Below are 243,793 nucleotides of genomic sequence, written 5' to 3'. Positions count from 1 at the left end.
AGATTTATAACCACTTTAAGCTTCTGGTATGTACAGTGGTGTGAAAAACTATTTGCTGATTTCTTATTCTTTTGCATGTTTGTCACACTTAAATGTTTCTGCTCATCAAAAACCGTTAACTATTAGTCAAAGATAACATAATTGAACACAAAATGCAGTTTTTAAATGAAGGTTTACGTTATTAAGGGAGAAAGAAAACCTCCAAATCTACATGGCCCTGTGTGATTGCCCCCCCCCTTGTTAAAAAATAACTTAACTGTGGTTTATCACACCTGAGTTCAATTTATGTAGTCACCCCCAGGCCTGATTACTGCCACACCTGTTTCAATCAAGAAATCACTTAAATAGGAGCTACCTGACACAGAGAAGTAGACCAAAAGCACCTCAAAAGCTAGACATCATGCCAAGATCCAAAGAAATTCAGGAACAAATGAGAACAAAAGTAATTGAGATCTATCAGTCTGGTAAAGGTTAGAAAGCCATTTCTAAAGCTTTGGGACTCCAGCGAACCACAGTGAGAGCCATTATCCACAAATGGCAAAAACATGGAACAGTGGTGAACCTTCCCAGGAGTGGCCGGCCGACCAAAATTACCCCAAGAGCGCAGAGACAACTCATCCGAGAGGCCACAAAAGACCCCAGGACAACATCTAAAGAACTGCAGGCCTCACTTGCCTCCATTAAGGTCAGTGTTCACGACTCCACCATAAGAAAGAGACTGGGCAAAAACGCCCTGCATGGCAGATTTCCAAGGCGCAAACCACTTTTAAGCAAAAAGAACATTATGGCTCGTCTCAATTTTGCTAAAAAACATCTCAATGATTGCCAAGACTTGGGAAAATACCTTGTGGACCGACGAGACAAAAGTTGAACTTTTTGGAAGGTGCGTGTCCCGTTACATCTGGCGTAAAAGTAACACAGCATTTCAGAAAAAGAACATCATACCAACAGTAAAATATGGTGGTGGTAGTGTGATGGTCTGGGGTTGTTTTGCTGCTTCAGGACCTGGAAGGCTTGCTGTGATAGATGGAACCATGAATTCTACTGTCTACCAAAAAATCCTGAAGGAGAATGTCAGGCCATCTGTTCGTCAACTCAAGCTGAAGCGATCTTGGGTGCTGCAGCAGGACAATGACCCAAAACACACCAGCAAATCCACCTCTGAATGGCTGAAGAAAAACAAAATGAAGACTTTGGAGTGGCCTAGTCAAAGTCCTGACCTGAATCCTATTGAGATGTTGTGGCATGACCTTAAAAAGGCGGTTCATGCTAGAAAACCCTCAAATAAAGCTCAATTACAACAATTCTGCAAAGATGAGTGGGCCAAAATTCCTCCAGAGCGCTGTAAAAGACTCGTTGCAAGTTATCGCAAACGCTTGATTGCAGTTATTGCTGCTAAGGGTGGCCCAACCAGTTATTAGGTTCAGGGGGCAATTACTTTTTCACACAGGGCCATGTAGGTTTGGATTTTTTTTCTACCTAAATAATAAAAACCCTCATTTAAAAACTGCATTTTGTGTTTACTTGTGTTATCTTTGACTAATAGTTAAATGTGTTTGATGATCAGAAACATTTTGTGTGACAAACATGCAAAAGAATAAGAAATCAGGAAGGGGGCAAATAGTTTTTCACACCAGTGTAAGTCAGAGGCATAGTTTTACCTTCAGGTTGACTAAACTTCTAAATCAGGCCTGTACAAATTTCTCAGTATAAATGCTTGCACAGGAATTGGTATTGAATCTTCCCGAATTTTTGTGTTAATATGCTGATGTGATACGGTTGTTCCAGTGGAATAGAAAACAAGAGCTTTGCAGAAGGCCTCAAAGAACTCAGTTTGTTGAAATAAAAGATTTTCATACATCTATGTCTGCAGAAAGAAGCAGTCTCGTTTTCCAATGAAATATAAAAAAAAATAAATCAAAATCTAGGCAAACCTTTAATTAGCAATGACACCACTTCTTTCAAAGGGAAGACTTTCTTTAAGATCTTTTTATTTTATAAATAAATAGAATGGCTGAAATACAACAGACCTTCACTAAAAGTAAAAATGTTCTGCTTCCAGACCTTGATTCTGCACACTCAGCTTCGGCCTGAAAACATTTCCACTGACACCATGATTTTTGCCCAGCACTTCAAAGGCCTCTGTTTTACCATCTCACCAATAGGCAGTCTCCATTTTCTACAGAGTAAAACTGCAAGGGTTTCAAATCATTTTCCAGATCAATTTCTTTGCCCTCCATCTGTTTAATTAGAGAGATGTCAAAGATTAAAAGTTAGATAAAATGCACTTACTTCCATTTCCCCTCCACACTCCATTCACCCCAAACCCAAGCAGATGGTCATATGGTGGTCTTAGTACCACTCATTTCTAATTGTAGCCCACTGTAACTTCTTACTTTATAAAAACAGTGACGCACCTACACCAGATGATAATGTTTCTGCCAAATATTAAATCTTATTTACATTATACCAGAAAAACAACATCTGGAGGACTGACAGGTTCTACTCAAACACAAGCCATACAGATGCACTGATTGCAATGCAGTTGGCTAATGATATTACTGTTTCTTTTCACCTCCTACCTGTGTGTGAAATTTATCTCAGCATGTCTAATAGAATAACACAGTGTACCAGGGTACAATACTATTCAAAAGAAAAATGGGTGTATTTATTAACATTGGAAACAAACATCAGCAGTGATGTTGCCCATAGCAACCAATCAGATCTTTGCTTTTGTTTTCTGTCTGTTGTTTTGTAGATAACTGTTCAATTCTAACTGCTGATTGGTTGCTATGGGCAACATCACTGCTGATGCTTGTTTTCAATACACCCTAAGGGCTCTGGCACACTCGCAAGGCATTTTCGGTGATTTGCCGAAATCGCCTGCGCAGCGTGTGCCATCCCACTGGCGACTTACATTTTCGCCAGTGGGATGGTAGTTCGGGGAGATTAGTTGCCCGTGACAAGGGAGATTTGTTGCGGGCGACTAATCTCCCCGTGTGCCAGAGCCCTAAGGGGTATATTTATCATGCTGAGTAAAAAGTGGAGTGAAACATTATCCGTGATGTTCAGATGAATCAGATGTTTTGCTTTGGTTTTCTAACTTGAAATTAAATACACAGATAAATATACATATAATGACTCTTTACATAAACCAACAGTTTAGGAGCATCCAATCATCAATCTGACCCATGCATTACATAATGTGTGTGGAGTTAGTTAACTGCCACTACTTTACAGTACTCATTATGTAACATGTAGAGCTATCAAAGTGTTTTCAAGTAATTAAAATATAATGTAGTGTTACTCTGCCCTGGTGTGTTTGCTACAGAAATGCTACTATAGTTTTTATCAATAAGCTGCTTTGTAGCCATGGGGGCAGAGGTCAAATTCTGCAGTATGTTAATGGCTTGGTCTCCAAAGAGGTTATTACTGTTTGATAAAAAAAGAGTTATGACTAGTTCCTACAAACTACAAAAATGTAATGGTATTTCACAAAATCAAGCATATTCAAAGATCTGAAACAAGGGGCAGGTTTATTAACATTTAGGTTTTTTTGAGTAAAATGTATTTTTAAAAAAACAAAAAACAAAAACTGTTCTAATATTCTTCCAATTATCCATTATTCTCACTATTTACAAAGAGAAACCAGTACAAACTACAATCAAAATCACTGCACATAAAAGGGTCAGATTTCAAAAATATTTTGGGGCTACATGGCTCTCTGCACAAATGTAATAATATTGCATTCTAAAGGTCCCCATACACGGGCCCGATTATAGCTGCCGATATCGGTCCCTTGGACAAACATTTAAAATTATAATGGGGAACCCAGAAGGATATCCAGCAATTAAATATTTCCCCTATAATTGCCAGATAAGTGTACACATTTATCAAAGCACATATGTCATTTATTTGACAGAATGTATGCAACTGCTTGAACAGTTTAATACCATTCTGCCCTCTGGTGTGTTAAGGATTAGCCCACGGTTGAACTCTTAACACCCCCCCTGATCCATGCTTTTCAGTGGGCATTAGGAATTCAACAATTTTTTTCTGTACTGGAACAACATGGTAAATATGACATTTTACATTTACCAGTATCCATTATTTACAAAAATGAACAGCATTCAATTAGCCTCTTAGATTATACTGCAGACTATAATGACAACAGCCAGATAGGGCTTTGTGGAAATAAAGAAATATAACTAATAAAAGAGACTGGATGTTCTTCGACAGAAGTTGTATAATAATACACCACAATAGTGCAGACTGCACAAACCAGTATAAATCTTATTTATTTTTATTAATAAGTATATTCAAAGGGTCTTGTATCCAAATCTTTAAAATACAGTTAAGTGGTACTCACTTTTGAACTTTTATATGACAGTTTCAAGTCTGATCCTGGCACTTTGAGCAGTCGATAAAGCAGTCCTTTTACTTTCTGAACAGTCATTGAGTCTAAAGGGAAACACATGAATTTTCTTTTATAGCTGTGTATTTTTCTGAAACACAAGTACTTGAAGGAAAACTATACCTTTGGAATAAATACTTAACCAACACAGATAATTTATATTGTAAGGGACCTATTTAGAATCTAACCAAATTGATATATTGGTTTTTTTTGTATCTTTTCTTGCGCCACCATTTTGTGATGTCCTATGTGTTCCTCAGAGATCACATGACCAGAAATAATGCAGCTCTAACTGTAAGAGGAAGAAGTGTGGGAGTAAAAGACAGAGCTATGTCCATTTATATTGGAAGATGTGACCCAGCATTTATTTGTGCTCTTGGTTTGTGTGTTAGCTCACATTGCCCCATTCGTGCCAAAGGGTAGCGCTTAGTACCTAAAATAGCAGTTTCCCATTTGGGATTATCCAATGGCATATACTACTAGGAAAATATATTTTTTGTGAAAAGGCTTTATTTATATTAAAGTGTTTCTCATATGGTTGTCCCTTAGTATAGAGTACCAGTAACCATACATGTTTCATATATATTTGCCTCAAAAAATCTCATGAGTATTTGCACCAATTCTGAAATGAGGATTTTGGACCCTGTCTGCTCAAGAGTTCAGCATGTGAGGCATTTATCACCAACACACTGATTTCCTACATGTGCAATAACCACAATGGTGTCCATTGTTCCTTATTGTCGTTACCTTATTATCACGCTCCCCACCAATATGAGAGGACTGGTAGTAGTGCAGCAAGTACTGTCCTGCCACCAACATAGGTTTTGCTCTCTATATTAAGCCCCAAGGTTCTCTCTCACCAATGACACAGGTATAGATTTAATTTTAAGCAAATATTTCAAACTTTTAAAATTGATTTCTTTTTTCTCTATAATAATAAAACAGTACCTTACACTTGATCCTAACTAAGCTGCATAAATCCATATTGGTGGTAAATCAATCCTATAGGGTTATTTAATGTTTAAATAATTTGTAGTAGACTTAAAGTATGGAAATCCAAATATCAGTAAGACCCCTTTATCCGAGTACTGGACACCACTGGAAAACTGTACTGAATATTGCAGAGGGGAGTCTTATCACTGCTATGTAAAACCCTAGACATGTCCATAATATCACTGCAGAAATTAATTATGAGCACATTAACCCCAGACATGCTAGTAAGATGACTAAAGAAAATGGATAATGTGCACGCCATGCATGTCAGTAATATCACTAGCAGAAAATTAGCACATAAATCCCAGTATACATCCAGTAAGATTACCATGGACAATGGATAATGAGCATTACATTAACCACAAACATGCTAGAACCAGAACAGAAACCAGATTCAAAACATAACCACGCATTTGCACTAGCAGAATACCAAAAACATTTCTTTTACCCCAGGGCTTCTATGCTGCTTGTGTTGCTCTGCCTCCCTCTGCTTAGCAAAAAAACCAAAAAATTAAAGATGGCTGTGTGCTTCGGTGTGGAGCACACAGTAATCTTTCACCTGCTTCCAAAAGAGAGAAAAAGTTTCAGGAAGCAAGCAGTGGCAGCAGTGCTTACTAACACCAGGGCCAACTGGGTTATTCCTGATGGGCCAGTCCAACCTTGTTGACTGTGCTAGCATTTCTGCAATGGAGCTCAATGAATTATGCTGCCTCAACAGTATTTTTTCTGCAAAAACTTTATGCTGAAGGGACTTAAAGGAGAAGGAAAGGTGAAAAACTAAGCAAGCTTTATCAGAAAGGTATGTAAATACATCCTTAAGCCCTTACAATAATGCTGCACTGAGTCCTCTATCAAAAGAAACACAGGATTTCCTGTCTCTTTTTTTGTAAACATGTTCCAGTGTCTGACTTCCTCTCTCAAAAACATCCTTAATTCCCGTGGCCAGAGTCTGCGCAGTTCTCTTCTCTCTCTCCTCTCCTGCTCCCCAACCCCCCCCCCCCAGAATGCTAAGAACTCCCTCCCCCCTCCCTTAGGAATCTGAGCTATAACAGCTAGACTGCAGGCAGGAAGCTACTTAAAATGGCAGCTGCTATTTTCAGCAAACAGAGAAAGCCTCTAAAGCTGTTTACTCAGGTATGGTAATGGTTTCTGCAGAACAAATATATTGTTCTAGGTAGCACTAATGTGGCAAATCTATTGGCAGTAAAATGCCAAAATGACTTTCCTTCTCCTTCAAAGGAGAAGGAAAGGCTAAGTCACTTGGGGGTGCCAAAATGTTAGGCACCCCCAAGTGACTTAAATCGCTTACCTTTTACCCTGGGCTGGTGCCCCTGTTAAGAGAAAACAGCACCAGCAAGGGGTACCTTGAGTGAGCGCTTCCTTCTTCCGGCAAAATCCCTGGGCCGGCGCATGCGCAGTAAAGTGTAAAGTTCGGCTTTTCACTCTACTGTGCATGCACAAGCGTGCAAAACAGGAAGAGGAATCGCTCGCAGGTACAGTTCTCCCCTAACAGGGGCACCAGGCCGGGGTAAAAGGTAAGCGATTTAAGTCACTTGGAGGTGCCTAAAATTTTGGCACCCCCAAGTGACTTAGCCTTTCCTTCTCCTTAATATTAACTTCTTACTTTAAAGGTCTGGAAGCAGAATGGTAGTATTATATATTTCTTTTTTCCAAAACTGAATATATTAGATATTCTCTAAAAAACAACATTGGATTGCATAATTATAGAAATTGAGAGTACAGAAAAATGACTAAATACTTGATGTGACAAAGCAATCAATGCATGCAGATAAATTACTTACCAGGCAATTTTTTCTGTATTGTTTTTTTGTCAGGCTTATCAGGGCACTGAATTGTTAATGCTTAAATAAAAGAGAGAGAAGAATTACTAAATTTACCGTAAACCTTAAAGTAAAATTAATTCATCAAAAGAACTGGACAAACTTTCTCAACAATTAAAGGGAAAGTCTTGTGGATATAATCGTGTGTGGGTGTGTGTTGCTAAAAAGGGAATTACAATGCTATCTGGATGATAGGGTCAATTATGATCTGATTCATTGTAGAACTAGATATAACTATGATTTTGTTTTATCATGTTTTCTCTCCTTCCAGCATTTAGTCCACTGCCTATTACTCAGGTCAATGATTACAGCAACAAAATAACAGTTGAGATACCAAACAAAGGAACCAAAGGTTTCAAGACATAATAGCAACCCAATATGTCTGTGGTCACCTGTTTAAAAAGCATCTTATCGGTTGCTATCTGGATTAATTTACCCGGGCAAACTTTGTGCCTTTTATTACATAGGGAGTAATCCACTGAACTAATGCCACCACTGGATTCCTGAATATAGTAATGCCCCAGACTGTTTATAGATAAGATATATCTTACTTAGCAACTGGTTTTTCAGTGCAAACGGCTGTTGTTGTTTCAATTCACCTTCATCGGGAGCACCATATTCTGTCAAAAGAAATGTACAAGATGTTTTGCAGGGAATGTTTAAGTTGATGCAGACCACGGTATAAAACTACAAGTATAACTACTATACAACAGAGATTTTCATTTAAGTAATAATTCAAGAAAAACTACCCTTACTTTCTATAAGAGCACTGTATCTGGGATGATCTTGAAGAAAGTCTCTGTTAGGTTTGTTTAATTCTTCATTCTGACTTCCACCAGCTTTTAGCCAGTCATTGCCAAACATCTTTCTGTAGTCAAGTTCAGCTCCCCTTCGTTCATTTGGAAGTATCTGTCATACAAAAGCAAAATATGTTTCCATATGGACGATTATTGAGCTATCACTCTTATATATCTATGTTCATTTTTGCATGCTATCCAGTTCCCTCTATCTAAACAACGCATAAAACCAGGCACACGTGTAGATATTGACATAAATATTTGCACAAAGCAAAAAAATGTATTATCTACGTACTGTGGATAAAAGTACTTAAGTGCTACATAGCTTAGATTCTACATTCTGCTGAATTCTGAGTCTGGAAGCAGAAGAGCGGATCTTAAAGCCACTACTCCATTTACCACTAGTTCCCCAGCCCCTAGGCAAGTACCTAATGCTATGTGGGAGATAAGATGCTGGAAAGCAGAAGCTTTGATGTGATTTTCAAGTATTTCATCAAAAACGCCAATTTTGGGAAAGCATTGAAATTGCAGTAGTTTGGAGTAGAAAGACATGGTTAGCCATTTTGGATTTGCCTAAATATGTACTTTTCAAAAATATATGTTTTTTTGGGAGTCAACGTATTTTTTTGTCTTTTTACCCCACAAAAAAATACAGTAAATGTGTTGAGTTTTTTGTAGCTGAGGCGACTTCTAGGATAATTTGTATGCACCAACTTCATTTTGGGGTCTCTATATGCCAGATACTTTGGTAATCTATGCACAATGGCCACCAAACCCATTCAGTGGACCCTTGGCATTCACATTAAGGGTGTTTTTTCTTGGTAAATAATGCTATGTGGGAGATACAAACTTGCAAATTGAAAGTTTTGAGGTGATTTTTTAGAATTCTCATACATTTTTATAGAAACTGCTAAATTCAGAAAAGCTTTGATGTGTGGTACTTAGGAGTAGAAAGACATGGCTACCTATTTTGGATTCTGCAGAATGTATACTTTTCCAAAATATATGGTTTCATGGGTATAAACCTGCTGTTCAAGGATTTTTTGGTTTTAGAATCTAAAGTGTGCTTTATTCAGCTGTAACTGCTTTAAAAATTCGCTAATTTACTGCTGGGAGTTTTTGAACTATAGAAGTCAGAAATCTTCAGAAAACTATGCATATCTGATATTGGCATGTTTGAGAGACATGAGGCTTTTGAAATCAGTATATTTAGAGCTCTAAACCTTGTTTCAGAACCGGACATGCACAAAAACTCACAGACAGATTTAGGTTCTGTTAAAAAAAAACAAAACGTATAGTTTTCCCGTGTTAACTAAAGACCCGCCCAGGAAATATCCCTAAAGTGAGAGGGAGCAGAAAATGCTCAAAAAACATGTCACTGAGTGCAAATGAAATGTGAAATTCACATATCAATATCTAATCTTGTTTTTGGGGTCTCTATATGCCAGATACTTTGGTAATCTATGCACAATGGCCACCAAACCCATTCAGTGGACTCTTGGCATTCACATTAAGGGTGTTTTTTCTTGGTAAATAATGCTATGTGGGAGATACAAACTTGCAAATTGAAAGTTTTGAGGTGATTTTTCAGAATTTTCATACATTTTTATAGAAACTGCTAAATTCAGAAAAGCTTTGATGTGTGGTAATTAGGAGTAGAAAGACATGGCTACCTATTTTGGATTCTGCAGAATGTGTACTTTTCCAAAATATATGGTTTCATGGGTATAAACCTGCTGTTCAAGGATTTTTTGGCTTTAGAATCTAAAGTGTGCTTTATTCTGCTGTAACTGCTTTAAAAATTCACTAATTTACTGCTGGGAGTTTTTGAACTATAGAAGTCAGAAATCTTCAGAAAACTATGCATATCTGATATTGGCATGTTTGAGAGACATGAGGCTTTTGAAATCAGTATATTTAGAGCTCTAAATCTTGTTTCCTAACCGGACATGCACAAAAACTCACAGACAGATTTAGGTTCTGTTAAAGAAAAAAAAAAAAGTATAGTTTTCCCGTGTTAACTAAAGACCCGCCCAGGAAATATCCCTAAAGTCAGAGGGAGCAGAAAATGCTCAAAAAACATGTCACTGAGTGCAAATGAAATGTGAAATTCACATATCAATATTTAATCTTGTTTTTATTTATCTCTGGATTTAATGCAGTGAGACACTTTTTTTAGCCATCTACCAGTCTCTAACATCAGTCTGAGGAAGGTTTGCCCCACTCCTCAATGCAGAATTCTTTCAGCTATGAGAAGTTTGAGGGTCTTCTTGCATGTACAGCCCGTTTTAAGTCACCCCACAGCATCTCAATGGGATGAAAATGATTTATTTAGATGAAGCAGGATTTTACATATGAGTTTGTTATGCAATTTATTTTTATAGAGACCTACAGTTGGGGGTATAGTTTTTCCTTTAAAAAGCCAAATCTGCTATGAGGAGTGTCCAGATACCTTTTGCCAAATAACATAATAATAATGATGATAATAATAATGATAATAATAATGATGATGATAATAATAATGATAATAATAATAATAATAATATATTATACAATCACTGCACAGAAAATGTTGCGTAAATATACATGCATTGTCTGTATCAAGCCTCATAGAGCGTCTGTATCATCAACAATTCGTTGTTGAGCTTCACTTTTAAGTTTAATTTGGTTGGTGGCTTGATACCTTTAAAAATAGTAGCTATATTTGGTTACATACCTCAGTCTTGTTTAAAAACTTTAAATTTTCTATCTTTGCAATGATAAGTTGCCGGACAGTTTCAGGATTCTTTTCAAGATCCATTAATGGGTTGCTGTGGCAGTTCAGAGACTCAAGATGCAGTAATTTATTCATCTCATTTATTACACACCACTTATAAAAAATAAGAACAGGCATTACACAAAAAATTGTATTAATAAACATATAATTCATCAGCATTCATCAATCACAGGGAGACAGCCAGTGTATGTGACAGATAAACTGATGGGGAAAACCTCAGGGAACTGCACCACCAATGGAGAGCAATATGTGACCCAGAACTTATATGTGGCTCGGGTGCCCATTCCCAAACCCTTCACTTGAAGCAATCATTAGTATGTCATATAATATTTGGTGAGAGCTGGGTTCTTTTTGGAAAGTGACGGATTTTATTAAATTACAGAGTTTTTTGGGAGCTAAGTTTGCACAGTGAAAAACAGATCGTATTCATTCCAATCACTTCTCATACAGGATGGTCAGTGGATAGATTGGCCTTTTTCCCCACAACACTGGCAAAGAAAACGTACTGTATTGCAACACTAAGGGGCAGATTTATCAAAATGTGAGTTTAGAGCTTAATACATAAAAACTCACCCACATTCTATTCATTCCTATGGGATTTTTAGAAGCATATTATTAATGGGTGAAAGTTAAAACTCACCATTTGATAAATAGGCATTTAAAAGTCCTATAGGAATGAACAGAATGTGGGTGAGTTTTTATGTATTAAGATCTAAACTTACATTTTGAAAAATCTGCCCCATAGCCTCTAAACTAATGTAACAATGGATTCCTGACTATTCCTCAAGGTTTTTCTAGATTATTTAAATTATACTAAATGTATCTTTTTTTAATAAAACTTTTTTGCACGCTTTTTTTTTTTTTTTTGCTAAAAATCATTTAAATATTGAATAAACCCAATAGGATTGTTTTGCCTCCACTAAGGATTAATTATATCTTAGTTGGGATTAAGTACAAGGTACTGTTTTATTATTACAGAGAAAAAGGAAATCATTTTTAAAAATTAGAATTATGTGCTTATAATGAAGTCTATGGGAGATAGCCTTTACATAATTTGGAATATCGTGTTTCCGGATAAGGGATCCCATACCTGTATTTGAAAACTGCTAAGGACCTGTGTTCTGATTGCCCTGCTAGGCATTTGTATCTGTCACTGTACTATAATCATGTTACAATCATGCTAATAATCATGTTAATTCTCAAATCAATTACTGGCTTTAACATACACCAATTTATAAGCTATAAAATGTACTACACTGTATAATAAAAGTGTGTTAAGATGACAGTATCTACTATCTACTTAGCATGCTGCATAACAATATATTAAATACTCTAAAAGGGGCAACATACACCTGTGTTTAACATGACCAAAATAAACTAGGTGTTACGCACGTATGATTTTTATTAAAGGGGTATTTAACGTTAAATTAACTTTTCATATGTAATAGTGAAGCTCATTTATAAACACTGGGCAAATTTGCACCTGAGCAGTAACCTATAGCAACCAATCAGTAATTATCTTTTTTCAGCAAGCTGCAGGTTGAAACAGTTTCTGAAAGCAATCATCTTATTGGTTGCCATGGGTTACTGCCCAGAACCAAATTTGCCCAGTGTTTATAAATTACCCCCACTATGTCATATTCCTAGCAATTTTTATAGTTTTTGAACTACATCTTTCCAGCTTTAAAACATGGTCACTGATCCCCGGAAGCCAAATATCTACTGCTCTGTGAGACTGACTTGATTATTTTGACAAAAAAGCCAATAGTTAGGTGCTTTCTTACCTCTGATATATTATTGCCATCAACTGCCAAACTAGTTAGAGAGAGAAACATTGTAGTTTTGTGTCCTAATGAAATAAAAGAGATATTAAGGGCAACATAAAGATTTAGATATTCAACTTTTTTGTTCATGTAAAAAAACAAACTCCAATATTTATAAGTTTGGAACACAAAACCTTAAAACATGTGGCCCCCCCTTTAAGTTTCTGACTGACTAACATGTTAGAGAGATGGAAAGGAAGAGTGTGTGTTCTAGCTGTTACTTTAGACTTCAGCCTTTCTAGATTACATTTTTGGCTAACTGACTAAATTGAAAACATTTTTTTATTTTGCACAGCGTATCTTTCAGCCAGTTTAGTTTCACTGAACAGTTTTCTTTAAAGGCTTCACAATATTGCTGGTCAACTGTGCTTGAGCAAAGGTTTTAATTTATGCATCCTTTTGGCTGATCCCTTTTGTCTGAAACCCAGATAAGAGTTAAACAGAGATCTCACACCTGGATGCTAATAAAGAAGTTCATGTATATCTTAAGAAATATGAAAATATGGCCTACCTGTATTCTGTACAGTTCTACTCAATCATCATATTCTTGATGTACAAAAAAAAAAATATTTTCATTGGTGTCTATACATTCTTTTCATATTAAGTGCTGGGTAAGCATGAAAGGCGTTAGGCTTTATATATGAAATCATGTTTTTTTAACTTTAGTATTGGTGCAGATTTATATTTAATGGTTATTTTCCTCTTTGGCTACTAGAGGATTCTTTTGCACTGTGGTATGTTTTGAACTCATAGGGGGAGATTTACTAATCCGAATCCTGAAAGGGAAAAAATCGCATTGGAAACGAAAATTTTGCGACTTTTTCGTCGCCGTCACGATTTTTTCGTATTTGTCGTGACTTTTTCATTGCAACCGCGACTTTATCGTATTTTTCGTGACTATGTTGACGAAAAAGTCGCGGAACATACGAAAAAGTCGCGACGGCGATGAAAAAGTCGCAAAAATACCGATCATTATGAAAAAACCGCCTTCGGACCGTTCGTGGATTAGTAAATCTCCCCCCTAGTATGAACAATATAAATGACTATCCCACAGATGGGCCTTGATTAAAGTCTATTATACAGGCTTCCCACATTGCATTTAGCAGGAGTGCATTGCTTGGTATGTGCTCATGTGATACATATCATATTTGATATCAAAAGAAACACACAGTTATGAGGAATTACAATATAACACTCACATCACTAAGCCAGGGTAATAGGACAGAGGTCATAAATTAATTAACCCTGTGCTTCTTCCCCCCCCCCCCCCAAAGTATGGGGATTTCTGTGTTGTTTTTATCCCTTCTTATTTTGTAACTGTATGAACTGTAATTGTATGTCCTTTTGATGCTATAACACCATTTTGTCTATTGTACCATATATCTGCACTGCCCACTTTCCACTATGGAATATGGAAGTACAGTCAGCCTCCATAGCTAAGTGAAATCTATCTATGAACCACTGAGTACAGTCTGAAATATGTCTATACCATGTGTATCATGTGTAAATCCTCTGCAACACATGTATGTAAATGCCATATGCACTGTTTTATAAGCTACAGCAGTTTATCTGTTCAGCAACATACTTGGACCTTGTATTTAAAGGCTTCCTACAGCATATCTAGCATTATGTATGGCTTGTGCAGTTTCTACATGGCACATCCACAATATTGCTTAAAAAAGTGGGTGGTCTAGAAAGTAGCCTTTACAACTGTGGTCAAAATGTTGTACACTCATATTTATACAGCAAAAAACAGTCCCTTCTGCTTTTAGACTGTATTTAAAGCTACCATGGATGGAAAAGGCATTCCCTAGAAAAATCCTTCATTCCTGGGGCCAGAGTCAGCACAGTTCTCTCCTCTCTCCCCTCCCCTGCTCCCCCTCCCTCAAGAATGCTAAAGAACTCTTTCCCCCCTCCCTTAGTAATGTGTAAGCTCAGCTATAATGCTAAAGCTATATAAAAAAAAAATCTTACCAAAATCAACATCAGGAAAGCTAAGTGAAGAAATCCTATTGTTTGTGACAATTATTTGTTTCAGCCTGTAATGAACAAGGTAAATATATGTTAATTTGTTTGAAAGAAAAAAAAAAAAAAAAACTATAAACCGAGGGTTAATTTAAAGCATATACCAATATAGTGTACTGCTGCAAGAATCTTTTTTTTTTTTTTTATAGGCACAGGCTGACAATCCACCCGTAAACTTGAAAAATCTTCTAATTGTGCCTGCACCCAGAAGCATTGAATTCGCCTGGGTGCAGGCACATTCAGCCAATATCCGCCAACAAACACAAAGGGGCCGATTTACTAATCCACAAACGGATCGAAAGCGTCCGAATGCGTTTTTTTCGTAATGATCGGTATTTTGTGATTTTTTTCGTCACCGCCACAACTTTTTCGTAAATTGTCGCGACTTTTTCGTAGCCGTTACGACTTGCGCGCATTGTCGCGACTTTTTTGTAGCCGTTGCGAAAAAATCGTAAAGGTTTGCCTGCCGTTTACTAGCGCTCAATACAAAAAAGTTGCGACAATTCGCGCAAGTCGTAACGTAATGTATTGTTATAACCCTCTACAAAATTTCCTGCAAGAAGCTCATTAGGCCTTATATTAATGCAATTCTCACAATGAATGAGAGCTGGGTTAGATAGGTCTATTTACCATGCTCTTTGAGGCAAGCAGAGCTCAAAGAGCATGGTAAATAGACCTATCTAACCCAGCTCTCATTCATTGTGAGAATTGCATTAATATAAGGCCTAATGAGCTTCTTGCAGGAAATTGTGTAGAGGGTTATAACAATACATTTCCATGCAGTTTTTCCTCTTTACATGACAGGAGTGAAAGCACTCCTGCTAGAGGTCCTTATTCCAGTTGTTCTCCATTCTTTACTGGTTTCATTTCTGTTTTTAACTTACTTCAGTGGTTGCTGTGTATACTTTTGTAATGCCATGTATTTACATTTTTAAGTTAGCAGATGACATAAATTTGAATTTTTGTTCAGACCATAAAACTGTTCAAAAATATTCAGAAATATGTCCAAATGATTAAAAAGAAATTACCATTTCAGTGGGCCAGGGTGCACAAGATATAGCTTAAATACGTGACAATACTGCCCACAGAGATGAACAGCATTAAGGTATTGGTACCAAGACCTGAATTCAAGATCATTAAATCTTTATATTTTACAGGGGTAACCCTTAACTTTGATGAGCAGGGTATGCCGATCTATAACTACTGTTTGCTAAAACAAGATTAAAGAGATTGTACCATACCATAAGATAAAAAGATTATTTTAAGTTATACAAAAAAATTACAGGTTACTAGTATTACATTGTTTACAGATAAATTTACTAAGCTATTATTACAAAAAAGGTGAAATGCCAATAAAACTGGAGCAAGAGTTTACATTTTTATTTTTGGGTCCATTTTCTTAAAGGACAATGAAAGGTTAATATAAATTAAAAGTAAGTCTAAAGGCATTCTTTTTAAGTACTTACTGCATATCTAAATTCCCAGATCCCTGCTTGCTTCTCTGAGATATGGTGCTGGCAGCCTACAGCAGTGTGAAGACTACAGTGACATCACTGAAATCTCTCTCCCCTTCCTGTAGGTGCCAGCGGCAGCCTTCCTATTCTCTGAGCATGTGTGTAACTTGATCCTGTCTCCTGTTCTGAGCTACACATGCCCACCAGCCAATCAGAAGCTGATCTGGCAGAGGGGAGGGAATGAAACACATGTGCAGTATGAAGCAAGTTGGGAAAGGAAGGGAAAATACATTTTTAGAGATGGCTGCCTATTCTATGAAATGTGAAGTAAGTGTGACTGAGTAAATATTTGATTAGGTGAGCCAAAAGTGTGGCGTTTTTACTAAACAATAGGAGAACTATTGGGCAGTATGCTTTTTAAATTTTGACTTGCATTCTCCTTTAAATATAAGGTAAAAAAATGGGGCAAAATTATTAAATAAAACATACTCGAACTTTGAAGTTCAGCTTTTCTCACTTGACTCCCATTTTTGTTTCAACACTGCTTGCTACATGGTTCTGCCATAGTACAGCCCAAAAGGTGATTCTTTCCTTCGAAACTAGGACAAGAGATTATTTTAGAAGCTTTAGTGTTTTGCCTTTCATGGATTAAATGCAAGCAAGATAGGCAGGTATTGTATGTCAGGGCAGGAAACAAATATCCATTGTATGGTTATTTGTGAATTTCATATATATTTATATCAGTATGTATCAACAGTGCCAAACCCCCCCTTACTATACTTTACACTCTTGTTTATATTTCCTTCGAATATGTAAATATTAAGAGGTGAATGTATGATTGCTTTCCCCTTGTTTTGTTCCCTTTTGCTGATCTCAGACTCTCAGAACATCTCTGACATCTTGTAATGACATAAGCCTCTATGGATGATGGCAGATGGTATGTTTTGTCACCTGCACTAGAGGAGAGACATCAGAACATACCACTAAATGGAAGTCAGTGCGTAACTCCCCCTGCTAAAACTTCTGAATCACATAATCACCAGAACAATGCAAGCAACTGGCTATTTACAACAAGAGTAGAGTAGTAGTAGAGGAAGCCTAGAAACCTGGATGCTGATCTGCCCTTGACAGCAGCATAATATTAAAAAGGTTGTTATTGATTCAATTTTGTATAAATGCTGTTGGTAATTACATGCAGAAAAACACAAACCTTGGTAAACATGCTATTGCATGAAGCTGATTCCCATCAACTATTCTATTGTTAGATATGTCCAATATAGTCAGGTTCTGGAGATTGTCAACTGGTCTACAAAAGGAAGAAAAACTGGGGTTAGGTGAAGACATGATTGTGTTAAAATGCTGCTGATTTCATGATATAATTTTATATTACGCAATGTGTAAAAGTATATACCAGGCATATTAGTGGATGCAAGAGTCATAAGATTGTGATCTTTCCACTAAAATCATGCTGTGGGTCCTTAATTTGCAGCATGTAGAACCTTTGGCTCCTCGTACTTTAAGTTCTCTAGTCCTTACCCACACAGCCTCACCAGAAACCTCATGGATTATTAATATAAGACATAAGGGGTTGTTTATTTTAATGCAGATAGTGAGCAAAATACAAACTTCACACTGCTTTGCTCTGTCCCTAGGCTGCTACTTGATGATCTATCTCAGAGTACAGAAGTAGTACACCTTTTCACGTGTTCATGTAAGCCACTTTTAAAATTTCTGTTGGTGTAAATTATTTGCACAGATTCCCCTACACAAACGGTTCCTTTAAACATAAACTAGGTAACATTTTAAAAATTGTCCATTAAATCAGTGTATCTATTTTATTTATTAGAAAAAAAACTCAACTTTATGTAAAAATAATGAAATATTCAGATAATTTTTGTTAAAAATTGTGAGTACTGATTTTTTTGTTGCTACAGCAGCCTATGATTATGTTCCTTGTCAACAAAATGTGCCAGATGATTTTTTAATGTTTATTATGGAATAAAGAATTTTGTCTCCCAGCTTTGGCACTTGGACCGCTACAAGATTTTGGTGAATTACTGCTTATTCTACATTGTCTCTGCCTGCGTAAGATAAAGGACTATAATATTCTCCTTTGTTAATGCAGGACTGGGGTATTTGGCACCCAACTCACAAGCCATATGGGATATGTATATACTTCACTGAAGACAGTCAGCAACAATGACTTCTAAAGACTTACCGTTCTAACACACTGATGTCATTTGAAACCAAACGCAGTTCTTCGAGGGCTGGCCACATGGATGCACACTGCAAGATCTTAAACAAAAGCATAACATTTTTCTCCCACTATCAACTATCAGAATCCTAAAACAGAGAAATAAACTAAGAAAAAGTAAGTAAGAAAAGAGCTCTGCTCTGTGTTTTGTAACTGGACTTCTGAAAATAAACCTAATAATAGGTTTGATAGTTTAAAGATGTATTGTGGTAAAAAAACATGGAGATTACACTCAAAATTGCACTTTGATCATGGATTTATCCATAGTAACTAGAGTTAAAAATAACTTGCAAACATACCTCATTCCATTTCAGTCCCATTCGGTTAAGAGAAAGGACCTTCAGACTACAAAATGCGCCAGCCAGTGAAGAAGGATTTGATGGAAGGTACAGTTTGTTTTCACTGCATTAAGGAAAAAGGCGTTAACAGCTTACATTTAAAACAAACATAAATTGTTCAATTGCAAACACTATGGGACAGATTTATGACTGCTCGAACCAAAAGGTTAAAGAAATCATAAATCTGCCCCTATGTATTACTTAATATAAAGTGTATTACAACTATGGGATAATAGCTCCTGTAATTATTTATGTGAAAAACAATATAACAGCTGAGGCAGAGTATAAGTCATAATTATAAATATATTTCTATAATTTATATTTTTAAATATTTATTTTTAAAGAAAAAGTAAAAAAATGAAGAGAAGTTAGTTGATTACTGGTAATTATAGTGCACCCAGACATAACATCACAGAAGTGATCATATATCTAAATTTATGTATATAACGCTATTAGGAATATTAAGATCTGTACATTTATACAATACACAGAGACGACAAACGTAATAACTAAATATGCAGAGCTTAAGGGTTTGATTTATCAAAAATGTAAATGTAAAAATTAGCCAGCTAAAAGCTTGCGTGTTCATGTAGAAGTCAATGGGAGTTATCCTAGGAAAAGTAAAGCCATATTTTTCAAATACAGACATCAAAAAGTGGGTAATAACCATAACCATAACAATGGTTTGGGCACTGGCCTAGGTCTAAGACTGGACCAGATAATTTTATAAGATTTGAGCTTTTTTTTCCAAGAGGTTGAGAGAGTATTTTTTATTGAGACATAAAGGGTTAGAAAGTAAGGAGCAACAACATAGAAGGGTTTAGGTAGAGAGATGGCAGTCAGCAGCTTTGAGACATGCATTTGTAACAAAATTCTGCATTTCGACAATTTTTTTTTTTCCGCAAAACTGTTCAGCCTTGCACTGAAGACTAGGGCCAAGCTCCAATTTTCAGTCAGTGGAAAGTGACCCACGTAAAACCTTAGTAAATAGAATAAAAGTAGCAGTAAGCAAAGTACTATGCCTACATATACATACCTGAGATCAAGACACATTAGTTTTTCAAGCTGAAAAGTAATATTTGCTACACTTTCCCAGGATGAAAATAGATTTTTTGATAAGTCTGCTGTTATGATATCTGCATATTTATGTTAAGTAACAAAACTGGTGCAAAAAAAAAAACAAATATGTAAAATGACATATATATTTGCTAAAACAAAGAATTTTTAAATCGGCTATATACTGCTACAGCGACTGAATAAATGGGTAGCTCATCTTTAGGTAAACATTTGGGAGGTTTTTTCCAACATTCGTAATTTTTTTTTTCATGATTTATTAAAGGACAAGGAAAGTCAAAATCTATTAAGCACACTATTAAATAGTACTACTATTGCTGTGTAAAAACGCTATATTTCTAGCTTGCCTAATGAAAGATTTATAGAGATACACCTGCTACATTCTACATGCTTGTTTCAGTGAACGGAGCCGCCATCTTTAACAAGGGATGCCCACTCCCTTTCCCTCACTGTCTCTACTGCGCATGCGCCCCCAACATCCTCCCTGCGGCCCCCCGCGTCCTTCTGTGTCTCCCCCCAGCAGCTGCATCCTTATTATCCACTTATGTGAATCTAACTCCTCAGCACCCCCAACTCGTGTCATTCACCACCCGCTCCGGTCCGCTCCTTTTGTCAACATCCCACGCTCCCCACTTGCCTCTCCCCCCACCAGCACCTATCTGCCAGCTGTCTTGTCTTGTTCTGTGCTTGTTCTGCTGCTGCTTAGACTGTTTATAAGGGCGGTGGTCACCATGGCAACAGGACATTGGGGGGAGCGCTCCTGCTGGTGCGCATGTGCCGCCTACAGTCCTGGTCCCATGGTCATTGCAGGAGTGAGGCATTATGGGAATCTTCTCTACCCAGCTCAACGTTTTTTCTTCTTGTTTGGCTTCAGATCTTCGGAACGGGAGAAATATGGGATGACTTAAGGGCACTATTGAGACAACTGAAGGTATGCCTGCATTTTGAGATTAACTCTTTACTAGCTTTCCCTTTTCCTTTAAGCATAAAAACCACTAATACAAAACAAAACGGGAGCTGTCCTAGTCAAACTGTAACAATCTTTAATATTATTCATTATTTAACCTGTTCTATTAAGCTGCACAAATTGTGAACAATAATTAAATATATATGCATTATTATAAAAAGGATACTTGGACATGAATGGCAAATTTGTCCTTTCTCTCCTGCATTGCTGACAGCATATTCCCTTAGTGAAACATCTCTTAATTTGTTCAGCTTGCTAAAAATTTTTTAAAAAAGTGAAACAATTAAAACTAAATTACATTTTGCTCAATATTATGGATAAAACACAAAGACTGGTGGGTATAAACAGTGGGTATAAATTGCTAAATTAGAAATGAAGGAATTATAATCCTGTATTTTATAGTGCTGACATATTCCATAATCAAATCTATAATATGTGTTTATACATATATATATACACATATGGGGTTAAATGTCATTCAGCCCCATCCCTCCCCTTACCCCGTCACTTCAGCATGGAGCAAAAGGGCTGAATGACTAAGAGGGAAAATGGTCCTTATGGGTCAGAAGCAGATGATCATTGTTTCCGATCAATCTATGGAATCATGACAAATTTCTGCGTCAAAAAAAAATTATTTGGCAGTTCACACAGTGTTTATGTACTTTTTAAAAAAGTGAACTGAATGAGTATTTTCCCTTTCACTAACATTGATAGATTTTTCACTTACCTAAAAGACATCAACCTTATTATATACCGTAACTAATCTAATGTCAGAACTTCATACTCTCCTCCCATGAATCTGACCTTCATTGCCCTATTTCCTTTTCCATTAAGGATTACAATTAGGCTCAAATGTTTAAATTCCAAATGCATAACCTAACATTTAAGGGGGCATTTACTAAACCACAACTTTTTCAGGTAAAGCTTTTTGTTGCAGAAAACCTGAATTTGTCACAAGAAAACTTTTTTGAGATTTATTATTATTTATTGCAACCTGTCAAGATGATGTAAAAGTCTATGGCAGATGTCCCTTTTACAATTGGAATACCTTTCTTTGCTTTGTATTTTTTGGGTGTTTTGACACTGACTTTTGTGCAAAAAGTTGCAGGTTATGATGTGACAAGTCAAACAAGTCGCTGTTTTTGCGACTTTTTCCCATTCATGCTTTTTTAGTTTTTATTTGGTTTTTGGTCAGGTTCTGCAAAGATGATATAGCTTTGATTCATTTGTCTGATGCATAGTTTTAAGTAATTTCTTTCAGCGCCCTCTGGCCAGTCTTAAATGAACAGCCCCAAGTAAAGCCCCACAGTAAAATTTCAAAATAAAATATACAAAAATCTGTTTGAACTTTTGCAAAATTGAATTTAAATGCAAGATTCTGCTGGAAAAGTTCCATTAACTGATGCATTTGGAACAAAAACATGTTTTCCCATGACAGTATTCTTTTTAAGGAAGTACCTTTTAAAAAAAATCGGGGATACGCTAAACTGTAGAGCTACAAAACCAAAAGTTAAATAGTGTCTGCTTAAATAGAGTGAAAGTTCGTATTTCAGAATAAAATGTATCCAGTTCTGTCATAGGGGCCAATTCACTAAAGGTCGATAAAACAAGTGCTATTTATAGCATGCGTTAAAAATGTTATCACTTCTTATTTTTTGCAAGTTAATGATCGATTCACTAAAAGGACACTTGTCTGAATAAGAAGCAATGTTTCTTAGCATTATTTTTCTGGCGATGAGTGATTTTAAGCAATATTTTAACGCATGTGTGATAATTTCCGCCGCGTGCAATATTTTTCGACGCACTTGATATTTGCGCATGCTATTACGCACGTGGCAGTTACTTTCTGAAAACTACTTTTCTGAAAATTACCATTTCCCTGAAAACACAAGCATGCATCACTCTAGGAAGATCACATACAAATCCGACTGCAAACTCCATCTTGTCACCACAGACAACCACCAGCTGCAATTTTGTTTAGTAACACCTACTCCTGGGAGGCGTTAAGTTTCACAGTAATTATCCCCACATTTTATGCGTTTAACGCTTCATATGTGTTTGTGAATCATGTGTTAGTATTATTTCTATGTGATAATTACTGCAATGCAATAAAAATAACGCATTGCGATAAATCGCTTTTTAACACATGTGATATGAGTGATAACGCATGCGAAATAACGTTGATGAATCAGTACTTATTTATCGCATGCTTTTTAACGCAAAAAAGTAGGTGATAAGCGTTATCGGCCTTTAGTGAATAGTGTCTTAATGAATTCCCACAAATAAGAACACCGTGTCATGATACTGACATGAAAAAAAACAACTCTTCATAATATTAATGTACATCAAAAGTTATCTACAGGTCATGTTAATGATATTTTACTGATATTTCTGATTTGCAAGTAACTGAAGCTCCTAACCTGACTGCTTTGCCAACCTGACTGTTCCTTCTCAATCTGTCAGTTATAACTTTTAATGCTAATGAACTACTGCTCCACAAATATGGCAGCCCTGTCATAGAGGAACATGGGGGATCAGATAAGTCATGTAAAAGCATCAGGCAGTAGATTTAAAGCAAAATTGTGAAAAAGCTTGTGAAAAGACAATGTTATGATAGATGAAAAAAAAAAAATCATTTCTGGTGTCAGTATCTCTTTAAGACAAAGAAAGCTTGTAGACAACATGACTGTGTATCGCACCTTCCAACCAGGTGATATTACCACAGTAAAATACAACTCTAGTAAAGAATAATTTATTTAGAAACTGGCCCTGTTTTAAACAAGATAAAACACAAATAATACATGCCTTTGCTCCTCTTGAATAGATTCGAAACCTACAAGTTCAACTGTCTTCTTTCCAATAACCAATTCTTCATTCTGTTCAGTTTTTAATCCATATCGTTTTCTAAGTGCAGTTAAGAAATCCACTCCAAAATTAGCTTTCTTTAGCCGAATAAAAGATCCTCCTGTAGGATGGCTGAAAAATTGTTAAAGCAGCATTTCACACAAACTGAGATTTGATATCTCATACGTAACATATTTTTAAACTGACAAACAGAGGTGATAGGGCTATAATAAATGTCAGTGCTTTTCTTTTGAGCTTTGACTAGCCATTTTATTTCACGAAGAGGGAGAATGATGTAATGTACAACATACTGCTTATTGACTAGAGAAGGAGGCATTACAATTCTCAATAAGAAACAAGCACAGGGCTCACTGTCATAGTCATTCAGCAGCAACTGGTCATAATCATATAAAAACTTGGTGGAATTAGTATTTTGTAATATCAAAGCTGCAACACTGACTCAGAGAGCCATATTAAAGTTTGTCAGATACAAAACAACTGTTCTTTTGTTAAGATTTTGTTAGTAGCCTTAACCATTTCAGTGCTGGCAGATCTATTTGTGAGTGGAATAGATAGAAATATGCTATCCAAATAAAACAGAATAGAATCCAGAAATTGTTATGCTGATATTCAAGGAATGGTTCTACACAATACACACTTTCCTCACATTAGAGCAGATGGAAACTTTAAGGCAAATGTAAAATCCATAGCAAAACAGAATCTGCAGCAGTAAACAACAAGAAAACAAATTAAATATTTGTACTAAAAAGGACTTTCTATCTCAACACAAGTTTTTGTTTTGCACTTTGAGGAAAAATACAGCAGAAACAGAAGCCAACCATCACACACATTTTCTAAAAAGATAACAAGCAAAGCAAAAAAGGATAAAAAAGAGGTGGTAGGAAGAAGAACAAGAAAGCGTGGAAGTAGTACTATAGCACATACATCCCAAAAACTTCAGGATCCTAAATATTATACAGTACCGATTTCCCTTGTATAGACCTTTATTGCCTATACATCAGTTTAACAATACATACTGTATCAAATCAAGGACTAAACACAACTTTTCACAATCAAACAGAAGCACCTGTTTTACTCAAATAAGCTTGATTTAAACATAATTAAACAGGTCCTATGTGCTAAAGAGATATCTTCAGAACTGCCATGCACCAAGAATTTTAAGATATGGCTACCATAATAGCTGAGGAGATTACCTCTTTCATGAGCAACAAAGCCCCCAAAAATACCTTTACAACACCATATTAGCTATGAAGCAAACTGCCCTAGTTCTATGCAGCTTTGAGCTCATACTGGAAATTCTTTTCACCACAGCATGTGCAACATATATATTGATTACACTGGTTTCCTATACACTTTAATATATTACAGGGTACATAAATACCCATACGCTGCTTGTTAACTAGCAAACTAAATGTTTAACACATGGCTAAATAGAAAATACATTAAAGCTAATAAGTAATCAACACATCAGGAAAGTGGATTGTAAAGATGTTTTAAAAGGACAAGGGACACATAAAAGAACAGCTTGGAGAAAAGCAATTGCATGCATGCATGCCTACAATACTCATTCTGTATGAGTCCCTTAAAGGAGAACTAAAGCAATAGGCTAGAAATGTTGTACATTATTTTTGGGCTTCGGTACCAGCCCTAAGCAACCACAGCCCTTTAGCAGGGAAGATCTGTGCCTTCATAGATGCCCCAAGTAGCTCCCGTCTTCTTATCTGCTGATTCACTGCAAATGCTTTGTGCTGCTGTCAGTTACTGAGCTTAGGGACTAATGCACAATATATTGCATATACACAATATAAATGTCACAATATAAGGCTGATTAGTAATAATCAGTAATATTAAGATTCACGCTACACGGCAGATCTGAAACCAGTGCAATTAGCTTCATAATTTAATAATCAGCCCTGTAACATTATATTATATTACAGGCCAACCTCATTTCTGCTTGATAATTTGAGAGAACTCACAGACACATTGGCAGGCTTCACCTGGCCTGCGGACGACAAACTTTTCCATTTATTTTACACAGCTTTTTACATTGTTTTTCGGTGAATATCAATTCACACAGCATAATAAATAGGCCAACATGGATAAATCATAAACGTAGAAAAAGGCAGGCACTCCGGTATTGTAAGTGAAGAATAGCGCTTGTTCACGAGAGGTTGAAGTAAAATCACAAAACTTTTATTAAGTTAACACATGATACAGAGAGCCATGTGTTAGCTTAATAAAAGTTTTGTGATTTTACTTCAACCTGTCGTGAACAAGCGCTATTCCTCACTTACAATACCGGAGTGCCTGCCTTTTTCTACGTTTATGATTTATCCATGTTGGCTCCCTCTAGCTGAAGGTCTGGGGCATGAGCACCTGGGCCCATCTATACTACGGGTGAGATTTTTGTGACTTCTATGAGCATGTGTTTTTCTTTTCAGTGGTTTTGATATAATAAATAGGCCCCTTACTCCTGGATTACTGCTGCTATAGAGATGCTGAAATGTTAGGCTGGTGCAGTAAGTTCAGTATATAAAATGTGGCATTTTTTGCCATATTCATTTTTTAGGGTTTAGTTCTCCTTTAACTAGTCTTTAGACATTATCTGCAGAGATTATCGAGTGATCTAATATTCAACTTATTGTAAGTAAAACAGCACTGCATTTTAGCTAAAATCTATTATCTCCTGCACCCCAGCCCATATTTCCCTTCATTCCCTAAAATTAGAGGACCGAGTGCACAAAAAATTAGCACCTGACTTTGCGGACAGTGAAATGTTACAAACAATTATCCAATCACGAAAAGCACTCCAAATTCCATCCTCTCAAAACCAACTCCACTCACAGAACTGCCTTTTTCTCTTTCTTTGTTCCTACATAGCTCCCTCATGCTGAAGGTCTGGGGCATGAGCACCCGGACCCCCAATATCTATGGGGAAGAATCTCTACTCTCTTCACTTAGCCCTGTATATATCTATATTTGATATTTTGTAACAATTTGACTAGCCAACAATCTGACACACACAAGTTGTCACACACAGAAACATGTATTGGTTACAAACAAAAAAAATTAAAATTTTAACAAAAATGCATACCATACCAAAGACCAATGTGAATCACAGTGCTAATTGTTTGTAACCAATAAATGTTTTTGTGTGTGACAAATTGTGTGTGTCAGATTGTTGCCTAGTTTATGTGAAACACACACAATAGGTGGCTTTTTCCTATCTTTGAATTCATAAAATGTTACAAACAGTTTAGTGGCTTACCTGCATGTAAAATATTTAGTTCCCTCATGAGTCCCACTATGCTTCCCTCTCAAAGGATTATCCCATTCTACTCCAAGCCAAAGCCCTAAAAAACACACCAAAATGAAAAATATTATTTACAGCAGAAACCATACATTTTCCTATTTTCTCAGAAGGCAACTGGGCAGCAACAATACCTTCAAGTAAGGAATAAATATCTAAACATATTAAAGGGTAATATACCATATTTCTTACAGATGTTTTATTCCTTTTTACAGAAGGAAGAACAAGTAATGGATAACATGACAGTAAATGAAATTGAATAGCAAAATTTCAAGCCTACCTTGAACTCACAGCAAATGCTTTCATGACTCTCGGGAGAAAATTACCTCCTTAGCTCATAGTGACACTATTCATTAAACTTAAAAACCTGTTTTTCAATACCAAAAAGAATGCTGGGTCAGACTTGAATTATAACTGGCTTTGATAAAAAGGGTACAACCTACCGTTGTACACACATCAAATATATACACCGATGTAAGCACTGGTATCTGTCATTTTAAATTCAAGCTTAAATAAGATCATAAGGCTTAAATCATCATGGACCAAGACAAATTGCCTATTTGTCTTGAACTGGTCGATACTTCCACATTTTTAAGAAACATTCAAATTTCCACCTAAAAAAATGAGGAAATACTGACCTTAAGGGCTCTTAAACATAGGCATTTCACCCTACAGTGGATTTCTCCACAGCTGTTCTTTCCTATGGGCCGGACTCATTTAGAAGCATGTGCCAAACGCAGGTGAAACACATCGGGGCAGATTTACTAATGCACGAACGCTTGGCGCTTTCATTCGAACGCTTTGAGCGTATTTTCACCGACTTTTTCCTACGCTTGCACGAAAAAATCGGAAAGGTTTTCACACTGTTTACAATCGTTCAAAAATGGTACAAAAAAATTGCGACTTTCGGATCGCCAATACGATATTATTGTGACTAATACAATTTTTTCATAAGCATTTTCGTGATATTTGCGATCTTCAGAAATTCTTGTATCCAATCCGAATTTTTCCCATTCCGGATTCAAACTTGTGTTTTGATAAATCTGCCCCATAAAGTTGCATTGTGTTTGGCGCTTGCATGCATCTGAAACACAGTTTGAAATGTAAGAGCCCACTGGTGCTTTAGTGTAAGCAAACTAGCACTAAAGGGATTTATTGTTAGCAGTATCAGCCCCTTCGAGTGTTAGGCAACATTATGAATTAAAATTTTGCTAAAAAGATTCTGGCAAATACAAAACAGTACCAGTTCAATGTGGACAATAAAAAAAACATTATATAGGGAATAAAATTAGCTAGTTACCTACTATTAGCTCAGTAAAATGTCACAAATTATTTCAATCTTTTTTGGTCCTACCTTTTCACAAATCTAGTTATAGTATACTAAATATATTTAGTGAGGAGCTCCATAAGCCTGGCACATGCTTTCTTAATTCTAGGCATGAAAAAAATTTTGCTGTAGTAACTTCAGATGATACACTAATCCATAATAACAAATCAGACCTTTATTTTCAAAATGTACAATAAAGCAGACTAGTAAAAAATAACTCCTGATTGATTCTTATGAAAACCATATTTTGCCATGTAACAAACACCACAATGACAAAACTCTTAAAAGAAATCAATTCAACCTGGTGTAGGTGGTACATTTCCAGTGTAATGAACTGTTGCATATTCTCCATCACATATGATGCGTCTGCCATTGGCATCACTTGGGACATTATTATTCATTGTGTTTAAGGCACTAGAAAAATATAATAAATAGAATACAACTGAGTGCTGAATTACAAAACAAGCTGAAAAGTATAATAAAAGATAAGCACATGTAAATTTAAAAGAAGCAATGTGGGTCTGTTCTGTCAAATAAGGACACTTAAGGGGGAGTAAAATTGTAGATACTTTATTAGAATTCCATTAAAGCAGTTATTTTGCTATATACATTCATTATTTTTATTTCTATCATTTAGAACAGTGCTGTCCAACTGGGGGCCCTCGAACCCCTCTGTGTGGCCCCCCACCTGTCTGGCTGCTTTGATGGTTTAACTTTGTGTTAGCTTTAAATGGTATCAGTACTGAGATTAACTGGCCCCCTGTCGGGTTCTCACCTCAGATTCAGGCTGTAATCCCTCTGTATTGTTTAAAAATGTAATCCCCTGTGTTGTTCACACCTTTTAATCTCTGCATTGTTCACCCCCTGCAGTGTTCACACCTCAGGCTCAGGCTGTAATCACCCACATTGTTCACCTCTTCACACCTCAGACTATACTGCCTGGACTATGCTGCCTGTGTATAGGCAGCATAGGGTAGGCAGAGTATGGCACATAGGCAGCATAGGGCAGGGAGGGTATGGCACCCACAGGCAGCATAGGACAGGCAGAGTATGGCACACACAGGCAGCATAGGACAGGCAGAGTGCTGCCTGTGTGTGCCATACTCTGCCTGCCTTATGCTGCCTGTGGGAGGTGAACCTGGCAGGGGTTTTTTCTGGGAGTTTGTTAGCAGTTGGAAATAGCCATTAAATGGTCCCTAAGGTGTGTAATTATATGCTGGGGGTTGCTGTGCTATCCACAGGGGAGGAGGAGGCATATGGATTTAAGGGTGTGTCTTAATATGACATAATTTCTTTAACCTATGAATGATGGTTGATATCCCTGCAGCGACCATTGTGATAAAATGGGTTTGGTTTGAAGTGGGTGTGGTGTAAAATGGGGGAGTGGCCAAAACTGGCTTCCATTAGCGGCCCTCCACCATGTATGCGAGAGAAATTCCGGCCCACGGCACCGCAGAAGTTGGACAGCACTGATTTAGAAGATATAGCATCTGACTCCTTAGGACACATGGGAAAGACCCATTCTCCAGTCCTTTGAAAATCAGTGTATTGGCAGCCATGCTTTCTACTAACTGCAGCAAAGGCCCATCAGAAATCTTTTTTAATTTGCAGGTTCAAGTAGATCTAACACGAAAGCCATTACAAGCATTTCTAGTGAACTGGAGCTCTATGCACATAGAGCAGGTCATTGTTCTCACAGTCACTTTTATACCCAACTGGTTGATCAGTCACTACTATGATGTTCATGCCATGATGGAGGTAGAACTGAACAAGTTTAGCGATGGGCAGATTGAGGACTGCAAAGTATGAACAAGCATTGTATCCAAGGCTATTGTGATACTAAAGTCTACAGTTAGTACTGATGTTAATATATATAGTTTATGTATGCGAGTGTATAGACAGGTCAGTATAGGTTTGCGTGTGCTGGGTTTACTTGAAAGGGCTGAACTTGATGGTCTTTTTTCAACCCTAAATATCAGAAAGTGGGGCAACAGAGCAATTATTTACCATGGGGGGGGGACATACAGCATCCTTATGTCCTGTATAAACAAGATTGTTTTGTTTTTTTACTTGTATTTAGCAGGCTTAATATAATATATATTCTACCTGGTGTAGAAGGTACGAAATCTCTGGCAGGATTTGGGTTACTGCTTTTATTGACAGGAAAAAGATAGAGTTAGGACAGCCTGTCATTTTAATTTTTTTTTAATCTTTTTCTTGGAAACTTGATTGGCAACCATAGACATGTCCACCCTGAAAATGACTGATGTAGCATTTTCAGCAAGAACCTGTCAGACCTATGGGTTTTGGCTTAAGCTACATATCATTACCATAGATCCTCTCTGAGCCCTGTCTGTGTCACAAAACAATCAGTGCTTGTGGCTTTTTGGCCTTTCTATTTGAGAAAGATAAACTATAGTCAAGTGCACCAGCTGCTGGCTGCCCACCACCCAGAGGTAAGTGACTGGCATGGGTACCGATACCTGCTCAGTGTAACAAACTAGTGAAATTAAAGTAGTACGGATTGCTGCCAGCCCAGTGTTTGGGGGAAATCTTTAGTAAAGTATTATTAAAAACAACTTTTTACGTCATGTTCATTCTATTCTTTAATGGCAAATATCGCAATAGGAAAACCATTGTGAGTAACGCTTTATCATAACGCGCAGATCATAGCACCAACCTCTAGATTCTAAGCGCACACGTTTCTGAAAAAAACTCTGTAATGATGTTTGAATCAGGTAGGTCTGCTGGCAGCTTTGAGGGTCAATTCCAGATCTCCATAGAAACACTACATCAGCCCCATACCGCCCAACAGTCCTGCAACACAGCCCGCAGTGCAGATAACTACTAGCTTCCTGACTCCTGTCCGACAGCTAACTCTGACGTCACACGTATCATCTCGCGAGATCGTGACGTTACACAACACATAACAGTAGCTTCTATATGGAGAAAAAGGACGTAGTCAATTTGTGGTTTGTCTTCCAGTATCCTCTCCCACTATTTTACCAAGACCACACCAAGTAATTGATTAATTGATTGTTTTCTCTGCTAACACTTGTGACACTTTTCTCTTGGAGGGTGCAGGCAATAGCCCAAGGGCTGCCGCTGTAGTTTCTGCTCCCAATAGTTTATCAAAAGGCATTTTTTTTTTTCTGCTTCCAATTTCTACCAATAGTTCATCTCATGAGCCTCTTCTTTCGTTATATGACCCAAAGTACAAAATTTGTTGTCTCTCCTCAGATTTTCAATTTTTGCCATGGGAAAAAAGAAATTCTTGTATGCCAGAAATATTTGAACCATTAGAGCCTGTTGTCCCACTTTGCCCAAAAAGTAAAGAGGTTTTGTGCAAAATAGGGACAGGTTAATAGCTTTTTGTGCTCTGAGGGCGATCGTGTCTTTTGTGCAAACAAGGGCTATGTTTTTGACTATATAAATACAATGGCTAATTTAAGTTAATGGGTGAAATTGACCAAAAGTAATTTTGAGTTTTTAGGGATCCCAGTCTTTTGTGCAAACAACTGCCAGATTCGTCACAATTTAGAAACAAGGGCAAATGTAGAAGACATAAGGAAGGGGGTGTTTATTAAGATTGGAGACAAACATTGCTGGTAATGTTGCCTGTAGCAACCAATCAGCAATAAGATTTGAACAGTCACCTACAAGTTAAAAAACAAAAGCAAAGATCTGATTGGTTGCTATTGGCAACATGACTGGTACTGTTTGTCTGCAGTGTAATAAATATGCCCATTAATTTACCCTGGTCGAAAGTGCTGTAATTACAAACCAGTTACTGGTGGTTCTGGGTCCTCAAAAGGGCATCAGTGATTTGTTCTGGCAGGGGGATTTCCTGTTTCATGGAGAAGTTTAACCACAACAGCCATTACCCATAAACAGACTTTCGGTTATTTTGAGTTTTGGTCCATATTTTTTTGAAAACCACAATCGTGAGTTGTTCGGCCTATTTTACTCTTGAATTAGAGGTTAGAATTAGAGTAATTTTTGTGCAAAAATATATTCTGACCTAGATCCTCTTCACAATGACAGCCCCAGGGCAGCTGAGTGCATTTGGCACCCTTATTTTCCTGCATGGCCACTGTCACTGGTGTCTTATTAATCTGCCTGCCAATAATAACCTTTCCTATCAGCTGACCAGTGTATTTGCTTATTACCTAGCTGACTAACTTAATTTGCTGACAGCTGTTACGCTAGGTTACATACCGTAGTAACAAAACCCCTTGTGTAGTGTTAACTTCTTTTTCCAAAGTTGCGTGAAGTTGCCTGCAGGGGGAAACTTTGTGCAACTTCAGGCTGATAGTGTGGATCCATCAAATAATGTTTTTTTAATAAAAGATACAGAAAAAACTGAATCCATTTTTTTTCTTTGGTGTATACAATTAAAGAGACACAGTTTCAAGACTCAAGACTTATCCAGTAGAGACACAGATGGTTTAGCTCAGTTAATTTAGCGGTATGAAAATAAAGATTTATTCAAAATGTGAACAAAGCACCAGGGCCCGATGGAATACACCCCTGGGTACTTAGAGAGCTTAGCTCAGTTTTAGTCAGGCCTCTTTTTCATATTTTCTCTTGCTTGGTTTCATCTGGTATAATACCTATTAACTGCGGGAAATCTGATGCAATTGCAATATTTAAAAAGAGATTACAGTCTCAGCCTGGCAATTATATGTCCATAAGTTTGACATCTGTGGTGGTCAAGTTATTGCAAGACTTGCTAAGGTATAACATTGAAGATTATGTTCTGGAAAATGCCATTATAAGTAATAAATCAGTATGGCTTTGTGAAGGATAAGATGTCGGTCAAATTGCTTTTCAGGGTGAAGTTAGTTAAAAGTTAGACAATGGGGTTGCAGTAAATGTGATCGGTTTAGACTGATACAGTGCCCCATAAAGGACTGCTTTCTAAACTAAGGTCTTTCTATTGGGTCTACTTTAATTTGTTCATTGATGACTTAGGGATGGGTATTGTAAGTATCAGTATTTGCAGATGACACAAAGCAATACAGCACAATTAATTCCATCCAGTATGTGGTATCCTTGCAGCAGGATCTTGACAAACTGGAAATCTGGGAAGCTAAGATTCAGTGCTGATAAATGTAAGGTTATGTCCCTGGAATGTAAAAATATGCAAGCCACTTAAACCCTTAATGGGACTGCACTAGGCAAACCTATTATGGATTATATCTTGTAGATAATAAACTTGGCTGTAGCAAGCTATGCCAGTTAGCAGCTTCAAGGGCAAATAAGGTTTTCAGCTGTATTAAAAGGGGCATAGATTCTTAAGAGGAGAATGTCATTTAACCCCCTTACTGGAAAAATCTCATCTATCATATGAACTTTTAGTTTTGGTCTCCAATGCAGAGTTGGAGTCCAAAGCAGGTCAACTAAGTTGGTCAAGGGTATGGAAAGTCTCAGTTTTGAAGAAAGACTGGCCAAGTTGGGGTTGTTTACACTATAGAAATGGTGCAGGAGACCATGAATTGATTGGTTGCTATTGGTTACTGCCCCTTGGGAAATTTAGTACCTTTTATTACATAACCCCCACAATAACCTTATTAAATTAGTTAACAAGTGGTAATGAAATAATGTTTGCTCAATTTATTTATAGGTCAGTATACCCCCTCCAAGTGATCAACCATATATCACATCAACATTTATTTCACCTAAAATTTATTATTATTATTATTATTAACATTTATTTATAAAGCGCCAACATATTCCACAGCGCTGTACAATAAGTGGGTTTCATACATTGAACATACAGAGTAACATATAATCAATAACCGATACAAGAGGTGAAGAGAGCCCTGCCCAAAAGAGCTTACAATCTACAAGGAGAAAGGGTTGAGACACAAGGTGTGGGAATGGGCATGACAGAGTTGTGAGAGGTGTGGCACAGGTTATTGCTTTTAGCGGCACACTGAGGTTATTTTAAACAAGATTAGGGTAAGCTTCTCTAAATAAATGCGTTTTTAGAGATCTCTTGAAGGCAGAGAGATTGGGAGAAAGTCTGATAGTTTGTAGGAGCGAATTCCAGTGAAGGGGGGCAGCCCTTGCAAAATCTTTAATGCGAGTGTGTGAGGAGGGAATGAGAGAGGAGTTGAGGAGCAGGTCAGTAGAAGAGCGTAACAAGCGGGTTGGATGGTACCTAGAGATAAGTTCAGAGATGTAGGGTGGGGCAGAGTTATGAACTGCTTTGTATGTGAGAGTCATTAGTTTGAATTTTATCCTGGATGGTAGGGGAAGCCAGTGCAGGGATTGGCAGAGTGGCATGGCAGAGGAGGAGCGGTTGGAGAGGTGTATGAGCCTGGCAGCAGTATTCATTATGGACTGGAGAGGGGACAGTCTTTGGAGGGGAAGGCCAATTAATAGGGAGTTACAGTAGTCCAGGGGAGATATTATAAGAGAGTGAATAAGAATTTTGGCAGCATCTTGGGTGATAAACGATCGTATTTTGGAAATATTTCTTAGGTGAAAGTGACATGATTTGATAAGTGAATGGATATGAGGAGTGAAGGACAGGGCAGAGTCAAGGATAACCCCAAGGCACCAGGCCTGGGAAGATGGGGTGATGGTGGAATTGTTAACCTTTATAGATACCTCGGGAACAATGTGGGCGTTGGATGGGGGAAAGAGAACCAATTCAGTCTTGGAGAGGTTTAGTTTAAGGTAACGTTGGGACATCTAAGTGGAGATAGCGGACAGGCAGGAAGAGACACAAGTTAGAAGCTCTGGGTTAAGATTAGGAGAGGAAAGATAGATCTGAGTATCATCAGCATAGAGGTGGTACTGAAAGCCAAAATAATTGATTAATTTGCCAAGTGAGGAGGTATAGAGAGAAAATAGTAAGGACAGAGCCTTGAGGAACCCCGACAGAAAGAGGCAAGGGAGAAGACGATTCCCCACTGTAAGAGACACTGAAGGATTGATCTGTGAAATAAGATGAAAACCAGGATAAGGCAGTGTCACGAAGGCCAAGAGAGCGGAGAGACTGGAGGAGAAGAGGGTGATCCACAGTGTCAAAAGCAGCAGAGAGATCGAGAGGTATTAGTAGGGAGTAGTGATTTTTGGCTTTAGCCGATAGGTCATATGTTAGTCAGGTTAGAGCAGCTTCGGTGGAGTGTTGTTGTCTAAAACCAGATTGTAGGGGATCCAGGAGGTTGTTGTCAGAGAGGAATAGCGTCAGCCGGTTGTAAACTAGGCGCTTGAGCAGTTTGGAGATGAATGGGAGAAGAGAGATAGGTCGGAGGTTACTAGGATTGGAGGGATCAAGAGAGGGTTTTTTCAGGATTGGAGGGATCAAGGGAGGGGGTTACAAGTGCATGCTTCAGTTGGGAGGGAAAGATTCCAGTAGAGAGCGAGAGATTGAATAGATGAGTTAAGGCTTTGATAAGACGGGTTGGCATTGCGTAAAAGTTTGGTAGGAATGGGATCAAGTGGGCAGGTAGTAAGGTGAGAGGAAGCCAGAAGTTTTGAGACTTCCTCTTCAGTCACTGGGGATAAGGTGCCAAGGAGAGACTGGGTAGCATGTAGGGAGGGAGGTGAATAGTTATGGGGATTAAGTTGTGCAATGTCACTACGGATGGTGTCAGTTTTATTTTTAAAGTGCTCTGCAATGGCTTGAGCAGTGACCGTAACACATAGAGGAGGTGGAGAAGGGGACAGCAGAGAGGTAAAGGTAGAGAAGAGTTGTGCAGGTTTTTTAGAGAGGGAGTTAATGAGTGCAGTGACGTAGGTTTGTTTAGCTTGGCAAGAGGGTGGTATTATAGGAGTGCAGAGCAGATTTGTAGCTGCAGAAATCTGATTCTGATCTTGATTTGCACCAGTGGTGCTCAAGTGTACGTGACTGTTTTTGGAGGGATTTGGTATGAACAGTGTGCCAGGGTTGGAGTGATTTGGGCCTCATGCGTTTTGTCTTGGCAGGAACAAGCTCATTAAGGGCAGTGGCGAGTGTGCGGTAGTAGACAGAGGTAGCCTGATTAGGACCAGAGACAGTTAGGATGTTAGAGTGAAGAGAGTCAAAGGAAGAAGAGAGATGTGACGTGTTTAGGGATTGCAGGTCTCGGTATGTGCATGTTTGGGGGGCAGCAGAGGGAGTTAGCGAGAGTTGAAATGTGAGCAGATTGTTATCAGAGAGGATACAATAGAGATGAGTGATCTATCCATATTGACACTGTGATTCATCCATGTTACTCTAGGTGAATTAAATGTTGTTGTTATCTATGGGTGACCCCCTAGGAAAGGTTATGCTTAATGCATAAGTTAGAAGAACTCCGTAAACTGCATTCCTTTATTAAAAAAAAAACATCCAGGTTCCCTAGGGGCTTGCATAGTACACTAACCCCTATTTTCTGCAAAGAGGAAAAATACTTGCACAATGGAATGTTATATTAAACATGCTCACTAGATCTTATGTTACTCTCTATACAAGGTACAGTATACATATACAGTATGTTCTATGCACTATGTACTATGTGGATGAGGTGTGAGAATGGGACAAAGATAGTGAAACAGAGGCCATTCCAGGTACAGTGTGTGGGGTTAATCAGCAATCAGAAAACACTAGCAATGTGATGAACTCACAACTACCATGAAGATTCATTAAAGGGAGTAATTTTGATCCGCCCAGTTAGAATCCTTTAAAAAGGGAATCATTTATATAGCACTTTTCTCCCACGGGACTCTTTATAGCAAACAAGGCAGCCATTATAGGCTTACTTAGTATGCTAGGACAGGTTAACAGGCTCACAAGGAGTTGCCACAGGGAATGGAACCACAGTCTTTAGCATGAGATCCCACATCAAAGGCTGTTCGCTTAACCTGTAGGCCAACTCCTTGACGCTAGATATGTTCCAGGAATTGGTGATGAAAGAATGTAAACAAGTGTAGATGCATAGAAATAACACGCTAAGAATTTCAAAAAAGCAAAATCAGATGTCCCTGTGATCCCATAATCACAATCAGGGTTGTTATCTGAATTCTTGGAGCCCCGTACAAGTTATTTGTCTGGGGCTACCCATTAACACAAGTGTGTAGTTTGAACATTTTTGCCCATGCCCCTTGTATGCGCTACACAAAAGATCAGATAGCAGTTAGGTTGGTTTTGTTTGGACAAAAAAAAGTTGAACTCAATGGATTCACAAATGGTTCACAAAACATACAGTGATCCCTCAGTTTTAATTCTCATTTTTAATTTTCCTGGATTTTACAAGGTTGATTGTTGTCACAACAACAATGCATTTTAATGGGTGCGTTTAAGAGGCTTAAAATACTATACATTAGATGCACATCATGCCATGAATCCTTCTGTAAATAGTGAATTCTGAAAGTTTGTGCCTGCTGTGGCTATCCATAAATCACTTACAGTGTTAGATTGATGACACACTAGGGGGCACATTTACTAATCCACGATCGCCTGAAAAGCGTCCAAATGCGTTTTTTTCATAATGATCGGTATTTTGCGTTTTTTTCGTAAATTGTCGCAACTTTTTCATAGCCGTTATGACTCTTTCGCAAATTGTCGCTGCTTTTTCGTAGCGTTACGACTTGCACGAATTGTCGCGACTTTTTCGTAGCCATCACGCCGAGTACGAAAGTTTCGGATTCATTCAAGCTTCAGTATCGTGACTTTCCTTGGGCCAGGTTGGAGCTGCAGAGTGCCATTGAGTCCTATGAGAGGTTTCCAAAATCATGCAAAGTCTGAAAGTTTTGCCCGCCGTTTACGAGCGATCAATACAAAAAAGTCGCGACAGTATACGAGCAAATCGGAACGGCTACGAAAAAGTCGCGACTTTTCGCGCAAGTCGTAACGGCTACGGAAAAGTCGCGACAATTTACGAAAAAGTCGTAACGGCGACGAAAAAATCGCAAATAATACGAAAAAGTCGCAAAATGATCGTTTCCAATCCAGGAAACTTTGGGAAACCAAGGTGACACATGTTTTACCACTGTCGATTTATTATTTTCAGTTGAAAAGCATTGCAGGAGATTAGTCACTCATGGGCCACTAATCTTCTAGGGACCCTTTTATCAATGTACGATTGAGTCCGAATACAAAAAAATTGTTTTTTTTCTAAGTTTTAGAACTGTTTTTTTTTTGTTAATTTCTGCAACTTTTTGTACTTTGCGACAATTTGTGTGACAAAATCATATTGTCACAACTAGTACAACATTTTTGTTATTCATTTAAGCTTCGGTATCGTGACTTTCCTTTGACCAGGTTGGAGCTGCAAAGTGCCATTGAGTCCTATGGTAGGCTTCCAAAAACATGCACTGAAGGTTCAAAGTCAGAAAGTTTGTCACACCTTTTACGATCGTTCAGATGTGAGAATTTCTGAACTTTCGGATCGTACCACAATATTTTCGTACGACCATGATGTGATCTGAAATTTTTGGATCTAATACGATTTTTTTACCACTCGTATTTTTTAAAGTCCGAAATTCAGACTTTGATAAATCAGCCCCCTAGGGTGCCATCAGTCATAGGTTTTGCATCTGACTTTTAGAGAGTTGCAAATGCTGCGCCATAGGGTATAATACTGCACTGCTCAGAAGTTTGATTTTTTTCTCTTGATTCAAGTTTTTTGCGCTTAAAAAATTAAAAGACACGGCTGTTTTTGTCATGCAAGAGCTTTTCTTAGGTCATGATCCCCATGAGAAAAGCATATTACGCAACAAGGAAAGACCCTGCCAACCTAATGTACGAAGCTGAAAGGCAGGATTCAACACAAGGGCGAGGTCAGACAAAGCATATATCTGCTTCTTTCAGCCATGCTCTTTTCTGCCAGGCTGAGAGAAGTGGATCCGCTTCTGTACGATTCTGTGTGTGCCTGCTTTAAAGACTATGGCAACCCGAGTGTGGGCACACAGAGTGAAGTGGATCAGAGGTCGGCCTGGAAAAAGTTTGCTTTCATGTTTTCCATGCTGAACTCTGATCCGCTCCGTTCTGTGTGCCCACACACAGGCAGTTGCCATAGTCTTTAAGGGTTAGGGCTTCGCCTGACCTCGCCCTAACCCTTGATTCAAAATCCACAGCACAATATATTTTGCCATTCAAGTTGATGCAATGGTGAAACTAAACAACATATTTTCTATTTTCATAGCCAAAATGGGTTGCATTTTTTTTAAACACTACTGTTATGATCATACTTGCTAATTATTAGTTGTTTTTTTAACCTTCAAGATTTCTTTAAGCTTCGGATTATCATCCATTCTTAAAATGTAAAACAAAATCCATAAATCCATAAAGTTTTTAGTTTTTCTATGCTCACTAATCTCACAATGTTTTTTCTGTATATGTCTTTCTTGCATCAAAAGTCTTGGATTGTGATTTTCTCTGAGAAATGTATAAACATAATGAATTGGTAAACAAGTCTGCAATGTTTACAGATCTCAAAAGACAACGTTAAGCATGCTTCATAAAATAGTGCTTCCTATAACAATAGAAGAACAGAAAAAATCGAATGGAATTACAAATTTCACTGAGACAACGATTTTCAGACTGGTAAATAATTGCATTTGTTTTGTAATGAGTAAAGAATGTGGTTGAATAAAGCACTTTGTAAAAATGCTTCAAATAAGTCATATTAACTTTATTGATCATTTAAATGATGCGTAAAATCATGAAGTGACAAAAATTTGCAAAATTCATTGAAGTCAATATGCCTTTTTTCACTTTTGACTTTTTTTTAATGTGTGACTTTTTTGCATCCATTGCAGTGATCCCCAACCAGTGGCTATTGAGCAACATGTTGCTCCTCAACCCCTTGGATGTTGCTCTCAGTGGCCTCAAAGCAGGTTCTTATTTTTGAATTCTTGGCTTGGAGGAACGTTTTGGGGGCATAAAAACAAGATGTACTGCCAAACAGAGCTTAATGTAGTGTGCCAGTCCATATAGGGGCTACAAAATAGCCATTTACAGTCAATATTTGGCACCCCCAGAAACTTTTTTTATGCTTGTGTTGCTCCCCGACTCTTTTTACATTTGAATGTGGCTCAAGGGGAAAAAGGGTTGGGGATCTCTGCATTAGAGTCTAGGGGCATTTTTTTGCAGCAAAGCCTGGCAAAAATGTGAATCATTAGGTGGTTCACCTTTATCACAATTTTTTAAAAATAAGGAGATATATGTACATTATATTTGCTGTTTGATTTAATTAAAAAAAAAATGATTATATAATATCTATATAATATTTACCTGCAAATGTAGTGCTGCATAGATCCTTACTTCTCTCCTCTCTGCCTAAACCAGCACCTCCCTGCTGTGTGAGTCCCCTGGCTGGCAGAGTGAAGATACTTATTGCAGCACTACCAGTACAACAGATATATTAAAAACAATTAAACATGGTATTTGCAGTTAAACCAAATTGCAAATACCATGTAAATGACTATATCTGCTTATTTTTAAAAATTGTAACATATTTTACAATGGAGGGAATTGTTCATTATAAAACAAGTTCCATTGAGTCATGTGACAGAAATGACCAAGCACCAATTATAACTTATGACACTAAGGGCCAGATTCATTAAAGTACAAATCCGAATAACCAAATCCGATAGTTTCTGATGTTTGCATCTTACGATCCAAAATTTTTGTATTGAAACGATTGTTTGCAAATGCCAATCCGAAATGCCAAAATTTTTGTATCTGAATGATCGTAAACAGCGAGAAAGCCTTTCTGACTTTGAACCTTCTGTGCATGTTTTTGGAAGCCTCCCATAGGACCCAATGGCACTCTGCAGCTCCAATCTGGCCCAAGGAAAGTCACGATACCGAAACTTGAATGAATCCGAAACTTTGGTACTTGTTGCGACAAATACGATTTTGTCTGGCAAATTGTTGCAAAGTATGTAAAAGTTGCGCAAATTAATGAATATATCGCAGAAAACACACAAAAGTTGTAAACTTTAGAAAAAATACTCATTTTTTTGTATTCGGACCTGTCATACTTTAATGAACTTAAAAGGCAAAATTTTAAATTTTATACACAGTTAAAAATTATTTTAGACAACCATCTGTCCATAACAACATGTTGTAGAGTTCAGCCCAAAAACATAAAAATGAGCATTGTTGGAAAGATATCCACCCTATGTGTGCAGGGTGTATTTTCAAACTGAATGGCAGTAGCATAGGTCAGAAAAACTTTTCCATTAGCCTAAAAAATTTATCTTTTTTTTATTAATCGAGAGGTACTAGTAACTCTTCCACTTCATAACTCATTTGCTGCACTGGGACTACATGAATTACACACCTTCTGCTGCTGGTTGGATAATGTGTCAGTCAATAGGCAATCTTTATGCACTTTTTTAATGAGCCCAGCTGAATAGGCTCATGTCAAAAGGTGAGGCTATATTTTCCCTTGCTGTTGCTCTATCGTTCTCTTTTCTGGCAATATTCAGTGACTCTATTCTGTGGACTGTTTGCAATAGCAAATTTATGCAAAAGGACAGAGTTACCTCAGTGCATCATGGTCCCTGAGCTCCTTCCTCCTAACATATTTTGCACCATTGGGCAGTTATTCAGAGGAGATTTAACTTTCTCTGTCCTCTTTGGTATGGTATAAATTTTGAACACATATAAGATTGTTTTGTGCACCAACGAAAGGTTTTCATATGTGATATTGCCTATCATTTATATTCATATATTATTTGTTTTGCATTCTGAGATTAGACTGTTCCAGGTACTTTCACCTACACCACATTCAGAATTGCCTATGTAGATGATAATGTGCACTTTTTCTTTTCATATTTTTTAATTAGATTTTGTAAAAACAAAACAAAAAAATCATACATTGTGTCAGTATAGGCATTGAAGATATACCAGAAATCTTGATAATAAAGTAAAACCTAAAGCTTGACAGTTTTTGACACAAGTATAATAATATTATTGTTCTTTCTTTTAGGTTGACTGGCGATTTTATCCATTATACAATGATATAATACACTTTTAACAGGGGTTAGAATTACTGATAAGGTCTAGTTGGGTCTGAAGGCAAATTTATACCCAAATAATTGATTTGACTGGATGTTTTTTAATTTGGCTCAAGTATCAGGTTTTGTGGCATATACCCACAAAGGTTCAGCATAGCATATCAGTTTTTTCAAAAGTTACTTTATAATCAAAAAATGTTCAAAATTCCTGCAATAGACCAAAAACTTTTTTAAAGCAATTTTTGTGGGTATTCCAAGATGTTTAGTAAGTCATTAGAAAACAAGTGCATTTATCAGATGAACTCTAACTTTTACCCATTGATAAATACACTTTTAAAAATCATATAGAAATGAATGGAGAGTAGGGGAGTTTTACTTTATTAAGCTCTAATTTCATTGGAATTATGCTATAGACATTACAGCTCTAATAAGTGATTTTAAAATAACCATTAAAGGTGACAAGGGGCATGTTATTAATGTTATTGCATTAATTAAAATCTAATTTAGTACTTGATCGCCCTTTTATAAAACTACCCCACCCATGAAAAACACCCAAGACCTGTTGTAACAGGTGCATTAAGCATTTCATATTAAGAATCAGACAGCCATCGAAAATAATCTCTCTTAAACACATCTGACTTGGAAGACATATAAAGAGTTTCATAATAGTCTTCATTTGTTAAATTATTTTATTTTTTATTGTTATTGCTGGGATTAATTCTGAAACTTCATGTTTTATCAGTTGTTTAAATAAAGTCCAATAATAAATAATATATGGTGCTGGTTTCACTTTGGGCTAAAAATGGATCCTATCTATAAAAATGGCTCTTTCATTGTAGCTCCCTATAGATCCTATCAGTTCTCTGTCCATGTATCAAATGAAGGGTGGGTGTGTCCTAACAGTCCCTGCCAGAAGCACAGCAGGAGGGTGATAGCCAATGCACTCACACAAGCAAAGACAGGCTTCGGTTCCCTATCAGGTCAGCCTAGCTGCTGATTGGTTCCTATCCTACAGTGCTGTGTACTGAGAGCCGCCGGCTCCCCTGCACATCCAGAGAATTCAGCCAGCAGGAAGTAGAACAGGTGGGGTGGACTAGTGGGGTTTTGGTGGAATTTCTCAATATATCAACCCGAAACACAACTGTTTTAAGCATAATCCTCCTATATCTAGAGGAGTATAATTCATGAGTACATTCTTAATTTTTATATGATATGTCTCTTTTAATTTTTGAAGAAATTGGTCTTTGTTTTGAACCAATCATTTATTTTTACTTTTTGATGCTGATTCTTTTTGAAATTATAATAATCATCACTTAGTTGTTTACTCAGGTAGAGACATTTTTGGTTGACCTATCTATAAAAATGGGTTGTTGTTGCCTGCTCTATAAAACTCTGATTTAATTGAGGTATTATATACCCTTGCATAACTTTCATGTTTGAGGATTATGTTTATGTTCTATATTTTCCTAAAGAAACAAATTTCTGAGGGCAGAAAGATTTCCTAGAAGAGAAACAATTAGGGCAAAGTCACATGAAGCATTTTCTCTGCAGGCGGAGGCTTCATATTACTTTGCCCTTAAGGAACAGTAACACCAAAAAATTAAAGTGTTAGCTGGCCTGGACTGGTAAAACTGGTGTGTATGCTTCAGGAACACTACTATAGTTTATATAAATAAGCAGTTGTGTAGCCATGGGGGCAGCCATTTAAGCTGGAAAAAGAAGAAAATTAGATAACAGATAACATATAAAACACTATTGTATTCTACAGAGTTTATCTGCAATGTAACCTGTGCCTTTTCTTCTTTTTTCCAGTTTAAATGGCTGCCCCCATGGTATACAGTATATAATTTATGTAAACTATAGTAGTCTTCCTGAAGCAAACACATACCGTTTACCAGTGCAGGGCAGCAGTATATTATATTTTAATTACTTGGATACACTTTATAATTCTTTGGTGTTACTGTTCCTTTAAGGAGCATGGTCAGACTCTCATATCTTTTATCTGAGTATTCAGGGATTTACTTAACAAATAAATGGAAACAAAAATGTAACAATCTGACAACGAGAGCCATGTCCATTTGAGAAGAATGCAGACTTTTCAAAAGAGTATACTATTCTCAAAATGTCATTATGTTGGTTTGAAAAACCAATATACTATTTTTTGACTTCAGCTTATTCTTTTGCTTCTTATTCTTAGCGCCCCCCCATTTTCTAAGCACTTCTTCTACATTTTTTGGTGTACAGCACCCAAACTCTCCACACTTCTTCATCCTATAGCAGAGCAGGTAGTTTGTGCTCTTCTAAGCAATACCATCCTCTGTCTTTTTTTAGCATCCCAATTTTTCTATTGACTTTGACAGGGAAGATTTTTAAACTGCTGCCACTCTCACTGAAGCTACACTCACCAAACTTGAATAAGATAATCATGGGGTCACCTTGAATAAAACAGCGACTTTTGTTGGACAACCCAAAGTGGGTGTCAACCCAAATGAAAAGGCGATATTTGTTGAATGCCCAAAAGTGGAAGAACCAACAGCAGCCAATCAATTTTCACCCACTGACTTTCAATGGGGAAATTTAAATTGCTGCCTCTCTTACAGCTTTGAGGCTACACTCACAAAACATGAATCACACGTAGTCATGGGGTCAGCCTGAATAAAAAGATTACAGATCACAGTATTAATACCAGCGCCCCCAAACTCATCACTGGTGAATTGCAGGTCAAAGTTAGTAAAAGTGGACAGAGCCAGCAACAGCCAATCAGGTTTTATCCAATGAATGTCATTGTTTTACATTCTCACACAATTTATGTCAAGGTTTTCCAAACTTTGACACAGTCAGTCACTGGGTGACTACATATTCAAGGTTAGAAAAAGTGGGCAAAGCCACCAACAACCAACCACATTTTTATTAAATGATTTCAGTGGGAAAATTTTAACTGCTGCCATTCTCAAATGTTTAATTTCAGGGTCCCCAAATTTGCAGTTTTTCACTGGGAGACTATGTTCAAGTTTAGAAAAGTGGGCAAATTCTTAAAATATTAATACCAGGGTCCCCAGGGCCATTCTTTAAATATTAATACCAGGGTCCCCAAACTTTGCAGAGTTAGTCACCGGGTAACCCCTTTAAGGTTAGAAGTGGGTGGACCCACCCACAGCCAGTCAGATTTTACCTATTGACTTTCAGTATTGAAATTCAACCTGCTGCCATTCTCACAGTATTAACACCAGGATCCCAAACTCTTCACAGTTGGTCACTAGGGGACTGCACCCAACTCTTTGTAATTTGTGGTTTTCTTTGTCATTTAAATTAGTTTCCTAAATCATTGTAACATCTGCATTTAATCTTTTTAGTTTCAGGAGAACTTTTTTCCCTTTAATGTAATAATGGAGGCATTAACTTTCCATGAAATTATTCAAAAAAATATTTATTGAGGTTTGACATATCTAAATATGAAGATATATGGCAAAGAGAAGTAGTTTAAGAGATTTCACTGAGCACTGAGCATGAACATCTTTAGTGCCTTCTTTTTTTTTTCTAGATGAGGCCTCCCTCTCACCACTGTTTCCACTCTTCACTATGGGGGAGAACCTAAATGAAAGGTCTCCCACTAACATAACGAATTTAATAAAAAGAAATAAAAAAAAGAAATTCAATAACATTTGATATATGAAACTCTAGATCAATTATGACTGAATTTTGCAATATATTATATCCTCTCCTGTATTTTTACATTTGATAGGAGATATGGATCTGCGTCTTGTTTGAGATATATTCTTCATTTTTCTTTTCAGAATTAATGGTTTTAAAGTGGTTTTAGTATTTGAATTAGATATCATCTTGTTGACAAATTGTAATGCCTCTTGTGCATTATTAAACAGATGGGTACCTTTAGTGAAATATATCTTCAGTGTTGCTGGATAGTTGAAATAGTTTTTAACATACGTTTAAAAATGTTTTTCTATTTTGAGACATAAAGTAAGGTGGTTTTGGAAAATAAGAATACAATGACCATCTGTCTCCGCATTATTCTTGTCCTTATATGCTTTCAACAACAATAAATATATAAAAAAAATTACAATAATAATTCTGGGTTAAGTTGAGGATTTTTCCTTCATTGGTACAATACAATAAATGTTTTTATGTTTGATTCCAGCAAAGTCACTTCCAAGGCCAATTTTCTCTAAAATAGAGTTATAAGTAGGGTCAAAAACCACTTTATATGATTCAGGGAGTACTATGAATTTTAGATTCTGTACATGTAGGTATGTTCAGTATTTTCATTTTGTAAAACAGCCAGTCTTAAGAAGTCTCAGAGACTATATAACTGGATTTGTAATGTAGTTAATCATTAAAAGTATCACATATATATCACATTACAAAGGCTCTCTTTTGTCTAAATCAGTAAAATAGTTTTGTCAAGTGTATTTTGTAAAAATCGCAAAATTTATAAATCCAATTTCAATTGTGTGGGTGTTAAGTATACAGATAAATATGTACCCATTTTGAATTCTTCAAAGTGTAGTTGCCAAAAATATATGGGTTTGTGGAGCTAACTCACTGTTAGGAAACTTTTGAGAAGCAGTATATTCATTTTGCAGGGGCTGCGACTATTCTTATTGTGGGTGCCTTCAAAGTTTGGATAAAAATAGTTCTATGTTGTATCCAAGTATTTATCATAGTAACCTTGTAATTGAGGTTGAAAAAAAGACATGGTGATGGCAGTAGGAGTAGTCCATGGATCAACTAGCTAATTTCAATATCCCTGCATTTTCTAACTTGCTAAAAGCCATCATTAGATGGCCTTCTTGAAGCTACCTAATTTGTCAGTAGAACCATTGCAAGAATGGAATTTCACAAACTCACAGCTCTTATTGTTGTGAATATTGTTGGAATTTCCTTTTTTGTATCTCAGTAAAAGCCCTTGTGTCTGCTGAAAGGAACTACTAGTAAATAAAGCATCAAAATATGACCCCCTTATATATAGTTATAATATTTCCAATAAAGCACTTCCTACAATGTAAACAATCCTAGTCCCAACATGACACTTTCCTAATTGTTGATGTATTGAAAAACCTTATTGTGTATAAGTACAATTTGAGTTTTTTTTTAAATTAATTTATAATTTATTTTTTCAGTGTTACCACAGAAAGAGGGATGTCTATACATTTTCATTGAAACAATCCCAACCTTGCCAACCTTTATTGATATCTGACACTTTCCATACCCCTAACCTAGTTGCCTTTTTTTTTTTTTTTTAACTCTAACTCAAATAATCACACATTTGAGCACTGTAGACCAAAACTGCACTGCATAGTCTAGATGGGGCTTTACCATTGCTTTCTAAAAGAAACAATTATGGTCTCATTCTGCTAATCAATACCCCTTTTAATACAGCTCAGAGCCTTTTTTGCACTTGCAGCTGGTGACTGACATTGCTTGTTTGTTATCTACAAGAATCCCCAGGTCATTCTCTATCAAGGATTTACCTACATAGTCCAATTAAGGGTATAAGTGGCATAATTAATTTTACTTCCCAGGTGCATGACCTTGCAATTATCAACATTGAATCTTATCTCCAATTAACTGAACAAACTTTTAAGTACAAGACCCCTTATCTAGATAGTTCTGAATTATGGAAAGGTCATCTCCCATAGACTTCATTTTAATCAAATAATTCACATTTTTAAAAATGATTTGGTTTTTCTCTGTAATAATAAAACAGTACCTTGTACTTGATCCCAACTAAGATATGATTAATCCTTATTGGAGCCAAAACAATCCTATTGGGTTTAATTACTGTTAAAATAATTTTTTTATTAGACTTAAGGTTAGAGATCTGACCCCTTATCGGAAAACCCCATGCCCAAGCATTCTGGATAACAGGTCCCATACCTGTACTATATACTGTATCAGCCACTGGCTTGATTGAGCTGAGCCATATGAAACAGTTAGACTTAATTGGACAGTTATACAGGATATAAGGAGAACACATACACTTGATTGTTAGCTTGATAAAGAACCAATCAGGCTTGAAACGTTGCTGCTGCCCGTATTGTGACAATAAAGGCATTTTAATGAAATTGAGGGAGTATTGCCTATAATCCTTTGGATCCGATCTGTAGGTAACCCTAAGATGAGGAGTCTTGGTATTTATAGACCAGTACCTGCCCTGCCCCCTCTGATGTCACAAAAGGGGTGGGACATGCAGGCAAGGATTGATAAATAGCGAAGTCTCAAGGTGAAAGTGTTTCATAGTATGGTTGCAGGCAGGGTTGCCGCATGGTAAAGTTCAGCCAAAACCAACTCACGAGAAAGCTGTGTAGATGTTGGGCCAAACCTGTGCGTTTCAGCCAACCCTTCACATCACTATTATATGTAAAAAGAATTAAAAATCCTTAAGAATGTTTTAAATCAGATTAGTCTAAAGTACTTCTCTAAAAGTTTTCATACATGTACATAGTCATACATACACTTTTAACCCCAGCCCCAACACTGAGAACAGCCAGTTCTCTCAGCTATTGAGAATGGATGAACTTTTTTTCATTGTTTCAAAAGATTTCAGAAAGGCTGCACCTTTTAATTTATTTCTACTAGTGTCTGCAAAGGGCTGTGTCAATTTACGTTTTATTTCTATGCCTGGTATAATTACGGAAAGTCCATAGAAGTGGATATAAAGGGTTGAAATTTCACAGGAAAATTTGCAGAATTTTTAGAGATGTTTTTCAGAAGCTGTTCCTGTACCATGCCTGTTTGGGAGGTGTATAGGGTTCTTGCAAGTGTTTTTCTTTAGGTGCTTCTAAAGTTTGCTATATATTGCAATGCTGTTTGAATGTAATTTTATGTTATAAACAAAGCATTTACTGTATCATTTAGTGGTTTTGTCCTAAGCGGTTTAATTGTGCAGTGTGATTAATGTTTAAAATAGCCACACCAGGCAATCATGTTTATTTTATTTCAGTAACTTCATTGCATTCTCACTCGTTTTCTAGCATTTTAGTAGTGTCATTGCATTTTAAGTTAATTAATGTTTGATTGCTTGCTTATGTCCGTAAAAAACATTAATTGCACAGCTAAACTATTGGAACTCCATTCTCACCCATATGTCACTGTTCTGTATTACTTTTTTGTCTGTACAAATTTGCATGCAATAGTTTGATTTTTTGCCTTTACTTGCCCACATAGTCCTGTAAACCTACTGGGTACCTCAATGCTCAAAAGACACATGGCATTCATATTTCTTTGTACACAAGACCACATGCTGTAAAGTTCAGGCTTTTAGTTAGGTATCAGGAAAAATGGTAATGTAAGTATTTTCAGTTTAGAGTAGACTATCATTTTTCCCAGTTTGTGTGTTCTAAAAATATATGGTTTCTTGGGATCAACTTACTTTTAGGGCCCTTGCAAACTAAAGTGTGCTATTTGTGGTCTCAACAAAACTATGAATATTTAGTGTTGGTGCACTCAGGGTTTAGAAGTCTTTTAAAATTAGTATTTTCATGCATAGAAAATAATTATAAAATTATGTATTATGTATTTTTTTGGCCATATAACTTGCTTCAGAACTGGAATGTACACAAAAATGTAAATGTAGACAGCTAATTCAACAAAACAAAATACAGATCTCCTCAGTTAATGTCTGTAAATGTTCACTACAGGAGCATTTTCAAATTGCTTAGCATTTAAGGCAACATAAATACATTACTGGCTGGCACTGAAAGGCTTAAATAAAGATTGAAAACCTGTCTTTTTTCCTTGAGCCACAATGCATTAAAAACATAACTCTTAAGTCAGATAAAATAATACACACAATATATATTAAACAAAAGGAGTTTTAATTAATTAAAAAAAGAAAACTTAAATTTTTAAACATCACTGATACATTTTGCTTAGTTGCTCAATTAATGATGCAAGTTGAGGGTTTCCACCTAGTGATTCTATATGTTTATATGCTTCAGCTTCTAATTCCCGTAGAGTTTCTTTTGTGTATTCAAAAGAACCAACCTTCTCCAAATAATGAACACAATATTTTTTGATGTCTACATTCTCTGTCCTCTGCCGCAGTATATTTTGCACTTGAGTACTTTCAGGTCGTGACCAAATAGCATGTATGGTGGGAAATGAAAACTTTCCTTCCGTTAGGTCTTCACAAAAGCTTTTATTTTCGCTATACTCCTTAGAGTTTAAATTGGCATAATCATCTCTAATTTGAAAAAATAATCCAAGTGTATTAAGAAGCGGCTTTAGGTCTTTATCATAGGATGAAAACAACTGCATAAGTCCTACAGCTAATCCAAATAGTCCTCCTGTCTTTTGCAGTACCATAGCTTTGTATTCTGCTTCAGTTGGGCAAGTGTAAGTATCTCTCCAATAAATATCCAGTCCCTGGCCTCTGTGGAGTTCAAGTAACTGCTGTGTAAAAACATGAACAGCATTTGGATGATTCAATGTTAAGACTTTCTCCAAACCAAGGAAATATACATAGTTAGCAGAATTTATTACAGAAGGAATGCCATATATGCTGTGAGCAACTGGAAAACCTCGACGAAGTTTAGAGTTGTCTTCAATGTCATCAATAAGTAAACTGGCATTGTGAAGCATCTCAGTCACTTCAATGATAACCTGTAAGAAAAATCAGAATTCATAAGTAAATAGTCAAGTAAATATACAGGTTAAAGCTTAAAGTCTAATACTATTGGAATCTGTAAGAACACTCTAGAAGTATATACTTTCCAAACCTGCACTCCCCACTCTCATTTTATCCGGGTGCTCCCAACTCATGAAAGTGCTTCTGGTTATGAGCAAAAAAGCTCAAGTTTATTAAAATAATGCAACACATCAACACTATATATAACTACATATATTTCAGGGATTAATAAACTTGAAAAATAAAAAAGCAGAGCAAATGTCTATTGTTAATGAAGATCAAAGTAAAAAATGAGATAAAGTGAATATCTCAGCACACCAATAGCTTAAAAGAAAAAAAACCTTGTTGCAAATTCATATTCTCCAAAGAAGTGCCCTTATAAAAGAGTAAAAGATGTAATCCTCTCAGCTCTGCAAGGGTTTCACTAGAAAGGTTAAGGCCAATGCCTACATTAGTCTCAACTCTAACAATTACAATTGCCTAATTGACTGTCCTTAAACAGCAAAACATATTATCATTTAGCAGCTTCAAAAAGAGCAAGGACAAAAAAATGTCAAAATCCCTAAAATTCTGAAGCCTACTTATACATTAAAATACCTCCATGTCAGAGTAATGGATCTTCCTGCCTGCTTCTTGTTGCATTTAAAGATTGGACACTCTTGCTCAAACAATTTAGATATCAGAAGCAATTGCGCAGCGTGGCTCTTTGCTAAAAGACTGGCACTCACAAAAGCAGAGTTATACCTCTGGCAATATAAAGAGGTAAAACATGTAGAACGGTTATTGTATTAATCCATTATTATATACTTTATCCTGCACTTAACACTGTTGCTGGATGATTCTTAATATAACTTTATTAGGAACCATTTAACATGCCTATATGTTTTTGGAAGGAAAATGGATTGCTGGAGAAACCCCATGCGGACACAAGGAAGCATACAAACAATGGAAAGTGTTAGCTGGAATTAAACCTAGGACCAGGACCCCAGTGCTGGAAGGCAGTACTGCTACCCAATGTGCCACAAAAGAATCACCAATTGGGTTTTGTGTGTGTTCTCTCTCTTTCACACTCTTCCCCCCTTAAGCAGACTCTCCAATCCTCTTTTATTCTATTTATTCTGTAACCTTGTTCGTAAAGCTGTGGTTTTCTTTCAAAAATTAGCCGCCTTCTTTTCAAACAGTTTTGCTTGTGTAAGTTATTGCTATAAATATAAACTGCTACAAATATTTATGGTGTATATAGTCGTAGGCCTATATCCAAGGTCTTCAAGTGCAGGAGATCAAAGGGAAATGAGGAACTTTTCAAAAGGAATCCAGGACTGTGGGTTGAGCTGTTGAAATTGGGACTGTCCCTTGAAAATTGGGACAGTTGGGAGGTATGCATTATACAGTGAGGGGGCACCCAAAATACACTAAATATAGTATACAGCAGTGAGAAATGTAGCCCCAAATTTATTAGATACAACCAAAGACAATGATTTCTGACACCCCAGACCCCCATATATCCTTCTAAAAAAATCAGTTTCCTGAAGGCTGGAGAGGAATTCAGCACTGATAAGTTCAAAACAATTTTAGAAATTGTGTGCATTGGTAAATGTGCTCACTGGCTACACCACTTCCTAGTGGTAGTTTTGAGAACAGCACCCAAGCAGGAGAAACCTTGTTTTGCTATTATGTGACTTGGGTTGTATTGACTGCACTGAGCAGAAGAAACAATAGTTTATCTGAAGAAATACATTTGTTGGTTTAAGAATACAAACTTTCTAAGAAAAGGCTTAATTTATATGAACAGTGTTCTACCTATGGGCTCATGTATAAGATATATTTTTAGAGACCTCTGATATTCAGAGCTATTTGCTTTAGGAAAATGTAATGTTGCTGGCAAGTAGAGGGGATATATGCAGTACAAATGATGCCATTTGTGTGGGAGAGATGTGTCCAACTGATATACATTGTAGGCAAATGTAGGCTTTACATGTCCTTTAATATTCCAAGTGGTGAAAGGTAAAATAATGCCACTGCTCCACTGCAAGGGATTATATAAATCTATACACACACCCACATATCCCTATATAGATCTGTAATGTGGGAGCCAACTAGTAAATATATCAAGTTTAAAATGGTCTACCTGTATTTTATCTTCTGGGACATTTAACCAATGGTTGAAGGCTTGAGAAAGCTTTGTTCTTATCTGTTTACCTGAAAAAAATGAATAAAAACAGGACATTATATTTGTCCTAACTTCTGTTTCCTGGTAGCCTTCCATGAAAGCATTCACCAATGGGTTTATTATATCCCTAAGCCAATGGACATCACCTCCTACCCACAATATAAAAGTTCATAATAAGCCACACAAACATTCTCTGGAAACCAAAGCTGACTAGGGCACCACAAATAATTTCTTAAACCATATTCCAGCTAATTATCCATGAACCTCGGAAGGACTCAAGCATCTATGTATGTATGTATGTGTATCTTTATTTATAAAGTGATACTTATGTACAAAGTGCTGTACAGTAGAATAGGTTAATGCAATGGGGTTATTAATATAATAATAATTAAATACAAAGGATATCAATAAATACAAGGTACAGTTGCAATAAGTTAACATTCAAAGAAAGAAGAGGATGGAGGTCCCTGCCCTGTAGAACTTACAATTTAAATGGGAGGGTAACTTACAGCACAAAGAATATAAGTGCTGCAGGTTACAGTGGGTGATGTTGCAATATAAGTGCTGGTTCCCAGATCAGGTGCTATGTGAGTGCTCCAAGAGTAATCAAAGGGAGGATTTTCTCCAAAAGAAATCAGGGAGGGCATTCCAAATGTAAGGAGAAACAATGCAGAAAGGTTTAAGGCAGGAAACAGCAGTAGTAGTAGGGGGTGCAGCCAAGCAGTTGCTCTTTGAGGAGCGGAGGAGTCAGCCAGGAACGTATGGAGACACAAGAGATGTAGTGAAGAGTTGCAGAGGAATGGAGGGCTTTGAAGGTTAAGAGAAGGAGTTTGTAAGATATTCTTTGTTTAATGAGAAGTGTGTGTGACATCACTATTTTCCCCTCAAAAATACTCTGCAAACACGCACCTAGCCAGTTCATTACAAAATGAAGTAAGAGTTGCACAGGCTTGGGCAAATCACAAAAATACACAAAAGATGCAGTGTTTAGTGATGTCCTCTATTACAGCTACTGTTCAGTATAGTGTTTAGATGCTGGAATGTTGTAAAAGTCAAATTACCATCTACAGGATTTATTTCTACAGCTTTTCTTTTTACAGTACTGTGTGTAAATGAGAGGAGCTCTGTAAAAAGTACTGTAGGTGCACATTAAAAAGGGTGCCACTGTGTCCGTGTTGTACTGAACATTTTGACAAAACAAAAAATGTAAATGCATAACGTTTAATGTGTTTAATGTATTTCAATATTTTGTGGCGTTAATTCACAGGTTTCAACAGTAAAGTACCTGTGTTTCAAACAAACCAAAAAAAAAAAAGAGCATGTGAAATAAATATGCAAATAAGTATTTAGAGCAATGCTGAGATTCACAATCACACTTTAGTGCTCTCATTGCATGTATGAAAAAGCCTGCAAATATTAGCCTGCCATTAGCAGTGCTTTCACCCTTCACTGCTCATAAAAAAATACAAATGGAGACAATGTATATCTTTTAATATTTGAAATACACTTTACAAGACTGGAAAAACAGAGATTTGGTTGGTGATCATAGGGTGTTGTCATTAGGGAACGTTCCTCATTTCTGATCATTTGCTATATTGGTGCATTATGTACTTTATTATGAAGGTAATCAAACCAGAATAAAAATAGTTAATAAGGATAGAGAAAACTCTCTCAACACTCTTTCCAAAACTTCACTTAATACTGAAGGAGAGGCCATACCAGACATCTACAAAATTAGAAATATATTTTGGAAAATACAAATTTTGCCAAATTTAAAATGAGATAAATACAGTAACAAAACTGTCAAATGCTAAAAGACAGATAAGAGAAGGCACTTGCCTTTGTAGATATAGATACAAAGATATGATAAAACTCCTAAATATAAGTTTCAATATTTCTCAATATTATATACCGTATATGCATATAATTATACAACTAGATGGCATATAGAAACCCCAAAAATGTAACATAGTAACATAGTAAGTTGGGTTGAAAAAAGACATACGTCCATCAAGTTCAACCATAATGCCTATATATAACCTGCCTAACTACTAGTTGATCCAGAGGAAGGCAAAAAACCCCATCTGAAGCCTCTCTAATTTGCCACAGAGGGGAAAAAATTCCTTCCTGACTCCAAGATGGCAATCGGACCAGTCCCTGGATCAACTAGTACTAAGAGATATCTCCCATAACCCTGTATTCCCTCACTTGCTAAGAATCCATCCAGCCCCTTCTTAAAGTTATATAATGTATCAGCCAGCACGACTGATTCGGGGAGGGAATTCCAGAACCTCACAGCTCTCACTGTAAAAAATCCTTTCCGAATGTTTAAATGGAACCTCCCTTCTTCTAAACGGAGTGGGTGCCCTCGTGTCCGTTGGAAAGACCTACTGGTAAATAAAACATTAGAAAGGTTATTATATGATCCCTTTATATATTTATACATAGTTATCATGTCACCTCTTAAGCGCCTCTTCTCCAGTGTAAACAGACCCAACTTGGCCAGTCTTTCTTCATAACTGAAACTTTCCATACCCTTTACCAGCTTAGTTGCCCTTCTCTGGACCCTCTCTAACTCAGTAATGTCCCGTTTGAGCACTGGAGACCAAAACTGAACAGCATATTCTAGATGGGGCCTTACCAGCGCTCTGTAAAGGGGAAGAATAACCCCCTCCTCCCGTGAATCTATACCCCTTTTAATACAGCTCAAAACCTTGTTTGCCCTTGCAGCTGCTGCCTGGCATTGCTTGCTACAGCAAAGTTTATTATCTACAAGGACTCCAAGGTCCTTGTCCATTATGGATTTGCCTAGTGCAGTCCCATTAAGGGTATACGGGGCTTGCATATTTTTACATCCCAGGTGCATGACCTTACATTTATCCACATTAAATCTCATCTGCCACTTAGCTGCCCAGATTGCCAGTTGGTCAAGATCCTGCTGCAGGGATGTCACATCCTGGATAGAATTGACTGGTCTGCAGAGTTTTGTGTCATCTGCAAACACTGATACATTACTCATAATACCCTCCCCTAAGTCATTTATGAACAAATTAAACAAAAGTGGACCCAGTACAGAACCCTGAGGGACCCCACTGAGGACCTTATTCCAAGTAGAGAATGTACCATTAACAACCACCCTCTGTACCCGATCCTGTAGCCAGTTTTCTATCCATGTGCAAACGGCTTCACTAAGACCAATAGACCTTAGCTTAGAAAGCAGTCGTTTGTGGGGAACGGTATCAAATGCTTTGGCAAAATCCAAATAGATTATATCTACTGCATCCCCACTGTCCAGCTTCTTACTTACCTCATCATAAAAAGCAATTAAATTGGTCTGACATGACCTGTCCTTCATAAAGCCATGCTGATTACTGCTCATAATGGCATTCTCCACTACATAATTTTGAACGTGATCCCTTAACAAGCCTTCAAATAACTTGCCCACCACGGATGTCAAACTTACAGGCCTATAATTGCCAGGCTGAGATCTTACTCCCTTTTTAAATATGGGAATGACATTCGCCTTCTTCCAATCCCTAGGTACCATACCTGATGAAAGCGAGTCTGAGAATATCAGAAACAAGGGCCACTGTAATTCTGCCCTTAGCTCTCTCAGTACCCGAGGGTGTATTCCATCTGGCCCAGGTGCCTTGTTTACATTTATCGTGTGTAACCCTTTAAGCACCATATCCTGTGCCAACCACTGTGTAGTTGGAGCTGAGGCAACAGTGCAGCTATTGGGTGGGACTTGGCCCACTGGCTCCTCTACTGTATACACAGAAGAAAAGAACTGGTTAAGCACATCTGCCTTTTCTGTATCCGCTGTAACCATATTGTTATTATAACTCAATGGGGCCACACCCTCAACCTGCATCTTTTTACTATTAATATACTTAAAAAACTTTTTGGGGTTAGTCTTGGCCTCGGCCGCGATGCGCTCCTCATTTTCTATCTTTGCCTTCCGGATTGCTGTTTTACAACACTTGTTATAGTGTTTATAATCATTAAACGCAGCTACTGTCCCCTCTGACTTATATTTCTTAAAAGCTTTCCTTTTTCTCCCTATTAACTTCTTTACCTCAGAGTTAAGCCACATAGGGTGATTCTTAACACTTCTACTTTTTCTTATTAATGGAATAAATTGAGAACAGTAATGATTTAATATCATTTTAAATGACAACCATTTCTGCTCTGTGTTTTTATCAGAAAACATAATGCCCCAATCTATGCCCTGAAGCGCTGCCCTTAAGGAGCTAAAATTTGCCTTCCTAAAATTCATTGTCTTTGTTGCCCCCGTGTAAATTTGTTTCCTGCACCAAACATTAAATGAAATAACATTATGGTCACTATTACCCAGGGGTTCAACCACTTGCACATTTGCTATACGTTCTGGGTCATTAGAGATCACTAGATCTAGTATAGCATGGTTCCTGGTTGGCTCCTCAACAACTTGTGACATAAAGTTGTCATGCAGCAAGTTTATAAACTTGTTCCCATTTACTGTCCTGGCAGTACTATTGCCCCAGTCAATATCAGGGTAATTAAAATCATTAGGGGGTCTATAGCATACCCCTACAATTAGTTGGTAGATTCCTTACTATCTGTGAGAAGCTCAACCCAAAAGGATTCAGCTCCCTCTGTTAACCCCATCACTTCCTCCCTAATATTTGCTTTTAATTCCTGCTTAATGAACAGACACACTCCTCCTCCTTTTCTATTGCCCCTGTCCCTCCGAAACAATGTATACCCCCCAATATTAACTGCCCAGTCATGAGACTCATTCAACCAAGTTTCAGCAACTCCAATCACATCATATTTCCGCTCCAACGCCAGTACCTCCAGCTCTCCCATTTTACCAGTCAGACTCCTTGCATTGGTAAACATACATTTAATACTGGTTCCGGCGTGAGAATGACGTGTAAACAACTTATGGGCCTCCCTGCCATTATCAGTATCCCGAAGCAAGTCTCCTCCCCCATTTTCCCTTACTATGCCCACTACCTCATCTATCCTGTCTACCACAGAATTTCCCTCTGCACCCTCCCCCCCCACTCCTAGTTTAAAATCTCCTCCAACCCTCTAGCCATCTTTTCCCCCAAAGCAGCTGCCCCATCATCATTGAGGTGCAGCCCATCCCTGGCAAAGAGCCTGTAGCCGACTGAGAAATCAGCCCAGTTCTGGAGAAACCCAAAGCCCTCCTCCCTACACCAATCTCTCAGCCACGCATTAATCTCCCTAAGCTCCCGCTGCCTTCTTAATGTTGCTCGTGGCACAGGTAATATCTCTGAGAAAATTACCTTGGAAGTCCTCGCCCTCAACTTCGCACCTAGCTTTTTAAAATCGTTCTTGAGGACTTCCCCCCCCTCCTCTAACTTTGTCATTGGTACCTATGTGTACCAAGACCGCCGGGTCTTCCCCAGCCCCTCCCAACAATCTGTCCACTCGTTCCACCACATGCCGAACCCTAGCACCAGGCAAGCAACACACAGTTCGGCATGTAGGGTCTTTGCGACAAATTACCCTATCCACCTTTCTAATAATTGAATCCCCTACAACTATAGCCTGCCTTCCCTTCCTAGCACTATTCCCCCCACCTGTATTAGAGGTGCCGGCTCCCAGGGTGCTCTGAGAGTCAGCCCGCTCCATACATGCTAGCTCAGAGCTGTCTTCCCCAGCATCTTCACCTAAAGCGGCAAATCTGTTGGATTGTACAAGCTGTGAACCAGCCCCCCTACCCTTGTGTCCCCTACTTCCCCTCTTAACTGTTACAAATTTGTCTCCCTCATTAACCTCCACTGTCCCTTCTCCACCCCCCACTACACCGGCCCCTGCCAGTGGTTGCTCAGTGAGCCTCCTGTTCTCCCCCATGCTTGCAGCTGCCCTCAGTGCTGCCAGTTCTCCTCTTAGATTCTGCACCTCAGACTCCAAGAGGAAAACCCACCTGCATCTCTCACAAGTAAATGCTGCATGGAACTGCTGCTCCAGGACCACATACATGCGGCAAGATGCACACTGAGTAACACCAGCAATCATACTACAACTCATATTGCCACTGGGTACTTACAGTCTCCCGAGTGCAATCCCTTGTATAGTGCCTTTTAAGTTTCAAACGCCTTTTTTGTTTTTAACGCCTACTATACACTTAATCTACATGCAACACTTTAGATTACATGCAAAACTCGCTAGCAGCTCCCAAACTCGCTGTGCAGTCAGAAACTTATTGAGGTTATGTAAATAATGCATACAATTTTTATGGTTTAAAAAACAAAATTACACCAATCTTTGCAGCCTAAAACCTGCTAAGAGTAAGGTAACCTTTGGAAAATACAAAGGTTTAGAATATAAATACTTATTGTACAGCGCTGCGGAACACGTTGGCGCTTTATAAATAAATGTTAATAATAATAATAATATAAATATGTATTTGTAGGTGGTACTATACTATCAAACAGCAATTCTTTTTACCTATGGGTCTTTTTATAGGTTCTCAATTGTCACACATTACAGCAGCGATCCCCAACCAGTGGTTCATGAGCAAAACATGTTGCTCCCCAAGCCCTTGGATGTTGCTCCCAGTGGCTTCAAAGTAGGTGCTTGTTTTTTAATTTCTGGCTTGGAGGCAAGTTTTGATTGCTTAAAAGCCAGTGTGAAGCCAAACAAAGCCTTCTATAGGCTGCCAGTCCACATAGGGGCTACCAAATCCCAATTATACCTCTTATTTGCACCCCCCAGGAATTTTTTCATGCTTGTGTTGCTCCCCAACACTTTTTCCATTTGAATTTGGCTCACAGGTATAAAAGGTTGGGGATCCCTGCATTACAGCTTAATATATGTACCACACCCAAATACACACCATACCCATTATCTGGACAAGGAAAGCCCATACCCCAAGACTGCAGTATGTTATAGCAAGCCCTTGCTGTACCTGATCACTTAATTATTTTTTTAAATTGTACTCATTATTCCTGCTCTGTACTCTGATAAGATCCCCATTTCAAGCTCAGCCGCAGCCGCCATTTTACTTGAGTGACATCATCAACCTTAATGACCGCAATGAATGATCTGTGCAAGCATGCGCCAGAAAACAGGAGCTGAGGATACACAGTGCTGGTTGATGGAAGCAGACAGGTTGGAGGAGGCAGAACGAAATACACACGGATCACCTCAGAGGAGTACTAACTAATAAGCGCTAGCCAATAAATGTGTATATCTACCTGCTTTGTTTGTGCATCACCATAGCAACTGAGTTAGATGGTTTCCTCTGATACACGCTTACTGGAGGGAGGGATTTGCAGGGTCAGTCTTGGTGAATGCTCCCTGTCATAGCTTAGAAAGCTCGCTTACGGGTATTTTTTGAAACACGTGCTGTCTACTGATTCTATCATATGTGTTTTAGCCTTAGTGAAGGTGATATGGATGATGGATATTTTTATTAGTTAAGTCCGCGTTTTTTCTACAATGAGCTGATTGATCAGAAATAGGTCTTAAAAAGGAGGGGATGACACCACTGAAGGTATGTATTTTGAAAGGAGATTAACACTTTTCTTTGTCCTTTAAAAGAGTAAAAAGAGTAGGGGAGCAACACAAGCATAAAAAAAGTTTGTGGGGGTGCAATATAAAGGCTGTTATTGGCTATTTGTTAGCCCCTATATGGACTGGCAGCCTATAGAAGACTCTGTTTTGCAGCACATCTATTTTTTTGCGAATTTTGAAATAATCTTCTGCTTTGGGGCCACTGGGAGCAACATCCAAGGGGTTTGTGAGCAACATGTTGCTCCTGAGCCACTGGTTGGGGATCACTGCTCTACATTATGGGTTATGCTCCACTAGAACTCACCCTAAATCTGCATAATATGCTACAGCTTAAAGGTATATTATACTTTAATTTTTACTTTACCTTTGCAATTGTCTCTTGAATGGTTTTACTTCTGCGCACTTGAGAATGTTGAACTTTGTGTGAAACCGCATAATTTTGACCTTTGTACACACAGTTTTTTAAAACACGTTTTTTTTTTTCACAAAAAATGTGTACAACAAAAATGTTTTTGCATGCACAGCCTACTTTAATCCTCTTTAATAATTTGATCCTTACTACAAAAAAATTAAAAAATTAATAAAAAATCCTCTAAATCACAAAATGTATTAAAAGCATGCTATTAAAAAGATATTATAAAAGTATGATATTAACAGCATGATATTTAATGTGTCCAGAGATTACCTGGAAGCTGAAGTAAATACTTGTATGGTTCCAGCAGAATTCTTTCAGATACCTCTTTAGAATTTGCCATTGCTTTTCAGCTCCTGAGAAAAGAAAGGAAAATTTACCATACAATATATATAGCTCTAAAAAATGAATCCTTGTGCAAGCATTTTGGATATACTGTATGGGGCCTCGTATTTGGAGAGCTCCGAATTACGGGAAGGCCATCTCCCATAGACTCCATTTTAATCAAATCATTTAAATTTTTTAAATTATTTCTTATACAAGATAATTAAACAGTACCTTGTATTTGAGCCTAAGATTGAATTAATCCTTACTGTAAGCAAAACAATCCTATTGGGATTATTTAATGTTTAAATGATTTTTTAGTATAATTAAGGCATGGTGATCCAAATTGTAGAAACCCCAGGTCTCCAGCATTCTGGATAACAGGTCCCATACCTTCTACACAGAATTTTAAAATGAGCGGACTCACTATACATTCTGTGAGATATCAATTGGACTGGTTTAAAAATCCTGTCACATGAGGAGTTCGTCCGCCCCTGTGCATGGGGCCCAGATTGATTCATTTGGCTACCTGGCCAATGAGCAGATCTGGCAGTCAATGGCCACTTATAAGCTTTAAACACAGGAACACTGTTTTAAAATGAGGGGCCTTCACTTGGCTACCTATAAAGATACAGTCATTAGGTCTGCAGACAAGGGTGGTTTGGTTGTACACCCTGTTCCAAATTATTATGCAAATGATATTTTTCTCATTTACCAAAATAACTGATATAAATAACAGTCAGCATAATTCTCATGTTATCAACTATTAAGAGTACAATTCAAATTTTATAGAACAAACCTCCTAATGATAACAGTATTTTTTTTTTAAGAATAAAAAAACTTACAATGCACTGTTCCAAATTATTATGCAAATTCTATTTAAGTGTCACAAAGATTACATTTTTTGGATAATTTTAAATTACATTTTAATTAAAATTATGGATGGCATTGTGTCTCAATGCCTTGGATGAGGTATGAAAACAGATATATTTTACGAAAACTTAAGTGTGATCATCGCACTATTAAGAGATTTGTGACTGATTCAGAGCACAGACGTGTTTGTTCAGATAAAGGCACACTGAGGAAGATTTCTGCCAGATGCATTCATCGGATCAAGAGGGCAGCTGCTAAAATGCCATTACATAGCAGCAAACAGATATTTGAAGCTGCTGGTGCCTCTGGAGTCCCACGGACATCAAGGAGTCCTCCTGAGTCTTGCAACTGTGCATAAACCTTCTATTCGGCCACCACTAACCAATGCTCACAAGCAGAAACAGCTGCATTGGGCAGAGAAATACATGAAGACTAATTTTCAAACAGTCCTGTTCACTGATGAGTGCCATGCAACCCTGGATGGTCCAGATGGATGGAGTAGTGAATGGTTGGTAGAAGGCCACAGTCTTCCAACAAGGCTGCGGCGTCAGCAAGGAGGTGGGAGTCATGTTTTGGGCCGGAGTCATTGGAAGAGAGCTGGTCGGCCCCTTTAGGGTCCCCGAAGGTGTAAAGATGACCTCTGCAAAGTATGTGGAGTTTCGGACTGACCACTTTCTTCCCTGGTACAGAAGGAAGAACTATGCTTTCCATAATAAAATCATCTTCATGCATGACAATGCACCATCTCATGCTGCAAAGAATACCTCTGCATCAATGGCTGCTATGGGGATAAAAGGAGAGAAAGTCATGGTGTGGTCTCCATCCTCCCCTTGCCTCAATCCTATTGAGAACCTTTGGAGCATCCTCAAGCAAAAGATCTATGAGGGTGGGAGGCAGTTTACATCCAAACAGCAGCTCTGGGAAGCTATTCTGACATCTTGCAAACAAATTCAAGCAGAAACTGTCCAAAAACTCACAAGTTCAATGGATGCAAGACTTGTGAAGCTGATATCAAAACACAACAAATGACAATTTTCAGTTATTTACAACCTATAATATGTTTTGAAATTTACTGTGCGTAATAATTTGGAACAGTAAATTGTAAGTTTTTTATTCTTAAAGGACAATGAAAGGTTAAAATAAATTAAAAGTAAGTCCAAAGGCATTCTTTTTAAGTACTTACTGCATATCTAAATTCCCAGATCCCTGCTTGCTTCTCTGAGATATGGTGCTGGCAGCCTACAGCAGTGTAAAGACTACAGTGACATCACTGAAATATCTCTGTCCTTCCTGTAGGTACCAGCGGCAGCCTTCCTATTCTCTGAGCATATGTGTAACTTGATCCTGTCTGCTGTTCTGAGCTACACATACCCACCAGCCAATCAAAAGCGGATCTGGCAGAGGGGAGGGGGGGAGGGAATGAAACACATGTGCAGTATGAAGCAAGGAGGGAAAGGAAGGGAGAATACCTTTTTAGAGATGGCTGCCTGTTCTACAAAATGTGAAGTAAAGGCCCCCATACACGGGCCGATTTTTTACTGTCAAACGACCGATTCCTGAACGATCCGATACTACCGTTAAGTTATCGTATAGTTGATGGTGTGTGAACGATCGTCGGCCCACTAATCGACCTGACAATATCGTCCCCAAAATCGATCAGCCAGGTTTAAAAATTTTAGTCGTTTAACGATAAAATCTGCCAGTTGGTGTGAGTGTCAGACATTTGTCTTCGAACAATTGTTCTCTGCGCATGTCACGGTTTAAAAGCCACCGTTTACTCCACAATGATCGCTTCTTTTTTTTCTTTTCTGCTGATGTTATTAAGATGATTGCGAGTGCAGCTCTCTGTTTGGGATCCATAAACGAAGCCATTGCACAAATCGTTTGTTGTTCGCTGCACACGAAAGAACTTTTGGACACAAATACTGAGAGAAGAAGAATGTTACATCACTTCCTGTTTCCTGTAAATACCGCTTCCGCCACGACATTGGATCGTACGTAGATGTACGATCGTACGTATTTTACGATAATGATATGATGAAATCTTTTGCAAATTATCGTTGCCCGTGGATGGCATATCGTATGGAAACCCGATTGCCATACGATCGTTTGTCGATATAATCGTTCGTCGCACAACGAGTGAAATCGCCTCGTGTATGGGGACCTTAAGTGTGACTGAGTAAATATTTGATTAGGTGAGCCAAAAGTGTGGCGTTTTTACTAAACAATAGGAGGACTATTGGGCAGTATGCTTTTTAAATTTTGACGCATTCTCCTTTAATAAAAATACTGTTATCATTAGGAGGTTTGTTCAATAAAATTTGAATTGATACCGTTCCCCACAAACGACTGCTTTCTAAACTAAGGTCTATTGGTCTTAGTGAGGTCATTTGCACATGGATAGAAAACTGGCTACAGGATCGGGTACAGAGGGTGGTTGTTAATGGTACATTCTCTACTTGGAATAAGGTTCTCAGTGGGGTCCCTCAGGGTTCTGTACTGGGTCCACTTTTGTTTAATTTGTTCATAAATGACTTGGGGGAGGGTATTATAAGTAATGTATCAGTGTTTGCAGATGACACAAAACTCTGCAGACCAGTCAGTTCTATCCAGGATGTGGCATCCTTGCAGCAGGATCTTGACCAACTGGCAATCTGGGCAGTTAAGTGGCAGATGAGATTTAATGTGGATAAATATAAGGTCATGCTCCTTGGATGTAGAAATATGCAAGCCACTTATACCCTTAATGGGACTGCACTAGGCAAATCCATAATGGAGAAGGATCTTGGAGTCCTTGTAGATAATAAACTTGGCTGTAGCAAGCAATGCCAGGCAGCAGCTGCAAGGGCAAACAAGGTTTTGAGCTGTATTAAAAGGGGTATAGAGTCACGGGAGGAGGGGGTTATTCTTCCCCTTTACAGAGCGCTGGTAAGGCCCCATCTAGAATATGCTGTTCAGTTCTGGTCTCCAGTGCTCAAACGGGACATTATTGAGTTAGACAGGGTCCAGAGAAGGGCAACTAAGTTGGTAAAGGGTATGGAAAATCTCAGTTATGAAAAAAGACTGGCCACGCTGGGTCTGTTTACACTGGAGAAGAGGCGCTTAAGAGGTGACATGATAACTATGTATAAATATATAAGGGAATCATATAATAACCTCTCTAATTTTTTATTTACCAGTAGGTCCTTCCAACGGACGAGGGCACCCACTCCGTTTAGAAGAAGGGAGGTTCCATTTAAATATTTTTTTTTTTTACTGTGAGAGCTGTGAAGTTGTGGAATTCCCTTCCCCGAATCAGTTGTGCTGGCTGATACATTATATAACTTTAAGAAGGGGCTGGATGGATTCTTAGCAAGTGAGGGAATACAGGGTTATGGGAAATAGCTCTTAGTACAAGTTGATCCAGGGACTGGTCCGATTGCCATCTTGGAGTCAGGAAGGAATTTTTTCCCCTCTGCGGCAAATTAGAGAGGCTTCAGATAGGGTTTTTTGCCTTCCTCTGGATCAACTAGAAGTTAGGCAGGTTATATATAGGCATTATGGTTGAACGTGATGGACGTATGTCTTTTTTCAACCCAACTTACTATGTACTATGTACTCTTAATACAGTCACTGCCAAAATTGTTGGCACCCCAGACATTTTTCCAGAAAATCAAGTATTTCTCCCAGAAAAGTATTGCTGGATCACATGTTTTGCTATACACGTTTATTCTCTTTGTGAGTATTGGAACAGAACAAAAAAGGGAGGAAAAAAAGCAAATTGGACATAATGTTACACAAAACTCCAAAAATGGGCTGGAAAAAATATTGGCACCCTTAACTTAATATTTGGTTGCACACCCTTTGAAAAAAAATAACTGAAATCAGTTGCTTCCTATAACCATCAATAAGCTTCTTACACCTCTCACCGGGAATTTTGGACCACTCTTCCTTTGCAAACTGCTCCAGGTCTCTCTTATTGGAAGGGCGCCTTTTCCCAACAGCAATTTTAAGATCTCTCCACAGATGTTCAATGGAATTTAGATCTGGACTCAATGCTGGCCGCTTCAGAATTCTACAGCGCTTTGTTGCCATCCATTTCTGGGTGCTTTTTGACGTATGTTTGGGGTCATTGTCCTGCTGGAAGACCCAAGATCTTGGACGCGAACCAAGCTTTCTGACACTGGGCTCTACAGTGCGACCCAAAATCCTTTGGTAATCCTCAGATTTCATGATGCCTTGTACACATTCAAGGCACCCAGTGCCAGAGGCAGCAAAACAACCCCAAAACATCATTGAACCTCCACTATATTTCACTGTAGGTACCGTGTTCTTTTCTTTGTAGGCCTCATTCCATTTTCGGTAAACAGTAGAATGATGTGCTTTACCAAAAAGCTCTATCTTGGTCTCATCTGTCCACAAGACGGTTTCCCAGAAGGATTGTGGCTTACTCAAGTATATTTTGGCAAACTGTTATCTTGCTTTCTTATGTCTCTGTGTCAGCAGTGGGGTCCTCCTGGGCCTTCTGCCATAGTATTTCATTCAAATGTCGACTGATAGTTCACACTGACACTGATGCTCCCTGAGCCTGCAGGACAGCTTGAATTTCTTTGGAACTTGTCTGGGACTGCTTGAGATTGTTGATATTTTTCCACAATTTTGGTTCTCAAGTCCTCAGACGGTTCTCTTCTGCTCTTTCTGTTGTCCATGCTTAGTGTGGCACACACAGACACACAATGCAAAGACTAAATGAACTTCTCTCCTTTTTATCTGCTTTCAGGTGATTTTTATATTGCCCATACCTATTACTTGCCCCAGGTGAGTTTAAAGGAGCATCACATGTTTGAAACAATCTTATTTATCCACAATTTTGAAAGGGTGCCAATAATTTTGTCCAGACCATTTTTGGAGTTTTGTGTGACATTATGTCCAATTTGCTTTTTTCCCCCCTCCCCTTTTTGTTCTGTTCCAATACACACAAAGAGAATAAACAAGTGTATAGCAAAACATGTGTTACTGCAATACTTTTCTCTGAGAAATACTTGATTTTCTGGAAAAATTTCTGGGGTGCCAACAATTTTGGCCATGACTGTAGTTGATAACATGAGAATTATGCTGACTGTTATTTACATCATTTGTTTTGGTAAATGAGAAAAATATCATTTGCATAATAATTTCGAACAGGGTGTAGTTATGGATAAGACAGCTTACATTAAAAAAGCTGAGAGACAGCTGATATGGATACTTATGTCCCACTCAAGAAGAATCCTTTAAAAATCTTCCAGAATTTATTATTTTCTCTTGTAGACACACATGTTGATGCAGGAACAATTACTAAACAAGTTAGTGGTTATTTGAAAGTTATTCATCCAACCATAGCTATATTTCATCAATTAATAAACCAACTAGACCACCTTTGAGCAGACCAATAGTGGCAGGAATTGGGTCACTTAGAGAGCCTGTCAGAGCTTGTGGATTTCTATCTTCAGCCCCTTGTTTTACATCTTCCAAGTTATATCAGGGACAGTGAACAAATAGTAAGTATAATGAGTAATGTCATTTGGCAAGACTATTATAAATGGGCTACCATTGACATTACTGATTTATACACTAGTACAGGTATGTGACCCATTATCCAGAATGCTCAGGACCTGGGGTCCAGATAAGGGGTCTTTCCATAATTCGGATGTCCTACCTAAAGTCAGCTAAAAACATTATTTAAACAGTAATTAAACCCAATAGGATGAATAAAGATTTATTATATCTCAGTTGGGATCAAGTAGAAGGTTCTGTTTTATTATTACAGAGAAAAAAGGAAATAATTTTTAAAAATGTGAATTATTTAATTAAAATGGAGTCTATGGGACATGGCCTTTCAGTAATTCAGAACTTTCTGGATAATGGGTTTCCGGATAAGGGGTCCAATACCTGTATTCAACATGATCGGGGTATGGAAGCAATAGCTTTGACAGCAAATTTTATATTCAGAAAAGGCACTGCCATGGGGGCAATATTTTCCCTATTTTTTGCCAATCTGTACATGGCTTGGTGGGGATTTAAGTACAGGTGCAGGTTTCCGCTACAAATCCCAGCTTTGTAAAGCTTCCAAGCAACAGTTTGCTGTAACTTTAAGGGAAGCATTTACTAAAACATTAACATTTCATTTTTAAAATTTGAATAATCTCATTCCCATTAATGTCATTTACTAAAAAGTCTAAACTGAAAAAGTACGTGCGGAAAAAAGTTGCAGAAAAATCGCAAAACTCACAATGTCCCACCGAACTCTTTTACTTTTCCTAATTGTCAAACAAACAACCAGCGTCAAAAATCCAAAACATCTAAAGTTTCAAAGCAAAAGAAGGAACCCTCCAGGGAAGGGAAGGAACATCTGTCTGTGACTCCTACATGATATTGGCAGGTTTTAGTTGGCGAATTGTTTGATTCCGATTTTTAACCATGTCGATGCATAGTAAATCTAGAAAAATTTGAGACTTTTTTTCTGCAACTTTTAGTGCTAAAAATCCGAATCTGGGAAAAAAAAATCCTACCATTTGTAAATTGACCCCCAGGTGACTATCCTGTTAAATGTGAATATTTTCCCTTCCAAAAACAAACTTGGGGTATATTTCTCTTGCAGATCTTGTGGTTTGTCTCTATCCAGTATACTATATGTTATAAAATATAATAATATAATATTGTAAAAATAGCCAATTTTAGAAAAGCTTTGCGGCTTGGTACTTAGGAGTAGAAAGTCATGGGTACCCATTTTAGATCCGTGGAAATGTGTACTTTCCAAAATATATGGCTTTCTGGGGTGAATGTACTTTTTTTGTAGCTTGACCCCACATAAAATTTTGTAAAATGTGTTCATTTTGAAGTAGGTGAAAGGATAGAGCATGTATGGGTATTTTTATTTTGGGGCACATAGATGCCATATACTTAGGGAAACATATACATATTGGGCATCAAACTGTTCAGTGGATCCCTGGCATTCATATTCATATTTTATCTTTGCACCTAATGATATGTGGGAGATAAGATGCTGTAGACTGGAAGCTATTCTGGATTCATCAGAATCTGTTCTTTCCAAAAATGTATAGCTTTCTAGGCAAAATATTGTCTAGAAATTAAAGTTCCGCAAGTGACCAAATCGGCTGGCAATTAAAGGGTTAAAGCTGACACATACTACAATTGGCAATCTACCAAACATGACCCACCAGAACCAAAACAATATTTCAAGTTGTAATTTTGTTAACAGAAATGTATCATATATTCTATGTGGTATTTGTCCCCCTCTCTTAAAGGTCAGTGTCTATTTATAAACCGTACCTAGAAAAATGTATCTTTAAAATACTTTGGAAATAAACACATGCAATTACCAGAACCTGACAATAAAACAATTCCAAGTGAAGTACAGCTATCTATGTAGATACTAAATATGTATACTGCACAATTAAAAGTAACAAAGAAAGCTGTATAATTGCATAAGCACTGGTTTGTATAATAAGCAGAACATCTAATATTTTACCAAAGGATAAATCTCTGTATTTGTGAAAACAAAATGCAAAATTAAAAATATCTACCCATTATTTAAAGTGTGTGCTGTTTACATTTTCATGTTCTTCCACTGTGTATCACTTAAAGGAGAAGGAAAGGCTAAGTTGCTTGGGGTGCCAAAATGTTAGGTATCCCCAAGTGACTTAAATCGCTTACCTTTTACCCCGGGCTGGTGCCCCTGTTAGAAGAGAACAGCACCAGGCCGGGGTAGCAGCGAGTGCTTCCTTCTTCCTGTTTCGCACGCTTGTGCATGCGCAGTAGAGTGAAAAGCTGAACTTAAACAAGAAAGGCGGTTTTTCACTCTACTGCACATGCGCCGGCCCAGGGATTTTGCCAGCAGAAAAAAGAGGAAGGAGGAAGCGCTCGCTACAGGTACCCCGGGCTGGTGCAGTTTTCTCCTAACAGGGGCACCAGCTGGGGTAAAAGGTAAGCGATTAAAGTCACTGGGGGGTGCCTAACATTTTGGCACCCCCAAGTGACTTAGCCTTTCATCACTAGCATAGGCAGAAAATAAAGATTTAGGAAGAATAAACCTCTGCATAAAGTAATGAACCACTATATATTAATACATGATACATATTATTAATATCCTGTACATGATATTTATATATATATATATATATATATATATATATATATGTGTGTGTGTTTGTTTGTACTTAGTAATGTCATCAGTGCTCAGTGATGCTCACTGAAACGTGTGTTTTATAATAAAAAAATATAATATCAAATAATAGAATTTAAAAATATAATATGTAAAAAATAAATAAAAAAATGCACCCCTATTGTAAAATATGAAGATATTTCAAGTCAACTCAGAGTTCCACGACCTGCGATACTCTTTGGTAACTTATAATATCCTTATATTTTACAATAGGGGACACATTATTCACTGTATAATTATAGGTAGCCGTTCTCCAATGGTAAGTGTTAAATTAATATCTTCCCCTCAAAAATGTCACCATTCTACCATGATCATTAGAGTGTGCACAAAACTCCCACTTTCTATAATTCACTCTCTTTAGTCAGAAAAGGCTAGCAGCATTAACTGTAAAAGTGAATTATTCATATATTATTAATATAGTCATATTATAAAATGTTACAAATATGTTATTATACAACAAAAAAAAAGTATTTGCGTGTGCTACACGTCATTCAATAGGCTCTATGATTTGCAATAAGCAGCACTAGCAAAATTCCAACAACACAGGCTAGAAGGGCCAAATTGCCTTTATACATAAACTTATAAACCTGAATCTCATCCACTTCTGTCGATCACTGAGAAGCAATGGCCAAGGGATGTACAGGTCAGTTTAGGCGAACAGAGTTACACACCCCACAGCGATAGAGACAGATGGATCACCCTCAGTCGTAGACACTTACCTTGTAATGTAATGTTTACACTTGTGATTTCCCAGGTCTAACCGAATCTAAACCTGTGTGTATGGGCAACAGCAGCAGTACCTCCTTACACGTATCCTGTCAGCGAAAGCAAACGCTTTTTTCCGCTAACGAAGCTCCACACCCAAATAGGAACCCGCCCGGCTCCCTCATTCGCATTCACAACTACAGTACGCATTGATCCAAGCCGTATGCGCAGGCGCATACCTTGTGCCTCTATAAAAATAGCTTTACCGCACCGACAGTTTGCACTGCCTTCTGGGATATGTAGTTCATTAAGCGCAAGGCTTCATGCTCTGAGGGGTGTCGGTTTACAGCCTGAACTAAATTCCCCATCATCCTTCACTTAAGTGAGCTAACCTTTCCCTTAGATTTGCTAAGAGCCAATTGGAAAGAAAAGGCGGTCGCTCTAACTAGAAAGGCTACCCAATGAGAGACTGCAGAGGGAGGATGATGCTGACAGTTAGTCCAGTCGGTGGGAGGAGCTAGCGGTCTGGATGACGGAACGGGCCGTTTGTCCGGTGGGGGGTGCAGAGTGAATCTTCGGGAAGAAGCTGAACGAGCTGACAAACCTGCTTTGTCACTTTGCAGGTGCCCTGGCGCCCACCTGGGCACTGCTGGGGATACCGAGAAGCATTGGTGTCGTGGAGCAGGTGGGGGGGAGGGAGGTGACTTGTTGTGTTGGGATAACGCTGCCGAGCAGCCGTCGCTGACTGAAGAGGAGAAGGAGGTGGCGGCGGCGGCTGCAGCTTAATCCGTTGAGGGTTAAGATACCCGAGTTTGAGAGCTTTCAGGGACGCATCAAGGCTCTGCTGAAGAAAGGAAGAGACGTACCGCCGCACCGAGCATCCACTCATGTAAGAGTCATTTCTTTCCTCTCTCTGCTTTCAGTATTGGGAAAACACGCAACCCCCTGCCGGGATGCAAGATACCCGGAGAAGCAGCATCAGGAGGGTGCATGGCACAGGCGCTTTATGCTAGATGCCGCTGCATAGGGTTCATGTGTGGATTTTTCGATAGTTTATTCTTGGCTTTAATCCAAACATGCTCAGACCTGCGACCCTCCAGCAGTTGTTGATCTATAACTGGCAGTTCCTCTTCCCTAAGCCTTTAATAGTCAGGGAGAAGGCTATGAGGGAGGTGGAAGACATAGTTTAACAACAGCTGTCAGGCTCGCAGGTTAGACGTCCCTGCTTCAGCCCCATGTCCTAGTGCCCTTCCGCTGGTATTGGTGTCGAGCTTCCTCTTGTTCTGTGCAGCCGGTTACAAGCTGCATTTCCTATCTCCCCGTCCTCACATGCCCCCCAAAGGTGTACGTGCCCTGTTCTCTCTTTCTGCTGCACACGTTCCGCTGGCTGCATTGTACATTGTTAGTGCATCGGGCGGGGGTAGTGCATGGTGTTTGCAGTCCTGCAGCAACATCTCCCGTGCTCACAACTCGACAAAATGCCGGCTTTCAGCCGGGTACCAAGTAGCATCCACATGGTGTGTTAGAGCTCTCTTTGTATCCAGTTAGGAACACAGCTGTCTATGTTCAGCCCTAGCCCAAAGTTTTTGCTTATGTACTTGTTCTCTTGGGCAGTAAAGCTGGGGAGAAGCGCAGTCTCCCGTTTGACTGGTGTCGAATTTCAGCTACTAGCTTCTCCAACCCCTCGAGTTGCTGGTATTTCTATTCAGCATATTGTAGGCTTGCAAGGGTACCCAGTACTACGATTTTCGTAAACGTTAGCTGTCAAGGCAGCCTTGTACCCTACTAGACAGGCCGGCTTCCTATAGATCTGCAGTAACCTTGCGTGTGGTTACCTGGCAAATACAGCTCCGTGTACATCGAGCAGGCGTATAGATGCCAGTGCAGCTTCATTGCAGCCTTAGGGGAAAGTTACAGAGTAAGGACGCTGCAGCCCGCGTTATATCATGCTGCAGCTTAATGGTATGAGAGCGGTACAACATGGCAGAGCGATATCAGTAACAGCGGAACGAAGAAGTGGTGCTGTTTTTTGTCATGTGACTGGCATCTCCCGGCGCCGCGCTATGCAGCCACTGGCAGGTGTCTGTTGCTCAGCCTTCTCCGCCCTTTGTTTTTTTTTTTTTTTTACTCCTACGTTGTTATTGTTGCTTTTTCCAGTCTTTTTCTTGCTTATTTGCCGTTGATGCATCTTTAGTTGCACTGTTTACGCCCCAGTCTGATTTTGTTCATCTTCCCAATACACTTGGCCCGGGGACAGAAATGGCGTCATTTGTTGAGTTAGCATTGTAATGTGGAAGCATTTATCAACAGTACTAAAGATGAGGCTGTAGAAGCGTCGGTGCAGCAGCTTCAGTACACAAACAGCCTTAAAATTGATACAATGCCGATCAAGCTAAAATGCAGATGCTACATGTTTGCTTCCTGAGCGGGGAGGACAGTTGCCTACTTGATACATAGTGTTGCTCTGTGTTTTCTTTGTTTAAGGTGTTAACCGTTTGGCTCTCTCATCGTATAGCTTTAAGCATCTTTATCTCTTTCCGTCTATTTCCATTATGTGTGAGCTACATTACTATATGCAGTCGGATTTGAAGCTGAGTCTGTTATAGTTATTAGCGTTTTTTTAATGCTATAATAGTTTTGGGGTAGAGGAGAAATATTTGTTCTATAAGAAAATTCACTTATGTCTTGATGGCTCTTTCAATACTTGTTGAACTATAAAATAAGACTATATAATGTCGAAGTCATTGTCAAATTATTGCATTTTGTTTGTCTTTTGTGGCAGTAATAATAACTGTACAACACTGTAGCTGCTAAAAATCTGTATTAGCTGTCAGAAAATCTCTAATTCCTCTTGACTGGGGACAAAACTCTCTTCTGTTTGCTATATAATGGTACAGTAATACAGTATGCAGTGTCCAGGCTTGCATCAATCTCTTTTCCAAGTATGTAATTAATAGTGATAGGAACAAGCATTTCAATGATGTGAAATGATTGAAGGTTCCAGCACTCCAGTCTTTCCTGTGATCAGAACATATTTTGAAATGTTTCCACTTAAATTATTTATTATTTAATTATTAAACCCCTGCATGCAAAGACCAAAGCAGTGCAAGTTGCATTTATCAGGATGTCCTATTAAAAACAAAAGAAAGAAAACAAAGCTCTGGTATATGCAATGCTGTTGAAATCTGTTTGTTTTATTTATATACTTTACAAGTAACATATTATGTATATAACATTATGGGGGGTTGCTAAAATGCAATTTTCTCTCTCATTTTTATTCATTTTTTTTTAAATTGAATTCACAAAAAAAAACCCTTTCCTTGAATGGTCGTCATTTCACAAAAATCCGAACTGGAAAGTAAAAATAGGGAAAAGTTGGAAAAAAGTTTTGAAAACTGCAACTTATCACATGATAACCTTGACTTTTTCTTAATGTCGCACAAAAGCCAGAATCAAACACCTGAAAACCAGGAAGCAAAGAAACATCTTCCAATTGTAAAAGGGACATCTGCCATTGACATCTACATGATCTCAACAGGCTTTAGCTTTGTATTTTTGGATTCAGAATTGTTGCTGTTTTGTTGCATAATAAACCTCAAAGTTGAGCTTTTTTTTTTCCACAACAAAGTCTGAGCCGAATTTGTTGCCGTTTAGTAATTGCCCCCTTATGTGTTACAGCACCCCTGGTAATGAAAAATGTATGCTGAAGTTTATAATTTCTCTCTGCACAGACTTCTGGTGACTTGCAATGTTGTTCCCAATGATGATTTGCCTCAGCTTTTTAATGTTTGGCCTCTTTCTGTGGTCATGTGCCCATTTGCATCAGTCTATGTGCCCTACTGTTATGTGTTATTGCACTGGTGCAATTTAGCACTTATGTTAGTGTTTCAGTCCCAAGGTACTGACAAGATGGCATAGAAAGATGAAGGTTTGCAACTAACAAGGGCTTCTTCAGATCAGCTTTATTGCTGTCAGAGCATAACTACTGTGGTTTTTGCTGTACACTAAAGCAACAGAGTGCATCAGTGCGTCATAACTTGCATCTTTCAGCTTATGGCGTGCATTTATGTTTGCACTTTTGTTTTACCTTGGACTTGCAGACAAAAATGTCAGAAAATCTAAGTTGGAGCTTATGTATTTGCACAGGCTCAACTCTCATTCATCTCTATGTATGTGAACCTACTTACAGTAATGTTAATTTGTCTTCATTCAGCTGCATTTTTAAGGGAAGTCATTTTAGAGGGAATAGTAATTTCAGCTGAAAAAAATAGGCCCATAGAGTTCAACCTTTATATGTAAATTAAACCTGCCTAACTGTTCATTGCTTGAAGGTGCAATGGGGCTTTAGCCTTTTTAAAAGAACAAATATTAGTTAGGGCATCTGTGGGACTGCCCATAAGCAACCCATGAGAACTGTACTTTCCTGTCACATTAATGTTACAAGACCTGTAGTGGTTTGAACTATACGTTAACACTTTATTCAATTATTATTATTACAATGATCTAAAAAGCAATAATAGGATAAAAATACGTAATATGGCATAAAGAGAATGCTGGGGAAAATTATTCTACAAAAAGGCAAAGTTTAACGTTGCATATTGGCTATGCTCCAACTAATCCGCTTAGTAAAGGGTTTAAAATTCAATGGTGCAGGTTGTTTTGAAGCAGTTATAATTGGAAATAAAATCTAAATACAAATCTCTGCCTGGTGGCATTCTCCAAGTAACACACAAACTGGCCACAATTGTATCAAAATTGACTGATTTGGCCAGGTTAGCTGGAAATGTATCATATAAATTGAATTCTCGGGAGTCCATGAGTCTGTCTGATGGAATTGTAAAAGTAGCAGCTAAACTAGCAACAATTGTATCCAAGCTAGATTATTACGCTACAGCACTCTACAGTAAATCAATTCACAGGTTTTTGACACCCACCACCCCTCTTCATCAACCTAGCCCCATTTACCCTGTTCAGTTCAACCTCATATAAACTTTATACACTTTTAGTCTGCCTATATCCAAACCAAAAAGTGCACCTGAAGTGCATTAGGGCTTTAAGCAGATTTTGTGGGTCAGATTTAATCTGATCCACCACCCAACAGCACAAGACTTTGTATGATCCTACAAAATCTGATCTTCATCAGTTGTAATGTAAAAGTGGATCAGATAAAGTCAGATGGTGTGTTTTATTCATGCATCTACATCCAACAGTCAGTGTAATTCAATGCAAAAAAAGTCACTCTGAATCTGACTTTGTATCAGATGTGGACGCAGCATGCCACGTTCCAATCCAACAGGCATATTGCTTCAGATGGCAAAAGTTGCATGTAGTTAACATTTTAGATATATGTTTCAGTCCCTGAATATTTTAACACGTGACTACATCTGACTACTTGTCGGATGCGTTTTGTCGATTGACGCCATTGGACAAAAGCGTTTGTGGAGTATGGAACGTATGCTCGTTATCCAGAAGCTTTGTCAAAGGCTATGTTGCAGGATGGATGGGTATCGATTTTTACAAGTAAGCTCTTTCCTCTTCGATTGAAATGTGCATCCTGAACTGTAGTAAGCACAGTTCTGCTGGAAAATGTGAGGGTATAGTGACCCTTTAATAAAGGCTAGATCAGTTTTCAAAAGGTTTAATGGTGAAAACCTAGATTCCACATTGCTTAAGGAGATAAAATGTGCTTATTGATCATACCTGAATTTGTACTACTAATATATTTGGTAGCTGTCTAAGCTATTTTGAAGTATTTTATTTTCCCTGTTTTGTTATATGGGAACTAATTAAGAAAACAAAATTAAAAATTAATATATTTTATAAAACTTGAATACAGCTCTAAATATAATTAAATATTCTGTATTTCTAAAAGGTTACTCTTCCTTCTACCCAACTCAGCAATCTATCTCTGCATGCTAGGTGTAACTGGAGTCTTTTTTTTTTTTTTTATCACATATATAAAAAGCTTCAACATATTCCACAGTGCTTCACAGTAGAATTTTGTAAGGGTCCTCATCATTAGAGCTTACTATCTAAGGGCAAGGGCATACAGAGTGTTGGCTCTGCTGTGCATTTTTTTAAAGCAGGCTGAAATAAGTGGATTCACTTTCTTTCACACTCCGTGTCTGCTTTTTTGGGCTGATTTTTCTCTGTGTTCTGTGTACCTGCACTCAGGTGGAATCTGCTTAAGATAGTGGATCTGCTTCTCTTTACCTGCCTAAAAAATTCAGGGTGTGAACAGAGGAGCTGACGCTCTGTGTGCCCTTGCACTAAATGTTGCATGAAATACACCACAGGACCACAATAACCTTGAAATTTTAAAAAATGTGAATACTACCTTATTTATTATAAAATCTAAATTTAAAAAACATATTTGAATTAATAACTCTTCCAATTCTATCAGAAGTATGGCACCTAGGAACAAAGTCAATCTGATCTAACTGGATACAGAACTTATCTAAGTTAAGGATTGATATAGGGCAATAATCGGCACAGCTCATACTTTCTTTATTTTGTTTAAGAAGAATATGTGATCTATTCTAATATACATAGAATAAGGATGTGAATAACAAGTATAGTGGGGCCTGACAAAATGTTTTTCTTGCCAAATATCAACTTGCTAATTGGTTGGGCATGTTTGATCATGGGTTTGTCGGGAGATGTCTATTTAGAGTTATCTTAAATGGGAACTTTATAAAAAAAAAAAAAAATCTAATACAAGCTTCATCATACCAAAATAAGTAATTTTCTAAAAATTATATACTGTAGAATACTGCTAAATAATGAAGTTACTCTTCAGTCTTCCTCTCTCGGCATCTGTCTCTCTTTATTCTCTCCCTGTGCTGGTGTTAAGAGTCTGATTTTGATTGACAGATCTACTATATCTTCTAGCAAATGTCATAGCTCACTAAAATAACTCCTGCACAAACAAAATGTAACAAAATAAATCACTTTGGCATAAATCCTGCATGTAGAGAGACAGGATTTCTGGTGATTTGTAAAGCATGAGCATCCAACACATTAGACCTAACCCGCACCCGTACACGCGCCTTAAAATAGGTGGAAGAGGTTGCCAGCAGTGTAAGGTTGCGGGTGGGAAGGGTGAGCGGAAGGGCTAATCCCAAACCCGCCTGCAGCCTGTGCGTTAACCAGTGGGCATGCACATCGCTACTATCTATACCATACTAAATGTTAGTATCAATAAGATTTGGGTGCGTTTATAGTAAGTGGGTAATAGGTTTTTCTACATACATGCTGATCCAGAGACTTGTTCATTTGCCATTTTGAAGTGGTCCTTTCCATCTTTGTCTGGCTCTTTAGAAGTTAAGTAGGAATTATTTTTGCAAAGGGATTACTTGGTGGGGTGAGTTTTTAGTTTAATTTCACTATCGTTGGATATTAAAGGGCACCTATTGGGGGAATATTGTTTTTCCCACCAGGGGTTCACCAAATAGTATTGTTTTTCCCAACCAGAGTACAGGCTTTATTAGCCTGCACCTCTGGTGGGAGAAAATCTACAGGTGTCTTTTAATCCCTTGACCAGTCCCTATACTATCCCCATATTATCCCTACTAAATGACAAACGTTCTTAAAGGACATGTAAAGCCTACATTTTACTACAATGTATATATGTTGGGCACATCAACCCCACCCAAATGGCATGTATACTGCATATATCCCCTCTGTTTGCCAGCACCATCACATCTTCCTATAACAAATAGCACCTTTCACCCAGTGGACATTTTCCTTCTGACATATGATCAGTTACATTTAAATCTGCAAACAGCATATATGCACAAACACCCCTATTTAGCGTACATTTTAGCAAGAATGTATGCTCACACAGGCAGAACTGTCTTTGGTAAAAAGTTCTACTTCGAGCACTGCAACGGTTAAGCTGAGCTCAGGAGAGGAGGCAAATAGAGCTGAGTTTCTATGGGAACCAGCAATGCCATCTCTTCACTGGCTGCTAGACTGGGGGGCGTGTTTAGTAATATGAGCTTAGAACAACTGAGCATGCCCACAAGCCAACAGCTGAAATAAATTATTGAGGGAGGGGGCCAAGTGGGCTACAGGAGTATAAAGAACTCTTAAGTGATTAAGGGGATGCTGCAGCCTTACTATTAATCTTTGAACAACCAGAGTGTCAGGTATTGAAAGATTTCAAAGTGGCTGTTCACTGATTACATTTTTGTGTGTGGGTTTACATGTCCTTTAAATGCTTTGTTAAAATATTGTATAAAAGCAAAATTCTCAGTATCATATATTCAAATGCTATTTGAGTTCATAAAAACTGTCCAACCTAACAGGTGCTGGTGTCCATGTGTTTATTAGGATGATCTACCACTAGTACCATGGAACTGCCTTGGAATCCAACTTTTCTGTCTGCAGTATATAATTAAGTGGGCAAGCTGTGGCTTTGTTCATGCTTTTGAATATCAGTTTCCATAAAGAATGGAAAAATTTAAATAATTTGTCATTCTTTTCTTGAGCAACAGTTGACTGACAACTGAACGATCCAGATCTCCTCAACAGGAGATCACTTATAATTCTCTGTCGATCAATCTACCACTGAATTTACGGTAAACAGAAGCAGCAGTAGAAATATATGAAAGGCGATCTTCACACTATAACTGTTTTTCAATGAAAAAAATTTAATTCTAAGCAAGTGTCCAGTATCTGTTGTAGATGAATTTAATATTTTCAGGTTTTACAATTATTTTTAAATATAATTGCAATTGAAAGCATTATCTGTTTATAAATATAACATACCTGGCAGATACTGCTTTAAACAGCAATTACAATTACAAATTACATAAAATCCATTTTTTATTCTTAGTTGTATATATTGATAGTTGTTTTGAATTACATTTTCATTTAATTATGCAAATAAATGTTTTTGGGTAGAGATCCCACTCATACTTTTTAATGTTACAACGTCACTGGAGGTTAAAAAGATGTTTAATGTTTAGTAAAACAATGTTTAGTAAATTATTATAGTATTGTAAAAAGTAATTGATTTTTTTTAACGTTATAGCAACTCTTTATATTAATTTAACAGAATATACCTCATTCTACCCATTTTCCAATCATAGGATTCTAGCTGTTTATATAGAAGCAAATGATGCCTGACCAGTAACCAGTTGGTACAAGGTGATGCAAAAGAGAGAGTGGAGGGGTACAATAAAAATACTGTTACTAATGCATTTGTACACTCCTCACAGTATTTATTTACTGTCTTTACAATATATCTGACATCGACATAAAATAGTTTTGTGTGTGAGACTGTAGTATTGGAAAAAAGTTTAAAGGCTGATTTGTAAAACCTACTGGGGCTGATCATTTAAAATATGCAGGTGACAGATTTTTTTTTTTTGGTACTGGCAACTGGACATGTTCAATTTAGCATCTATGTTTACAGTGTCGGACTGAGATGCCAGGGGCCCACCAGAAAACTTTGGACCATAGGCCCACTTTCTAAACTATGCAAGTCTCTTTTCTCTATCCTTCCATCTCTTTTTCCCATACAGAAATAGGGAATAACTATGCAATTGGCCAAATAGTCAGAACCGGGAGTTTTCCTGGTATCCTTGTCGGCCAGTCCAACTCTGTATGTTTATAAATGTGCCTTACGCTTGGCAAAGGAATGCTCTTTGCCTGCTTTACCTACACTTTGCTTTTTTGCCTACCAGAATAAAACTGCTAATATCTCAAAACATAGAAAATTAATTTTAATTGCAAATGTGCTGAGAGAATTTCTCTTAAGTTTACATTAATGTGGTTTTTTTTTTGAGTTTAGATCCCCTAAGTTATGTTAACTGAAAGTATATAGGGCTTTTACTAACATGCCAAATTGCACTATTGCAACAATGTAAAATGACAGTGCTACACTTAGGGGCACATTTATCAGGTATCACGAAATGGGAAAAATTCTGATTAAATATGATAATTCTGATTATCGGAAATGTCACAAATGCTTGCGAAAAGACCGTAATAGCGTTCCAAAAGTCATGATAATATCGTAATGGCGTTCCGAAAGTCACAATATTATTGTGGTCAGTACGAAATGTTCGCTAAATTAGACAAAAATATGAATTTTTGGTATTCGGACTCAATCGTGCTTTGATACATGTGCCCCTTAGGGACAGACTTACTAAAACTCAATATTTCTCATATTTTTTATGTTTAAAATTCAACTAAACTCATTTCCATGAATGTCTGACATTCACTTAAAAATATAAACTGAAAAAGTCGCAGAAACTGCCCCCAAAAAGTTGAATTTTTTGAATTGTTGCACAAAAACCAGCATCAAAAATATGAAGCCTCTAAAGTTTTAAGGCAAAAGAAGGAACTTTTAGGAAAGTGAAGGGACCTCTGCCATTGACTTCTACATGATCTCCGCAAGATATTGTTGGATTCAGACTTTTGCTATTTGGACGCATAGTAAATCTCAAAAAAGTCACAACTTTTTTTTTCTGTGACTAAAAAAATCTATTCTGAAAGAAAAAAAAAGCAGATGGTTGGTAAATGGCCCCCTTAAACTTGATGTCACTTTTTGAAGCATTGATTACAAAACTGTGATCCTCTCTGCCCAGGGTGAAATTTTTTTGACCATGCCCATTTTTGGGGCCACACCCCTTAAATGTACTCCTATTTTACAAAATTTGCCAGGTTATTTAAAGTTTGAACACATTTCTGGAGGTTTGGGGGGCTTGTTTTATGTGTTAAAAAAGGTGAAATTTAAGCTGCAAGCCTCAGTTCCCCAAGAGACCTGTTTAGCTTATTAGTTACAATTGTGTCTAAGTGCAAGTATAGCTTGTTAACTTTTCTGGGTTCTCTGCCAACAGCTACTTTTTTAAATTAAGTTTGAGAAACATTGTATCTTTTTAGTGTTCAGTGTGGGTTCAGTGCAGGAGATCAAAGGGAAATGAGGGACTTTTCAGAAAGAATCCAGGACTGCGGACTGAGCTGTTAAAAACGGGACTGTCCCACGTAAATTGGGATTGTTGGGAGGTATGCTGTGATGTCTTCAAATCGCCTGGGCCCACTAATCTGCTTGTAATAGCAGTGGAGTTGCAGCCTGAGGGCTTAGAATGCCCATTTGCTATTTTAGATACATCTGCAAGCCCAGGGTGAGGTTTGGGAGTGTATATTCTATTATAGATATTCTTGGGATTTTTTTTTTTCCATGGGTGGAACAAGCTAGGTTTTTATTTTTTGGGGAAAAAACATGCTTGTGGAAACAAATCCCATACAAAAAAGGATGGTGCACCGCTACACAAGGAGTTAGAAGAAGATGGCTAATAATTGAAAAACTATAAAAAAAAATAAATAATGAAGACTAAAATAAATAATGAAATAAATAAATAATGAAGACCAAAATGTTAGGCACCCCCAAATGACTTTAATCGCTTACCTTTTACCCCGGGCTGGTGCCCCTGTTAGGAGAAAACAGCACCAGGGTACCTGCAGGGAGCACTTCCTTCTGTTGTCAAATGCCTGGGCCGGCGCATGCGCAGTAGAGTGAAAAGCCGACTTTTTTGTTAGTTCGGCTTTTCACTCTACTGCGCAAGCACCAAGAGCTAGAGCTGGTGCGGTTTTTTCCTAACATGGGCACCAGTCCGGGGGTAAAAGATAAGCGATTAAAGTCACTTGAGGGTGCCTAACATTTTGGCACCCCCAAGTGACTTAGCCTTTCCTTCTCCTTTAAAAGTTGCTTAGAATTGGCCATTCTATGACATAATAAAAGTTAACCACCCCTTTAATATGTGTATTTTTGTGAAACAATATTGTACTTTGCAAAAGAAAAAATAACGCTCCAATGTTCTGAATTCATTTAGAAGTCTAGTATTGCAAATATAGGTTGCAGTTGCATATGTAGGAATTTACCAGGTACTTTGCCTTTGCTTTTTAAATTATGTTTCATTTTGGTGGAGTGCTTTAAAAATTATCTTTTGTACTTTGATGTACAAATCTTCTCTTGTACGTGGATGTGGTACACACCTCCCTCTATTAGGGCTCTGGCACACGGGGAAGATTAGTCGCCCGCGATTAACTCCCTGTTCGCGGGCGACTAATCTCCCCGAGTTGCCTAGCCCTGCCATCCCACCGGCGAACATGGAAGTCGCCGGCGGTATGGCAGACGCGGCGGCGCGATTTCGCGCAAACCGCCGAAAAAGACTCGCGAGGCTTTTTCGGCGACTTCCGGAAATCGCCCCGCCGCGTCTGCCATCCCGCCGGCGACTTACATGTTCGCCGGTGGGATGGCAGGGCTAGGCAACTCGGGGAGATTAGTCGCCCGCGAACAGGGAGTTAATCGCGGGTGACTAATCTTCCCCGTGTGCCAGAGCCCTTAGGAATCTCCAGTCAGCAATGATGTAAATACAGAGCTGATAACAGGATAATGCTTGAGACACAACACAGAATCCGTAATAAAAGCAGCATCATAGAAAAACATAGCTCAGGTTTACCCTAATAATTCTAAACCCTCTCTTCAGCTAGTTGATTGGCTGGATGGGTGAAGGTTTTGTATGTATATTTAAATTTGTGTTGGCAGTATTCTGACAATTTATTTCTAATAATTAACAAAGTTCTGTCCTTACATTGCTCTTTTGAAAGCAGTGAACAATGTGGCCAGCTATTTACTGAGCTTCAGGTGTTTAACTGACACTGAGGGCTTTCTTATCTAAATTCTGATCAGCATTTATGAAGCTCTGGGTGCATGTGCAATCATCAAATGTTACCCATTCAGCTGATAACCAACTGGAAGAAAGCTTAACACCTATCACCATGAAATAGCTCACCAGAGGTTCTGGATAATAGAGCTTGCACTCTGGTTGGGGGAAACACCCACCGGCGCTAGGCCACCTGCACTGGGAGGGGGCTCCTGGTGCAGACAGCCGTGTTATTTAGGGTACATGTGAATAATGAGCGAGACTCCCTGCTCGCTCATTAGGTGCATGCATGACAGAGGATTGGTGGATGTGACTCACCTGGCTATGTCACATGCATGCTCATAATGAGCAAGTTTTGGAACTCACACCTTATGCGCATGTGCATGCCACAACATGGCAGCTTATATACTATAGTTTCCCCCAGCTGGAGTGGGGGCTCTATGAATAAAATGCTTGGCGGTTGCCACAATTGCTTCTTTCATAACGCATCTATTAAACTATAATGAAGCAATTATAACATCAATTTAATAGTTATTTGAAATTTAAGTTTGATATTTGCTAGTTTAAGAACTGAAAATGTAAAATGTTTCTATTTTGTGATTCTTTCCACTTAAAGGGGACCTGGGTAAGGGTAGGGCTACACAGGGAGATTATTCGTGCCGTGACAAATCTCCGTTGTCGCGGGCGACTAATCTCCCTGCAATGTCATCCCACCAGCTAGAATGTAAAATGCTGGTGGGATGGCATATGCAGCGCTGAAGTTGCCTTGAGAGGAAACTTTGGCAACTTAGGCAAATTGCGGCGCTATGTATGCCATCACCCTGGCGATTTACATTCTAGCTGGTGGGATGGCATTGCGGGGAGATCAGTCGTCCCCTGACAACGAAGACTTGTGACCCATGTGTCACTGCCTTAAGAAATAATTCTAGATCCTTTCCGATCATGTTAGTTAAGCAAACAAAAGTTATTTATTTATGTTACAGTGGTGTGAAAAACTATTTGCCCCCTTCCTGATTTCTTATTCTTTTGCATGTTTGTCACACAAAATGTTTCTGATCATCAAACACATTTAACTATTAGTCAAAGATAACACAAGTAAACACAAAATGCAGTTTTTAAATGAGGGTTTTTATTATTTAGGGAGAAAAAAAATCCAAACCTACATGGCCCTGTGTGAAAAAGTAATTGCCCCCTGAACCTAATAACTTGTTGGGCCACCCTTAGCAGCAATAACTGCAATCAAGCATTTGCGATAACTTGCAACGAGTCTTTTACAGTGCTCTGGAGGAATTTTGGCCCACTCATCTTTGCAGAATTGTTGTAATTCAGCTTTATTTGAGGGTTTTCTAGCATGAACCGCCTTTTTAAGGTCATGCCACAACATCTCAATAGGATTCAGGTCAGGACTTTGACTAGGCCACTCCAAAGTCTTCATTTTGTTTTTCTTCAGCCATTCAGAGGTGGATTTGCTGGTGTGTTTTGGGTCATTGTCCTGCTGCAGCACCCAAGATCGCTTCAGCTTGAGTTGACGAACAGATGGCCAGACATTCTCCTTCAGGATTTTTTGGTAGACAGTAGAATTCATGGTTCCATCTATCACAGCAAGCCTTCCAGGTCCTGAAGCAGCAAAACAACCCCAGACCATCACACTACCGCCACCATATTTTACTGTTGGTATGATGTTCTTTTTCTGAAATGCTGTGTTACTTTTACGCCAGATGTAACGGGACACGCACCTTCCAAAAAGTTCAACTTTTGTCTCGTCGGTCCACAAGATATTTTCCCCAAAGTCTTGGCAATCTTTGAGATGTTTTTTAGCAAAATTGAGACGAGCCATAATGTTCTTTTTGCTTAAAAGTGGTTTGCGCCTTGGAAATCTGCCATGCAGGCCGTTTTTGCCCAGTCTCTTTCTTATGGTGGAGTCGTGAACACTGACCTTAATTGAGGCAAGTGAGGCCTGCAGTTCTTTAGATGTTGTCCTGGGGTCTTTTGTGGCCTCTCGGATGAGTTGTCTCTGCGCTCTTGGGGTAATTTTGGTCGGCCGGCCACTCCTGGGAAGGTTCACCACTGTTCCATGTTTTTGCCATTTGTGGATAATGGCTCTCACTGTGGTTCGCTGGAGTCTCAAAGCTTTAGAAATGGCTTTATAACCTTTACCAGACTGATAGATCTCAATTACTTTTGTTCTCATTTGTTCCTGAATTTCTTTGGATCTTGGCATGATGTCTAGCTTTTGAGGTGCTTTTGGGCTACTTCTCTATGTCAGGTAGCTCCTATTTAAGTGATTTCTTGATTGAAACAGGTGTGGCAGTAATCAGGCCTGGGGGTGACTACAGAAATTGATATTGAAATTGAAAATTGAAATTGATAAACCACAGTTAAGTTATTTTTTAACAAGGGGGCAATTACTTTTTCACATAGGGCCATGTAGATTTGGAGTAAACCTTCATTTAAAAACTGCATTTTGTGTTCAATTATGTTATCTTTGACTAATAGTTAACGGTTTTTGATGAGCAGAAACATTTAAGTGTGACAAACATGCAAAAGAATAAGAAATCAGGAAGGGGGCAAATAGTTTTTCACACCACTGTATATAAATTATTTAAATTGTGTTTCCTTCATTCTTAAAATTCATAAACACAGCAAACAAGCTTGCCTACTTTGTGGACACTACACTGGCATTAAAGTGGATCTGTCACCCACACTTTAAAAAGCTGTATAATAAAGGTCCTTTTCAAATTAAACATGAAACCCAAACTCACTCACAACTTAACACATCCTTACCCATTATAAAAGCATTTAAAAATCCCAGCTGTCAATCATATATTGCCTGCCCTGCCTCTATGCCTAAGGCATAGAGGCGGGGCAGACAGTTACTTTCACTTTGAATTCAGAACTTCTTAGATGTTGCTGCACTCCTTACATTCCCCCTCCCTCCTCACCATCTTATTTTATAACCAGTGCATAGGCATGAGCATCAGGTCCCCCCATACTGGCACAGAAACAAGATTTTGGCAAGATACAAAGCTTGCCTTAATAACAGTGTCCACAAAATGGCGACTGTCTTCTTGCTGCAATTGTGAATTCCAAGGCTAAAGAAAATAAGATTAAAATAAATTTGATAGTGTATGTGAAGTTTATTTTGCTTGACAAACACAATAGAAAACACTTTGGAATTATTCCTTAAGCTGACAGGTCCCCTTTTAATGTTTTGTATCACCACAGAATCTTGTGTATGTGCCAGAATGGGGGACCTGATGCCCATGCTACATCCTTATAGGTCATGAGGAGGGGGAATGTGAGAAGTGCAGCAACATCTAGGAACTGCTTAATGAAAAGTTAAAGTAATTAACTGCCCCGTCTATATGCCTGAGGCGAATATAGTTGAATGCTGGGTTAAAGAGGTTGTTCACCTTTGTACAACATTCACAAATCTAACAGTTTACATTAATAGAACTATCTTTGCCATATACATAGTTAACGTACAATGTGCAGCTGAAGAGAGATTCACCTCAGTCATTCCTCTGCTGATCCTTCACTTCTTAACAGACCCTGTGCTGGGGAGGGGGGGGGGGTCGGGTCCAGTGACCACTATAAAAACTACAGTTGCTTTTTTGCTTCCTTATATGATGTGACGCATAGTACTGGCTGTAGACTTAACGCCTATTGGCTGTGTTTCCTGTCACTCTCACACTGCTCCTGTGCCTGTGACAGTGCTGCAAATCTAATATAATAGTATGTTAGATTTGTGATATGCAAAGTCTGTTTGCTTATGCCATTGCAAGAGAGAAGTTGACCACTGACCTATTAATTTATGCAGCTGGTTAAAGTTTACAAGAAACCAATTTATTGGTCCAATAGGAAAGAATTAACTCTTTTACTGCCAACGACGTATGGGATACGTCGTGGCAGTAAAAGGGCTTAACTGCCAACGACGCGTCCCTTACGTCGTTGGCATTTAAGTGCTGCACATGCCGCTGCTGCAGAGAGCTTCTATCCATGACAGCCCCCCTGGGCAATGTGCCAGGGGGGCTGTCATGAGGGTCCTGCGAGCCGATCGCTCGCAGGACCCTCCAGGAAGCAGCAGACGCGATCGCGTCTGCTGCTTCCTACTTCCCCCCTGCCGGCCGGCCCACTGAGGAGGAAGCGATCGGGTCTTCAGGACAGGTAAGGAGTCTTTTTATTTTTTTCATTTACACACTTAGGGGCTGATTTACTAACCCACGAATCCGACCCGAATTGGAAAAGTTCCGACTTGAAAACGAACATTTTGCGACTTTTTCGTATGTTTTGCGATTTTTTCGGATTCTTTACGAATTTTTCGTTACCAATACGATTTTTGCGTAAAAACGCGAGTTTTTCGTATCCATTACGAAAGTTGCGTAAAAAGTTGCGCATTTTTCGTAGCGTTAAAACTTACGCGAAAAATGCGCAACTTTTCGCGTAAGTTTTAACGCTACGAAAAATGCACAACTTTTGTAATGGATACGAAAAACTCGCGTTTTTACGCAAAAATCGTATTGGTAACGAAAAATTCGTAAAGAATCCGAAAAAATCGCAAAACATACGAAAAAATCGCAAAATACCGATCATTACAAAAAAAACGCAATCGGACTCATTTCGACCCGTTCGTGGGTAAGTAAATCGGCCCCTTAGACACACATTTACATACATTTATACACACTTACATACATTTACACACACTTACAGCACACATTTTAGCAGTTTTTTTTTTTTTCATTTTTCACACTTTTATACACTTATTTACACTCATATACACACTATCACACAACTTTTACACATGTACACACATGTATACACAAACACTTTGGTTTTTTTTTTGTTTTGTTTTTTTGTTTTGTTTTTTTAATTTTACCACTTTGTTTTTAGTTTCTTTTACCTAAAAATTGTTTATTTTGACAGCGTGACTATTGGATCAGATATTCTGACCACTAATTACACTGTCATGTGACTTATTTTGTTGTTTCACTGATTTGCACAATTTTTGTGGTTTTATCACATTTTATCCCTGTATAAGTGTTCCTGATCTGTTTTTAGCGTAGCTTTGCCAGGTGTAACTTTGGTGTACAAAAATAACTTTACCTATTTTGAATTAATCAGAATGTGTACTTTCCAAAAATATATGGTTTTCTGGGGGTCTCGGTATAGTTAGGGGGGGTTACTGCACATAATACACTGTCAGGGGGCTCTGTGTGCAAAAGCTGAGTTGGCAGGCGAGAAATCCATATGCGCTATTTTTGTTTTGGGTTCATTACATACCGCAGACTTTGGTATATCTATGCATATTGGGCATCAAACTGTTCAGTAGACCTCTGGTGTTCCTATTTGGGGTGACTTGCCTTTGTAAATGCGGCAAATTCCAACATTGTTAGGCGATTTTCTGAAATGTCATAAAAACCAATAACTTTAGGAAAGCTCTGCAGATTGGTACTTTGGTGTAGAAAGGACTCTTAACCCTTGTTGGATTTGTCAGAATGTGTACTTTCCAAAAATATATGGTTTTGTGGGGGTCACTGTATAGTTAGGGGAAGTTTTGGCACATAATACACTGACAGGGGGCTTTTTGTGCAAAAGCTGAGCTGGCCGGAGAGAAATCCTTATGCGCTATTTTCATTTTGGGTTCAGTACATACCGCAGACTTTGGTATATCTATGCATATTGGGCATCAAACTGTTCAGTAGACCATAGGTATTCCTATTTGGGGTGATTTGTCTTTATCTGATCTTTATCAAGAAATTGTGAGAGATAAATGAGGCAAATTGCAACATTTTTATGCGATTTTCGAAATGTCATATAAATCTGCAAACTTAGGAAAGCTTTACAGCTTGGTACTTTGAAGCAAGAAGAAATGTTTACCCATCATAGATTCGGGGAGATGTGTACTTTCCAAAAATATATGGCTTTCTGGGGTGAGCATACTTTTTTTGTAGCATTATCCCACATAAAGGATGTAAATGTGGTGATTTTGCAGGAGCTGAAATGATAGATCATATGGGGGTATGTTCCCATTGGGGCCCCTACATGCCACATACTTAGGTAAACCTATACATATTGGGCATCAAACTGTTCAGTGGACCCCTGGCGTTCATATTTAGGGTGTTTTATCTTGGTACCTAATGCTATGTGGGAGATAAGATGCTGCAAAGTGGAAGCTTTGAGGGGATTTTTGGAAATGTCATCAAAATTGCTAACTTTAGAAAAGCTGTGTGGCTTGGTACTTTGGAGTAGAAAGACATGGGTACCCATTTTAGATTCGGGGGAATGTGTACTTTCCAAAAATATGACTTTCTGGGGTGAGCATACTTTTTACTAGCTTTATCCCACATATAATGATGTAAATGTGTTGATTTTGCAGGAGCTGAAATGACAGAAATGACAGTACATATGGGGTATGTTCACATTGGGGCCCCTACATGCCACATACTTAAGTAAACCTATACATATTGGGCATCAAACTGTTCAGTGGACCCCTGGCATTCATATTTAGGGTGTTTTATTTGGTTACTTTATGACCTGTAGGAGATAAGATACTATAGACTGGAAGCTTTGAAGCGATTTTAAAAAAAAAATCACAAATTTTGATAAAAACCAATAACTTTAGGAAAGCATTGCGACTTGATAGTCTGGAGTAGACAGACAGTTGTGCCTATTCTGTATTCCCCAGAATCTGTTCTTTCCAAAAATGTACAATTTTATGGGATAAACCTTCTGTTAATGGAATTTTTGGCCTTGAAATCTAAAGTATGCAGCTTTCTGGAGCAGTGCTTTGGAAATTTGGTAGTGTACTGCTGGGAGTTTTTGACCTATACAAGTGAGAAATCTCCATAAAACTATATATATTTGGTATTGGCACGTTCAGGAGACATGGGACTTTCCAAATCAGTTGTATATTCGTGCATAAAATAATTTTTAGACATTTAGAAGCCTATATCTTGGAATTGGAATTACACAAAGATTCTACCATATTTTGAAAACTTAGGTTGCTCTGAAAAAAACGATATATTGTTTTCCTGGGTAAACTAAAAGTCCCCCCGAGGAAAGGCCCCTAAAGTGAAACAGTGCAAAATGTTCAAAAACTGTCTGGCAATACAAGTTCCGCTTTGACCAAAACAGCTGGCAGTAAAAGGGTTAAGGGCAAATCCTGGTCATCATGATGTAATGTGTCAGGTTCAAAATAGGCCACTCCCATGCCTTCAGAAAACTGATCAGCGAGACAGAAGGACTGATTTAACAGGTATAAAAATAGGCTTTTACAGCAGCCTTTTTACTTGTTTGTATGGAAAATGGATTTTCTAATATGTTGTTGGTGGTTTAATAAGATTCAAACATTGAAGGTGAACAAAAAACCCTTTAATAGCACACACAATGTTCTCTTGACACAATTGGTGTGACACTCGGGTATGTCTGCTAATAAAAAAAAATCTCTGCTATACAATGGCATTGGGTGGACAGCTTGCTCTGCCAGTTATGCATCTGCTGTTCACTTAGCTGTGTGATATAGAAAGGTGTGCATTCATATCTTGCTCTGTAGACAATTAAAGTAAGTCAGTCCATGGGCAGGCTGGATGTGCGGGTCAATATATGGTAGCAATTCCCAGTGCATTTTTGTGGTTCTACATGTACTAAAAGCACATGCAGCACCACATTTATACACTGTGCATGTTACACGCTTTCTCTATACACTATATCAGTGCTGTCCAACTGGCGGTGACCCCCCTCTGTGTGGCCCCCCACCTGTCTGGCTGCTTTGATGGCTTACTCTTGTGTAAGCTTTAAATGGTATCAGTACTGTGATTAACAGCCCCCCCTGCATGGTTCACACCTCAGATTCAGGCTGTAATGGGTCCCATAACTGTACTTTGGCTGCACCCTTTTATATAGGCATGTAACCCCCTCTGTGACTTCAAATAACTTAAAAATTGAGGGAATGTATTATTTCCTGTGTAGACTGCACAGGCTAGATGGCTGACTCAGAAGCAACCTGCAGGATTTACCTGATCCTGCAAATCTGCTGTAGTATGCCTTGAATTTAATGCTAAGCAACTTTTAAAGGAGGACAAAAGCAATTTGTACCTTATGTAATGCCTTTTCACTTTTAAAGGACAAAGCAACTTTATATACATTGTTGTTATATGCATGGCAATCTTTAGCCTTCAACATGAATCAGATCTAATGTTTTAAGGACAAGAAAAATCAACATACAATAAGTAATTGGCAGCAAAGAGCGCTTTAAGCAGATCTGTTAGAACTTACTGTCTTGCTTAATGGTATAACTTGGAAATCACTTCACAGCACCTCTGTTCCAAAATAACCAGGGTTATGTTAGTGCAGATGAAACATTCTAAACTATGTGCATTCTTTGGGGGGCACTGATGTTTTCATTTCCAGCAGTGTTAAAAAGTAAAGGCACCTGCTCATTTCTGCCAAGGTTTGGCAGAAAAAGCAACCAGAAAAAAGATGGCTGTCAAGTTTGGATGTCAGAAAATTGCAAATTAGTGAGCAGGGGAAAAAAAGCATAGGAGCAGGAGAACTACCTATACACTGTTTCAATACCTTTTCGTTCTCCTTTAATCAGCCTTGGAGCTTGTTGATTTAACTGGTTCGCTTTCAGATCCAGGGAAGTGCCCAAGTTGCAGGCATTTGATGGGTTTAAAAAGTTTGATTCTTTCTAATAATTAGGTAATTCTATATTTGCATGACAAATATTTTGATATTTAATAGAAGCAGTGCTATCATTTTGCACCAGATTTATTTCAGCTATTTTCTAAATATAATATGACAGTGGTTGACAAGCTCACAAAAGAAGTAGGCATTTAGAATATTTACAAGACATTTGTATTTTTAGCTGGTACTTGTATAAATAGTTTATTGTTAACTTTTAACTATTAACTTACATGCAAGAGATTATAAGCCTCATGGCTTTAGCTGACAAACTGTCTCATGGCTATAGAAGTTCTTCTTTAAACAATGCCATGCCACATGCTTCATGCAAAAATACTTCAGCAAAATCAGAGGCCTGGCAGGGTTACAGCATTCCTAAATGCTAGTAACCAGCAAAAGAATTAAGGTTTTTGCTGCTTTGCTCGTGATATCTGTCAAGATTTGTGGCATGGTAATTTTCTAGGTTTTTGGTGTACATGACCAGACAGCAAAGATGCATAAAATTCAGCTAGTATGCATACCTTCCAAATGTTTGGTTCCAAACTAGATGATTTTTGTTTGTTTCACTGTTAACTTATTTTACATGCTTTATTGGCAGGCTTAAAATTGGAAACCTGAATACTCAAAGGAAATTTACACAGTTTACAACAGCTATGAAGGTATGTCATTTTTACCCCATTATCTGCAAAAATTATATTTATTACACTTATACATTTATTTCTACCTACTATATGAATTAATATTGTGAAACAATACATATTTATTTTCAAAATGTTCTTGCCTTGTAGTTCTAAAGATTGCATGTAGTTTTCAGATTCTTGTTTCCTTCCGCACTTTAAAAAAAAAACACTCCTGATAAAATTAACCATAGAAAGTTTAAAATAATAGGGACCTTAGATTGTAAACTCCACTGGAGCAGGGACTAAATGATTATAATCTCTGTAAGCAGTGTAAAATATGTCAGCTGGCTAAATAAAGGATGATAATAAATTAGGAATTTTGCAAGGCATTTTACATTGTAAACTATGGAGTAGTACCCTGATTACCTTTTGTATTTTTAAGTGTTAGCCTTTTTGTATGTATCTTTGTTCAGTGCTTTTGTATCTTTTGTACTGTGCTACTGATTATTTTGGTGCTTATGAGAAGTGTTTATTAAAATAATGATAACTGAGGGAAATGTATATTGTTCAATAGTGCATGTATTGAGAACAAAGTTGAAGATATCAAAAGCAGTATTTCTCTTTCCTTTTCAATTGTTTACAAAAATCTTCCTAACATCAATGACAATGAAAATACTAGTCTTCTTTTCAATCTAATTTCAACCCCCTCTATCAATCAATATCATTTCCCACCTGCACGGGGAAACGGTAAACTGTTCCCTTCAAGCTGCATTTTTTTTTTTGCTCATGGGTGGGGGTCGCTGGGTTGGTGGAAGATCTATATATTTGTGCACACTGAGATCTGCAGTCTCAGCCTCTGCAACCCCAGTATTTTTGAATAGTCTTCGCCCTCAAATAAAATTAGAAAGCAGTCAAGCCTAAACTGGGGAAACCTATGGCCCATTTCTAGAAGCTTTCCCATCACAATAAGCTGTATTGAATGGCTGATCTGTGGCCATTAATATGTGCTCTTAACATGAAGTCTATTTTACCAATATAAGATAAACCATACTGACAAGAAACCGTATACACCACAAATGTGACAGTACAGTACAGTAATTCTATTTTTTAATCTAATCTGCACACTAGTTCTAACCTATTGACTATGGCACATGTATCTACATGCGATACAATTTAATGTTTCTCTTCTTCAGCTGTGTATTAAAAATTGGGAGTTTAGTAAAACATCAAAGTTGGTCTGTTTTGACCAATATATTACACAGACTACCCCTGCAAAATTTATTTAAACCCCTAGATTTGTCACTAGTAATAATGTTTCCCAAAGAATGCAATATTTATTGGATTTGCTTATTAGCAGTTGTATATTTAAAGTGGACCCATCACCTTAATAAATAATTCCAAATCCTGTTTTATCATGTTAAATGATAAAAATAAGCTTTACGTACACTACATAAATTATATAAATCTTGTTTCCCTCAGTCTTGCAAGTACACAATCAAAGCAAACAGGCAGCTGCCATTTTGTAAACACTTATTAAGACAAGCTTTGTATCATCCCTAAATTTTGTTTACGCTCCACAATCTTTCACCTGATGCCTATGCCCATGTACAGGATACATAAATGCAATAACATCTAGAAAGTGCTGAATGAAAAGTGAAAGTATTGATTGACAGCTCAGATTTTGAAATAAGTTTATAACAGGTATAGATGTAGTAATAAAAAAAAAAGTTAGGGTTTCATGTTTAATTTGCAAAGGACTTTTTTAATAAAGCTTTTTATGTGTGGATGACAGGTCCCCTTTAAAGTGATACTGACATGAAAATAATACTTTAATGTACATAAAAAGTTACCTATAGGTTGTGTTGATCATTTTTCACCAACAAGTTTGCTTTTGTAAGTGTTACTTGAAGTTCCTAAACCTAAATGTTTTGCCAACCTGACTATCCCTTCTCAGCCTGTCAGTTATAGATTCTAATACTCCTGCTGCACCAATATTGCAGCCTCCTCATAGAGGCACTTGAGTCATCAGATAAATCCCAATTGAATGCAATAAGCTCCCATGTTCTGAAACTATGGGGTGATCTGAAAGATTTTTCTTTTGCAAAGGAATATAGTTGGCTTAATGGATGTTTTACTTTAAGAAACTATTTCTGCCAAGGGAAAGTTGTGCTCACCACTAAACTTTTAACCATTTGGCAGGGGTGCAATGAGACTGTGACCACTAAATTCATACAGACAGCAACAAGAGGTCCTCTGCCATTATCATTATATAGGACATTAAAGGAAAACTATACCCCAAAACAATGTAGGTCTCTCTAAAATATATTGCATAAACAAGCTCATATGTAAAACCCTGCTATATCTAAATAAACCTTTTCCATAAAAATATATTTTTTTAGTAGTATGTGCTGTTGGGTAATGCTAAATAGAGAATTGCCATTTTAAGAATTAAGGGCCTCCTGGGAGCATAGGATTCACAGTGCACACAAACAAGCCAAGGCACACATACATGCTAGGCCACATCAGCCAATTAACGGACAGAGTTCTGCCTTTTGCTTCCACACTACTTCCTGTTACAGTTAGAGCTGCATAATTTCTGGTCACAGCCTATCACTAAATAGTGTATTAAAGGACAATGAAAGGTTAATATAAATTAAATGTAAGTCTAAAGGCATTCTTTTTAAGTACTTACTGCATATCTAAATTCCCAGATCCCTGCTTGCTTCTCTGAGATATGGTGCTGGCAGCCTACAGCAGTGTGAAGCCTACAGTGACATCACTGAAATCTCTCTGTCCTTCCTGTAGGTGCCAGCGGCAGCCTTCCTATTCTCTGAGCATGTGTGTAACTTGATCCTGTCTGCTGTTCTGAGCTACACGTGCCCACCAGCCAATAAGAAGCGGATCTGGCAGAGGGGAGGGGGGGAAGGAATGAAACACATGTGCAGTATGCAGCAAGGAGGGAAAGGAAGGGAGAATACCTTTTTAGAGATGGCTGCCTGTTCTAGAAAATGTGAAGTGTGACTGAGTAAATATTTGATTAGGTGAGCCAAAAGTGTGGCGTTTTTACTAAACAATAGGAGGGCTATTGGGCAGTATGCTTTTTAAATTTTGACTTGCATTCTCCTTTAAGGAAAAGGAGGTAAAAGAGCAATATTTACAAAAATATATTCCAGTTTGGCGAGATTCTTTAATAGATCACTTAACATAATATAAACTGTTGGTTAAGTATTCATTCTTGCTGTTTAATTTAACTTTAAAACATTAAATGCGTTATAGGCCCGTTATGGGGAAATACACATTTCGCATTTCAGTTTTACCTGTAATTCCTTTCACTTTTTCCCTGTTATTTAATGTACTTACAGCAGAAGAATAATATTAAACACTGTGTTAGGGATTATGCCTTAAAAAAACAACCCATTCATGTCAATTGACCATAAAACACCTTCATTCCAATAGAAAGAATCCATACACTATAATTTTGGTGGTGGGGAGACTTCATACATTGCCTAATAGGCATATGCAATGGTAGACTCCACTTACTGGCTAGATGCAGGCAAGGAGGGAAAGTGGTGTTAACCTTAGGAAGCAGCTCTACATAATTCCTTGAAATAAAAACTAATTATTCTGCTGTACTAGCCTCTATCCACTACCTCCAAAACAGGACAGAAGAAAAAAATGGATCCAGTGGATCCAGTACAACCTTATATAGAGGAGGAATGACACCTTTTTTGCTTCTTCTGTTCTGCTTCCAAAGGTCAAGGAATACTTAACCCCCTAGTGTCTACACTGACGGGAAGGGCCGTTTAAAGAAAAAAAGAAAGAAGTAAAGGTGGTTTTTCGTCACTATCCGAAAAATCACCAGGAGCAGCATTAGCATTAGATGTAAAACAAATCCATTCATCTTCAGTACAGGAAATACTGCTTTTGAACCTTTTTTCTGTTGGTTAAGGTTCATTCAGGGGGTATAGATTTCCTTTAAGACATTTTATGGGCCGAATCACTAAAGACCGATAACGCTTATGGCATATTTTTTTTGTGTTAAAAAGCACGCGATAAATAAGTACCGATTCATCAACGTTATTTCGCATGCGTCATCACTCATATCGCATGTGTTAAAAAGCGCATTAGCGCAATGCATTATTTTTAACGCATTGCGGTAATTATTGCATAGAAATAATAACACGCATATACAGTATATATATATATATAATTACCCCAGCACTCCATTATATAGCTTCAAGAGAAAATGAAAAAACAATTTTGCACACACTGAAGGAAAAATGTCTGCATTTTAGTATTTTTTGTATATATTTGTATGGGAAAGGGAAGTGGCTATTCCCTAATTGAATGCTCTCCCAACCCCGCCCCTTTAAGGATAGCCTTGCAGTTAAGAAGGTGTTTATAAGCTTAATCACTGAATGGTTTCTTTGGAATAGGTCATGCCATATAAAGAGAAAAGCAGGTATGGTCTTTCTCCCACCAAAGAAAATATATTCTCTTTTTCGCTAGGTTAGGACTGACGCAAGGACACTGCCTTGACGGGGCGCGTCAGCTTATGCATACTTTGTACAAACCGTGTAACTAAGGCTGATGGCAGACTTTGCACGGAAAATTCAGAAAGGTTCTGCCACTGTTTATAATCATTTGATATGAAATTTTTGAGTTTCAGATCGCCAATACGATATTATCGTGACTAATACGATTTTTTTGTAAGCATTTTCGTGATATTAGCGATCTTCAGAAATTATCGGATCCAAGCCGAATTTTTCCCATTTGGGATTCGAACTTGTGTTTTAATGAATCGGCCCCCTAGTGTTGATATATAAATAGATATATATAGGAGTGTATATAGAAACATAGGTGGGTGTGTATATATAATGTATTGGTCTATATATTGGTATATGCAGGTGTATAGCACTCTGCAGCTCCAACCTGGCCCAAGGAAAGTCACAATACCGAAGCTTTAATGAATTTGAAGCTTTCGTACTCGGTGCAACAATACAATTTTGTTGCACAAATTTTGTTGCAAAGTATCAAAAAGTTGAGCAAATGTACGAAAAAGTGCACAGTACGACCAAATACTAATTTTTTGTATTTCGTACCTGTCATACTTTGATAAATGTGCACCTTAGTGTTCAAAACGTTGGATTAATAAAGTTTTTTTTGTTCTTTTTTAAGTCCCTGTGCGTGCGGTACTCTGGTCTTCATTTACATAAACTTATGGCCAGCACCTGGTCATTTGTAGGGAGTGCTCCTTTTGTATAAATATATATAAATTCTGTGCATATATTCGCATATATAGAAATTGTACATAGGTGTGTATAGGTGGAGGTAACTATATACGTGTGTGAAAAAAAATAATACATATATATATATATGTTATTGCATCTGGGCTCATAAAAACATCTGACTATGTACCACCTACATTGATAATATACTACTGATTAAAGAATTCAAAAATGTACTTAATGATTTCACATTTATCTCTTTTGTCAGTCTTTAGATGAACCACCTTACTTATCTGTGGGCACAGATGTAAGTGCCAAGTACAGAGGTGCTTTCTGTGAAGCCAAGATCAAGTCAACAAAAAGACTTGTCAAAGTAAAGGTATGGATTTTTGTGTTATTAGATATTGCAGCTTATCAGTTTTGTACTATTGTTTTCAAGTTTTTTAAGTAAAATTTTTTCAGACTTATCCTCCTTGCAGTTAATATTGGTACTCTAAATGAACTATTTTTCATACAGTTTGAACAGGTACGAGATCTGTTATCTGGAATGCTTGGGACCTGGGGTTTTCCGAATTAGAGGTTTTTGTGTAACCATTATTTTTTGCCACCAATATGGATTTATATTACCCTAGTTAACATTAAAGAAGAAGGAAAAGCTAAGTCACTTGGGGGTGCCAAAATGTTAGGCACCCCCAAGTGACTTGAATCGCTTACCCCGTACCCCGGGCTGGTGCCCCTGTACGGAGAGAACAGCACCAGCCCGGGGTACCTGCAGCGCTTCCTCCTTCCTTCTTCGCTGAATGCGCAGTAGAGTAAAAAACCAAACTTTAACAGAGAAGTCGGCTTTTTCACTCTACTGCACATGCGCCTGACTCACAGTCAAGGCTGAACGGAGCAGGTAGGAGGAAGCGCATCGCCCCAGGTGCCCCGGGCTGGTGCGGTTTTCTACTAATAGGGGCACCAGCCCGGGGTACGAGGTAAGCGATTCAAGTCACTTGGGGGTGCTTAACATTTTAGCACCCCCAAGTGACTTAGCATTTTCTTCCCCTTTAAGCAAAATATACTGTTTTATATACAAAAGGAAAACCTATCTTAAAATAGACTTTATTGACCTAACTTCCCATAATGTAGAGTTTTCTGGTATGTTTAAGTTTCCTGGTTAGTTATCCTATACCAATTTGCTTCTACATTGGTGTTTCTAATGCTGGATGCTATATGAAGCCCCCAGCAGTTCTCACCATAACCTTTTGTGTTTACAGATGTTGAACCTGTTATGCAGAATGTTTGGGGGTTAGGGTTTTCAAAAAAGTGGTCTTTCTGTGATTTGGATTACCATATTATGTTTTAATGATTAAAAATCATTTAAACATAAAATAAACGCAATAGGATTGTTTAGGCTCCAATAAGAATTTATTTATAATGACTTCATATGTTTTTAATAACTTATATTTTAGCTGGGATCAAGTACAAGGTACTGTTTTATTATTTCAGAGAAAACTGAGTATTTTTAAAAATTAGAATTATTTATTTAAAATAGACTTTATGGGAGATGGCCTTCTTATAGTTTGGAGCTTTCTGCATAACAGATACCATACCTGTATTAGAGTCTCACAGTCCCAAAAAGAAAGGCCCATGCATCCTCAACTCAGAGTAAAAGTTGAAGTTGAATACAGTGTAAGGAAACAATAATGAGAGAGCAGTGTTACCTAAAAAAAAATTAACCATTGTTATGGTTCATCCACAGGCAACATTTAGACAGGATTCTTCAACTGTGGAAGTGCAAGATGATCATGTTAAGGGACCCCTAAAGGTAATCATAAATTCAGTTTTATGTACTTAAATACCTTATTACTTGAAGTTTTAAAAAAAAAAATAAAATATATATTTCTGTGGGGTGTTTTTAAACAAAAAAAATGTTACAAGCCATTGGTTTTCATGATGCATTGGCAGATTCAGTGATAACTTTTATGGTGTACTTTTTATTTCTAAATTACACTCTTTAACATTTTAAATGGCAGTGATTTATTTGCAATGTATTCTTGAACAAATTGTATATTTTTTAGCTGGTGTGTAGGCAGTAAAGATGAGCAAAATTTTTCGGCAGGCATGGAGTCACGGCAAATTTCTGCATTCGCCATTGGCGGATTTTTTTTGCGAAATGGCTACAAAAAAAAAAAGTTACGTGCCAATTACTTTGGATGCACATCATTTTACCTGTTTTGCTAATTTGTCACCGTCTCAAAGTTTTTCAAAGTTTCGTGAATTTTTCGCAGAAGCAAAACAGGACAGAGTCACTCATCTCTAGTAGGCAGCCATCTCAGTGTGTTATGCCTGATGCTGAGCTTTCAGAAGGAGCCAGTGCTAGTCATTAGAATTGCTTTCAGCCAGTAATTTTCTCCTACTCAGTATACTCAATTCAGGTCACAAAATAGCAAAACAGGGTTTCGCCTTCTTGGGTGCTATTCTCCTGTCTACCACTAGGTCATTTTTAAAGGGGCATGGGAGCATGTTTAGGAATGCAAATTTATTTCTGAATTTGTTTTGATATTGATGCTGAACCTGCTTTTTGGAAAAGTTAGGTGGTATGGGGTGTCTAAAATAATAATAATTGTCTCTTATTGTATTTAATGTATTTGGGGTTATGTTTCTTCTGGTTCTAACTGTATCAAATGTATGTGTGGTGCCAATACAGTGTCTCACTTTACTTAATGTATTTTGGGAGCCACTACTTCTGTTCCTCACTGTATAATGTATTTAGGATCTAGTGGTATGATTCATAGAAATCATTGTACCATTATTTACAAGTGCATACTGTGTGTATATATTTATATATTCTTTACTGTACAAGCTAATTGAGGCTAATGGCACATGGGGCAGTTTGTCCACAGTACTGTATATTTTAGCTGGCAAAGAAATGCCTGAAGCCACCCTAAATTTATTTCAGGTGAAATAATTCCTTTGTGGTATTAAGAATGTAAATTAATTAAAGCAAACTATAAAGTTGGTAAGGTGCAAAGAGTCTCCAGCAAGGTGTGAGTGATTTTGCAGCTACTGACATCATCCCTGATTGACACAGTTCATTCCCACTACCAAAGAACTCCAGCCCCATAATTCATTACTGCTTATATCATCAATGTAATTCTGAGCAGAATAGTAGCAGGTTTTAGCAGTAACTTGTTTCATCATCACCCTGACACATGAACTGTTATCTGAGGCACAAAAATCCCATAAGAGTTAATTTATCAATGCAAGTGCAATGTGTGCATGTGTTTTACCTGGAATGCATCATTTTTACACCTTAATTACAGTCTAATTGCAGTTGCAAGTGGAAATTGCATCTAACGCAGTGTGCTAGATGTGTAAAAAAAAAATGTGTAATTGCACTGGCATTATGACATGCATTGGATGCAGTTGTGCTGCAAAATAATCAGGGTGGTGTAATTTCCAGAGCCTCAAGCATAATAAGCATAAGCACTCTGTGCTGCAGGGGAATACACTGGCTGCTAATTAAATTTGCTGTCTCTAGTGTTGGTCACGTGGCTGGGGATGAAGATTATGGAATATGAATCTTACTTGAGTGTTGAGTGGGAGGGCCTTTAAAATTACTTTGGATAGATTGAGTTTGCCTTGGAAAAGCAGCTTGGTTATAAGCAACTTTGTAAAATCTCACTTACACACACCCATTTCTGGAAAATGATTGAAAAAACAATGTGAGCAATTCGATTCACCTATTAAGGATGCAGAAGTCCAGGTGGCAATCAAAACTCTTAAACTTCACAAAGTCGTGGGCCCGGTTGAGCTCTCAGCCTTATATTATAGGACATTTTCCCATATACTCATACTGTACCTCACCTCACACATATCTTCAATCAACTTCTCCACAGGCATACTTTTCCTAGTGATATGCTAACTGCAAAAATCTTCCACATCCCAAAAGCCCATAGCAGGCCACACTGAATGCCGTAATTATCTCCCAATCTAAGTTGACATAGACAAATTTCTATCAAAAATCCAAGCAACGAGACTCCATTCTAAACTTCTCTGACTGATCCATAAAGATCAAGTCGGGTTCATCCCCAGTCAACAAGCCCTGGATGCAATCTGTTGTCTGCTTATTAGCAAGGGTAAAAGCTACCTCTACTATAGCTATTCTCCTCAAACTAGACATAATCAAAACGCCTTTGATACATTATCTTGGGGCTATCTACACTTTACACTATAACAATGGGGATTCGGCAATAATTACCTTCAACGGATTAGAAGCTTACATACTTTTACTCTCCAACAGTACTAGTCTGACCAACTACTTTGTCCACTTTCCCTGCATCTCAAGGCACTCACCAAGGTTACCCTTTCTCCTCACTCCTATTCTACTTAATTATACAGCCATAGCTATAAGAGCTCACCCAAACATTTCAGGAATTTGTGTAGGCACAACCCATAAAGTTAGTCTGTTCGCAGACAACTTAAACTTATTAGTTTCTAAGCCCCTAACCTCAATACCCAGTCTACTCATTATATTTGGAATACTTTCTGAAGACTGAAGTATATCATATAAGGGGGTAGAGTTGCCCAAGGGTCAACAGAAACATTTTATATAGATCTAGAGACTCTGGAGGGCTGGGCTTTCCACATTTGTGGGGAGCACTTCAAGAAAATCAAGTTAGAAGGGCTCATTTTTTAAAGGAAAATTTGACCCACAAAATGAAAACTTGAAAACAACAGATACTTTATATCATATTAAGTAGCCTATTATAGAATCTTTCCAAACTGGAATATGTATCTGTAAATATTGCCCTTTAACATCTTTACCCTTGAGCCACCATTTTGCAATGGGCTGTGTGCTCCATCAAAGATCACCTGACAGGAAATAATGCAGCTCTAACTGTAACAGGAAGAAGTGTGGAAGCAAAAGACAAAACATGTCCATTAATTGGCTGATTTGGCCTAACATGTATGTGTGCCCTTGGTTTGTTTGTGTGCACTGTGAATCATATGATCCTAGAAGGCGGCCTTTGATACTTTATAAAATGGCAATTTTCTATTTATGATTACCCAGTAGCACATACTACTAAAAAAGTGTGTTTTTATGAAAATTGTATATTTATATGAAACAGGTTTTTACATATGAGCTTTTGTATCCAATACATTTTTATAGACATTTACATTGTTTGGGGGTATAGTTTTCTTTTGTTTGAATTGTGCCAACCCAGCAAGCTGCCTTTATTAGAAGTGTCTCAGAAAAAATACAGTAAATTGTAGTGAATGTATACTGAAACTGTTGCTGAAAGGTCCTGTAATATTTTTCATTGCATATATTTAATTATTTATTAGTGAGTTCCTCAACCTACAATTCTTTCCTGGTTACAGCCAACAGACTGATGCTTTGAGTCACTGACAGATTTTACCTCTTATTTTTGGCTTAACATGTCAACAATATGAAATGCACTACTGGAAAATTGTTGGATTGAATAATAAACCATTTATATCCCAAAAGCTAAAAGAAAACAAAAACAACAACAAATGTTTACAGTTTGATTTTGAATGAGACTTTATTATAATATAATAACTTATAAAAAGTAACAAAAAGATTGTAGCCTTAGAGAGCAATCATTCCTTGGCTTGTGATAAGTATTTATTACATGTATTAAAAAATTGCCCTTTTGCCTAGGTTGGTGCTGTCGTTGAAATAAGAAATCCAGATGGAACGTATCAAGAGGCTGTAATCAATAAATTAACAGATGCAAGCTGGTACACAGTTGGTAAGACATGCAAATATATTTCCCAAATTTAATTTTTATAAACGCATAGAAAATATGTACAGGTATTTCCTTTGTTCTTGGCTTATTGGTTTTTGTATAAAAGTGTGTCAATATCATAAGTATCGTTATGTAGACTGTTGTGTGTTCACTGTATTACTGTTTGAACTGTTCTTAAATTACACTTGAAATATGCTGTATACTTGCCATTTACTAAACTTCTGCTTGAAATGTTTTTCTTTTTTTGGATTTCCCAATAATATGTTAGTCTTTGATGACGGAGATGAAAAGACTTTAAGGCGATCATCACTATGTTTAAAAGGAGAAAGGCATTTTGCACAAAGTGAAGTAAGTAGATTAGAAACTTTGCAACACAGCTATTGCTTTTATATCTGTCTATCTGCAAATGGGTGCTTGTAATTGAGTACATACTGTAACTCTGTGTTTAAAGGGCATGTCAACCCCAAAGAAAATATTTTTATATAATAAAAGAAATGTTAAGCAGACATACTGGTTTTTTCTTTTTTCACCAGGGCAGAAAAAAGAAAGGGACGAACACACATTTTCATGTTGGTTTGAAATATAAGTCACTGAATTAAATCTGATTGACTGTTGTTGGCTCCACCCAGTTTTTATAACACTGCAGGTGCAGTGTCATATAGTAAAAGAACACAGTTCAAAGTTTGGGGACCCTGGTTTTTTAGTGTCAGAATGGTAGCAGTTTAAATTTCTCCACTAAAAGTCAATGAGTAACATCTGATCGGTGGCCCCGCCCACTTTTTTCCCACTTGAAATGCAGTTACCCAGTGACTCTGCAAAGTTTAGGGACCATGGCTTTCATATTTAAAGAATGGCAGCAGTTTATATTTAAACCAGTAAAAGTCAACAGGTGAATTGTGATTGGTGCTTGTTGGGTGTGCCTACTTTTTCTCACCCAGTGACAAACTGTGCAAAGTTTGGGCACCCTGGCATAAATAGTGTTAGAATGACAGCATTTTTAAATTTAAACTAATGGAATTTAATGGATGAAATCTAATTGACTGTTGGTGGTCCCACCCCTTTTTTCTATTTTTTTACTGCAGTTCCCCAGTGACCAACTTAGTTTGGAAACCCTATGATAAATATTTAAAGAATCGAAGCAGCTTACATTTAAACCAATGAAATTCAATTGGTGTAATCTGTTGGTGGCCCCACCCACTTTTCTTATTTTGAATATTACTCACCCAGTGACAAACTGTACAAAGACTGGGAACACTGGTATAAATAACATGAGCATGGTAGCACTTTAAATTTAAACACATTAAATTCAATGGATAAAATGTGTGAAAATGGCAGCAGTTTAATTTTTTTCATTGAAATCAATGAGTGAAATTGTCTGATTGGCTCCTTAAATCTTTAAAAACCTCGGCCCGCAACTAACCCTAACCTGCCCACTCGTGCAGGGTACGTGCCTATAAATACAGAAGCCAGAAGAGGTAGCTGGCAGTGTAAGGTTGCGGGCGGGAGGGGTGAGTGGAAGAGCTCAACCCGAACCCACCCGCAAGTCATGTGCCAAGGTTGGCCCAAACCCACCCGACCGGCAGGTATCAGGCCGGCCCACACATCACTAATGTCACTGCAAAAGACTTAATGAACTTGGGTCATAACAGTATTCCAGCAAATGGTTCAGGTGTTGGGGACATTAATGAAACCATTTATATGTTTTAAATATGCTCTTTTTGAAAGGACTGTTGTATTTTCCAATGTGCTGGTACTCACATGTGTTAGTGTGATGTTGTTATACATGTGGCCTCTTTTACATGTCATACCAATATATTAGCCATCAAGTCTTTCAAAAAGCATATTTTAGAATAAGTTTATTAAGTTATCACATTGCCAGCAGTAGTGTTTTTATGGAGTAAAAGTTTGATGTGAGCACAGATAATAGTCTTGGCATAGGATTTCTGAAATGCTGTCAGTAGTACATTAAATGCTGCCCTTGCCTAATATTGTTGTAAATTAGTGCTGGCAGAGATGTATTCTGTCACATGAAAGGGGATTTAAAGGGTCTTAGGCAAGTTGCCTAGAAGAATCAGAATGCTTTAAAAGTAAGGGAAAATTGTACTGGAATTAATTCCTGCATAAGGCTTTTTTGCAGTACTTCCAGGTAATGGCAGTCTACCGCTGGTGGCACCATTCAAACAAAGCCTTAACCATTCAAGAATGTCAGCTGCCACACCTGATTGCTTAGCCCTCTGTCAGGTTGAGGTGCTGACAGCACTTGACCACTTGGATAGATTGCTTAAGATCTAGAACACTAAAGTACACTAAAGGAGTTATACAGCCGTATTGATCCACCAAGTTCTAATGAGTAGGGGTACAAAGCAGTGTCTTTTTTTCAGGGGTTAAGACCAATAAATAGGCTGATCTTTGTAGGTATCTGACTGATTGGCCCAGAGGCCAAAAAGACGGTCACTGAGAAGCAATACACTGAATGCACGGCCTTGCTATTGTTCTGATTGTTGGTGTTGTGGTTCATTTTATTTCCACATCTGTAGATGCATAATACAGTGGCATATGTGGCACACTGGCAGATAGGATTTTCCATATATATATATCTATAGCACGTGGATATCACAGGATTAGCAGGCTGCCACACATGTACTTAATATCATTTTTAGACCAATTTCTGCTAAGGAAGGCACACTGAAGCAAATACATCAATTAAACAAAATGATCTTACTTTTACAAGCAAATGTTTTTTAAAACGGAAATCTAATTTTTAATTTATTTGTCTTATCATTTGCAGACACTTGACCAGCTTCCGCTCACCAACCCAGAGCATTTTGGAACTCCTGTTATTGGAAAGAAAACAAGCAGAGGAAGAAGATCTAATCAAATGTAACTTATGTCTCTTCAAAACTCAAATAAAGTTTAGCCCCAAATAATACTGTCATTTATTTCTTGGGAAATACATGTTATTAGTAAAGAAATTATTTTTAATATACCATGCCTCATGAGTATACAGACTGATCTTATTTCAACCTACACTCAACAACTTGGATGATGCCTGTGCACCTCGATTCTCAAATATTGCCACAGGTTTTTTGTTTGTTTCGTGTCAGGGCTTTGACCAGGCTATTATGATATTTGTTTTGATCATTTATATAAAAAGTTTAGATAACATGAACTTTTATCCAAGCTCCTGCTTTTTCCACCACTGTACGCTGTAAAAGGTCAGTGTGCAAAGAGCAATTATGAAAGCATCTGTCATAAAATTTGCACAGAATGCAGTGTATTTTTCACACTATTTCAGCAAAATTACAGCCATAAGATAGAGTTGTGTCTGATGGACATCCTAGTCCAGATATGGGGTTTAAGCTTCATCTAGATGGGGACTACAGCAGATGTATCAAACTTTGACTGATGAGATGAATGGGGCCTTTCAAAACCTGTGCACCCAATCGTGTGGCATAAAGCTTTTATGCCACTGCAACAGTGTCATGCTTGTTATAATATAACAGAGCAGAATTTCACTAAAGGTTTTTTTTTTATTTAGCGTTATATATCAATACTGAGCAGTTGAGGCTAGGAAAAAGGCCAATTAGAAGGCGAAGATGACTGTGAGCAGGCTTTGTAATAGGAAGGTTGAAGAAATATTTTAGACTTAAAAAGTCCTTTTTCAAATTCTATAATATGTGTGTGTGTGTGTGTTAGATACATTTGTATCTTTACATATATATGTGTGTGTATAAATTGTACAACTATGCAGACTATATTATTTTTTATAACTAAAGGGGGTGTTTTTTTTTTTATTCAGCCATGAAGAGGAATCAACTTCTTCCTCCAGTGATGAGGATGAAAATGAGTGTAAAACTAGTGATGAATTAATAGGAACGGTTGTCTGTGTAGATGTTGGAGACAAAAAAAAAGCAACGTGGGTTCCGGCATTAGTAAGTTTTATTTTTTTAAGAAAAAATGTAATTTACTAAACCTGAATATAATGGTTTTGTTATCTCAATAAAGGTGTGAAACCTTTTATAGAACTGTCACCACCAACTGTACATGATACCTTTTTTATATAGATATGAATATCATTAGGGATGGCTGGTAAATGGGATTTTCATGATATGGGATCCCTCTGTAATGAATTAAATCTACTAACAAAAATTTAGACCTAATGTCTATATATAAACACAGCCCTGCTTGTATTTGGTCTTAACTAACTAACTAGCTGAAAAAGATGCTGGTAGCAAAACAATTCTGTTGAGTTTATTAAATGTGTTTCAGGTTCAAGTTACAGAAACACTCATCTGAAAAACACCAGATCCCAAGCATTCTGGATAATAGATTGCATGCCTGTATACAGCTTTAAAAATAATGAAAATCTGCCATAGTATGCACTTGCACCATCTAGTGGTCAAAAATATGAACCAGTCAGAAATCCAAACTTTTTTACAGTTACTCAATAGAATAATTGCTAAATGTATTTAAGTGTGTATATATATATATATATATATATATATATATATATATATATATATATATATATATATATATATATATACATTATTTGTTATATTATTATACTTGATACTTTTATATAGGTAGTTTCTCCAGACTGCTGTGATGATATCACCGTAAAGAAAGATTTCATTCTTGTGCGCTCATTTAAAGATGGAAAATTGTAAGTAAAATTTAAAATTCCATGTTCTTTGTAAATGGGGATTTAAAATAATTAGGCTAGTGTCACACCTAGTATTTTCTAGAAGCTCCCAATACTCTGCCTTCCATCACATCACCTGTATCCACTGCTGTTGTCACAGCATCAGTCAGTGCATGCAAAGGGCAGATTTCAATGCAAAAATGTCAAAGAATGCATTTACATGTCAAAATGCTGTGTCTTTTAAGTAAAGGTCATAAAAGAATTGACCCATTGAAAAATGTGTCTGTTGTGCAAAGATTTTTAAGGCACATGCTTTATATCTGTTTAACTGGTTACAGGGGACAGTAATGTATAGATCTTGTCACCTGCTCCTTAAAAATATGTTGGGTGCTACAAATAGTCTCTTATATGGCATAGGCTCAGTGGGGGAACAACGATAAAATACATTTGGCTCGTTGATATTTAAACCCTGTGGGACCCCATTAAGAACCCTATGTCAAGAAGAGAAAGTACCATCCTGATAACCACCCTCTGTATACGATCTTGTAGCCAGTTTCCTATTCACGTACAAACAGCATTACTAAGCCCAACAGACCTTCGTTCAGAATGCAGTTGTTTGGGGGGCACTGTTTGGATTTTGACCCCTGCAACTTATTTGCTGCACTCTTTACAATACATGGAAAAACTCTACCTATAAAGTTTTCTGCTTCCTCATTTTCCATTATCACTTCTTCCTTTAGATTGGCATACCCCTCTTCCGTTTCTCTTTCCCCATTCTTCTGAAACAAATAATAGCCTCCTATATTTACTGCCCAGCTGTGTGTCAGCCATGTTTCTGTAGTGCCAAATTCATAAAGCAGTGGGTCTAGCCAGTCAATCCTTTAGCTTTGTTCCTATACCTTAAACAGCAGATAGGGGTGGTATACCCCGTTGTTGATTCAGATTGCCATAGTTATTGTATGAAAAAATATTTTAGAGAAAAAATCCCTATGTTACACAGCAACATATCATTTGTACTGTAATTTTAATGCATTAATATTTGTTAGGTGTATTTCCGCATTGCTTTTTTTTTTTTACACAACTTTATAGATATGTCTGTGACGAGAATAAAACTTTTTATGCTATTTGACATCTATGGTGGTATAGATCTTTAATGCTATGGGGTGGTAAAACACTGTGTTGATACAGATTTCTGAGTTTCAATGTTTTTAAAGAAGGCTAGAAATGCTAAAACTTATGTATTTCACAGTGCTTCTGTGCCACGTAAGGAAATTCGCGACATTAATGATATTTCCACAAAGAATGATATTTTTAAGCAAGGTAGGTTTTTTTAAATGTTTCTTGTTTTGAAGTTTATGATCTATTCCTTTATTAGTAAGAACCATTTGAGGCATCAGTCTAGAAATGTAATCAGTTTAGTGTTTATACTGTTTAACTTTTAAACATTTGAAGGGATGGTAGCCCCCTATTAGAGGACAGTACTTTTCTGGATGACACTGCTGGCTGGGCACATGTGGTATTTTTTCAGACATAATGTGGCAAAGCACGACTAGGCACCACAACTATTCTCATTACTAATAAAAAATGATGGGTTTTTGGCACATCTGCAACTGTTTCCTAGAATAGTGGATGTTGGTATTTCTGGACAATTCTGTACATTTTTAGGGTCTTCTGTACCACCCCAAAGGCACCACAATCCTGTAGCAGGTAATGCATATCCATAACAGATATTACAAATAAATGTTTCAGGCTGTTAGTCACCCATTAAGCTATGCTTAATAATAGCTTACAGAGTAGAATGGAAAATGTAATTTGTAAAATTACAAGTTCCAACTAAGTTCAGGTGTCCATATCTGATCCATTTTTAACAAAATCCCTTTAGTTTACAAGCAAATTGTAACATTGCAACATTGAGTACTGTAACTATGTTGAAGTGTTCATTTGCACCAAGCACAATAAATGCAGCAGAATTTTGTTTTTTAAGTTGGCATGAAAATTGTGTAGTTCATATGTTCCAGTTTCAACCATACTTTGCATGCAACTTTCAAATTATCTCTTTAAAGAGATCAATAAAATGAGTAGATCAGATGTTTATTTTAAAGGGGTGGTTCACCTTTAAGTTAACTTTTAGTATGTTATAAAATGGCCTATTCCTAGAAACTTTGCAATTGTTTTTCATTTATTTTTTATAGATTTTGAATTATTTTTCTGTTTTTGAATTATTTGCTTTCTTCCTTTGAAGACATTGATCATTACTGTACTGTCTCTAGACAGCATTTGTGGGTAACAGCACTATTTGCAGTTTAGCAACAATCTTTTTTCAGTATTACGTAATTAAGTGTGGAAACTTTGAGTAGTATCAAACATTCCATAATTGTTTTTCAAAGCACTAGACCAAGCCCTGGAATTCTGTAAAACTAAAACTATTCCTGCTAACTGGGTAACGGAAGTAAAGGAAGAGAGCTCAAGTAGTGAAACAGAAGAGGATGAGGAACAGAATAAAGATAATGATGATGATAACACTAGTGAAGAAGAGGTAAGTTAAAAAAAAAAAAAAAGTGCCCATTTGCTACCTTTTTATATTTCTCTGAAAATTAGGTGGTTTAGTAAAAAAAAAAATCTTTACTGATGTCAGATTCTTAGAAAACCTAGCCAAGCATTTGTAATGTAAGAAATTGCAAACTGGTTTCTATGTGTTTCTTCTTCCTAATCTGTAAGTACTATTATTGTGCTATAGTGTCTAATTTTTTTTAAGATTTAAATAATGTTGATTTCTTGGCATCCTTAGATGATTAACTAAATAACTAAAGAGGTATCTTACCTTTAAATTACCAAAGACAGCCTACCTTTCCAATTAGTGATTTATAATGGCAAAAAATAGCATTTTATTAAATTAAAACAATTGACAGAATGTAATGCCAACACAACTTCCTGCTTATTGTGTTAACTTTTAGCAAATGTGTTTTTAGGTATATACCTAAACCTGCATTGAGCGGGTTTTCAAACTCTATGTATTTGTTGAGAAAACTAATCTCCAAATGAAACTAATCCCCATTTATGAAGATATTGATTTAGCTCTTTCTTGCAAATTTACAAATGTGCTATGATTTACATAGCTTGGCATAATGGAATGACCACTTCTATATGATGGGCTAAGATTGGGTGGTGTAACACAGTCAGGTTTGGCTTTTAAATAACATGAAAGATACAAAAATACTATTGAAATAAAATGTTGCAGTAGAATGCAGCAAAACACATTAACAGTTTTATCCAAGAAAAGCTAATATTTTAAATAATAAATTGCAAAACTGGTGTCATTGTAGGATTGTAAAATATTTTTTTTTTAGAATTTAAATTTAGAACGTTCATATTGATGCTCAGAAATTAACATAAAACATTGTTTTAAAATTCAGGAGGAAATCGAACCGTTTCCAGGAGAAAGGGAGAACTTTCTTCAACAACTATACAAATTTATGGAAGACCGAGGTATGATTCTCCTTCCCCCTCCTACTATAGATCAAATGAAAATATAGTAACTCACAGTAAATTAGTTGAAAAACTACAGTAACTCACCAAAAAGTAAAACATGATCCAGGTGCACCAACACCCAACCCTGGGCAAAGGGAGCCATACATTATACTTGCCAAAAAAGGGGATAGGTACTCACCCCAAAGTATATTAAAAAAACAAAAAACTTAATTGACACAGCATCTCAAGCTGGCGATTACAAGATCACAAGTACTTTTAAACAATTTGGGGCAAATTTACCAAGTATCAAACAATGCTCCTTAAAGTGATGGGGAAACTGTTTTTTTCCCCCAAAAAGTATCCATTAGTGTTCCTCAAGCAGAATCATGTACTGAAAGCCATTTTTTTCATACGAGCAAATCATCTTAAAATATTTCATAATAAAATCTGAAATGAGACAATCAATTTTTTTTTTTCCAAAAACCCTCCACCTTGTCTAGGCTTTAGCCTCTCTAATGCTGCACTGAAAGATGGAGTGATGTCAAACCCCCTTACCCCAATATTATAGAAACAGAGGCAGATTTGCTTAGCCTTTTAACAAAACAATGGGCAGTTTACCCCCACCTCTCCTAAACAATTCAGCTGCTTAAACTTCTGGGAGCTCCATTTTTGAAGCTGCTATCACTGCACTGTGTTGGGCCAGCAGCTCAAGCAGTTGGAGAATCTGCCTAAATCTGTCCAAAACTGCCCATGCTGCTTCCTATTCACTTTAAGAATAAGCACACACAGGGCATTTTGTTACCTCTGGTAAAGCACACTTTCCACAAGAGACAAAATGGCAGAAAATGCCTTTTCCTGGCACCTTACTGAATATCTGAAAATGGCTTCTTCTGCATTTTTGCACAACTACTTGATTCATATGGCACAGGGAAGGTACCATGCAAAGGTATTTTCAGGTGTTTTGTCATCTGTGGGGAGTGTGATTTCAAATGATGACAAAATTCCACATGTGTGATTACCATAAAGTTTCAACTGCTGCTGCTGTCGGGCAAAACCAAAAGTGGTTAAAATCTACATGATACAGCTTCTAATAGTATCAAATGAAAAGCATCATGGATAATGCACATTGAGCGGTGACAGGGGGAGGACCACCTTTTACTGCTCGACTTGCATCACTCAGTAAGCTTTTTATTTAATATTATATGGCATGGTAAGGGGGCATTTTAGCTGCCACTGACCTCTAGTGGAGAAAAAACACCTCAGGAGCTCTATGAAGATTCTCATTCATCCAAGTCATGATATACAGTATATAGTAGAATTAAGTCTAAAAACAACTGGACTTTTCTGTTTTTTTCTTGAAAACATTTCACCACTTGTCTGAGAGACATCTCCATTGTTGATTGTAAATGTTGCTTTGCTTTACCACTTCTGTCCACTTTGGCTTGCTGTAAGTTCAGAAATAGGTAAGCAGGAGTGGTTGAGAGTAGTGCGCAACTTAGGGGATTGGGATGCTACCAGGTAGGCTGCTGGTGTGGTGGCGCCAAGCAGGCGGATGGGAGCCAGGACAAGAGGTACTTGCCTTTGTCGCAAGTACCTCCTAGCCCGTCACTGGTTGCACTCACGCCCAGTTTACATAGTGGAGGTGTAAATAAATCAACACATAAAGGTGAAGATATATTATTAATCAACTGTAATTTTTTAAATATATTTTTCTCTTAAAATGTTTAGCTGACATCAATTTTAACAGTATGCAAGAATCATTTTGTAGTTGTTTTCTTGTTATCATTTATCTAGGAACTCCGATTAACAAGAGACCTGTGCTTGGATACAGAAATTTAAATCTTTTTAAATTGTTTCGACTTGTCCATAAACTGGGAGGATTTAATAATGTAAGTCAATTAAGAAATGGTCTTTTTCAGTTAACCTTTTGCAATATATTATATTTTGATTTACTGCTGTTAAAACTATAGATGTGTGTATAGTAGCTTTGCTCTATGCTTTTTAAATTTATTTATTAAAAACATTACAGTGGCACACAAAGCATTCTGAATTCCCAGAGAAAACTGAGGGTGTCAAAACGCCAGTCTTCGTCTGCAGCTACTTTTCATTCCTGTTCAGTTAGGGATTGCTCATGATCACCTTTGCTGAGCTTTCCAGTTGTTTCCATGTCATTGGAAAGTGGTCTATGACAAGTAGTGATGATATCAACTTCATCATTTCATAAAGTTTCCCTGTATATTCGTGATTCTGGATATGCAAATAATGTAGTATTTTCTGAAACCAGAATTTCTCAGTACAGGTATGGGACCCATTATCCTGGGGTTGTCCAGCTAAGGGAACTTTCCATAATTTAAATCTCCATAGTAAAAGATTGTTTAAATATTAAATAAACCTAATAGGATTGTTTTGCTTCCAGTAAGGACTCATTGTATCTTATTTGGGATCAGTTACAAGGTACTGTTTTATTATTACGGTGAAAAGGGAAATCATTTTTAAAAATCAGAATTATTTGCTTATAATGGAGACTGTGGGAGATAGCTTTCCTGTAATTCAGAACTTTCTGGATAACTGCTTTATGGGTATAGGATCCCATACCTGCAAAATATCTCTTAGAATCTTAAAGGAGAAGGAAAGGCTAGTAAAGAGTTAATCTCAAAATGCAGGCATACCTTCAGTTGTCTCAATAGTGCCCTTAAGTCTCCCCATATTTCTCCCATTCAGAAGATCTGAAGCCAAACACTTAGAAAAAACGCTGAGCAGGGTAGAGAAGATTCCCATAATGCAACGCTCTTCCCCTGACTTGAGGACTTAGAACTGAGGTGGCGCATGCGCAGAAACAGGAAGCTCCCCCTAGCGTTTGCAGCAGCAGCATGAGACACACAGGCATAAGGGGACACAAGCGGTGGTGCTGGCAGGGGGAGAGGCACGGGAGGGGAAACGAGCGGTGGGGGCGGTGCTGACAGGGGGAGAGGCACGGGAGGGGAAACGAGCAGTGGGGCCGGTGCTGACAGGGGGAGAGGCACGGGAGGGGAAATGAGCAGTGGGGCCGGTGCTGACAGGGGGAGAGGCACGGGAGGGGAAACAAGCAGTGGGGCCAGTGCTGACAGGGGGGAGAGGCACGGTGAACCTAGAAGCCGGCGGCGGCCATTTTAAAGATGGCGGCGCCGTTCAATGAAACAAGCATGTAGTTCTAGTAAGTGTATCTCTGTAAATCTTTCAATTTGACTTTCCTTCTCCTTTAAAGACATTTATAAAGCCCATATGAAACTTTTTAATAAAACATACTTTACATCTTTGGCTTGATTTTTTAATTATACTCCAGTAATGAAAAGCTAAAGTATTAAAAGCTGTGTATGCTACAAAACTATTAAAATACACTTCCCTCCGCTTTTGTAATTCAAGATTGACAGTGGCGCAATATGGAAGCAAGTTTACCAAGATCTTGGAATTCCAATTCTTAATTCAGCAGCTGGATATAATGTCAAGTGCGCTTACAGGAAGTATGTCTGTATTTGTATTGAATTTTTTTTTTTTTTTTTTTTAAACTACTACATGATTAAGAAAAAACATTTCATTAGTAAAAGTGACAAAATGACTTGCCATGGTATAACATTGAGGTCTTGGAAAGTAAAACATATTGCTTGCAGCAATTTGGCTTAATCGCGGGAAATGGAGGCAGTTTTCCATGATTTAGCTGGATAGCTGTGAGTTATGTTTTACTTTCGCAACCTTAATATTATACAACGGCAAGTCGTTTTTGTAAGATTTGTCGACTGCAGTAGTACAGATTTGAATGTGGGCTACAAATCTTCCTGCGTGCTATCATCCTTAAGGAAAGATATATATGCCATGTTTTACTGCTAACACACACAGCATTGCATAGATCAAAGTGGAACTTGTGGACATAGAATCTTCAGCGCTAACACCTTGGTACTTCGTGTCTGCAATGAAGATTGCACATTGTACGACACATAAAGGGTTATTAAAGAAGACAAAAGCTTTGTTTTCGCTAGAATCTTTTGTACTGTTAGATTCAAAGTTTTCATCAGATAGAGCACTCATAGTTGCAAAAATGTATACTTTGGCTGACAAGTCTCCCAAAAATGACTTGCCATAGTATAACATTTAGGTCACCACACTAAAGCTAAAAAAATACATTTTAGGTTTCAAACTCCATATCTAATAAGAGGCACTAAGTTTGCCTTGGTGTAGTAACCCATAGCAATCAACAACCATTGCTGTAAACTAATTTACTGATTAGTTGCTGCATGTTACTGTACCTGGGCAAACGTAGTGTCATTTATTACGTACCCCCACAAGATGTTCATTATATTTGATATATGCACAATGTGTTTGAAGTACTGTTTGTAAGTAATATTTTTATTCTAAATGATAAAATCCATATTTTTTTGTTTAGGTATTTGTATGGCTTTGAAGAATACTGCACCTCAGCTAACATTTCTTTTCACATGGAACTGCCTATAAAAATTGCACAGAAAGTATGTAAAGAGGGTGTTCATGAAAATAAAGTTTCTGTAAAGCAGGAATCTGAATCACAGGGGGAAACTGTTAAAGAGGAATTTGATACAAAACACGAAACCATTAATAATGAAGTGAACATAAATGAAATTAAACATTCCACAGTAAGTAGCTGAAATGAACTGATTTTGGGGGAAAATTATATCCAAAAACAAAAACAGGAAGACCGGCAATCCTGTATATGGATACCAGTACACAGCTTCTGTGCATGACAGCTGCATGTTTTTTTCCTTGCCTTTTTGATGAAAAAAAAAATGAAAATAATTGCTCTTAAGGCAAACAAACGCAAGTGCTTCAGTAGGTCTGCCACTTCTACTCACTGATCCACTTTGGTGTAAAAGTTTACATAATAAACAAACTGGAACAAGAAGTAGAAAAAAAGATGTTTATAGTAAGTGTCTCACAAGCAGCTTTTATCTGCTGTATTTGACATTTAATTAATATTAATATTAACTAGAACTTGCTATTTTGTGCAGAAACTTTTGATGTAGTTATAAACATTATGTATGAAGCAATTATCAAATTACAGTTCCCCTTTAACCAGCTGGCTTTTGTGACCTTGCTTTAAAGGTCGGCACCAGAGAAATGAAAGTGACAGACAGCTATGTTTTTAGCTCTAATTATGTATACAAATAACTATAACAAATAATGCTGTTGTGTAATTATTGAAAAAACTACATTTTTGTTCATTATTTTGGTGAAAAAAGGTTTTGGGGTTGATATCCCATTTAATCACTTGTTTTATACAATTCAGAATAATAGTGTTCCCATTATAATGAAATATCAATGAAATAATTAACACTTTTACTTAAATGTGCACAAAAATTAATTGGTTATTTATGTATTAGGTGAAAGAATTTATTGGAGTTCATTTATGTAGTGAAAGCAAAGTGAAAGAAGTTGAAGAACATATTGCAGTAAATCAAGAGACAATACTGGAAGAAATCACACCAAAAATTGAAGAGACGATAATAACTGACAAGGAAAAAACAGAGTAAGTTTTTTAAGTGCATTTAATGATGAGTTTGCTTGTAAAGGCATATGGTTAGGTTAGCAAATTATACATCCAGAATATGTACATTTTATGGCTAATGATCTCCAAGAAATGGAATGTGGTGCATTCCTGTAATCTGAACAAAGTATTAGGTAATTTATACTTCAGGTTCTGAAGGTTCATCTGTGATGCACAGGTTACCTGCTTATTGAATATATTTAGTATATATTTTATTAAATAATTCATTATATAGTATCAACATATTATATAGTGCTTTAAAGACGGTGTTGGACAGGGGCATCATGGGCCATCGAGAGAACCAGGGATAAACAATTAGCAAGCACAATTATTTTCTTCTTGCTGAGAAAAACACTGATGTTCCATTGTTTTTAGAGGTTCATTCTTCAAACTTTTCATTGCATTAGCCCACTAGACTAGGGGATTATAGTTCCTTAAAGTCTTTGGAAAATTCTTTATACATAAAGATAGCACAGCAACCAGTATGCCAGCTTCCAGAAATACAGACTAACCACTAGTGCTGTGCAGCCACCTTTGTGTTCATTTGCGTTATGTTTCTTACATTGTGCTCCATTTGACAGGGTGTGTGAGGGCACAAAATAATTAATTCCCAGACAGACTATAAGTAGTTGCACAGACGTGCATTAAACAGGCCAAAGTGCTCTATCCATATGCTGTAAACAGTCCTCTATTATATGGTGTGCTTTTGGGTTAATGTATCTTTGAGTCCTGCTTAATGCATTTGCTCTTGCTTTCCCATTTTCACTGTGCACATTCAACTTAAGAAATTCACCCTGCCTGTCCTATATATTTAACAGACCTCCAAGATCCTCCTATTTCTATTTAGCAATAAATGTGGCATATGTATTTTCCCTAACCACATAGTTGTCACATCAGAGTCCTGAACTAACTTTACTATGATTTTGATTTCCTTAGGCACCTTGTGTTAAACATTTTTTTTTTGAAGAAACAGTATGTAATCCGCAAAGGTTTTTCAAAAACTAGGGATACTGCTGGGAATAAATAAAAGGACAAATAAATAAAAAAAGTTAGAATGAAAGGAAGGGCTTATCATGTTCTTGGCAACAATGTTATGCATTCATTTTTTTGTGGATTTTTAATTATTTAGATTTTTCATCAGCTGCTTTCCATTTTAGGTGTTTTCTGGTTCCTATGGTTTAGGCAGTGGTTTCAGAGAGTAATATATGAATAGAAGTGGGCCTGACCAGAAAGTAATAAAAAGTAGTAATAACAAGTAAATTGTAATCTCACAGAGCAATAAGTATGACTGCAGGGGTAGTGATCCCCATTTGAAAGCTGAGAAGAGGAAGAGAAAATTCAAAACTTGTAAAAAAAAAAATAAGAGAATAAAAATGTATTGTTACATCCTAAGTTATACCTTAATTAAAAGGTGAACTACCACTTTAATACCATTTTAAACAAGAACTATAGATCTGCTTTATATTTTACATAATTAATCTTGTGAAAATGTTGTAACAGTATGTATGTAATCTTTTTATTTATTTACTTTTTAAGGGCTGAAATCAAGAAGGAAGAAGAACTTGACGAGAACCAGCACATGGAGACTGAGAATGAAGACAGCGCAGAGGGAGAAGAGTTTGAAAGCTACCCATCGGGCATGAAAGTCCAAGTGCGGTATGGACGAGGGAAAAATCAAAAATTATATGAAGCTAGTGTTAAAGATTCTGATGTTGAAGGTGGAGAGGTCCTTTACTTGGTGCATTACTGCGGATGGAATGTGAGGTAACTCAGTTTCAGCTGGTGATTAAAAAATGCTGGTCTGAAATCAGTTTGCAAACGACCTCTTATCAGTTGGATACTCTGGATGGCAGGTTTTTAAATTTATTTAATTAAATGTGTGCTGGCTTTGGCATGAGAAAACTGTATAGATGATTTTGGTTTGGTTAAATGTAATAGGGTAGGCTGTTGTGTGCGTGTGTGCTTTGGTAGAGATCAAGCTTTCATGTTGTTTTTGCATTGTAGTAGATGTTTGGATTTGGTTTTGAGATGGAGAAGAACCACTCTAACCACAGTATATAATCTTTGTATTTGTACACTGTATGTATAACCTGGTTATTTAGAGAAGGAAATGTGTGTTTGTTTTTCTTTTCTTTTTTTTTTTAATTTGAAAAACTTATAGTTGTGCTTAAGGTGGTATGTGAAGGACACATAATGCCTTTATGACAAATGAGAGAGCCTGATAGGATTTTTTTTTTTGCAGTCTTAAAGACCAGTTTAAACCTACCTAGCAACCTGTCTACCAATCAAGTTGAAGTGTACCTGTTGGACAGAGACCAGTATAAATAATGGCTTACCGCTTGGACAAAATTTCAGTAGTAAGCATCAGCCCACACGAATTGTCAGCAATGTTATGGTTGTTGGAGGCTAGTTTTGGGTGAAACCCTTGGTTGGGGTTTTATGTGGAATTTATCTCAAACTAGGTTAGTGCAGGGACAAAGTGGACTGTGTGGAGAAACAAGTCTAAAGTAATGGAAGTGCTAAAGTTAAACTGGCATTGTATTCTTTTTTTTTTTGTGCCAGAAATAACAGAAACCATAGATATTTCTTAATTAAATAAGTATCAAAAAATATGTTCAGGACAAGCCCTATTCATTGAGCTCATGTGGAAAAGGTGTGTATACTGTCACTTTAATAAGTCTTTGTGGCTTTTTTCACTAAAGAGTGATGTCTTGATATTATTTTTTATTAACTGGTTTTACTGGTTTGAAAGTTGGAGAATCATATTTTCACTCTCATGGGCATACCATTTCCACTTGTATAGTCCACATAGGCTATATCACTTCTATATTGTTGTAAGTTACAAGTTCTTTTTACAATATGGTTAATTGTTGGTACTATAAAAATAAATAATGATATTCTAGAAACATTTTATGACAAACCTCATAGGAAACCTATTGTATGCTGTTAATTAAGATAGGATTTGTTAAAGCCTGGTAACTGGAATTTTCTTATTGTATAATTATTAAGTAGCAAGATTGTCTATCTGTTAGGCTGTCTGGACTTCTTTGGGAATGAGCATTTGATTCATAGACCCCACAGAATACAGAATGTATCCTGTTCATTTTGGAAGGATTGCTTCATTTTTTAAAATTTTTTGATCATCATTAATCAACAAAATTGGTGTCAAAGTTAGGTGCTGGGGACACCTGCCGCTGTCCTCTGGATCTTCTGTTGCGCATCCTGTGATCTTCTGGCGCCTCTTTATTTATATACGGACCTGTTGCCACACAATGACATCATTGCTTTGGTGCAAAATTTAAATATTTAGAGGCCTTCTTGTACAATTTTCACTGCCCAACGTTCTGTCTGGTAAAGCTCCTGATTGCTATTCCTGTGTTCTGACCTCTGCCTGATCTTAGACTTTGATGTTTGCTGCCTGAACTGACCATTTTGCCTACACTTTCGGATCCTGATTTTGTACTTCCTTGCTAGTTCAGTTTTGACCTCGGCCTGTTTTCTGAGACTTTGCTCTACACTCTGCCCCTTTCTTCTGTGACACTCTCTGGTTTCCTCGCTTGCTCAGAACTCCTGCTGTAGTTTTCTCATATTAAGTCCTGGTGGCACTCAAGTAGCGGAGGGCTCCTCCCAAAGTGAAAGAGGGATCTCAGACCAGAATCTTGGCATTTTGTCTGGGTTTGGGATACTGTGCACGACATTGCGTTGGGCCAGATATGGACACTGAAAATGCTGCTTCTTAAGCCATTTTTCTGAAGCAATTAACTAGTCTTCCCCAGCGTCTTGAGTAACAAGAGGCAAAGCAAGAATTGTCCAATGTCTTCAGGGACTGACTGCAAGGCTGGTTGCCATTCAGAAACAACCAGCTGCTTCCATCCCCACTCCTCTCCCTGTGGGTAATCTGCTAACAACACTCGTGAAAGTTCCCTCTGTAGAACTTAAAAACCCTTTCCATAAAAAATTCAGTGAGGATCGAATTACATTTTTTTTTTACCTTCTGGGAGGCATGTAAATTTTTTTTTTTTACCCCCTTTACTTTCCCAGGGTCCACGGTAAATTTCCTATCACCCTACTTCAGGGTAACCCTCAGGTTTGGGATTTTAGCCTACCTTTTACTGACCCAGCTCACCTCTCTAAAGGCTTTTTTCGAAGCCGTAGCAACTTTCTATGGTGATCCTGACAACTCTGCCTCTGCCGAGTTAGCCATTCATAACCTTCAGCAGGGTAGAAGGATGGTCGAGGAAGATTGTACAGAGGTCCGCCGCTAGGCAGTAGAGATGGGCTGGAACGATTAACGATTTAACAAATAAAGGATAGCTTTATTAATTTTCCTGTACAAACCTCTCTTGATGCCTTAATGCACCTTGCCATTCAAATCAATAGGCTCAGGGAGAGGCATCAAGAGAGGACCACTACTTCTTCACCCCACGCTGTTTCCCTGGTGTCAAACTCCATACGTGATGATAGTCCACTTCACCAGTGAAACCCATGTAGTTGGGCTCTACCCATTTGTACACTGAAGAAAAGGCCCATAGGTGTACCAGTGGGTTATGTTTGTATTGTGGGGGTTAAGGTCATTTTCACAGTAACTGTCCAAAAACGCAAGGAAACTGCAAAACTTAAACAGGTCTGGGGAGGGGGTAGTATTAAAAGGGTTGTTCACCTTTGTACAACATACACAAATCTAACAGTTCACATTAATAGAACAATCTTTGCCATATACATAGTTATCAAAAAATGTGTAGCTGAAGAGATTCACCTCCGAATCATCTTTTTGCTGAGCCTTTGCACAGACCCTGTGCTGGAGGGGGTCAATGACCCCCTATAAACACCACAGTTGCTTTTTTACTTCCTTATATGATGACACGCATAGTATTGGCAGCAAACTTAACTCCTATTGGCTGTGTCTCCTATCAGTCTGACATTGCTTCCTATGTCTGTGAGTCTTTTTGCTTATGCCATTGTGAGGAAGAAATTAAAGGAACAGTAACACCAAAAAATGAAAGTGTATAAAAGTAATTACAATATAATGTACTGTTGCCCTGCATTGCTACAACTGGTGTGTTTGCCTCAGAAAGACTACTATAGTTTATATAAGTAAGCTGCTGTGTAGCCATGGGGGCAGCCATTCAAAGGAGAAAAAGCACAGGTTACTTAGCAGATAACAGATAAACCCCCATTATATGGGGCTTATCTACTAGTTATCTGCTATGTAACCTGTGCCTTTTCTCCTTTTTTCCAGCTTGAATGGCTGCCCCCATGGTTACACAGTAGCTTATTTATATAGTAGCTTTTCATTAGCAAAAACACAATTTTTTTGCAGAGCAACAGCACATTATATTTTAATTACTTTAAAATACTTTAATTTTTTGATGTTACTGTTCCTTTAACCACTTACCTTTCAATAGGAAAAAAGTAAGGGTAAAGCCTGGACATGATGTAAGCATGTAGGAAGTTCTCAGTGTGTCTGGTTCAAAATAGGCCACTCCCATCCCTCCAGAAAACTGAACAGACAGAAGAAGGACGGATTTAACCGGTATTATTAAAAGTAGCTTTTACAGTTGCCCTTTTACCTTTTTTTTTTTTTTTTTTTTTAAATATAGAAAATGAATTTTCTAACACACTGAGAGCATTGTTGGTGGGTTAATAAATTTTGGACATTGAAGGTAAACAACCCCTTTAAGATTGCAGCCGTTTTGGATTCTGGGGCAGCTGGGAAATTTTTTAAATTTTGTCCACAGACGGTATCCCCCTCTCATTCCTCAATTCAAACTTCTGGCCATTGATGGAAGTTCTTTAGGCTGTGGATTAGTGTCTTCCAAATCCAAAGATCCTGTTATGACCATTGAAGTATCTCATTCTGAGCAAATATCCTTTCATGCCATTAATTGTCCTGATACCCCCATGATCCTAAGCCTTTTGTGGTTACAAAGATATTCATCAACAAATTGATTAGGTTACCAGGGGTAACAGGTACTTGGAGGGCGGGGGGTAAACTGGTGGTCTTTGGCTATGTATTGATTATAGAGGTCTAATTAAGATCAAGGTCAAAAATTTCCTCTTCCCCTGATTTCAGAACTCTCTGATAGAGTTAAAGCTTGATCTTAGGGGCGTATATAATTTGATCCGGATCAGGGAAGGTGACGAATGGAAGACGGCCTTTAAAGGAGAAGGAAAGGCTAGTAAAGAGCTGCAGGCATACCTTCAGTTGTCTCAATAGTGCTCTTAAGTCTCCCCATATTCCACCTGTTCAGATGATCTGAAGCAAAACAAGAAGAAGAAACGCTGAGCTGTGTAAAGAAAGTTCCCATAATGGACTTCTGCACAGGCATGCAGACCCAAGTGAACATGCTCAGTTAGTAAAACTATGAGTCAGCTTCCTGGTGATTGGCTCAGATCCACATTCCTAAGGGGGGGGGGAGTGAGTTCTTAGCATTCTTGAGGGAGGGGGGAGCAGGAAAGAGCAGAGAACAGAAAGCTGCCTGTCTCTGGCACAGGAATTACAGACACAACAAATCTTTTTTTCAGAGAAGTCCGTGCAGCATTTCTGTGAGTGCTTATGGCTGTATTTACATAGACCTTTCTGATAAAGCTTACTTAGTTTTTACCTTTCTTTCTCCTTTAATACTTGTGATGGGTATTATGAATACTTAGGGGCACATTTACTAATCCACGAATCCAAATCCCGAACGGCAAAAATTCGTATTGGAAAAGAAAATTTCTGAACTTTTTTGTATTTTTCACGACTTTTCGTCGCAAATTTTTCGTATTGAACGATCGTAAACGCCGGAAAAACCTTTCTGACTTTGATCCTTCAGCGCATGTCTGCATGGGCTCGATCAGTGCACTTGCGCACGAAAGAAAGTTCGTTGTGCAACGAACGTTCTTTCTTTCAATCCGAAGATTTCGGTAAGGTGACGAAAAGTCGGGGAAAATAGGAAAATTTTTTGACAGCGGCGAAAAAGTCGCAAAAATACCGATCATTACGAAAAAAACGCATTCGGGCGCCTTTTGGAGCGTTCGTGGATTAGTAAATGTGCCCCTTAGTGATGCCCTTTGGGTTATGTAATGCTCCAGCAGTCTTGTAGAAGTTTGTTTATGATTTCTTCTGTGATCTTCTGGGGAGCTATGTAGTAGTGTACTTGGATGATATTCTAATTTTTTCTTCTAATCTAATGGAACATCATAATCCTGTCCAAGAAGTATTATGAAGGTTTAGATATAATCAACTGTATGCTAAACTTAAGAAATGTATTTCTGAAGTGTCTTCTGTTCATTTATTGGGATATAGTATTTCCCAAAAAGGGTTTAAGATGGAGCCAGCCAAAGTTGAGGCAATTTTACACTGGGTGCAGTCTCTTTCCGTAGGTGCTATTCAAAGATTCTTGGGGTTCACTACTATAGACGGTCAATTTTTCTACCCTGGTGGCTCCAATCACTTCCCTTACCAGGAAGAGGGCAGATCTGAATATTTGGTCTGATGAGGCTGTGAGGGCCTTTAAGCTCTTAAAGGAAGCATTTACCTCTGCTGGTCACCTGGATTCTCCTATTCCTTTTACTGTTGAGATAGGTGCTTCTGAGCTTGGGGCTGGAACAGTATTGCCTTGACGTCATCCTGTTACTGGTAAAATATATCCTTGTGCCTTCTTTTCTAGGAAATTCTCCCCTACCGAAGCTAATTATTATATTGGTAACAGGGAGTAAGCTGGCAATCAAGTGGGCTTTTGAGGAATGGAGACATTGTTTTTGAGGGAGCTAAACATATGGTTACAATGTACACAGATCACAAAAATTTACTATACTTCGAATCTGCTAAACATTGAAACCCTAGATAGGCTAGGTGGTCAATGTTTGTTTTTACTCGTTTCAACTTTGTTCTAACATATGGGCCAGGGCAAAAAAACACAAAAGCAGATGCACTGTTCAGAAGTTTTGTTTCCTTCAAGGAATTCTTAAACCTGATACTATTGTTTCTAAGAAAGTGATTGTAGCTGCTCTGAGCCAGGACCTTTTTGCCTCACTATCAGAGGCTCGAGTTGCCTGCAAACCCCTACTGGCAAGCTATTTGTTCCAGAAAATCTGTGTGAAGCTGTCTTGTCTGAGACTCTTGACTCCAGGTTATCCAGGCATCCAGGTCAAAGTAAAACTTGTCTTGAACGCTCAGGTGGCCAACGTTGAGGCACGATGTTGGCAATTAAATCAACTCTTGTGCAGTTTGTCAGCGTTCTAAGCCATCTAGACCCTTACCTCAGGGTTTGCTACAATCAATTCCTGTTCCCAAAAGGCTTTGGACTTGTATCCCTATGAATTTTATCGTTGATTTACTCCATTTAAATGGGTCTACTCTTATCTGGGTGGTGGTTGACTGGTTTAGTAATATGTGCCACATTACTCCCCTTCCCACCTCCCTTCTGTTAAGCCTTTTGCTGAACTTTTAATTTCTAATTAATCCAAATCTCATGGGGCTCCACTGAATATTTTGTCTGATTTTGGCGGGCCTTCTGTTCACTTATGGGTACTGATTTGTACTTTTCATCTGCTTATCAGCCTAAAACTAGTGGCCAGACAGGACAAATCAGTCACTGGAACAATACCTTAGATGTTTCCAGTAATCTGCCCCAGTGGGCAGAATTAATAATGCTACTCATGCATCTGCCAGGAAATCTCCCTTCTATGGCCATAATACGAGAGCCTTTTCTTTTTCTGTTAAATCTCCTGCTGTTCCTGCTGCTTACTCTCTGGTTGAATATTTTTCTAAAATTTACCACAAGGTTTGAAATTCTCTATCTTCTACTGTGGTTGCCCAAAAGAGTGCTACTGACAGGCAGCGGAAAGTCACCTGAGCAATTAGGCTGGTGATCGGGGCTGACTGTCATCATCTAAGAACATGTCTTTAAAAGTTCCCCTGCTAAAGGTGGCCATACACTGTAAGATCTGCTCATTTGACGAAGATGTGGGAATCAAATCCATAGTTCCAGTCCTCTACAGTTCTTCTATAAACTATTGTTAGTAAGACTGTGGGATCTTTTGTCTAGACACATGTTATCCAGAAAGCTCAGAAATACCGAAATGCCATTTTCCATAAGTGCTATATGAACTATTGTTTTGTAATGGTTAAATGTTCTTTAGTAACTGTAAAGAATGGTGCTTCTGATTATGGCATAAAACCTCATCTGGAATGCCCTTGGTCCTAAGTATTTCAGACAGTAAGTGTCATACCTAGACCATTAAAATTCCCCTGGTTATATCAAATAAGGGGGTTAAACCAAATTAGCCAATCTAGTTGAAGAAATATCTGTCATTACACAGCAACAAAAAATAAATGTAGAACATCTAGCATAATGCACCAACAAGGCTTACAATACTTGTCCTGATCTGTTCATCAGTGCTTACAATGGTCTAAAGTTCTTGGTCTCCTTTCTGTCAATGTATGCAAATCCTGTTTTTGCAAGATATGATAGTTGGTTAGCATTATTCCCCCTGTCCTTTGACTATGTAGGTTTTATATTTGGTAGCAAGGAGAGGACACAAAGCTTTCCCAAAATTGGTGGTTTTGAAAAAATACCTGAAAATAACCTCAAAGTTTCCACTCTTAAGTACCTTATCTCCCACATAACATTAGGTACCAAGAAAAAAACATCCTAAATTGGAAAGCCAATGGTTCACTCGAGTATAAGCCTAGGGTGGGAAATGCAACCGCTACTGCTAAGTTTCAATAATCAAACAAATAACAGATAAATAAATAGATAACTTTAGGGAAAGAAAAATGCTACAGCAGCAGACAAAAGCAAGTTTGGGAAGGCTAAGGAAGCTGCCATACTAATTATCAAGTACTTGGACCCCAGTGTACAAGTCCCACCACAGTACTACAATAGTAGTTACAAGGGCAAAATACTTGCACAATGAGCGCGTTCAACAAGCCAGAGTGGCGCAACGGCAGGTATGCACGGACACATATACTCTAGTATAGCCGAGGGTTACTTTTTCAGCACATTTTTAGTGCTGAAAAACTCTGCTTATACTCAAGTATATACGGTACGCATTCTGCTGAATGTAAAATGGGTAAATATGTCTTTGTATGGCAAAACGGCAAAGCTAAATGTAGTGATTTTTATGTAATTTCTAAAAATTGTCAGGTTGCAATTTACCCCATTATATATCCCACATTCCATATCAACATAAAACATCCTAAATATGAACACCGGGGGACTACTGAACAGTTTAATGCTCAATATGTATAGATTTACCAAACTATAGGGCTGATTCACTAATGTGCGTTAATTTTTATCGCACGCTTTTTTGCGTTAAAATAGGACCCAAAAGAGGGACTGTTTGTCCATACATTGCAATATACTTCAAGCTGGCCAACTATGTCAAAGTCATCCCTTCTGGCCAGCCCTACACTGACCTATATAAGTAATTTAAGATTAGTACTAAGTTTTACCTGCAACATGTCAGGTGATCCCAATGGAGCCAATAAAAGGGCAACCATATGGGAGTTTTAACCTTATTAGCAAGAATGTTGCAGGTAAAACTTAGTCCCTTTGCTCAGTACTAATCTTAAATTACTTACCGTATATACTCGAATATAAGCCGAGGTACCTAATTTTACCTAAGAAAACTGGAAAAATTTATTGACTCGAGTATAAGCCTAGGGTGGGAAATGCAGCAGCTACTGCTAAGCATTTGTGCAGTGTGCACTCACATCTTATGAACCTGTGTTGTGTGTGCTCACAGCACATGAATGTAGCCGTCCCTGAATGAAGCCAATTGCAGTTACAGTGACATGTAGTTTCTGAATACCAGTATTTTGATTTATTTGGTTATTAAGCTGCATCATGTATTAGGCTAAAGTACAGATTTATATGAGGCTGTGCATATGGTCCTTTAGAGAGCCTCAACATTGCCCAACTATGCCAAACGGCTGATTAAGCTCCTGTTAAATGCCTAGGTATAATCCCCAGAGGTATAATCCCCAGCCTTTCATGCTAAAAGTAAGACATATTTCTTAATAAACTGTTGAACTAAGAGAAAATTATTGCATCGTTCTTCTTCATGCTAAAAGAGGACTGGGTCCGATATAATGAGTCCTGCAGTCCTGCAGGCCCTCTCCTGTTCATCTTTCTTACTGCTGTCTAGGCTTTGTCTCACTTACTTACATGGCAGGCAGCAGCTGTTATTAGGTAAAATTCCTTACCCACAGTAATCCACAAAATTCTGTATAAAAAATTCCCATTGACTTCAATGCATTTCCTAAATTGTTGTCACTTTCGGCAAAGCAAAATGGGACAGAGTAAAATTGAAACTTAACCTTTTAATTGCAGTTTATTGACATGCTCTTCCCTGTTAGGACTGTCTGAGTCTGGATGTCTTTCTATTTCGGGTGAAACTTCAGAAAACTTTGATTTAAACAAAATACCAAAAAAGAGAGGTCATCACTTGAAAAAAAAAAATATAACTTTTCAAATCACTATTCATCATCAGTAGATCCCTCAAAAAGTATTACAAGAAAGGAGATTTCATCATTTGGCACATTTTAAGGCATAATGCAATCCACTATTTTTCCCCTTTGCTGTATCAGTTAGATGGATATGTGTCTTTTTCAACCTCTGTAATTATATTAATGATTTTATAGTAATTTAGTGTTTTACATATTTTTATATTGATTATTTTTGCTTTTGGAAAGCAGTATGCTAATAGTTTGTTTATACATTATATACTGTGCATAGTATACATTTATATAACACAATTGGATGTGTGTTTTTCATTTACAATTAAATGTTAATATATTTTTACATTTTAGGTATGATGAATGGATAAAGGCTGACAAGATTGTAAGGCCAGCAGATAAAAGTGTACCAAAAATAAAGCACAGAAAGAAAATTAAGGTATATTATTTTACACATATGTATTTCTCTCGATAAGCTAGTTCCTGACTTATAAGAGTACAACTTTTTTTGCTAGAATAAATTGGAACACAGAGACAAGTCAGAAAGAGATGAATGCTCTCCCAAGCACTGCAGACTTTTCCCAAGACCTCTATTTCAACCTAGGGATTTGGAAAATGAATCCATACAAGATGACCCTGAAAACAAGCACTCATTACAAGGTCATACAATGGTTGAAATAACATCTATTTTAAATGGACTTCAAGGTATGGATTAAATGTGAATTAAATGTAACTGCATGTGAGCTCTGTGCTAAAACAGAGACCTTTCCCGCACACCCTTGGCTCTCCAAAATAATTAAGCGCACGGTGCACACTGCTGGAGGGATTGGCACCCTCCAAAAACCAAACTAGCAACAGATGCAAATGGCACTCAGAGCTGCAAAAAGGGGCAAGCCCTTAAAAAACTTTATTGCAGAGGTGCCTCCGCAATAAAGTTTAAGGGCTTGCCCGTTTTTGCAGCTCTGAGTGCCATTTGCATCTGTTGCTAAAACGGCCATATGCAATCAACAGAAAACTGTATGGGCTGTACTTCTGTGTTGATCTTGATCAACTTTTATCTATTTTTATGATCCCGCCCCCTTCCCCCACCAGTCTTTATTTTTGTGGTTTTAATTATGTAGTTCTCCATTTTGGAATTTCAGCAGCAACTTTACCCTAGCAACCAGTTAATGGTTTGAATGAAAGATGAATAGGAGAAAGTCAGAAAATTGGAATTGGAAAGTTGCTAAGAATGACATTTTCTTTCATTACACAGACTAGTTTTTAGGTGAAGATGTTCTAATTCTCATTTTATAATTAATATTTTTCATAGCTGCTGAAAATTCTGCAGAGGACAGTGAAACTGATCACAGTAGCCTGAATATGGACAAAGAAGAAAAGGCATTTCACATGAATCATATAAGCTACGATATCAATCAAAGATTGGATGAAAACAAAAGCTTCCCTTTAACAGAAGGAAATTGTACTGGTCTTGATCCTATATTGGCAGTAATACCTAGATCCCCTGACTTACTAAAAACAGTGGAAGATTCTTCAGACGATACAGACTATGAAGTAGAGTCTGCAAGACAAAGTAAATACTTAAAGAATGATATAACTAAGTCACAGAATAAGCGTGGTAAAAGAAAATACACAGAAATGGGAAAGGCAAGGTCCCCTAATGGCAATGAAGTGTATTCCAAGTGCAATGAAACAACTGATAGACTTGATGCAGGTAGTATGACTTCCTCAGACGATGAGGAAAAATCTAACCCAAAACATGCATTATCAAACAAGTACAATGGTTTTGAGGACAAAAGGAAATCTTTGCGAACAGGTTTCTATACAGGCTTCTCAGAAACACCTGAAAAAAAGATTAAGCTTTTAAATAATTCGGAAGAAAGACTTAGAGCCAAAGACCGCAAAGACGTTTGGTCAAGTATCCAAGGCCAGTGGCCGAAAAAAACTTTAAAGGAACTTTTTTCAGATTCTGATACAGAGGGTGCCACTTCCCCATCTACTAGGAATCAAGATGAGAGTTCCTCTCTTCAGCAAAGTCATGACAACATTAGAATGTCTTCATCTGAGGTGTCTAAACCAGAGAAAGATAATGGACTAAAGCCTGTTGATGAGAGAGCTGCTGAAATAAGTGACAAAAAAATTGACTTTCCCAGTAGTGGTAGTAACTCTGTATTGAATACACCCCCAACAACCCCGGAGTCACCTTCTACTTTAAGTGAATGCCAAAAACAACAATCAAAAAGTGACATTTTAGATACTTTAGAACCAAATCAGGAAGAAGTTCAAAGCATGAAAAGTGAAACTGATAGTACAATTGAAGTAGATAGTGTTACCTGTGAACTGCAAGATCTCCAGTATGAAGGGCGATTTTCACCAACAGGATTTGATGCAAGTATAAGTTCTAGTAGCAGCAATCAGCAAGAACCAGAAAGTAAAGAGAAAAGTAAGTGACATGAAAATCTATCTTTATTAATTTTGTCTTCATGTGGACCCAGAATGATAATTGATTTCATATGCATCAAGTGGTATATGTTTCAGCAGTGTATGACAGTGCATGTTTTGCATTCAAAGGGGCCATGGCAAAATGTATTCTGAATTATGTGTTGGTGATTATTAAACAGAGCTCTCATTGGCTGTAGGGCAGTATTGTTAGATCAATGTATACATGCTGAGAAAGTTATCCTGTGTGTGCATCATGGGTGTTTTGGGCACATCATTAGATGTTGGTCTGTAGCTCTGTGATATACATGTGTAATTCCATTTCTTTAACATCTTATAGGATTTAAGTACTGAAATTTTGTTAAATAGAATATTTGTAATGGTATATTTCAGACACATTTTCTGAACTAAATAGACCTGATTTGAAAATCCCCAATTTTTTGAGCATGTCAATACCAAATATAAATAATTTTATAAATGTTTCTGACACTTACAGATCAAAAACCCCTGGCAGTGCACTACCAACATTTTTAAGCTCTGCTCCATGAATTGGAATACTTTATTACACTGCAAGGTCATGGTAGGTTTACCCCAAGAAACCATATATTTGTCAAAAGTACACATTCTGACAAATACAAAATGATTAAATATATCTTGTATTCCAAATTTTGCAAAAGTTTTTATAAGAATGTCTGAATATTCTGAAAAACTTTCAGATTTCTTATCTTACATGTAATTATGTACCAATATAAAACACTATAATGTATTTATAGTGCATAGGTATACCAAAAGTAAAATGATTCATGAAACTTGTCATGGTGGACAAAAATCAACACGTTAACTGCATTTTTGATGGAAACATTGTCCAGAACTGCAGCATAAAATGGAGTCTACATTCTGTGCTACTTTAACCCTTAAGTGCCACAGAATGTAAAATCTGCATTGTATGTATAGTAAATGCTGGCTGCTACTTCTTAATAGAGCAAAAACTGAACATTTCATTTGTTCAAATCCTGAATTTGTTTTATAGAGCCTACATCTCTAACTGTAATTTCTTAAATTTTTTTTCCCAATGGTGGAGACAAGGGTGTTACAGGGGAACTGTCACCCAGACATAAAAAGCTGTATAATAAAAGTCCTTTTTTAAAAAAACATTAAACATGAAACACAGGCAATTAGGTTCACTTTCCATTCTGCACTTTATTGATGTCATTGCACTCCTATCTACCTCCTCATGGTCTATTATTATGTATCCTGTGCATGGACATGGGCATCAGGTTCCTTACTCTGGTGGCTAAACAAGATTTTGTGATAATGCAAGTCTTGTCTTAATGTTCACAAAATGTCGCCTACCTGCTTGCTCTGATTGTAAACTCCAATACTGAAGGAAACCAGAATTATATAATTTATATAGGGGCAGATTTATCAAAATGAGTTTACAGCTTAATACATAAAAATTGACCCATGTTATATTCACTTTAGTGGGATTTTTAGAAGTGTATTTATCAATGGTTGAAAAATTCAAAAATCACCATTTGATAAATACGATTGGTAAATGAACTTCTTCACTCTGTGTGTTTTGTTTGTATATGTGGATATAAAGGATAAAAAAGCTGCTTTATTGTTCTATGTACCAATGCAGCTTCAACAGTATCCTGCCCAGCCCAGCCCAGCTTTACTTCCCCTCTGCACATGTTTGCTGTTGAGAGGTGTGGCCTTGTGACATACCACAGCGAATCAGCTTTTACTTTGCTCTGTCACTCGCACATTTCTGTGTCACTGATGCAGACCAGGAAGCCAGAGATTCTGGAGGGTGGGGGGTGGAGGCTGCTTCAATAATTAGCCATAACTTTGTAACAGTGCAAAATGTTTAAAAGCTCTAAATTGTCAAAATGCTTGTTAAGACTTTTTATTTTCAATATTATAAAAACATTTTTCATGACTGTTCCCTTTTAAAACTGTGTCAGCCCAGGTGCAATTACACAGAGTGCATTTCGCATTGTTCTGCATTCTCGGCCTGCATTTATCTGCAGCCTGAAAAGTGGGAGTAGCCTTGCACTCAGTTTGGGAGAAGAATGTGAATTCATTGGAGACTTAGGCTAATGTCTGACGGGGCAACTTAGACTTTTCAAAGTTGCGCAAAGTTGCCTGCAGGAGGAAACTTTGCACAACCTCGGAAAACCGAATCAATGCATAGGCCTTTCCACCGGCGACTCCTGTTGTTGCCGGTGGAAATGCAGTTCAGAGTGGTTAGTCACCTGTGCAGTAGCAGAGATCTCTTGCGAGCGACTGACTAGCTTTGTAGGCCACCAGCCTTAAGCCATACACGCACCAATATTATCGTACAAAACCTTGTTTCGTATGATATTTGGTGCGTATATGGTGGCTCGAAGAGGCGACCAATATCGCAAAGGCTGCAGATATCCACTGTCTAGGGAAGGGATCCCCAAACTTTTATATAAATGAGCCACATTTAAATGGAAAAAGTGTTTGGGAGCAACACAAGTATGAAAAAGGTTCCTGGGGGTGCAAATAAAAGCTATAATTGGCTACTTAATAGCCCCTATGTGGCATTATATTTGGTTTTTATAGTTTTTAAGTTTTTATGCAACCAAAACTTGCCTTCTTACGAGAAATTCAAAAATAAGCACCGACTTTGAGGCCACTGGGAGCAGCATCCAAGGTAGTTGGTGAGCAACATGTTGCTCACCAGCTACTGGTTGGGGAACACTGGTCTAGGGCTATGTTTGGGGCTGAATCGGCAGGTGGAGGTAGAATTTCTATTGTTTCTAAGTCCATATCTGACGATTCAGCCCTGAATGTCAGTGGAGGGTGGGAACGATCTTTGCTACGTATATGGCCATCTTTAGGCTGTTATGTTATTGCTCTTTATTTGTTCAATGTTATCTCTCCTTTTCTTTAAACAGGTCACACCAATCAGGCAGTTGATCAGACTGTTAATGTGGGAGACAATAGTTCAAAGAAACTTAAAAGAAGCCACAAATCTTCAGTGTTTCAGAAGAAAAGAAAAATAAGTAAGTTTGTAATTAATATAGTGTAATTTTTAGTGTAAATAGTATTAAAATTGTAAATTAAAATACTATTTAATGTTTATTTTCCAGAAGAAATATTTTAAGAACAAAGAGTTAATAATAATTTGTTTGTCATGAAAAAAGCATAAACAGTATTACAGTATAAGCAAATGAAAAATATATTAATAAAAGGGCAACTAGCTTGAGCCAGCAAATAACATAGGCCTTTACTGCAGCTCTGAGGTATGCCTCAAGTGTTGTTATCCTTTATTATAACACAGTGGTTTCATTTCGTAACTCATTTAGGAAGGTGTGCTGTCAACATGATCCTTTAGTACTTAAAGGAGAACTAAACCTAAAATTGAATATGGCTAGAAATGCCATATTTTATATAATGAATTTATTGAACCAGTCTAAAGGTTCAACATATCTATAGTAGTAATAATCCAGTGCTTTAAAGTTTTCATAGTGGGGTGACCATACTGGACACTTCTGTTACAAGTGTCTGTGACACTCACATGCTCAGTGCGCTCTGAGCAGCTGTTGAGAAGCTAAGCTTAGGAGTTGTCAGAAATGATCAAGCAAAGAAAATGAGGTTTTCATATAAGCTGATCCTAATGGGCTGATGATTAAAGTCTGATGCTAATAGCACTGGTTTCAAATATGCCATGCATTAATTATCTGTGTTAATTAATCATATATATATAATATATATATGGGGAACTACTGCGGCTTCTTAGGGGGCACAGATCTTCCCTGCTAAAGGGCTGTGGTTGCATTGGGGTGGTACGGGTGTGAACAATGTGGGTGATCACAGTCTGAGACTGAGGTGTGAACAATGCTGGGATTAAAATGTGTGAACAGTTCAGGGTTTAACATGTTTAAGCAATCTGAGGTGAGAACCATGCAGGGGGGGCAGTTAATCTCAGTACTGATAGCATTTAAATTTTACACAAAGGTAAGCCATCAAAGCAGCCAGACAAGTGGGGGGGGCCACACAGAGGGGGGTCGCGGGCCGCCAGTTGGACAGCACTGATCTACAGTGCCAGATCAGCTCCCCCAGTCTTGCTAGTTTTCTGATGAAGGTGGGCAAGCACATATGGTGAAGGAAAATTACTGATTTTTATTTCCAAAAAATTTTGATGACCACCTTGCCTGTTCTTTGATCTGGATAGAATAAGTTTGATTCAGTACACCTTAGCAGCGCGACTTTAGGGGTCCTCGTGGCCCAGGTTCAGGCTACCCCCCTCGCTCCTCGCGTGCTTAGCTTTTTTGTGTCGGAGGGGAGAGAGGGAGGGCTGCATCAATAGAATAGAGAGTGTTTAAAAATCAGAATTTTGGCTCTTTTTGCCACCCCTGGTAACCTGCCAGGAGGCATGTTTCTAAACTCGCCTTATACCAGCAGTGCCCCTTGCACATTGGTATTAACTTATGATAAAGAATTATCATGAAGGCAATAGAAAAAGTCATTGGACTGGTACAGAAATGTAAACTCTGAAGCCTAGGAAACGATAGGTTCATGATGAAGGACACACAGGTACGTACAGGTATGGAACCTGTTACCCACCATGCCTGGGACCTCGCCTTTTCCAAATAATGGGATTTTCCATAATTTGGATCACCATCTCTTAAGTTTACTAAAAATATATTTAAACATTAAATAAACCTAATAGGATTGTTTTGCCTCCAATAAGGATTATTTATATATTAGTTGGGATCAAGTACAAGGCACTGTTTCTCTATTACAGAGAAAGGAAATCATTGTTAAAAATTTTAATTATTTGATTATAATGGAGTCTGTGGGAGATGGGCTTTCTGTAATTCTGAGCTTTTTGGATAACTGGACCAATACATGTGTGTATCTATTATAGTCTTATATTCTACAAGGCCATCCCTTTCACATACATAAACAGGCAGATAACGGAATAAAATACACATACATAAAATGAATGCACATAGATACTATACTTAGAATTTATTTATATTAGAAAACAGATATAAATATAGTGGCAAAAAGTTTTACACACAATCAATAAATAGTAGAGCCTGCTTAAATGTAAGATTTGAGAGCTGATAATAAGTTAATAGCTGGACAGTTACAAAGAATAAACTATAAACACCATTTGTATTTTGTTTGGTAATCCAGCTTGCTACAATCACCAGGACTTTCTGGAGTCCTATTGGCTAGAAATGGCCCTCCCATGTATTTTTATAGCCACCTGCCTATAATCCCCTAAAGGGGGATTCAAAGACGGTGTACAACATCAAGAACATGTATGTCAGCTATTTGGCTGACTAAAGAGTTGGAACTGTGCTTCCATAAATCATACTTACTGTAAATTTAAAGCATATTTGCATTATTGGTTTTCAGAGTGACGCTTGACAGTTTGATAAAAATAAAGATATAGTTTTATCTGCTTTCTTTTTTTGTGTTTTGGCAGCCAACACAAGTGATAGTGAAGATCTTTCTGGAGGTGAAAGCCTTACTAAGATGCAGTCGGAAAGACCAAATGTTGGTTTAAAATCACAGCCTACCAAAGTTCCACTCAGAGTGCATTCTCCTGGAAAATATGCCAAGAACAGAGAAAAAGATACATTTCAGAAAGAATATGCCGATCGCCTTCCTAAAGTTTACAAATGGAGTTTTCAAATGTGTAGGTGTCCCATTAAGAAGATTCAGGATGCTGTTACTGGCAAATGCTTATGTGCCAGCCTTTCTCTAAATGTAATGGTGTATGTAAAACTGCAGCCACGGTTGTCCTGCAAAAGCTTTTGTCAGTGCTCATCTGGCATAGCTGGTCTGTATTTTCAGGAAAATGTCAGTGCTGGCACAAACACTTGCAATGCAAGTCTATAGACAGTAGTAGTCTGGCAAGCTGACACAGTGTTTTTGGGATACTTAGAAGCAAGATTGCATTAAAGCCAATAAGAAATAATGCTGTCAGTCTAGCTTTACACTGTGGTTAAAACTTGGAGCATCCCAAAGAAAATCATGCAAAAATGGGAAGTATGCAGATAGCGTCCCAGTCCTGTCATCCATCAATATCCTCCTTTTTAATTTGTTTCATTTTTGTAGACTGCAAATTAGTTTAGCGCAATTTTACTAAATATAAGTTGTGGAATTTATTTTGAAAAGTATGGTTAAATAAGCAATCCAGATGGCTAACGTCCTAGCCAAAGCATTCCATGACACAGTGGTCCCAGCATTTTCTGGCTGTTACTCCAGCAATATATGACATATGGATCCCAGTGTTTTAGGACAGCTGTACAATAATACTGGGGAGTGTCATGATGTCACTTAATTGTAGTCTTCCAGAGTGCTATGACTGATCTAGCAGCAGGACAATACTATGTGAATCTCCAAATGTCTCTTTATTAGTCACAGCAGTTGTTCTCTAGACCGGGTATCATTTAGATGACTCTGCCGCAGTCTTAGGTCCCCCCCCCAGCCTAAAGGCCCTGTATAACTATTATAATCTGAATTGAGATTACAAAGTAGTCATCACCCCGAAAATTAGTACAAAATTAGAACATTTTGAAAATGTGTTTGTCAAGCAGCATGCACTTTTGTAAAAAATTGATTACTGAAATCAATTATTTTCTTGCAGCAGACCTTGAGAAAATGACAAGTATAGAACGCATTGCATTCCTCCAGGAAAAACTTCAGGAACTTCGAAAACACTACCTGTCATTAAAGTCTGAGGTTGCTTCTATTGATAGGAGGAGAAAGCGGTGTAAAAAGAAGGAAAGAGAAAGTATGTTTGTTTATTTTTGTGGTTACATGCATTAATAAAAAAATCAATATAGATTTAAAATGCACATAGCTTAACAGGATATATAATGATTATATAATAAATGTAGAAATTATTTTTTTTAAGACAATGGCATATATATATATATATATATATAGCACTTTGTAAGTAATAGTTTTTTCCCAAAAAAAAAAAAATAACATTAGAACTTTAAGCCACAGAATTAATGAAACTGAGCAGGCAATACTGCAGTTGTCTAGAACAGATAAATTTTAATGCAACATTTTCATCTGTTTACATGTATACATTTTATTGAACATTTTTGTACTTGAGGAAGTAGAGCTATTTTTAAATATTCTATGGTAGTGGACAGTTTTGTGATGGCATCTGTGCCCTGTGCTATTAAATGCAAGGATAGGTAGAATCACTGGGGGGTTTATGTGTAGTACAGAATTTTCCTTTGAGACTTCCGTCTCAAAGGAAGGCCATAGAGCTGGTGTATTTCTTAAAGCCCAGTCAGGGGTAACAGGGCACCTACCCCAAGTGATTTAACCTTGGTTCACAAGTTAACAACTATAATGTTCTCTAGCCTCTAAAACAATATTAGAGGCTAAGCTGCCTCTGGTAATTAAGCCAGGTAGTCTAACTGTTATTATTTTTAAGCTGCGATCCCCAACCAGTAGCTCATGAGCAACATGTTGCTCCCCAACCCCTTGGATGTTGCTCTCAGTGCTCCCAAACCAGGTCGTTATTTTTGAATTCCTGACTTGGTGCAACTTTTGGTCAAATAAAAACAAGATTTACTACCAAATAAAGCCCCCTGTAAGCTGATAGTGTGCATAGAGGCCCCTAATAGCCAAAATTAGAACTTATTTGGCCCCTCCATGAACTTTTATGATGCTTGTGTTGCTCTCCATGTCTTTTTACATTTGACTGTGGCTCACAAGTAAGAAAGGTTGGGGACCCCTGCTTTTAAGGAAACATTTGGGCAGAAATACCAGTACCAGGTTTTCTTGAAATCTAAAGTTTGGTTAATAACTGAAGGAGAACAGTCCACATCATCACAGCACAGAATTGTGCCCTTGTTTACAAAGTAAAAGTGATCAATTGCTGTGACTTGTCTCCTAAACCTATGTTCAGATGTACAAAGCTTAGTGGCTGGTGGTTTGCCACATATAGTCCTATTAAACCAAGGTTCCTAAACTGTGGGTCTGTGCTCAAGCAAAACTGTAGGAAAGATATGGTGAGATCTGGAGTATATGCTAATTTGCTGCTGTAAATAGTCCTGTTGTTGTTGTTGACCGTGCCAAATTCAGTGTTTGTCATGCAGTTACAACTGTTCAGTTGTTGCTAGTGCTATTCTGATATGGTTTGAAGTTGGTCTTAAAGGGGATTAAAAGGTAAAATTAAAATTGCATTTAATGCTTCTTAAAAGGTGCAATATACTTTGGTTAGAAAATCTGTACCTTTTTTTTTAAATTAGCGATCTTCTGCAGCTCAAATCACCAATCTTCTGATCTCCCTCTGGAAGCAGCTTACAGAAATCCACCGACAACCGGCCAGTCAGAGTAGTGAGTAACGATCAGCGCTGCTCCGCATTGCAAGGAGCGGGCAGGGAAGCAGAGCAGGGTTGTTTCTTACTGAGCTTAGCCTCCATGGTAAGCAAAAACATGAAATAACACCACTCTGCTTCCCTGCCCTTTAGAATGCAGAGCAGGGCTGATTTATTCTCACTACTCCCTGAATGCTGACTCTGGCTGGCTGGCTGGCCGGCAGGCTGTCCGAAGATTTCTGTAATCTGATTCCAGAGGGAGAGCAGACTAGTGGTAAAATGAGCTACAGATGATTGTTCATTTTAAAGGACATTTAAAGCCTACATTTGCCTACAATGTATATCAGTTGGGCATGTCTCCCCCACCCAAATGGCATCATTGGTGCTGCATATATCCCCTCCGCTTGCAAGCACCATTATATTTTCCTAAAGCAAATAGCAGCTTTCACCCGGTGGCCATTTTTACTCTGATACATAATCAGATACATTTTAATCTGCAAACAGCATACACACACACACACAGACCCTTATTCAGCATACATTTCCCTAAGAATACAGGCTCACACAGGCAGAACTGTCTGTGATAAAAATTCTGCTTTGTTTGAGCTGAGCTCAGGAGAGGAGGTTAGGAGAAAAAAATTGAAGCAGACTGCTAGAGCTGAGTTTCTATGGGAACCAGCAATGCCATCTCTTTACTGGCTGCTCAAGTATAGAACAACTGAGCATGCCCACAAGCCAGAAGTCATAGCAAATTCCAGAGGGAGGGGGCCAAGCGGGTTACAGGAGGAGAAGGAAATCTAAGTGATTAAGAGGTGTTGCAGCTTTACTTTTAAAAAGAACCTCTGGACAACCAATGTGGCAGGTATTGAAAGATTTCAAAGAAGCTGTTCACTGGTTACATTTTTGTTAAAGAAACAGTACAGATTTTCTAACCAAAGTATATTTCAAATATACTTCTTTTTAGGCGGAGAAGCATTAAGTGCAATATTCCTTTTGCCTTTACATTCCCTTTAAGTTTCCTTTATTTCTTTCTGTTCAGACTGCCACATCAAAACAGATCATAGTATCCAGATTTGAATTCGATAATAAATTACTGCAAAACAAAAAGCAAATTAAAAAAAAAACATTTTTCCCCAGCCAAAGTCTGGCAAGGGAACTTTCATATACAGAGGAAAAAGGCCATTTTTAACAACAGACCCAGGTTTTTCAGAACAAAAAAAATGCAGCAATATTGAAAAAATATTTTTATATCCTAATTTTCTGTTATGTTTTCTTCACAGGTGCAGTGGTATCCTCTTCATCTTCGTCACCGTCCTCAAGTTCCATCACTGCAGCTGTCATGTTAACTTTAGCTGAACCAACATTGTCAAGCTCATCCCAAAATGCAATGCCAGTAGAGTGCAGGTGACAGGAGGAAATCTCAACACACTTTGTACTTTATTGAGGCCATGGATTTATTTTTATACTGCACAGCACAAGAATCAGACAAGCACTTTTTCTATTGCATTCTTGATGTGCTGTCCTTGCACTTAAGTGCACTTTTTATTATAGTACAATAAACTGCTTTTCTTCAAGCAATAATTGTTTCCACCCAGCCAAGGAGTTCTCTGGCTAACTCCTAGGCCCTCTGTTCTGGCTCTCTGCTGGGTGGTTATTGATTGCATATTAACGGAGTAAGTATATTGTACTTTTACAAGTGGCTTTTCATAGACAGACATACTGTATAATGAAAAAAGATTTTGTTAGAGATGAAAAATTTAATATATTACAATTTTTGTGGAAACAATCTTGTTTCAGTTCAGCAATCCTGTTACTGATGTGTCTTCAGATATACAAATAAAGCACAGAATATTTGATTCCTACATTAGTAACAATATATTAAATTGCCTCAGTTCCATACACTCTGAGTGGGAGATAGCCTTGACAAAACCCAACTCATGTTTACATGTAGGAAGAGCTGGCTGGCCTAATACATATGCTTAATGTAGAACATTTTGGAGGGATGTCACTTTTATTCTTTACTACTCTGCCATGTTCAGTATAGATCAGTATTTTTATTATAATCATGCAACAAATGTGTTACAAAATGGACATATGGAAAACGTTTATGTAAAAATATATATGATGTGTTACATTATATGTATTGCATTGTATATACAGAGTGTCTATTTTTGTTTTTTTATTTGAAGGCAGAAATGCAGCAGTTGTTGTTGGCTGTTTTTTTTTTTTTTTTTTTTGTTAGATAAATTAGTCGCCAAGAAAAAAACCAATACAGCAAAACAAATTCTATTATTTGGATTTGAGATATTTAAAATTGCATCAATCATCATAAAAGAAGGAACTTAGGGGCTTTATGTATTTTAAGAGTGATACGCATATTGTACTGTGTACTGCAAAGGCATTTATACATTGTATGATTGGAGAAACTGAAGCTCTTAAATTGCACTGTCAATACTTAACACTGTACAGATTGTTTTAATGTTTTAATCTCTCTGTATCTTTTGAAAATGAAATAAGCATGTAGTGTTTTGCTTTTCATACAATATTCTTACTGTTAACATCGCCGGTTATTTTGTTGCTGTTTCTATTGTTTTTCTTCTTTATCCTCCCCTTTTCATTTTCTGTAGATATTTGAGTGTTAACCTTTACATTTACTTTTTTTAAGGAATACATTTAGTTTCATAGTGTAATACCTAAACTGGTTTTGTTTGCGTTGGACCATAATGGTTTCTAGGAAGCGCAACAAATAGCCATTACGGCTTATGAAATGGTATACAATATTTATTAAGTTCTCTAGATGGTAAACAATGTATCATACTGTAAAAAATGTAACAATAGGCCTCAGAAATAAAATGCAATAGTTTGTGAATATTTCAGTTTTCTCTTGTTTTCAACACATATAATTTACTATTCTTAAATTGTAGAATTTAAATTTTTACATCTTAATACTAAATTACAATATTAGGGCCAGGATTGCAGTCAAAACTGTAACTCAGGACTATCTAATTTAGTCTAATCTAATTATTACATACATTTGTCTGTATCATTTGAAAATACAACAATATTGCACATTCATTTTTTTTCTTAAACTGCACAGGATTTGAATTATAAAATAGCAAACTAAGCCCTTAGTTCATGGACACTAAAATTAAGATGGTCATCCTCAAACCTACTTATGAGAAAAAAAAGCCTATGAGATCAGAAGTAAAATGAGAAAGAGAAACACACTCTATTATACATATAATAATAAGAGGAACAGTTCTGGTATAAATTACATACTGCCTCTGCCACAAAAAAAACCAATTCTCTAAAAATTGTGCCTATGGTACATGGCCTGCCCGTCAGGAACAACAGAGAAAGCAAACTCTGCAGGGTGGCCCAGGAGTGTAGGAAGCCCAGTAAGGCCCTAATTAACTAGCTATTTCAATATATCTTAGTAGAATAGTTATACTTACCAATGTTTTTGAGTCCCTAAATTGAATTTGCTGTGGGGCCCAGTAACATCTAGTTATGCCACTGCTTCCTGTATTTCATAGCTTTTTTGACAATAGGATTCTGAATAAAGGACCCCCTAATCCAGAAACCTCTGTTAACCAGAAAACTACGGGAAGGCCATCTCCAATAGATTCAATTTCAAGCAAATAATTTGAGTTTATTTAATGTTGTTGTCTTGCAGTATGACCCCCTTTCTCTTGCACTTCTGTTCAAGGGGTAGAAACCTTGCCATTTTCCTGGAGAATCTGCTAGTACAATTCATACTTCATAGTTCCGTCAATGATGGCAAAACTTTCTGGTCTAGAGGCAGCAAAGCAGGCTAAACCATGATACCACCGCCACTATGATTTTCCTTTCACCAAACATAACTCTTTCATTCAAGAAAAAAATTCTATTCTAGTCTCACACTTCCACAGAACATTTTCTAATAGCTATTTGGCTTGTCTATGTGGTCTTTTGCAACTGTAGATGGGTAGCAATGTTGTTTTTTGATAGTCGTGGCATCCCTCCCTTGGGGGAAGTCTAAACTAGAAGCTTGCAAAGGGTCTGGGTAGAGCACAGCTTTCAAGCAGTTATGGACATATTTGAACCCAAAGGTATTAAAATAAAAGCACTTCTATTTTATATTATTTTACATGGTTTAGTGCATTGTAAAAAAAATATGGTATATATCCCCTCTAAACAGCCCATATTCAAACAGTTTGATTTAAGTGATTTAAGTGTAGGGGTTTACCAAAAATGGGCCCTTAGGACAGACACCCCTAGGACAGGCCACAGGGTGGTGCTAGTTACTGGGATGACTGGGTTCTAAATAGTTAACAGGGAGTATCCCTGCAGTTTGGGTTGCAGCCACAAGGTGGTGTGCAGGCTATATAAAGGGATGCAGCCAGGTGCTGTAGATCAGACATGTTAGTCCATGAGAAGTAAAGAGAATGTGCCCTGATGTGAAGGATTTGTATTGCCACTCCTGGAGAGGTTCTACCCAAATAAACAACCTTCATCTATTTCAACACAATCCGTGTGTATTTGGCTCATTCCTGCACCAGGGATCACCTACTCGCTGGTAAGCAACTACCCCAGGGAGGGGCAAGGTGCCGGGAGTTGAGTGGATCCCCTGCCTTGCACAGTATCACATCAAGGTCCCAGGGTGGGAGTTATAGTCCCAAAACATAACCCCTGGGTGGAGGCACACCATTGCTGGGAAACTCCTGTCCCCCAATAGTAAGAGGGGCTCAGGGCTCCTGTAGCGCCAAGGTGACACCAGAAGCAGCACAGACTCTGCAAAACATATTGCTAATAGCATATGTTATTGGATTTTGCATTTTTGCATTTTGTTCTGCAAGTTTGCCAACACTAGGCTTTCTGTCACATGTGCTGTTGGAGCTAGTCTGGGATTAGTGCCAACTGTGCATGTTCAAAAAAATAAGGTCTGTCTGTCAAGTAAAAGCAGGGGCTGTGAAGATCCAGAAGATGGAGCCTATAAACTCCACTTCCCTATTCTGCATTTATTGGTCAGCTTTCCAGATGGACACTTTTCCATTTAATAGACTCCGTGGGGAGGAAGCAGAGGGGGCAATTGAGAGTAACCTATCGGGGAGAGAGAACTCACCAAGGTGAAAAGGATAATCCTGGTGTCCAAACCCAAACCCTCAGCTCAAGGGAGCGGAAAAGCTGTTAGCGCAGAAACAAAAAAAGAAACTGGAAATCCAAAAGACAGGCCATTTGAAAAATTAAAAACAAAAATCTTAATTTTACACTCATCTCCTAAAGCTTGACGCGTTTTGTGTCTATCTGTCACTTAATCCTAGGCTTGATTACTGTGCTCACACACAAACCAAACACATGCATACATGACAGTTTACATCAGCCAATGAATGGACAGAGCTGTGTCATACTTATTTCTTCCTGGAGCAGCAAACCTGCATTTTCTATCAGGTGATTAGTGAGTACAAAACATCACAATATTGTGGCCCAAGTTGTAAAAAATTGGAGGCAAAATAATCCTATTGGATGTATTTAACGTTTAAATTATTTTTTAGTAGACAATATATGGTGATCAAAATTCCTTATCCAGAAAACCCCCAAGGCCCCATACCTATATATAATACCTTTATATAAATGAACAAGCATTGTGTTTTAATTGTGTTCTCATTATCTAGCTTTAGGACTTGCACTTGATAAACATCATGTTTAAAGTTATATTTATGCAGAATTATTGAAAAATACAAAAACATTCACAAACTTTTAAGCACCACTGTACTTGTGCCACAAACACAGAAATTCTGGAATCGGCTAGCAAAGATGATCTTTGGGTCACTAATACCGAATGTATCTAAAACACAGTAGCATTTAGGAACAGTGATCATAACATGGTTTCCTTTGTGTACTGTATGTTGCAGTGGCAGTTATATAAAGGACTAAGACATCAAATTTGATTTGTGCAAACCGTGGCAGCATAAGATAATGAAATCAGTTAATGCACCCGATTCATTGAATGTAAATATAGTTTATTAGGTGACTCAGGAGGGAGAATGGAATTTTCCACCAATCCTGACCCAAGCCCATCCACACCTTCAGAGATGACATTACATGGGGTGGGCTCTATTTTTATGCTGCAGCTGGGCTCCTTCCTCATTGGTGGTAGTAAAATGTTAGTCATATGTGCTGTAGCTGAGAAGTTTAACCAACAAGTAACCAGATCCAATGGGCAATTTTTCAGTCTGAATCCACCCTACCCGCAGGTTTTGGGACAGCCCGCTCATCTTTATTGTGCAGATACATTATATTGTACAGACAAAAGCTGTATGGTGCCATTAGAAATTTCTTCAGCCTTTCAGACTGATAATTATAATTTGACATCTGTATGATGTGCAGTTTTGGGCCCTGTTTCTTAGGAACTAAATTAATGTGCTAGAAAAAATGCAGATAAACTGGTAAAAGGAATGGGACAATTAAGCTACAAGGAATTGATTTTTATTTATTTTGTAAATAACAAACAGCATCAGTTTTTTACTTCACTTAATTTCTAGGACAAGAGATACATCCAGTTTTGAGATTTAGCTTCGAAAGGATCACCAGTCTACATTACTGGATGAAACACAATCACAACCGTGACTCCTGTGCCTACCACCGTAGTTTGTACCTCGGCACAGGGTTAAGCTAGCTAATTGCAGTTATTCTAAAACACAGAGCTTTACGGCGCTTCCAATCAACAACATAACCAGTCTACAGTACTGGATAGCAAATCAATAATAAATCAAAAAGTTTCTGTGCCTACGACCATGGTTGATACCTCGGCACAGAATACCCTCAAACAGGTGTGTGAGAATACACTAAAGGTAAACCAATAAAGTTTATTATACCGGTGTGGTGTGTCTCGGGTAAAGACTGATACAACTTACCTGATTCTTAGAAGTAAACGGTTAAAATAAACATACACAAAATACACTAACTGTGTATTAATAAAGTCTATCATACTGGTGTATTGTCAACTCTTTCTGAAGTATACTTAGTTATCAAATAGAACTGTCACTGTTTCTCTTAGAAATTATAAACCACACAAGGTACTATAGAAACTCCTATTTGGTATCGCTACATATGTTACGAACCCACAAATCCATTACCAACATAGATACACTTTAAGTTACAGTATCTAAGTGTATCAGATTGAAATACCACTGCTGTGCACAACTTAACCCCACCAGAGCCATAAACGCTTCCAGTCTTAGCAATCAATTAAGAGTGCAGACACTTTGTAAATATTTAAGAGTGTAACCACTATATTTAGTACCCGAACAGGGTGTGAGTTTTTTTCTAGTCTTTTCTATCTATTTTAGCACAATTTTAAACTATTTCAAAGTAAAAGTTATATTTTAATTTCCATTAGGTGTGCCAGTTTCCGACTGTCATTGTGTCTATAACACTATATTTTACATTTACGAATTCTGAAATACTGTGCACCCTAAATTTGTGTAGTGCGAGGTTTTCCTTACATTTATTAGATACTCTTAAGTAAATGTCATACAAAGTCCAGGGACATTACAGAAAAATAAAAAACTGCAGCACATCCTTGCTCTTTCTCCTTGTGCTGCAGTTTTTTATTTTTCTGTGACATTTGTCTAAACCCTTGGCAAGGGGTTCCCTGACTGCATAGCACCTGACTGAAAAGTTCATTACAAGGTGGAAGAAGCACACACCAGTTGAGAAAGTCCAGGGACATTAGAGATGTAGCATCCACAATAACTGCAAAGTCAATGGAAAGACTGATGTTGTTAAGGAGAACAACAGAACAAACTAGAAAGGGAAGTTTGAGAACAAACTTCATGTTGGGTTGAAAAACATGAAGTCACTGAATGGGCTCTGCCCACTTTCTCTAAACTTGGGCCACAGTTATATAGTAAAAACCACTGTGCAAAGTTTGGGGACCCTGGTTTTAATAGAGTCTGAATGGCAGCAATTTAAATTTCCCCACTGAAAGTCAACGAGTGACAACTGATTGACTGTTGGTGGCTCCACCCCCTTTTTCTAACCTGGAACTGCAGTTACCCAGTGACTAACTCTGCAAAGTTTAGGGACCCTAGGATTAATAGTTAAAGAAATGCAGCAGTTAAAATTTAAACCAATAAAAGTCAATAGGTGAATTGTGATTGGTGGGTGTGCCCCCTTTTTCTAACCTTGAGTTGAAGTCACTCAGTGACAAACAGTGGCACCCTGGCATAAATAGTGTGAGAATGACAGCATTTTAAATTTAAACCAATAAAATTCAATGGATGAAATCTGATTGGCTGTTAGTGGCCCAACCCACTTTTCCTATTTTTGAACTGCAGTCCCCCAGTGACCAACTTTGCAAATTTTGGGGACTCAGGCATAAAAATTGACAGGCATAAGACTGACAGCAATTTACACTTCACCATTGAAAGTAAATAGGTGAAATGTTATTGGCTGTTGGTGGCTCCGCCCAATTTTTTTCTAACTTTGAACGGCAAATACCCAGTGACTAACTCTGGAAACTTTAACAACCCTGGAATTAATATTTAAATAATGGCATCAGTTTAAATATAAACCAATTAAATCTAATGGGTGGAAATGGATTGGCTGTTGGTGGCTCCGCCCACTTGTTCTAACCCTGAAAATGTAGTCATCCAGTGACTTACTGTGCAAAGTTTGGGAACCCTGACATAAATAGTGCGAGAAAGGCAGCATTTTAAATTGAATCCAAAAAAGTTCAATAGGGGAAGTCTGATTGGCTGTTAGTGGCTCCACCCACTTTTTAAAACCTAAAATTGCAGTCCCCTAGTGACCCTGGTGTTAATACTGTGAGAACGGCAGCAGATTGAATTTCCCCATTGAAAATCAATAGTTAAAATCTGATTGGCTGTTCTAGGCTCCACCCACTTACAAAAAAAAACCCTTAAATGCGTAGTCACCCAGTGTCTGACTATGCAAAGTTTGGGAACCCTGGCAACAAACCAATAAAAATCAATAGTAACATAGTAACATAGTAAGTTGGGTTGAAAAAAGACATACGTCCATCAAGTTCAACCATAATGCCTATATATAACCTGCCTAACTACTAGTTGATCCAGAGGAAGGCAAAAAACCCCATCTGAAGCCTCTCTAATTTGCCGCAGAGGGGAAAAAATTCCTTCCTGACTCCAAGATGGCAATCGGACTAGTCCCTGGATCAACTTGTACTAAGAGCTATCTCCCATAACCCTGTATTCCCTCACTTGTACTGAGAGCTATCTCCCATACCCCTGTATTCCCTCACTTGTACTGAGAGCTATCTCCCATAACCCTGTATTCCCTCACTTGTACTGAGAGCTATCTCCCATACCCCTGTATTCATTCACTTGTACTGAGAGCTATCTCCCATAACCCTGTATTCCCTCACTTGTACTGAGAGCTATCTCCCATACCCCTGTATTCCCTCACTTGTACTGAGAGCTATCTCCCATAACCCTGTATTCCCTCACTTGCTAAGAATCCATCCAGCCCCTTCTTAACGTTATATAATGTATCAGCCAGCACGACTGATTCGGGGAGGGAATTCCAGAACCTCACAGCTCTCACTGTAAAAAATCCTTTCCGAATGTTTAAATGGAACCTCCCTTCTTCTAAACGAAGTGGGTGCCCTCGTGTCCGTTGGAAGGACCTACTAGTAAATAAAACATTAGAAAGGTTATTATATGATCCCTTTATATATTTATACATAGTTATCATGTCACCTCTTAAGCGCCTCTTCTCCAGTGTAAACAGACCCAACTTGGCCAGTCTTTCTTCATAACTGAGACTTTCCATACCCTTTACCAGCTTAGTTGCCCTTCTCTGGACCCTCTCTAACTCAATAATGTCCCGTTTGAGCACTGGAGACCAAAACTGAACAGCATATTCTAGATGGGGCCTTACCAGCGCTCTGTAAAGGGGAAGAATAACCCCCTCCTCCCGTGAATCTATACCCCTTTTAATACAGCTCAAAACCTTGTTTGCCCTTGCAGCTGCTGCCTGGCATTGCTTGCTACAGCAAAGTTTATTATCTACAAGGACTCCAAGGTCCTTGTCCATTATGGATTTGCCTAGTGCAGTCCCATTAAGGGTATACGGGGCTTGCATATTTTTACATCCCAGGTGCATGACCTTACATTTATCCACATTAAATCTCATCTGCCACTTAGCTGCCCAGATTGCCAGTTGGTCAAGATCCTGCTGCAGGGATGTCACATCCTGGATAGAATTGACTGGTCTGCAGAGTTTTGTGTCATCTGCAAACACTGATACATTACTCATAATACCCTCCCCTAAGTCATTTATGAACAAATTAAACAAAAGTGGACCCAGTACAGAACCCTGAGGGACCCCACTGAGGACCTTATTCCAAGTAGAGAATGTACCATTAACAACCACCCTCTGTACCCGATCCTGTAGCCAGTTTTCTATCCATGTGCAAACGACTTCACTAAGACCAATAGACCTTAGCTTAGAAAGCAGTCGTTTGTGGGGAACGGTATCAAATGCTTTGGCAAAATCCAAATAGATTATATCTACTGCATCCCCACTGTCCAGCTTCTTACTTACCACATCATAAAAAGCAATTAAATTGGTCTGACATGACCTGTCCTTCATAAAGCCATGCTGATTACTGCTCATAATGGCATTCTCCACTACATAATTTTGAATGTGATCCCTTAACAAGCCTTCAAATAACTTGCCCACCACGGATGTCAAACTTACAGGCCTATAATTGCCAGGCTGAGATCTTACTCCCTTTTTAAATATAGGAATGACATTCGCCTTCTTCCAATCCCTAGGTACCATACCTGATGAAAGAGAGTCTGATAATATCAGAAACAAGGGCCACTGTAATTCTGCCCCTAGCTCTCTCAGTACCCGAGGGTGTATTCCATCTGGCCCAGGTGCCTTGTTTACATTTATCGTGTGTAACCCTTTAAGCACCATATCCTGTGCCAACCACTGTGTAGTTGGAGCTGAGGCAACAGTGCAGCTATTGGGTGGGACTTGGCCCACTGGCTCCTCTACTGTATACACAGAAGAAAAGAACTGGTTAAGCACATCTGCCTTTTCTGTATCCGCTGTAACCATATTGTTATTATAACTCAATGGGGCCACACCCTCAACCTGCATCTTTTTACTATTAATATACTTAAAAAACTTTTTGGGGTTAGTCTTGGCCTCGGCCGCGATGCACTCCTCATTTTCTATATTTGCCTTCCGGATTGCTGTTTTACAACACTTGTTATTGTGTTTATAATCATTAAACGCAGCTACTGTCCCCTCTGACTTATATTTCTTAAAAGCTTTCCTTTTTTTCCCTATTAACTTCTTTACCTCAGAGTTAAGCCACATAGGGTGATTCTTAACACTTCTACTTTTTCTTATTAATGGAATGAATTGAGAACAGTAATGATTTAATATAATTTTAAATGACAACCATTTCTGCTCTGTGTTTTTATCAGAAAACATAATGCCCCAATCTATGTCCTGAAGCGCTGCCCTTAAGGAGCTAAAATTTGCCTTCCTAAAATTCAGTGTCTTTGTTGCCCCCGTGTAAATTTGTTTCCTGCACCAAACATTAAATGAAATAACATTATGGTCACTGTTACCCAGGGGTTCAACCACTTGCACATTTGCTATACGTTCTGGGTCATTAGAGATCACTAGATCTAGTATAGCATGGTTCCTGGTTGGCTCCTCAACAACTTGTGACATAAAGTTGTCATGCAGCAAGTTTATAAACTTGTTCCCATTTACTGTCCTGGCAGTACTATGGCTCCAGTCAATATCAGGGTAATTAAAATCCCCCATTATTATCACTTGCCCCAAACTAGCAGCCTTTTCTATTTGCAACAGGAGCTGAGCCTCCTCCTCTTCGCTTACATTAGGGGGTCTATAGCATACCCCTACAATTAGTTTGGTAGATTCTTTACTATCTGTGAGAAGCTCAACCCATAAGGATTCAGATCCCTCTGTTACCCCCATCACGTCCTCCTTAATATTTGCTTTTAATTCCTGCTTAATGAACAGACACACTCCTCCTCCTTTTCTATTGCCCCTGTCCCTCCGAAACAATGTATACCCCCCAATATTAACTGCCCAGTCATGAGACTCATTCAACCAAGTTTCAGCAACTCCAATCACATCATATTTCCGCTCCAACGCCAGTATCTCCAGCTCTCCCATTTTACCAGTCAGACCGCCCACTTTTCAAAACTAAAACTGCAGTCCCCTAGTGACCAAGTGTGAAAAGTTTGGGGACCCCAGTGTTATTACTGTGAGAACGGCAGCAGGTTGGATTTCTGCCAAGTCAATTGGTAAAATCTGATTGGCTGTTCACAGCTCCACCCACTTTTGGGCATCCAACAATCATCATATTTTCATTCAGGCTGACCCCATGACTGTGTGATTCAAGTTTGGGGAGTGTAGCCTCAAAGCTGTAAGATTGGCAGCAGTTTCAATTTCCCCATTAAAGTCAATGGGTGAAATTTGATTGGCTGTTGTTGGCCCCTCCCATTTTGGGGTCATCCAACAAATGTCACTGTTTCATTCGGGGTGACCCCATGATTATATTATTCAAGTTTGGGGGGTGTAGCTTCAAAGCTGTAAGTGTGGCAGCAGTTTGAAAATATTCCCTGTCAAAGTCAATGGGAAAATTGGGGGGTCTGGAACGGCGCCACAAAGACGGGGGGGCGGGATCACTTAGAAAAGCACAAGCAACCTGCTCTGCTATAGGGCGAAGAAGTGTGGGGAGTTTGGGTGTTGTACCCCTAAAACTGTAGGAGGAGTAGCGTTTAGAAAATGGGGGGCGCTAAGAAGAAGAAGAAGCGGAAGAATAAGCCAAAGTTGAAGGAACAGTATGTTGGGGGATTTACAACCCAACACAATAACAAGTATTTGAGGATAACAATGGGCGCCTGACAGGCACAGCCTGCACCAAACTGGGCCGCTTTATTTGAACAATTCCTATCAGTACCTTTGCAGTCCACATGGTGCCAGGATTAGCGTGTTTTAAAATGCATACTATTAGCTAATAATTGTCAAAACCAGAGCGTATAATATGTAGTTCAGCCGGCATAGAGGCATAAACACCTACTGTCAAATGTGCGCATGTTAAAATAATTAACCTGCACAACAAAAACAATTTGTAATTAATATTATTAATAATGCAGTAAACTATTTGTATTGGCCAGGAAATAACCTGACACTGACCTGCACGCTACTGGAAGCACATTTCGCTATCAAGATGAATTTCCGTCGCATGTGTATGACGTATGTGTGCGAGCGACGCCTCTTCTCTCTTTGCTCCAAGGGTGTAGAAGGAGAGAGGTGGTTTCTCCGGGCCCCTGAAATCATCGGCAGTCCCTCGTGGATAAGGAAGCGGCAAGATGGTGGTAGTAGGGAAGACGAGCGCCATCGCGGCAGGGGTGTGCGGGGCCCTGTTCCTTGGGTATTGCATTTATTTCGACAGAAAAAGGAGGAGTGACCCCAACTTCAAAAACAGGCTGCGAGAGAGTAAGAGATTTGGGGGCGCACATAGTGTGGGATAGGGGTGTTGAGTCTATGAACCGCCAGCAGTTGTTGAATTACATATCAGTGATCACCTATTATGGTGCTGAGAGTTTTGTTTCGCCAACAGTTGAACTGAATTCATCACCAATCGGTTGTGATTGCTATAGGCGAAAAACTCATTCTAGATGAGATGACATAATGTAGCAGTGCAGAACGGGTTACTGCCAAACCTAGTAATATATGGAATTGGTAGACAGTAGAAATCAGGAATGTTCCATCTAAAGTATGTGGACACCTGCTTGTCAGACATATTGTTCAAAACCTGGGGTACTATATATGTAGCTGGTCCTCTCTTTGCTGGTGTAACAGACTCTCCCCTCCTTGGGAGGCTTTCCACTAAATGTTAGAAGATTGCCGCTAGGATTTGCTTCTATCCATGCATAAGAAATTGCATTGTAATACCTCCCTTCCAATGGAACATTAAGGAGCCCTAAGCCATCAATCAAAACATCTGTCCTGCTTAACATTGTATATTGAGTGTTGTGAGCTTTCTATTCTTTTGTTTTAGAATACTGTTTTGCTGAGTTTTGGGGGTTTTTTTGTGTTGCAGAAAGAAGAAAACAAAAGATTGCCAAAGAGAGAGCAGGACAGTCAAGGGTAAGGTTGTTTATTAAGATACACTGAACACTAACTGTTTTAAACAATACCATAATACTGAAAAAGGTTTTTTTTCTCTTAAAGGAATAGTTCAGTGTTAAAATGAAACTGGGTAAAATAGATACACTGTGCAAAATAAAAAAATGTTTTCCATATAATTAGGCAAAATGTAATCTATAAAGGCTGTAGTGAGCAGATGTCTGACATAATGGGCTGAACTCTACTTCCTGCTTTTCTGACTTGGGGGGGGGGGTGGGTTTCAAATGGAAAAAAACTGTTCAGCTAGTTAGCTTTTGAATCTGACCTGCGTGCTCACAAACTAACAGAACAGTTATGTCCCATGTACCCCTCCAAAGCTGAAAAAAGGAAGTAGTGTTCTGGCCATTATGTTGGACATCTGTCCACTCCAGCCTTTATTGATTACATTTTACATATAAGACAAAACAGACACTGACTAACCATTTACTAAAAAGCTGTTATTTTTTCTATCTATAGTTACCAGATCTTAAAGATGCAGAGGCTGTCCAAAAATTTTTCCTTGAAGAAATTCAGCTTGGAGAGGAGCTATTAGCTCAAGGCAAGAATCATTGCTCAAACACCTTTACCTTACACACTGTATTTATTTATTATGTTGTATTTTTGCACAACAAAAAAGCTGTTGCCTAGTGAGATATTTCACTGTGTCTAATAGTGTACCATTTGCATTTGTGTCTTCTTTGACAAATACAGGTATGAGGGATCCTTTATCTGGAAACCCATTATCCAAAAAACTCCGAATTACAGAAAGCCTGTCTCCCTTAGACTCCATTTTAATCAAATAATTCAGAATTTTAAAACTGATATCCTTTTTCTCTATAATAATAAAACAGTACCTTGTAATTGATCCCAACTAAGATATAATTAATCCTTATTGGATGCAAAACAATCCTATTGGGTTTAATTTATGTTTTATTGATTTTTTAGTAGACTTAAGGGATGGAGATCTAAATTACGGAAAGACCCCTTATCCGGAATACCCTTGGTCCCGGGCATTCTGCATAATGGGTCCTTTACCTGTAATCCTATTTGTAACCAGTCACTGTATGTCACATTGAACGATTATCTATTTAGTGCCGGTGTGTTGTCTTAACCTTTTGTACCATATTACCTTTCTTTTCCACAAAACTTGAAATTCTCTGCTATTAATAGTTCATTTTATAGTTGGGCAAATTTCATTGGGAAGTTAGACCAATGGTATTTATGGCCCCACAGTGGGCAGTATCCACTAATGTATCCAAATTGATAATTTCATCTGCAGATGCCCTTTTCAATAGGTAGGCAATAGGCAGCTCCTCTTCACTTTCTTTTATATCTGCTTTTTCTGCCTGAGGTATTTTGTGTGGATGACGGCGTGGTGCCTATCAATCCGGGTCATGGAAAGGTTGAATTCTTTGTAAGAAAGTATATCTAATAACTGTCTAATAATAATTTAAATTTTTCTAGGTGATTTTGAAAAGGGTGTTGATCACTTAACAAATGCAATTGCCATTTGTGGTCAGCCTCAGCAGTTGCTACAGGTTTTGCAGCAGACCTTACCCCCACCTGTTTTCCAGATGCTACTGACTAAGCTACCAACTATCAACCAAGTAGGTGGCCTTTTTCATTTCTGTGTTTATTTTTCTTCTTTACGTCATCATCATCATCTTACACCCTACCCTTAATTATAAAACTGTATTTGTTTTGTTATGAGAATAAAAGGTTATCCAAACTGCCAAAGAGCATTATATTTTAAGGGCTCTGGCTTAGTCGCTCGCGAAAATGTAAATCGCCGGTGGGATGGCAATTTGGGGAGATTAGTCGCCCGCGAACAGGGAGATTTGTTGCGGGCGACTAATCTCCCCGTGTGCCAGAGCCCTAAAGATACAAGGCACACTTGTTTAAAGTCCTTCTATCATTACGACAGATTTCTCTGCTACAGATGCAGGTGCAGGCCACTAATTTTTAATAGTGGTGAATACCCGTGTTAAACTTGAGTTTGGTAAATAGTGGTTGTGTTTGACATGCTTATTCTTGTAAGGGTTTCCTGCACACTATATCAGTAGTAACTTGGTGGTGATGCTGTGTTCCCTTTGTACCTGGCATGGTATCGCAATAGTCATGCAGTCAGCAAAGCAGGTACTACACTCACTGGTGTACTTATAAACGAGGGCTTTACCCAATCTTTTAGGTGGCTACAGAGAGTGCAAAAGTGAAGTAATGTTTCTGGCATTTGAGCCTCAGAATATACTCTTTACATAATACTGCCCCTTTAAGCTAGCCATACTCTGGCCGCTGACTTATCTCTCCAAAAACAGGCCCATGTGTTGGACCAATACAAAGTCCTGTCTGATCCACTAGTGTGAGATTAGACAGATATCTTTTGGGCAGATTTGAAAATCCCATTTGGCTGCATTGCGTGTTTATGCAGTTGTCAAACAAGTCTGTGTAGGCCAGTATTATGATCTAATGCTTGGCCAGGAGTCTAAATAATTAAATAAGCTCAGTTTAGCCCATTCACCTTGCAACCTCACCAAATGAGTGTATCTTGTGCACTGTGCATGTATGGACAGTCTTTTGGTTCCAGGAGGGAGTAAAGGTAAAATAAAATAATTATCTATCTGTGCTTTCTAATATAACAATTGATTTGTATTCCAGTTGAAAGAATAGCTTAGAAAACATTTTCAAGACAAAGCCAATTTATTTGAATTATGGTGAACATTGTTTTATACTGTTGGCCAAATAAAATGCAGCCACACACAACTTTACTAAAAAGTAAATAGCCCCTACAGTGCTAGGCTGCCCGAACTGGGAGGGAGCTAGTGGGGCGGGCAGGCATGCTGTGGCACAGACATGCACATAATGAACAAGTGCCACAATTTGCTAATTATGCGTATGTCTGTGACCATTCCAGGGAGCCTCACTCATACCCATGCATGCTAAATACCATGGCCTCCCACACCATATCACTGGCTAGATCCTGTTATCATGTTAAAATTCCCCTGTTAGAATTTTAAGGCAGCCGAGCACCAATGGGGGCTTTTTTCTTTTTTTCCAATAAAGATTACTGTTTTTTCCAAACGGAGTGTGGGATCTATTAGCCTCTATTAGATATTCTGTGTTAGAATATCACTGGCTACATCCTGTTAAAACTAAATATCATGATAAATTTCCCGTTAGGATTTTAAGGCAGTAACTGCATACCTTGATTTTCTTCTTTTCAGAGAATTGGAAATGCGCAGAATTTGGCTGAAGATGATGTGGAGTAGGATATGTTGTACATGATGTGCAGAAAATTCCATTTTCTTCACCACATTAGATTGTGGCTGTAAACAATGCAAGTAACGTTGACAGTATAAATGTATTGTTGCTAAGAAAGAATACAAAGGGTTATACCTTTAGGTTTTGGCAGAAACAGTAGGATTTTAGTTAATGTTTTTGGAAAGTGTGTGTATTTGATAAACCATTGTGTTAACAAAACAAAAATGTTATCTGTAAATGTTAAGTTTTCCTATAAAATAATTGGTCAAAATGTACATATCACATTCTCCTTTTGTTTTTGACTAAAAGTGACAATAAAAAGAATCCTATGTCCTTTTTGGTGTAGTTTGGGACATTTATTTCCCCACAAAAAATATATTACACAAGCATGATACAGCTGTATAAAAGTATGAAAAGCACTGCAGCAAGCACATATGTGCAGCCCAGCTTAGACATACACCCGGATGACCTATCTTTTCAGGTGCAGATGCAGAAACTGAACAGCACCATGAAATCCTACAATATAGGGTATTCATGCTAAAAACAGCTTTGAAGCTGTAATATTGCCAAGATTCCTCTATGTTCTGTTTAAACCTCAGTCATAGGTCTGAAAAATGTGTTTAACCAGGTATATAAAACACTAAGTTCCTTCCTGTGTCAAAAAGACCCTGATGGTCTAATAGAGACAGTCTTGCCCTGGCACACCTGTATTATGTAGCTTTACAAATCTCTTTTTGCATTGGTGGTGATTAAGTTCTGACAAGCCAAACATACTCCTACAGGCTCTGCCACAATGCTTCCTACACTATGCAGATGTACTGTAAGGCTGCCCATGTATCTCGCAGTGAACCTCCAAACTGCAAATTCACACTTCCATACCTGGAATGCACACACTATATATCCAAAAACTGTGGACAAGTGCCTGCCCAACGTCTCTTTGCCAAACCAGTGGTATCAATATAAAGTTTGTCCTTTCTTTGCTTCTATAACAGCCTTTGCTTTACTGCAAGGACTTCCCACTACATTTTGCAACCTTAATTGTAATATTTGCTTCCATCTAGCCGCAATAATGATGATGATTTGGAATGATTGTGGATACACACTCCTGGCTCTACCTAAGCAGATAAGGAAACCATGCACAATACTGATGAGCCCCAAGAAGGGCAAAACTGGTCTGTAGTTGGGAATTTGATCAGCTATTATCCTGGCATCTGCTATAAAAACCCTGTGGGTAAGCGTTAGCCTATAGGATGAACTCATGTAAATGGGATTTTCTTGGAGCTCTTGGGACTAGTTCCCAGAACTAGCACTGATTTGAAGGATACACCTGGCTCGCTGTTTGCATTACAATTTATCCTAAAGGTTTATAGTTGGGTTGAAGTTTTTCTACTCCCATTTCAGGAAACCCATTCTGTACAGACCTTGCTTTGTGCATTGGGGCATTATTGTGTTGAGCCTTCCCCAAACTGCTTTCACAAATGTGTATACAGAGTAACCTTAAGGCCTGCTTTCAATATAACCAGTTGCTCTATACCAGTGCTGTCCAACTTCGGTGGTAACGAGGGCAGGAATGTTTCTGGCCTACATAGTGGAGGGCCGATAATGGAAACCACTTCCCTTTTTTAAACCACACCCATGTTATCACAAGAGCTTTTAAGACCATACCCACATTAATGGTGGTAACGCAGGAAAAACCCAAATGGTTGTGCTCACTGTAGGGACATCACCCTTCATTCACATGTGAAAGAATTATGTCAAATTAGGACACACTTGAATCCATATGCCTCCTCCTCCCCAGTGGATATGTTAAGAAAACTGGCCAAGTTGGGTCTATTTACACTGGAGAAGAGGCGCTTAAGAGGTGACATGATAACTATGTATAAATATATAAGGGGATCATATAATACCTCTCTAATGTTTTATTTACCAGTAGGTCCTTCCAACGGACACGAGGGCACCCACTCCGTTTAGAAGAAGGGGGGTTCCATTTAAATATTCGGAAAGGTTTCTTTACTGTGAGAGCTGAGAAGTTGTGGAATCCCCCCCCCCCCGAATCAGTAGTGCTAGCTGATACATTATATAGCTTTAAGAAGCTTTTTAGCAGGTAAGGGAATAAAGGGTTATGGGAGATAGCTCTTAGTACAAGTGAGGGAATACAGGGTTATGGGAGATAGCTCTCAGTACAAGTGAGGGAATAAAGGGGTATGGGAGATAGCTCTCAGTACAAGTGAGGGAATACAGGGGTATGGGAGATAGCTCTCAGTACAAGTGAGGGAATACAGGGGTATGGGAGATAGCTCTTAGTACAAGTTGATCCAGGGACTGGTCCGATTGCCATCTTGGAGTCAGGAAGGAATTTTTTCCCCTCTGCAGCAAATTAGAGAGGCTTCAGATGGGGTTTTTTGCCTTTTTCTGGATCAACTAGAAGTTAGGCAGGTTATATATGGGCATTATGGTTGAACGTGATGGACATACGTCTTTTTTTCAACCCAACTTACTATGTTAGTAGCAAACTTCCAGAACAAACCCCTGCCAGATTCACCTCCCACGGGCAGCATGGGGCTGAGTATGGCACACACAGGCAGCATAGGGCAGGGAGAGTATGGCACACACAAGCAGCATAGGGCAGGGAGAGTATGGCGCACACACAGGCAGCATAGGGCAGGGAGAGTATGGCACACACAGGCAGCATAGGGCAGGGAGAGTATGGCACACACAGGCATCATAGGGTAGGCAGAGTATGGCACACACAGGCACATTTATCATATCCCCCTCCATGTCAGGTCTACAATTTACATTTAGATGTCCTACCCTGCCTGTGTGTGCCATACTCTGCCTGCCCTATGCTGCCTGTGTGTATGGCACACACAGGCAGCATAGGGCAGGCGGAGTACGGCACACAGTGCATAAGCCCTGAAGCAACACTCTCTATGACAGACAAACTTGATTTTTTGCTTAATAATTTGCTATGACCCCTAAGATTAGCTTCCCAACAGCTGCTTAGAGCTCACTGAGCATGTTGGGTTTTACAGGCACTTCTATCAGATTCCAGTACAGTGACCCCCCTGAGAAAATTTTGAAGTATGTGATCATTACTATAGAGATGCTGACCCTTTAGGTTGGTTCAAGAAGTTCAGTTTATACAATATGACATTTCTAGCCATATTACATTTTAGAGTTAAGTTAGGTTTAAAAAAGGCACACATCAAGTTCAACCTTTTATGTCTAAATGAAGATGAGGAAGTCAAAAAAACCTGAATCCTCTCAAATTTGCCTCTCAAAGGGGGAAATTTCCTTCCTGACTCCAAAATGGCCATCAGACCAGTTTGTGGACCAATTGGGTCTAAGAACTGTTTTCAATAACCCTGTATTTCCTGACTTGCTAAAAAGCCATCCAACCCCTCCTTGAAGCTATCTAATGTGTCTGCCAATACAACTGATCCAGGGATATTTTCACGTCACAGCTCTCAATGTAAAAAACCTTTTTCAAATATTAAGATGGAACCTCCTTTCTCCTAAATAGAATGAGTGCCCTTGTGTCTGCTGAAAGGGCCTTCAGGTAAATAAAGCATTAAGAAGATTAAATGATCCCATCATGAGCAGACCCAACTTGGTCAGTCTTTCTTCATAACTGAGACTTTCTGGTAAGGCCCCATCTAAAATATGCAGTGCAGTTTTGGTCTCCAGTGCTCAATATTGAGTTAGAGAGCGTGCAGGAGAGGGCAACTAAACTTAGTTGCCCTCTCCTGGACCCTCTCTAACTCAATATTGAGCACTGGAGACCAAAACTGCACTGCATATTTTAGATGGGGCCTTACCAGCATCCTGTAAAGTGGAAGAATGACCGTCTCGTCTATATGCCCATTTTAATACAGCTCAAAACCTTGTTTGCCCTTGCAGCTGCTGACTGCCATTTTTGCTACAGCCAAGTTTATTATCTACAAGGACTCCAAGGTTCTTCTCCGTATAGTTTCGCCTAGTGCATTCCCATTAATGGTATAAGTGGCTTGCAAATTTTTACATACCAGATGCATGACCTTATCTATATTGAAACTTATCTTTCTCCTTAGCCACCCAGATTGCCAATTTGTCAAGATCCTGCTGCAAGGATGCCACATCCTGAATGGAATTAATTGGGCTGCAGAGTTTTGTGTCATCTGAAAACACTGAGCACTTGGTTAGAGAAAGAGGTAACAGCACTCACCACTTCTTGCTGGTGCAGTCATTTATTAAGCCAATTATGCCACAGAAAAAAACCTGATGAAGGGAGGTGTAGACCCCCCGAAACACTGTTCTGTGTTGTATAAATGGCTCAATAAACAAAGGATTGCACCAGCAAGAAGTGGTAAGTGCTGTTATGTCTTTCTCTAACCAAGTGCATAGTGCTGCCTTGGGAATCCGTCTGGAAGTCTGCCCCACTAATAACTGAAGCATAGATAAGGGTTGTGCTTCACATAAAAAATTCTTGTATATCTGCAAATACTGATGCATTATTTACAATACCCTCCCCATAGTTATTAAAAGATAAGGAAAGGCTAGTAAAGAGTTAATCTCAAAATGCAGGCATACCTTCAGTTGGCTCAGTAGTGCCCTAAAGTCTCCCCATATTTCAATAGTTCAGATGATAAGAATCCAAACAGGAAGAAAAAATGTTGAGCTGGGTAGAGAAGATTCCCATAATGCAATGCTCCTGCAGAGACTGTAGGACCAGGACTGTAGGCGGTGCATGCGCACAAGCAGGACCACTCCCCATAGCGTCCGGTTGCTATGGCGACCACTGCCCTTATAAGAAGCGAATGCAGAGGCAGCTGGGGCCATTACAAGAGAACGCAGCCGACAGGCAGGTGCTGGGGGGGGGAGGAGAGGCAAGCGGGGAGCCACAGTGACAGGAGGACACAGCCAGCAGACAGGTGCTGGGGGGAGGAGAGGCAAGCGGGAGTGGAGCGGGGGGGTGGGTTTGGACACAGCCGGCAGACAGGTGCTGGTGGAGGAGAGGTAAGTGGGAGCGGAGCGGGGGGGCGGGGGGTGGCCACAGTGACAGGAGGACACAGATGGCAGACAGTTGCTGGGGGGAGGAGAGGCAAGTGGGAGTGGGGCGCGGAGAGGGGTTTGGACACAGCCAGCAGACAGGTGCTGGGGGGAGGGGGCAAGCAGGAGCGGAGTGGGGGGGGGGGGCCCACAGTGACAGGAGGACATGGAGGGAGGAGAAGCAAACGGGGAGCGGAGGGGGGGTGGTTGGCTGGGGGGGGGGAGTTGAGTGTGTGAGCTGGGGTGGAGACACAGAAGGACGCAGGGGGAGCAGGGGATGCATGCGCAGTAGAGACAGTGAGGGAAAGGGAGTGGGCATCCCTTGTTAAAGATGGCTGCGCTGTTTACTGAAACAAGTATGTAGAATGTAGCAGGTGTATCTCTGTAAATCTTTCATTAGGCAAGCCAGGAATATAGTGTTTTTACACAGCAATAGTAGTACTACTAATAGTGTGCTTAATAGATTTTGACTTTCCTTGTCCTTTAATGAACAAGTTATATGAAAGTGGACCTAATACAGAACCCTGAGGGACCCCACTGCAAGTAGAGAATGTACCATTAACCACCTGTACCCGATCCTGTAGCCAGTTTTCTTTTCATGTGCAAACATCTTTATTGAGCAAAACAGACCAAATAAAATGTTTTATGCTATTTATAATCTCTTTTGTAATAAGTTAGGGGACATTCTTGCTTTTTAAAAAGTGAGTTTAATTGTAGTAGAAAAAAAATAAAACGAAAGTTACACAAAAACAAACTTTGATACATCTGTCCCTACAAATCCCCCTTCTCCTTGGGGAGGACCTGCATGAATGAAACAATGGCATACAGTGCAATGTATTATTAACACAAAATCACCAGAATATTCTGCAGCAATATAAATTTGATACTTGGAAACGGCATAACAAGGCAATGTATTAAGACATGATAGAATATGTAGAATATCATATACTGTGACTAGGAGTGTAAGTACTAAAACAGTGCAAGAAAAGAAAAACAGTAATATAAGTGGTACCAATGCCAACAATAAATAAGGCAAACCAATAGTTATCACATGATCAAGAATCATGCTTGATCATGCAGGCAGACAACAGCCCCAGACAAATGTTAAATATCAGAAATGCACCATAGATAAGACAAAGGCAATATTAGGACAGAGTAGAGGAATGGAAACAAGGCTAGAAACCTGATACAGGGCACGACTAAAGTCAAGGACAGGACACAAAACGTACAGGAATGGAAAGCTAAGAAACATAGGTCAGAGAATAGGCATAAGATCTTACCACAGAGACCAAACAACACACACAGACCAGGGTATAGACAGTCTGTATGGAGCTTAATTCAGTACAGTTATGCAGAAAATAGATATTAACAACCACAGTATATAATGGTATAGTAAAACAAGCATTCTGCTGCCAGTCTCTGTAACACCAACTTAGCAAGCTGATAGCAGTTTGTTGGTTTAAGGGCCAGGAGTAGAACACATTAATTTATATGACGTTTCTTCTAAACAGCGTCAGTGGACTATAGTCCCAGAACAGCCATCTAATTTTATAAATCTTTTCTTGAAAGGATAAGGAACTGACCTGTACAACAGATTTTAAAGCCTCCAGCAGGGTGCGCTCAGTGCTAAATTGTCAGTCCAAATGCTGGGTCAGAGAGGTATTTTGGTACATGTAGTCAACAAAAATGATGAATATTTTGAATGGGAATAGGACCTTTCTTGTTTTATGATAATTCTACACTAATCTCAGAATAAAATAGCCTTTATTATCAAATGATTATACAATTACACAATGTTTTCCAGAAATCCTATTGCAGACATCAAAATAAAACATTTGGTTATTGATCCCACTCCAGATCCAGAGATTATACATATTACTAATGCATAGCATTAGCAGAGGTAGATACTACCACCATTTCTGTAGCTTTTCTGAGTTATCAGGTGCAGGGATTTTGCCTAGGTTTGTATATAACTGCACTGGAGCAATGGTTTTGGTTATACACCTGCATGGATGAGGTTTGTGTGTGTGTGGGGGGGGGGGTCACCCCTTATGTGTTCACTTTTACACCAAAGATGATGTTCCAGACTGTTCCCGTGCCTTCTCCATGCTCCAATTCTATTCTGCCTGTGTTCCATTAAACTCTGTGTAGATTATAGTGGCAAATTAGGCAGTTGGTGTAAAAACCTGAATTAAACTGAGTTCACAATATTGGGAATAGGTGAGTTTAAAGGAGAGTCCTGCTACTGTAGATCCTTTAGGCTCCATATCTTTAGCCTGTATCACTGGTAAATGAGCTGTTGTGTCTGTGAAGCCATTTCTGTATTTTACATTGTTTTGCATTTTTGTTATTTAGAAAATGTTAGTAGAGTGCTTTATAAAACCAATGGTATTTTGACATCATATTCACCAAAATATTCTCCTCAATTACTACCGTTAGTACTAATCACACAAAATTGTTGTAACCCATCCAAACTAACATGTCCTCAGTTAATACTGAATAAGAGTGGCTCTGAGGTAACAATTTTGTATACAGAACAACAAATGGTCTGTGATTACCATTATATATATATATATATATACATTTTATTTTTTTATTTTTTAATAAAATCATTAAACAATTTCACAGTATACAATTGGATACTTCCAGTAAAATCCAGCGGGGACAGCTGAAGGGTGCAGTGGGATAGCCAGATCAACCAGATTGAAGATTGGATAGGTGAGGGGAGGAGAGCCTAAAGTAGTGCTGGATATACTGTATTCTGGAGCTGTTACTCATTGCTTGTGAAACATCCATACTATCCCAATAAACTATTTCTGAGATACATACTTTGACGGATAGAGACAATACTAATAGTCTGCTCTGATCCTTTATTTTTACTCTGTTACCCTTAATTGTTAAATTATTGTTAGACCCCCCCATTTGTTATAAATTACTGTAAAGTGCTTTATAACTTGCTAGCACTATATCAATAAATGATGATGATGCTTCTGGCGAACTACTAAAGGAAATTACTTGCTGCTGTGACATAACTAGGGTCTGCTGGGCCCCCCTGCAAAAAAATATTTAGAAGGGCTTGGCGCACACCTCACCCTGCTTGGACCCCTGTCCCCCCACTACCCAACCTCTGCTGGAAAACCCCGCCCGCCACCACATCCCATCCCTGGCCGCAGGTAGGAAAGCAGTTGTGGAGGGGGGGGGGATATTTCTACTGCCACTGCAGTCTGGGTCCCCCTGTGATCACCAGACCTGCTTCCTCTATAGTTACGCCACTGTTGGAAGTGATTACTTTTGGAAGCAATAATACCTTGTGGAACAGACAATTTTACAGAGTAGGCCCCATTTACATATCCAAATGCGAGAGCAAAATGGACACTTTGGCACTATTTGCCTGCTTGACAGCTGCCACCAAATGCAGCTGATGCATCCAGTAAATTGTATTTGGACACTTCTGCACTTGTGCCTCGCAGTGCTGTCCTAAGTTCAATTCCAGGCATTTGCAAGGAGTTTGTATATTCTCGCCATGTCTGTGTGGGTTTCCTCCCACACCCCAAAAACATTCTGGCACGTTTAACTGGCTTTGACTAAAATTGACGAGTGTGTGTGTGAATGTGATAGGAATGTTAGATTGTAAGCTCCTCTGGGGCAGTGAATGGCATAATCTTTTTAAAGTGCTGTCTAAATATGTCAGCACTATATAAATAACAAGAAATAAATAATGATTTGCATCCTTATCTGCAAAAAGTTGTGTAACCTGCATCAATGCTCAATAAAAATGCTGTCTTGTGTGTAAAATATTGAGATTTGTATTTGAAAAGTACACTTTGAGCGGAGTTCTGTGTTTACTGTTCTGTCCTTACTTGGGGGTAGATTTATTGCTTGGAGCAATTACATCTTGCTTGTGGGACAGATATACTGCTGGAGGAAACAACACACATCATATTTGTACTTATATACTGCTTAGGGCAATTAGACAATTCTTGTGTGACATGAATACTACTGGGGCAAATAAACACCCTTTGTAGGGTAGACAATGCTATAAGCAATTACATTCTTACTAATGTGTAAACATGATATGGGATGTGATTGCAAACAGCTTATTAGATAGGTCTGTGGAACTGACATACTAATGGTGGCAATTACAAGCTGATTGGGCAGCAGATACATGTTATTTGTGAGGCAAAGATGCTACTACATGCTGTTTATATGGAAGAAATAATGTTGGATTGAATTAAACACTGTTAATGGAACATGCTCTAAAAGACAAGGCAGTTACATACCCCCTTGTGGGACATGCATGCTACTAAAAGCAATTACAAGCTGTTTGTGGGGGCATAAATACTGCTGTAGACAAATGAACACTGCTTGTGGGATAGACATACCAATAAAGGCAATTTCACAGTCTTGACAGTCTGCAGAAGGAAATAATGAGCTGCTTGTAGGAATGACATACTGTTGGAGGCAATAACACAATGCATATGAAACAGACATACTGCTGGAGGCAATAACACAGTGCAGACATATAGGTGGTGGCAAATATATTCTGCTTGTGAGACAAGTCTGAAGGAAATTACATGTTGCTTGCGGGGTCGGCATACTGCTTAAGGCAATTACATCCAGCATTTTGGCCAAAAATACTGCTAAAGGCAGCTATACACTTCTTGGGTTGCATAATGCTGGAAGCAATAACACATGCTTTGTGGAGCAGACAAACTGGGTGCTTTATGCATCTTCATGCCACTTATGGGGCAAAGTGTGCAAATCCATTTTGCGGTGGAGACAAACTTCCTAAGGCAATTAAACAATGTTTGTGAGGCAGAAATCATGCTAAAGAAAATTCGAGTGCATGCTGATAATGGCAAATTCACACTGCAATGCACTGCTGTGGGGCAAATCTATTGCTGGAGGCCATAACATAATGCTTGTGGACAGGCTCTTGCTGCAGGCAAGAACACTCTACGTGTTGGGTATATATACTAGTAAAGCCAAGTATTCATTGTTTTGGGATACTTAATTATGTTCTGATGTAAGACTCACCACTTATGCAAATTATTTCATTTTTAAAGGACAGACATAGTATTGCAGGCTATTATGCAGTTCTTATAGGTTAGACCTGCTCCTGGAAATAAGAAAAGACAATTTGCTCCTCAGATACTGCAACAGGCAATAACAGACTTTTTGTTCAACAGATATACTTCTAAGAACAATTAAATGATGCTTGTGAAACAGACTTGTGGACATACTACTTGAAAGTATGTTGTAATAACACACTGTTTGTGGAACAGGCATACTGCCGGAGGCAATAAGACATTGCTGGTGGCACTTGCTGTTTGTGAGGCAAAGTACAAGAGTTCCTTACATACTGATGCATAGCACTAAATTGAACCCATGTTTTGGATTACCATATTACCATACCACTTTAGGATTAGGATTTTGTGCGTTGGAGTGTATGACAAATGTAATGTCACTTGCTGGTAATGTTTTGATGTTTTTTGGCCTGGTACAGCAAATTCATCTTATAAACTATAGCATTTCTAAACAGGTTTTTTTTAAGCTTTAGATGCCAACAACCCTAAATTCACACACTAGTACCACCAAAGTACCTTAAATAATAACCTTGGTTTTTGAATAAATAGAAACATGCTATCAAATACAGCATTTATTCCTAAAAACATAAAGGTCATACCTTTAGAGTTAATTGCTTTAATGCCAGTACTTTTTGTTTTATCATCCAGTTAGTGACACTGCCTAGACTTACAGCTTGTTATCTACAAAAATCACCAAACCTGCCTGAATTATGAAGGCCCCCACCCCACTGTAGTAACACCAACACACTACAATTTAGTGTATAACTCACATTTATGTTATTTTTACCAAAGTGCATAAGCTTCCACTAACAATTAACCACATTAGCCAGTTTGCTGCCCAGTTCTCTAATTTAGTCTAATTACTCAGCAGCATCCTGCATGGAACTTACAGTTTTGCACAATTTAGTACTTTTTACAGTACTTTCAATGCCCACCTCAAGGTTATTAATAAACACATTAAAACACAGGGTGTGGTACTCCACTAACACCACTGATCCAGTTAGAAAAATGTTACATTTACAACCACTCTTTGTAATCTATCCTTCAGCCAGTTCTCTGTCCAAGTCCAAATATTATCCCAGGCCAGTATTTTATCAGTAACCTTCTGTGAGATACTGCATGAGGCACTTTAAGATCATATGCACTGCCACCCCAGAGTCTGCTCACATGCTTATGGAAGGCAATTAGATTAATCTAGCTAAGTTCCAGATAAGTTCTTTTAGTAACCTGGGATGAATACCATCCAGTCCTGGACCTTTTTTTACGTTCACATATTGTAGTCTATTATGTTAGAATTATGTTATCTATTAAAAAGGAAGCCTGCATTACAAGGTTCCTCAAAAAATTCAGAATTTCAGTTTTTTTCTGTGCTCTCAACAACCAAGTGATCTCCATCTGATACTAAGGGGCAGATTTACTAAAGATAATTTTTTTTAGGACTTTTATATTTGAAAAAAAAAACATTTTTTTGGAGCTGTTCACTACATATATGTTTGCTATTGTGGCACGTGGCCACTAATGAAATTTGCACCAGCTTTATAAAATTCTGGTGAAGTTGTGTGCTGTTCTGTTTTCTCCTATATAAGGGGTCTGCCATATTTGCACAGCATTAAAAGCTATTAATGACAGGTTGAGAAGGGATAGTCAGGATTTTCAAGTAACAATTACTTACAAAAGCACCCCAATCAGTGAAAAATGATCAGCATGACCTATAGGTAACTTTTTATTTAGATTCACATTTTAAAAAGTAGTTTTTTTTCTTTCAGTATCACTTTAAAGAAGAAGTAAATCTTTCATTTACCCTATCTTTAAAATTACTCTAAACAACCCCCAGAATAACATACCTTTATTATAAGGGCTCTGGCACACGGGGAGATTAGTCGCCCGCGACAAAACTCCCTGTTCGCGGGTGACTAATCTCCCCGGATTGCCATCCCACCGGCGAAAATGTAAATCGGCACTGGGATGGCATACGCGACGGCATGATTTCAGTGAAATCGTACAAGTCGCCTCGAGAGGAAACTTGCGCGATTTCAGTGAAATCGTGCCGCCGTGTATGCCATCCCACCGCCGATTTGCATTTTCGGCGCGGGTGACTAATCTCCCCGTGTGCCAGAGCCCTAAAGTGAAATCTCCAGCTCCTTTCCTCTTCCTGGTACAGTGTGAAGTCCTGCCCCTCTTCCTGTTCAGCTCTCCTCACCTCTTCGACTAGGAGAGAAGAAGAATTCTGACATTTGTCAGAATCCATAGATTTTCAGGCCCTGGGATGACTTCAGCTTCCATTTTGCCTGACAAACACTATGCATTTGCAAGCTGACAAGGTTAATACTTTTACTCTGATACAGTGGCATATCTACCGGGGGAGAAGCAAGTGGGACTGCACCCAGGCCTGCCCCCCACATAGGGCCCCGCCGGAATCATTGAAGTAGATTGACGGTAATAAAGTGTGAATTCTGCGCATTCTGAAGGGGAAACAGACTGGGGGATCCGGGTGCAGGTTTTGTTCCAGGGGCCCTGGTCCCCTACATATGCCATTGTTCTGATATTTACATTACTCAATGAAGCGTGAGATCTATATTTACTGTTTGACAGTTCTCTTTGTAACAGTGGGACCTTCATAACTGTTATACTATGTGTGACCCTCAATCCTCCACCATGATCCCATTCTAATTTGAGTGCTCTAGACTAGCTTCCCCATTATGCTAACCCATTCCCCCTTGTCTAGTTTAAACACTCTTCCATTAACCATTATTTCCCCTAGCACAGCAGACCTCCTTTCAGTGAGGTGCAATCTATATATAGGTTGTACCTCAAGGAAAAATCAGTGTAGTTCTCTGAGAACCCAAACACTTCTTTCCTACACCAAGACTTTAGCTGCACATTTAACTCCCTAAGACCCTGCCGTCTGCATATGGCACATGTAAAATTACCAAAACTTTACATTGCAAAATTTTGCCTTAATCTTATAGCCTATGGCTTAATTTAGTGTTTAGGAGCTTTTTTTTTTTTTTTAAAAAAAAAGTGGTACTGTGTTGTGTTGACAGGCTGAAGTGTTAGCCATGATGTTTTATCCTAACATAAAGCAAATAAGATGCTGCTAACTTAAAGGAGAAGGAAAGGCTGATAAAGAGTTAATCTCAAGCTGCAGGCGTACCTTCAGTTGTCTCAATAGTGCCCTTAAGTCTCCCCATATTTCTCCTGTTCAGATGATCAGAAGCCAAACAGGAAGAAAAAATGCTGAGCTGTGTAAAGAAAGTTCCCATAATGCCTTGCTCCTGCACCGAGACCCAGACCAAGTGAACATGCTCAGTTAGATAGACTATGAGTCAGCTTCCTGCTGATTGGCTCCGATCCACATTCCTAAGGGGGGGGGTGAGTTCTTAGCATTCTTGAGGGAGGGGGGAGCAGGAGAGAGCAGAGAGCTGTGTGTCTCTGGCACAGGAATTACAGACACAACAAATCTTTTTACAGAGAAGTCAGTACAGTGTTTCTGTGAGTGCTTATGGCTGTATTTACATAGACCTTTCTGATAAAGCTTACTTAGTTTTTACCTTTCCTTCTCCTTTAAGCAAGATTTGCAATTAAAGGGGTGGTTTACTTTTAAATTCATTTTTAGTATGTTATGGAATGGCTAAATATAAGCAGCTTTTTAATTGTTCTTCAGTATTTTTTTTTTTTTTATAGTTTTTTTAATGAATTGCCTTCTTCTAATTCTTTGTGGCTTTCAAATGGGGGTCACTGATGCCACAGCCAAAAAACTATTGCTCTGTGAAGCTATAGTTTTATTTTTATTATTACTTTTTATAACTTTCTTCTATTCATATACCAGTCTCTCATTCAAACCACTCCCTGGTTGCTAAGGTAATTTGGACCCTAGAAACCAGATAGCTGCTGAACAAAAAGTGAAATAATTGAAAAACTACAAATAATAAACAATGAAGACTAATATTTAATGATTTTACCATGTATATTTATAATACTCCAAAGGGTGCACACCATTTGCAGCATCAAAACCTGGGTGCTAGTACAGAAACCTTCATCTGGAGTGAAAAACAAACTTGTTTGTTTTTTCACTCCAGATAAAGATTTCTGTATGAGACCAAAACGTTGAGTAATAAACCTTTCTCTTTTTGCATTTACATTTTTGTTTCACAATTCTTTAAATCGTAAGAGTGCTGTGCTTGTTACAGAATATATGTACTGTATATATGTGTGTGTGTGTAAATATATAACTTTTTACATTTATTTTTAAAGGTAACTTTTAAAAGCTCAATAGGTATGACAGATAAGTTGCTGTAAAGTGCAAGTTTTGAGGCAATATTTGGAAACCTTTGATAGCTTGGAGTAGAAATACACATTAATCCATTTTCAGATTCTTCAGAAAGTGTTTTTCTTTTAATTGTAGATTTTTAATGACCATTCCCAAGGTGCAGTAAGGAAGGGGGGGTCAGGGAATAGAGAGAGGTATAGAGGGCAGAGGGGACATGAATGTACACAGCTCCAAAATGGCATGGTAGTCTAGAGATATCTGGATGGGACTGGACCTGTATAAGGAATGGCTCAATGATCATAATGAAAAGCATGGGAGAGAGGGGGCAACAGGAAACCACATTTTTTGATATGCTATAACTCAGGGGGCTCAAACTCAATTTACCTGGGGGCCGCAGGAGGCAAAGTCAGGATGAGGCTGGGCCGCATAAGGGATTTCACAAAAAAAAGTCCATGAAGGCTTGCATTATCGGATAATGCAAGGCACGGCGGGTGGGAGCTGCTGATTGCGGAAATGACGTTATGCCATCATAACCGTTATTATGGGAAGACGTTCTGTTTGCACAATGAGCTGCTAACTAAGGAGCTAATTGTGCACACAGAACGTCTTCCCATAATAACTGTTATGATGGCATAACGTCATTTCCGCAATCAGCAGCTCCCGCCCGCCGTGCCTTGCATTATCCCTTGAATCGCAATAAAAATCGTGATCCATTCATTGCTTTTGTGAAGGCGTTGGTGCGGGCCACAAAATATTGTACCGAGGGCCGCAAATGGCCCACGGGCCGCGAGTTTGAGACCCCTGCTATAACTACAGTATATTGTATCAATTAACTCAGAACTTTCCTAGCTTTTTTATTATGCAGCACGTGCTGTAAATGTATCTTTTGTGGTGATAGGTAAGAAAAATTGGCTATATAGTTATGTTATGATCTTTACATGCCCACATAAAAGTACACATTGGTGTTGGTGTGCTTGAAGGTTATTGGATTCTCAAAATCAGTAATGTTTTTATCAATATAAAATAATCTGTTTGCATTATATTTCTTTATATTATAAAAATATGTAATGTAAGGAATTGCCCCAAAGTCTTCTTGACTTGACTGGTGGACAATGGTGGCCTGAAGGCAAACAGTGTGTTATAACAAGTATGTTCAATGATTTCTTTTACAGTTGTAATTCATTTTTTTCATTGCTCTGCTTATTTCTTTAAAAATGTTTTATGTGTCATAATGTGTTAAACTGTCTCCTTTCTGCGGATTCTAAAATTAGAGAATGTACAGAAAAAATGTTTCTGGTCTTCAGACAAGAGTAACCATGTAATTTCTTAAGGTAGAGGCACTTCTAGTCAAAGGCAGTTACAGTTGAAACTTTTTTTGTGTGTGTTTCAAAACAAGGCATTTTGTAACAACTGTATTTTATTCAAGAAACAGTGTAATACTTCCTCTTCTTAACCTAATAATCATCTTCATGCAGTTGCAAGGCTTGCTTGTTCTAACTGAATAAAAAAAAAAAGGAAAATTACATACTATTCAATGTATTAACTGTATGCCTTCCATATAAAAAAAATAGATCACCTTACGATTACATTTTAATATAATGTAGATAGCAGTATCCTAATACAGTTTGAAATTAGTTATATTGTTCTTCAACCCTCTACCTGGTTGGAAGTCAAAAAAAGAAGATCAACAGGAATAAGCCAAAAAAGAAAGATAAGTGACAAGCAGCTAGCATTTTCAGTTGTACACCTAGATAAAATAGGACTGTGAATATTTTTAAAAAATTATCAAAATACAGGGTTGGACTGGGGGGTGCAGCCCCCACCGGCTGTGTCCCCTAACCCCCCGCAGGGGCCGCCACCTGACGTCCTTCCCTGACTGCACGTAAATTTAACGCGTCAGGGGAGGAGCGGTCGGGCAGAGGGAGCGCAGCAAGGGTCGGGTCCGACCCTGTCAAAATACTTAATGAAGACCAAATTTTAAAAAAGGCTTATAATTGGTCCATCTTTAGCATACAGTTAATATAAAGAGGAACAATAAGGTCCTAAATGTATATGTGAGTACAAATAACTTTTTCACACAACTCACAGGGAAAAGTGATTTATGGACTGAAGATTTAACTAAAACTAAACTATCTCTTTCTCTGTCTAAAGCTGGTCATACACGCACCGGTAATTTCTGCCGAAACCTCGTTTTGTACGATATTCGGTGCGTGTACGGCGGCTCGACAGGGCAACCGATATCGCAAAAGGCTGCTAATATCAGCTTTTGCATACAGAGACCCCTGACAGCGTATTATGTGCCTTAACCCCCCTAACTATACAGAGACCCCCAGAAAACCATATATTTTTGGAAAGTACACATTCTGATGAATTCAAAATAGGTAAAGTTATTTTTGTACACCAAAGTTACACCTGGCAAAGCTATGCTAAAGACAGATTAGGAACACTAATACAGCGATAAAAATGCGATAAAACCACAAAAATTGTGCAAATCAGTGAACAACAAAATAAGTCACATGACAGTGTAATTAGTGGTCAGAATATCTGATCCAATAGTCACACTGTCAAAATAAACAGTTTTTAGGTAAAAGAAACTAAAAATAAAGTTGTAAAATGAAAAAAAAAACCAAAGTGTTTGTGTATACATGTGTGTACATGAGTAAAAGTTGTGTGACAGTGTGTAAGTGTGTATATGAGTGTATATAAGCCCAGGGGGCCATCATCACTAGAAACTCTCTGCAGTGGTGGCATGTGCCACGTCGTTGGCAGTTGGGACACATCATTGGCAGTTAAGCCCTTTTTCTGCCATAACGTATCCCATACGTCGTTGGCAGTAAAAAGGTTAAGACAAATTTTTCATCTAAACCAGTTAATGGGACTTTTCCATGTAGAAACTGTGGCCAGTGCAACAGTGTGATTAGAGGGGAGTGTGTTGTGCATCCTAGCACAGGGAAAGCAATCCCAATCTTTGGGTACCATACCTGCTTAAGTACTGTTGTAGTATACTATTTGAAATGCCTATGTGGCCTTGGTTACAAAACTATACAATGTACTAAAGACAGAATAGCAAAACTTAAGTCGGATATTACTTTGAAAAGAAATATATGAGTGTATATAAGTGTATATAAGTGTATATAAGCCCAGGGGGCCGTCATCACTAGAAACTCTCTGCAGCGGTGGCATGTGCCACGTCGTTGGCAGTTGGGACACGTCATTGTCAGTTAAGCCCTTTTTCTGCCATAACGTATCCCATACGTCGTTGGCAGTAAAAAGGTTAAGACAAATTTTTTTATCTAAACCAGTTAATGGGACTTTTCCATGTAGAAACTGTGGCCAGTGCAACAGTGTGATTATGCATCCTAGTACAGGGAAAGCAATCCCAATCTCTGGGTACCATACCTGCTTAAGTACTGTTGTAGTATACTATGTGAAATGCCTATGTGGCCTTGGTTACAAAACTATACAATGTACTAAAGACAGAATAGCAAAACTTAAGTCGGATATTACTTTGAAAAGAAATACCTCAATTGCCAGGCATTTCAAAAAGAAAAACCATAATGCATCCCAATTGCGATTACAGATTTTGGAGCAACAAAAAAAATTTGTTACAGCATGAAGCCAGATGGACATATAGACTCAATTCGGAATCACCTAATGGCCTCAATGAACAAATTGAATACCATTGGTTTTTGTAAAGTTTACAGTGTTGGTATCTATTTATTCTAGATATATATGGGGCTCTCCAGTTGGGTGAGTATCATCTTTTGCCGCATTTTCTTAAGTAAAATTATAAACCAGTGGATAGTTCCTCCCAAAGATACAGGATGAACCTGATATACTCTATTAAGTAGGCACCTTGGTTGTGCAGTTCCTATATTAAGAGAATTGTTAATATTGTAATTTTTTTGTACGTTGTATATAAGATTACTATTTTTTTTTTAAATTATTTTAGGTATTGAATTTACTTATTTGTACTGATACAGATGGTTGGCAAGATGGTGACCATTTTCATAATGTGGTTGGCACTGAATGATATTCATGTCGGCGTTTTGACGCCAATCACGTAGATACACACAGATTTTTCTTCAATTCTTGCGAGATTACACGCGCACGTTGATATGTACCCACCAAATTACGCACATTGTAATTAATGCACGTTTTTTCTGCGTGACTTAGCGTATTACGTCAGACGCCCATACGGAGGTGGGGGGTGGTGCCTATGGGTATGTAAGGGCATTGGGCATCGCAATTGAATTGTGTGTACTTTTCCACCGCTGAAGAGAGCATGTAGCTCTTGAAATGTTTGGGCTGTATGTGCACTCTGCAATAGACAGGTTGGAGGTATTTTTAAACCAGCAATTTGTTTTGTGTGCTTTTTCTTTTTTTCTTGTGCTCATTGCTATAGGCACCTGGCCAGGTGCATCAGGAGGATCTGCACCAGTGGATAACGGACTGAGTTTACAAGGAACTGTGAGTGTATGGACTTACTTTGTTTACCTTCCTAATATGCACACACTTTATCATACTGAATTTATTTTTTCTATGTTATGCTGTTCAACTACATTTTTTCAAATGTAAAATGTAAATTTCTTTAAATTCCTGTGTAATACTCTACTGGTATAACAGGAGGAGTCAACAAAAGAGAAACAATAGCAAAAACCAAAGGCTACCTCAACCATTGGTGTTTCCAAACTCCTTTTTTGAAACAACCTTTACATTGCTTCAGAAAGTCTGATTAGATTTAAAAATAGAAGTAACTGGTGTTTAATTAGAAGAAAATTTTACAATTGCATTATAATAGCAGATAACATGATAAGCATTATAACTCACTCATTCTGATTTCCATGGAGGTAAACAGCTTAATTTATGCCCGTCAAAACTACAGTGAATTGCTAACAACTTCAGTGTATAGATATTCCAGTACCTTAGAGCAGTATTCCTGTATTAAAGGGCATTCCCATACTAGATTAAATAAATTTACATCAGCAGCAGACTGATACTTTGGGCAGTTAGCAGGATTTCACACCATAACTCTCAGTGGGGTAATAAATGTATAATAAGAATTATTATTATTATTATTATTATTATTATTATTATTATTATTATTATTATTATTATAATTTTGATATTTTGATGAGTGAGTGAGATGATACAGTATAGTACCTGTGGGAGTGAGATGATACAGTATAGTACCTGTGGGAGTGAGATGATACAGTATAGTACCTGTGGGAGTGAGATGATACAGTATAGTACCTGTGGGAGTGAGATGATACAGTATAGTACTTGTGGGAGTGAGATGATACAGTATAGTACCTGTGGGAGTGAGATGATACAGTATAGTACCTGTGGGAGTGAGATGATACAGTATAGTACCTGTGGGAGTGAGATGATACAGTATAGTACCAGTGGGAGTGAGATGATACAGTATAGTACCTGTGGGAGTGAAATGATACAGTATAGTACTTGTGGGAGTGGGATGATACAGTATAGTACCTGTGGGAGTGGGATGATACAGTATAGTACCTGTGGGAGTGGGAGGATAATACAGTATAATACCTGTGGGAGGATGATACAGTATAGTACCTGTGGAAAGATGATACAGTATAGTACCCGTGGGAGTGGGAGGATAATACAGTATAGTACCTGTGGGAGTGGGATGAAATCTGCAGCAAATGTTCAGAGTTGGCGAGGTTCTTATTAAAGGTTACAGCCTACGGATTCCTAGTATCAGTCTTAATTTCTGCACTGCCTTTAGTTTGTAATATTTCCCCATCCCTGCCTACATCTGTGCCCTGACTGGTCAATTTTACTGTCTGTCAAGAGAGCTGTGCTCTGATTGGAGAAGCCACAAGAAGAAAGATCTAATCAGAGCACAGCTGATTACAGCAGAACCGGAGCTTGCAGGAAGAATGGATGCAACAAGATTTCCCTATGTTAAAGGTCCCAGTGCAGAAATGGAGTGAGGTTTTTTTAAGCTGCCAAGCAGGTTTGGGGAGGCTTAGCCACCCCTAGCCTGATTGAAAATCTGCCTATGTGTATCATTTTTTTTTTTTGTAACTTCTTTTTTATTGAACATACGCAATAATGACAGTTTACATAGTTTCTTTCAATTAGAAATGCATGTAACATTGCCGTCTTTCCCGTTTAATAAAGTGCCCATAACATATTTGCCATTTATTCTGTGTCTAAAATCTCCCACTTAATTTAAGCCACTTTAGCAAACGGACCCCTAAGTATTTGGCTAAATATTCTTAAATGCCCCCCCCCCCCCCCATTTTATTATCTCTAGCACTTCTTTTTTTTTCTTACTTATATTTTTATTGTTTTTTTTTTTTTTTTTTGCAAATAGATATTTATACAGCACCTCTCTAGCACTCTGTTCTTTCCCAGGGCAAAATGTCGCCAGTTTTATGCTGCCGATTGCCGCATGTGTAATGTCACGACAATTAGCACTTGCGATAATTAGCGTGCATGCGAAAAATACCGTGCACGTTATTTACCGCGACCAAAATATTGCATGCAGTATTGCGCGTAAATTAGCGCAAGTGTGCTTATAGTGAATCGTGCGATAAGTCGTGAAAATTAAGACGCGATAAAATTTTTAACGCACGCTATAAATAGCGCACGTTTTATCGCACTTTAGTGAATTGGCCCTATAGAGTGTCTGGGTGAGTAAAAAGTATATTCTCTTTCTTGTGGGTCTCTGGCTCTCCACGTGTCTACTAGGGCTAAATTGTGAAACAAATCTCTTATTCTTTTTGCGGTTTTCATTTGTTGTTTGGTGGTGTTTATTTTGGTTGTTCTGTGTATATCTAGATGTGGATCCATTATACTGTTGAAATCTCCCGCCACGATATATCTCCCTTTTTTGTGCTCCATCAGATTTGTTAACGTTTTAGTTAAAAATTGTAGTTGGTTGTCATTTGGAGCATATACATTTATTAGTGTGTAGTACTGATTTTCTATTGAACATATTAGCATTAGGTATCTACCCAAGGGGTCTGCAAACAACTGGTGCTTTTGAAATACTGTTTTGGCTTTGATTATTATTGAGACACCTTTAGATTTAGTTTTGGAGTAGGCATGAAAATTGTGTGGGTATTTTTTATTCATGAAGTTAGGTGGTTAGAACTTTTAAAATGTGTCTCTTGGTAGAATAAGATATCTGCTTTGACTTTAAAGGCCTCATGTAGTGCTAGATTTCTTTTTTGTGGGGTGTTTAAGCCCCTAGCGTTTAGGGAATAAAAAGATACCATGGTAGCATTTAGTTGTGTGCTTCCCCTTGAGTAGTGGCATATACATTAAGTTTGGTTTATTATAGACATTAACCTGGCGTATAGAGATAAACCATATATATAACATAATCAACCATAGTAACAGTAGATCAGATGTAAATCAGCAAGACAGTAGATAACGACTGTGAGATAAGGTTTTATAGCTACCGTCTTGTGGTGCAGGGTCAAATTTGGCTTTTCTGCGCCTTTCGGGGTGTCCAGGTGCAAGATTGCAGTAGGGGGGGTAGGATTTTCCTTGCCTTTTCAGTAAAAGATAGGAAAAGAAATATCAAGTTGGTCGTGCTTTGAGCCAGTTTTTGATACTTTCGGTTTTTTGTTTTAATTTTTGGGTGGATTTTGAGAAGGAATTAGCGTGAATGGTTTGTAATTTATGTCGTTTGCCGTTCTCTAGCAATTTTCCGTGGAGATGAAGCATTGGGGAGGTACATCTTGGTGACGTTCTATTTGGTTCTAAGCCCCATTTATATAGGGATTTTTCGGCCTCCTCTGGTGTGTTGAATATCTATGGTGCTCTGTTTTTTTATCACAATTAACTTGACCGGAAATCCCCATCTATATGGGATTTTCTTTTCTCTTAGTTTGGCTGTTACTTCCGCAAATGCTCTCCTTTTGGCAAGTGTGGCCTGAGAGAGATCTGTGTAGATTTGTAGATCTGCATATTTGGATGGCCAGTTTTCCTTCTTGCGGGCTGTTTGTAGCAGCTTCTCCTTGGTTCTGAAAAAACATCTCGCGGAGCTGTTTCAGGTGCTGCCCTGGGTTTTGGGACCCAGTGGATTCTGTCTATAGTGAGTTCAGTTTCTGTTGCATCTGGTAGTGTTGCTTGCATTAGGCCTCTTAGGTAGGCCTCCAACTCTTGGGGTTGAACTGACTCTGGGACCCCTCTTAGTTTTAAGTTGTTCCTCCAGGATCGGTCTTCCAAGTCTGCAACTTTGTTACTTAAGCGTTCTAATTCAGCTTCCATATGGGCCTGAGTATCCGCTAGTTCATTGTGTGCTTGAACATGTTCGCCCTTTTTCGTTTCTATGTGAGCGGTGCGTTCTTGTACTTCTTTCCTTATGTCCCAAGAAAGTTGTTTAATGTCCGCTTGCAGCGTGTGTTTTAGGTCTAGGATCATCTGTTTGATGTCCACTGTTGGTGACAGCTCGTGAGAGGATACTGTAATTTTTTCTTGTCTTTCACCATGTGCTTCTGGAATAGCGTCCGCTTGTGGTGGTGGGTCAGCTTGTGGAGTGAAATATGCCGTCACTTGTTGGGGAGATTTTTTATTTTGGTGTTTTGGTCCCATTTTGGCTTGGAGATGGTTAGCAATTTATGTTGGTTGTGTGCTGCTTTGTCTTGGTATTTTTCCACTTGTTATCTGGCTGTGCTGCACAGGGTTAATATATCAGGTTTCCATATTAGTTAATGGATGTTTTTGCCCCTTCTAGAATTCACCAGCTTTGAGGTGTGTTAATTATTGTTTAGGGTCTCTGTTGGCTGGAGTATGGGTAAATCTGAGTCCAGTGGCTCATCAGGGGTTAATCTCCCGTATTGGTCGTTTTTGCCTGTTGTGCCTCCTCACATACCTTTTCTCCTTGTTGGCGCTTTGTTATGGGGAACCGCGCGTCTGGTGGGGCCTCCGGCGGGTGTTGTAATCACTCGAGTCCCCGGCTTCCGTCAGTTTTGTAGGCCGCAGTTGGTGCTGTGTGAAGGGGCCAGCGGGGGAGATCGTTTTAGCCCCAATCTGTGTCGGAGAGTCCTCCTGAACCTCCGGGCACTGTTTTATGGCTTAGCAGCCTTCAAATCGAGTGGATGGAGGGGAACCAAGTCGAATTCCCGGGAGCGCTCCCAGATATGCATCTGTTTCTCGCTGAGTCGGCCACGCCCCCCCCATGTGTATCATTTTGTCCCTGGTGGAGATTAGGAAACTATAAAGACAAAGACACACAGAGCTACTAAGTAGCAGCAAGTTGCCAGGGCTACAAAACACCAGAAAACACCCTGCCATAGTCAATACTGAGAATTGCCTCTGGTAAAACACACATAGAGATGATTACCGGTAAATGATAAGCATTGTCTATGTTTGTAGCCATGGCAAGTAACTGCTACTAATAGCTCCATGTATCTTTACCCTAAAGGTTGCATGTTGCCTCCTCCCACATTTCATCATCAAGTCTATTAATTTCAACTTTTTTTTTCTAAATGATGCTTGTCTAATGCTAGTTGATCCAGATTAAGGCATTCTAAATTGTCTCCAATTTGTCACAAAAGGGGAACAATTATTTACCTAACTCCAAGAGGGCAATTGACTGTTTGCCAAGACGGAACCCCTTTCTTCTAATCACAATAGAGGTCATTGGGTCTGCTGGAAGGATATACTGCATCAGAGAGTTTATTGCATGGTTGCCTTTTATATTTACAAATAGTTACTATTTCTCCCCTTAATGGTCAATCTAAACATTCATAACTTACCCAACATTTTTTCATAATTAAGTCCTTCCATAACTTTACCATGTCTCTTTTTCTTTGCACTTTATCTATTTCAGTAATTTGAGCACTGGAGAGAGAACTGTACTGCATATCCTAGATGGGCCTGTTGGCTCTCCTCCTGCAATTTATAACCTTTTAATATAGCTGAAGCCTTACTGGCTATGAGTGATAATGACTGACATTTTTTGCTACTGTGATGTTTTTCAACCGAAAGCTCTTATTATTATTGTCTTCTAAATGTGTTTATAGAAGGCCAACATATTCCACAGCACGGCATAAGTGGGTGTAAATGATGACTATAAGATAACATAAGATAACATACAAAATACAACTGATAACCAATACAAGAAGAAAAATGGCTCTACATAAAAAGCTTACAATCTAAAAGCAGTTTGCATAATTTTAAATTTCAGGTGTATAACTTAATATTTATCAACACTGAATCTCATCTGTCCCTTAGTCACCCAGATTCCCAGTTTGCATAGTAATGAGTTAATATAACACAGGTGCACTGCTTACAATACCCACCCCAAGTCATAAATGAACAAAACAAAGTGGATCCAATACGGAATTCCATGGCATTAAGAACTTTTCTCCAAGTAGAGAATGTACCATTGACCATACCTCCCAACTGTCCCAATTTTCACGGAACAGTCCTGATTTAACATCTGAGCCCGCAGTCCCGGATTCTTATTGAAAAGTCCCTCATTTCCTTTTGATCTCCTGCACTGAACACCAAAAAAGGTACAAACTTTCTCAAACTTAATTAGATTAGTAGCTTTTGGCAGAGAGCCAGTGGGAGTGGTATTTAAAATACACAAAAATGGGCACACACATTTCCGTTGGGAGCTATGCCATTGACAACAACCCTTGGTACATGATCCTTTGACCAGTTTTCTATTCATGTATAGACACCAATCATCAAGACCAATAGTGTTTCATTACGTTACCCTAAAAGGCAGTTAGCTGTTAGAGGTAGATAGACAGACTGATATGGGTTGTAAATTCATCCTTTGTGTAGATGTGAATACTGGGGGGCGGATGTTGATTTGTTTGGGGACCGGGGGCTGAGTGTTAGAATTAATTCTGAATAGTAATAATACACTCATGAATTGGGAGGTATGTTTTGAGAAGAAATGGTGATTTGATAAACACATCTTGCTTTGCTTCCCTTTGATATAATAAGTATTAGTTGTGACTGAAGGTGAATTCATTTAGCCACTGTGACATAATTCCCTTGAGGGGCTCCCTAGTACATCATCTTACCAGCATTAATGACCATCTCCATATCTTGCATTTGCATTCTCTTTTTAAATGAAAAGGAAAGGTAAAAACAAAGTAAACTTTATCAGACTGTAACTGCAAACCATTTTTGTGAATATGTTTATATTAATTGGGCAGGACCTCTTTGCCACATCATAGCCCTGTCCCCGCTACATCATAGCCCTGCCCACATGATGTCACTGTCCCGCCCATTGATGTCCCGCTCCGCCCCCCTGCCTGGAGTTAGCCACCACAAAAGGTGCCAACACTAGGCCATGTACACATAAACTTTGCATAATCATTTAAATACTATATACTATGTGAGCTTCTGAGTAGATTAAGCTGGCTCCTCTATTGTACACATTGGAAAAAATAGTAAGCACATTACCTTTTTCAGGGTCTCTTAGATTCATTCCATTTTCAAATCTGGCATAAATAAGGACTGTTAACTTTAAAAATTGCACCTTTATTGGAGCTTTCCATAGGTCCTTGCAGGTCTGTTGTTAGTTACAAATGAGAAATGGCCCAAAAGCATATTAGGATGAGAGTAGTCAATCATAGCTTTTTCTTGATGCAGGAAGAAATAAAGTTTAGTTTGTTCAGAACTGTATTGCTAAGCTGCTGTTTCACTTGCATTCTACAGCGCAAAGTGCTTAGGAGCTGCAAGCTCTCCTGCATAGCCTGGGAAAGCAGCCAGCAGGTGAGGAGATGGGCAGTACCGACAGTGTTTGGGGGGGGGGGGGGGGTTTCTGTTGCACAAAAGGCACCAAAATAAGTTTCCTTTTATTTATAGAGGTGTTAAAAACAATGTTTGTAACAAATGTAATTATTAGAATTTAAAAAAAAAAAAAAAATTAAAATGGCAGAAATAATTTTGCTCAGCTTGATTAAAGGAGAAGGAAAGTCATTTTGGCATTAACTGCCAATAGATTTGCCACATTAGTGCCACCTAGAACGCTATATTTATTCTGCAGAAAGCTTTACTATACCTGAGAAAAAAGCCCTAAAAATCTCTCTCTAATAGCAGCTGCCATTTTAGCTTGGTCTTGGTAGCTACCTGCTGCTGTTATAGCTGTTGGAGCTCAGATCACACATTCCTAAGGGTGGGTGAAGTGAGTTCTTATGCATTCTTATGGGAGGGGAGAGCAGGAGTAGGGAGGGGAGAGGGGGAGAGGAGAGAACTGAGCAGACTCAAGCCCCAAACCTGAAGGAGCCCTAAAAGAGAGGAAGGCTAAAAACGAAGAACATGTTCCCAAAAAAGGAGACAATAAATCCTGTGTTTCTTTTCATAGAGGACTCAGTGCAGCATTTCACTGAGTGCTTATGCCATACCTCCCAACATTTGAAAAATGAAAAGAGGGACAAAAAGATTTGGCGCGCGCAGTGCGGCAATTTTTTGACCACGCCCACTTTTGTAGTCACGCCTCAATTACCACACCCCATTTAAAAAAAAATACTCCTTTTATATAGTTGAAATGGCGGGGTCACACTCAAATGTGCTATACCCTCATACTGTACTACCTAAAGAAAACAATATAGCAACTCCTACATATAAAATACAAATATAGAGAGAAGGCAGTCAGTTATAAGTGACTATGTACCAGTTTTGCCCCCCCATACACAGTGCCCCCAATGGCCCAATAGACAGTACCCCCCATAGACAGTACCCCCCATACACAGTGCCCCCATAGACAGTGCCCCCATACACAGTGCCCCCAATGGCCCAATATACAGTACCCCCCATACACAGTGCCCCCATAGACAGTACCCCCCATACACAGTGCCCCAATAGACAGTACCCCCCCATACACAGTGCCCCCATAGATAGTACCCCCAAAGAAAGTGCCCCCATAGACAGTACGTCCCATAGAAAGTGCCCCAAAGGCAGTACCCCCCATAGAAAGTGCCCCCATAGACAGGTGCCGCCCATAGGTGCTCCGGCTTCTTCTGATGCTTTGCTTCTGATGCGGTGGTGACAGGCCCTTTTATATTGTTGCGCCAGTGCCTAATGACGTCACACGTACGCACGGGGCGCAACCTTATAAAAGGGCCTGTCGCGCTGCACAAGGAGCGGCATAAGAAGTAAAGCAGCAGATGAAGCAGTAGCGCCCAGCACCAACCAGCGCATCCCGCTGTGCTGGATAGTTCAATGAATGTCAGGACCTTTATTGAACTTTCCGGGACAGCGGGATGCGCTATAAAAACCGGGACTGTCCCGCGAAAAGCGTGACAGTTGGGGGGTATGCGTATGCCTGTATTTACATAGACTTTTCTGATAAAGATTACTTAGTTTTTACCTTTCCTTCTTCTTTAATATGCCCCTTAAAGGAAAGCTATATATATTGCATAAACAAGCTCATATGTAAAACTCTACTTCATCTAAATAAACCATTTTCATATAAATATACTTGTTTAGTAGTATGTGTTGTTGGGTGCTCCTAAAAAATTGCTAGTAAGGGCTGCCTCCTGGGATCATAGGATTCACAGTGCACACAAACAAGCCAAGGCACACATACATGCTAGGCCACATCAGCCAATGAATGGACACAGTTCTGCCTTTTATGTCCACACTTCTTCCTGTTACAGTTAGAGCTGCATTATTTCTGGTCATGTGATCAATGAGGGAGCACACAGCCCATCACTAAATGGTGGCTCATCTAAAGAATGTTTGCTGAGGTTCTTTAATAGGTCAGTTTACATAATATAAACTATCTGTTGGTTAAGTATTAATTCTGGGGGTATAGTTTTCCTTTAAGCTGCCAACATACAGATGTTTAGTGTTATCCAACAGTAAATGCAGTAAAATTATTTTCATGAAAGGCAACAGCATAGTTAATTCATGTGAATAAACTTCTCCTATTGTGCAGTGTGTGACATAATACCTGTATGTGACACAGCGCATTTTGTACATTGATATCAATCTTGCCAAAGAGAGCAGAAATCATATTAACATCAGTAAGCTATGCAGCATTTTTACACAGCTTCAAACAACCAGTCTGGTTTTACTAGAAATCCGGTTTTGTGTTTTGAATGCCTGGCCTTTGGCATTTTGTCATAATCACAGTGATTAACAAACCTTTTTCAAGCGCTTTCAAATAACCTGATTTCAAGTTCAAAGTACAGCAAGTATAGGGGATTTCCATGAGTCATAAATTAAGTGTACGGTATGCCTCTAGTCCTTTTTGCTCAAACTGATCTAGCTGTTTGCACTCGTCAATGGAAATCTGCCTGCAGGGACAGAAATGTATAAACAGATGGAAGTTTAATCACATGACCTAGCAACTTGCAGAACATGCCTCTGCATGTAAAAACTGTTTTAAGAGACAAGATTAAGCCTGTTTGAATTGGTATGATAGAGTTAAACCAGGCAGTTTCTGTACTTTGTAAATAATTTAATTTATTGTACCATTATTTTAAACCAAAATCACTTTGTGAAGACTCATGGAGCTACTTAGTAGCAGCTACTTGTGATGGCTACTAAATGCCAGAAAATACCCTGCCATAGAGAATACTGAGAACTGCCTCTGATAAAACACATATAGAGACAATTATCAGTAAACAATCATCATTGTCTATTTTAGTAGCTGTGGCAAGTAGCTGCTACTAGTAGCTCTATGCATCTTCAAAAGAAAGAAATCCTGTGACAAATACATTTTTATTCTTAAGCTGAAAATCTTGACACAAATGAGCCCAAACTGTTATAGGGGGCTATCTCACAGTTTGCATCCTTTAAAGGAAATCTATAAGTCAAAATCTATTAAGCAGTCTATTAAATAGTACTACTATTGCTGTGTAAAAACACTATATTCCTGGCTTGCCTAATGAAAGATTTACAGAGATACACCTGCTACATTCTACATACTTGTTTCAGTGAACGGCGCTGCCATCTTTAACAAGGGATGCCCTTTCCCTCACTGTCTCTACTGCGCATGCGCCCCCAACCAACTCGCCACCACCAGCCACCCCCCCGCTCCACTAACCGCTCGCTGTGACCAAACACAAACTGTGCACACATCATGAGCGCACCGGCACACACACCGACTGCGCCCACTAGTTCCCCCCCCCCGCTCAGCTCACCGCTCGCTGTGCTAAAACACAAACTGCGCACACATCAGGAGCGTACTGGCTCACACACCGACTGCGCGCACTAGTTCCCCTGCTCCGATTCCCGCTCAGCTCGCTGTGCTCAAACACAAACTGTGCACACATCAGGAGCGCACTTGCTCACACACCGACTGCGCGCACTAGTTCCCCCGCTCCGATTCCCGCTCAGCTCGCTGTGCTCAAACACAAACTGTGCACACATCAGGAGCGCACTGGCTCACACTCTGATTGTGCCCACCGTCGCCATAGCAACCAGACGCTAGGGGGTTATGTGCGCATGTGCTAACTACAGGGTAGTGTCTGTGCAGGAGCGTTGCATTATGGGAATCTTCTCTACCCAGCTCAGCGTTTTTTCTTCCTCTTTGGCTTCTGATCTTCTGAACAGGTGAAATATGGGGAGACTTAAGGGCACTATTGAGACAACTGAAGGTATGCCTGCAGCTTGAGATTAATTCTTTACTAGCCTTTCCTTCTCCTTTAAACAACAGTAATGTATATCCTTAAAAGTGACCTATTAAAGAATCTTACCAAATTTAGACAAATTTCGGCTCGGAGGCCTAGCACCAGGGACCTGTAGAGAAAAGGGTCTCCATATACATAGATGACTTACTTGTTTACCTGGCAAACACAGGTCCCTCACTAACCACATTAGCTAACCTTATAACACACTTTGGGAACCTTTCAGGATTACAGGTTAATTGGGATAACTCTGATCTGCTACAGGTGGACCCCCCCCCCTTGGCATTCAAATCCACCATTATTTAATTTAATTTAACCTTGAACTTTTGTAGCACACAACTTAGAAGCAGTTTTGTCCTCTCTGAATAGTGTCTTCCATATGTGGTCCAAACATTTTGGGGAAATAAACATTTTCAAAATGGTCTACCTTCTCCTATGTATAATTTATAATTCCCCCATCCATATTTCCACAGACCTTCTTCAAAAACATCAAAAAGACACTGATACAGTTCATCCGGGGGAGGTAAGTATCCAGAATGGCTTGGCAAAAGTTAACTATCCCCTTTAAAGATGGAGGGTTGGGCTTACAAAACTTGTACCTTTACTGCCTGGCTATTCAATTACACTACATTTGATAGTGGTTTGAACCCAACCCTTATGATCTGAACATGACCCTTCAGGCACTGAGAGAAGGATCGCTAGAAGGGCTAGACATCTCCCGTTCAGAGCTGTTACAGACTATGGGTCAGCATGTCCTTGACAATTTTTGCACTTGGAGCCCACTCTTTCTCACTTCAGGTACTATCAACTTAGGCAGGCACTCCTAGCACAATTTGGCAGGGTTAACATACATATCATATCACCCAGCCTCAGTTTAATATTGCATTACCTAACCCTACCTAAACCTACATCTATGCTTTATAAGACTCTGTTCCAACTCCTACAATTGTACAATTAATGGTTAAATGCCATCCCAGACCTCACTGGGAGGCCACAAGAGCCTACAACTGTCTGTTTTCTATACAGGGTAAATTAATACAGTATAAATGGCTACATCAGCTCTATATCATACCTATATGACTAAAATCTATGGGACATAATCCCGAAGCAAAATGCCACAGATGTGGGATGGAGAAGGCAGACTTCCTACACATGTCCTGGTCCCGCCCACAGGTGGCCCAATTTTGGACTGAGGTATGGATCTCTTAGCAGATAAACAAGACTTTCCTAAAATGTTTACGCCTCGGATATGTATACTGGGAATTCTAGACGAGCTGATACATGCCAACTACACCAGAATCAGATACAGAACACTTCTGCACTTTGCAAGAAAAATAATTGCGATAACATGGACGGGACCCAGGTCCCCTACAGTACAAAACTTGATTGCACTGGTGAATCAGACTATACCTCTTATTAAACTTACCCTACTAGCCTGGGGTTCTCTCAGCAGATATGAAAGAATCTGGAATCCATGATGGGAGGCAGGACTGGGTGGGCAATGCTCTTTAATATGATGAATCCATATGCTCTTTAAGAATCCCAATCCACTATACAGAACTCTGTGTGGTCGACAGCAGATCTTACTACCGCTGTAATGAGTATAACGTTAGCTATCAATAAGCAGACACTTGCTACATGTAAATGCTAACTGATAATACCAACCGTAACAAAGTGTCACTGTGGTTGTTGTTATATAGTCCCTCTTTGTGACTAATGTTTGTACTGTTTGTTTCTTTCTATGTTTTAAAACAATAAAGCATTACCTATAAAAAGAATCTTACCAAACTGGAATATATATTGGTCAATATTGCACTTTTCTATAGTTTACACATGCCATTGTGTGATGCTCTGTGTGCTCCATCAGAGATCAACTGACAGGAAATAATACAGCTCTAACTGTACCAGGAAGAGGTATGGGAGTAACAGAGCTCTGTCAATTCATTGACTGATTACATGCCCTTTGAATCGTATGAGCCACTAGGCGGCCCTTGGCACTTAATACGGCAATTTTCTAGTTAGAATTTTCCAGCGGCACACATACTGCTAGAAAACTATGTATGGTCATATGAGCTGTTTGTATTTAAAGCCACTTTTATCCTTTTTAGCAAGTGCTGCATATTTTGCCTTCAAAGAGATTGTATTCCCTATTACTTTCACCTCTTAACGCTGAAACATAAACAGTTAATGGGGTCATTTACAATGCCTTCTTTGTATAAAGTTTAGGAGTGCAGAGAGATGTGGGTACCCACCCTAAATACAACACTGTCTGCATATGGCATCATTGTTTTCATGAGGGGCAGGAAGGAGGTGGCATGCAGATGTCCCCAAACTTCCCCCAGTCATCCCTTAACTTGTGCATCATTGAGACATGCAAGAAAGGTTGTGGCAGAGGACACAGGCCAGGAAGAATCCCTGTGCTTACTGCCCCAAGCAGAACTTCTCTGTGCCCATTAGTGCTCTTGCACTTCTGCTAGAGGATAGTAAATAACCGCTTTCATATGCATATTTGTATTTTTCATTGTGTTAAAGAACAGCCATACTATATATTCTGTCAAAGTAATTGAAGTTTTATCCACAGATTTCTGTGAAACTGTGCAACCAGTGCATCTCTCAGTCATTTAAGTACTCTTGGTTTACTAAGCATAAAAAGAACACAGAAAACATAAATTGTTTACATTTAAATTAACTTTTACTATTTTATTACTATTTTTTAAATTATGTAGTTGTTTGTTCAGCAGCTATTCAGTTTTGGAACCTTTAGAAGCTGGCATTATCTACATAAGCGTAACGCTAATTTCAGCCTTATTTCAGGCGCATCAGATTAATAAATTGCATTAATATGCATTTATTGCATTAACATATTTGTATTATGTTATTAATGTAGTATTACATAAAATGATGGTCAGTTAATATAAATAATCAATTAATTCAGTTTTAAATAACATATTTTTAGTAAATTTATTAATAATATCGGTATGAGTAGGACTATATTGTTTTGTACCATTATTTTACAATACACCATTATCTGGGTGGCAACAGAAACTGGCAGCAATCTTTTCATGGCTAGGTGATAATTCTGGCACAAAACTTGAGAAAACCTTGCAAACATTTTACACAGTGTGGATGCAATAATAGGGGAAAACATTTATGTGTGCCAGAACATCCCCAATTAGAGAAGTAATCATAGCTTGGTAAACTGGTTTTGGCATTTTTTCCAGGTGTTATTCTTGGCAGACACCATTGTCTGTGTTCCATTCCCTACCCAAAATGCATCCATGCCATTCTTTTTTTAACCTCAAACAAACTCAAGTACAGTATTTTAAAACCTGACAGCAAGAATGAACAGTGTCAGCACCAGAGAACTATGCCCTTGGGTGACAGCCTTCTCTTTTACCAAGGCTATTTGAAAAGTGCAGTGCTTTTCTGATAAAACTGTACTGTAAACTTTTGCATGCAGTGGTGTCAGCTCCCTAGTTATTTATTTCTTTTTTTTAAAGACTATTAGATTATTGCCTATTCAGTTCTGCTCAGATGTAAAAAAATGTGCCTGTTCCTTGGCTAAAATTGCAATATATATTCTATGATATCACGACTATTATATAATTAGACAATTGTAATGTTTCTTTTTACATAGTTAAGCTGGGCTGTAGTAGCCACTGAGTGATATTGAATGGAATTAGACAACTTGTTATCTACAAAAATCACCAACTCCATCTTAATTAAGGATACCATTTAGTGTGTAACTGACATTTATATTATTTGTACCAAAGTGCATAACTTTACATTTTTAACATTGAGCCTCATTTTCTATTTTGCTGCCCAGTTTTCCAATTTTTTTAAATTGGTCTGCAAAGTGGCAGCATCCTGCATGGAACTTATTGTCAAACAGTTTTTTCTATGCTCACCTCCAGGTCATTAATAAACAAGTTAAAATACAAGGAACCAAGGACAGACCCCTGTGGTACTTTACTAACAACACTGGCCCAATTATAAAATGTTCCATTTACCACCAAGTACAAATAGTATGTTTCAGGCCAATTTTCCTCAATTTTAGCATTAGCTTTCTGTGCTGTATTGTATCAAACGCTTTAGCAAAGTCCAGGTAGATAACAACCACTGCCATTCCAGCATCGAGGTTCCTGCTCACCTCTTCATAAAAGGCAATTAAATTAGCCTGGCACAATCTGTTACGCATAAAACCATACTGGCTAAAACTTATAGTATTGTGATTTGCAAAGTTATTTTACTAGAATTGGGTGTATTTAAAAGGAAGCCTTCATTAGCTGGCTCCTCAGCTGTGTAGACAGATAAAAAATAAGAGTTGAGAATTTCTGCATTTTCCCTGTTTTCATCAACCAACTGAACCCCTGTGTGATAATAAGGGTCCCTCCCCTTCCAGCTTCATTTTCTTATTATTTACATTTTAAAGATATCCCGTTTTCCTTCTGTGTTTAACCCTGTGAAAAGCCTTTCCTAGTTGATACATTGCAGAGATGTCCTTATACTTACAAAGTGTGCATGTCTAAAATTTAGTGTTTTAGTTACTCTTTTATAGATCTTTTGAATTACTGCCACTGTACTGTTATATAGAGGGTAATTATTTCAGTCTTGCAAACGTTGGTTCCACATGCAAGCCTTTTAATATAACTTTTTGACAATAAGTCCCTTGGATGATGCTTTTTTGTGTTCATTGTGTATATCTATTGTTTATATCAGCAGCAATGACTGGGGAGTGATGGAGTGAGCTACAGCTGTGTTGATAGTGGCAGTGATGGGGGGTAGGGTGTTTGGTGTGTACAGGTGCTAGACTTGCAAGTCAGTCTAGCACCTGTACACACCAGTTTGTATATATATATATATATATCTATATATAAATGTAGCTGCACGGGTACAATACAAAGTTAAATGAGTCCTATTATAAAATTTCATTCTGAAGCAATGATGATATGTAGAAGCTTAGAAGCTAACTTTTATATATATATATATATATATATATATATATATATATATATATATATATATATATATATGTGCTTGAGAGAGGGTCAGCACTCACAGGACTTATACAAACAAAAAGGCTAGAGTGCTAGCCTAAATGTTAGTCTCCTCTTTAATAAAATTATTTGTTTGTATAAGTCCTGTGTAACAGTACAGAACATATCTTTAGGGCTGCTGTTGCACCTGATAAAAAAGATTTCAAATATGTACTGCTCTGCACAATAATATGGCAGAAGGGCAGCTGAGTGTTTTGAATATATGGTTCCCCAAAACACTGTAATAATATGCTGGGAATTTCAGATTTCAACAGATACCAGACAACAAAGACAACCAGATTTAAAGTACCCATGACCAAAAATATTTTTTCGTTTCAAGACAGCCTTGCATAGATCATAATAATAGCTCATACAAGACATTAACTAGTTTATAATATTGTGTTCTTACAATAGACACTGCAATGTATACTGTTTATTTATGAGAAAAATCTACAGAACTAAACTACATATAAGTTTCATTTCCTGTACCTATTGTAATGTACTGTACAAAATAAATGAAAAGAACTTTCACAGGTGCAGCCTAAAAATGTGAATGTCAGGTGACTTTAAAAACCTTTAAAAATGTCAGAAAGGGAGTACTCACATTTTGTAAACTGTGTACTCTCTAATGGAAATTCCAGAACATAGATACAAGAAATGTTAGACTTATTGCATCTGTTACACAAGACTGTTTTTATTGTGAGTGTATGCAAATGTAAATTGTATAAAGCTTCACTGCTCCAGACCCTTGTCTCCCAATATTGGTGCTGTTTTTTCTGGTTTTGAACAAACATTATTGATACTTTAAAGCATCGCCTTTTGTTTATGTCTCAAGGAATGGGCTATTTTTGTGGCGGACCTGTCAGTTCAGCAATGCTCATCTGACTGGTGTGTGCCACTAAATCAGAGTTTAAGGCATTAGTAAGTCACTGCATTGTTGTATCCTGAGCTCCTTATGTTGATTCTGTCTGGAATGTAAGAACAAGGATTCCCTTTAGATAATTTAAACCTCTGTGTGTAAAGTTTGGTAGACCAGCTGCCCTATCTAGAAATAGCTGTGGCATCTCACAGATATCCTGGTAAAAAGTGGAGAACAGGTGTTATGTGGGAGGAACACTAATGTCAGAGGCCATAATTAACTTCAGGAGGAATTCTTAAAGTTAGACTTAAGTTAAGGCAACTGAATGTTACAATACTCGTAGAGAGGCCTGAAAATATAAATACATTAGAAAAGTGTTTATGGAGAAATTCGGTGTTTAATATGTATAAAATATACCCTTAGGGGCACATTTACTTACTCACGAACGGGCCGAATGCGTCCGATTGCGTTTTTTTTCGTAATGATCGGTATTTGGCGATTTTTTGGAAAATTATCGCGACTTTTTCGTTGCCATTCCGAATGTTGCGCAAAATCTGGCTTCTTGCGCGAAAAGTCGCACCTTTTTCGTAGCCATTCCGAAAGTTGCGCAAAATGTTGCTATTTTTTCGTAGCGTTCGGATTCATTCAAGCTTCAGTATGGTGACTTTTCTTGGGCCAGGTTGGAGCTGCAGGGTGCCATTGAGTCCTATGGGAGGCTTCCAAAATCATGCTAAGTCTGAAAGTTTCGCCCGCCGCTTACGAGCGCTCAATACGAAAAAGTCACGACAAGATACGAGCGAATCGTAATGGCTACGAAAACTCGCGTTTTTTCGCGCAAATAGTATTGGTAACGAAAAAGTCGCGACAATTTCCAAAAAGTCGTAAAGGCGCCGAAAAAAATTGCAAAAAATACGAAAAAGTCGCAAAATGTTCGTTTTCCAATCTGAATTTTTCAAATTCGGATTCGAATTCGTGTCTTAGTAAATCAGCCCCTTAGTGTTCATTCATGTCATTAGAGTTGGTGCTTAGAGATATCACTTTTTGTTACATGTTTTATCAGTCTAGTATGTGAGCAATGAATTATTTGTGCTAGGACCTAGCTTTCTCCTGCTTAATATATTTTGCAATGGCAGAAACGAATGAAAGGTTATAGTTGCGGAATACCTTAATTTACATAATTCTGTCGGAATACAAATAATTAAATTATCTACACCTTACCTATAGGTCTTGCTGTTATAAGCAAAGTTCAGAAACCTATAACTAGGTAATGAGCCCTCTCCAGCCCTTTATACTGTATATATATATATAAAATTGTTATATGGCATGTATTATGGTTCTTATGGTTGTCCCTAGGTGGCTCCTTAAATCCTCCCATATATAGGATTTCCAAATTGGCTGGTAACTGAGTTGATTTGCATTCCTGTTAATTAGAATAATTCCAGTCTTAGATGGATCAGCTACGGATCAGCTGGTTATTTATAAAGCTTTAAAACATATTATTTTGGTCACATAATATAATATTAAGACAATATCATAAAATCTAATGTATATATTGTAATATTTTTAACCCTTTGAGTTTCTGGTTAAAGTTGAATTTCTGGCTAAAGAAATGGCATGAATGGCATCAATTGGCCATCCCTGGTGCAACCTGAGGAACGCTCTCACTATGCCACATGGCTGAAAAGCCAATGGATTCAGTGAGCAAAAAAATGTGCCTTATTTACAACCTAAAACCAATCATCTATAGCTGACACAAAAAAATTGAAAAGACATCACAAACTTGCAGTGTCATTCCATGTTTCAAAGAAAAACTTTATATTTTACCTTCTCTCTCTCTTTTATCTGCATGTAGTTGCCAGTCCCACAACCCTCATCTTTTGTCACTGCATTCTAGGTTCCCCCATTTTTCAAGTGCAGTACTTCTGCTAGTGATAATTTAACTTAAGGGAATTTAGCTACAATCAATGAGCTGTTATCTTTTTAAAAATATTTTGGATGTATTTGTAACTGCTTCTCAACAGATTCCTTTTATTTAAAACCATAATGTAATTAAACAAATAAACCATTTTATTAATCTAACTGATACAGCTTAAATAACACAAAACTTATTTCAGCAGCTACTGTTATGATTCCAATTTGGTTATGAACAACTAAATGCACTAGAATTTTTGCCAGGAAATAGGCATGGTTATGAGTAGACATCATGCTTTATATTGTTTAGGCAAAGCACTATACTGATATTCTTTTAATTTTACACAGCTTTAAAGTTTTATAGATGTTATAAAATTACAGTGGGGTGTTTGGCTTCCAAGTCCAAAAGTTACCTTTAGCTGTGTTTATGGGTTTGTGATAATGCTTCTATTTCACAGCACAGCTGCTCAGTTTTAAGTTGCTTGAAATACGTACATACCAGCTCAGAAGTGACAGCCAAGTGGTGGATAGTGTGTTTCACAATGGTACTGGGATCCATATAGTTCTAACAGGGATATATAAAACAGTGTTACATATCATTGCTAAGGCAAACCAACCATGGGCACTGTTCAGTGGTATAAAATGAAGTCCATCACCTGATCATAATATTTTGTAGAAGCTCCACAGTGTGGTACATTACAGTGGCTCCAAAACTGTGGAGCAGCTATCCCCATTAGGGTTTAAGTATAGGAAAGTGAGGGGGAAGCCGGATCTCACATGAATGTTTTTACATGTGATGGGGCAGTGCAAAATATACAAAATTAGAATCAAGTTTACTTGATTTTTCCACCATTATTTAGTAAAGCATATAGGTATAAAAATTGGTCCAGATAAAGTTTCATGCAAAAAACGCTTTCTCATAGCTTAATATATAAATCTATAGAGGAATTAGTAGTTGCGTTAGGGAATGGTTTTCTCATATAATTTGGTTTTGTTAGTATTAGGAGGCTTCTATGTTACATTATTCCAAAATGTTTTTATTATGAACAAATGTACTTTGTAAGACACTAAGCATGTTAGTGGGGTCCTCATTTTCTTCTTATGCCAGTTTTCCATTCCTCATCTGTCTATCCTTCATTATTATTCTTTTACCCTTTTCCCTGCATATTTGTTTGTTCTTCATAGCTAATTAAATTGTTCTGCAATTTCAATGCTGAACTTTCTGTCCAACTGGAAACCAATTAATGCACAGAGAGAAGCCAAAAATAAGCCATTTGCTCAATGTTGAAACCTTTGCCTTTGGCTACTCACCACAGTCCAAAGTGAGGAAAACATGGTACTTTTACAACCCTGGGGTAGTAAATGAGCCCTTATTTCAAAATGTATTTCCCCTTTATGGTTTAGTGAATGTCTAGAGTAGATGGCATCTCTAAAGCTAGAGGACATTTAAGCCTAGGGGGAATCAATAATGGCATAAGACCTTACAAGCTACAAATACAGCCATGGGGCTAAGGTAAATGTTATCCCTAGTTTTTGGTGCCTATTGAGGCTGTGATTCTGTATTAAAGCTGGCCAGGAAATTACAAAAACTGTGGTCGTCCTGTGTTTACCATTGTTGCATCTAACTGTATGTTAGCAAAAAAATCTGCTGTTGCCACTGTCAGTCCATTTAAACAAGAATTGATATCCAGTGTATATAGTCCTGTGAGTGCCACAGAGTCTAAATTGGCATTAAGAGGACATATAGGCTTATCACATCACTGTGAGAGGCATATTAAATACTGTCCCTAGTATTCATATTCTTGTTTTGACCTTGGCCTGTTTCCTGTTTTTGAGTTTGCCTCATGAGTTGGTCTGTCTGACAATCATTGTTCTGTCTATATCAGCCTCTTACCTGAGTTTTTCGACTCTCTTGCTTGCCCCACAGGGGGCCCTCTGAATTCATATGCGTAAGACAAGGTAGCACTCGAGTAACTAAGCCCTAGGCCTAAAATCAAATATGGCTATTAGCACTCAAAAGCCAGAACAAGTTACTCCCCTAGGGTTTTGTGAATTGCCTTAAACGACAGCTCTGATGTGAAACATTTTTAGAGGGATGCAAAAGGACAACAACTTGACAGAAAAGGGTAGAGAGTCACTAGGCTTTTGGACAGATAGCCATATCTGCCCAAACATAACAAGTTTTCATACCTTCTCCTTTGTATGGTTGCCTCCAGCCAGTTCATCAAAAATATAACCTTCTTATGGAACAGTTCTATACTCTAGGCCTCAGGGTCTAGCTATTGTAAGAATTTTCTTGGCTGCAGCTCAAGAATTTATGGTTGATTCACTAAAGTGCAGTAACGCATATCGCACGCTTTTTTGCGTTAAATTACACGGAAAAAAACGCGTGATTCGCTTAAGTATTATCGCGTGTGTTAAGTCGCATATCGCATGTGTCAAATTTTGCGCTACCACATGCGTTAATTTTACAGCTTTGCGTTAATTTACGCACAGAAATAATACTAACGCATGATTCACAAACACTTGTTTGTCTGTGTGAAAAATAACACCTACTTGAGGCAGGCGGTAATTATAGAAAAGTACAGTTAATGAGCTTTTGGCAATAAAATATGGACTTTGCAGTGTGATTTATTCAAGTATGTGTTGGCCCTAGAGTGATGTAGCCTCCAGTTTGCAGGGCAATGGTCATTTTCTTAAAAGTAGTTTTACGAAAGTAATGCCGGCGTTTTTCCGTACGCGACAACTATTTGTGCGTGATGCGCTCATTAGCGTGTGTTCCGTCAAATACCGCACGAAAATAGTCTTCGTGACTTAAATAACGCAAGCAGCATCGCGTCTAAATTAACGCAAGTATGCTTTTAGTGAATCGTGCATTAAGACGCGAAAAATTAGACACGATAAAACGCATGCTATAAATAGCACACGTTTTAGCGCACTTTAGTGAATCAACCCTATAATGTTCTGAGAATCTCATACAAGGGTTATTTGTTATTTTACTAAATATTTCTCATTCTAGGAAGGACTTCCCAATTATTTTTCCTCTCACCTAGCTACCACTTCCCAGAATTTCTGCAGCTTAACATATGCCAGACATGATGAAATATGGCCAGTCTAGTGCATATACAGTTTGTAGCATCTTAAACCATAATATTGGGGTGAGACATGTTCCTGGTATTTTTTCTGTCAAAAAGTGAAAGTCATTTTTTTCAACTTCCTGATCCTATTCTTGATTTTGCTGTGGTAGTTTTTAGATATGAAAGTTTTTCCAGAATCAATTTGAGTGAGTTTGAGTCAATAAAAAACGTATGGGCTGATCATCAGCCATGGGATTTGCTCCAAGAACTAATGCTTAATTATCTGAGCACCAATGAGCAGGGTGCAGTGTCGGATTGGCCCACCAGGATACCAGGAAAACTCCCGGTGGGCCCAGGTGTTAGTGGGCCCTCTTGCTTGTGACTATTTGGCTGGTTGCATGGTCATTCCTTATTTCTGTATGGGAAAAAGAGATGGAAGGATAGAGAAAAGAGACTTGGAGAATGAAGAAGTTGAAGGAGGAGAAGTTGAGTGAGGAGAGGAGGTATAATTGTTTAGAAAGTCGGCCTATGGTTCAAAGTTTTCTGGTGGGCCCCTGGCATCTCAGTCCGACACTGGCAGGGTGCCTATCTCTAATGGCAAATCACATTACAAGATCATTAAAGATTTAAAGGAAAAGAAAAGGTAAAAACTAAGTAAGGTATATCAGTAGTGATAAGCGAATCTGCCGCGTTTTGCCATAAAATTCGTGCAATGGCAAGAAAATTTGCGAAATGGTGAAAAATTCACGCATTTGTCGCACAATTTTTTTGTCGCCCGCGTCTATTTTTGTCGCTGCACTTTTTTTTACATGACCATGCCCAATTTTGACACAGCTGCGCCCAATTTTGACACAGCTGCGCCCACTTTTGACATGGCTGCGCCCTTTTTTTATGTGACCACGCCCGATTTGATGTGCCACAAATTTTTTCGAGCGAATTTTCACGGAAGTTTAATGAAACAATTCGCCAATGGCGAAATGCGGAAATTCGATGCAAACCCATGCCTGGCGAAAAAATTCTCTCATCACTATTTATCAGCCATAAACACTAACAGAACTGCTGCACCCAGTCCTCAGTGGAAAGAAACACCACATTTCTTTCTTCCTTCTCTCACAAATACACATGCATATGCATGGGCCCTTTCCACCTTGAAAAAAAGTGAAAAAAAGGTGGAATAATAGGCAGATAAGGGGTGTTCTTTTTTCTCCCCCAAAAAAATCAATGACCAATGACCAGAGGTCACCCCTTTAGATCAGAGGAAAGGCTCTGCCGCTGTTTACAATGGTCAGCACAAAAATTTAGTGACTTTTGGATTGCCAATACGATATTATCATGAGTAATACGATTTTTTTGTAAGCATTTTCGGGATATTTGCGATCTTCAGACATTTTCGTTTCCAATCCCAAATTTTCCCATTCATGATTCGAATTTGTGGATTAGTAAATCTACCCCTTAGTATTAATGTTTGTATATATATAGCTTATGAATGTGTTGGTATAGATTGGTAAGTATAGGTTGTGTGTGCTGGGTTTACTTGGAAGGGTTGAACTTGATGGACTCTGGTCTTTTTTCAACCCTAGGTAACTATGTAAATGTTATTGATTAATTTTAAATTCTTTGCCTTTAATCCGTATGGGAACATTTGGACAGCTATTAAAAATAAATCAACCAAATAGGTGGCATTTGCTGCCAGTAGCCAGGGAGTTTTTTTTATATTAAATCTGTAGGTGTCTTTTAAACAGAGGTGCTGCTGCCAGCAGGCGAGTTGAGATACTCGTATCAGGTGGTAGTGCCCTGGAAGTTACCTGGGGCGGCAAAAAAAACTTAAAAAGCCAAAATTCGTATTTTTAAATCAACTGCAGAAAGTGCTTCTCTGCACTAGCGATGTGCCCTCCCCCTTGGCTTCTCTGACGTGAAAAACCTAAACGTGGAGGAGTGATGGGGCATAGGGTGGCACTAGGGCCTGGAATGCCCCAGCCTTTAAAGTTGAAGTATTTGGCTCCCAGATGTCTGATTTATATGTGATGTACATAGGAAGGAAGACCATATATATGCATATAAGCAGAAAAGAAAGACCTCCTTGAGCCCAATCATGATAGTGTAAATCTCTGTTCGTGATTGAAACGGCTTCAAATTCTAATTCTAGATTACTTCACCTGTTCTTTAATAAATAAAGATGATTTAAGATGGTTTAATATAAAATAATAGCTGTTAAGTGATTGTAAACACTTACCTGAAACCACCAGCCGGTGCTCCTATTAGGAGTAAATTGCACCGGGGTGCATGCGATGGAGATGGTTTTTTGTTCAACTGTGCATGCGCAGGCCAGGGGTTTCAGGTAAGCAATTAAAATCACTGGGGGGTAGCATCACTTTTGATAGTATCTATGCACCTTTTTTTGTATACTGTGCAACAGATCATTTCATTTAAAATAGGTGGTGTATTTTCCCTCTAAAAAGTTAATGTATTCTTTTTCTTGCTCTTTGCTTCCTTTCTATCTTAGCAGAGGAAATTGTAAACCCGCTCCTACACATATTTATAATCATAAATATGCAGATCATTTAGAGTCTTCTTGAGTAAGATCCTCTGTCACTACAGTAAATTTTACTACACCTTTAAAAATTACTAGGGGATATGTTGTAGCTTGTTAAGACAGAGAGTAGGGATAGGTGAAACAGGGTGAAATTAAGTGCCACCCAGCTAAACAACTCCATCCCATTGAATTATTTTTCTCCAGTAGGGGAGAAAAGATACTGTAATTAATGCTTGCTTTCTCCCTCCCTCTGGCATCTTTCCACTTGGAAAAATGTGTTCTTCTGTAGCTCAAGTAACATGTAGCAGTCAAATATTTCTTTTAGGAGGTGACTCAAGACTTTGGGATTCTGTCCAAAACTATGAAATTGTAATAAAACTGTATGTCGGGAGTGAAATCTAACAAGCTATGTCTATGTTTATAACTTTCCAAGCTCTAAGTACTGTAAATGCAGTAAATGATTGTTCGGTGTACCTGACAAAATTATGACAAAATCTCTTCAGCAAACAGCATTTGTAGATGATTAACTATGTTCCCTTGAGATTATCCTTTATGAAGTTAATTATTAAGGAAGTGAGAAATAAGGAAAGACCTGAGTACATTTAACATAGCCTTGCTTTGTGTAATAAAGAGATGAGAAAAAATAAATTTTTAATACAAAGTTAGACTATAGTTACGTTTGGAAGTTTCATACAAAAATGTAGCTGTGTAGGGATAAAATTATTTTTTAAGGGACTTACTATAAAATGTCAATGTGAAACACACCAGAAGCTTGCTTGGAACATGTCCTGTTGTACTGAATTAGTGTAAAATCTCTATCTATATCTATAAAAGACTTATATGTACCTGAAAGTTATGTTTCAGAAGGGAAAATGAGGGAATTAAAAGGAAAATTAAATTGATTTATTGGGTTTTGTCGGCTGTCAGTCCTCAATGCACATAGATTTTATGTCAGACAGCCCTCTCTAAACACTATTGCCTTGCACCAATAACAGAAAGGATGCTCTACTGAGTGCAGAAGAGGAATTAATATGCCAACCTGAAACCCACCTGACTTGGAGCTTACTTGTGGGGGTGGGGTGCCATAAAGAGGGGACATTCAGGCCCCTTGCAATGTGCTGTGCTGGCCCGAACCTGCCCAAGCGGTGGGTTTTGAGCTGGCCCATGCAACACTACTGGAATGTATTTTACCTTGGCTGATATACTGCTAATAAAAGTAAGGTTATTTGCTGATCTGGTTTGTGGAAGGGAAACTGCCTTTTTTGCCTGTATTGCTTCTAGATAAAGTCACTTTTTCTTTTAAGAAATTTGCAATTCAGACAATTATTCTGCAGTCACCTGCTACAGTGTGAATGTGTTTTTATTCTTTATATGCTGGCAACATGCCTTGCAAAGATTGCCTATTACTTATCTTGTTCACACACATCCTGCCAGTATGTTTCTGGAGTGTAAGAGGAAACTCTCCCAGGCAGCGGGTGAACATCCAAACCCTTGCAGATAGTGTCCAAGCTGGAATTTAACTGATAAGCCCAACTCTGCAAGGCAGGATGCTAATCACTTAGCCAGTGTGCTATTTATGTCTTGTACCCCCTGGAAAATAAACATAAAGTTCATGGCCACTTAGATTTTTAAAATAGGGAATCAATGGAAAGGATTGCTGAGAGGTTCTACTTTGATAATCCACCTACTGGATCTTGTTGCTCGATCAATCACTCAATCGGCAGAAAAAGGCTTGAGGGATGAATTATCAAAGCAGAACATTTGGTCCCTCCTTCACAGATGTACTGAAGTGAGGCCATTTTGGAAAGGGTTGAAATGATAGAATTCTAGCCGGGAACAAGGAGGCATGCTTAAGTGGGAAGTTTAGTTCAGCAGAGAAGGCTCATGTCTTGGTTGCTTATCGTTTAATTTATTTTCTTTATTAAAGGGTATAATATCAAATTATCCAGCAAAATTATTCTTAGTACAGGGGAATACTCCTGCTGGCTGAATACTGAAAAGTATTCAGACACCCCTTCTAAAATCACATGTCCTCAGCTGGGGCACTCACTGCCAAGTTTCAAAGTGTCTCCTGGAAGACTTTTTTTTTTATGGGTGAGCAGCTGCACTTAAGACTAGCATCACTGAAATGTGCAATGCCAAACATAAGCTGCAGTGGTGAAAAGGTCACTACTACTGCACTCTGGAAGCAGGAGAAGTGTGTTCTCTAATGTGATGAATCATGCTTTACCACCTTGTAGATGAGGTTGGGTTTGGCAGATGAAAGAAAATGCATAACAAGATATGTATCAGAAGGAGGAATGGGACTGTTTGGTCAATAAAAGTCCTGGTTCCAGTGAAAGAAAACTTTCATTCTTCAGTGTACAGTGATATAATTGACAATTCTGTGCTTCCTACTTTATTGGGTATATTTATCAAAGAAGTTAGAGCTCACCACAGTCCGCTAGAGTGAAATTCCACCACTCTCCATTCATATCTATAGCATTTTTAAAAATTTTTTTTTAACATTTCTTTTATTGAGCAATCAAATTGTAGCAGTCGTGTACAGGTCAGTTTCCATTATTAACATTGCCATTGTTTTATAACCAAATAAAGTAAAAATAAAGTAACATTTGATATAACACGAACTAAATAGGTGTGGTGCTTTTTTTCCAATTGTATTTATAGCCTGTAGATTATTTGCTGTAACACTTACGTAACCAATCTGTAAGTCAGTGGGGACTCATTTACGTTTATTCTTTAACTATGCTGTATTCCCTTTACCTGGAGCAGGGGGGAAGGGATATCTCAAGTGGAGTAGTAGTGTATTAAATTGCAGGATCCACGTCAATCCATTTTTCCCAAATTTTGTTGAATTTTTCTGGGCAGCCTCTTCTCAGGTAAGTAATTTTGTAGAGGGGGATGCTTTTTTCTATTAATCGCTCCCAGGACCTTAGAGTAGGTCTTCATTGGGATTTCCAGTTTATGGCTATATTCTTTTTTGCGTAAAGGAGCAGTATTGATAATAGTCTGCCCTTTTAGGTGTAACATCGATCTATAGCATTTTTAAAGGTGTATTTATCAAAGGGTGAACTTTCACTCCCATAGGAATTAAAGGAGGAAATGGAATTTCACTCCAGCAGACTGTGTCTTTGATAAATATACCACAATGACAGAAGTTTAAAAATTCCTTTTCATGTTTCAGGATGACAATTCCCATCCACAAAGCCAAGTCCATAGTGAATGGTTTTGCCGAGATGGGAGCGAGAGATATCGACTGGCCCACACAGTGTCCTGTCCTCAACCCAAATTAGCACCTGTTGGATTCATTGGAATATCAACTGCATGTGTGATTACTCAACCACACTAGTACTTTTTTGGCTAAATGTAAACTAAGCCTTACAACAGGGAAAGTCTTTCAAAAACACCAGGCTTAGTTTTGTGGGCAGGCCACAAAGGCCCAGGCCTAGGGCAGCAAAAATCTGGTAACGGCTTGCCACATCTGAACTGTGAACTGGGCAGTAAATTTACAGTTATTTGAATCTCCTACCCAGTCCAGTGATCGGTACTGTAGCAGCCAAACAGGTGTGTGAAGCGGTTGGGGGTGTGATGAGCCTAGGGGTGCCCTATCTTAAAATACGGCCCTGCACAAGACTAAAGTCTGTTATAGCAGCAAAGTGAAGACCAATGTCATACTTAGACCAAAGAGGTGTGTGAGGCGGGTGTGATGAGCCTAGGGGTGCCCTATCTTAAAATACGGCCCTGCACAAGACTAAAGTCTGTTATAGCAGCAAAGTGAAGACCAATGTCATACTTAGACCAAAGAGGTGTGTGAGGCGGGTGGGGGTGTGATGAGCCTAGGGGTGCCCTATCTTAAAATACGGCCCAGCACAAGACTAAAGTCTGTTATAGCAGCAAAGTGAAGACCAATGTCATACTTAGACCATGGTTGATAAGAAGATGTTAGATGGTAGATGTCTGGATTCTTTTGGTAATATAGTGTATACCTCTGTATAGGCTATTAGAAAACCCAGAGAGTTGTCTCTGTTATGGTGAGTACTACTCACAGCATAAAAAACTGGTCATGCCCTCAATGTCATCATTCCATAACCGCCTGCCCACCATGATGCATAGGGCAGTGAAAATATAATTAATTATAAACATTCGCCATAGAAATGGGAGAACCTATGCTAATGGCAGGTGAGAGGAATGTCCTATGCAGCAAGGCTTCCTTACGACTATCAGTGTCTGTTAAAGGCAGTGTTTTCCATGCTTTCTGTAGAGCAGGGATTTCCAACCTTTTTTACGCAGATGTAGAAAGTGTTGGTGAGCCAAATAAGAACTGTGATTGGCTATTCCGTAGCCCAATATGACCTGCTGGCCTGCAGAAGGCTCTGCTTGGAATAAAACCTATGTCTCTATGCTTCCAAAGCCTGCCTCCAAGTTACAAATGTAAAAATTGGTACCTACATTGAGGCCAATGGAACCAACATCAAAGGAGGAGGTGAGCAACATGTTGCTCAAGAGCTACTGGTTGGGGATCACTGCTTTAGTGGAAGTAGCTCAGTTATCCCTGAAATCACTACGGTGGTCAGAACATCACACATGCCATTAACCTAAGGCAATATTAATACTAAAGGCTGAGCCAATAATACTTCCAAAAGAAGCCTGGAGCAATAAATCAGATGCAGAAATAAATATGCATTAAGCTGTTGATATATTTATTAGTTTGTTGGGAAAAAGATCAAGTTATACTGGATAAGTAACTCTTAATGCAAGCATCCAGTTGCGTATGCACCCTATAAGCAGGGTCGATTGGAGGTGCTGCTGCTCAACATACACTGCAAGTGACTGTATAAAAAGGCATTACAACAATGGTAATTTTATACTCTAAGACCAAGTAGATATAAGGAAATGTAATGAAAAGAAAAAAGAAAGAAAACAGACAAAAGGAGTGGTTCATCTAGCTGCACAACATGTTTGCACTATTTTTGTAACTGTACTTGTCAGTAGCTTATTTACACATCACAGCGAGGATAACATTCACTATGGAATGTGGTGAATCATCTTCTCAGCTCCTTACTGATGGAAACATTAACCGACTGAGCACTCATTGGTTTATTATTTAACAGAAATGTTTTTAAATACCTAATGAATAAGGACAATAAAATAGCTTTTTGTGAAAAAGCCTGTTTGTTCATTTGGGAGGTTGCCACCAAGCAACAGCTTGTGGGAGATGGTGGCAGCCTCCCGGAGAAGTCTTGGGAAATTTAAAACTTACCTACTGCATCCAATTCGGGTCCGCCCACTTCCACTTCCTGATAGGGTAAAGAGCATGTGAATGCTGCCTCCTGGTTGGAGGAAGACAGGGAACCCAGACCGGATGTTAGATTTTTTACCTTAGTGCAAGATGGAGGACACAGTTTATTTCTGCAACAGACTTCATGTCACTGTCACCTGAGAGAGGGGCTGTTCATTCAAAAAACAGCCAATATTGCCTCAGAGATTATGTTTCTTCCTCTGAATAGGAGATTTTGATACATAAACCATAGTTTAAGAAATGAGTATTGTGAAGAGAGTTATATCCTCTTCCTCAGGGGACTCTTCCCCTCACAGTCCTAAGCATGTCAATAAGCATGTTTTTAAGTCAGTTTTGCAACCAAATATGCAGCTCACTTTTGAGGCAAACACAAGAGTCTCTCTAAGCCCTAGCTGTGCCTGTTCACTTGCTGGGAGGCCAGTTTCTGCAGGCTATAATACGTTGGATGGCTACAATCCTGACCTTACTGCAAAGTTAGTTGACTGGGAATCTGAGGAAGTCACTTACAAATGACAAACTACTCCCAGATAAGTTAACTGCAAAATTCTGGTGCATAGACAAAGACACAGTAGTGAAGTAGTATTTCTTGCAACTGGGGTTTAGAGCTCCTCTGGTCAGAAAGGATGCGTTGATATTAAAATCTCATGCAGGCATACCTGATATGACTAAGCTTGCTGCAACTGAAATAGACCCAGCTTTGATCTTCATTAAGTCTGATATTATGGACCAATCTTTCTGTCATATACAATTTAAAACCGCAGATGTGATTGGTCTGCTAGCCCTCATGTCAGTTAAAGCAGTACAGGAATGTCCAGACTCTTTTCTAGAGCTTCTCTCCTAGCCTTTAAGTTTGCTATGCTTCAAGCAATTTCTAGAGCAGCCCTTATAATCGGAGACCTTTAACCACATCTCCACTATCAGGAGAGCTTGCTAAAGTCAGCAGGTTTGGCTGATCTAGCTCCAAAATCTTCAGAGTTTCCTAATATTTCCACCTCTTTGGCCCTGATTTTATTTAGGAAGTCAAATCCAGCTATAATGCCAAGAAGTCCTTTGCAGAAATCAAGTTCACCAAAAGGTTCCCTACAAAGCCCTTTCGTGAAGAGGGACATTTCTCCAGAACCTAGGATTTGTCCCATTCCAGACAGGGTTCCAGCAAGTCGACCTATCATAATAAGTCTAGTTTTCCCTCCTGGGGCTATTTCTACAAAAAAATCAGGTAGGTTTAAAACATCCAGGGCAGCTCGCCTGGCTCTACAACAGATTCTAGTCCCTCTCTTACCCTCCTCTTTTCATTTTCAGACGGACAACAAGACAGCGGTATTGTATATCAACAGAATGGCACTCAATGACACCAGTTATGCAGGTTGGCCGTCCTCCTTTGGAACTGGGCCTTGTGCCACTTTTTTGCTTGATTATGTGAGAGGGCAGAGATTAGGTCAGGGGTGATTCACAAAGACAAAGAGACCTTTCAGAATAAGTCTGCACCTTACTTAAAAAGACTTTCAGAACAAGTCTTCACTTTATTTACAAGGATTGCAACAGGCCAAAGTATATGCCCCATAACCATACATAAGATTCCTCCAAATTAAAGGGTATGTTTTAAAAAGGTAAAACCATGCAAAGTCCATATTGTGTTGCCAAAAGCTCATAAACTGTACTTTTCTATAATTACCGCCTGCCCCAAGTAGGTGTTAATTTTCGCACAGTAATGTGATATTTAGCGCGTCTAAGTGTTTGTGAATCATGCGTTAGTGTTATTTCTGCGCGCAAATTAACGCAATGCAGTAAAATTAATGCATTCAGTCGTGCGCTATTTAACGCACACGATATGTGACTTAACGCATGCGATAATACTTTAGCGAATCACGCATTTTTTGCGCGTCAATTTTAACGCAAAAAAAGCAAGAATCAACCCTCATGACTACTAAAGGGTATAGAAGGTCCTGACTGATGCACAATTTTAATATATACTGTATGACAGATAGAATATAAACTATATATATAAACTACAAGGAGACAAATTATGCACCATATTAATAATTAGCCCTGTTTGAACAGTAAATGCAAATTCCCATTTATAACTTCATCCTAGAAATGTACCTATGAGGATAAGAACATATAAAAAAGAGACTTAGCACAAAACCTTAAAGGACATTAAAACTCCCCACACAAAAATGTAATCAGTAAAGAGCCTTTTTGAAATCTGTAAATACCTGCTAAAGGTTAATAGTAAGGCTTCAACATCCCTTTAATTACTTAGGATTCCTTCTCCTCCTCTAACCCACTTGCCCTCCTCCCTCAGGAATTTACTTTGGCTGTTGGCTACTGAGCATGCTCAGTTCTTCTTAGCTCAGATTACTAAACACTCCCTCTAGTCTAGCAGCCAATAAAGAGATGGCATTCCTGGTTCCATAGAAACTTTGCTCTAGATGTCTGATCCTATTTTTTTCTCCTAACCTTCTCTCCTGAGCTTACCTTAACTATTACAGTGCTCAATTCAAGCAGGGCTTTTTATCAAAGTGTGTTCTGCCTGTGTAAGCCTGCATTCATGACTGCATGAACTTTACAGCACACATGTGCTGTTTGCAGATGTAACAGCTGATGATGTGCCAGAGGGAAAATGGCCACATGGTGAAAGCTGCTATTTGTTCAAGGAAAATGTGATGGTGCTGTAAAATTAAGGGGATATATGCAGTACAAATTATGCCATTTTGGTGGAGGAGATGTGCCCAACTTATTTACATTGTTGGAAAATGTTGGCTTTACATGTGCTTTAACTTCCACTGCTTAACTGCAATCTGAAATGTGAGGAAATTTTATTGAATTCATATTGTATTAAGATCAAAAAGTATCTTTGAACAGACATCCTAAAAGCTGATGGTTGGATAACATCTTCTAGGTTATTGCAGCAATAATTCTCAGAAATGTTCCTTATTTATCTGGGCAAAGAGCCAGATCATTTTTCTAATTACAAAGCAATATCTGTTTATGTGCAAATAAGAGGCATTAAACTTAAAACCTTCCTTCTAGAATTAATATTGCTAATGAACATTTGTTTAAAAAAAGCAAAAGAAGTAAAAAGTATACAAGATAATCAGTTACTGTTACTCAGACTAGTAGAAAAATGGCATATACATGGGTGTGTGAAGAGTTAAGTTGGACAAACACAAATCAGCTGTTGTGGGATCCATTTCTCTCCACAGATAAATAAATGGAAGGTCACTTATTCATCTCTCATTCACCCTTACTGCTCATATAGGGGTACTGGAAATAAATACTGCAGTATCTAAGCAAAGTGATTAACCAGGACTTAAAACCAGACCCCAAACTATGGTCATTACATATTTTAATTGACTGCAATGTGGACACCTTCATAAGCTAAACCAGGGACCCCTAACCTTTTTTTTTTTTACTAATGAGCCACACTCAGGTGTAAAAGGTGTTAATGAGCCACACAAGCATGAAAAAAAATTATTTGGGGTTACCAGGACTTGGTAGCATCCAAACTCTCTAATGGCTTCTTTTTACTATTGATATGGACATGGACAAATTTTGGGATTTGTCTTTGTCTGTGAAGCAATTAGTTCCTCACATCCTCAAATAGCATATGTGATCTATAATACACTAAAAGTTTATTCAAACTTTCCTTTTAAGCTTGCAGTACTACAGTCTAATTAGATACCGTCTCTCTACATACTGAGGGGAAACAAAAGACGGCTTGAGTCTAAGCCGAAACGTTGAATTAAACACCATTTTTTTACTTCATACAAGTCCTGTAAGTGCGGTTTGTTTGTGCTTACTAATTATGTTATGTTAACCATGCACCCATGCAGTACCTGGAGTTCTCTGTGTGCACTATTCCTGTTCTTTTAACACAAATACTTTTTTTTATTTTTTTAAATTACCCCCTCAATTAATCCTCTGTAACTTGATTATTTTAATGTGAACCAACACTCTCAATCTCTCTGCACGTTTTCTGGTGTGAAAAATACAGAAGTAGGTTATGTTACCACTCTTGACTAGATAGGTCCTCTGCGCACTGCCTTCCAGACCTCGTGCATCAACCCCTGAATGATAGAGCCTCACTCATTACCACTCTTGTAAGATTTCAAAAAAATTGATCCAAAAGAACAGGCAAATGAATTTCCCAGCAGGCACACTGAGACCTAGATTGCTTATTAAAGATGCATGAACTATGCAGCGATCGAATGATCGAGCCTAGCCTAGCCTGAAAGAGTCAGGCTAGGCTCAATTGATCGCCGCATAGTTCATGCATCTCCTGATACTTTCCCCGGCGTTGCCGTATCGCCTTTGTTCAAATGACAGGAAGCTGAGTTTAACAGGTATTTTCTTCTAAAGCATTCAAAATAACAAATAGTTTTCAGGATAGGGCAATTATTGGGGGAGGGTAGAATAGATTTTTTAGTAAAAATTTTTTAGTGTTACTTTTCCTTTAAGGCCAGACAGTTGCGTAACTGCAACATAATAGAATATAATAGAATATCATTGTTTCCTGGGGTAATTCAACTTTAAATTAATTTTTAGCATGATGAACACCAGGGGTCCTATAACTTTTTAAACACAGGACCAGTTCAAGGTCCCTCAGACTGTTGGGGTGCTGGACTATAGTCCTCAAATTATGTCCCCCCCGCGTCCTCAAACTACAGCCTGCTCCCTGTTGCATCCTCTCAGTCGCTGCTCCCTCCCACTCCCTGTTTCCCTGCTCCCCTGCTCCCCATTGTGTCCTCCCACTCCCTCCTGCGTCCTCCGGCTCCCTGCTCCCCAGCAGCGTCCTCTGGCTCCCTGCACCCCGCTTTTCCTCTGGCTCTCTGCTTATCTGCTCCCCGCTGCGTCCTCTGGCTCTCTGCTCCCCCACAGCGTCCTTTGGTTCCCTGCTCCCCGCTGCGTCCTCTGGCTCCCTGCTCACCCGCTCCCCACTGCATCCTCTGGCTCCCTGCTCACCCGCTTCCCGCTATGTCTGCAGACAGGTAGTAGCTAGGGATAAGGATACAGCGGGGGCTGGGTAAATTACCTTTGGGGGCCTGATCCGGCCGTGGGCCATAGTTTGAGGATCCCTGATGTACACAGTTATACTCTGAGGCACCGTTCTTTAGTTTTTCTTTTTTGATGAGTTTTAATAATTTAGTTTTTTGTTCAGTAGCTCTATAGAAAACTGCCTAAATAATTCAGAAACTAATAAAAAGAGGTATTAAAAAGTTGCTAAGACAAACTCCCGCTATCCAGAAACAGAAGCAATACAGATGCAATTCAATTCCACTTTCTTATATAGACCAAACCAGTTTACAATTAAAATACACTTGAATGAACACAAATTAAATATTAACAATTACAAACCTTTGCTTGAGACAAAAGATAAGGGTTATAAGAAAGTGGAAACATTTTTTTGAACTAGGCCATCAAATATTGCAACTGAGATGGCAAATGAGGCAACTTGAGGGAAAGGGAAAATTATACAATTATATGTTGCTAGTTCTGTAGGGCCAGCATTTGTAACTTTGTAATTTATCTTATAACAGTTTTTAGTGTTTCAGGTTTTAATTGTTGCCTTTTTAATCTACACCTTCCCATACAATTTAAGTAATTTGTCCTAATAGAGAAACTCTGAATTTATGGACTACAACTGCAAGCCTGATAAAGAGGCACACCCTCAAAATGTCTTTTTGTGACACAGCAAAGTTAAAGGAAAAGTAACACTAAAATGTTTTAAGTAAAAAAGCTATTCTACCCTGCACCAATAACTACCCTATCCTGCAAACCACTTAGTATTTTAAATGCTTTAATAGAAAATACCTGCTTAAACTTGGCTTCCTGTCAATTGAACTACGGCGATACGGCAAAGGAATGAGCTGCATCCACTATGCGACGATCGATTGATCGAGCCTAGCCTTCTTCAAGTTTTAGCAGGTATTTTCTATTAAAGGGTAGAATAGGTTTTTTTACTTAAAAATTTTTAATGTTACTTTTCCTTTAACATAAAGGTTAAAGAATTAAAGGGTTTCAAATACCAGGGAATTAATGGCTCTGCTAAAATTACTCATAGTCCACTATTCCACTGATATCAATCTGGCTGTCAGATTACAACCTACACTGACACCAAACTCTTTTGGGATTTAAACTGGAAGCTGGTTGGTTGGTGAGGTCAAAGGAAACTGGGGTCTTGGCAGGCAGAACTGGGTCAACACAAAGAAACAGGCTGAGGACACGACAGGCAACTAGTAAGGGAAATTATACAGAGTCAAACAAGACAGACTATGAGCAGAAAAGAACAAAATACCAAAAAAACATTTAATAACCAAGCAGAGAATATACTGTTTGATGCTTTAAATAGGGCTCGGGAAGAAGGAAGCAGAAGCACTGAGTCAATATGTGGGCATGTTGGAAATGTACATATATATCAGGAAACCAGTGCTGGCACAATAAATTACCCCTTTTTTGGAGTATCCTACAGATCGTCTTTCGTCTGTTGTACATTCACCTTGGACATGGTGAAGACTGGTCAAGATTGGTGCATTTAATGGGCAAATATAATTGCAAAATTTTTATGCACAGTGCGAATGTCCTTAAAGCTTTTTAAATATGGCATATTTGCAAATTGTGAATATTTATGCGTATACTATGCTTTTGAGTTACGCCACAACTTTAGTGGTTGAAAATATATACGCTGAACTGATTTTGCTAATTGCAAATATATATATGCAAAGAGAAAATCAGCGCTATGTTCATGCATAGTAAACCCGCACAGAGGGCTCATGCAAATTGCAATCTCATTTGCAAATTTTTGTGCGCAATTCACATTTCACTGCGATTCACAACAAAAGGAAAGACGGGCACAGCAGTGCAAAAGTGCTTAGGAAAAACTATGCGCAAACAACCATTTGTGAAAAAAATGTACGCAGCGAAAACTTTATAGATGTTCCCCACTGTCTTTTCCAAGAATTCCAGCGTCATTGTGGACACAAACAGGTCATTCTTTTGATGTAATTATGCTGAGCCTACAGCAGATGCATCCAATTTACCTAAATAGACACATCTGCTGATGTGCTTTGATGCAAATTCGGCAGCTGGGGTGAATATTTTCAAAAAAGTCAGCCTTGAATCATTTTCGGTATTTGGCGTGTGAGTGACGTGTGCCCTCTATTCTTTTGCAGCAAGTGTACTGTGCCTATTGATGCTGGGTGCTAAGGGATTCCTTGAGCTACTGCCTGGTCAGTAGTGGCGGTAGTTCTATGGTTTGCCTGCGGCAATAGCTGCAGCAGCACCTGATTCAGAAAGAAAGGCAGGAAGGACCAAGCACAGCAAAGAGTGCATTTTGACGCAGGTGTCTTTAATGAAAGTGGTTTTAGGTGCAACTCAATGTGGTGAAAAGCACAAATTGCCCACTGCACTTGTAGACATAAAAAAATTGCATTAATTCAAAGAATGAAAATAGAATTTTGACATCTTCTTGATTATGTAGAGTTTCGAGGCCCCAGTCCTTAAAGAACATGTAAACCTATCACAAAAAAATTAATCAGTGAACAGAAATCTTTAAATATCTGCAACTCTGGGTGTTCAAAGGTTAATAGTAAAGCTGCACCATGCCCTTAATAACTTAGGATTCTTTATCCTCCTCTAGCCCACTCGGCCCCTTCCTAAGGAATTTACTTTGGCTGTTGGCTACTGAGCATGCTCAGTTCTTTTTAATTTAGATTACTAAACATGCCCTCCAGTCTAGCAGCCAGTGAAGAGATGGTATTGCAGAAACTCCGCTTTAGCTGTCTGCTTCTATTTTTTTCTTCTGATCTCCTCTCCAGAGCTCAGCTTAACCAATACAGTACTCCATCCAAGTAGGATTTTTTAAAGTAAGTTCTGCCTGTGTAAGCCTGCATTCTTCATGAAATGTACGCTGAATAAGAGCGGCGATGTCCGGTGAGCTCTTGCTGGCCCTTGAAAAGCAGTGGGAGAGGGTGTAAATCTTGTGCTGGGCTATACCCATATGCGCAGCAGGTATCCAAGGTGAATAGCCTCTGGCATGTTAGAACAATGTAGGTAAGGGAAGTCGGCAAGTCAGATCCGTAATTTCGTGATAAGGATTGGCTCTAAGTGCTGAGGCGCGAAGCGGGGCTGGGCACGCGTTGCGGCTGAATAAGGGTCTTTGTGCTCATATGCTGTTTGCAGATGTAAATGTCACTGATGATGTGTCAGAGGGAAAATGGCCACTGGGTTCCCATTTCCACAAACTGGTATTTGTTTTAGAAAAATGTGATGGTGCTGGCGAATGGAGGGGTTATATGCAGCTTAATGAAATGATGCGGTTCGGGTGAGGAAGATGTGCCCAAGTTGTATGGAAAATGTAGGGTTTAAGAAGGATATTAATTTGCTAGAAAGTGTGCAGAGAAAAGAAATGAAAATAATGAAAATTATTGATTTTAAATGAAATTAATTTATGAGGGTAGACTGTTAAGGTCGGGGTTCTTTTTTCTGGAGATAAGCCACATGCAAGGGTACTTGTTTAGTCTTTACAGTTACATTAGAGGACATTGTGAAGAGAAAAGGACTAGAGGCTACCCCATTGACTCGAGAAACTGAACTTTCATTTGAAGCAGATAAAACAGGTTTTCACAGTGAGGCTGTGGAATATGATGATGTGATGGCAGATGCTATAAATGCATTTGGAGGGGTAGGACTTAATTGACTTTTGTCTTTTTCAATTTAGATTAACTATGTAAAATTTGATTCAGTATTAATTAATATTGCCAGCTTTCATCAAGATTTTCCACTTCTACAATGGTTTTAATTTTTAACTGTGTACCAAATTGTATCATTCCAAAAATAAAATAATGCTACTTGTATTCTATTTTAGATGCCTATTCAAGTAAAGGAAGCTTTAAAATATTTGCACTTTGTGGCTTGTTTACTAAATGAGTTCAGTACAAACATAATTGGCATGAAAGTGGCCACACATTCTAAGTCTGGTCTCATTCTGTGGCAAAGTGCCAGCATATAAAAAGGCAGTTAGTTAAATGTACATTTAGAGACTGTAGTGAAGTATGGAAAATCTGAAAGGAAATACTATGACTGACAAGGACAGAAAACTCCTGCCAGCATGAAAGAAAAGAGCAAATGCTAAGCTGAATTTAAAACCTCAAAGCATTATTTAGGTTACAGCCCATCGAAATACATGAAATCTGTTTGGTAGATGGAAACTCCTTAAAAAAGGCTTAGTGGACTGGATTACTAATCATTGCTGTGGAGAAAAACTATGCGGCATGATTCACAAAATGCATTTTTATCCTCATGTCACCTTCAGTTGTTATTTAGTCCCAGAAAAAGTATGATTAATACATTAGACCCTTTTCATATATGCAGATGTGGCACATCTGGGAAAGGGTGTGCTGCTGTTTTGTTTTGGTGATTTTTTGTGTTTTTCCTCCTTCCTTCTTCTTTTCTTTTTTTTTTTTTTTTAACTTTCTGTAACCATGGATACCAGTGCATGTTTGGCAAAATGCTCGGAAAGAAGAAAAGGAGCTCAGAGAGCTCAACTGGCAGTTGTCCAATGTAATCATTCTGCAGAGCTGAAATGAGGCCTTTGGCAGACTTCCAAGTTTCAGAGAACAAAGATGTCAGTTCCTAATGTTGGCGGCAAAGCTTGTTTGACATCCTTATATGGTTACCCAGAATCCTTTGCCTTGGCTGCTTTCCATTCCCTTCAGGGTAGCAAACAGGATTAGCACACAGAGACTTGTTTTTCCCCTTTCCCATCCAACTGTTCCAATGACATCATCTCTGCTGCTTTACTTGCCAGAGGTGTAGATTTTACAACATATAAGATACTATTTAAATGAACAGCCATGCAAAATATTTCATAGTTTGTATGAAAACAAGTTGCTTATTTTACTTGTCACAGAACGAATGCTACAATCAGCTAATTACAACCTACACAGAATTGTGAAATGAATGGAGTAATTCGTTTTGAGATTCTTGATAGTAAAATGTGGTTTGAAAAGTAAATAGGAATAGATTTAGCATCTTCCTGAGAAAATAATTGCACTAGGAATAAGAAGCAATTATTTATTAAATCTGCTATTACTCCAACTTAGGACAACATTTTAGGACTTTTATGTCAGTGAAATTGCAAATAAAGTTGGCTGTTGATGATAAGTGGGGAGCCTAAAATACAATGATGCAGCAATGGAGGCACACTTAGGATTGAGAAGGGCAGATCAATTACATCATGTGGTGGGGTTATGGCCCAGCTTGGGGGGGGGCTGTGGCATAGTGGCTAGCTTGGACTGAAAACTTCATTTGGAGGCAAGTTTAAAGAGGTAAGGAGGCAGGAAGGAAGGGGAGCAGGGAAGCAGGATTAGGGCTGATCAGAGGCAGAATACATTGCCAAATAAACTGCAGGTAAATTTGTAATACCAGGCAGGTGGCAACCCTACCCTTAAAGTACATGAAAGCTGTAAAAGTGTCCATGGTTTTATTAAACAAGAAATGAGTGAACTCCACACAAACACAGCTTAAGAATTTTTTAAAAGTAAACATAATTTCAAGCAATTTTGCAATGTACTTTAATTAAAAAATATGCATCCTTTTCATGATTTTTAATGTATATATGTAATATGGTTTACCTATTTACCTAAGCCTAGCCCCCTGTTTTCCTGCTGATCTGGCTGACTACTTTGAAACTCAATTAAAATGTAACTTTATCTTCACCCTGCCTTCAGCCTGCATCCTCCAAATCCCACAATTCCCTGCACATGTGAATATTACAAGTGTCAATATTACAATGCAATGCATTGTGGGTTATGTATTTCCTGCATTTTGTCTGTAAGCTGTGGAGAATTTGTTACAGTTTGCGACACCAATGTTTTAGTCCCTCCTCCCCTGCCAGGATTTCAAATGATGCAGGAAGAGAAAAACTATTTTGCAGCTGGATTTTAGCATATAAACATTGTATTAATTCATACATTTTAAAGGAACAATTACAGTGATAGGTAAATTAGGGGTTTCTCTGTAGCATGGGGCTCTTTTACAAATTTTCAGATGTCAGAGTTCCACTTTAAAGGAAAAGTAAAGGTAAATTGACTGGGGGGTGCCAATGTGTTAGCCATCCCGCATTGAACATGATCGCTAACCACAGACCCTGGGCCAATGCTTCTGTCTGCTAAAAAGCACACCGGCCCGGGTTGCTTGTCTGGCGCTTCACTCCTCCATCTTACGCAATGCCCCAGTGATCCTTTGCTGTATCTGGATAGCGTGTGCAATAGATGTTGAATGTTCAGGACATCTGACGATGATCGCTAGGGAAACAGTATATGACAAAGGCAGGAACTCCACCATGGGCAATCTAAGGTTAGATATAATGTTTACTGGGTGGTGTCTAACTCATTGGCACCCCAATGAATTTGCATTTACTTGTCCTTTAATAATAGGATTGCCTTACAATATAACAAAAAAATTCTCAATCCTCAATTGATCTTAAAGGGGTGGTTACCTTTAAGATAACTTTCAGTATGTTATAGAATGGCCCATTCTAAGCAACTTTTTAATCGGTCTTCATTATGTATTTGTTATAGTTTTTCAATTATTTGCCTTCTTCTTCTAAACTCTTTGTGGCTTTCAAATGGGGTCACTGACCCCAGCAGCCAAAAAGCCTCTGTGAAGCTACAGCTTAACTGTTATTGTTATTTTTTATAACTTATTTTTGTATTCAGGTCCTCTCCTACTCATATGCCAGTCTCTCATTCAAACCACTCTCTGTTGCTAAGTTAATTTGGACCCTAGCAACCAGATAGCTGCTGAAACACCAACCTGGAGCGCTGCTGAACAAAAAGTGAAATAACTAAAAAGTTACAAATAATAAAAAATGAAGACCAAATGCAAAATGCCTCAGAATATTACTCTCTACAGCATACTAAAAGGTGAACAGCCCCTTTAATAAACAAAGGCACAGTAAAACAAATACTCTGGTTGTACAGTGTACCCTTCACCCTGGTTACTGATCCCTGGTCCTCTGATTAAAACAACTTTGAGTCTTTTATTGTCATCATATATCATATGCAAAGTGCAAAATAAATCAGGTGGAATTTACCATATTATATCAGAGTTGGCGCTTCCTTACAGAACCACAGATACCATAATATGATTAGCTCCAAGTTACACAAACCTATACTTAGGGAACTGGGAAGACCACCATATTTGGGGCCCTGGCTGCCACCCTGGTCTAAATGTATAACGTCTCTATATAGATGATCTTTTGATCATTTGGGATACTAAAGTTTCCCCTGTAGTTCCTTTTTTTCAGAATCTTAATAATAACAAAGAGGGTTTGAGGTTCTCATCCAAATTGAGTGAACAGAGTATAGAGTTCCTGGATCTAGAGATCTATGTGGAGGCAGATAAATTGTGCACTAGAACCTTTTCTAAAGGGGTGGATAGAAATACATATATCCTAAAGAATAGTCATCACAAAGAAACCTGGTTAAAGAATGTCCCTAGAGGACAATTCTTGAGAATTTGTAGAAATTGTACCACTAAGCATGACTTCTTTGAACAAAGTAGCTATATTTATAATTGATTTCGGGGGAAACACTTGGAGCAATTCCTGAGAATAGTAGGGGAAGATACATTTATACCAAAATTGGGAAGAACCTATAGAGCAGATCAGATTGATTTGGTGATTTGATTGATTTGGTGTCACAGCTACTCAGCAAAGGAACATTGAAAGATGACCATCTTACTGATTTCCTAAAGAGAATAAGAGTGAGAGATTGGGGGATTACTGTGTATCAGCCCCCAGAGGCCAGAGAAGGAAAAGAGGGGAAACTAATGAAATGGGGAGAAAAACAAGAGAAAAGAACATTAATAATAAAAATATAAAAAAGAAAAATATAGTTCAGAAAAAGATTAAAATAGGCCAAAAAATAAGAAGTTTTATGTTAACAAAATAGGGAAAGTGGAAATTAGACTAGCCACTGCCATTGAGCCATCCTTTGAGTATGACAAGTTGGCTATGGTGGCAAGGTACCACTATAGATCAGAAGAGGTTTTTAAGAGGATTCAAAAATATTGGCCAATAATACTTAATGGCCCCCATTTTGAAAAGTGCATTACTGAGAAAGTTGCCACTTATTTTTAAAAAGAATAGAACATTAAAAGATATACTGGCACCTACAGTTTTAAGAAAACATAGAAATAAAATTAAAAATAAAAATGAGAATAGAAATAGTATAATTAAATGGTGTAAGAATGGTACGGAGAAGAAAAGTCTAAGAGTGTCTGGAGGCTGGATGTTTGTGGTAAATGCTCTCAATGTAATTTTTGTCCGAAGAAACTCTTAACAATGGATATTGGAGATGTTCATGTGAAATATAGTATAAGGAATCATATATCATGTTGGTCACAATATGTGGTCTATTTGATAGAATGTAGTTGCGGTGGGAGATACACAGGCCGTACAGTTCGTTCTTTTAGAACTAGGTTATATGAACATACTGTATAAGGAAGATTAGATTGGGTTCCAATGAGATGTTGCTGTATAGACATTTTCACGCCACACACGGCTCAGCTGTGAGACATCTAAAAGCATGGGCGATCAAACAAGTAGGGATTGACTACAGAGGAGGAGAAAGAGTGTAAGCACTGGATAAAAGGGAGACCTACTGAATGTTCACTTTGAACACCTTTGATCCCGGGGGTTTTAATGAGAATTGGAAAATAAAACCATTTATTCAATGACTGTAAATACAGACGGAGACCCCCTAAGGTCAAGTGTTTGCTCTCATTACCCCTGTTATCTATTATAATATATTTCCCTTCATGTTTATTATATGGTGCATCTTTTATGGGAATATCTGTTTCATTTTCATCCTTTTGTTATCTAATACAATATTTGTCCCCTCATGCACATTAGAATTTGTGGTGTCATTTTATGAGAATATTTGTATCCTCCTCTTCCCCCTGGTTTTTGTATCTGTTATTTTATTCCCCTCATATATATCTTATTCCCATCATATATGATGCATCTCTTATGGGAATATTGGTTTCCTTATGGTCATGCATCACTTACAGATTGCTATCTACATTTTTCCCTCCTTCATTGCTCTCTCCCCCTTCCTTTCCCCTCCTTTTTTTTCTATATATGTTTATGGAGATTTTTTACTGATTTGGTTTTGTTTTATATGTATACAGTATATTTGTATATATGCTTCCATACATGTACATAGCGTCTCAATATAAGTGGCGGTGTTTGATTAATAGGGATACTTCTACTTCACTCTACTGGCCATTTGCATTTATTTTATTATACAAGTGCCTAAAATTTGTTAACCCTTTATTGGACTATACAGTTGATGGGCAACATATAGGTTAGATATTTGGATAGAGAGGTTTTAAATTGTATGAGACTCACTGAGATAATGGTTATTAATTAAAGTTTTGTAACTTTTTATATAAAACGTGCTTTAACTGATACCTTTAACTCTAAAGAAAGTCAAATTGCTCTAATTTTTAACCCCAATATTTTACCCAAAAACGTATAAATGTACGTATAAAAGATTTCTCCACCAGTTCTGTCCAGAGTTCTGTCTTTCCTGTCAGGAAGCAAGTCGGTTAACTCCATGCATTCCTGAACGTCAAAAATCTAAACTCCTTTATAAAACCACAACTTATCAGGATGCAGGGACTAAATTACGTACCCTCTAGCCTATGTGCTGGCCAATGGGCCATAAAATGAATATGTTTTCCATTCAGCTCCCATTGGTATGACACACTGAAGACTAATTAATTGTCATTGAGGTGTTCTAATGGAACATTATGGTCTTCAGCCTTTTAAATGTCCCTTATACTGTCTCTTGGGTAAGGAAGGTAATAGAGAGATACTTTGGTTAAGATGAAGGAGGATATTCTCAATCTTCTCACAAACCTAGATTTTTAGGGAAATCTAGAAATGTTTATTTTAGAACCTTTTAAAAATATATATTTTGGGCTTAGTAATCAAACAAGTTAAGAGCAATATCCAAGCAAATTTTAAATATTCTTGCACTGTGGTGTCTCTACCTAAGGAGCTATCATTTGCTGATTAGTAGCTTTATACTTATTTATATAGGTTTTATCAAGCTCCCCAATATAGCAGACTTTTATAGTTTCTTCTAAACTCTCACCTGAAAAGAGAAAATCATTGCTCAGAATTTATAAATCTAAATTCTAAATGATTTCAAAACCCAGACCCACACCTTTATCACAATAAACTTCAGATATAATTATAACAGCTGATACCAACCTGACTGGTTTGGGAGGTTTCTCCAAAACAAAAACAGTAACAGGATTATGGTGCCAAGATGACAAACTCAACCACATAAATGTCTTAGAGATCACAGTTGCTCATCTTGCCCTACAACAAATACTAATTTCACCATAACCCTACACAGTCCATTTCCAAAGATGGTGATATCATTGTCAACAGGATGGTAGGTACAAATCTTGCAACAAATGTGCAAAGAAGCAGTAATCCTTTAGAAATGTGTTCTATAACGCAATCTTTATCTATATTCCAGGAGTTCCAAATGAAATAATAATCTCTTTGACAATAGTTGCTCTACACAGTCACTTGTTTCATTAAATACAAGAGGTGCTAGGGATGGACAAATCTTTCTGGCTGTCCAATACCAGCATTTGATCAAAGTGTTTGAAGAAATAGCGCCTTTTCATTCCACTGGCAAATACTAAATCTTCATGCCTTTCTGCTTCCAATCAAGAAGAGAGAGAGCCACATTACCCAGCATGGCCCTCCAAAGTATGATACACTGTTTAGTGTGTTTAGTACCTGGAAGGGCTAGCATTGTCTACTATTACGACAACATCCAGTTAACTTAAAAGGGCATCATTAATCCCCAGAACAAATAAAATACATGAGAATATTCCATACCTGGCAATAACAACATCTTTCTGCAGTCTAAACCTCTGGCAAAGATTGTAGTTCTTATTTTGTAAGTTTACACTAGCCATTTCTTCCCCTCCCATTGTCTCTCTTCCTGCAGGAGCAAATTATAAGTCAAATTATAATTGACAGGTCTAACACGTAGATAGTGAAGGCTATTTGGAGCTCACTTTTTCAAAATAACTGACTCCTACACAAATCCTGTCTCTCTCAGAGTCTTAAGCTGGCCATACACGCACCGATAATATCGTACGAAACCTCGTTTCATACGATATTCGGTGCGTGTATGGCAAGTCGGTGAGTCGACTGATATTGGTCGACTCACCAACCGGGCCTGTTAAAAGATTTTGAGCAAAATCTGAATCGTACGATCTTTCGTGCGACCGCCACGTGTGTGGCAACCTTAACACATCTTTTAGGCAAAGGAAGCCCCCCAGCAAAAGCTGTATTGGACTTACCTGAAAACCAAAAATCTGACCCCTGCATGAATAGAGAGTAAAGAAAGACACCTTGCTAAGAGGGGGATAATAAGAAATAACTGATTTCAAATAAAACAGTACAGAATGTTTAACTTATTATAATCAGAAAGTTTCTTATGTCCAGGAGAGGTTTCCTATATTACAGAGCAGAAATACAGAAGTTCACCATTTGTGCATGCTGCTACTAAAAATTATGGAGTCACATTGGGTTTGACAGTTGTTTATAGTTGTTTGCTTAAACTTTGTCATTCCGTATGTAAAAGTGCATTATTTTGCTGGATTCTTGCAGTCTTGGTGAGGATTTGGGCAGCTGTCTGTAGGAATGTTTGAACTTTTCTGCTGTTGCACAAGTAAGCATTTCCTGTGCAGAGATAAAAGCTATCCCTTGGAATTCCCTAATTTGCATAATAGATGAGTATATAATTCAATTACTCCATGTAAATTATTATTTCCTACTGTGTAGCCACATTCATGACATCATGTATTCACATATCAGTTCTATAGAGTTAACTTGTTATATATCTTGCATATAATGCCCAGAGTATGTAAAACAGTTTATGTTATGTGTTTATTTTAACATTGTTACGCTTGTGTCTATATCACAGGGTGTCTGCTATAGAGTAACCATATTAAGTTTTCATAGTCAGCACCTGTGAACTGAGCAACTCTGTAGGACTGTTTTATAAGTGTTATGTATATGACTACACTGAAGGAAATAACAACTGATTGTACATGAATGAAATGGATTATAAATACTGTACACATTTGCCTTAATGGTATAGTAAATATTCCCCTCCCATCCCCATTAGTTGTGACTGTTTTGTCAGAAGGAGCAAAAATGGTTGGTATAAGCCCATAGGCAACTTTTCAATAAGGAGGCTAAGCCTCCCCAAACCTGCTTGGCACCATAAAAAAAAAACCCAAAGAGTTTCTGCACTGCTTTGGAACCTTTTACATTGGGGAAACTTGCATTCCTTCTTCCTGCAACTCTGTTGTTCTGTCGTAATCAGCTGTGCTCTGACTGGATCTTTCTTCTTGTGGCTTCTCCAGTCAGACAGAGAGTAAAGCTGACCAATCAAGGCACAGATGTACACAGGGCTAGGAAGATATTACAAACTAAAGGCACTGCAGAAATGAAGACTAATAAGAAGGATCTGCAGGCTGTAAACTTTACTTAAAAACCTCACCAACACTTTTGCTGCAGATTTCACCCCACAGGTACTATACTATATATGTTCGAAAGGCTGAATCACTAGCTGAAATTAAAAAGCTTTTTGTCACCTGGCATCTATAATATCCCTATCACCCTTTTTCCAGCCGTAAATTAACTCTCTCCTCCTGAAAAAAGCCAGTGGTGCTTTTATATATACCCACTGCATCTCTGCATATAATGTGCTGGTTTTGTAAATACATATTGCATTTCACTGTATATAATTTGACTGGGATGTCAGTACCCACTGCCTTTCTTGCTATAAAACTAAAACACTTTTAAGCTAACTGATCATGAACACAAACTTTTGCACGGTAACCCTAAAAGTCAGTGGAAACCGCAAGAGTTAGTTGGGAGGTACATTTTTATGCCAGCAGCGGATCCATTAAGTCTCACATTAGCTTTAGGTCAGTCTATGTACAACGTATTTCCCATATTTAGCCTCCCCAAACAAAAAAGTCACCCTCCGCCTATGCATAAGCCATATTCATTGAATATATTTTGAAAGGGGTTCCATGATTCCATGATATTTTCAAAGGGGGTTCCATGATTTTAAAAGACAGCACATTTATATTATTTCTTATAAAAAACCTTTTTACACGTTAATTAATTTGTAGTCAATAAAATGTCATGTTTTCGTACAACATGTGATATAATAAAAACAAATTTAAGCTTGCATCTCTTTTTGGAGCTTTGGTCTTATTTTTCATATAATTTATCTGATTAACTGAAATGTAACAACCTCCAAAGATAAAAATAATGGTAATTGTGCTGTGATTCCAGGAAAACTAGTTTTAAATTCCCATTTCCTTGGGGCTGTGTTACCATAGTTACATAGTGCAATAAATGTAGATGTCTATCTCAGCAGAACAATCCTTAGATTAGAAATAAAGTTTCAAAATGAAGGTCTCTGTCTGGGAAAAATCTTAACTGTGACCATGAAAACAAAGCAAAGAACCCAACTGTTTGTAGAAGGATTAAAAAAAAGGTTATGAAGTTTGACAGACATGGCTGATTGCACAACTAAATAGTCTGTGCCTTTTAATTTAAACATAGCCTTATAGGTAACAACTGGTTTAGTACTTCTGGAATTTTGGTGCTAACAAGTATCCATCGTCCAGTTCAGAAATTCCTGGCAGGGGCGGGTGATGTTCTGAGAGCGGGTGGCATTGGGGGTGGGACTGGTGATTTTAGGGGTGGAGTTATGACATGGTGGAAAACTGGGCAGGCAGTTTTTTGACATGTACAGCCCTCCCAAAAACTGGGCTTTCTGGGTCAAAACCAGGCAGTTAGCAACCCTAATCTCAGCTTGTGACTGTTGCAGTCCCTGCACAGATAAGGATAGACAGTCTACACCAATCTACTCCAGTTAGTTTTGTGTGAAAGGTTGGAGAAGCATGGAATATCTTTAAGCAGAGGCTGTTATTATACATGGAAGCTACTAACACTATAACATTCCCAAATGCACAGAAAGTGGCCCAATATACAGTGGCTTGCAAAAGTATTCGGCCCCCTTGAACTTTTCCACATTTTGTCACATAACAGCCACAAACATGAATCAATTTTATTGGAATTCCACGTGAAAGACCAATACAAAGTGGTGTACATGTGAGAAGTGGAACGAAAATCATACATGATTCCAAACATTTTTTACAAATAAATAACTGCAAAGTGGGGTGTGCGTAATTATTCAGCCCCCTTTGGTCTGAGTGCAGTCAGTTGCCCATAGACATTGCCTGATGAGTGCTAATGACTAAATAGAGTGCACCTGTGTGTAATCTAATGTCAGTACAAATACAGCTGCTCTGTGACGGCCTCAGAAGTTGTCTAAGAGAATATTGGGAGCAACAACACCATGAAGTCCAAAGAACACACCAGACAGGTCAGGGATAAAGTTATTGAGAAATTTAAAGCAGGCTTAGGCTACAAAAAGATTTCCAAAGCCTTGAACATCCCACGGAGCACTGTTCAAGCGATCATTCAGAAATGGAAGGAGTATGGCACAACTGTAAACCTACCAAGACAAGGCCGTCCACCTAAACTCACAGGCCGAACAAGGAGATCGCTGATCAGAAATGCAGCCAAGAGGCCCATGGTGACTCTGGACGAGCTGCAGAGATCTACAGCTCCGGTGGGAGAATCTGTCCATAGGACAACTATTAGTCGTGCACTGCATAAAGTTGGCCTTTATGGATGAGTGGCAAGAAGAAAGCCATTGTTAACAGTTTGCCACAAGCCATGTGGGGGACACAGCAAACATGTGGAAGAAGGTGCTCTGGTCAGATGAGACCAAAATGGAACTTTTTGGCCAAAATGCAAAACGCTATGTGTGGCGGAAAACTAACACTGCACATCACTCTGAACACACCATCCCCACTGTCAAATATGGTGGTGGCAGCATCATGCTCTGGGGGTGCTTCTCTTCAGCAGGGACAGGGAAGCTGGTCAGAGTTGATGGGAAGATGGATGGAGCCAAATACAGGGCAATCTTGGAAGAAAACCTCTTGGAGTCTGCAAAAGACTTGAGACTGGGGCGGAGGTTCACCTTCCAGCAGGACAACGACCCTAAACATAAAGCCAGGGCAACAATGGAATGGTTTAAAACAAAACATATCCATGTGTTAGAATGGCCCAGTCAAAGTCCAGATCTAAAAACCAATCGAGAATCTGTGGCAAGATCTGAAAACTGCTGTTCACAAACGCTGTCCATCTAATCTGACTGAGCTGGAGCTGTTTTGCAAAGAAGAATGGGCAAGGATTTCAGTCTCTAGATGTGCAAAGCTGGTAGAGACATACCCTAAAAGACTGGCAGCTGTAATTGCAGCAAAAGGTGGTTCTACAAAGTATTGACTCAGGGGGCTGAATAATTACGCACACCCCACTTTGCAGTTATTCATTTGTAAAAAAATGTTTGAAATCATGTATGATTTTCGTTCCACTTCTCACGTGTACACCACTTTGTATTGGTCTTTCACGTGGAATTCCAATAAAATTGATTCATGTTTGTGGCTGTAATGTGACAAAATGTGGAAAAGTTCAAGGGGGCCGAATACTTTTGCAAGCCACTGTAAGTTCAGTTCATTTAAACTTGATGAACATGACAGTGATGAAGTGGTGATACAAAAAATCTGAGTATTACTGCACCCCTAATGTGAATGTGACATATGAATAATTTACCTTTAATTTCACAGTGCTGTCTCCAGTTGAAAGCATAGAGGAATACATAACAGATCTTTAGCTGAAAAGCAGGACATGTAACTTTGGTCAATTGTGAGATTCCTTAATCAGAGACAGACTTGTAATTAGATGTAATGATCAAAAGACGCAAGATTGTTAAGGGAACATGATCTGACATTACAAAAAGCTATAAGAATTTGTTAAGCTCACAAAACAGCAGCTCAAAGTGCTAACAGGAATAAGAGGTGAAGAGAAGGATTTTTTTTTAAGCGAGTTGCCACATCCTCAGTCTCACAAAGGGCTCACACAAGTAAATCTGATTTTAAAGAAGGCAAAGGGAAAATTTATGCAAGATTTACAAAGCACAAAGTATGCAGTAACTGTGGCAGCACTCATGCATTTAACAATTGCCCTGCTTTTGGTAAACAGGTGTGGCAAAAATAATCACTTTGCCAAGCAGTGTTATAGTAAAAGCAAAAAATGTAGTGACAGACAGCAGTCATTTTGGCGGTCAGAAGGAGATCTATGTGGGTGCTGTCAATAAAAGAAATGGTAGTAAAAAAGATGAATTATAGACATTGATAAAAATGGATCCCTGAAGTATTAAGTGGACACAGGGGCAAAAACAAACATTATCAAAATAAGGAGAAACCTAAAACCAAAACTAAAAAGTATAATATCAGTTCTTAAAGGGTAGGTTAACCTTTAATTTCACTTTAAGTATGTTACACAATGGCCAATTCAGTGCAAATTTTGAAATGGTCTTCAATTTCTATTATTATTATTATGATGTGCCTTCTTCTTCTGACTCTTTTCAGCCCCAGCAGCCACAAAAACTATTGCTATTGATATTCCAAACTGGAGAGCTTCTAAACAAAAAATGATATCATTAAAAACACACCAACTGTTAATTGTCTCAGAATATTGCTCTCTTCATCATACTAATTTTGAATTATTTTCTTATAATGGAGTCTATGGGAGATGGCCTTTCCATATTTCGGAACTTTCTGGATAATGGGTTTCCGGAAAACGGGTACTACACCTGTGGTAGTAGAAAGACAAACATAAATTGTGATGTCTGACTGAGTTTGATGTAAATGAGCCACAATGAACCTTCAGCTTGGGGAGATTCTTTAGTCATTGTAGAGAAAAAGGATGTGTCCCATGATTGTGCTTGGATCCCAAGAAATGAAATGAAAACATAGGGATAGAACATTTTCATATCCCACCCAAAATAAAATACTGGGTGAAATGGCACAAAATTATTTTCAATCCCAGATGCCTCAAATTGTTTTTTGGTAGATTCCTTTCTCTAATGAATGCAGAAAATCATGTACCTGTGATAGAACTTTCAGAATGTATCTTTTCAAGAGATTTTTTACAGGACAATGTAGTGACTCTTGAAAGGGATTGAGTTAAAATCTACATATATTATATTTTCATTCGGGGCGCCACAGGAACAGAGCATGACAAATTAAGAAAGTCCTGTAGATAGCAAAAGAAAATGAACTCAAACTGAATCATAACAAATGTTATTTTAAGAAACCAGAAATTCTAATATCTCACAGTGGAGTGAAACCATATCCTGCTAAGGTTCTAGCAATTAAAAGACTGTCCAGTCCCAGTAACAAAAAAGAACTGCAGAGATTCATGGCTATGTTAAACTACCTTGGAAAGTACAATCCCAATATGACTCCACATATGAGGAGCTTGTTACTAAAACATGCTGAGTGGAAACTGACAGAGAAGCAGGAAAATTAGCAGTGAGGAAAACTTGATGGACACAGCAGAACCCTTTCCAGAGGCATATTTACCATTTAGGCACTCAAGGGCCTGTGCCTAGGGCAGCAGATTAAAGGAGACATAATGTATAAATGCAAAAAACAATTATGAATAGTATGGTACTGGTTTCACTTTGTGCTAAAAATTAATCCTATCTTTATTGGAGCTCCCTATAGATCCTATCAGTTCTCTGTCAGTGTTTCAAATGAAGGGTGGGTGTGTCCTAACAGTCCCTGCCAAAAGCAGAGCAGGAGGGGGATAGCCAATCACAGCCTTGCACTCACACAAGCAAAGACAGGCTTTAGTTCCCTATCAGGTCAGCCTAGCTGCTGATTGGTTCCTATCCTACAGTGCCGTGTACTGAGAGCCGCTGGCTCCCCTGCACATCCAGAGAATTCAGCCAGTAGGAAGTGGAACAGATGGGCAGGACTAGTGGGGTTTTGGTGGAATTTCTCAATAAATCAGTCCGACACAATCGTATAATCGACTGGTACATTCATAATTTTTATAGGATATGTCTCCTTTAAAGGACATGTAAAGCCTACATTTGCCTACAATGTATATCAGTTGGGCACATTTTCTCCACCCAAATGGCATCATTTGTACTGCATATATCCCCTATGCTTGCCAGCACCATCACATTTTCACCCGGTGGCCATGTTTCCTCTGATACATAATCAGTTACAATTAAATCTACAAGGAGCATACACACACAGACCTTTATTCAGCATACATTTCATCATAAGTACAGGCTCACACAGCAGAACTGTCTTTGATAAAAGTTCTGCTTTGTTTGAGCACTGTAATGGTAAAGCTGAGCTCAGGAGAAAAAAACTGAAGCAGACAGCTAGAGCTGAGTTTCTATGGGAACCAGCAATGTCATCTCTTTACTGGCTGCTAGACTGGAGGGTGTGTTAAGTAATCTGAGCTTAGAACAACTGAGCATGCCCACAAGCCAGGAATCAAAGCAAATTCCTGAGGGAGGGGGCCGAGTAGGTTACAGGAGGAGAAGGAAATCTAAGTGATTAAGGAAATGCTGCAGCCTTACTATTAACCTCTGGACAACCAGAGTGGCAGGTATTGAAAAATTTCAAAGAGGCTGTTACTGATTAAATTTTTGTGCGTGGGGTTTACATGTCCTTTAAGGGGAATGGCCTTTGGATGCCTTTATGGTAAATACAACTTTTGGGGGAAAAGGCCCCTTCCCCTCCTGCTGGATACTTTCCTATCAAATGTAATAAATAAATAAAAGTTTTGCCTTCTTTTTCTATTGTTCTATGAGGCTACAATTTTATTGTTATTGTTACTTTTTAATACTTAACTTTTTATTCAGACCACCTCCTATTCATTTATCAATCTCTTAGTCAAAGTACTCCCTGGTTTTTAAGGTAATTTGGACCCTAGCAACCAGATAACTGCTAAAATTCCAAACTGGAGAGCTCCTAAACAAAAAGTGAAATTATTAAAAAAAACACGAATAATAAAAAATGAAGACCAATTGCAAACTCTCTCAGAATAGCACTTTCTACATCATACTAAAAGTTAAAGGTGAACAACCCCTTTAACATTATTGAGCCTACTTACAGTATTTGGAGTAAGATCATTTGAAAAATAAAGGTGGCCATACATAGTAAAACTCGCTTGTTGGGCGATTTTGATATTTTGTATGGAACCTTCTGTTGGAGGACTCGAATCAGCAGCTTAAATCTGCCCATGTATGGCCACTTTTAGGCACACATCTAGCAAATTCAGCTTGAAGGGCTATTTAATTTAAATGTAATGATGGATTAGGAATCTAGCTGAGAACTCTTATACATACAATTGCTTGCATAGGATTTAACAATGTTAGAACATTTTTACATTTGTTTAAAGTAAATCTTGATTTATAGATACAGGCAATGTGCTCTTTTTAACATGTTTTGGTGTTCTAGCAATAATCCATGCTGCTGAAATAATTCTAGACAAACAATGTAAACCCTTCCCTACATTTTATCCAGGGAATGTTGAGGCTTATTTGCAAAGTCTTCTTCAATTTTTTTACCTGTGTCCAGATGCGGCTAAGTTCCAGTATGGACCTAAACCTGGACCCAAGTCTAAATCAATCTAAAAAACCTAAATCAAGTCTAAAAAACCTATGGTTTTACTCCACATTTTCACTGCAGGAAAGATGGTGTAGCCATCATGGGGTTAGAGGAGGTACATATGTAAGAGACCCGATCATGACCTGGGCCCTGTAAACCAATGTTAAAGGCAATCTAAACCCAAAAAATAAATGATGTTGAGTTATTTGCATTTTTAGAATTCATTTATGAGGCTTTTGGTTCAATTAAGAATCAGCAGCCCAAGGCATAACTAAATCCAGAAAGATCACAGACAATGCATAAACAGTGTTACTGACACTCTTGGCCTCTAAAGGGAGCTGCTTTTATTTTTTTAGAAACCACTATTTTTCATTTTTTTAAGAAACCACTATAAATAGAAAATTAATATGACTTGCAAAAGTGCTCAGAGAATTACACTAAGTAAGTTAACATCAATTTATTTTTTTAGGTACACGCTAGGGCTTAAGTGCAATGCCCCATGCAGTGGGCAAATAAAAAAAAGGCTGCAATTAGCCATTTTTTTGTACTTTCCCCACCACATGGGGCATTTTGTAAATACTCACAGGCCTTAGAGGGCAGAGACCTTCAGACTGCATTAGACAGCACTCCATTCACTTTCCTCCCTCCCACACCCTCTCCTACCTTTCTTCCTACGTCATTCTGAGGCACTAGGCAGGAGTGGCAGTTACAGGTCTTTACATATTTAATGTTAGCTTACAGAAACATCATTTATATAAAAAAAATACAATATAACCTATGTATATGCTGTTTTTATAAAATGTTGTATCCTTGGAAAAGCAATGCAATACTTTTGGGGCAGAAACAGCTCTTTGCTCTCATTCAAAAGATAAAAACTGCCGTTTTATCAACTTTATCAACAAGTTTTCTTATATTTTATGCCTGTAATTTTAAACTGGCCTTGTAATGACAGACATCTGTTCTTAAAGACTGACATCTGGGATGCAGGCCAAAATGATGGAAAAACACATTGAGTTTTTTTTACTTAGAACACAAACCTCTGGTGAATATTCTGGCTGGATTTGCAAACCAGTTCAATAAATTCTCTAGTCTTCCCCATGCAGAAAAGATTTGTGTTTCTGCACTTCACATGTGCTTCAGGTTCTGGCTTAGACTGACTTTCATCAATATTTAAGGGATGTTTTTAAGCATCAGAGGTTCATTTGAATTATTTTTATTTTTTGCTTTACTCATCTTCCATTATTTATAAAATCTAAAGCACAGTTTCTTCCTGCCTGCTGGCTAGAAAATAGAATCTGTTAACTTAAACAAGAGATCACTTCTCCTACTCCAGATGGGATAGTGAGGGGGTTGTATTTCAAAATGAACTTTAATACAGGGGGTCCATATAAGGTTTCCTTCCACTTTCTCATTGGATAAGTTCTAGGAGCTAGTACATTGTTCTGTCCCCCACCCAGCCATACACATGTCCAAAAAAGTACTTGAGCACATGCCCAAAAAAGGTACTTAGGCACTAGTATTGGGACACTGCACTGTATCCTGGGTTATGAGGGGCTTCAGTATATGCTGCACAGGGGTACTATTTGTGGAATCCTTAAGGAATCAACACTATACATTAAAGGAAACATAACACCTCATTTGATTCCCCGTGGCAACTCCTGGTGACCCTGCCACACAATTTCCCAAGTCACATAATCTTCTGGTGCCCCAGCATAACTAGTAAGCATATAATGGCTACATTGGATGTTGTAAGGTTCCCTGCATTGGTGACAAATTCTGTTTTATCATGCAGAAAACACCCCTATGCACCTCTAAACCAGAATGATTTGCTCCTAGCGAACCACACTCTTGAGACTTTATTAAAGGAGAATTAAAGTCATTTTGGCATTTTACTGCCAATAGATTTGAAACATTAGTGCCACCTAGAAATGTTATATTTATTCTGCAGAAAACTTACCTAAGTAAAGAACCATAGAAGCTCCCTTGGTTTGTTTAAGATAGCAGCTGCCACTTTAGCTTGGTCTTTGTAGCTTCCTGCTGTAGCTTAACTGTTGGTAGCTTAGATTACACATTGCTAAGCAAAGGGGGGGGGTGAGTTTTATAAATTCTTATGGGAGGGGGGAGCAGGAAAAGGGAGAGAGGAGAGAGCTGTGCAGACTTTGCCCCCAAGAATGAAGAATTTTTCAAGTAAGTCAGATACTGGAGAACATGTCTACAAAAAAGGAGACAAGAAATCCTGTGCATTACTGTAAGTGCTTATGGTTGTATTTACATAGAACTTTCTGATAAAGCTTACTTAGTTTTTACCTTTCCTTCTCCTTTAAAAATATTAGCAGATTGTTGATGCTAATTTGGGCTTTTGGTACTACAAATGCCTTTGTGGAATGCCATCTGAACATATCAAGAGCATCTCCAATAGGCTTTTCTACTCAATAGGATCACTATATTGGATGGCACACTTTAATTCAAAGCACTATATACAGTATTTGGAGCTACAGTAACCTAAACTTGTAGGGTGCAGTCATCCTGAAATTCAGACTGTGCTTTTTTTTTTTCTAGGGATGCACATAGCAACCTAAGTCATGTCATGGCAATCAAGGTTGTGTTTCAGGCTGCTGTAGCCCTAAAAATATAGAACTTTCAAAACTAGTGTAATTCCCAGTATATCGTGCTGGATACCTTACCTTACAGAGCAATAGTTTTTTTGGCTGATGGGGTCAGTAACCCCCAAGAGTTAGAATTAAAAGCAAAGAGATCAAAAACTGTAAGAAATAAATAATGAAGACCAATTGAAAAGTTGCTTAGATTTGGCCATTCTATAATATACTAAAAGTTAACTTAAAGGTGAACCAGCCCTTTAACACTGCACACAAAATTTTTGTATTTGTCAAACAATGCCCTTTTATAGGGCAGGCATTACATTTTCATAACATTCAGTGTCAACATCAGAGCAGCAATAATCTTAAACTTTTAGGCAGTATCAAAAATACAACACTTGGATACCTATACTGGTGATAATTACTAGGGTATTGTTGTAAATTATCCTATTAGGATTGCTCAATCTCATATGTCTTATATCACTATAATATATATGAGATTGTATATCACTATAGTCAACAATGGCAGTATAGCAACTTAAAGTATAGTAATTTTAAGTATACTTTAATGAGTTAGACAGAGTTAGACAGAGTTAGACAGCAGTTGAAACAGCAGTGAACAAACTCCATCTGGGACTTCGCCTGAAAATGACTACACTCATTTCATTCCTGTTGATTGTATGCATGGTGCTCCCTAAGGTAGTCTCTTCCTTTAACCCTCCTGTTGCCTGTCCATACACATATCCTCCTCCCTGCTCCCATCTACATACTCCGGCTCCTTTACCCTCTATAACTAGTGATGAGCGAATCTGTTCCGTTTCGCTTCGCCGAAAAATTCGCGAATCTTTGAAAAGATCCGCGAAACGGCGAAAATGTCGTGCGACAAAAAAAATTGTCGCCCGCGGCTATTATTTTGTCGCGCGGCTATTGTTTCGTCTCCCGCGGCTATTGTTTCGTCGCGCGCGGCTCTTGTTTCGTCGCGCGCGGCTCTTGTTTCGTCGCCCGCGGCTCTTGTTTCGTCGCGCGGCTATTATTTCGTCGCCCGCGGCTCTTGTTTCGTCGCCCGCGGCTATTGTTTTGTCGCGCGGCTATTATTTCGTCGCCCTCAGCTATTATTTTGTCGCGCGGCTATTGTTTTCGTCGCCCGCGGCTCTTGTTTCGTCGCCCGCGGCTATTATTTTGTCGCGCGCTATTGTTTCGTCGCCTGCGGCTATTACTTTGTCGCCCGCGACTATTCTTTTTTGACGCCGGCGACAATTTTTGGACGTGCGGCGAATTTTTCCGCGGCGAAATTTTTCATCCGTTTCGCGAAACAATCCGCCAATGGCGAAACGCGGAAATTCGCCGCGAATCCATGCCTGGCGAAACTTTTCGCCCATCACTATCTATAACTACTTACGTCACCTCTGTCTCCCGGTTACTGTCCGTATGCGGAGGCGCAATCACTTCAAATCCTCTGCTCACATCTTCTCACTACTCTTCCTACTATTGCTGGCTGCAGGGGATGTCTCCCCAAACCCCGGGCCCTGCTCCATACCTACTTATATTCACATCTATTCCTATTCCCCCAGCTTTTTTGTTTAGTTCATTTGAGGTGCATGCCATTCAGATCTTCCATCCTCTCTATGTAAGGGTGGCTGTCATTTACAGGCCCCTGTCAGCCTCCTCCCCTGCTACCTTCCTCTCTGAATTCCTCTCTACTGACGGCCCTGCAATCATCCTTGGGGACTTCAACTCCCACATTGATGACCTCTCGCAACCCTGGCCCTCACGTTTTCTACGCCTAACCTCCTCTTTTGAGCTCCAGCAGTGGACAAATGCTCCGACTCACAAGGATGGCCACTTTCTGGACTTAGTCTTTACCAAAAATCTGTCCCTTTCTGATTTTAACAGTGTCCCCTTCCCCTTCTCTGACCATCACCTGGTTACATTTTCTGTCTCTCACTCTCCTTCCCAACCTGCTCCTTCCCCCACTGTATTAATTAGAAACACATGTGACGTAGATCTCCCGGCTTTAACTCGCTCTTTCAGGTCCAGTCTCTCCTCCTTTAATGAGATGTCTGACCCTGATACCCTGGTTAGCGAGTACAACAGCATTCTAGCCTCCACAATTGACTTATTTGCACCCCTTCAGCCTAAGCGCACTCGGGTGCAAAACCCCCGCCCCTGGCTGAATGTGCAAACCAAATTCCTACGCTCCTGTACGAGGTCTGCGGAACGTATGTGGAGAAAATCCCGTACGCAAGCAGACTTTATCCACTATAAATTCCTATTGGCCTGCCTCAATTCTGCTCTGTCGAAGGCTAAACAGGAATACTACAACACCCTCATAAACAGTAATAAATCCAACCCTAAACGCCTATTTTCCATATTCAATATCCTTCTGCGTCCCTCGCAGACTCCATCACCTCACTTTATGCACTCTCCCCAGGACTTTGCTGATTTCTTCCTGAACAAAGTGGAGTCCATCCGCAATCAAATTCCCCCCTCTAATAATACGAACCAGCTCCTCCTTCCTCAGCCCCCCTCTGCATGTCTTAGCTCATTTGGTCCCGTAACTGGCTCTGAAGTCTCCCGGCTTCTTTTGTCAGTTCCGCTCACCACTTGCTCTCTAGACCCCATGCCTTCTTCTCTGCTCAAACACTGTGCTGCTGAGCTTACTCCGGCTCTTACTCACATCTTCAACTCTTCTCTGTCTTCTGGAAGTTTCCCCTCTTCATTCAAACAGGCCTGTGTCAAGCCCATCCTTAAAAAGGCCACGCTGGACCCGGCCTGTCTCTCTAACTACCGTCCTGTCTCGCTTTTACCGCTCGCCTCCAAAATCTTAGAGCGCATTGTCTTCTCCCGTATAACTAACTTTCTAAATGCACATAATTTACTGGACCCGCTGCAATCTGGCTTTCGGCCTGCGCACTCTACTGAGACAGCGTTGTGCAGAGTTACGAATGATCTTCAGGTTGCCAAAGCCAATGGTCACTTTTCCGTACTAATCCTCCTAGATCTATCGGCTGCGTTTGATACGGTTGACCACTCCCTCCTGATACAAATTCTGCATTCGATTGGTCTCCGTAGTCAGGCTGCATCCTGGATCTCTTCCTACCTCTCTAACCATTCATTCACTGTCTCCTATGCTAACAAAATCTCATCTCCAGTTCCTCTTAATGTGGGGGTACCTCAAGGCTCTGTACTTGGGCCGTTGTTGTTCTCCCTCTACACGCTGTCTTTGGGAGATCTTATCCGTTCATTTGGCTTTAAATACCATCTGTATGCTGATGATACCCAAATTTACTTTTCGACCCCTTCATTAACAGTTGAAACTGAGACTCATATCTCTAAGTGCCTACTGGCTATCTCTAATTGGATGAACCAACGCCACCTCAAATTGAACCTAACAAAAACTGAACTAATGATCTTTCCGCCTAAGCCTGGTCCTACTCCCCCCTTTTCTATCTCTATTGAAGGCACCCTCATCAACCCTGTCAATTCCATGCGTTGCTTGGGGGTGATCTTTGACTCCAGTCTCTCTTTCTCTGACCATACTAACACCACTGTCAAAACCTGTCACTTTTTCTTACGCAATATTGCCAAAATCCGTCCCTTTCTTTCTACTGTAACAGCTAGGCTGCTCATGCACGCGCTCATCCTATCCCGACTTGACTACTGTAACCTGCGGCTAACCGGCCTCCCTAACTCCCATCTTTCCCCCCTACAGTCTATATTAAACACTGCTGCCAGAATTCTCCTCCTCTCATACAGGAGAGTTCAGGCCCTTCCCCTGCTAAAGGTCTTATCGTGGCTTCCTATTAAACAAAGAATAGTGTACAAACTCCTTCTCTTAACCTTCAAATCCCTCCATTCCTCTGCCCCTCACTACATCTCTTCCCTTGTGTCTCCGTACGTTCCTGGCCGACTCCTTCGTTCCTCGCAGAGCAACCGTTTGGTTGCTCCCCCCACTCCTACTGCTGTTTCCCGCCTTAAACCTTTCTGCCTTGCTGCCCCTTACATTTGGAGTGCCCTCCCCGATGTCCTCCAGAGAGAATCCTCCCTCAGTCTTTTTAAATCTAAACTTAAAGACTACCTTTTGGAGCACTCACCCAGCACCTGATCTGGGAACTGGCACTTATATTGTAGTGTCACCCACTGTGACCTACAGCACTTACATTTGCCCATTTGTGTCTGTTAGTTACCCCTCCCATATAGATTGTAAGCTCTACGGGGCAGGGACCTTGTTCATCTTGTTTCTGACTCTTATTGCAACTGTACCTTGTATTTATTTGTATTTATTGTTGTACTTTGTATTTATCCATTATCTTTAACCCCCTGTTTGTATTAATGTATTCTACTGTACAGCGCTGCGTACATAAGTAGCGCTTTATAAATAAAGATATACATACATACATACATACAATTAATGATTTTCCTCTGACAGTTGTTTTACCCTATTCCCTATCTCCTACTTTCTCCTAAAGATCGACATAGATGGACTGAATTTGAGTTTTATCTGACTAAATATCCCACAGGCCAGATAGATATTTTCTGATTTGGCCATCCATATATATATGGCCAAACAGTACTGACTACTTAATAGCCAGTGGTCTGAACAAATATCTGCACAGTAAGCCATGTCAAAGATGTAGACAGACAGTATCAGACTAGTTTTTTCTTCAAACTGATCAGTTGCGATCCAATAAGAAGTACAAAACTAGAAAGGGAAGTTTGAGAACAAACATGTTGGGTTGAAAAACATAAAGTCACTGAATGAAATCTGATCTGTTGTTGACTCTGCCCACTTTTTCTAACCTTGGACCACAGTTATATAGTAAAAACCACTGTGCAAAGTTTGGGGACCCTGGTTTTAATGGTGTCTGAATGGCAACAACTTAAATTTCCCCACTGAAAGTCAACGAGTGACACCTGATTGGCGGTTGGTTGCTCCGCCCCCTTTTTCTAACCTGGAACTGCAGTTACCCAGTGACTAACTCTGCAAATTTAGGGACCCTAGGATTAATAGTTAAAGAACGGAAGCAGTTTAAATTTATACCAATAAAAGTCAATAGGTAAATTGTGATTGGTGGCACCACCTACTTTTTCTAACCTTGAGTTGAAGTCACCCAGTGACAAACAGTGGGCACCCTGGCATAAATAGTGTGAGAATGGCAGCATTTTAAATTTAAACCAATAAAATTCATTAAAAAAATGGATGAACTCAGATTGGCTGTTAGTGGCCCAACCCACTTTTCCTATTTTTGAACTGCAGTCCCCCAGTGACCAACTTTCAAAGTTTGGGGACTCAGGCATCAAAATTGTGAGACATTTTACACTTTACCATTGAAAGTAAATAGGTGAAATGTGATTGCTGTTGGTGGTAACACCTACTTTTTTCTAACTTTGAACGGCAAATACCCAGTCACTAACTCTGGAAAGTTTAACAACCCTGGAATTAATGCTTAAATAATGGCATCAGTTTAAATATAAACCAATGAAATTTAATGGGTGGAAATGGATTGGCTGTTGCTAGCTCCGCCCACTTTTTCTAAACCTGAATATGTAGTCAGCCAGTGACTGACTGTGCAAAGTTTGGGAACCTTGACATAAATGGTGTGAGAAAGGCAACATTTTAAATATAAACCAAAAAAAATTCAATAGGTGAAGTCTGATTGGCTGTTAGTGGCTTCACCCACTTTTAACTATGAACCTGGTCACTAGCTCTGCAAAGTTTGGGGACCTTAGTATTAATTAGTAATCAATTTTTCTAACCTTGACTCCGTAGTCACCCAATGACTTACTGTGCAAAGTTTGGGAACCCTGGCATCAAACCAATCCAATTCAATAGGTGAAATCTGATTGGCTGTTGGTTGCTCCGCCCACTAAAACTGCAGTCCCCTAGTGACCAACTGTGAAAAGTTTGGGGACCCTGGTGTTAATACTGTGAGAATGGAAGCAGGTTGGATTTCCCAATTAAAAGTCAACAGGTAAAATCTGATTGGCTGTTGGTAGCTCCGCCCACTTTATATAAAAAAAAATTCAATAGGTAAAATTTGATTGGCTGTTCACAACTTTTGGGCATCAAACAATCATCATATTTTCATTCAGGCTGAGCCAATGACTATGTGATTCAAGTTTGGGGAGTGTAGCCTCAAAGCTGTAAGATTGGCAGCAGTTTAAATTTTCCCATTAAAGTCAATGGGTGAAATTTGATTGGCTGTTGTTGGCCACTCCCACTTTGGGGGTCATCCAAAAAATGTTGCTGTTTCATTTGGGGTGACCCCATTATTATGTTATTCAAGTTTGGGGGGTGTAGCTTCAAAGCTGTAAGAGCGGCGCCACAAAAAGACAGGGGGCGAGATCGCTTAGAAAAGCACAGCAACCTGCTCTGTTTTTAGGCGAAGAAGTGTGGAGAGTTTGGGTGTTGTACCCCTAAAACTGTAGGAGGAGTCGCGTTTAGAAAATGCAGAGCGCTAAGAATAAGAAGAACAAGAAAAAGCGGAAGAATAAGCTGAAGTTGAAAAACAGTATGTTGGGTTTTTCAACCCAACATAATAATGTGCCCAAACTGTGTCCTGAGGTTGTTCACCTCACCAGTGGTCAAACAAGGAAGTAGAAGTGGCCAACATTCACAGCCGTATTTGTATGTATTGAATTGCACTCTTGGGCAGACTCTGGCTATACAGTTATATAAACATGAGAAATGACATATTATCTGTATATTTTATTATTTCATATATTATCATAATATATATAAACAGACAGAAGCATTTGATCTTTGCATTGAAAACTTGTCGATAAGCCCTACCTATAATTATTAATATAAATAAGAACATCCATTTTTGGAAGAGTATTTTTTCAGGTTAAATTAATAAAGTGTATAACTTGGAAAATCCCATAATATAGAAAGGAGAAAGGGGTAAGATACAAGAAGCATATTTATTACAATAATGTATTTACAAATAAAGAACCTGTTGCTGACATATCTGCACTCATTTTAATGCTGGACTTTGTGAGAAGGACTAAAGTTATAGTTCTTCCAAAAGTGCAGTACTCTTGTAATTATATGGGATGAAGGATGAAATATGCTTTGGAGAATTTTCAGTCTACTTAGATAAGAGAAAATTAACTAGAAGATTATAAGACAGATTTATTAAATATCTATCAGGAAAATCCAGGGGGATTCTGAGCAGTTCAATATTTACAAACACTTTTATTTACAAACACATTTTTTAAATACTACATCTATGTATTATTTCCCAAAGCAGTCAAGTGTCATTCTTTGCTATGCAACCAAGTCATAAAGAAGTATTAGTCATAAAGAAGTATATTTTCTTATATTTTATATATTTTATTATATTTTATTAGTCATAAAGAAGTATAGTCATAAAGAAGTATTGAAAAAAATATTTTAAAATATTTAACCTTTTGTGCTACTTTACCAAAAATGTCCTCAAAAACCTTACTTTTATCGATCACCCTTCTTGCTGGGTGGCTTTCCAGGCTTTTCAGGAGAGTCTGAGTTCTCTCAGCTCTATGCACTGTAGGATGCCAGCCAGTCAGCAAATAGGTTCACCTTAAATGAAACAGAAGTTCACCTTTCCCTATTTAACATGTAACTGGCTACATAGCTTGTACTGTGCTTTTGGGCAAGGACCTTTTTGGGCAAGGACACGTCCACCACTCAACTGTAACAGACAACAGACCAAAGAGGATGCGCAGGGAGCTCCAATAAAGGTTTGATTTTTATAGTTAACATTCCTTTTTAGTACTGTTTAAAGACAGGCACCATATATTATTCATAATAATTAGGGTGACTAAAAAATGGTATATGTCCCATTTAACAAATCTGCCTTTTTAACATTCATACATTTTTTTATGAATATGGATAGTAACATAAACAAGCTATGCCTAGTATCCCCTATATCAGTGATCCCCAACCAGTGGCTTGCGAGCAACATGTTTTTTACCAACCCCCTTGGATGTTGCTCTCAGTGCCCCCAAGCCAGGTAGTTATTTTTTAATTCCTGACTTGGTGGCAAGTTTTGGTTGAATACAAACAAGATTTACTACCAAATAAAGCCCCCTGTAAGCTGACAGTGTGCATAGAGGCCCCTAATAGTCAATTTTAGCCCTTATTTGGCACCTCCATGAACTTTTTTGATGCTTGTGTTGCTCTCCATGTGGCTCACAAGTAAGAAAAGTTGGGGACCCCTGCCCTATATCAATAGAAAACCAGCCAGAGATATTGTATAAAATACAATACTTAAAATACCACTACCCTTTAAACAATGCATTTTTTATGTAGATTTAGCATGCTTTATAGTGGATTGTTAGAGACAGACAATTTCTCTTTAGTTTCTCTGAGAAGGTAAACAGTAAACTGGATCATTGCAAAGCTGATGATGTGATATATTTAGCTTTAGCTAATACATTTGATACTGTGCCACATCACAGACCGGTGCATAAAATTAGAACACTTGGATTAGGTGAAAGGGTTTGTACTTTGGTAGAAAACTGGCTTAGTGACAGATAGCAGAGAGTTGTTATAAACACAACTTCATAGGATTTTAAGGGATAACCCCATTTATTTCATTTGCTCACTACAATAACCTGAAAATGTTTCTAGCAGGCCGTCCCTTCCATCATCAGGTTCCTGTGAACCACAGAGAGCAAATGCATTTACAACAAATGGTGCAGTTGGTGAAAATGCACGTGTATGTAAAAATGAAACAGGGAGGAAAGTCAAAAACTTACCAAACTCAAATGTGTGCTTATTTATTAAAAATTGAACCTCGAAAACTCAATAGATTAAAAATGTGAAAAAAATATTTCAATGTAGCGAAATCACATTCTACTTATCTTCTAATTATAATGCCAAGTTGTTAAAAAATTAGAAAAACACAAAAAAAACCCAATTTGAAAAAAAGTGGTAATAATTTTTTAAAAATAATTGGCATTCTGGAAACTCTAATTTCAGTTTCTTAGTTGTAGTGCAAAAAAACTCGAACTGTGATTAAAACTCAAACGCAATACTCAAATTCAAACACTAATAAACCTGCCCCTTAGAGTTGTCACAGGCATCGTTCCCACCCATTAACAGCAAAACTCTTGGCTACGACAGGAGATGCACCGGAGCCGTAGTTCGAAATCTGGCATTACACGTAGAGAACTCATATTAAGACAAACAGGCAAGGCCTCAGGACTTGCCCTATGCGAGTCTGCTGAGCTTCATAAGCCTCATGTTGCGGAAGGCTTTTTCCAGATCAGAGGGTGCTTTCTTAGTAGGGTCTATGGCCCAAATATACTGTCAGGGCTTACTCGGCTCCTGCCAGGGTTGGAGTAAGGACAAAGGATGAAGCCTAGGTACAGACAGTACAAAAAAGTCCAATGCAAGGTACCTGAATGGTTAACAAGAGTCTCTAGTCAATGTTCGGGCATGGGTCAGTTCAGGTGGCAATAAATGGAATCAGGATCAGGCAAAAACTGGCAAATTAGTCCAAAAATCAATTTACAGCGCACCCAGGGGCTCAAGCAAGAAGTCCTATATTCGGGCATTAACCCAATACTTTAGCATCTATCTATTTAGAATTTTCATACCAAAAGGCGGCTCAATTATGTCTTTTTTTTTTCATTTATTTATAGCTAAATGTAAATTACTCTATTAGTTTAAGAGAATATTTTCAGAAATGTCCTACTAACTATTCTTTTTGCATGATTTTTTAGCATGATTAAAAAAGAATCATGCAGAGAGGCTTCAGAAATTTGTAAAGACCTTCCTTTCTGATAAAGAATGATCAAAATTATTCCTGGATGTATGCTCCTTGAGTTAATTCCTTTAGCCCTGAATATCATTCTTTTCCAAAAATATATCCAACTTTTTATTGAAAGTATTTACAGTATCTGGCAACACAGTCTGTTCCCTGGCAAATAATTCATGTTCACATTTATTCAGTTTGAAGTTTAAAGATGTTGGTGTTGATGAATTTTTCTTTTCTCTGACATTTAGGACTGCCCCTTTATCTGTATTTACAGAAGAAATTCACATAAAATAATAGACAGAAATAATCTGTAAATATTTGAGGGCAATAATAAGGGATAGTATAAGAGAAGTATGTTAACTTCTGAGCCAGTATTTTAGACTTTTGGATTCTAATATATGACCAGGGCCTGCCTTAGGTCATAACAAGGTTACAGACATATGAAATCATTGCCTTATCATCCATTCGGGCATAGTTCCAAGAATTTCTAGGACAGTAAATAGGTTTTCACCAGAGAAATCTCTGTAATGGACCTTCAGTCTGGCCTTCTATTCATATCCAAGACAGCAAATACGCATTCCACCTAATCTCACCCCTACTTGTTTTTAGGCTGGGCCAGTCCCACGTTTTGCAAGCCACTACTCTAAGGGGCACATTTACTAACCCACGAACGGGCCGAATGTGTCCGATTGCGTTTTTTTCGTAATGATCGGTAATTTTGCGATT

General features: G+C 38.4%; 4 protein-coding genes across 6 annotated transcripts; 2 read left to right on the top strand and 2 right to left on the bottom strand.

Moving 5' to 3' along the window:
- Nucleotides 1-1,974: 1,974 nt before the first annotated feature.
- tbce (tubulin folding cofactor E) lies at nt 1,975-31,055 on the bottom strand. Its single transcript, NM_001016012.2, has 17 exons — nt 30,939-31,055; nt 28,560-28,672; nt 26,890-26,974; nt 23,562-23,732; nt 20,923-21,011; nt 19,752-19,851; nt 18,677-18,779; nt 18,342-18,418; nt 17,334-17,429; nt 14,619-14,683; nt 12,606-12,670; nt 10,762-10,914; nt 8,004-8,157; nt 7,800-7,868; nt 7,210-7,269; nt 4,370-4,461; nt 1,975-2,240 (listed from the first exon to the last, which is right to left on the bottom strand). Exons 2-17 carry the CDS (start codon nt 28,657-28,659, stop codon nt 2,148-2,150), a joined length of 1,572 nt encoding a protein of 523 aa, NP_001016012.1. The 5' UTR covers nt 28,660-28,672; nt 30,939-31,055; the 3' UTR covers nt 1,975-2,147.
- Nucleotides 31,056-50,018: 18,963 nt separating this feature from the next.
- On the bottom strand, nt 50,019-71,282 carry ggps1 (geranylgeranyl diphosphate synthase 1). Its single transcript, NM_001017122.2, is given in 4 exon segments — nt 50,019-50,824; nt 52,978-53,048; nt 61,238-61,320; nt 71,081-71,282. Coding segments are annotated over 3 exon segments (891 nt in total). The 5' UTR covers nt 61,308-61,320; nt 71,081-71,282; the 3' UTR covers nt 50,019-50,074.
- Nucleotides 71,283-71,558: 276 nt separating this feature from the next.
- arid4b (AT-rich interaction domain 4B) lies at nt 71,559-142,785 on the top strand. Of its 3 annotated transcripts, none has more exons than XM_002935818.5 (24): nt 71,559-71,955; nt 93,021-93,081; nt 98,539-98,649; nt 100,015-100,080; nt 103,942-104,032; nt 104,298-104,377; nt 106,818-106,909; nt 107,829-107,961; nt 108,616-108,695; nt 109,924-109,994; nt 111,062-111,210; nt 112,088-112,160; nt 113,937-114,031; nt 115,545-115,642; nt 116,560-116,785; nt 117,530-117,675; nt 119,230-119,349; nt 129,494-129,578; nt 129,655-129,844; nt 130,452-131,582; nt 134,506-134,613; nt 137,052-137,264; nt 138,219-138,365; nt 141,195-142,785. In XM_002935818.5, coding segments are annotated over exons 1-24 (3,696 nt in total). In that variant the 5' UTR covers nt 71,559-71,953; the 3' UTR covers nt 141,323-142,785. The 3 variants fall into 3 exon arrangements, with proteins under 3 accessions (XP_002935864.2, XP_012819162.2, XP_004914677.2); XM_012963708.3 differs by having other exon boundaries at nt 119,230-119,457; nt 138,222-138,365; XM_004914620.4 differs by having other exon boundaries at nt 119,230-119,457.
- A 10,435-nt stretch (nt 142,786-153,220) lies between these two features.
- Nucleotides 153,221-157,703, top strand: tomm20 (translocase of outer mitochondrial membrane 20 homolog). The gene is made up of 5 exons (NM_001005024.1): nt 153,221-153,435; nt 154,043-154,089; nt 154,585-154,666; nt 155,572-155,714; nt 157,329-157,703. The coding sequence occupies exons 1-5, from the start codon at nt 153,309-153,311 to the stop codon at nt 157,371-157,373; spliced, it is 444 nt and encodes a 147-aa protein (NP_001005024.1). The 5' UTR covers nt 153,221-153,308; the 3' UTR covers nt 157,374-157,703.
- Nucleotides 157,704-243,793: the final 86,090 nt, after the last annotated feature.

Source organism: Xenopus tropicalis, chromosome 5 (assembly GCF_000004195.4).
Source record: "Xenopus tropicalis strain Nigerian chromosome 5, UCB_Xtro_10.0, whole genome shotgun sequence".
NCBI lineage: Eukaryota > Metazoa > Chordata > Amphibia > Anura > Pipidae > Xenopus > Xenopus tropicalis.
The sequence above is the reverse complement of the archived record's forward strand: the minus strand, read 5'-3'. Positions and strand labels throughout refer to the sequence as shown.

Coding starts and splice junctions, on each gene's coding strand:
- tbce (NM_001016012.2), bottom strand. CDS start 28,659: ATGAATAATAATGTCCCAAGTGATGCCAATGGCAGACGCATCATATGT. Junction 12,671..14,618: donor CTTTCCTGATGTTGATTTTG/GTAAGATTTTTT, acceptor TTATTTCATTAG/GACACAAAACTACAATGTTT. Junction 8,158..10,761: donor AGTTTTTAAACAAGACTGAG/GTATGTAACCAA, acceptor TTTGTATGACAG/ATACTTCCAAATGAACGAAG.
- arid4b (XM_004914620.4), top strand. Junction 119,458..129,493: donor TACTGCGGATGGAATGTGAG/GTAACTCAGTTT, acceptor TTTACATTTTAG/GTATGATGAATGGATAAAGG. Junction 129,579..129,654: donor AGCACAGAAAGAAAATTAAG/GTATATTATTTT, acceptor TTTTTTTGCTAG/AATAAATTGGAACACAGAGA.
- tomm20 (NM_001005024.1), top strand. CDS start 153,309: ATGGTGGTAGTAGGGAAGACGAGCGCCATCGCGGCAGGGGTGTGCGGG. Junction 154,667..155,571: donor AGAGGAGCTATTAGCTCAAG/GCAAGAATCATT, acceptor AAATTTTTCTAG/GTGATTTTGAAAAGGGTGTT. Junction 155,715..157,328: donor AGCTACCAACTATCAACCAA/GTAGGTGGCCTT, acceptor TCTTCTTTTCAG/AGAATTGGAAATGCGCAGAA.